Source organism: Antechinus flavipes, chromosome 5 (assembly GCF_016432865.1).
Source record: "Antechinus flavipes isolate AdamAnt ecotype Samford, QLD, Australia chromosome 5, AdamAnt_v2, whole genome shotgun sequence".
NCBI lineage: Eukaryota > Metazoa > Chordata > Mammalia > Dasyuromorphia > Dasyuridae > Antechinus > Antechinus flavipes.
The window spans coordinates 45,646,705-45,898,680 of NC_067402.1; the positions used below are offsets into that span (position 1 = coordinate 45,646,705).

A 251,976-nucleotide genomic window follows, 5' to 3' on the forward strand; every position below is an offset into this window, starting at 1 on the left:
GCCCAATCCATCCTTTTAGAGTATTTGGCAAAATTCTGGAAAGTTATTTGGAATAATACCCCAAACTTTGCATAGTCTTTGATTATAAAAGGACCCATGTGTTTTTTTTTTTTTTTAAAGTCTGTAGCAGTTCTTTTTGTAATGGCAAGGAATTAGAAATTGAGTGGATGTCCATCAATTAGGGAATGACTGAGTTATGGTATATGAATGTAATGGAATATTATTGTATTATAAGAAATTCCTTCTCCAAGATTTCTAACCACAAGACTATATATTTAAAGGTAGAAGAGAACCTACAGACCATCAAACTTGAAGCCTTAATTTTACAGATGAGGAATCTGAGCTAAGAGGTTAAGTAGCCTCCCCAGGGTCACCTATGTTGTAAGTGTTTGAGGAAGGATTTGAAACCATCTTCCCAAGTCTTAAGTCAATCCAATGATCTATTCAGTCTACCATTTAGAAAAATGTAGGGGAAAGAAAAGCCTCATTAAGCAGAAGCTGTAGATATATTGGAAGACAGGGAGAACTGGACACTTTTGGAGGTGTGAGGGAAAACATCAGTGAAGAAGAGATTAAATATAACAAAAAGGGAATAAGTGCAGAAAGTTGGAGAAGTTGGAAGTAGGGAAAGATGTTGGGTTAAAAGGGATGGTGATGCTCTCTTTGGCTAGAGGAGAAGAAAATGTGTGAAGATATTGAGGGGGAAAAACACCTCAGTGAGACTTCATGTCAGAGGGAGTTGGCAAATTAGGAGTGTCAAAGGCAAAGTAGACAGTGGATGAGATTGAGCTCATACAAAGGTACAGAGTGGTCATTATTTAAAGTGTTGGGAAATAAACAAAGGAAGAATAATAGATTCATTTGCCTTGCCATGAGAATACTTAGAGACTGGGCTCCGAGTTCCCTGAAGGAAGCCCATACACACCAAAAGCCAATAGAAGTGACTTTTATTAGGTTTTGGCTTTGGTGAAGGTGGATAATTTAGTCTCAGGATATCACGGGCAACTCAAGTAATTGCACAAAACAAATTTTTATCTGGGATCCAGACAGAACCAAATAAAGGGAATCTAGTCTTATTATGGTATTTTCTATGTAGCCTTCAGTACACCGAATTGTGATGGTACATATTTGAGTACCACCTTGGAAGATTAAACAGGAACTCCACAGACCAAAAACCAGGACATTTCTCAAGGGGCAGTATGATTTACAGACTTGGTTCTTGAGATTGAGAATGTCAGGATTACTTCCCCAAAGCATTTGCAATCAAAAGTCAAGCTACCAAAAGGAAAAAAGGAAAAAAAAAAAAAGACTTGGTTCATCTGGATATGACTGAAAACCACATGATTATCATGTTCAGCCCTTAATACAGAATGGTTTCTCCCTTTTTTAAGTAGACTTGATCAATTTTATAGCATTTGATTTTGAAAATCAACAATACTATGGGCTACTTTGAAATGGATAAAATTAAAATTCTAATATAAGGAAAATGATATTAAAATGACAATGATAGCTATTTGGAAGAAAATTAATGTAGAATGAAGTAACATTCAAAATATTTACAATGATTTTTGCCCAAGTGAATTCACAGAGCTGGGAGAAATGATGTAAGTTGACAAGATTAGTTTCAAAGGGGCTTGGGGTGGGGAGGGGAAGAATGGTGACTGAAACCAGTGTGATTGAACTAGATGCAGAAACAGCCTTTAAGAGTCCATTTTGGTAACTGCAGGATTAGCACGGTGAGAATTATAGAAATTTTGCCAAATGTTACAAAGTGTGACAATTTCTTATTTTATAAAAATGCAATTTCCTATTATCCCATGGCAATCTGTTCATATAGCAAATCTTGCTATCATTTATAACAATTTAGTCTAAAAATCACTTGCTTTTCATAGATTTCTCAGCATTTCTACTCTGCACACAGGGCCAGTGGCCCAAGCATGTTCTTTTCAACATGAGATGAAGTTTAGGGAGTAACTAATCTAAAAGGAAAGGCAGGAAACGAAGAAAATTTTTCAACTCCTCTGTAATAGGGTCTTTAAGGGAGGATGGTCTTGAGTTTTGTTGTAGGCAGATTCCCAGGTTCATATACTAATATTGATGTATCCAAAGTCAAATACATCAACCTTTTGAATTAACCAAGTCCCCTTCCTTAGTGAACCCTTCAAATAACAATAACATATTTTCTTCACTGAGGTCTGAAATACTGTAGTTCTGGAATGGTCTAAAGCAGGAGCTCTTAATCTTTTTTTTTTTTTTTTATGGGCCTCTTGAGCCCAAGGATCTCTTCTCAGAGTAAGATTTAAATGCATAAAATATTATGTTTCCAAAGGACATCAACGTACTGAGATGCAGATACCAAAATATAAATTCATGTCTTCTGACTTCAGATGCAATACTCTATCCGCTGCACTACCTAGCTGGCTCCAATCTAATATAGATCTAAAATTTGGCAAATATTAAAACATATATGGATGGGTGTGTGTTGTGTATGTGTGTGCTCGCACACATACATGTACGCGCATTCTTTCTCACATTTCTATGGTATTTTAATAGCATAAGCTCTGAATTTTAACCTAGCAAACAAACCATTTTCAGAAAGAGTTTACAGCTAAAACTCACTCAGATTCTAGAAATATATTTAAGTGTAGAAAGCTTATAATTCCACATTTTCACGGGCTAGAAACATAAATAATCCAACAAAATTAGCCAGTGAAATAAGATAGTCTCATAATGATGTCTGTGTACATAATACAAAATATATAACATAAAATTTAAAAAAGAATTTAATTGAAGACAGAAGAGATAATTAAATCTTTTAAAAAAGAGATTCCAAAGGGACTTAATGATGATTACTTCTAGTCAATATATATATATATAAAACTATCCATTAATTGGCGATTCAAATGTCCTGACATTCAACATTTTTATTTACTGATTGTTATGTGTACATGGGCAACTTCGGATTTAGAGCCCAAATACAAGTTCAAATTTCACCCTTGGTACTTATGGTGAACTTTTCTGGGCTTCAACTAAACAATCTCTGAGGGTCCTTCCAGCTCCAAAGATTCTTCACCTTACACTTTAAGGCACAGGATAGATGCTTTATGCCAGATGGATGGAACACTACAGATTGCATATACTACCGATTCCCAATCTGAAGAGTGACACAATGTCAGCTATCTAACTTGGCTACTCTATCAACTTTATAGGGAATGAAAGGATATAGGAAAGGAAGGGCCTGCCTCTTTTATGTTCAGTTCTTCCCAAGATGTGAGTGACTAATGAATACAAGGTTTCTGCATAAAACCAGCATGACCTACCTATGTTGTAGACAGCACATCTCTTACTTTGGTAAAATGTTTATTAGGATTTATTAATAAGAAATATATACCATGTTGATAAGAATACAGGATCTACCCTAAGCGAGTTGTTAACTACTCGGCATAATTCAGTGGAGTTTTCTTAGAGTTTCTGCATTTCAGCCTAAAAAAAAAAAAAATGAAACTTGATACTAACATTTGATATTTAGATTTTAATCCTTAGAAATCATATTTAATTTTTTTACAGAATATCCAACTTCATTAAATCTCAGGTTTTCACTGGTAACAGTACTTTTAAAATATTTTTAGGACTGAACAAACTGAAACTGATTAGGTGAATGGCTACAATAAGTAACAAACATGTAAATATATGGATACCAGCAGTTAAGCTCCAGCTTCTCACACTGAAAGGCATAATTAATACAATTCAAAAAATGAGTATTTGCATTTCTCATAAAAACAGGTTTTAAAAGCACCTATTAATGATTTATAACTAACTCTTCTATAATTTAATACAATCTTGTAAATAAATACAAAAAAAAGACAATTAAAAAGTCTGCACAATTAAAAAAAAAATCAGAGGACCCTCCCATAAAGTGAAGCTATTAGTAAACTGGATGAATAAGCAGACACTATTCATCCAACATAAATTGTTTTTACTTGCCCTAGGAGAATGGCTTTTTAAGTGCCAATTAATATGCTGATAAAAAGAATTTTCATTTCATATGCTAGAGACCTACATGAGTACACAGAGTTTGAAAAGTGAAAAATCATCAATAATTTCTCCTGAGACTAGAATGTGGGCAGCTAGGTTACTGCAGAGTCACATCGCTTTCACAAACTGTCCCCCAGATCATGAGGTTGGGTATTTGTTGGAAGGATTATTTGTTATTGTTTTTGTTTTTTTGTGGTTTTTTTTTTTTTTTTTAAAAAGACTCCATAGGCCACACAGTGGAGAATAAAAAAAATGCTAATTGGTTCATAAATAGAAACCAAATTAATCCCATCATGCTGGAAGACACTTCAGATGCATGATATCAGCCTCATGAATTGGTCCAAAACGTAATGAGACAAATGGAAGTAGTTTAAGTAATAAATGTTTAATCAAAGAATTTTACATATTATTAACAGCATTCATTTGGCCAAACATCTACATGTTGGTAGAATCCTACTGTATATAAAGTGGGAATGTATCAAGTATAGACTATGAAAGTGCAAAGAACAATTCAAGGTTAGAGTAATTTTTACATTATAAAATTAACTTGTTTACAAAATAGGCTTTGCCAAACTTGTTTCTGAATCATTAAGTCAATGACTGTGGCGTTTTTAAAACGTGTACCAAGAAAAATACAAATTGGGTGAGAGTTTTCGTGCTGAGGACGGAGCGCAGCCTAGAAGGCAGCTACACCGTGCCAGCCACGAGCCAAGCAGGACTCGGGATGTCGCGTGCTCTCACATCACAGAGAGCCTCCGACTCAGGCTTCCTGCAGCTTTGCCAGACATTTCAGTGGGACACAGAGGATCTCTGTGACTTTCTAAGTAAGAAATTACAACTCAAAGAAATTATTGGTATCTAATGTCAGTTTAAAATAAATCTGTAAAAATCCTTCCATGGACTATTTCAGATTATCTTATGGTATTTCATCAGAGATAAAACTGATATTTTCCCAAAATAACTTTAATAGGAACATCAATATTATCAACTATTATTATGCTGTAGACAAAATGAATCTTTTTCTCAAAAATAATTTTAAAAGGATGAACACCGATATTTTAATAAGAGAACTAGTGTTAGAGTGGATTTGTCATTTCTGTGTCAAAGTAATAGTCCCAAAAGAGTCAATGCTAGGAAATTCCTTTAAATCTGAGGAATGTTTTAATAGCTAATAGAATATCCTACCCACAGGAGCTTGGGGAAAGATTTCAAAAGCAGGGTATGTATATATAGTGAAACAACAATCAAAAAACCTTAATTGTTACATATTTAGTACTCGTCAATATTTATGCAGTCTTTTATCCAGTCTGGAACTTGCCTGTATATATATATATATATATATATATATATATTCTATAGTGAAAATCTGATGTCTAGTGGCCTCTGGTAATAATCTAGCAAAACATAAAACGAAGTGCTGCCCATCTATTTTGCATATGTTATGCTAGTTTTGATTATATGTAAGTAAAACAGCCATTCCAACAATATACTTTAGTTGTAATTACATACTGTACCATTGTATCTTATTTACCACTAAGACCAGTATTTTCTTCACAGTAAGACATTGATAACTAGGAAGTCTTTTTTCTTTTTTTAAACACTAAACAGTAATCACACAGCAAATGAGTATTGTGCAATTAAACAAATACATCTCCAGTGTTTGCTCTTTAGGCAAACACACTGAATGAACATTTAGTTGTTATATTTACTGTAAAGGCAAGGCCATGGGTGGTTTTATGGAGGTCATTGCAATTCATAGCATAGTTACTTCAGAACACACACTGAAATTTGAATTACTCACTTATTTAACTGGCAACTATCCACTTAGGTTAGGCAAAGGCACAGTAACATGTTGCGCAGGATGTCTTATTGACTTTTTTTTCCTTAAATAATTGTGGGAGTTACTATAATTCATGAAAATTCCATTTTCCCTCTATTTTATAAAATATTTACCATTAAAAGTAATTGCACCCATTAGTAAGTAGAATGCATTGTAAAATTGTGAAAACAAAGAACTATGATTGCACTTCCATTAAAGTGTCTCTTAAAATACAGCACCGCTGTTGCTAAATCAACTGTATTTTAATATTAAAATAAACTGTTTTTAACAGCAGCATTAGGTTTAGTTAACTTAAGCTACAGGCTACATTTATTTAAATGCAGTCTCCATGGCAATAAAAGCCTACTGAATTTCAAAATATCACCGTTGCCACTCTGGCACCTTGTACTCCAAAGAATCATGAGATTGCTTTGGTGCCTTAAAGGCCACTGAACACTCGTCTCTCTGGTTAGATAGCCAGCTAGTCATAGTTTGGCACATTTGGACTGTAAATAGACATGAAAAAATCTTTGATTTATGTGAAAATAAAACATATGACATTGTTGGAGATGCAGCGTTAAAGAGAAGCTGCAGATATTCTCAATTTCCGCTGCTGGTTTAAAATAAAAAAATGAAAATGCAAAAATGTTACAATAAAACACAAAAACTAGAAAATGAAAGCTAGACATTATTAGGTTTGTCAAAAGAGAAATTCTAAAATGGAGAAAAACTATTTCTTAGGAAAAAACACCAAAAGATTCAAGAGAGTAAGCCTTTAATTTATACTTTCAAATTTAAGTTTTGCCAACCTATGGCTAAACAGAGCCTGCATTTTCTTGGGAATGTGGAACACAGCCTATTTATTCCTTTTTTTCTGTCAGAGAAAAAGGAAAAATGCTACCCAATGAAATGCAAAGGAAACTCCTTGAAAGGTTCAAATTGAAAAGGGAATGCCCATTGGATGGAACACACACCAAGTTATTCAATCTTGTCAGTGGTTTACAACAGGGTTGGAATCGTGTGGATAAATCTCCATAATAAGCACAGCACACAGTATCCCCATTGGTAATTGCTGTCTATTTGGGTTCCCAAGGTAACACATGGAGTTCATACCAAATGCACTTGTTCGGTCCATTCTTCTGAGGTTTGACCAGTTTGACTTGAACCATCTTCCGCAGGATCCATGCTGTTGGTTGCTTCACTAGCACCTGGGCCAGATGTAGGTCCTGCTTCTCTCGTTTCTTCAGAATCATTTTCTTCTGCTCGGGACCCTCGAACATCACTTACGACGGCATCCTCAAAAAGGCCACACTCTGCCGGCAGGTCTTGCCCGGCACCTCTCATGCAGGCTTGTCCTGAATCGCCCTCCACCCGTGGCAGCTGGGAATCCTCACTGGTTTCTGGCATCGCAGAAGGAATCAGGGCAATAGTCTGGGGGTTCATGTCATGAAACCAAGCCATGATATTGCCAAGGAGATTTTCATTCAGGCTGGAGTCCTGGTTGGCTGAGTCGGGGTCGCTGGAGATTGGATAGAATTCACTTCTTGCGTCATCGAGAGGGTGGGGACTAAGGCCGTCAGCAGAATGGGGATCACTTTCTGTGCCCAGTCTCATGACACTTTCCCCAAGTTCCAAAAGCTCTGAACTGCTTAAAGCAGCCCTAGGGTTATCTATGTTCTTGGGGATGGCATCCAGCCTTGTGGGGAGTGAAGTTCCTATAGCTCCTAATGAGGCCTCGTTATGCAGGAAGTCTCTAGTTTCCTCATCGATGGAAAGCCCAGACTCTTGCAAAGACAACTGGATAGCAAGCAGTATATTTGGATCATCTTCATCCAAGGAGCTCAGTGCCTTGAAAACAAACAAAATTATTTATGTGTGTACACACACACACACTAAATTAGTGCTCTCCGATCCCATCACAATTTTATCCTTGTTCACTTTGGAAACCCCCCAGAAAACCTACAAAAGACAACTGTAAAAAACTCAGGAAAAACTAGATCTTTCCCCAGATCCTTGGTCCTACAACTCTCTTACAAACAAGATCTAAGAAGGGCGGGCCGGAGGTACCTGCAGAGAGTCCTGGTTCTCCGAGCGGCTGGCGGGGGTGTAGTCGTGTACTGAAGAGCTGTGCAGCACGCTGAGGGAGGCTGAGCTCACCAGGGAGGCGCCATGTCTTCTGCTGCTGCTGCCCCCTTCTGGTGTATCTGGCCAAAGAGTTTGTAACAAAGGTAATTGGACATCAGGTAGAACTTTCTGAGATGGTTGTAGAACATCAGCACTTCAAAACAATCTCGAAAGCTTCCCTCCCAGTCTTTCCCCAGAGTTCCATTGTAGAATGCCACCCTTCATCTCGTCACTCAGGTTTGGGACCTCAACGTAAGCCGAGATCCTCTAACTCCACAACCCCTCAGATAGCGCCTCTCCATCTATACAGAAGAACTTCATTGGGCCCGCAAAGGCTCCCTCCCCTCCTCCTTGGTCTCTTTGCCTTGAGCTTCTTCCCACTCCCATCCCCCTGTACACAAGTTCAAAAGGGGGATCTGCTCATATCTACAACTGCCGCTGGCTCCCTCTCAACTCTACCATAAAAATATAAACTCTATTTTGCACGTGAAGGGCTGTACTTCTTGGTCCCATGCTGGTCCCTTCTTCTTCCCCTCTCCAGGCCACACTGAACCTCCTCCCTGGTTCTTGCACAATATGTCATCTCCCTTTTGGATGTTTTTGCTCTAGAATGCTCTTCCCCAATCAACTCTGCCTCTTGGAAACTTTGACTTCTCCACTCATCTCAAGTGCTATCTTTTGTACTTTTGTGTCTTTTTAAAAATTCAATTTGATTTTTAGCCCCAAATTCTCTTCCCCCACCCAATGAGAAAGCAAGAAAAACAAATTCCTAAATTAACTAAGGTCTCTTCCCACCCCTCAAAAAAGAGCCTCAACTTGCAGTGAGTCCATCAGCATTCTATCTGGAAATAGAGAGCATGTTTCACCACAAGACTTCTGACTGAAATTGTGACTGGTTCCACAATATTGACCACAGTTTCAGAGTTATCTATCTTTTTACTATTATTATTGTCTACACTATTCTGCTTCTGAATATCACTTCACTGTACAGTAATTCATGAGTCTTCTCAGGTTTTTCAAAAACTATGTCCCTTCATTTTTTACAGCATAATGGCATTTCATTATATATAATACAGATACACATAACCTGTTTAATCATTTCCCAATTGAGCAGACCCTCAGTTTCTCACTATGAAAAACAAGTGCTATAAATCTTTTTACACACACACACACACACACACACACAGACCTTTTCCTTTGATTTCTTAGGAGCATATAGTTCCAAAATGCTTTCTAAAAAGGCTGGACCAGTTCACAACTCTACTAAGTATACTGAAGTATCTATTTTACCATTGCTGCTCAGCGTTTGTCACTTTCCTTTTTGTGTCAACTTTGTCAATTAGAAAGGCATAAGGCAATATAAAATGTAAAGGCTCAAGTCAACATGGACTTCTCTAATTATTAACAATTTATAGTATTTTTTCCACACATAGCTACTGAGCTTGGATTTTTTTCCCCTCTGAAAAACATCTATTCATATCCTTTGAACACTTTTCAATCGAGGGAATGGCTATTATTCTTTGCAAAGTTTTGTTCAGTTCTCGATCTTAGAAATGTGACCTTTATAAAAGAAACTTGCTGCAAAGATTTTTTTTCCTGCAATTTCTCTTCTAATTTTGTCTGCACTGGTTTTGTTTTTGAAAAAACTTTTTAGTTTTATATCATCAAAACCATTCATTTTTGCTTCCTGTAAACTTCCATGTTTATTTAGTCACAAACTTTTTGCCTATCTGTGGCTCTGACAGGTAATTTCTTCCATGCTACTCCATTTAACTCATATAACCATTTAGAGGCTACCTTGGTATATATCTTGTGACATATTAGTCTATACCTAAGTTCTACCAGACTGCTTTCCAGTTTTCTCAATAGTTTTAGTTGAAGAATGAAATGATGATGATGATAATGATAATGATTTTAAAGACTAACATTTACACAGTATCTGCTCTGTGCCAGGCACTGTGCTAAACATTTCTTTTCTTAAGCTTTTTATTTTTCCAAATACATGCAAAAAGTTTTCAACATTTATCTTTGCAAAACCCTGTGTTCCAACTTTTTCTCCCTCCCTTCTCCCTATCCCCTCCCATAGACACTAAGCACTCCAATATAGGTTAAACATATGCAATTCTTCTAAACATATTTTCATTTGTCATTCTGCACAAGAAAAATGAGATCAAAAAGTGAAAGAAAAGAAAAAGACCAAGCCAACACCAACAAAAGTGAAAATATTATGCTCTGATTCACATTCAGTTCCCACAGTCCTCTCTCTAGATACACATGGCTCTCTCTCCATCACATCCTCCATCAATTCTATTGGAATTGCCTTGAATCACCTCATTGTTGAAAAGAGCCATGTCCATCCCAGCTGATCATCACACAATCTTGTGATTGCTGTGTACGATGATCTCCTGGTTCTCCTTCATTTAGCATCAGCTCATCTAAGTCTCTCCAGGCCTCTTTGAAATCATCCTGCTAGTCATTTCTTATAGAACAATAATATTCCATAACATTCACATACTATAATTTATTCAGTGATTCTCCAAGTGATGAGCATCTACTCAATTTCCAGTTTCTTGCCACTATAAAAAGCGCTTTTTAAAAGTATTATCCCTTCTGATTCTCCCAAGAATCCTGTTATTATTAGCCCAAGTTTTATATCCCAAGGAGATCATAAAAAGGGAAAAAGAACCCCATGTGCAAAAATGTTTGTAGTAGTCCTTTTCGTAGTGGCAAGAAAATGAAAACTGAGTGGATGCCCATCATTTGGGGAAAGGCTGAATAAGGTATGGTATATGAATGTATATAGAATATTATTGTCCTGTAATAAATGGTCAGCAGGATGACTTCAGAGAGGCCTGGAGAGATTTAGATGTACTAATTAATGCTAAGTGAAGTAAGTAGAACCAGGAGATCACTGTACACAGCAATAGCAAGGTTATACAACGATCAACTATGATGGACTTGGCTCTTCCCAGCAATGTGGTGATCCAAGACAATTCCAATAGATTTGGGATGAAAAGTATTATCTGCATCCAGAAAGAACTATGGAGACTGAATGGAGACTGAATGAATGAATGAATGAAACTATGGAGACTGAATGAATGTGGAAAGAAGTATTATTTTCACCTTTTTTTGTTTGCTTTTTCCTTGTGATTTTTTTTCTCTTTAAGACTGATTTTTCTTGTACAACAAGATAATTATGGAAATAAATTTAAAAGGATTGTATGTGTTTATAATCAGATTGTTTGTTGTCTTGCGAAGGGGATATGAAGGGAAGGAGGGAGAAAAATTTGTAACTCAGAATCTTACAAAAATGAATGCTGAAAGTGATCTTTACGTGCTATTTGGAAAAGCGAAATGCTCTTGAGAAAAAACATCCCAAGTTTCCTGGTATCTGAGACAAACAGAAATTAAATGATTTGTTCAACATCAAAGCATTAAGTACCCGAGTCAGAGTAGAGTATGGGTCTCCCTGACTCCGGGCCCAATGTTCTCCCTTTTTGTTACCTGGAGGAGTGCTCTAAGCTTATCAAACACTAGACTACTGTATGTGCATTTTCTGTGTATTTCCTGTCTTTCCCTGTTAGAATATAAGTTTTATGAAGGCAGGGAATGTTTGTAGGGCACCTAAGAGTTACATAATGCCTGGCTGAATGATCTGGTCTAATATCTTGCTTTTCAGTGGGTTATTTGTAGGCCATAGAGGAGATGGCTCATTTGGAAGAAAAACTATACAAAAATATAAGGAATAAACAGATGTTCCCAACAACACACTTCCTCTGTTCCTGTCTTTGAACCATCTATTTTCCCCAATCATCATTCTCCTCTACTTTTCCCATGCAATTGTTATGCTCACGGCAGCAGGACAAGAATTTGAAAAAGTCTTAGAAATGAACTAACCTAAAGTGCTCTCGCTTGGCTCCTCAGGGTCTGGAGTATTACTGAGCAGACTGTGCATGTCTCCTCGTCGCCTCTGTCGATGCCTCCTCCGATACTGAAATTCAGCATATTCCTGCATAAACCAAAGGTTATAAAATACAGAGGAGCATGCAAAAATTTTTGTAAAAGAAAAAGGGGCGGGAAAGAAAGAAGCACACTTTTTTTCCCTAGAAAAAAAGTGTGATTTTATATTGGTAATATAAAATCACCGGTCTTCACAAAAAGTGGGGTTTTATCATGCAAGAAAATAGAACTTAAAATAAGATGTGCCATATAGCCTAAGATAGATCAAATAAAGACAATGAAAAAGCAGCAAAAAGGCCCGCAGAAACCTGAATACTTGCAAGCTCCAGTTCTGGATAGCAAGTTGTGCCAGACTCTTGATCCAAAAGGCCCTGCTGTCTACTGTGGGGAAAGCAGCATCCTTCTAACAACCACTGGGTCCAGATTGGGTTTTCCAGTGGCTCACTGCTAAGTAGAAGCATTCATTTTGGAGGAACACTAGCAAAGTGTGACTCTGACATAGGCAAAAAGGACAGGTGAACCAATAGTTCACTTCCTTCACTGGGCAGTTAAACTTTTGTTATCATACAGTCACAGGGCTGAAGGATAGAAGAAACTATAGAGATCATTTAAATCTCATTTCTGTATTTTACAGGTGTGGGAACTAGTTATATAAATATTTAGCGCCCAGTGCCCTGTCTACCACACAAAGACGACACAATGGAGATGAACTAGTTATAAACTCCAGGGCTATGCCCATCTTTGCCACTAAAAAAAGTGCCAAAAAAATGTCATGCGGATCATTTCAAAATATGTCACAAAGCGGGGAGAGATCAGGGGACTGCTTTTAATATAAGGCTCAGCCTTCACCCCTGCTCTACTCTGGCAGCAGGAAAAGTCCCAATGCTGCCCCATCCCCTCCCCCCCTCCCCCCCCCCCCCCCCCCCCCCCCCCCCGCTGGCTGCCCATTCCTCCAGGTATTTGGGGAAAATCTCCCCTGAGCCTGCCACGGCATCATGTGAATCTGCTTATTTAAGGCGTGCCAAACAATAAGAGGGGCTGTGGAGGTTCATTTATAAAATTCATCAGACTAAAACATAGAAACAACCTGATTTGTGGTAAATCAGAGCTCCTGAGGGTTTTTACAAGTACAAATGGGGGATGTTTAACATAAATGAGGCAGATTATATTTTACTTCCAAGTATTTCTATACCTGGTTTGGGAAAATAGTTGAGTCATTCCACTTTGTGCAAATGTAGTCAGATATATTCTATGTAAACTAAGAACCAAATCTCATATTAAGTGAGCCGTGCCTTAAAGCAGAAGTAAAATCCATAGGGACTCCAGGAGGACTCAGAACAGAAGATGGTTTTGGGAGAGCGCCTGAAAAGATAGGCTTCAGCTACCAATTCACCCTGATTTTCCTGGCTTCTGTTTCAACTTGGGAAAAAATTATTCTTTCCCTTATTTCTGTGATTGGATGACATCTGACCCAGCTTGCCATCCAGGGGCCTTTTAGCCGAGACTGGCTGTTGATGTTCCAAAGATCACACCTTTTTTGGAGAGGTAACAAAGAAGGGTGAATAATGTGAATAAATGAGTTTCCATCTAGAGAGAACTTTTGTTTTGGTAAAAAAAAAAAAATGACATATTAAGGGAAAATAAATAAACTATTGCTAATCAAAGTCTATACAAAGGCAAAATATAGTGATGGGTAGTGCTGGGCAAGCTTCAAACATATTTGTTCTTAACTCACTGTTTTATCTTGAGCAAATCAGTTAACCTTTACGTGTTTCAGGCACTTTCTAGGATTGTAATGAAAGGATGTTAAAGGAAGGAGTTCCCATATAGGGAGCTCTCCATTGATAGGTCCTTTAAAGAAAACTAAGTGGTATTAACAATAGTCGTTTAAAAAAAAAAAAAAAAAGGCAAATTTTTAATGCATTCTGGTAAAAAAACCCAAGAGGTAATCTCACACAAATCAGCAGGCCTAAGATTCAATTTATCTGAAATTTCTCATTATCCCTAAGATCTTCAAGTAAGCACACGATGTTTCTTTAATCAGGATGGTCCAGAAAATACAAACTCCAAATGTTTTGAGGCTGTTAAAGAAGCACAAAGAATTAAGGGTTTTAGGAAATGGGGCAGGGGTGGGTGAAGGGAACATGGGAGGAGAAAAGTAGAGCAGGGAAGTAGTGCTAATAGAATGCTGCTAGGTTCATCATAAATTTAATTCCATAATAAATAACTGACTTTGTATATAAAATACAAATCTGTTTACTAACTGATTTTAGAGTAGTTAAGTTAAATTCTTTCAATAGATTTTTATAAAGCATCCTAGGAATTTCTTTACATGTAAAACTTAGAGAATTTGCAGATTTACTGTCAGGAAATGATAGAGAAAAGAGCTTGAAAAGGAAGGGGAGACTCTCAAAATGAAGTTTTGACAATATAATTTCAGATGGTGCCAATGAGGAAACGGGGAAAGTGCTTATGGGAACATTGCACCTTTCTAAAGAGCTTTTAATGAACTCAGACAATTGATTTCAAGTACAAAAAAGATGAAAGTTAAAGACACAAACTTGAGGAAGACCAATTAGAATAATGTTAAATGTCAAGAATGAGCTAGACTCCTAAGAAATACATCATGAAGAGTCAATAGGAGCAGACCAACTTTCAGGAAGACTATCCTGATCCCCACTGAGGGAATGACTTTGGGGGCAAGTCCCTGGACTGGGCAATTAGCTTGTCTGTGTTGGCAGAAGGAGATGCTTGATCAAATGTTCTTTACTCTAATTATGTCATGCACCCAGACCAAAAATCAAAGGTCTTGGTCACAAAAAAACAAGGAAAGGATAAAACCTCCAGCTGAAGAAGTAGATGCTACAAAGTGTCAAAAAAAAAAAAAAAATCAACCAACATGAACATGTCTATATACAAAAGAAGAGAAAAGGGTTGTAAATAAAACCATAAATCTGTCAATACCTGACAGATTTTTCTAGGTGTATATTTCTTTTAACCTGGTAATTCCAACAATGTCCTGCTTGCATGCATCTTCCATGATATTCAACAAAATATTTCAACAAACATCTATGCCTTTTGTTGTCCCTTTTTTTTTGTTTTTCCTATCCCTCCCTTTATAACAAGCATGGTTAATAAAAGCAAACCTATACATTGCCATGTCCGAAAACATGTGACCATTCTGTGATATTGGTCTTAATGGTACGTTAAGAGATAATGGAAAATCCAAAGTATTTGACGGCTCCTTTGCTTCCATCATTATGCATGTCTATCATAACTAAGCTATCTGAGCACCATACATACAGCCTGAGTCTTTCCCAATCCCACATCACCTTCCAGGGGAACAGTCTTTAATCCTCCTCCCCACCATGCTCAAAAATCAAACTTGTCCTTCCTCACATTACCCCCTTTTCAGGGTATCCTGGTTCCCCAACCTTGAAATATGGGAGTCGTTTACAAGACTTTATTCTTCCTCACCCTCCCATTCTTGAATCCAATCAGTTTCCACAACTTGATTCTACTTCTGAAACACCTCCTGTACCTGTCCCTTTCTTTTCGAGAGTCCCATCACTTCTCTGCCTGGATTGCTGCCAATAATATTCTAAGGGTTCTGTCTTGCACACATTTACCAAAATACTATTTCTAATGCCCAGTTCTGATCATGTCATTTCTATGTTTAAAAAAGCACTAGTTGTTCACTTTTGCTTCTTTGGCATTTAAAGCCCTTTCACAAGCTGGCCTGGGCATATCTTTCCAAGCTTACTGGCTATGACTCCTGTTCATTTTAAATTCTAGTCAAATCTAGTCAAATCCCCTCCCCCTCCCCCTCCCCCCCTTCCCCACATCACCCACCCACCTATTGGGCTCTCAAACACCGCATTCCATCCTTGGCAAAACACTCCTTCCTCACCTTTGCCTCTAGGCAACTTTAACTTAGGTATGACCTTTGCTTGAGGTCTCCTATTCCCCAGTTGCTAGAACCTCCTTCCATCCTGAAATTTTTTCCTATGTTCTTTATGTACCCCAACAGAGATCTTCTGGACAAGGATTTAGTCTAAATTTTTTTGTCTTAGTATTCCCAGCATTTGGCACTAAGTATATACTTAATATTTAAAGACTGATCATCTCTGTCAAGGAGAATGATTATCATATTGAAAATGACAACAAAAACATGAATAAGTAAAACGCAAAATAGGACAAAAGACTTAAGAAAGCAAACCAATAGCTTCCAGTGGGTTGTAATTTCTTGATCTTGAGGAATCACAGCAAAAGACATTGAGAAAATTCATAGTAGCAATCAATGCATCCCTCTAAATAATTTTGTTGAAATCTTGGAGGAAAAGGAAAGTACTGAAGTATTTGAGAAACAGATTATTAATTTACAAAATGGGGAGAATGAATTCTTACAAACAGAAGATGGATGACCTTGTCCATGTTTAGGAAATTCCTAGAAGGGAGTGTTAGATAACTTATGAATAATAAGGAAAGCACTGATTGCTAGACACTATTAAGAAATCATTATGGACAAGTCATGATAGAGCAATATAATTTCTGTTCTTGACAGAAGTGACAGCTCTATTGATCAGAAGAAAAGCTGTAGAAAACAAATATAGCAGGGACTCTATCAAGCATATGATAGTATCTCTAAAGATGCCTCTGGTGACAAAGAAAGGGAAAGGGAGGGAATAAGGATTTATAAAGCATCTACTATGTGCCTGGCATTGTGCTTATTGCTTTTTGTAAATATCTCTTTTGATTCTCTTTACATCACTGTAAGGTTATAGTGTTCTTATTCCCCTTTTACAACTGAGAAAACTGAGGCAAACAGGTTAGCTTCCCTAGAGTTACATAGTTAGTAAGTGTCTGAAACAAATCTGGATGCAGCTCTTCCTGATTCTAGGCTCACTGTCCAGAGTCAGCAACTGCCCAAGGTTACTCAGAAAAATCACCAAGATTTGCCTAAAGTTTCAGGATTTATAATCACTTTCCCTTTAAACCTGAAGTAGGTAGTGTATTTTTATAAATCACAGAACTGATAAGTTATCATAGGACTGGGAGAATGGGAAATGAAATAGGAAATACTTGACAATACTAACTTAACTGAAGAGGATATAGAACAGTTCTTCGTGCCTCCAACAGACAGAATAAGAGCCAATGGGTAAAAGTTGTAGACAAACAGATTTTGGATCAATATAAGAAGAAATTAGCTCCCCCAAATTATAATGGATTGTTGTGCAAGATAATGAGTTTCCTATCATTGGTAATGTTCAAGCAGATGCTTCGTGAATATTTGCTAGGCGTCTTATAAAAGGGGTTAATACATCATATAGGAAATTGCACAATTAAATGACTTCTAGGTTATCCTCTAAGATTCTAAGAGTCTGTCTTGTTAATGATAAAGTCAGGATCTGAAACTTTCATAGTAGAGCAGTTGCCATATCCCTTGTTGAGGTAATCTCTTAGATATGCAATAAAATTTGCTTTAAGGTTGATGTTTCAAAGTGACAAAGGCATTTTGAAAATAATATAAATCAAATAATTCTGGCAGCAATGCTAAAACTAGCATTTTTGAAAATATAGGTAAAAAATATATTTCAAAAATATGACTGTGGAGAGGTTAGTAATTCATTCTACATGGAAATAAAGTTTATGTCTGTCATCTTGAGAAAATGTCAAGTAAAATGTCCAAGTAAAAGGTTTCAGCACTCCTGATCTAACTAGCAATTCCCTAAGTTGATAACTCCAGATGTATAGGTAATATAGAATAGAGTATTTTGGAAAGATCATTCTTGCTTGCCTTGAAATATATAAGTTTTCCATATTTATACTGACCTTAAACTCATTGCTTTTTTTTTGAAAGCTGAAGAATTGTTTTTCATTCTGGGTAGAATTTTTTATCACAATGACACGGATGCTGTACTTGGTATTCTATCACAGAAAATACCACTGAAAAGTACAGGATTGGGGTAAAAATAAAGTTTTTCTAATGCATTTTGTAGGAAAAATACAATTATGATACTTTTTCTATTGACTTAAGAGAAATTCTTTCTTATAGTTCCATATACACAAATCATATTTTCTCTCTCTTTCAGACAGACAGACAGACACACACACACACACACACACACACACACACACACACACACACACACACACACAAACACAGAGACAGACTCTTTCTCTCTCTCTCTGGATATGCCACCACATTTTAAACGTCATTAGCTAAGGGGATTGCAAGTATCTTCAGAAGCTAAGCAGAGTCAAAGACCTGATTTAAATGAGCCACAGTCTTTCCTTGGAAAATGATCACTTCTATTATCTATTATTTGGGTACAATACAGAGATTAATATGTCTTTTTTGTCCGTTTCAAATTCCTTGAAAATTCACCTCTGTTCCAATTTTCTTTAATCCTCATGAAAACATATTTAGGGATTTTAAGAAGTTCTAAGGATTACTTATTTAAAAATATAAATTGTAGTTACCAAGGAATTAAATGAAAGGTCAAAGTTCATAGACATGCTTTTTAATTGATAAACTATGACATTAAGAATTAGCGAGTGGTTTTCTGCAAATAAGGACAAAATGAGAGCAGTACATAAGTGGGCAGAAAATTGCTCTATACAGATAAAATCATATTCCAAAATGACAGTGGCTATTCAAATCTCAGAAAAGCAAAACATTAAACAGTTAAGGTTTTCACTCTATCTGCTAATTGTTCAGGCTATTACTTAATATTTCAGAATTTAAAAAAAATACTACATTGATTCAATGTACTAAAATGGCCTTAATAATCAAGAATGGAAAAAAATGTAAAGATAGAGTGGAAGTCTTAAAAGAAGCTTATATTAAGACAAAGCATCACTTCACATATTGTTTTCATAGGAAATTATCTTCTCATACTTGATTTTAAAAATAACTGCTTTTTTTGTCCAGTGTTTAATTATAAGATCATAACATTAAGGATTCTAAATTAGTTTTCATTCCACTTTAATATAAAAGAATTATCTTCCAGATTATTAAAGTATTAGAACCCCACCTCTCCCCCAAAACAATCTTACTTATGATCCCCAAAGACTTAAGCTGAATCAATATTTTAAATTTAAAAGACATAACACTTTTATTTTTAGAGTTTTACTAAGCAGTGTCTAAAAAATAATTTAAAATGATAAAATTTCACTGTCTTAATGTAACTTGTTCCAAGAAAGGCTAAAGTTAATTCTACCTGCATATCATAAAAAAAAAGAAGGCATCACTCACAGTAGTTAAGATTGATATGATTTGGAATAGATATAAATGTAAATTGCATAAAATATGACTGCAAAAAGAAAAGGCAATTTTAAAAAAGATTTACAAAAACAATTACCTCAGGGGATGCAAATCCTAAATATTCCCAATCCCACGTTCCACCAGCAAAGCTACAAAGAAATTAAACATACCATTTGATTTATTAACAGAACTATACAATGGAAATCATTAGTCCCTTGCCCTTTTAACAAAAAGGAAAATCTGTGACATTCTTCTGCTTCAATCTTGTTTTATCAATAAAACTACTAAACTTGGAATTTAATAAACTAATTTCAAAATTTTGAATCTAACAATTCTACAAATAGCTCTTACATGCAAGGTACTAAACAGTAACTGCTGGGATTTAATATAAATGTATCTTGTAGAATAAAAAACATAATTTAAGATGTATACCAAACATAAGGAGGTGGCTGAATGGAAATAGCATTGGACATGGAATCAGGAAGACGAATTCAAATCCAGCCTTAGACTATCACTAACTGTGTGAAGTTTGATCTTTGTTTGCCTTAATCCACAGGAGAAGAAAATAGTAAACCACTCCAATATTTTGCTCTCCTCCCCCCACTCCCACCCCTGAACTAAACAAAAAAATAACTGGCTTCCTCCCCCAACCTAGGAACAGCATGGTCCATGACGTCATGAAGCTTTGGATATGACAAAATGATTTAACAACATCAAATGTAAGAAATGCCTATTATGTACTCAAATCAAAGAAGTATTTATGTTTTATTCATGTGAAGATACAGCATGCATAATCAAATATAAGTCCCATTAGGAATATGGAAAACAAAAATAAAATCATTACATCACAGAAAAAATGTTTTTTTCACTTTTTATTTTATGTCAAAGGACATAAATTTATTTGTAACTGCTATTTCTTGCATATATCAGGATTTCTTCCATCACAATCTCATTAATTTATACTCATTCAAAATATGCATTTCTCTTTCGCTTTCCCCCCCATCCACGTACATATTTTGTATATTAAGAAGACTGACTGAAAAGTGAGCAAAGATGACTAAAATTTTTTATTTTGTTGTTGTTCAGTAATTTTTGTCATGTCTTACTCTCTGTGACCCACATGGAGTTTTCTTGGCATAGATATTAGAGGGGTTTGCCATTTCTTTTTCTGGCTCATTTTACAGATGAGGAAACAGAGGCAAAGAGAGTTCAGTGACTTGTCCAAGGCCACGCAGCTAGGCAGTGACGCTGGATTTGAACAAATGGAGAATAGTGTTCCTGATGCCAGGCCCCGTACTTTACCTACTGTAACGCTTTTATATGCCAAGATAATTACTAAGAATCATAAATGTATATTAAATTTAATATCATCTGAAGGGATGTATTATTATACAGATCAAGTTAAAGATGCTACTTTTGAGCTAGTCTAATTTATTAATTTATATTAAGTATGAAATTACTGAGTCTTGTTAATTCTTGGGATGCTACACCATATAATACAGAATAATAAGAAAAGTGAGATTGTATACCCTTAGAAATCATTTAAGTTAATAGTTTCTTTCATTACTAATATACTAGTTATAAATTCCTCCTAGGAATAAAAATTTTACTTTTATAGAATTTAGGAAGATAAGAATGCAGGTTACAATGAATTTGCTTTAAGACTGTTGATATCAGTGAGCTCAGACACAAGCATGTTCTGTACCTGCGCCTTGGTGCTTCTGGTGAGTCTGCAGGAGCAACTCCTCTTGCTACAGACGCCAAGAACTCTCGCCTCTTCTGCTGCACGAGGCACGCTGCCCGAATGATTTTGTGTCGAGGCGTGCGAAGATAAGGCCTATTTACTTTTTGCGCAAGGTCTTCAGTGACCATTTCTAGGTCTGTCTATATTAGGGAGAAAAAGATATCCTATGCTAAGTATCAGATGTTCCATTACAAACCAGAAATCTGATTTCCCAATCTCATTTTAAGGCAAAAACTTCAAACTAAGTTTCCTTAACTGACTTCATGTGATATGGAACAAAGAAAGACTTCTATTTATAAAGTGTGTGATTTTTGTATTTTATGTAATTTTCCAGCTGTCTACAAACAAGAGCATCCTATCTGAAGCCATTTCATATTCAGGCAAACAGAGCTCCCTCAACAAAAAGTCATTCTCCATTCGTTTGCCTGTGGTTAGCTGTTTGATAGGGCACAACAAATCCAGCTTTTGTAATCAATCAACTGAGGACAGGAGATACAAGTGCTGGAGAGAGTACAAAGAAGAACAAAGATCACCCCACCATAGGTCAAAGTTAAGCTAAAAAAAGTTCAAGAAGACATTATGTCTTTTTTTTTTTTTTTTTTTTTTTTTAAATTTTTTATTTAATAATTACATTACATTGACACTCATTTCTGTTCCGATTTTTTTTTCCCCTCCCTCCCTCCACCCCCTCCCCTAGATGGCAAGCAGTCCTTTATATGTTGGATATGTTGCAGTATATCCTAGATACAATATATGTTTGCAGAACCGAACAGTTCTCTTGTTGCGTAGGGAGAATTGGATTCAGAAGGTATAAATAATCCGGGAAGAAAAACAAAAATGCAGATAGTTCACATTCGTTTCCCAGTGTTCTTTCTTTGGGTGTAGCTGCTTTTGTCCATCATTTATCAATTGAAACTCAGGTCTCTTTGTCAAAGAAATCCACTTCCATCAAAATATGTCCTCATACAATATCGTTGTCGAAGTGTATAATGATCTCCTGGTTCTGCTCATTTCACTTAGCATCAGTTCATGTAGGTCTCTCCAAGCCTCTCTGTATTCATCCTGCTGGTCATTTCTTACAGAACAATAATATTCCATAACATTCATATACCACAATTTACCCAGCCATTCTCCAATTGATGGGCATCCATTCATTTTCCAGTTTCTAGCCACTACAAACAGGGCTGCTACAAACATTTTGGCACATACAGGTCCCTTTCCCTTCTTTAGTATTTCTTTGGGATATAAGCCCAATAGAAACACTGCTGGATCAAAGGATATGCACATTTTGATAATTTTTTGGGCATAATTCCAGATTGCTCTCCAGAATGGTTGGATTCGTTCACAACTCCACCAACAATGCATTAGTGTCCCAGTTTTCCCGCATCCCCTCCAACATTCATCATTATTTTTTCCTGTCATCTTAGCCAATCTGACAGGTGTGTAGTGATATCTCAGAGTTGTCTTAATTTGCATTTCTCTGATCAATAATGATTTGGAACACTCTTTCATATGAGTGGTAATAGTTTCAATCTCATCCTCTGAAAATTGTCTGTTCATATCCTTTGACCATTTATCAATTGGAGAATGGCTTGATTTCTTATAAATTTGAGTCAGTTCTCTATATATTTTGGAAATGAGGCCTTTATCAGAACCTTTAACTGTGAAAATGTTTTCCCAGTTTGTTGCTTCCCTTCTAATCTTGTTTGCATTAGTTTTATTTGTACAAAGGCTTTTTAATTTGATGTAATCGAAATTTTCTATTCTGTGATCAGTAATGGTCTCTAGTTCATCTTTGGTCACAAATTTCTTTCTCCTCCACAAGTCTGAGAGATAAACTATTCTATGTTCCTCTAATTTATTTATAATCTCGTTCTTTATGCCTAGGTCATAGACCCATTTTGATCTTATCTTGGTATATGGTGTTAAGTGTGGGTCCATGCCTAATTTCTGCCATACTAATTTCCAATTATCCCAGCAGTTTTTATCAAATAATGAATTCTTTTCCCAGAAGTTAGGGGCTTTGGGTTTGTCAAACACTAGATTGCTATAATTGACTATTCTGTCTTGTGAGCCTAGCCTTTTCCACTGATCCACTAATCTATTTCTTAGCCAATACCAAATGGTTTTGGTGACTGCTGCTTTATAATATAATTTTAGATCAGGTACAGCTAGGCCACCTTCATTTGATTTTTTTTTCATTAGTTCCCTTGAGATTCTCGACTTTTTATTGTTCCATATGAATTTTGTTGTTATTTTTTCTAGATCAATAAAATATTTTCTTGGAAGTCTGATTGGTATAGCACTAAATAAATAGATTAGTTTAGGGAGTATTGTCATCTTTATTATGTTCGCTCGGCCAATCCAAGAGCACTTAATATTTTTCCAATTATTTAAGTCTGACTTTATTTGTGTGGAGACTTTTTTATAATTTTGCTCATATAATTCCTGACTTTCCTTTGGTAGATAGATTCCCAAATATTTTATGGTATCAACAGTTATTCTGAATGGAATTTCTCTTTGTATCTCTTGCTGTTGGGTTTTGTTGGTGATGTATAAAAATGCTGAGGATTTATGGGGATTTATTTTGTAGCCAGCTACTTTGCTAAAATTATGAATTATTTCCAATAGCTTTTTGGTAGAATCTCTGGGGTTCTCTAGGTATACCATCATATCATCTGCAAAGAGTGATAGTTTGGTTTCCTCATTGCCTACTCTAATTCCTTTTATATCTTTCTCGATTCTTATTGCCGAGGCTAGTGTTTCTAATACGATATTAAATAATAATGGTGATAGTGGGCAACCTTGCTTCACTCCAGATCTTACTGGGAAAGGTTCCAGTTTTTCCCCATTGCATATGATGCTTACTGATGGTTTTAAATATATGCTCCTGACTATTTTAAGGAAAAGTCCATTTATTCCTATGCTCTCAAGTGTTTTTATTAGGAATGGATGTTGGATTTTATCAAATGCTTTTTCTGCATCTATTGAGATGATCATGTGGTTTTTGTTTGTTTGGTTATTGATATAGTCAATTATGCTAATAGTTTTCCTAATATTGAACCAGCCCTGCATTCCTGGTATAAATCCTACTTGGTCATAGTGTATTATCCTGGTGACAATTTTCTGTAATCTTTTTGCTAATATTTTATTTAAGATTTTAGCATCAATATTCATTAGGGAGATTGGTCTATAATTTTCTTTCTCTGTTTTCAGCCTACCTGGTTTAGGTATCAGTACCATATCTGTGTCATAAAAGGAGTTTGGTAGGACTCCTTCAATCCCTATTTTTTCAAATAGTTTATATAACATTGGAGTTAATTGTTCTTTAAATGTTTGGTAGAATTCACATGTAAATCCATCTGGTCCTGGGGATTTTTTCTTAGGGAGTTGATTGATAGTTTGTTCTATTTCTTTTTCTGAGATGGGACTGTTTAGGATATTTACTTCTTCCTCTGTTAGTTTGGGCAAGCTGTATTTTTGGAGGTATTTTTCTATTTCATTTAAGTTGTCGAATTTATTGGCATAAAGTTGGGCAAAGTAACTCCTAATTATTGCTCTAATTTCCTCTTCGTTAGTGGTGAGTTCTCCCTTTTCATTTTTAAGACTAACAATTTGATTTTCCTCTTTCCTTTTTTTAATCAGATTTACTAAGGGTTTGTCTATTTTGTTGGTTTTTTCATAGAACCAACTCTTAGTTTTATTAATCAATTCAATAGTTTTTTTACTTTCAATTTTATTGATCTCACCTTTTACTTTTAGAATTTCAAGTTTAGTGTTTGACTGGGGGTTTTAATTTGTTCCTTTTCTAGCCTTTTTAATTGCAAACCCAATTCATTGACCTTCTCTTTCTCTATTTTATACAAATAGGCCTCTAGAGATATGAAATTTCCCCTTATTACCGCTTTGGCTGCATCCCATACATTTTGGTATGATGTCTCATTATTATCGTTTTCTTGGGTGAAGTTATTAATTATGTCTATGATTTGCTGTTTTACCCAATCATTCTTTAGTATGAGATTATTTAGTTTCCAATTATTTTTTGGTCTACTTCCCCCTGGTTTTTTGTTGAATGTAATTTTCATTGCATCGTGGTCTGAAAAGGATGCATTTACTATTTCTGCCTTACTGCATTTGAGTTTGAGGTTTTTATGCCCTAATATATGGTCAATTTTTGTATAGGTTCCATGAACTGCTGAAAAGAAAGTGTATTCCTTTCTGTCTCCATTACATTTTCTCCAGAGATCTATCATATCTAGCTTTTCTAGTATTCTGTTTACCTCTTTGACTTCTTTCTTATTTATTTTCTGGTTTGATTTATCTAATTCTGAGAGTGCAAGGTTAAGATCTCCCACTATTATAGTTTTACTGTCTATTTCTTCTTGCAGCTCTCTTAGTTTCTCTTTTAAGAATTTAGATGCTACCCCACTTGGTGCATATATGTTTAATATAGATAGTGCTTCATTATCCATGCTACCCTTTAGCAAGATGTAGTGTCCTTCCTTATCTCTTTTAATTAGGTCAATTTTTGCTTTAGCTTGATCTGAGATCAGGATGGCTACCCCTGCTTTTTTGACTTCACCTGAAGCATAGTAAATTTTGCTCCAACCTTTTACCTTTAACCTGCATGTATCTCCCCGCTTCAGGTGTGTTTCCTGTAAACAACATATTGTAGGATTCTGGCTTTTAATCCATTCTGCTAACCGCTTCCTCTTTATGGGGGAGTTTACCCCGTTCACATTTATGGTTAGAATGACCAATTCTGTATTACTTGCCATCTTGTTAACCCCGATTTATGCTTTCTTCCCTTCTTTCCCCTTTCCCCCCTTCCAAGTATTAAGCTTGTAAGCACCCCTTGCTTCTCACAGCCCTCCCTTTTTAGTGTCCCTCCCCCCGCCTTAGAGTTCCTCCCCCTATCTTACCCCTTTCCCTCCCAGTTCCCGTATTCCCTTCCGCTTAGCTTATTCCTTCCCTTTCCACTTTTCCCTTCTCACTTTTCAATGAGATGGGAGAAGTTTCACCATAGATTGAATATGTCTTAAGATTTTTCACTTAAAGCCAATTCTGAAGGCAGTAAGATACCCACTATATTCATCCCCCTCCATTCTTTCTCTCAGATATAATAGGTTTCCTATGCCTCTTCATGTGATGTACTACCCCCACTTTACCCTTTTTCTGGTACAGTGTCCTTTCCACATCAATTTCTAGAACAAGGTATACATGTATTCTTTATACATCTATATAGTCAAAATATAGTTCCCAAGATTAATCTTTACCTTTTTAGATTTCTCTTGAGTTCTATATTTGTAGATCAAACTTTTTGTTAAGTTCTGGTTTTTTCATCAGAAATAGATGAAATTCGCTTACTTCGTTGAATGTCCATCTTCTTCCCTGGAAAAAGATGCTCATTCTCGCTGGGTAAGTTATTTTTGGTTGCATACCAAGTTCCTTAGCCTTTCGGAATATCATATTCCAGGCCCTTCGATCTTTTAATGTGGATGCTGCCAGATCCTGGGTGATCCTTATCGTGGCTCCTTGATACTTGAATTGGGTTTTTCTAGCCGCTTGCAATATTTTTTCTTTCATCTGAGGGTTCTGGCATTTGGCCACTATATTCCTTGGTGTTTTGATTTTAGGATCCCTTTCAGTGGGTGATCGATGAATCCTTTCAATGTTTATTTTTTCCTCTGTTCCTATGACTTCTGGGCAGTTCTCTTTGATAATTTCCTGGAAGACAATGTCCAGGCTCTTTTTTTCATCATGTTTTTCTGGGAGTCCAATGATTCTCAGATTGTCTCTCCTGGATCTGTTTTCCAGGTCTGTTGTCTTCCCCAGAAGGTATTTCACATTTTTCTCCATTGTTTGATTTTTTTGGATTTGCTTGACTGATTCTTCTTGTCTCCTCGAGTCATTCAATTCCACTTGTTCAATTCTGATTTTCAGTGAAGTATTCTCTTCACTCGCTTTTTTAAAATCTTTCTCTAATTGTGCCATTGAGTTCTTTTGTTCTGTGGAATTTTTTTCCATTTCGCCAATTTTGTTTTTTAGAGAGCTGTTTTCTGTTTCCAGTTCACTAATCCTATTTTTCAAGGATTTTACTTCTTTATCCACTCTCTCTTTAACTGACTTCTCCAGGCTCTTTTCCCACTTTTCTTCTAGCTCCCTTGTGAGAGCCTTTTTAATCACTTCTATGAGGTTCATCTGTGCTGAGGAACAGATGATTTCCTCCTTTGGGGAATCACCTGGGGACTGCCTGTTTTTAGTCTCCTCAGGATTTAGAGTCTGCTCTCTATCTGTATAGAAGCTGTCAAGGGTTAAAGTCCTCTTCAGCTTCTTGCTCATTCTGTCTATTAATCAGAGACAAACTACCAAAGAAAAACAGAAAAAACTGGAGTCTTTCTTTGGGGGGGGGGGGCTGGGTGTGTTATCGAGCTTCCTCTCCAGACTGCGGGGGGCAGCAGTGAGGCACTAGCAGGACTGTGCTGCGCCTGCGCTCTGAGATCCCAAAGCGTGCTGAGTCACTGAGGGGGGGGAAGGGGGGGGCGGCCAGGTCCTGAGAGACTCCAGCTGTTTGCGGTTGTGTTCTTCAGCCCCGGTGTTTTTAGCTTCTCTGCTGGGCTGTTGACTTGCTGCAGGTTCCAAACCTGTAGCGAAGCTCTCCCCGCAGAGACGGCTACGATCACTCCCCACCCCCTCTCAGCTCTGCTCCCGTGCTCTCACTGCCGCTGCCCTCAGCCTGCGCCCGATCTAAAACCGTCCCAGCCCTCCAGTAAAGACAGACCTTTCTTGGCGGATCTCAAGGATGGCTTCTCTTGGTAACTATTTGTGGGTTTTTTTCAGTCAAGCATTGATTCAGAGGCTTGTAATGAAGTGGATAGTGAGAGAAAGCGCGGAGCTTATGCAACTGTGAGCCTCCTCTCCGCCATCTTAACCGGAAGTCCAAGACATTATGTCTTGAATTGGATCCTGAAACTTGAAACAGGCTAGAAGGGACTGCAGAAAGGGGACTTCTGTGACTGACATGTCTGAGGATACAGTCATAGAGAAGAGACATATATAGAGAGAGGGACACCAATCTGGGTTAAAGCATGTGGCTAAGGTGAGGACTCATGGGTGATGGATATGAGTAATAGAATACAGATTTTTGCTTTTAAATTAGGATTACTTTGGGAGGTTTTTTTCGTTTGTTTCAAACTGTACTCTACAAAGAAATTGCCACTTCTTGGCTCTGAGATTTCATTTAAATTATCTCCTTAAATATGAGGTTGTTTATAGCATTATTGAGCTAGCCTAGACCCCCATCTATCTATATACTTTACAAAAACTCTGAAAGAAAACTTTACAATCCACAGTTCTTGCAGAGTCTCACAAAAAAGCCAATTTTTCTATGTTTGAACAAACAAAATTTACATTTTTACTGGTAAACGTCTCTATATTTAATAATTAAAATAATAAAAAAACCAATCCAAGCACAAAAACAATCTAGAGACGGTCAAGTATAAACCAAGCCTCATTTTGTATCACAAGGAAAAGTAAAGATTTTCTATGACATTACATATCTAAGAATATAGCTATATAAATTTAATAATAAAAGTTTCATTTTACCTGCATGAGTTCAAATATTTCTTTCTTTGTGCTTTTAGGTTCCAAAAAAAATCCATAAGGATAAGAACACTTAAGAATGCGTCGAGTTTTTAGGAGCTCTTGAACGGCATCTTCAATAAAAGTTGTATCTGGACAGCCTCCTTCAGCTACAAGGTAATCCGGGCACTGTGAAAACACTTTTTCTCTGCAGCTATACTATTACAATAAGCAAATGTGATTTCTTTAAAAAAAAAAAATACACAAGGAATGTTGTCCAAGGAATTTTAATTTTGATGTGGACTCATTAGAGAAATTATTCAGAGTTTTTTTTTTTTTTTAAACAAGGTAGGTCTTTTACTTAGATGCATGAATTCAAAAACTAAGCTGTAATTATCCAGAGACACTTTTAGCTTCTACAAATCAATCTTGCATTTTTTTAGTGACTTCTTGGTTCTAAGAATCTCAAGTTATCTCTGTCATTAAACAATCTCTCAAATGATTCTTGAGGAACTTCATTATTTATAAATTACAATTAACTTTTCAGTTCCTGAAAAATTTAACTATTGCTTTAGACTACTATTAATAGGAAAAACAATTCTCTTAAATTAGCTACTGGACAGATAATGCTAGAGAATAAAGAAAACTGCAAAAAGAGGGTAGATAAAATATCTTCAGTATCTGAGACCTTTGCCTTCCAGGCTCTCTAAACAAGGGAATCACATAGATTTATTTGGCTTTCCATCTTTGCACTAAGAACTTCTGGATCTGATTAGTTCTTACTTATTCAATCTCAGTTTCTAGGTGTGGACTAGAAAAGGTCAGAAAGCTACATTCAGGACACTAAATATTCCATTAAATAATTAGTGGAAATAAAAAAAGAAATTACATTTCAAAATCATGGGCAGAAAGATGCTTATATCATGCAATAAAACACAACACCTGAACAAATAAATTTAAATATAAATTTCTGTTATTTTAGAAAGCATCATTTCAGATTTTTCTTCTTTTTAGAGGAGGGGAAGGAAAGAAAAGAGATTCCATAATAAAGGATGTTTAAAAAATTTTAATGCTGTTTTAATAGGAGGGGTTCAGACTAGGGTGAAATATAATTCATCACACTTTAATAGCTTAATACTGTACTGAGACTTCTGGGACATCTAGCATTTCACTCTGAGAATAACAGATGACATTTCTGTAGCACTTTACTTCTATTACACCTCATTTGATCCTCACAACAACTACTCTGTAAAAGTACAAATAATGTTCCCAATTTAAAGCTGAGGAAATGGGGGAATTATATTTAATATCATCACTCATTTTCATACTGGCTATGTTTTGCAAATATAAACCATAAAGGACATTGACCGTCTATTTTTAAGAATCCCAATGAATTCATTTAACAGTTATTTATTAAACCTTATTATGTGCAAAGCACTTTATAGTTTATTAATTATGAGAATCCTTTTGCTTCATTCAGTTCAAGTTCTAGTTCTCCCAGTAGTCACATGCTTTCTTTTCTGTTAAATGGCTGTGTATTTATTGATATGCATATGTACATTCTGAGGACAGGGATAGCAGCTGATGCCAGGTTAAAATGCAAACATTTTTGGACCACCTTATTTTTGCCTCATTGTGGAGAGTAGTCTAAGTGGATGGAATGTTTAAAAAAAAAAAAAATCTGTATTAAGTGCTTCCCACAGGAAGGTGAAACAATCCTTACTTTCTAAGAACTCATATTTTAACTGGAGGCAACATTGTACAAGAGAGAATTCAACTCAGGACACATGAAGGTCCCATGACTTTTGGGACAGTGTTGAGGTGGGAATTAAGCACTTACAAGAGCTGATTCAGAACCAAGTAAGTAGAACCAGAAGAATCCTGTACAAAGTAACAGCACTACTGTATGATGATTCCGTGGGTGACTTAGCTCTTCTTAGTAACATTCAAGACAATTCCAAAGGACTCATGATAAAAAATGTTATCCACCTCCAGAAAAATAACTAATAAGGGTCTTTGCACTTTTTTTTTTGCTTTAGTTCATATTTTCTTCTAAAAAAATGACTTAGTATGGAAACTTTTATATGATTGTATATGTGTAAATTATATCATATTACTGTCTCAAGAAGAGGAGAGAATTTTGAACTCAAAATTAAAAAAAAAAGTTTAAAAAGAATTTTTTTACATGTAATTGGAGGAAAAAGCCCAAAATTTTATTTAAAAAAAAATAAAGTGCCAAGAAGATCTGATGTATGGGGTAGAGCCACAGGGAGAAGGATCTTGGGTCAGTTTGGGCATTTTCTGAGTAGGAGATATGTTTTGACTGAGGCTTTCAACAGAAGAAGGGGAATTAGTGCTGGTGGAGAAGGTTTGACTCTGCTCCTCCATGTAGTATGTGTGTACATATCTAAATCACAGGTAAGAGGAGGGGTTAGCAAATTAGCAATTAACCCTGGTGATGACATTTCTGTCTCAAACCCAACATGCCATTTTAAACAACAGCTGCTCATTTGGTAAAACATATGCTATTAATTTGTGCAATAAAGATTTACCAAGAATTCACTATATATAAGAGGTTATGCTCAGCACTGTGGAAGATAGAGAGATGATTGAATTGTTTTCTCTATCCTTAATCTAAGAATGTGAAAAAGCATACACAAAACCAATTGAAATATAAGGTGAGATGTAAACTAACTTATGTAATCTGAGACAAATTTTTTTCACATCACTCGCCTTCTATTTATCAATCAAGTGAAAAGTTTTGGTTAGATGATCTCTAAGGGCTCTGGACTGGCAGCATTGGAAGTAGGACACAATGGATTCTAATCCTGCCTTTGAGACTGATTAGCTGTGTACCTACAATCAAGTGGCTCTACCTCAATTGGGAATATGTTTCCTCATCTGATAAGTAGGTGATAATGACAATGATTCTGATATATAACATGTCTCAAAGAGGCAGTTTAGAGTGTGATCAGAAAATGCCTAGTGTTGTGGAAAAGGAATTTAATATATAATTGCTACAAAATGTCAAGGGTCTCAAAGAATTTACGTACTTTCTAAAGTTAGTTTAAAGTAGCTATGGGATAATATTTGGCTCCTTAATGCTTAACAAATTCTAAATGGCAACAAATGATGAAGATGTAGTTTTAAACTTATTATAGCTATTTTATTTAGAATTGGATTTTGGAGGTTTCAAATATAAATTTAGGTTTAAAATAATCAGCTGTGTGAAGACATTTGCTTTCTTAAAAGAAATTTAATCTCACAAGACTTATTTATATCCATTTTTGTTAACATCTACCCATCACTACTTCTACTGTTACTACTACTTCTACTACTCCCCTTTTCCCCCTCCCCTTACTTACTTCCACTGAGAGCTCTACTCAACTGTTCCATCTTTTCTTTGGCTGTTTTTCGAAGGCGTTGTTCTAACTAAAGAGAAAGGAAAAAACTGTTAGCATATCCAATTTCTGAATCGGTTATAGAGAAGCTTAATTAATCTGAAGCAGTTTGTGAAATACCTGATAGCTGAGCTCATGATTTTTAAATCTCGTATAGTAATGCATAAATCTGTCAAGTTCTTGAAACCTTCTGTGTTTCTTCTCAGCCTAGAAACAAAGTTCATAAATAACTTACATAAGACCCAAGAGCTTATTAACATTGTATATTATTACAGTCATAATTTCTATGCTTTAAACAAAAATCAACTGTGGTGTCATGGATAATGTGCTGGGGTAGAAGTCAGACTCACTGTCCTGAGTTCAAATCTGACCTCAGACACTTACTAGCTGTGTAATCCTGGACAAGTCACTTAACCTGGTTTATCTCAATTTCATCTGTAAAATGAGCCAGAGAGGGAAATAGGAAACTCCAGTATCTTTAGCAAGAAAACTTCAAATGGGATTACAAAGAGCTGGACACAAATGAAAACAACTTAACAAAAATGAAAAACAATCTTTAGAATATTAAGAAATGTACCTCTCTTTAAAGCCATGACTTTTTATTTATTTTTTTTTAAACTGAAATTAAAGGAAAAACTCACACTGGTGTAGATATTAAGCCCTCCTTCCTGCCTCCAATCGGACTTCCACAAAACCTGAGTGTAGCTTGTCAATAGCTGACAGTATGCTAACAGAATAGAGATGATGGAGAATGAAAGTGACAAACATGAAGAGAGCAGTGATAAAAATGAAAAGCTATTATCTAAACTGAAGAAATGTTTTGATTTTTTTCAAAAACAGTTCATGGTTATTTCTTAATAAGAGTTAAGTCTTCTTATGGTGACCCATTGTGGCAAGGGAGTGGAGTGGCAGCAGCTCTGCCAAGTCTTAAACCAAACTGGAAAGGCTTGGCACATGAGCCTGGGAGTGGGGGAGGGTCTTTTGAGGACAGCTTAGCTATGTTAAGGAATGCTTCCTACCAGAGTTGGCCCCCATCTACTACATTTTTAGCCACAATACTTCAAATATTCTACTAAAGGAAGAGAAGAAAATCAGCCTGTTGACTCTGGGTCAGGCCCTGTGCTAAGAACTTTTATAAATGGAGGTTGGTGCTACTTTGATCCTCACTGTCTCTAACTCATGCAGACTACTGCCTTGCTCAAGAAAGTGATAGAGAGAGGAAACATGGGTATGAAAACACATCGCTCTGAAATTCTGAAGAACTTTTTAGTATATTCATATAGATATAAATAGACATACATAGCTAAATGTCTATGGACATTTACCAATCTACTTACCTAATCTATCCATCCCTTAAAAAAATATCACTTTAGGGAGGGCATTACATTGAGGATAGGCGTCCACTGATACCAATCCAGTCTTCAGTTTAATGCTTCAATCACATGGGAGCAATGAGAGCCAAAAATTTACAAAAATATTTAGCTATTTTGGTACCTTCAAGGTACCAATATAAATTAGACAGGCATTTTAGTTTAATTTCTTCTCACCTCCACTGTCATTTCCTTGGACTGCTCCTCCACATGCTGAATGACTTCATACCGAGTGCATCTGTAATAGCCTCCAGTCGAAGAGCTATGTTTCTTCCATTCTTCCAGGCAAATCCAGCAGAAATCATATTTGCACTTCAGGGAAAAACACAGACACATACACACATACCTTTTCATATCAACAACATGCAGATTAATTTGGGTCTGTAGTCTAAATTAGAAGAGAGTAGGAAATAGGGAAAGAAGGCAATAAAGAAAAAAAGGGTTTGGCTATGCAGGAAAAAAATGACATCCATGTGGAAAACACACAAGGATAGGAATAAAAGTTTCATTTAACCAATGTAATTTAAGGCAGGAAGGAAAGCAGAGATAGACTACTTTCCTAAGGTGCATGTTTATTTTCTATGCATAAGCAGATCAAAATCTATGCTGCTCCTCTACTACTCTTGCCACCTAAAATCTCTCTTATGATTTAAGTTTTCAGAAAGTAGGGACTGATGCACAACAATTTCATTCACTTTCTAGAAATGCAAGACAGACAAAAAAAAAAAAAAAAAACAGGGCTTAATATTTGCAGAGAACTCTCCTTCCCCTTGGATTCTCATTGGATGTTATTTTCCAACCCACCATTACTGATTTTCAATTAGTCATACCAGAATACAAATCCTAAGGTAATTACATTGTATAAAAATATGTACATAAAACATCATCCATACTGCATGAATGAACACTTGTGGCAAAGATACATTATTTGTGAATGTTTCAGTCTGACATATTTAAATTTCTTGAAGAGAATGCCTCATTGTGAATTAGAAGTGGAACTGATTCTTAAAGGCCTTGCTCTGGCATATTCTGTTAATGTGCAAAGTTTTCAAAATATGGTTATTGTGATAAAATGTCTGTGGTTTGAAGAAATTTGGAGAAAGTCACCATCATGTTTAAATTCAATTTAAGTTTTAAACCAATGAAATTAATTGTAATTAGATAATAATTACTTCAGAAAAATGACCAAAAAATACAGAAGTGAGGAGAATCAGAATAATTTATACTAAAACAACAATATGAAAATAATTTTGAAAGACAATTGATGATGAAGAATGTTACTACCTATTCCTGAGAGAGATGTGATAGACTTAATACCCTATCACATGAGAAATGAATTTTTAAATTTGGCATAAATAGGGAGTTGGTTTTGACCATGTATATTTGGTTTTTTTGGTGTCTCTATAAAGAGTTTTTCTATTTAGATCTGAATTCCAAGTTTATAGATCCATATCACTCTCATGTTGGTTTATGAACTTTGTAGGAATACAGACATTTAAAGTTTCATGTATTGGTCATACTTATTGTCATTAACTTCAATACTGCTACTAATAATATGAAATTGATGAGTGCTTCAATGCTAAAAAATATGAGGTAACACTTTTAAAAATCTTTTGCTGAGGTTTCTTAAATATTAGGTGTTTTAGTGTCAGAGAAAATTATAATTAGAGTATAAGCAGTCTCAAAATTATGTTTAACATTGGCTCGATTCAATTATATTTATATTTATTTGAAATATAATTTTAAATTTCTAAGCAATTAAATCTAGGATTCATTTAGTACTCTAATTCCAAAAATTTATTCAGTTACGTCATCTTTTCATAAAACAAGACATGGAGCCAATGATCAGTGCATTAGTAGATTGTATTTATGTTCTCAACATAAGTAATAGTTTAAAGCCATGAGTATGTAAAAATGTTACAAGTTTTCTTTTCTCGCTTTTTTTTTTTAAATAAATGCTTTATTCTATTATTTTAATCAACCAACTGATAGCTAATTATGAAGGGCCCACTAAGTGCTTCATCAGGATAAAGTGATACCAATGAGGGCACTCCCTCTCTTATAAAGCAGATTCATGTTTTTTTAGTCACAGAAACTTCCTGGTACACAGAGAAAAGAAGTGATTTTTTTTTAAAGGTCACCTAACAAGTCCATATTAAAGGAAGCACCAAAATCTAAATGTTCTTATTCAGAGGAAGGGTGGTCCTTGGTCACTACTTCCTGCAGATTCTTACTGTGTTGGTTAATATTGATAAATAATACTTGTACTTACTTTTTCTTTTCTCATACTAACAGATGAGCTTGTTTTAAAAAAAAAAAAGATTTTTTTAAATGTGCTAATGTACTTTAAAAGAAATCACTTTGAGAATAAAAGTGTCCAACTTGGTAAAATCTTTTTATTTTATAATCCTGATTTTTAATCTAATTATAGATTTTTATTTACTGATATTTAGGGCTTTTTTTTTTGGGGGGGGGGGGGCGGGGAGGGGAGGAGATAAGTATCTCCAGAAGAAAAAAGTTAACTTGTAGATGAAAAAATGGTTTAAAACTAATTCAGGGACAAAAAATATTAGTCATCAATTCTTGATATTTCTCAAACTCCAACTCTAATCCTAAATGTAATTAGAATTAACACTAATTTTTATCACAGTCACAAACAAATAAGGTAAAAACTCAATCTCTTACAACTAATCTGAAATATATGATTTACCTGCATAAATATGCATTCTTAAGGATTATAATCAAATTAAATTAAAATTCCATCTAAAAAGTATTTAAAAATCTCTCAGGCTCTTACCTTAGCACACTGCATGTGATTGCAACCCTCATTCTTCTGTATAGGAGATTTACAGTTGGCACAAGGCTTGGAGTTCGTTAACAACCAAAGACAATTGGCAGCATCCTCATAAGCTTCACTAACTCCCACGACTTTGAAATGCCAAATCATAGAAAGAATAAAGGTATAAAATATCATAAAAATACTTTATGTGGATTATTTTCATCCCTTAAAAGGACATTTATTTCCTTGCCAAGACAAAAGCAAATGTTTTATACTTTATTTAAAACAGAATAAAAGCAGGGCTAAAAGAAATGACACCTCAAAGACACAATTATGAAACCTAAATTGAAATTAATTCTTGAATATTTGTCAGAATTAACTTCTTTCAGCATAGCAAAATTCTTTAATGTGAATAATTGATTAAATGGTTAAATTATCTGAGTCTGGTTGAGTTTCTTGGACAAAAGTAATTTCTTCTCTGAAATAAGGTAAACCATGAATCAGCTTCACAGGAAGCTATTATTGTCACAAATTTACATATACTGTGAAATGCATGACAAATTTTTTTGAATTTCAGCATCTTTACTTATCTACATACTTGTGAACTGAATCAACATTTCACACTTTTTGTGTCAGCCAATGTTTCATTTATATTAAATTTTTAATAACTGAATCAGTCTGCATTTGCTTGCATGAGTCTGATCAATTTTTTTTTTTCTCAAACAATACCACACCAACCAATGGTTTGGTTTAAGTAATGCTTTGGGGGGGGGGGGGGGGGGGGGGGGAGGGAAGGGAGGAATGACCTTTTCTAAAATACAAGGGAAAAAATTTCTCCTCTTAAGATACTTTCCAATTTTATAGCCTCTGAGGAGGTAATTATATATTATTTTTTCCTTTTGTGGTGAGGAAATAAGATTCAGAGCAGCTCAATGTCATGCCCTTGATTGACACTTCAGGATCTCTATGATATGGGTAATCCCACACCCACTGGTGTATGTGCAAGTCTGTCAGGTCTCCTCACCCTATAGGGCTTTCGTCCACATCCCTAAATATATGTTTTCTTTAAAGGCTCTACCCATAATCCTGTGGCCCTTTTTTTATGTCTTTCAACATTTAATGGATCCCAATGCAGCACACAGCTTGACCATACTTAAGTCTTCCCTCTTAATAGAAGATGAGTAAGTTGTCCTTTTGAGGCATCAGATTCTATCTTGTATACTATTACTTCAGTAAAATTGTTCAATGGTGATGTATTAAAGCCTAGTTATACATCCTAAGTTTCTCTCTATTACCTTAAATTTGGCTTGCAAGTTTAATTTGTCGGATTCTTGTATCTTGTACTTTACAGCTACTTATTATCATTGCAAGAATATTATCAAGTGGGTCTTTGTTTTAAAGAAAAGTTTCAAGCCAATGAAAACACTATACAATTTTCCAAATGCAATACAGCTTCCTGGTTTACTATTCAATTCTGGGTTTGGGTTATTATACCATTCAAAGTGTCTCTCCAAATTATGTCCTGCAGATGAATCGCTTCTCTGGGACATTCACCTAAGCCCACACAATTATCTGGAAAACAGGGATTTTTCATATATTTAATTTTTCATGTGTGGGTAATATGGTAGAAATTCTTTTGATTATGGATGTCAATGTCAGCAAGCTCTGCAATGTTTTGAGATTTGATGCAATCAGCATGTCATTATTTGCAAATAGGAGCAATTGAAGGACCTTACCACACAATATCCTCTATGTGGACTTCATTCTCTACCAAGTCTAAGAAAAAGCAAACACTTTTGGCAAGCCTATGTTATCCTGTTGCATTTCTTAGTTTTTCTTAAAAATCAGAAGGTCAAATGTAGTTATTTCCTTTTAGATATTTAAAGGAATTTTGATCAATGCAACGTACATAGAAGAAACCTTTGTGGAAGAGCTTTTAACATAGCATTATACTGTACTGAATAAAGTTTTAAACACACAGAATTTACATTTATGAATATCTTAATAAATTTCTAGTCTGTCAAAATCTTTCAAAAAATTCCAATTCTGTCAGATTTTCCAGATTTGGCCACCCATAAATCTGAAGAACTCATTAAATATAATATTATCTAAATTTGATTGAATTGAATTGATTGAACAAAATTAGGCCAACAACAATTCACTAATTATCAAAAGAGAAACTGTTCAAAAAATTTCCAAATCTGTTCAACTGTACCATCATTAAGCTCAGAAATTTCCACTGTCCACAATGATATTGTGAAATATTTTATCAAATTCTCTGATGGAATCTAGGAATGACATTTGTATAACATGGTCAGTGATGAGCTCCTTCCCCTCCTCTCCACTTAATACAATTACCTTTTCAACATTTACTTTTACAAGATTTTGATCTCTATTTATTCCTCCTTTCTTCTCTGCAAGAAGTCAAGCAATTTTATATGTTATATATATACAATCATATTAAACATAGTTACATAGTAGTTACATTGTAAAAGAAACAGAACAAAAGGGAAAAATCACAAAAAAAAGAAAAAAAAACACACAAAAAAAGTGAAAATAATATGCCATCTGCACTCAGATTACATAACTCTTTCTCTGAAGATTGAATAGCATTTTCCATCCTGAGTCTTTTGGAGACACTTACATGAAATGATGCTAAGTGAAATGAGCATAAGTAGAACAACATTATACATGACAAGAAGACATAATGATCAATTCTGATGGGTGTAGCTCATTTCAACAATAAGACGATTCAGGTCATTTCCAATGATCTTGTGATGATGAGTCTAAGTGAAATGGATGACCACCTCCAAAAATATAGGCTTCCCAGATTAACAGTGGAGGAAGTAAATTGCTTAAATAGTCCCATTTCAGAAAAAGAAAGAGAACAAGCTATTAATCAACTCCCTAAGAAAAAATCCCCAGAACCAGATGGATTTACATGTGAATTCTACCAAACATTTAAAGAACAATTAGTCCCAATGCTATATAAACTATTTGAAAAAATAGGGAATGAAGGAGTCCTACCAAATTTCTTTTATGACAGATATGGTACTGATACCTAAACCAGGTAGGTTGAAAACAGAGAAAGAAAATTATAGACCAATCTCCCTAATGAATATTGATGCTAAAATCTTAATTAAGCTATTAGCAAAAAGACTACAGAAAATCAACCCCAGGATAATACACCATGATCAAGTAGGATTTATACTAGGAATGCAGGGCTGGTTCAATATTAGGAAAACTATCAGTATAATTGGCCATATTAATAACCAAATTAACAAAAACCATATGATCATCTCAATAGATATAGAAAAAGCATTTGAAAATGACAAAGAAATAGCATTTGCAAGATCTTTATAGTAATCCAGTTTTTCTTTCAGATCTGGTGTTCTGAAATGACTGAAGAAAGCTGGATATTCTCTTCCCATCATGTCATGTACCTCAGGGTAAGATCTCTTATCATATTTTATCCTAGATTTCCCCAACTGAAGATCACTTTCCTTTGCAGGATAACAAAACAAGATAAGAAATAGGTGGTTGTGATCTTTAGTGTTTTTGATGTTATTTTTATAAGATGACAATACTCTCTGGAATTCATTTTATTTGCCATTTATTTTATCTTTTGAATATGCCTTTTAAAATTGTGTTATTCAAGATTTCTCTGTTTGGCCATGGCTATTTTGAGTTTCCTTTTACTTTCTTAATAGACTCATTTGTGCTTGTGTCCTTAAGAGTTTTGTTTTTCAAGGCATCCTAAGAATCTTGAGCTAATCACACACAGAACGGTAGACACAGAATGACACTTGGGCTTCCCATTATTAGAATATTGATCAGACTGTGCTTGGCCTTTCTCAAGTCTCCATGAACTCTGAAAAGGCCTCTTCTATCAGAGTTTTCAACCTGTTCCTGGGTGGTCCTATCATCTTCTTGTATGGTATGATAGATTCTTTTTTCTAGGAGCTTAATAATCTATTATAGAATTTTGCTAGGATTGAATAATAAACTCTTTGTTCTAGAATTTACCCTTTTATCCTTTAAAAAAAATTGACATCCTTGTTTGTTTCTAACCCTGTGGCATTTTTACTATTCCCTATAATTCCTCACAGATCATTGATAACAGTCTATCTCTTCATGTATAAAAGTTTAAATTTTAAAATTTTGTTTTAGTTTAGTAACTTGAATTTATTTAAAGTCACAAAGTTTTCTTTTAATATGCTGGGCTTTCCTGTTAGATAACTTATCCTACTTTTCTCCCCAAAAATGATTCTCCTCAATAGTGAAGAAAGAAGCAAAATAATGAATAGTTCTTATTTTTCAATACCATCTACCAACATTGCATCTTTTAGAGTCTATCTTCTCTCTGCATGGCATATATGATAAAAAGGCTTTTGTGTTAACCTTTACTAGTTTCCCAAATTTTTAGACCATTTAGATTTCTTAAAAATATTCTTAGATATCTATGTCACTTGTTAATTGGTTTCAATAAAAACACAACTTTAGATGAATTGTTACAGTTATAATTAATTTTATATATAAATAACAATTTAATAAATGAAACATTCCTGAATGGCTAAAATTCAGATGAAAATAGCTTAGAATTTATCTTTCCATAGATGGTAAAAATGAAAAATAAAGTCAAGAAGGAATGTTAATCAGCTTAAAATATAAAGATCTGAGATACAAACTCCTCAACATCTCTTGAGGTCTGTGCAGAGCTAAAATATATGGGGAAAAAAAAAATCCAGCAACCAGACTAGAAATGAAAAGGGAAAAAGGTTAATTCTTCGCCCCTGCCCCTCTCCCCCCAGTATCTCCTGTCTAAATGAAAATCTATAGAGAGATAATTATGAGTTTTTGGTTTTGTTCCCTAAAAACAAAATAACCCCTCCAAAAGCAAAAATTACATTACGCAATAAGTAGGGATAGTATAATCCACCTGGATATAATTCTCAAGGGGTACACAGTAATGCAAAGTACTGGAACAATTAGAGAAAGGGCAGACAAATGGTCAAGAGTTGGCACCTAGGGGTTTAGGAACCAATTTTCCAGACAATCTTCTTAAAGAGACAAGAACAAGATAAATAACAGTGCACTGGTTTTGAGATTTCATTTTTGTTGTTTTGTAATCCTTTGTATTATAAAAGTACTTAGGTAGAACAATTAATTTGATGCCTCCTTGATCTTTTACTTAGGTTATTAAATATCTAAAAGAGATGACTACATTTTTTTTTAAATGTAAGTATGCCACTATATGCAGTCCAACTCAAAAGACAACTCAAACTGGGAATCAGGTACAGGGACTTGTGTCCGGGGATTGAAGTAATGATTGGAAAACATATCATTATAGGAAACACCTGAGAGCATATGTGTGTTGGTGACAGTAATGTGTTAAAGGTGTGATGATACTGATGGATAACTTCATATGAGACTATACAGAAAGACATCAATCTCTTCAAAATGCTTCTCTCTTTCCCCTCTAACAGAATCACTCACAATGGGGTCATCAGAATTTCATTCATGAGAACCTTATTCAATTCAATTAAACATTTACTGAATGCAATGTTTCAGAAATTTGAATCATCATTCCCTTTAAAATCGTGGGAGTGTGTGTGTGTGTGTGTGTGTGTGTGTGTGTGTGTGTGTGTATGTAAGTAAATCTGCTAAATCTATAGATGATGTTGGTTTTCATGATCTCTAAAATAAAATGTTTATGTCTTCTTATCCTTTAGAAACCGGGTCTTCCTTTCTTGATTATAATTAAGTAAAATAAGTTCTCAAACATTATTGCCTTGGTAAGAGTTTTGTGTTTTATATCAATAATATCAGCCACTTCCTCTGTCTGGTTATGTGTTATATAAGAGACTTGCATCAGGGAAGGAAAAAAGGAACAATTACTTACCAAGTGCTTATTATATGCCAGACACTGTGCTCAGAACTTTACAAATATTGTCTCATTGATCCCCAAAACAACTCTGGGAGACCACTACTAGCTACTTCATAATGATCCCTTTTGATTTATCCCTCTTTATATCTACATCTAAATGCTCTCTTCATCATGCTTCCTCCCTTCCAGGATATTTCTGCAGAGACATTTATTTGGCCACTGCTATGTTCTAGTAATGAGTTTAGTCTCACTTTCAGTGATACATACGAAGCTACTGGTTGACCTACAATCTTCCAAGAGGACCAAAATGACACCATTATGTTAGAGTAAAGCTAGTGTCCTGACTGTGGCTGATGAGACCTATACAAGCTTGGAATCTTCTGACACAGGTTGGACACAAATAGTTCCTGTGAACATTTGATATAGATTCACTAACTCTCTATATCTCACATATCTTCGGAGCTAATTCAATTCTTCTTTGCTCACAGAGCATAGCACTTTCTTTGATGAAGGCATAACAAGCAGGGTGGTCCTGTGCCAATATCTCCCATGTCATACAATCAAATCTAAAGCTCTTAAGAGAGACTTTGAGAATGTCCTTGAATTGTGTTTTCTGACCCCTTGTGATTGCTTACCATGTGTCAGTTCTCCATAAGATAATCTTTTTGGCAAGCACATATTTGGTGTTCTAATAATGTGGCCAGCCCAATGAACTTGTGCCCTCTGCAGTAGAGCTGGAAGGCTAGGCAATTTAATCTGAGAAAGGGCCTGTGTCTGGTGTCTTATCCCACCAGGGGATCTTCAGAATCTTCCTGAGACAACAAATGGAAGTCATTCATTTTCTTGCCATGAAGCTGGGATACTGTCTGGGTTTTATAGGCAGCATACAATAATGGAGTCAATACAAGGTTCTGTAGACTTCCAGTCTGGTAGTCTAAGACCTCTCCTCTTATACACTTTCCTTTGGAGTCTCCCAAACATTGAGCTAGCTCTAGCAATGCATGCGCCAACCTCATTCTCAATGAGTATAGCCCTGGAAAGTATACAGCCAAGGTAAGCAAACTTATATGTAGCATTCAAAACTTCTCCATTTGCTGTGTGGTGCTATGCTTCCTTGTTGTTAACTGTTAGGCCAAAATTAGCATAAGCAGCAGAGAATCAAGCCATATTTTGTTGCATGTCAGCTTCAGAGGCTACATTAAGAGCCCAATCACCTGCAAAGAAAAAATCATGCACTAATACTTCCTCTACCTTAGTTTTGGCTTGTAACCTTTTCAAGTGGAAGAATTGACTAATTTGTGCAGTAGCTGTCTTTGATACCATATTTGTCCTCAATGAAGGAATTCTGACAACATGGCTAAAACACCTTGCAATAAAATCTTAAATCTATCCACTTACATGAGCATATAGACATCCAAAGAACTAAGTACTGTTTCTCTGACTCCTCAGTTATTTACTCCTGCAAATTCAGACTTTTTTTGTACCAGAAGAAGGAATTCTCTCTTATGTTATTGTCTTTAAAAAAAATTTCCTGAAATTTCTTCTATATATTTTACTGAACTTCTAACTATAGCTCCTAAAAAGTAGTATAAGTAGCTCAGATAAGTCTTATCTTTTGATATTTACTTTACCAGTTTAAAATGTACAAAGGAAATGGAAAACTTTAAAGAGCTGAGAAAGAATACAGTAATTACAGGGGCTAGAAAGCCTACTTCTCAATAAAAACAAAATTCCATGTATCCACAGAACTGAATCAATATTTACCACAGGTCATTTAAATGAGTTATTAGGAGGAACAGGAAACTGGAGCAGCAGCACAATAGGGATTGGTGTGTGCCATGGAATGATGGTTTCTTCCATGTAACGCTTTCTTTGGAAAGTCTGAAAGTCTGAAATTACTGTAACCAAAAGAAAGCAGAGGTGGAGGGTGCCCAGTAGCAAACTGATAGTCAATGATAAGGTAAAAACTTTGAGAAGCATCTTTATACAATGGGTAAGGAATTCAGCCACATTATAGCTTCAGAACCAAGTATATAACTCAAGTAGCTCAACATTTGGCTTACGTTCTTCTGGCTTCATTTCTGTTATCTTTTGCAGCCAATTTTTCCATGTTTGGCAGTCACAAGGCTCATGTGCTTCACCAAGGCACTCCCTGACAGAGCAAAAACAAAAAGCTATTTTAAAAATGTGAGCACTTTTGTAAAGAGATGAATACATTTTATATTTTTCATATTATCAACATAAAGATAAGGAAAACAGGTCAGAATTATTCTCATTAAAAAATGAGGAAAGCAGGTATGAAAGACTAAGGGACTGTTTCAAAGTGACAAAATAAATCCATGACAAAGTAAAAAACATCTATTCAGCCCTGTAAGGTTTGGAAGTGCCTTGCATACAAATCATTTCATCCTTACAGTAGGTAATATTATTATCACCCCTAATTTAGAGATGAGCAAAGCTAAGAGAAGTTAAATGACTTGTCCAGATCACACAACTAAAAAGTGTTTGAGGCTAAATTTGAATTTGGGTCTTTTTGATCCCAGGCTCAGTGTCCTATTCATTGTGCTACTGAGCTGCCTATGAAGGTGTCTTAGGGATCAAATCCTCAGAGTTTAGAAAATTATGAAAAATTTCTAATTACCTAATTATTAGAAATTACCTAATATTCATATAACCCATCTGTATGATTAAAAACTATAAATTTTTATTGGTTAAATTCAACCATCACTGATATTTAAGTCAACCTTAGGAGGCTAATGTAGTTTTAAGGAGTTTTTTTTTTTTTTTTGTCATTGGCACTAGTGAAATTTGGAGTCACATATAACTTACATTTCAATAATTTTTCATATATTATATAATGTGAAATTTCTTAATGCAAGGAAAAACCAATACCTGAAGTCACTCATTGATACTAAGACAGACACAGTAAAGAACACTCAAATATACCATCTGGGAAACTACTATGCCATTGTCTATTTCAGTGAAAATTCCCTAAAATAAATGTTTGTACTCATTTGGAAGAGTTTCTCTAACTTTTCTTAACTCACAACTTTTCTAGGAAAAATAAAAGGTTGTTTTGGAGGTAATAGCAATAATAATAACCTCTTCTTTTACATTTTATTCATGTAACAATTACTTAATACTTACTTTAAAATTAAATGAGTCTCTAATTTATTTTATAGAATTTTAAACTAAAAAAAAAAAACAGACAAAATGGATACTAATTAGTTTAATGTCATTAAGATCTTGAAGTTAAATGTTTTTAAAGATGGATATATGTGTGAGTGTGGAATATAAGAAATGAAGTATGAAATATGAATTTCATATGAATGTCATCCCTAAAATATATTGTATAATTGTAGGTTCAAAAAAAGGGGAGGGAATGGTGCACTAAGCTTCTGGAACTTTGAATGCACAATCATCCTGACCTCAAGCATCAGAAGATTTCTATTTATAGAATGGTAGATCACACAGCACATGTATAAACCTATATCAAACTATAGACCATCTTTGGAAGAGGGAAGGGGCGACTACTTGGAACTCAAATAGTAGGTCATATAGTCAGAAAAATAGTGTAGGATGATGCAAAAGCGCCAGCATTTTATTATCTTTCTTTTTTTCCCTATGGGAATATAGCTCTCATTTTCTGTAACAACAAAGGCTCAGTTCCAAGCACACTGCTGTTGAGCATTGATAATGATAGCCAAAACTATTTTCATAATAATATAATAAAGCCAAAACTATTTTTCAAGATTAATAATCAAGATTATTTTAATTGCTCATATGGCAAATGATCAATAAATACTTGTTTACTGATTTATGACAAAATCAAGAGATAAAATGTATTTACTTAAGAAATTTAATTTACAATCAATTTTGCTAGAATGAACTAGTTTGAATAGTAATAATTAAGGTAAATTTAAGTTGATTCATATTAGCATATACTATACTAAAAGATACACTATAGAACTGTGACTAGATGGCATTTTTGTCTTTAATAAGGGATAAAATTATATTTATACCAAAAATGGTTTTAAAATAAATTTCTTTATGATTTATTAGCAGTAAATGTTGATTTGTATACCTACTTTATATCTACATACATAGGATCACGTATACTGTATATACTCAAGTATAAGCCGAGTTTTTCTGCCCAATTTTTGGGCAGAAAATCCCCTCCTCGGCTTATACTTGAGTCACTAGATAAAACATGTGTAAATATCCCTTAGAATGCCCCCCTGCTGTGTAGTATACAGCGCGAGTGCCGACTGTGATACTACAGGGCCGACCGTTACTATAGTGATGCGGCTGTTCCTGTAGTATCACAGTCGGTAACCGGACTGTATGCTAATGCTGGCAACCGCTCTACATTCGTACACCGGCACCAGCTCTCCTCCTCTGCAGGCACCGGTGTGCTACCTAAACCTACTGATATAATAAGTTTTCCCAGATTTTTGGGTTAAAATTAGGGGCCTCGGCTTATATTCGGGTTGGCTTATACTCCAGTATATACGATATTTCTTGGGATGAAAAGAGGTCATGAGTGAGCAAAGTTTAAGAAGCCTTAATTTAGACAATAACAAAAACAAATGTGAATATCAACAATGAACAATAAATTACTTCTACCACATGCAAATTTAGTATAGGATTAAAGGACTGTATGAACACCAATATGAACAACAGAAATAATCTTCTAATATGAATAAGGAAAATATTTAAAAGAGCTGAAATTTCTAGAAGTTTCTTAAAAAAGCCTCTTAGGCCCAGGCTTCTCTAAGGATATGAGCAAGGACAAATTCAAGTCTTTTCTCAGTGTAGCCAGAATAAAAAGATCTCTTGCTATATAAGATCACTGGGAACAACACTGAATCAGTTAGGAGGCTTGTTCCTTTATTATATGTGCATGTAATATATAAGTAATGCATTTATATATTTCCACTTTTCATCTGCTGCCCAGCCTGGTTTCACCTCCAGAGAATAAGGTGCACTCTCAGGTTTAGCTCATCATCTCTAAGCTCACTACACTTTTGCTCAAGCCCTGACAGATTCCATTTTTCCTGTGACTGGAGAATGGAGACCCAAATTCTTCCCAATGCTGCCTTTTCAGAAGAACAAAGCTTGAGTCTCCAGTTGTAGTTCTGAAGGTTTAAATTTTGTGGAATCAGATGTCTCTGTGCCAGATACAACTCGGAGTTCTGTCCTTTCTATACTGTCTACTTTCCTTCCTCTTTTTTGTATGTTGTCTTCCTCTTTAGATAGTAAGCTATTTTGGGGGAGAAAAGAATTCTTTATTTTTTCTATCGCCATAAGAGATAGGAATGGAATAAGGAGCTTGGCATGTCATAAGCACTTAAAAAATGTTTGTTGGATTGGACTGGGTGTCCATAATAAGACACATCTGGGTGAAATAATACTTAGTAGTAAATTGAGTACATAAAAAAGATTATAAAAGAAAAGAGTATTTTGAATTCTGGAAAAAAAGCAAGGAGGAAAGACACTGCCACTGAATGCAACTAACTATCTTTTGGGTGGGAGGAAATGACCTATTTCAGTTAACTCCCCATATCATACCTTGGAGCTTCCCCAAAGCTCTTTAGGGAATGGAGGGGGGGAAGATATACCCTTCTTTGTATCCCCAATTTTTTTTAGCACACTGCCTGACACATAGTGGGCACCTAGTTTATGTTTACTGATTCTGAGTATATCAAGATGAAATGATCAGGAAAGGAGAATGCTGAGAAAATCTAAAATTGTATCTTTTAAAGAGCAACAGAAGAAACTGGCAAAATTTGGACCAGAGAAGACACAAATTGATAAAAACAGATGATCTCAAGTTCATTAGCATTCTCTGGATTTCTGTGATTTTATATTGAGGGTTAGAAGAGTATTGAGAAGAAAAGAACTAAATGAACTGATTTATGAAATAAATTGCTCATCTCTCTGTAAGTACTCAAAAGAAGGCAGAACAGGGATGTTGTATATAAGACTCTTTATTGGATATGAAATTGGAATCAGTTGGTTCTAAAATGCAAAATAAGAAAACTAATTTGATAGGTGTAGTAGCTCCATCAAAGAATATGTTAGCATAGGTAACTGGTACTGAATGGAAGAATAAGAAAAAAGTGACAAGGAAATCTATGGCTAACCTTGGAGTAAGAACTGAAAATTGATTTTAATTCTCTTTTAAAGGTTTAGTCAAGCCAGATTCAACATTCCCCAGTAAATTGTATTCAAGTAACCTCAATTCATTCACAAATCTATTCTCGTGATTCAGTTAAATTCAGGTCCCTGGTTTCACAATTCTAGTATAGTAACTTGTCTCACTTCATCCACCACCTACATCCTGAAGAAACTAGCCTAGCTTTTTATCTAGTTGATTGGATATTGTCCTTTATTCTTGAAGAGGACCAGAATGATTCATCACTATGTTAAGAGTTGAGTCAGATCAATATGAGCTCAGAATGTGCTGCCACAGGTCAGACACAAATGGTCCCTATTAACATTTAGGGTGGCTTCTTTAACTCTGTGCATCTCACTTTCTTCTAATTCAATTCTCCTTTCCTCATAGAGCGTACTACATTCTCTGATGAGGGCACACTCTCTGGGCAGTCCTGTGCCAGCGTCTCCCATGTCAAACAAGTGATCCTAAAGTTCTTGAGATCTTGAAAGTGTCCTTGTATTACTTTTTTTGACTACCTTGTAAGCACTAACCAGTGGGTTCTCCATAAGATTTTTTTTTTTTTAAGCAAGCATCCATTTAGCATTCAATCATTAGCATTCAATTCCATTGGGAACAGAATCTCCACCCTAGTACTGGCTGCCTTGGTAACTTCAACTACTACCCACTTAATTCAAATTCAAGTTAATCCAGTTAAAATCATTAGAATCTGCAACCAAGTCTGCAAACTAATACTAACCCCAGGATTACTCCAATGTCACAAAGAAAGTAATGGGGATGAGCAGAAATGGTTGTGTCCTGCTTTCTAGAGCCTCCAAGTTGGGGTAACAAAATGTAACATTGCTTTCTAAAGCCCCCACACCGGGGTGATTAAAATATTCCTTCCTAGTGGAGAAGTGATAAGGCAGGACTCCTGAGGATGGTGGAAATATGGTATTTCAAGGACTTTCCCCCTTAGAAAATGTAACAAAAACAACACTGCTCACGTGGGACCACATAAACAATTTGCTGTTGTATGGAGTATGCCACCTGGTATCACTTCCACCTGGTGTCACTCTGCTTCAATCTCAACACAGATTGTCACTGCTCCCTGACTTCTCAGGAAGGCCGATAGCCTTTAGAGGAGATGGGGAGCCAAACCAGACATTATCAGCATGTTCCCTCTGGGCTAAAGGGTCTTATACCTTAACCAGAGTTTCCCCACTGATTGTGACCATCTACAAGAAATGACTATTAATCCACATCCTCATTATAATGTCTACCAAGTAGGAGGGTCAAAAAGTGATGTTACCTTGTTTATTGTTATAAAAGACGATTGGACTTTACTAGTGTCTTTTGTCATGAGAGCAAATTCTGCTGTCTTTAGCCTAACAAATAAAGTGATTATTTTGAAATCCTGTCTTAGTTAAGCTTTAATTTTTGGCTGTAGGTTCTGTGTCAAAGAATAAAGGTCCTTAAAAAACAGAGAGGTAGGAGACCTTGGTGGGGTGGTGAAAGAATTGCCTGTTAGAATGAACTATACTGATTTTGAATGATCTTCCCAAAGCTTTTCAAATTAGTTTTGAGAAAGTATAACTGTTGCCATCTGGTACATAAGTTATTATTGTCTTTGGAAAACTATTTTTGTTCTTTTTTGGGAATATACAAAACCAAAATCATGCACTAATTTGTAAAGATCTTATAGTTCCATTGTACATAAAAACTGATAACACTGTGACCTACTATACTCTGTCTTTAATCTATACTATGTCTGTAATCAAAGACATTTTGTTGAAATCCAAGAATTACAGGAAATCTTTATCAAAGAAATTTGTTGCAAAGATATTGTCCCCCACTTAATTTTCCCTTCTAATCTTAGGAAAACTGGATTTGTTTAAACAAAAAAATTTAAATTTCATGTAATTAAAATTGTCCATTTTATCATCCACCCTTTGGTCATGAATTATTTCCCTACCCATGATCTGAGGATGGATTTCTTCTTTCTCTAATTTGTTTATATGTCATGACTTCTTATACATAGGTTATATATAGCATCCTTTTGAAGCTTATCTTGGTATAAGATATGAGGTGAAGATCTGAACATAATTTCTGCCACAATGATATGAATTTTTCCCCAGAAGTTTTCTTTTTTGTTGTTGTTTTTGTTTTTTTTACAAACAAGTGAATTCTGTAGCTGGAGTCTTTAGATGAATAGAAAATTAAGCTACTTAGTTCTGTTTGCTTCTATATGTTGAATACCTTATCGTGTTCGACTGACTGATGTATTTTTTTTTTTTAAACTTGCACCAAATTGTTTTGAGAATTATTGCTTTTTACTATAGTTTAAGATTTAGTAATATTAGTTTTTCCTACTTCCCAATTTTGGCCTTCAGATTTTTTAACTCTTGTGCCTTTAAATGAAATTCTGTTATTTTTTTTCTAGTTTTTACAAAATAATTGGTATGACATTAAATTAAATTAATTTAGGTATCACTGTGATTTTTCTAATATTAGCTCACTCAATGAGAAATTAATATTTATTCAATAATTTAAGTCTGCCTTCACTTCCATAAAAAAAGGGTTTCATAGTTGTATTTTATAGTTCTTGTGTATATCTTATATATGGTAGATTTCTAAATATTTTAAATAGAATCTTTCTATCTCTTCCTGGTTTATATTGACATGTATAAATACCAAGATCAGTGGTTCTCAAACTTTTGTTCTCAGTATCTTCATGTTGTTAAAAAACTATCGAGGAACTAACTGTTCAAAGAGTTTTTGTTCACATGGGTTATATTTATAGCTATTTACTATATTAGGAAGAAAAAATGATTTTGAATTTGTAGACCCTCTGAAAGGGTTTCAGAGACCCCAACAATTCTTTGGACTACACTTTGAGGACCACTGACCAAGATGATAAAGTCTTATTATTTTCAGATATAAAAGGAACTAATTCAAATATTTAAGCAAAAGGGTCATTCCTTCATTAATAAATGGTAAAAACATATGAACAGGCAGTTCAAATCCAAGATACCTGTAGATGTATGAAAAAATGTTCCAAATTGCTAATAATTAGAGAAATATAAATTAGAGCGACTGAGAATCCAAGTCATATCAATAAGACTTAGGTAAAGCCGATTAAAAAGAAGGAGGGGTTGCAGAAAATCAGAAACACTGATATGCTACTGGAAAACCTCTATGACAACCATTCTGGACAGCAACTTGGAACTTTGTAACCCTCATCCTCTCACCCCCTCACCCCCTTCCCCCCCCAAAAAAAAATCAATTTAAAAAATGCATGTTCTTTGAACAAACTGTACCACTGCTAGGTTTATTCCCCAAAGACATTGCTGACATGTAAAAGATCCCAAATATACAAAAATATTTATAATAGCTCTTTCAGTAATAGGAAGAAACTGGAAATTAACCATATAGGGAGATGGTTTAAAAATTGTAGTATGTCCACTATAGTATAAGAAATGAGAAAAAAAAAGAGATGACTTCAAAAAGACAAGGAAAAACTTGTATGAACTGATATAGTGAAATGAGAAGAACCAGAAGAATAATGTATACTGTTAACATCAGTATTGGGAAATAAACAATTTTAAAAGATTTAAGAACACTAATGGATAAACCATGATTCCAGAATAATGATAATGGAAAATGCTTCTCCCCACCCCATGTCAGAAAGATTATGGACTAATGTGACAGAGGTGGGAATTTAAATGTGACAGAGGTGGGAATTTGTTCTGGTTGATTGTGCTGAAGTGATAATATGTTTCTGTATTTCTTTCTTATTTTTTTCAGTGAGCAGAGAAAAGAGGGAGCAAGAAAAACAAATGGTAACTGAAAAAATTTTTTGCAAAGAGTAAGAGGAAAACATAAGAATTAACTATATGAAGTTGAAGTTTTTTTTGTCTTTGTATCTGTGAGACAATCTAGATTAAATACAGCCAATCTTCAACTTTTTGGGGGGAGAAGGAGGAGATAAGATGAGCAATAAAGGAGTAGAGTGAGATGTTTCAGAAAATGGAGGAAAGTCAAAAATACAAATATCGATATCTAGGAGGTTAGGTTCCTGTGACCACCAAATACTGTAATCTTCCTCGTTAGAGATTGCTGAAAACACACTTTTAGGCATATAGTTTTCTATTTCAAAACATTAACTTTGATAACCTATAATTTTCTTAACATAGTAACCATGAAACAACCAATAAAATGCAGACAGAGAAGAGACAATGCCAGGGTGGACAGGGAGTGGGACAAGGGCAGCTATGTCAAAAGAACCCCAGATAAAAAAATAAATAAAAGGGGAAACACCTACCATTGAACTCTTCACCTACTGCGTTGTTCCCTAATAAAACACACATGACCCTGGTATCCTGCTATCCAGCCTGGGCAACTTAGACAAGTCTAGTATGGACCACCCCAGACTCCATCAGGATGAGCCAAATTGCTCTGATCCCTGGCAGAGGGAGGCAAGTGGCCAACAAGGGGAGTGTAACCACCATTTCATGTACCCACAAACTTAGTCACTTCTTCATTTCCCCCCTAATTCCTTTACTGCTCACTTGAGAGTTCACTTCAGCATTTTCTGGATTGGATTCACTAACATTTTTATGAGAACTTTCTTCCTTTTTCTGGATAAAAGTAAAAATGAGGTTACTAATAAAATCAAGAACTCTTGAAGAAAGTTAAAACATGAGAATAAAGGAATGACTATATTAGATTGTAAGCTGCTTGAAGGCAGGAACTAATATTTGAATTCATTCCCCCTACCTTGCCCCACTGCTCCCCTAGCAGTAATACAATTGCTAGATGCTAAATACACATGGTGAATAAATTACAAAGTGCTTCATAGATTACATTTTGCTCAAAATTTCTGCAAATGCTCTTTCCCTCTACTGAATGACTGGAGAAAGCACTTACAGAAGTGATTGTAACCAGCTCAACAAAGTACTGTGATTTTGGGAAAGAAGAGTTTCCCAGTGACTCAATTGCTAGAATTATCCCCAGAAGGTCATAATCCAGAACTCTATCATTACCAATTGAGTCCATTCAAATGTTCCCACTAAATATTTGATATTCAACTTTATATATATAGCAATTAGGTAATATTTTAAATAAACAAAACTCAGAACTTATGGCTTTGAGTAGAAACATCTTATATGTGTATATGTACACCTTATATGTGTACACACAAACCCACCATCATGCTTTCAGAATTGACTCTAATTGCAACAAAAAGGTTTTTGGGGTTAATAGTCTTTATCAAAAATTATTTAGGCCCAGAAGCACCTAACAGGTTATATTTTATTAACAAAAATCTTAATAATCCTAAAATTTGAATAATCTAGCTTAATTAGGATGCCACCTCAAATTCTCTAATTCAGCAGAAGAAAATTTATAACAGGAAACAGAACTGAATCTCATGCATATTAGCTTCATTAATATTATGATATATATCACCAGCAGAAATAGGATACTATACCCTGAAAACTGGTGCAGAGTTAGCAGAATTGGTTAACTGTAGAACCAGATTATGAGTTTAGTTCTATAAAGTACTTTCAAGATTTTGTGATTTGTTATGAGGTGAAAACTTAAAATATTTCATTCTTTATGGCAGCCAGGGGGCACCAGGTGTATAAAGGGATGGGCCTGGAGTCAGGAAGACTTTTTCCTGACTTCAAATCTGGCCACTGGGAAAGTACATGCCTCAGTTTCCTCATCTGTAAAATAAGCTAGAGAAGACATGGCAAACCACTACAGTGTCTCTGCTGAGAAAACCACACATGAGGTCAGAGTCAGGCAAAAGGGGAAGAAACTATGAAAATGACATGCTTATGTTTTCTCCTTGACTCTCTCCAGACTTATCACTTTTCCAGTCTCTTAATTTTTCTCACAGTATTCTCCTTAAGCCTCTTCAATCCTTTATTTTTCCTATGCATTCTGTAAGGGCTTTTAAATTACATACATATAACAGCAAATTCATGCTTATTGAATTTAAGTAGAGACACTTATTTGTCTTCATTCTGGCTCAGAGCCTAGCTCATATGCACTTTATATTTACTGAATGACAACTCAATTAGTAATTATAAAAAATGTAGCAGCCCATTACTACTTCTTCTCATGTCATTTTGCAATCCCCCAAATTCACTCTCCATCCCCAAACCAAAACCATCTTTGATGGTTGCAAAAATCATAACAAAAAAATTGAATTCCTCATTGCTATTCTACCCTATCCTGTATCTGACTTGGCAACATATGAGGAGGCAACAGTATATCTTTCATGAATCTCCTCATCTGGATACTTAATGCTATATACACTGGTTAGATGGCTGCTCGAAATATACCTCTAAGTTATGAATATCATGATGTAGTTTGTAAAAAGCGGGTTCCTTTTTCATACCTATTGGATATAGAAATCTAATCAATTTCTAGACTGTAACTAAAGCTGAAGGTAATGCATCTGGGGTCCATTAATGCAAGTGTACTCTAGAAAGGAGCAGAGGCAGTAAGGGCAAGTCTAGAGTTCTTCAGATAGTTTCACTGCCCTTTCTGAAACCTGAAAACAGGGAAACAAATATAGTAAGGTCCAGGATTATAATCTGTAATCACCACCAATTAATACTTTTTTTTTTTTTTTGAGATTATATGGTTGGTAAAAATCTTTATCCATGATACATATTTTAAAGATAATTTTGATAAACATAAAATATTCCTTCTTTTTTTTTGTTTTCAGTTCAACAAATATTTATTAAATACTTTAAAAAATTCATAAATATAAAATGTTAAGAACTTAATTCCAAGTGTTAGAATGTGATGACTAGACAAAATTTTATAAAAATCTATATTTTTGTATGTTAACAGACTAATATATTCTACTAACCAGCAGAAGAGATGTCCTTTTCCACAATCAACAGCAGGAGCACTCAGCAATGGGAAGCTGAGTGAGTCAGAACCAGATGTATTTGACCCCTGCTTTGTTAGTCTGACAGCCCTCTCACAGCCTGGTGTAGGACACCATTTAATTGCAGGATTATTTTCAACAAAGGCCTGAGTGAAAGAAAATAACACAGAAAATCATTTTAATTTATAAGAATCAACTCAATCTTTAAATGTATGTGCTTCTGTGATAAAAGATGTTGAATGACACAAAGCTAGATGTTTGACATAAAATTAAAATAACACTTTTTTTAAAGGAAAAAATTATAATCAACTTAACTACTATGGATTATCATTTAAATATAAAATTAAGTTATTTCTTTTACCAAGAGATGAGGTAATGATAAACATAAACTATATTTAAGATATAGTTTAATGTGATTGCTTGCTTAAATAAAGCTGATCTCATCAATTTAATATAAAGAACACTTTAACTGTTATCATTGTTGCCCAACTGATTGTATTTTTATATCCAAGCAAAAAGTTCACTTACTTTTCTAAACAGGATCCATTTTAAAAACTGTTCTGCTACTGGTCCGCATGCTATGAATTTAAAATATGGATCATGTAGAGAACAGAATTCTGTTCAAATAGAACAGAATAACATCTGTTTACAAAATATTTTTTTCTTACAACACCTTATAATGTAAATAGTATTCTTACTTTCCAACTGAGGAAACTAAGGTTAAGAGATAAAAGTGTCTTGCCCAAGGTCACTTAAGTGAGTAACAGAGCTGGGACAATAAAAAAATTAGTTTTATAAAAGATGGTACCTGGCATCTGCTCTAAATTAACCTCTACAGTCAGACCAAGCACACCAAGTTGTTAAGTTAGTGATCACTGAGGTATAAAAAAATGGAAAATCCTCCTAACTTTCCCATCCACTAACAGAACTGTACCCTCTACCTTCACTGGGCACAGAATTCATTGTGGGTACTCTCAACCACACCACAAAAACCAGGTCGCTTTGCAACTTCTTGTGCTGAGGATGTCATAGAAAAATGTGTTGGGGGCCAGGAGGTCAGACTCCCATGTCTCCAGCTGAGTCCCTAGTCTCAAGCGATGATAACAGTGCTCTCCTCCCCAGGGACATAATGAGCCTTGTTCAATGCACAGAGCCCAGGCCCAGAAGGCTGGTCACAGGATAAAGAATTTTCTAGTCCCCAAGATAGCCCTCAAGCTTGGGTAGGCCCTTTTGCTTCAGTGATAAGGATGGCAGGAAAAGTTAGCTTGGAGCTATCTCTATAACCACTGATTAACACAGTACAAGTGAGATCATTGCCTAATGACTAACAAAACTGGCAGACTTCTGGAAAAATGAACCTCCATTAGTAGTAGCAAAGATTATCTCCAATCTCTCCAATATGATATCTTGTTTGTATATGGTTATTTGCATGTTATCTCTTCTATTAGACTAAGCTCTCTGAAGACAGGCTGTTTTTGTCTTTCTTTTTATGCCCAGTACTTAGCACAGTTCCTAGCATGTAGAACTCTATAAAGGTTTGTTGACTTGTCTTGACATGCACTTCACTCAAATTTCCAAATGTTCCTCTGCCAACAAACTCCTTCCTGTTTTTTACTGCAATTATCAGTTTTTCATTTCTCAAATTTCAGTATGTGGCTCTTATTCTTTCTTTTCACTTCTACCCTTGCCTTCATACTTGGAGACATTAATATACATGTTAATGTCTCTCAGAGAATCTTCACCACCATCTTTGATCTTATCCCCACAATTCTATCACCTCTGTTTTCACTCGACTTTGGCAGCATAAAGGGAAGATCAGATCTCTGCTTCAATCATCAATAGTAACAATTCTACCTTTGTGATCAAGAATTCTGAAATTCTTCTAACCATCATCCTCTATCTTTCAACATCTCTAAGATTGACTTCCATACCTATTTGTTGCTCTCTGACTCTATGGTTGACTTGCTCTATCCTCACACAAATCCCTTGCCACCTACTCCTATTCCCAGTAATGCCCTGTCAAATTTTAGGCCCAGGTTACTCTATTGTTCTATGATCTTACATATATATATATATATATATATATATCATCAAAATACTGAAGAAAAAAAGTTGTGTATCCATCCATGCTAAGTCAATAAGTTCCTGACTAAACTTCTCAAAAATCTTTAGTGATCACCCAGGGCCCTCAGAATCAAATAAGGATTTCTCTGTTTAACAGTCAAAGCCTTCTACAACATGACTCTTGCTTTTCTAATCTTATTTCATTACATCTTTGTTCTCTCTTAGTCAAATTGCACACATGTTCAGCCATACATGATCCTTTCACCATCTTTCATAGGTGAATACATTCCCCAGAGTAAGAATTTATTTTTAATTCCATTCCACATCCTAACACCCTTGACTTTCTTCAAATCATAGCTCTGTTCCTACCTATTGGAGTAGATTACAAGCTGCTTGAGGGAAGGAACTAAACTTTTTGAATTTACTTCTTCAAACCTGTCCCATGGTTCCCTCCAGCACATTAGACAGGTATTAGGTGCAAATTATATGTTGAATAAATTTATAAGATATATTTCCACAAATAACTGACATAATTTGTTCAAAATTTCTGAAAATAGTGCTCTTTCCCTCTATTAAAAAAAAATGACCAGATAAAGCATCTATAACAATAAATTATCATTTTAAAAAGTTGCTGTAATCAGTTTTTAGTGATCTTTCAAAACATGGGTAATTTCACACTTTATTTTACTTTTTAATGTATTTATTTCTTTATGTTAATACTACATCTTCTAGTAATATCACTTATAAAGATTATTATTTCATTCATATGTGACTAGTCAAAAATAAGATACATAATAGCTGATTAAGAAGTTGATTAGAAAGAGAAAATGGATAGGTTGTGATCTCCACAGGGTATTACACTGATTATATCATAGATCTAGTCTCTCTTCTCCACATGAATCTTCCGCACTACTGACCAAGTGACACTTGTAAATTATAGGTTTGCTCACAAGACCACACAGTTGAAGAAGCTCCAGTAGCCTCCATTATACCTCTAGGTTCAAATACAAATTCCTCTGTTAGCCATTTAAAACTTCACCATTTGACTTTCCAGATTTAGCCCACATCATCCCCTTTTATGGATCTGATTGTCCAGCCAAAAAGGGACTCATACATAATACTTCTCCACCTCCAAGCTCTGAACCTTTTAATATGTTGCCCTCCATACCTAGAATCAAAATCCCTTACTTCAAAGCATGGCTAAAACTCCTTCCCCACCAGAAAAATTCCTTTTATATGTTTTGAATCTACTTAAGTACATAACTGTCATTTCACTTGACAGAATATAAATTACTTGAGGACAGTGCTTGATATATAGGATGTACTTAATAAATGCTTGTTGACTAAGTCACTGATATGGAAAAGTATAAGGAATTTGGTCAATTAATGGATTAAAAAAAAAAAAAAACCAAGATGATGAGACCAACAGTATGACATCATAGCCATAATAGATACTAATCATGAATTGTGTGAAAAAAAGAATGGTGTCCAGAACTAGGCAAAGTGACCGTGTGTTAGTTCTGGATATTCATTGTAAGAAGGATTGTGATAAGCTTAAAGTGTCATACATGAAAGAGAAAAACCTCAAGATTGATTGCTTCAGAAAACTGAGTATGTGTACCTACTGGAGCTACAGGAAAGAGGAAAAGGATATCAGGAAGCTATGGATTCTCCTCATCAAGGTCACAGAAAGCATAAGAAAATTCTTGGTCAAGTATGGAGCGGGTTGCAGTACATGCCTGAGAACACTTTCAGCTTGACTCTGACTCCATTTTCCATTAGTAGCTCATCTCAGTTTGACTCCAAGGAACAGCATGCTCCACCCAAAGAGAAGCTGCTCCCCAATATGAGTCAGGCTTTGATCTCTACAATTTCTCAGGTCATCCTCAGCTGCCTCTCCCCTTTAAGTGGAAGGCAAGAGAATGAAGTACTAAACTCCTCCCTAAACCCTTCCTTATAAAGGACTATAATGTTCTTCTCTAAAATATAATGTTCTCTGTGAGCAGGTTTCTTGGTGGGCTTTTGGAGGCAGCCTTAGTTTCACTTCATAAATAACCCAAATGCAGCCAAGAGTTAAAGTCCAAATCCTTTATTGTCTCCTTCCTTGGACCTGGTTAGCTTTCTTAGAGGCCTATCTCTCTCCTTGGTTCCAAGAGCTCCTGATGCTAATCCTTTGCCTCTGCCAGCTTCAGCCTCCAATCAGCACAAAGGTGGAAGATGGAATGAATCTGTCTCCACCTCCGAGAGTGGGCTTGTCTCTTAGTGAGCTTGTCCTTTAGTGGGCTCCTTATATATGCTCTCTTAAAGGTGTGAATCTTGTGGAACTCTAATAAGTACTGAGTACATTAGTGAACTAGAGAACTGTTAAGTACCATGCTAAATTAGATAACTGTTATCTCTATCAATTCCAGTGACTTAGCACCTTGTAAGAATCCTAACAAAGGGGCTCCCAACCTTCCAGGGAATTCTACTTGTCAGCAGCAATTCTTTAGGCTTTCATTTTGTACAAAAATCCAAGCCCCACTGCCAAGTGCCTCTGATGTGTGTGTAAAAATTAAATTAATTTACCTTAATATCAAATTGTAGGTATCGCTTGTCCATCTCTTTGGAAACCACACTTTCGATGACATCCACTGGTACCAGCTGGAAACAATCATAGGCTGGACAGAAAATGTTATGTGCTTCACCTTCTTGAATTTTCAGATTCAAAAACCTATCAAAGTTTTGAATTAAATTGTTAGAAAACATAAGAAAGGACTGAAAGTAATTTTGAATCTAGTTTTATAAGTATGTTTCTTTGGGAGGCACATACTATCAATTTTTCTCTATTGTAAACAATGATGGAACAGTAGAAGGCATAAAAAGAATTAATTATGATATATAAATTGCAGAATATTACGTGGAATACAATTATAAATGATTACATGTTCTACCATTCTATACTTCAGTATTCTTTTCATTTTTATGAAAAAAAGTTGCCATTTAAAATATTACAGAATTGCATTATACTTGGATTGAAGCTATATTAATTCAACTTCCAAATAAGTACCTTTAATAAATAAAGGGAATAGCGGTGAATATAATAGAAAAGTGAGAGGTAATCCAAATTCTTTACTAAATTGTCCTTTCAAAAATATTCATTTAAATTCGCCTAGCTACTTCCAAAACATAGCAATATGTCCCAAGGGATTGTGGAAAATAGAAAACCCTGATTTCAATGCTTCTTAGTTGGAGTAAGAGTTTGCATTCAAGGAAGCATTTTCTAATTGTGCATAGTGGCAATGGAGTATGTACAGAGGAACCAGTGTCCTTGCCATTTCTCTAAAATGTGTTAGCATTCAGAACAGTGCTTGGCACATTAAAGATGCTTGATGAATGTTTACTGCTTGACTGCTCTTCTACTAGGGTTTGTACCCTCAGGAAGTACTACATGAATTTAGGTAAGATAAACATTCTTTGCTTTCCCTCTATATAAATGTATAACAATGACTAAGCTCAATAAAGTTAAGCAGAGGGCTTTGCAGTCTTGCACATATTAAGATCTTGTGCCTCTTTATGCCTTGCAAAACACATCTCCTAAAAAAAAATCTATTGCCACAATATTTTGAATCTGGACAAAGCAGAACTAAATAAGTCATTTTTATGGTGGGTTATGACTTGTATGCTATTCAGCTCGTTCATCATTCTATACTCAAAGAGGACCAATAACATCATGATGCTGGTCAGAGTACAGTCTGTTCGATCATGGCTGATCAGTTTATTATGAGCTTGGAAGGCTCTACCACAGGCTGAGTACAACAAATAATCCATTTGAACTCTGGGGATGGAGATGTCTCTATTATCTGAGCACTTTGGCACTGTGGTAACTCTGCTTTGCTCACAGAGTACCATGCCTTATTTGAGGTAGGCACATCATGTTGGGACAGTCCTGTGCCAGCATCTCTCATTTTTCATAACTGATAATAAAGTTCTTCAGAGTGACTCTGATAGAGTCCTAGTACAACTTCTTCTGACTTCTTTGTGAGCACTGGTCTTGTTGAGTTCTCTGGAAAAAAAAGTCTTTTAACTTTGACATTTAGACCACATGGCCAGCCCATTGGAATTGAGCTCTCTGCAGCAGTTTGAATACTTGGCAATTCAGCTTGAGAAAGGATTTCAGTGTTCAGTACCTTCCTGCCAGGTGATCTTCAGAATCTATATAAGAATTCAAATGGAAGCAGATCAATTTTCTGGCATGGCACTGGTAGATTATGCAGGTTTCACAGGCATACAACAGTGAAGTCAGTACAGTAAGTAGATTTGTACATCTTCAGTTGGGGAGGCATCTAATATTTCTTCTCTCTCATTTTTCTTTCTTATGGAGTCTCCCAAATCCTGAGCTAGCTGTGACAATGTGTATGCAAACCTCATTATCTATGTAGATATCCCTGGAAAATATATTGAAAAGGTTAAATGAACTTATCCATAGCATTCAAATTTCTCTATTAGTCATAAGCAATGGTTCCACATATGGATGGTGTGGTTCTGGTTGATGAAGAATCTTTGTTTTCTTGCTCTTATTGTCAGGCCAAAATTAACCCAAGTATCAGACAGGTGATTCAGGCTCAAATGCATCCCTGTCTCTGAAATTCCACATACCACTGGTACATGGAATGTGAGCACACATGAAATCCAACAGACCTGAAAGAACAGTTCTTGTGAGAGAACTTGGCAAGTACTACATTCAAGTAGCATCCCTGAGTGAAACAAGGCTTGTAAGAGATGGCCAACTTACTGAAATTGGAGGTGGATATACACTTTTCTGGAATGGCTGCTATGATGAAGAACTCACAAACTAATCTATTCAATAAACTTGTACGCCACCCAAAAAGAGCAAATAACAAACTTATGACAATATAACTGCCACTTGCAGGAAGGTGCCATGTCATCATCATCAGTATATATTCTCCCACCGTAATAAACCATGATGAGGTCAAAGAGAAATTTTATGAAGACCTAGAGACCTTTATCATCAATGTGCCAAAAGAAGACAATCTTACAGTTCTAAATGATTTTAATGCCAGAGTACACACAGATGATCAAAGATAGAAGAGAGTCTGAGAGGAAACAGCAACAGTCACTTTCTATGGAATATGTATGTGTCATATGACCTCCTCATCACCAACATTCATGCAAACAAAATGTCAAGTATGCATCTTACTGCTATTTAACAGATTACATCATGGTAAGGAAGAGAAACATGAAGGATATAAGACAAAGAAGATGTGTGGTGGAAAGTGCTGGATTTAACTTTATCACGCTAAAAAAAAGCAGAGACTTCAAGGCAAGACAATGTCAGAAGTTTAGAACACTTCTTCATCAACATATTAAAGTGCTTCTTCATGCATAGTTTCTTGCCAAGCTGGAGGGAAAGCTGAGTCAGCAGAGAGTTGGCAAAAGAAGAGCAGAAAAGGAAAGAGGCTTTCAGAGGTTTGGTGTACAACACTGCATTTATTCATGTTGGCCAGAACACTCAAAAACTTGAGGATTGTTTTGACAGAGGTGATAAGGAAAATTCAGAAGGGATTTCTGCTGAAGGGGGAAAAAAAATAAAAACAAACCCGAGAATTCTACTAGGGTTTACCAGCAGGAAGTTGGGTTAGTCTCTAAGAAGGTAACATTTAACTCCATAAAAAGTAAAGTGTAAAGCAAGCTTAGAGACACATAGAGAAATGTAAGTAATAAGGCAGATGAGATTCAGTTTTACAGTGATAACAATAATCCAAAGCACTATTTATGGGTCAAAGCTCTCTGGTGCATCTCAACTACTCAATGTTGAAGAAACCACACTGATCAGAGACACACATGATCCTGGAGAAATTGTTTCAACACTTTCATAGTGGTCTGAAGAGATTGTCATCAATCTATGCTGAAAACATTGATTATGTACCTCAGATTGAAGTTTCAACTGAAGAAGAGGTATTGAATGCCATTAGGCCCCCCTTGTATAGCCTGGTGCTGATTCTCTGCTGGCAGAGATTTACAAGGCAGGGGGTCTATTGCTCTTACAGACGACGACACTATTCATAGGCTCATTCTGTTTCTTTAAGATATAGACTTAAAACTCTGGCTCAGATCTGCTACTTTTCTATATCCAAGTTACGCTGAATTATTGAAAATCTCAACAAGGGAACAAAACCAGTTTCTGGAGTTCAAAAGCTGGCAATTTTTGAAGAAATCTGCCTCAAAGCATTCACTGCTTTTTTAGACTTCAGTTAATACAGAAATCATAACAACTACCAGATAACACTGTGAAATGAATCCTTTCATAACAGGTAACTATTTGTTTTTCTAGGACTGTGTGGGTCAGAAACCATTTAATAAAAAAAAAGACTGGAGAGATCTCTAGAAGCAAAGCAAAGTTTATTATATGTTCTTCCGAGAATCGGGGGTCCCACCCATCGAGCAGACAATCGAAAGGAGGAGGCCCCTTAGGGGGCAGGGTCAACTCTTTTAATCCTTAACATAAATTCCCCCTCCCACCACTGACCCTCATCCTTATTGGCTGAGGATCTTACATTCTAAAAGCGGGAACTACCCAAGATATTGAACTTGACCAATAAGTACATATTTAATAATACATACATAATAAGTACATATTTCACTGAAATAGGGAGACTAAGAAGAAAGGCACTTAAACATGCCCTTAGGGAGATAACAGGGAGAAGACTTTAAGTATGCCCTTAGGAGGATAGCAGGGAGGAGACTTTAAGTATACCCTTAGGAGGATAGCAGGGAGGAAACTTTTAAGTATACCCTTAGGAGGATAGTAGGGAGGGAGTTTAAAGTATACCCTTGACTTAATATTTAAAGTCCTTCAGGCCTACTCAAACTTTGAAATAGATGAAGCCTTACTTGATTTTCACAACTGTCTTAAAAGATCTCACCTTATCGCATTCAGGACAAACACCATAAATAATAAACATATGTGATGCTAATCCCAGATGAGAGGTCAAATAAATAGAAACAGTATAAAGAAAAATACTGCATTTGAAACCAAAGGACCTAGGTTCAAATCCTGACTCTATTATTTATTACTGGATGGTCTTAGACAACTTATTTAAAATTTCTGGATCCAAGTTCCCTCTACTCTAAAAAGAGGAGGTTTAACTGATCTTCTCTAAAGGTTCTTCTAGTTCGGAAGGAATGACCTAAGAGTTTTATAAAAATGAAATATTTTCAAAGATTACTTACAAAGATTATAAATGTGGGTTATTCTGAAGAGAAAGAAAGTATGAAATATAAAATCATGACTTAATATATCTATATATAAAAAATATAAAATTTATGACTTAATAATGTCAATGAAAAAGACCTCTTTAAGTCAAGCTGATGTAACTACAACTAGCCTGAGAAAATGTCCAAAACTGAACCCATTATATTTACGAAGAAAAAACTATTTAAAAATCTCACCTTTTCCTATTCTCTCATTCATTCTCTGTATGATTATTAAATTAATTAAGTTTATCGTGAATTATTGTTGCTGTAGAATGGGGGCAAATATAGCAGTACAACTAAAAATAGCATTCTAACATTTTAAAAGATTTTTCTTACATGTAAAACATAAAAAAACCAGAGTGGGTCAAGAATATGACTACAACTATACTGGAGCATGGAAAGAATACTAAGTTGGGAATGAGAAAATCCAGGTTTAGGTAGAGGAACTACCAATGGTGTGACCTTGGAAAAGAGCTAGTGAGAAAAAAAAAAAAAAAAAACTGTTGACAAGCTATTAGCAAGTTTTACTTTTTTAATGACTTTTAAAGACAACAAAATGTTTCTAAGATTCAGGAGGACTCTAAAAGGTTAAGAATACACACAGAATGCCATCTGCATCCAATTATGTGCCCATACCCACAAAAATAGGAAATATTCAATAACATCCTTAAAAAGTTATTATCCTACATCTACTTAAATATCTCAAGGAGGGAGAAAGCAAGGCTTATTGTTATGCCACAATTCTCAGTCTCTCTAATTATCCAGACCAAGTGCTGACTCAGTTTCTCTGCTTCAGTCAAAGCTCAGTCCTGCAAAACTTCCCCTCCCTCTTTATCACAATACTTGATAAAGATAAAAGATCTTATGTTTTAGAATGTCAGAATGCCTCTCCCCATCCTAAGCTATCAGGATATCAGATACCATCTTATCAAGATCCCTGTCCCTATCTCCAGGGTGCCTCCCCCTGATTATGTCATCTCATCTCCAGTGGCTCACCCCACTGCGTAAGAGTCTTGTTTTGCTCTCAGCACCCTGACTCTGCCCCTGCCTCAGTCCAGCAGAGTCTGAGCCATGTGTATAGATGTCTTTGAGAACTCACATTGTTTGCTGGATTCTTGGAGATGATAATCTCATTCAGCCCTGGAACCAAATCATGGATCCATTTGATCCCAGTATATTTCTTTATTTATAAATTATTAAATACTCTCTAATTTCTATCTTGTTCAGTTTCTCTGGCATTATATTATATTATTGTCGTTTGTAATCTGGTGCAAAACACTTTCTCCCTCTCTAGGCCTTGATTTTCTCATTTGTAAAAAATGAGGACAGTTGGTGTAAAGGTTTAAAAGCCATTCCAAAGTTAAATTTATGAGTCTCTTATCTTGATACATCGAGAAGATAGTCATTCCTTTTTGGACAGCCCTAAATATTTAAAATGCTTGTGAAACTTACGCAAACTATTCTTACTTAAATCTTTGATACTCCATACTGTAGAAAAGAAGTTATTTTAGTCCACTCATTAGTCCCATCTTATATTTTATCTTCCTGATCACTTAGGACAACCTTTTGATTTTCTCCAGTTTCCACATTTGCCCCCTTAATGTTTTCAAAGTCAAGGTGAAAACAATTTTTAACATTCTTTTAAAATAATTTGAGTTCTAAGTCTTTCCCTTCTTATTCTCTTCCCATCCCCCTTCTTTTCTTAAGGAAAGCAATCACTTCAATATAGCATAGACATGTGCAGTCATGCAAAACATAAATACGTACTAGTCGTCACAAAACAAAACCCAGATTAAAAAAAACAAAAGGAAAAATCATTTTTAAAAAAATATGCTTTGATTTACATGCAGACACAATCAGGTCTTTCCCTGGAGCAAGAGAGCATTCCTCTTTAAGTCCTTCCAAATTTCTTGAATCATTGTATTGCTTCAGAATAGTTAAGTCACAGTTAATCATCCTACATCCTGATGTTATTATGTATAATGATCTCCTGGGTCTGCTCATTTCAACTGGCATCAGTTCATACAAGTCTTCTCAGGTTTTACTGAAATCGTTCTGCTCATGATTTCTTAAAAGTAAAATAGTATTCCATTTCAATCATATACCACAACTTGATTGTTTTGTCTGAAAACTGTTCATGCCCTTTGACCATTCATCACTTGGTGAATGACTCATATTTCTTATGAATCCGATTTAGTTCCCTATTTGAAAAATAAGGCCAGGACAACTAACTGGAACAGTGGATGGAGCACTGACTTTGGAGTCAGGAGAATCTGCTTTCAAATCCAGCCTCAGACTCTTTTAACACTTCCTAGCTGTGTGACCTTGGGCAAATTAATTAATCTCAATTGCCTAAACAGGAAAGGGAAAGGAAAGTAATGCTCTCTGTCTAGTTTGTTCCTAAATTCTTCCCTAATCCGTAGATCTGACAAGATTCAGGAAAACCTGAGAAGACTTATATGAACTGATGCAAAGTGAAGTAAGCAGAGTCAGGAGATAATTCATTGTACACAAAACAGCAATGCTGTATGATGATTAATTGGGAGTGGTTTAGCTAATTCTAAAGAAATACAATGGCAGATAAACTAATCCAAGTTCCTCTAGCTTCCTTATCTCCTAGAAGCTAGAAACAAAAATGATATCTAGCATTTCCATACCACTTAAAACCCCATAAAATAAGTGATAGCATTCCTTCACTCCTTTTCAGTTGATAAAAGTTAAAATGTTATGCTCAGGGTCACACAGCTAATAAGAATCCTATAAGTATCCAAGACAAGATTTGAATTGAGTACTTCAATGATACCAAATTCAAATAAATCTCCTATGCCACATTGCCGATGCTTAATTAAGAGTCAAAAGCAATAAGTTTTTTGTTTTTTAACTAAACACTGTGCTGAGTACTGAGAATACAAAAAAGGCAAAAATATGATTCTGAACTCAAGAAATTCTTATTTTAAAGGGGAAGACAGAATGTACACAAGTATGTACACATGAAATATATATCAAATATACACATATATACAATATAATATATTGAGCTCCTAAGTCTTGAAATAAGCCACTAGAAAGAATACAGGTGCCAGAAATCAAGAAGACCAAAGGTCAAATTCAATAGCTAAGTACGCCGAGTAGGTGGCTTGAACCTGTTTCAAATTTCCTCATGTATAAAATAGTGATAAAAATATCTACCATACATACCTTACAGTCTTGTGAATAACAAAAGTGATATTATATGTAATGCAACTTACAAATCTCTATTTGTTATACAAACGGAAACCATTATTTTTGAATAAGAACTTACTCAATAAGGAGCTCAATTCATGTGTTCTTCTGGAGACTGTCCTGGGTTCCTCCTCCCTCCTTTATACTACCTTTACAATGAGATAACCTATCAACTCTGTATATATTTTGTGTGTACATACTTGTGTACATTCTGTCTTTCCCTTTAAAATATGAATTTCTTGAGTTCAGGACCATATTTTTGCCTTTTTTGCATCCTCAGCACTCAGAACAGTCCTTATTTTTGAACAGTTTAAGGTATGGTCGCATCTATACAAATAGGATTTTCCCCCCATAGCATTCCAAGTAGGATGTATAACAATTAGCCCTTTTGTTTCAAGCGACAAGTTAGACCAATGTTTTAATAAAAAAAATATACATTAAATCTTAGTTATCTAGCTTGTAAATGATAAATCCTATAAGTACAATTAAGACTTTTCCCTCTAAATCAACTGTTATACTGACTGGTAGATGCACACACATATACATTTTTTTTTATCAAGAAAGGCTGTAAATCGATCAAATATTAAAGGGGGAATTTAGCCAACTATTTGAAAGAATAATTTGGGGAATCTTTATAAATTCAATACTGAAATTATGTTTTTTGTATCTCTAGTTTTCTTACATAGCAGTCTTAAAGAAAGATATACCTTCTACACATACACACTCAATAACTTACATTGTTTAAAACTTAAAAAAAAAAATAAAAATTATACTAAATTAAAAAATACCAGTCTGAAATTGCATTTTTTTTTTTTTTTTTTTTTTTTTTTTTTTTGCTGAGGCAATTGGAGTCAAGTGACTTGCCCATGGTCACACAACTAGGAAGTGTTAAGTGTCTGAAGACAGATTTGAATTCAGGTCCTCTTGACTTCAAGGCTTGTGCTCTATCCACTGTTCCACCTATTTGCCCCAGAAATTGCATTATTTATCAAAAACTTAGTAGAATTCAATAATTTCTGTATTTGTTTTGAATTTTTCTAAAGGATGAATGTTTGGACAGATTACATGTGTTATGAAAAATGTTGTCTTATAAGAAATAAAAAATTATCTTTAAAAATTATTTTTAGGTCAAAGTATTATAAACTGCTTTCTGCTTAGTCCCAGTGGGATGGAGTTAAGGAGACATAATATGTAAAATTTAAGTATAACAATACAATTGCCAAAATCTTCTCTCACTTTAATCACAAATAGTATCACTAACATAGTATTCTCTTCTCTTCCTTTGGAACCACTACCAGACTGAGATCTAATATTAATCAATAATACCTACATATCGGCATCTGCAGTCAGCAAAACCTGACTTTCAAACCCAGCTTCAGAAACTTATTAACTGTGTAACCCTGGACAAGTCATGCAATCTTTGCCTTACTCAGTTTCCTCAGGGGGGCAAATAAAACGTATTCAGAGCTGTTGTCCTAGATAGAGTAAGATATTTTTTAAAAGAATTTTGCAAACCTTAATATGCTATATAAATATTATTGTTATTAAAATAATTCATCCAGTTAACTTTTTAATCAAAAGTAAAAAATGACTTTTGGATTATTGTTCTGAGTAATGACTTCGCAATTTTCTATTTTGTGATCAGCTACCAACCCTAGAATTTCAAAAATGCTTTCTTCATTTCTATTTCTTTAACTGTCATGCTACTCTGTATACTCAAGCTTTGTTTTGATCTACCATTAAACATTATTTTTCTCCCACTGCATAAAAATTTCCACAAATTTACTGATAAAAATCAAGGAAAATATAAATTGATTATAAAACACTTTAAAACCAAATTTAAAATTGGCATTTTGTAAAAAGAGAAAATTTTATGAACTCATTTTTGCCTTAACATGTCTCTAACTTAATCTCATGATTCTTTGCCAATCTTGGAGAAAGAAGTCATTTCTGGCTTTCCACAGTTCTCTCTCCCTTTCTAGCATATTCAAGTTTTTTTTTTAGCTGTATTCATTCTTTGCCATCTGCTTTTAAAACATCCCTGCTCTTGCTTTCCCATTTCTATTATATTTTTTAACTTTGCACCTAACTAGTTCAATAGTATCAATAAAACTCCTTTTATCCATTATTTATGAAGCAAAACAAAAACTCTAACCTTTGATAATTAAAGTTATAAAGAATTTCATTATAATTATACTATTTTGTAAAAATTAATTAATATAAAGATTTTAAATGTAAAGTATTTTCTGACTAAATTGGGGAGTGAGTTGGTAAAAAATACTAAGTTACATATACTCACGCTTCCCAACATGCTCGGCAAAAATCATGCCCACATGGCATATCCACTGGATCTTCAAACACCGAAATATTGCACATACAAATGTCACACTGTAGAATAAATAAAAAACAGTATATAAAACCATAATTTAGTTCAATTGGCAAATTTGCTAAGCATACTATTTATGATTTTAAGTTATTAATGAAATTAAACAATATTAAAAATAATAAAAATTAGCTTTTACATATTATTTTACAGTTTGTGATGCTATATTATATATGTTTGTGTGTCTTATGTGATCTGATTTTAAAAACAACTCTGTGAAATCACTATTAATTATCTCTTTTTATGGAAGAGGAAGCAGATTGTGAGAGCTTAAGTGACTTTGTGACTAGGGTCAAACTTGAAAGAATCTTAGACAGGATACAAATGCAGATCTCCCTGACTATAGGACCAGCACTATATCAACTATGTCATTTCCTAATCACAATAAGAGGGTCATGCTCTTATATTAAGACTTTAATATTCAAAATGAGGTAAATTAACTGTCATGCTACTCTGTATACTCAAGCTTTGTTTTGATCTACCATTAAACATTATTTACCATATGGTCAGCTCTCCCCTCCCTTAAGTTCTTCAAGCTAGATGACAGCTTTTTGGTTCTAAGGTAATGTTGGTTCATTTTTAGTTGGGACTTAGAATACATAGCCACTGAGATCACTTCCTAAATTTGGAATTCTATTGCAGTGGACTAAAATAATAAATTTATGATTTTAATAAAATGTTAAAAAAAGATACTATGTTGATTTAGATATTAAATATAATATAAAAGTAAATAGTGAAGTATTCATTTAACCACAATTGCATTATAAAATTTTATTTTAATATGAAATCTAAATTTTAAGATATTACATATACCCAAAATTGTACATTAGGAAAAGGATGGAATCATGGAGGGAAAAAAAGGCATAAGATTAACTCCTTTGTTCTACTTTCCCATTTTATGTATTAAAAAGTACCTTTTGAATCAATAAATACTGAAGAATGAACAAAGCAGAATTATACTCCTCAAAGATGCTTTTGTATAAAAAAAGATTCAAAGGGCAGCTAGATGGCGAAGTGAATAGAGCACTAGCTCTGAAGTCAGGAGGTCCCAAGTTCAAATCTGGTCTCAGATACTTAATACTTCTCTGGGCAAATCACTTAACCCCAATTGCTTCAGCAAAAAGCAAAAAAAGATAATTTCAGTTGTTCAACACACTATACGGACCTAATGTTCTTTTTTTAAAAAGAGTATTTTATTTTTCCAAATTCATGCAAAGATAGCTTTCAACATTCCGAAAACTGTTGGAAATTTTTCTCCTTCTCTCCCTCCTTCCCCTCCATCCTCCTAGACAGCAAGCAATCCTAGAGGTTAAACATTAGCATGTTCTTTTGAAATGCAGAAAATGGCACTACAATTTTTAAAAAAGTAAATATACAATTGAACCAACCAATAGGTAAATATCCACTATGTGCTGTAAGCTGCTTATAGAAAAGAAAGATCTAGCTTTTAATCTTGGCATTATGTGATTTTGGCAAATCATTTAAATTTGCTAGTTTGTTTCTTCAGCTGTAAAAAAAGTAAGACTGGATTATATTTAGAATTCCTTCTATAGCTTTGGATCCTAATGATTGTATGACCAAAGGCAAAGAGATGAGAGAAGGCAAAACAAGATCAAGAGAAAACTGCCTAGATTGACTGAAATCTAGAGTATATAAGTGAACACAGAATGAGATTATGTTTAAAAGATAAATTGGGTCTAGATAAAGGAGACAGTGAAATAATAGGAAAAGAAGTATGTCTTTTAAAAGTTTCTTAAAACTTCTTAAATATATACTTAAAAGTACATATTCTTAAGAGTATAGTAATTCAATAATTCTGAAAACTGAATGAAGGATAGATGAGACTGGAAGGAGAAAAAGGCAATTTAATAGTCAGGCCAAGAGATGTGAAGGCCAGAATTAGTGTGATAATAAGAGGCGTTTAAGAGGAGGACAGAAGGAGATGTGTGCTAGGTAATACCGCAGAGGAAGAAATGTCAATTCTTAGAAAACTGATTTATGTGGGAAGTAAAGAAAAAAACAAGCATCAAAGATGACCTTAAAAATCTGAGTTTTGTAGGGCTGGGAAGTTAGTGGTATCTATTAAAAAACAAACCAACCAATGATACTGCCGGAGTTTAAAAGAAAAAAAAAAAAAATCCCCAAACAATATATATTAACAAAACTTCTTAGTTGAAGTTTTATTTAAACTAGTTTTGTCCTATACTTACTTTTCTGTATCAGACAATACTGCTCATAATTATTCTTCATCCTTAATTGTAATACAAAGTTTATATATGGCTTTTTACCTAGTCAGGTATTTACTGAGTAGAGACTGCTGTTGGATTATTCTGCATATTCCAATACTGGGATATATTAAACATTTAAAGATTACTGACTTACTAGTGAACTATTCCCTTTTCTTATTGAGGCAATTAATGTATTATTATTTATAAATAACAATCCCAATTAATAAATTATAAGCATAATAATAACAGCTAGCATTTGTATCCCACCTGCAACATTCCAGGGATTATACTATGTATTTAATGGATATTATCCATATAATCTTTATAATAATATAATAATACCTGGGAGGTAGATGCTACTATTATTCCTATTTTCCAGTTGAAAAAATTCTAAAGCAAACAGAGGTGAAGTAATTGCCCATGATCCCACAGCTGCTAAGTGTTTGAGGCCAGAACTGACCTTGCATCTCCTGGACTCTAGGCTCAGTTGATTATCCACTGTGTGTGTCATCTTGCTGCCACTGCCAAACCCACCCAATTTCTGTATGAAGCTCTTATACTCAAGATTGATGGTGATGGACCTTCTGGAATCCATCTGACAAGTTCTGATTAGAACTCATTGCTTTATTGGTCAGAGAGAGCGCATTTCCAATGTACACCGTGTTTTTCTCATTATTTTTATTCTTGGGGTCTTAAAAATGACTCATTCTGATTTTAGTTCTAAAGAGTAAATAGTCCAACTGTAAAGATATCTGGCTCAAGAATAAATTCCATGTCAATAAAACTTTTCCTGTCAAACACAGTGTATATCATGGACTCCGATGTTATTTCCTATTTGGCATTTTTTTTTTTTGGTGGGGGAAGAACTTGTGAAACAAGGAAATCACAAACATTTAGAAGTTCAAGAAGAACAGTCATCAGTTTCAAGATGAATACATACCAGAGCCGTATCCAAGTCACCAGGAGATAAACTAATTTCATCTGGAGAAGTGACAGAAGAGCGAGTTGTTCTTGGAGTTCGAGGAGAAGGAAGTGTATCCCAGGCATTATATCCACTTGGAGGTGGGGTTGGCATTTGAACACCTGAACGTTGGCAGCAGTTCTCTGGATTAGACATCCATGCTTCAAGTAATTTTTCCCTGTCCCAATCTTAACAAAAATAATAAAGATAATGCTCAGTAAAAATAAAATAGGGTAGTTTAAAAAAATTTTTAATCCTGAATGAGGTTTAAGACTAAGATTCATTACAAATGTAAACACATAAATATATTATAGGCACATAATTCATGGAATCAGAAGAGTAGATCCAGGTCACCTCAGATATTTACATTAGGAGAGTCAGACTCTCAGAGACTTACTTCTTTACACAATGGGGATAACAGAATGAGAAAAATATTTTGAAACATTAAAGGACTATAAATGAGTTGTTTTATAAATGTATATATACTATATATGATGTATCAAACCATTAGGAAAATATATTCATGAAATCAGATTATATGAAGAAAAGAGCTTAGAGATGATATGGATCAATTCCTTCATTTTACCAATTAAAAAAAAAAAGCAAACTGAATTGTCAAGGATAATTCAGTAGTAATATTTGAAAGTAAAAATATTGTACAGAAATGTTTACGTAATGATGAAATATAGATTTGGTGGGAATGATGGAACTTAAATTCTTTACTGTACCACACTATCACTCTTTCTTTTCAATCAGTATACAAAATGCTAGCTTCCTAATTAATTGGAAGATTCACTTAATCCTGACAGTTCAGACTTAGAATCCAATTGCTTTTTATTTATTGGAGACATATTATTGTACAATATATTAGGGTCTTTGAACTTCAGGATGTTCCAAAATACTTCTAAATCAGTTTACCTTTCTATAACTAAGTCAGGACATATTGAAGAATAGCTTTCATCAGTTGACACATAACATTAATATAGAAAAAATTCATTGTAAATACTGAAGATTCCAGATTACATATAAGTCCAATGTAATTTCACTTCATATTTGTATTTTTAGTATTGTGTAGTAGAATTTTGATGATAATACATTTATATAGCAATTTATGCTTTGCAAAACAGTTTGCAAATACTGTCTCATTTGATCTTCACAACAATCCTCTGAGATAAGAATATCATTATCATTTTTACTGAGGGGATTTTATTTTTATTAAAAATGTTATTTTTTCCCCAACTGCATGGAAAAACAATTTTTAACATTAAAAATAAATTGAGTTTCAAATACTCTTCCTCTTCTCCTTCCTTCCTCAGAAGGCAAGCACATTGATAGAGGATATACATGCACAATCATCTAAGCCATATTTACATATTATGTAACATTATAAAGAAAACAGATTCCACCAAAAATTAAAAAGGTAAAAAAACAGTATGCTTCCATCTTTATTCAGACTCCTTCACTTCTTTCTCTGCAGGTAGGTAGAGATTTCCATGACAAGTCCTTTGGAAATGTCTTCTTGCATTACTATTTCTGAGAATAGTTAAGTCAATGATAGTTCATAATTATATGATCTGCTGTATAAAATGACTGTATACAATGTTCTGGTTCTGCTCAATTTACTCTTCATCAGTTGACCCAAGTCTTTCTAGGTTTTACTGAAATCATTCTGCTCTTCGTTTCTAACAGTACAATAGTATTCCATTATAAGCATACAACACAGCTTGTTCAGCCATTCCAACTGAAAGCATCCCTTCAAACTCTTAATTCTTTGCAACAACAAAGAGTTGTTACTAACTTTTTCCATACAAACAGATCCTTTTGACTTTATTGCTGAGTCAAAGTATATGCACAGTTTTACAGCCCTTTGGGCATAGCTCCAAATTACTCTCCAGAAAGGTTAGATAAGTTCACAACTACATCAAAAATGCATTAATGTGCCAATTATCCAACATTCATGATTTTCTTTTTATGTCACAGTCAATCTAAAAAGTATAAGGGGATATCTCAGGGTGGTTTTAATCTGCATTTCTCCAAACAATAGTGATCTAGATTATTTCTCCAAATGATTATAAGCACCTTTGATTTCTTTGCCTAAAAAGCTGCTTGTGCATATCTTTTGGCTATTTATTAACTGAGAAATTACTTGCATTCTTATAAATTTGACTATACTTTTTATATATTTTAGAAATGAAGGACTTCCGGTTAAGATGGCGGAGAGGAGGCTCACAGTTGCATAAGCTCCGCGCTTTCTCTCACTATCCACTTCATTACAAGCCTCTGAATCAATGCTTGACTGAAAAAAACCCACAAATAGTTACCAAGAGAAGCCATCCTTGAGATCCGCCAAGAAAGGTCTGTCTTTACTGGAGGGCTGGGGCGGTTTTAGATCGGGCGCAGGCGGCGGGCAGCGGCAGTGAGAGCACGGGAGCAGACTGGAGAGGGGGTGGGGAGTGATCGTAGCCGTCTCTGCGGGGAGAGCTTCGCTACAGGTTTGGAACCTGCAGCAAGTCAACAGCCCAGCAGAGAAGCTAAAAACACCGGGGCTGAAGAACACAACCGCAAACAGCTGGAGTCTCTCAGGACCTGGCCGCCCCCCCCCTTCCCCCCCCTCAGTGACTCAGCACGCTCTGGGATCTCAGAGCGCAGGCGCAGCACAGTCCTGCTAGTGCCTCACTGCTGCCCCCTGCAGTCTGTAGAGGAAGCTCGATAACACACCCAGCCCCCCCCCAAAGAAAGACTCCAGTTTTTTCTGTTTTTCTTTGCTAGTTTGTCTCTGATTAATAGACAGAATGAGCAAGAAGCTGAAGAGGACTTTAACCCTTGACAGCTTCTATACAGATAGAGAGCAGACTCTAAATCCTGAGGAGACTAAAAACAGACAGTCCCCAGGTGATTCCCCAAAGGAGGAGAGCGTCTGTTCCTCAGCACAGATGAAGCTCATAGAAGTGATTAAAAAGGCTCTCACAAGGGAGCTAGAAGAAAAGTGGGAAAAGAGCCTGGAGAAGTCAGTTAAAGAGAGAGTGGATAAAGAAGTAAAATCCTTGAAAAATAGGATTAGTGAACTGGAAACAGAAAACAGCTCTCTAAAAAACAAAATTGGCGAAATGGAAAAAAATTCCACAGAACAAAAGAACTCAATTGGACAATTAGAGAAAGATTTTAAAAAAGTGAGTGAAGAGAATACTTCACTGAAAATCAGAATTGAACAAGTGGAATTGAATGACTCGAGGGGACAAGAAGAATCAGTCAAGCAAATCCAAAAAAATCAAACAATGGAGAAAAATGTGAAATACCTTCTGGGGAAGACAACAGACCTGGAAAACAGATCCAGGAGAGACAATCTGAGAATCATTGGACTCCCAGAAAAACATGATGAAAAAAAGAGCCTGGACATTGTCTTCCAGGAAATTATCAAAGAGAACTGCCCAGAAGTCATAGGAACAGAGGAAAAAATAAACATTGAAAGGATTCATCGATCACCCACTGAAAGGGATCCTAAAATCAAAACACCAAGGAATATAGTGGCCAAATGCCAGAACCCTCAGATGAAAGAAAAAATATTGCAAGCGGCTAGAAAAACCCAATTCAAGTATCAAGGAGCCACGATAAGGATCACCCAGGATCTGGCAGCATCCACATTAAAAGATCGAAGGGCCTGGAATATGATATTCCGAAAGGCTAAGGAACTTGGTATGCAACCAAAAATAACTTACCCAGCGAGAATGAGCATCTTTTTCCAGGGAAGAAGATGGACATTCAACGAAGTAAGCGAATTTCATCTATTTCTGATGAAAAAACCAGAACTTAACAAAGTTTGATCTACAAATATAGAACTCAAGAGAAACCTAAAAAGGTAAAGATTAATCTTGGGAACTATATTTTGACTATATAGATGTATAAAGAATACATGTATACCTTGTTCTAGAAATTGATGTGGAAAGGACACTGTACCAGAAAAAGGGTAAAGTGGGGGTAGTACATCACATGAAGAGGCATAGGAAACCTATTATATCTGAGAGAAAGAATGGAGGGGGATGAATATAGTGGGTATCTTACTGCCTTCAGAATTGGCTTTAAGTGAAAAATCTTAAGACATATTCAATCTATGGTGAAACTTCTCCCATCTCATTGAAAAGTGAGAAGGGAAAAGTGGAAAGGGAAGGAATAAGCTAAGCGGAAGGGAATACGGGAACTGGGAGGGAAAGGGGTAAGATAGGGGGAGGAACTCTAAGGCGGGGGGAGGGACACTAAAAAGGGAGGGCTGTGAGAAGCAAGGGGTGCTCACAAGCTTAATACTTGGAAGGGGGGAAAGGGGAAAGAAGGGAGGAAAGCATAAATCGGGGTTAACAAGATGGCAAGTAATACAGAATTGGTCATTCTAACCATAAATGTGAACGGGGTAAACTCCCCCATAAAGAAGAAGCGATTAGCAGAATGGATTAAAAGCCAGAATCCTACAATATGTTGTTTACAGGAAACACACCTGAAGCGGGGAGATACATGCAGGTTAAAGGTAAAAGGTTGGAGCAAAATTTACTATGCTTCAGGTGAAGTCAAAAAAGCAGGGGTAGCCATCCTGATCTCAGATCAAGCTAAAGCAAAAATTGACCTAATTAAAAGAGATAAGGAAGGACACTACATCTTGCTAAAGGGTAGCATGGATAATGAAGCACTATCTATATTAAACATATATGCACCAAGTGGGGTAGCATCTAAATTCTTAAAAGAGAAACTAAGAGAGCTGCAAGAAGAAATAGACAGTAAAACTATAATAGTGGGAGATCTTAACCTTGCACTCTCAGAATTAGATAAATCAAACCAGAAAATAAATAAGAAAGAAGTCAAAGAGGTAAACAGAATACTAGAAAAGCTAGATATGATAGATCTCTGGAGAAAATGTAATGGAGACAGAAAGGAATACACTTTCTTTTCAGCAGTTCATGGAACCTATACAAAAATTGACCATATATTAGGGCATAAAAACCTCAAACTCAAATGCAGTAAGGCAGAAATAGTAAATGCATCCTTTTCAGACCACGATGCAATGAAAATTACATTCAACAAAAAACCAGGGGGAAGTAGACCAAAAAATAATTGGAAACTAAATAATCTCATACTAAAGAATGATTGGGTAAAACAGCAAATCATAGACATAATTAATAACTTCACCCAAGAAAACGATAATAATGAGACATCATACCAAAATGTATGGGATGCAGCCAAAGCGGTAATAAGGGGAAATTTCATATCTCTAGAGGCCTATTTGTATAAAATAGAGAAAGAGAAGGTCAATGAATTGGGTTTGCAATTAAAAAGGCTAGAAAAGGAACAAATTAAAAACCCCCAGTCAAACACTAAACTTGAAATTCTAAAAGTAAAAGGTGAGATCAATAAAATTGAAAGTAAAAAAACTATTGAATTGATTAATAAAACTAAGAGTTGGTTCTATGAAAAAACCAACAAAATAGACAAACCCTTAGTAAATCTGATTAAAAAAAGGAAAGAGGAAAATCAAATTGTTAGTCTTAAAAATGAAAAGGGAGAACTCACCACTAACGAAGAGGAAATTAGAGCAATAATTAGGAGTTACTTTGCCCAACTTTATGCCAATAAATTCGACAACTTAAATGAAATAGAAAAATACCTCCAAAAATACAGCTTGCCCAAACTAACAGAGGAAGAAGTAAATATCCTAAACAGTCCCATCTCAGAAAAAGAAATAGAACAAACTATCAATCAACTCCCTAAGAAAAAATCCCCAGGACCAGATGGATTTACATGTGAATTCTACCAAACATTTAAAGAACAATTAACTCCAATGTTATATAAACTATTTGAAAAAATAGGGATTGAAGGAGTCCTACCAAACTCCTTTTATGACACAGATATGGTACTGATACCTAAACCAGGTAGGCTGAAAACAGAGAAAGAAAATTATAGACCAATCTCCCTAATGAATATTGATGCTAAAATCTTAAATAAAATATTAGCAAAAAGATTACAGAAAATTGTCACCAGGATAATACACTATGACCAAGTAGGATTTATACCAGGAATGCAGGGCTGGTTCAATATTAGGAAAACTATTAGCATAATTGACTATATCAATAACCAAACAAACAAAAACCACATGATCATCTCAATAGATGCAGAAAAAGCATTTGATAAAATCCAACATCCATTCCTAATAAAAACACTTGAGAGCATAGGAATAAATGGACTTTTCCTTAAAATAGTCAGGAGCATATATTTAAAACCATCAGTAAGCATCATATGCAATGGGGAAAAACTGGAACCTTTCCCAGTAAGATCTGGAGTGAAGCAAGGTTGCCCACTATCACCATTATTATTTAATATCGTATTAGAAACACTAGCCTCGGCAATAAGAATCGAGAAAGATATAAAAGGAATTAGAGTAGGCAATGAGGAAACCAAACTATCACTCTTTGCAGATGATATGATGGTATACCTAGAGAACCCCAGAGATTCTACCAAAAAGCTATTGGAAATAATTCATAATTTTAGCAAAGTAGCTGGCTACAAAATAAATCCCCATAAATCCTCAGCATTTTTATACATCACCAACAAAACCCAACAGCAAGAGATACAAAGAGAAATTCCATTCAGAATAACTGTTGATACCATAAAATATTTGGGAATCTATCTACCAAAGGAAAGTCAGGAATTATATGAGCAAAATTATAAAAAAGTCTCCACACAAATAAAGTCAGACTTAAATAATTGGAAAAATATTAAGTGCTCTTGGATTGGCCGAGCGAACATAATAAAGATGACAATACTCCCTAAACTAATCTATTTATTTAGTGCTATACCAATCAGACTTCCAAGAAAATATTTTATTGATCTAGAAAAAATAACAACAAAATTCATATGGAACAATAAAAAGTCGAGAATCTCAAGGGAACTAATGAAAAAAAAATCAAATGAAGGTGGCCTAGCTGTACCTGATCTAAAATTATATTATAAAGCAGCAGTCACCAAAACCATTTGGTATTGGCTAAGAAATAGATTAGTGGATCAGTGGAAAAGGCTAGGCTCACAAGACAGAATAGTCAATTATAGCAATCTAGTGTTTGACAAACCCAAAGCCCCTAACTTCTGGGAAAAGAATTCATTATTTGATAAAAACTGCTGGGATAATTGGAAATTAGTATGGCAGAAATTAGGCATGGACCCACACTTAACACCATATACCAAGATAAGATCAAAATGGGTCTATGACCTAGGCATAAAGAACGAGATTATAAATAAATTAGAGGAACATAGAATAGTTTATCTCTCAGACTTGTGGAGGAGAAAGAAATTTGTGACCAAAGATGAACTAGAGACCATTACTGATCACAGAATAGAAAATTTCGATTACATCAAATTAAAAAGCCTTTGTACAAATAAAACTAATGCAAACAAGATTAGAAGGGAAGCAACAAACTGGGAAAACATTTTCACAGTTAAAGGTTCTGATAAAGGCCTCATTTCCAAAATATATAGAGAACTGACTCAAATTTATAAGAAATCAAGCCATTCTCCAATTGATAAATGGTCAAAGGATATGAACAGACAATTTTCAGAGGATGAGATTGAAACTATTACCACTCATATGAAAGAGTGTTCCAAATCATTATTGATCAGAGAAATGCAAATTAAGACAACTCTGAGATATCACTACACACCTGTCAGATTGGCTAAGATGACAGGAAAAAATAATGATGAATGTTGGAGGGGATGCGGGAAAACTGGGACACTAATGCATTGTTGGTGGAGTTGTGAACGAATCCAACCATTCTGGAGAGCAATCTGGAATTATGCCCAAAAAATTATCAAAATGTGCATATCCTTTGATCCAGCAGTGTTTCTATTGGGCTTATATCCCAAAGAAATACTAAAGAAGGGAAAGGGACCTGTATGTGCCAAAATGTTTGTAGCAGCCCTGTTTGTAGTGGCTAGAAACTGGAAAATGAATGGATGCCCATCAATTGGAGAATGGCTGGGTAAATTGTGGTATATGAATGTTATGGAATATTATTGTTCTGTAAGAAATGACCAGCAGGATGAATACAGAGAGGCTTGGAGAGACCTACATGAACTGATGCTAAGTGAAATGAGCAGAACCAGGAGATCATTATACACTTCGACAACAATATTGTATGAGGACATATTTTGATGGAAGTGGATTTCTTTGACAAAGAGACCTGAGTTTCAATTGATAAATGATGGACAAAAGCAGCTACACCCAAAGAAAGAACACTGGGAAACGAATGTGAACTATCTGCATTTTTGTTTTTCTTCCCGGATTATTTATACCTTCTGAATCCAATTCTCCCTACACAACAAGAGAACTGTTCGGTTCTGCAAACATATATTGTATCTAGGATATACTGCAACATATCCAACATATAAAGGACTGCTTGCCATCTAGGGGAGGGGGTGGAGGGAGGGAGGGGAAAAAAAAATCGGAACAGAAATGAGTGTCAATATAATGTAATTATTAAATAAAAAATTTAAAAAAAAAAAAAAAAAAAAAGAAATGAACCCTTTATCTAAGATATTTGCTAAAAGAAAAAAAAAATCCTTCTTCTTCCTCCCCTCTTCTACTTTCCTTTTAATCTCAACTATTTTGGTTTTGTTTGTATAAACACTTTTTAATTTAATATTAATTAAAAAAACACATTCACTTTATATTTTTGTAAAGCTCATTCTCTCTCCTTTGTTCCTAAATTCTTCCCTTATTCATATATTCAGCTGGTAAACTATTGCAGGCTCCCCTAACTTGTCCATATAAAAATCATGTACTACTTTGGACCTCATGCTTGGTATGCAATGTGAGATGATACTGTATAACTAGATGCTGCCAAATTATTTTCTAGCTTTCCTAGCAGTTTTTGTCAAATAGTGAGCTCATGTTCCAAATCCTTTGATTTTTTTTTTTTTTAGGTTTATCAAAGACAAAATTACTATGGTCATTTAGTATTGTGTCTTGTGTACATAATCTATTCCACTGATCTACTGCTTTATTTTTTGGCCAGTAACAGATTGTTTTGATGATTACCATTTTATAATCCTGGTTGATATCTGGTACAGCTAGGCAATTTTACTGAGATATTTGCATTTCCACATTTTTTTCCTATTAATTCCTTCAATATTCTTAATCTCTTATTCTCCCAGAAGAAATTTATTATTTCTTTTCTAGCTCTAAAATAATTTCTTGATAGTTTGAAAACAGATTGAGTAGAATTATTTTTATTACATTGCCTAGCAATTAATATGTACCCAACTGTTTAGACTGACTTTGTATGTAAAGACTTTTGTAATTTTACTCATAAAGTTCCTGTGTTTCTCTTGGCAGGTAGATTACAAAGTATTTTTTATTGTCTACCACTAACTTTGGAACTGACTATATGAGAAACTAACATAGGACTACCGAGCATGGTGTGCCCCCTCATCACAGAAGGTGCTGTGCTCTACGAATGAAGCAGAATTGAATTAGCTCAGAAGAAATGTGAGATGCTCAAAGTTAGAGAATCCACCCCAAATGTTCAGACTATTTGAGTCTGATTGGTGGCAGAGCATTCTGAGCTTGTATTGGTCTAATAGGTCAGAGTCGGACATACTAACTTGACTCCAACACAGTGGTGTTATTTTGGTCCTATTTGAGAACAAAGGACAACAATCAACTATTCTTATTTTTATAAACTATCATTTAAAATTGAATTTTTCTATCTTTTGCTGCTGAATTTCACTGGCAATACCTAGAAATGCTGATGATTTGTGTATATTTTATATCATATACAATGTTGCTAATGTTAAATTATTTTGACTAATTTTTTTACTTAATTCTCTAAGATTATGTATATTATTATCATATGCATGGTAACAGTTTTGTTTCTTCATTGTCTATTTGATTCCTTCAATTCTTTTTTATTGCTACAACTTCCATTTCAATTACAATACTTCTGAATAACAGTGCTGATAATAGTCCTCTTTCATTCCTGACCTTATTGGAAGCTTATCCCATTATAGATGCTTGCTGATGGTTTTAGCTAAATATTACTTAAGGAAAGCGCCATTTATTCTTACATTCTCTAGCATTTTTAACAGGAATGGAACTTATATGTTGTCAAAAATGTTTTCTTCATCATTGAGACAAATATGATTTCTTTTGGTTTACCACATGTCAATTATGCTGATAAATTTTCCTAATACTGAATCAGTCCTGCATTCTCTCTGCTAGCATTTTAAATTGTTTGCATCAATCTTCATTTAGGAAATTGGTCTCTAATTTTCCATTTTGCTCTTTTTGATTTAAGTAGGTAAATCAAGACAATATTATCTGTCATAAAGTGACTTTGACACCACTCCTTCTTTGCCCGTTTTCCCAAGTAGTTTATATAGTACTGGAATTGTTCTCTAAATATTCAGTAGAATGCATATGTAAAATCATCTGGTCCTGAGGATTTTTTCTTGGGAAGTTCATTGATGGCATTGAAATTTTTTCTTCTCCAAATATGGGGTTACTTAAATATTCCATTTTCTGTCAATCTGAGCAATGTATATTTTTGTAAATATTTAACCATTTCATGCAGATAAGATTTACTGGAATATAATTAGATAAAATAGATTTTACCATATCCTAGATTTATTAGTTCAATAATTTTCATCCAATTTTTATTCATCTCTATTTTGATTTCCAGGATTTCCAATTCTATATATAATTAGGGATGTTTAATTTCTTCTTTTTCTAGGTTTTTTTAGTTCTGAACAATTTATTGATCTGCTTTTCTCTATTTTATTGATGTAAGCATTTAGAGATAATTTTTAATCTATTTTTCCATGGCTCTTTATGGAATAATTTCTATTGCAAAATGATCTCAAAAGGGTGCATTTAATATTTCTGCTTTTGCTTGTGAAATTTTTATGCTCTAATACATGGTCAATTTTTCTGTCTATGTTATTAAGAAAAAGGTGTATTTCTTTCTATAGCCATTCAGTTTACTACAGAGGCACATTATGCCTAACTTTTCTAAAATTCTGTTCATTTCCTCAGTTTCTTATGTAATTTTTAATTAGATTTATCTGTTTCTGAAAGGAGAAAATTGAGGTCACCCACTAGCATAGTTTTGCTGTCTATTTCCTCCCATGACTCATTTAAATTTTCTATTAAGAATTCAAATGCTATATCATGATTCATATATGAATAGTATTGATATTACTACATTGAATATCATACCTTTTACAGCCAGATATAGTTTATTTCATTTATATTTAATTGAATCTATTTTTGCTTCTGATTTGTCCGAGATCGTGACTGGTTTTCCTGCTTTTTTTAACTTCAGCTGAAGCATAACAGATCTGCACATGCCCCTTTCTCTTACTGTGTATGTCTCTGTTTCAAATGTGCTTCTTATAAACAACATATTTTAAGATTCCTATTTTTAATCCACTCTGCTTATTCAGTTTTATGGGCGAGTTCTTCCTATTCACATTTAGTTACAATTACTGTATATTTCCCTCAATTTTATTCTTTTTTTTTTTTTTATTGCTCCCTCACTCCATCTCTTCTTTCACTATATCTTTCCTTACAAGTGTTTTGCTTTTCATTACCACCTCTCCCAGTTCTCCTTCCCTTTTCCTTCCCCATTGGATAGGACAGGTGAAGCTATTGTTATTTCTTTGAGCCAATTCTGATTAGAATAAGATTCACATTTTATCTGTAACCCACTGTTAGAGCTCTTTCACACCTCTTTTATGTGATATAATCTATCCCATTCTACCTCTTCCTTTTCTTTTCTGAGTACATTTCTTTCTCACCATTTGATTTTGGCTTTTTTTGAATATCATCTCATCATAGTCAATCTATAATCCTTGTAATTTTCCTAATAGTGGTGAAGTTACAAGTTATAAGTATCATCTTCTCATGTAGGAATATAAATAATTTAACCTTACAGAATCCCTTGTGATTTCTCTTTTCTGTTTATCTTTTCATGCCTAAGTCTTGTGCGTGAAAATGAAATTTTCTGTTCAGCTTTGGTCTTTTTTTAATCAAAAATGTTTGAAAGTCCTCTATTTCATTGATTTCATTGATAATATCCCCATCCCCCCTCAACCCCTAAGAAAGATTATACTCAGTTTCATGGAATAGTGATTCTTGGTTATGTCCTAGGTGTTTTACCTTTCAGAATATCATACTCCAAGCCCTCTAAATCCTTTAATGTAGAAACTGCTAAATTATCTAGTTATTCTGACTCTGACGCCACAATATTTGAATTGTTTCTGTCTTTTTGCAATATTTTCTCTTTGACCTGGCAGTTATGTAATCTGACTAAAAAGTTCCTGAGAATTTTCATTTTGGGGGTCTATTAGGAGATGAATAGATTCTTTAAATTTCTGTTTTGCCTTCTGGTTCTAGGATATTAGGACAGTTTTCCTCAAAAGATTTTTTAAAATATGATGTCTAGTTGATCACGGTGTTCAGTAATACAATAATTCTTAAATTATTTATCCTCCATCTCTTTTCTAAGAAGATAGTTCACATTTCCTTCTATTTTTTTCTTTCTTTTGATATAATTTCTTGATTTCATGGAATCATTAGCTTCCACAAATCCTTAAAGGATTTTCTTCAGTGAGTTTTTGTCCCTTCTTTTCCATTTGGCCTCTTATAGTAGGTGGCACAATAGATAGAGCTGAGCCTAGGGTAAGAAGGTGCATTTTCAGAAGTTCAAATCTTGCCTCAGACACTTAGTTGGTGTATGATCCTGGGAAAGTCACTTAATCCTGTTTGCCTCAGTTTCCATATATCTGTAAAATGAACCAGAAAAGGAAATGGCAAACCACTTCAGTATCTTTTGTCAAGAAAATGCTAACTAAAGCCAGGAAGAGTTGGATTTGTCTGAACAACACCTTAACTTTTTAAAGTGGAATTTCTGTACATTTTCCTACATGTTTTTTGTGCTTCCTTTACCAAGAGGCTGACTCTTCATGATTTTCATCATTCTCATTTCTTTTATTTTTTTCCTCTACCTCTCTTAGTAGATTTCGAAAATTCTTTTTTCTTAGGTTATTTAGCTATTTTGACATTGTTATCTTTTTCTGAGTTTGCATTTTGATCTTCCCTGTGAGCATCGTAGGTTTTTATGGACAGGTTCTTTTAAGTTTGGTTTAGTTCTTGCATATTTTTCCAACCTATTCCTTAACTTGTAATCTAATGTTAAAGATGGGTTCTGCTAGAGTGTAAGGGATACTGTTTCAAAGCTTTGATTTTTTCATATCACTATTTTCAGTGCTAATTCTGGGCAGCTTTAAGTTTTTGGTTCGTCTACAGTGAAATGATTTAAGTCATTGCTCTGGGCTAAGGTCTGTGAGCAATCATAAATAGTCTTCTGCTTTGGATCTGTCCATTTTAATATCCTAATGTTCTTTCTCATTCTGGAACTCTCCTAAGAGATTTACTGAATGTGTGTGCTAGAGATGTGCACATCAAGTCAAGTCGCAAGCATTAATTAGGTTCCTACTGTGTCATCCATATGGTAGGTGATGGGTATAGAAAGAAAGACAAGACTCAGTTTCTACTCTTGAGTCGCTCACGATCCATTGGGGGAGAGACAAGATTAAAGAGGATCAGAAAAAGCTTCACAGGTAGAAGGTGGGACTTTGGCAGATTCAAAGAAAGAAGTTAAGATGATAAGGGGAAGAATTCCAGGCATAGAAGATATCCAATGAAAATGCAGATTTGGGAAATGGGGTGTCATCTATAAGGAATGGCAAGGAGGACAATATCATTGAACCAAAAAGTACATGAGGAAAATTAAGATGCAAGATCTGAAAGACAGAAGCAGGTCAGGTACTGAGGGATATAAGAAACAAAAGAAGATTTCGGTCATGACTAAAATCATGATATGATCAGACCAGTGCTTTAGAAAGAAAAATTTTAAAGATACATGGAAGATGGTCTGGAGTAGGAGGTGACCTGAAGCAATAAAAGTTGCCACAAAACTATTGCAATAATTCAATTAAGAGGTATTGAGGGCCTGAACAAGGATGATAGTAGCATAAGAGATAGAATCAACAGAACTTGAACACACACTGGATACATAGAATATGAGGAGTGCTTGGGTGACTGGGAGAATAGTGATAACCTCAACACCTATAATAATGTTGAAAAGAGGAAATGGAGTTTAAGGACAAGTTTTAGACATGCTGAGATATCTAAAAGACAGTTAGAAATATATACTTGGTAGTAGAGAAAGAGGAATGGACAAATAGATTTGAGAATCATTTGCAAAGAGAAGATAAATGAAGCCAGGGGAATTAAATAAATGGAGAAGAGAACCCCGAAAAGTATCTGAAAAGACTCTCTACCTTTGCATGCATGATGCTGGTGAAGACATGTTCAGTAAAAGAAACAGAAAACAACAGGTCATATTATTAGTTGGAGGATCAGGAGAACATTATGCTGAAAACAGAGAGAGAAGAAAAAAAAAGTGACTGAAAAGTGTCAAAAGTCTGCAGAAAGTTCAAGAATGAAGACTAAAGAAAGGTCATTAGATTATGCAAATAAGAGATCTTTTCTAACTTTGGAGAATGCAGTTTTGATGGAATGATGAGATTAGAAACGAGAATGCAAAAAGTTAACATAAGGGAAAATGGGAACAATCTACTAGCAAAGACAGGAGGGAAAAGGCTCACTTTTGCAAACACAGAAGTTTTTCTTTGGGGGAGACATGTGACACCAGTTATGAAAGAAAATAATGGGAGAAAGCATTGAGATAATGTGAGATGAGGAAGAACTTGGTGACTTCCCAATTTCTTCAGGGAAATAGTAAAATCAGATTCTTAGCTAAGAAAACTGGGAGTAGTGGGAGATATGGAAGATTTCAAGGATGAATAAAATGTTTTGGAATAGCAACTGTAGAGAATAGGAAAGTGAATTGATTAAGAAGATATAAACAGATGGCCTCATTTATTTTATGTAACATAATTTTGCAATGGATGTTCACGGCAGTTTCATGATTTTCTGGTTTCATTCAGCAGCACATAAGGAGCAAAAATAGCAAATTGTAGGACTTTAAGACTGAAGCATGGTAGGGAAAAATCTCAGAGAGTATGATCCAAGAACTGGTACACTGAGGGATCAAGATGAGGAAGGAAACAAAGTACAGCCAGGGAAAGAACTGAGGAAAAAAGAACTGAGTGGCAACAATGAAGGTGAAAATTGTGTGTTTGTTCACATCCCTGTCTCAAATCAGGGCGGTTAAGAGAAGGCAAGGCTCCCCAGTAAGTAGCTTCCCGTAAGAATACTGTATAGAAAAGAAATCAGCCACACCACCCAGAAATGTGGTTCTAAGAAATAAAAGAAAATCTGAAATAAAAAAAAAAAAAATACCTCCTGAAACAAGAATATATAACACTAAGCTGACAAAATAGGAAAGCACACACAAACAGTAGACAGTCTGAAAAATGTCAATATTTTCCATGAGAAATATGTCAAAATAAAACACCAACAGAAAATTACTTTTATAACTGGAGACTTGTAGGCAAGATAAGCTTATCCTGAAAAATGCAATATAATTCTATAAGGAAAAATAGTTCTTTAATAGAGATCACTTTTACCTACTACTGTTGGGGTTAAAAAAAAAAAAAAAAGATGAGAAGAATTCTTGAAATACAAACAGAATATTAAGAAAAGCCTAGAAAGATAAATACATGAACAATCTAAAAGAAGAGCTAAATAATGAGTATTTATATTTTAATAGAAGAGATCATTGTCCCTCTACAAGCATTGAGGAGGGAATAAATAATAACTAAAATAAAGATTAAAAAAAACTAAACCCATGATCTTTGTTCAATGATCTTTTCTCCTATTAAAATATAAATACTTAATCATCATTTAGCTCTTAGATTGTTCATTGTATATTTATCTTTCCAGGTTTCTCTTATATTCCATGTTTGTATTTCAAAAATATTCAGAATACTCTGTATTTAGACAATTTGGGTTGCTTCAAGGCTTGGGTTCAAATTAGAAATCCAAGATCTAAGGAACTAAACCCTGGAGCATAAATCACTTTTCACACTTGTAACTTGAGTAGTGGTAGCTTCAGTCCTGTGTGAATCCATGGGCCTGGCTAGATTCTGCAACTTTTATTACAAGCCACGTTGATCCTCACCTTCAGGCCTCTCCCTCTTTGAATGCTAGAGCCATAATGAAAGCCACTTCTGCCTTACTCCTGCAAAAGCCATATCAATCTATTTTCTTTTGGCTCTGATCTTTCTCCTTCACTACTACTACTACTGTTTCCATTAGAACATAGGCTGAGGGAGAAAAAGGACTGCCTTCATTCCTGTACTTGAATCTCTAGAAGTCAATGCACTATACAGCAAATAATAACTGTTTAATGAGTGATTCTTCATTCAAATCCCAACTCTAACATTTATCACATGGATGGATGGACTTGAGTGGAATCATTTAGCTTTACTGACCTAAGTTTCCTTAAAGGATAAAATAAAGAGGTTGGACCCAGTATCTACTCATGACCTTTCAACTCTAAATTTGTAATCTTGCAAATTCAGAAGAAAAGAATCTATGCAATCCTAAATAAGCCATTTAACCCTCTTTAAGAGATTCAATTTTTTTTTTGTCTATAAAACTCAAAAGTTTTAAAAGTCATTTCAAAAGCTGTAAATCTTGATAAGCTGTTGTAAAGAGTGTAGGAGGTACAAACACAAAGACCCCAGTTCAAATTCCATGTGTGAAAATCACCTCTTCAATTCTGTTTCTTTTTACTGAATCTATTTCATAGGGTAATTGTATTGTTCAAATGAGATATTACCTATAAAGAATTTTAAAGAACTAAAATCTTATAGAACTAAATAAATTCCAGTTGTGGTTATAATTTAGTAATAAAAAAATACTCACATAAAATAAAATGAACACCCTTGGAACCATTTTCTTTTAAAAATTTTAATAAAGTACGACCATATATCATGAACATTTTCTAGTTGGATGGTAATTCCAAAAAAGGAGGACTAGACTCTGGAAACTATTTTCTAAACTGTGCTTAAACTATACTCTTTGCTAAAATGTGGCATTGTAAATGACATGAAAGCAGATTACAAACCACAAAATCCCACGTATACTTTTCTGTTTCCCTCATTTGAATCTATAAGATAATCAATACCTATTGATTCCCTAACTAATCTATTACCTAAAGCTTGATTTGCTGTTACTAAAAATAAAAAATCTTTACTTATCTTTAAAGTATAAGTATATACTTTATAAGTCTTCATATAAGTACTTAAATCATCTGAAAGCTACTATGTTTCTGTCATTACCATGAGCTCTGAGTAAAGCCTCAGCAGTGAACAATGGGGCCTGAAGCATGTCAGCAGATTCCACTATCAGCATATCTTTCAGTCTTCGAAGATCCTGTGGTCTTAATCCTTCATATGGCTGTGAAAAGAACAGAATCAAAAGTAAATCAGATGTTGATTAACTGAAGTTTAAAAAAAAAACTTTATTATTTACTAAAATATTACTATTATTCTATATTCCTATTGTGAAGAATAGGAAGCAGCATGTGGTAATACAAAGAGAACAGGCTTTTGAGGCAAGACAATTATGTTTCAAGTCCTTCAAAAATCCTTTAAAAACATATGATTTACAAACATCCCAAAACAGCAACACAAGAAAAATAAACTATTACCAAATACAGAATAATGAAATAAATTATATCATTCTGAGAAACTATTAGGGGAAAATCTTTTAAAAACATTTATTAGGTTAAAATAAAGCAATACCAAGCAAAACCAATAAAAGTTGGAGTTAAAATTAAAAACTTAAAGAATGGAGAACATACATCAAAAGAAAAGGAAAGAATAAAGTGAATGCAGAAGTACATAAATCAAATTCATGAGCAAACAATGAGGGAAGATAATTTCTGCGGTCCTCAGGAAAAAAAAAAGTCAAGCTATAGGGAAAAAGGATAAGGTAACAAAGAGAGAATTGAAGGAGGGAGGAGAGAGGAGATCTTGAATCAATAGGGAGAAATGTTCCTACTAAAGAATATTCACAAAATGAAGAGAGGGATATTTTGTAATAGGATATAAAAATCTTACAATGGTTATCATCTATAGGATATTGGTGCAGAGCTAGACTGTGTTCCTATGAACAACATTAAGTCTAAGAAGAATGGAAATTTTGGCTCTTAGGAGGAATCTCTATAATGCAGGATGATGGAAGGGCATAAAAGTAAGAGACAGCAAATGAGAACAAAATGATTATGGGAATTTGGGACTGAGAGGTACAATAGAAAAAAAGGGATAGAGGATATTATCAACAAAGGAGACAATGTAAAAATTGGTGATATTAGCAATATAGTCATAGTAGATCTAAGAGGCAACATTTATGTAGCAATTTTTTGAGCTTGCATGGAACTTTATATGTTGTCTTATTTAGTCCTCACAATAACCCTTTTTAGCTATGAAGATTCTAAACTGATAAAATTTAGAAATAAGTTTACTAAATCATCCAATTCTCCCTGTGCAACAAGAGAACTGTTCGGTTCTGCACACATATATTGTATCTAGGATATACTGTAACCTATTTAACATATAAAGCACTGCTTGCCATCTGAGGGGGGGGGGGGGGGGGGGAGGGAGAGGTGTAGAGGGAGGAAAGGGAACAGAAGTGAGTGCAAAGGATAATGCTATAAAAAAATACCCTGGCATGGGTTCTGTCAATAAAAAGTTTAAAAAAAAAAAAAAAAAGAATGAGTCATTCCTCAACTGCTAAATATTCAAAGGATACAAACAGGCAGTTTTTCAATGAAAAAGTCAATATTATATGTAGACAAATGAAAAAATATTCTAAATCAATTTTGATTATAGAGAAATCAAATCAAAACAATTTTGTGTTATCATCTCATACCTATTAGATTGGCTAAAATGATAGAAGGGAAAAATGACAAATGTTGGAGGGAAATATACAAAAATTTGTATATTAATACACTGCTGAAAGAATTGTAAACCTAGCCAACCTTTCTGGAGAGCAATCTGGAATTATATTCAAAAAATTATAAACCTATGTATCCTCTGACACTGCAATACCACTCTCTGCTTTCCAGGCTGATCAGAGAAAAAGGAAAAGAACCTTTATGTTTTAAAATATTTATAGTAGCTCTCTTTGTAGTTACAAAGAACTGGAAATTGAAGGGATGCTCATCAATTGGGGAATGGCTGAACAAGCTGGTATATTATGATGGAAGGCTACTGTGCAGGAATGATGAACAGATTGATTTTAGAAAAATATCAAGATACGTATGAAACAATGAAGAGTGAAATGAGCACAACCAAGCAAACATAGTATACAGTAACAGCAATATTATTTGAAGACTTTGATTAAGCTATTCAAAGTATTACCCCATGAAGGAAGATGCTATCCACCACTACAGAAAAAAATAGAAACTTGTATAGTATCACATGTATCTATATGTCAAATGGTAGACTTCCTAGTACATGGTGGGCAGAAAAGGAAGGAGATAAATTAAAAAAAATTTTTAGGAGAGATTAAGGTTACCTATCAACATGACTACTATCTGCTATAGCAGTAAGATGAGAAAATACACATCCTGATAAAAAGAAAACAAAATGATCTCTCTCTGAATGAGATTACCTCTCTTTTGTCCAAAGCAGCATATTCAGCTTCTATGTCTTCAGCTTCTGGATCTCTTGAGAAAACCATCTGAGATTCAAGAGTGAGGGCCAGGTCTTTGTGATGCTGCTTCTCAGCACAATCACAAGGAGTATCTTTATTTTCATTCTCAGCAAACAAGTTTCCACCATGTTTTACTAAAAGCTGGAAAAAATATTAAAATCAATCAATAACACAGATTTTAAATGAAGGTAAAAACACACATGATATTCAAGTAGTCCTTTAAAAAGTCTGAAAAAGCAATCTCTATGCATTTATTGTATATATACATACCTACACACATACATCTAGGCAGTTAACATCAATATCAGAATTTCATTTTTAACACAATTTAAAAGTATTTAAGATTTTACTAAGTGTAAGATATGAGAGATGACAGCACAGCTAAGATTGAAGTCAAATATACCTCTCTATACAGATTAGCTATGTGACTCCGGACCAATTACACAACTTGTGTGTCTCAGGCAATTCTCTAAGGTTATAAATAATAGAGAATGTGTTGGTCTCCATTAGTAAATGGAAATCTTTATAGAGTTCCCTATAACAAATGAAAAGTCTTGAGGCCATTGTCATTATTACTCTTGTTCAGCTACAACAAGGGCTTATCATTTATCAAAGCTATCTAGAAATACAACAAATATTTCTTGGGCATCTAGTATATGTAAGACGTCATATTAAACGTTAAGAAGTCATAAAGTTAAAAAACCCTGATCTCCAACCTCTTAAGTTTAAGTTTAGCTCAGAAGAATGGATATATAATTAGTAGGGTCCTAGTAGCCAGGAGGCCCACTGCATAAACTATACTTCTCATTCAATGTGTTATCCATGGACCCAGTGGATTAGATGCTGATCTTGAACCAGGAAGACTTGGTTCAGCCTCAGACACTTAGTACTAACTATGACTCTAAGCAAGTCACTTAGCAAGCCACCTCAGTTTCCTCATTTGTAAAGAGCTGGAGAAGGAAAAGGCAAAACTCATCAGTATCTTTGTCAGGAAAATCCTAATTGGGGTCCCTAAGAGTTGGACACAACTCAAACAACTTAACTACAGCTTCTGGAAGGGGGGGAAATCAGCTTCTACCCTAGTCTAAGCTAGTTTAATAATAAAAAAACTAGGCTTCATTTTCACCTCCTTTAGTTACTATAATCCTACGCCCACCCAGGAAATCAGCCTTCAAGCCCTAGCAGCTGGTTTTCTCTCCTTAGGGATTAATCCCTTCTCATACTCTACAAATATACTGGGTAGATCAATTTGTTTATGATCCATCACACATAAGATGCAGTTGCCAGTTAATGCTGAAATACTCAATTTGACTGAAATATGGGGAAGGAGTGGGAACTGGAAAGGCCTAAATTTTACTGAGCTGACCAATTATAGTTGCTCTAAGATATTCTACAAGCACACACCATTAATTGCATTTTTTAAAAATGGGTAAAGCACAATATTTGAAAGGACCTGTCAAATGTTAAGAATTTTGCTACATACAAGCCCAACAAAACTACAGTAAATACTAAATTTTTTCCTAAATATTTGAAAATTTTTTTGATCATCCTTTACAAAAAAAAAAAAGAGTAAAGCAGAAAGTTCTTGATGTTTCTCTTCTCAGTACCCTTAATACCTATAGCAGGTATATGTCGGTAGATGACTCCTTGGTAGGACTAGTATCATCTGGGTCACTCAGATGCTATTGAGCAGACTAATGCTTGAATGTTGAAAATATTTTCGAAATGTCATGGCAGTCAGTCTCTTCAGCTCTAAACTGCTTTCCTGGAGGCCCAGTCAGTTGGGTCTTAGTTTGCAAGTCCACTATTACACAGGGACTACAGGGATTATTTTATCTTCCCCAAAGTCCCAACCAATGCCAGGCATTTAAAAACAAAAACAAACCAAAAAACCATACCCATCAAAAAACAAAAATCAATGTGCACAACAGGCTCAGACTAGTACATGTCTGTCTACTTTCTGGGATTCCAAACATAAAAATTATGGTTTTAAATGATAAAAGGTTTACATTATGACTTCCTATTAGACTTACTTCTGTTACTTTACCAGCATAGAACTAAGGATACATGTTCCATTAATATCTGTATATACCACATCACCTAATACAGTAACTTTTCTCTAATAGATGGCTAACATAAATGTTTTAATTAATTGGTCTTAAATCCCCAATAAAATTAATCTACGAGTTTAGAACAAATTTAAAGTATATGGCCCTAAATCTGCTTTACTTTTATTTCATCAATATGGAAAAAATTTTAATTGCAGATTTTAAAGCCTAAAGAACAAATGAAAAAGTGATAAGCAATTAGTTTTAAAGAAGAAAATCAGTATCTCATGCTGTCAAAGGGAAAGTGAATAGACCAGAAACTAGATGTGTGTGTATGTATGTATATTGTAGTATTTTTTTTTCTATTTTACCTGTCTCAGTCTGAGTATGTATGTATGTATGTATGTATGTATGTATGTGTGTATATATATATATTTATTTATTTATTTTGCTGAGGCAATTGAGGTTAAGTGACTTGCCTAGGGTCACACAGCTAGACAGTGTCTGAGACCAGATTTGAACTCGGGTCCTCCTGACTTCAGGGCTGGTGCTCTATCCACTGCGCCACCTAGCTGCCCCCTGAGTATATATTTTTTAAAATTATTTTAAAAGTTTTACTTGCTACCTATGGTAGCTCATGCCTTCAATTCCAGGTATTGGGAAGACTGAAGTTTTTGGTTTTTTTGGAGGGGGGAGAAGACAACTGGGGATAAGTGACTTGCCCAGGGTCACACAGTTAATGTTAAGTATTTTGAGACCAGATCTGAACTCAAGCCTTCCTGTCTTCAGGTCCAGTGCTTTACCCATTGCAACATCTAGCTACCCTGCTAGTGCATTTTTTGAGCTCAGAAGTGTTCTGAATAATCCTGGGCTAAGATAACTAGCTATACATACTAATTATAGCATTAATATAAATGGAAAGCCCCAAGGAACAACGGGTAACCATGTTGTTTAAGAAGGGGTGAAATAGTTCAGGTTGAAAAGAAAGCAGGTCAAAGCTTCTGGGCTGATCAGAGTAACTAACCTCATACCCAGAACTAGACCCTATACTGCTAGCCTAGGGGAGATAAAATGACTCAGTTTTTAAAAAAATAAAAAAATCTAATTTTTAAAAAAGTGAAAAAAGGGGATGAGTGGGAAGAAAAAGAAAAATGTTTTCTTTGCTGAATTCTCTCCCTTTTGTTTTCTTCTGTTTACAAAAATGGAAGTGGATGAAATTGAGTCCTTGATTTATTAAGCAATTTCACTATATTTTTTATTATTTCATTTTCTTTGTCCTTTTTTATCTTTGTCATCTGCACGTGAGTATTATGTTCCCTTTCCCTACACAATGACCTTTCCTTTGTAACAATAAATTTCAAAAAAAGGAAAAAAGTAACTGAACAAAGTCAACCTATTTATAGTACTGGAGAGTAAATGCAACATTCCACATACATTTCCTTCTCTGCAAAGAGGAAAGGAAGATTCCATTTTTAACAACTTAAAAAAAAAAAAAAAGACTTGGTCATTATAACTATCTCATATATTCGGTTTCAATTTTTAATTCCATTTATATGTTGTCGTCAAATAAAGCTTTTACAATTCTAAAGGCATCGGTTCATGACTTCCCATGCTACTGAATTTGCAGTTCTATACAGAATAATAAATTGTTATTCATGTACCAAAGTTTAGAACTTACTCAATATAAAACTTTACTGATTAAAAATTCATTAAGACTTTTGGGACACCTTGTACTTCAATAGATAATTATAACAATAATCACACCAATTTCCAAATAGTACAAACTATATCTCAACCATACTTTCTCATCAAACAAAATTCTTTTCTATCATCTCCAGAGGAAAATCTCTACACTGCATGATTAGCCTTTCTCTAAGTATTTTAATATTCTGTGAATACCAAAGAACCACTCAGGCTGTCTGCCTGCAATACTTTGTACTCATGACATAATTGACCCACATCCTTTAATGATTACATATTTCTTGGATCTAAACCTTTTTAAATTTTTTCCCCGTACACCCCAAGGCATATGCTGAAACCTTACCACAATAGTCTTTGGACCACCTACAGTTTTAATTCTTAAGATATTCTGACACTGCATAATTTGTAGCTGTACAACATATCACACTAAAAGAATATAGATGTTAAAAAATCAGGTTTTACTGACAGGGATATGCTTGAGATTCTTGAATTTCCCAAGATAAAAATCCAACCTAATTTTTCATTTTTTGTATTTAATTTTAGGTTCAGATCACTGTTCATAAGCAGTACACATGTACTAATGGGCCGATTATCCAACTGCAAATAATACCTAGACAATAGAAAATTTTCATCCAACTGATTTTTGCAATATGAATTATTGAGTCAGTCAAGGATTTCATTAAGGAGGTTAATATTCTGGGATTTGTTGGAATTCCTATGATGCTGTTGGCAAAAAGGAGCAATTAAAAGACCTGGTGTTCTATATGCATTTAAGTGACATTATGTATGACAGTGGTAAACACACAAGTCTGATGTATTCATCACTGTTTTTCTAAAAGACATTTGACACAACTTGATAGAGAACAAATTTTAAGGCTTTGATTTCTAACGCCGAAAACTTAAAAGAGAAAAACATAATAATCTTGGATTTTCTATACCTATCAGACAAGTAGACGACTTTCCACGTGATGTGCTATCAAAAAGTGTTTTATCACTCTCATCAAGAATTTACAGGCATGACAGGAGAGGCTTGTGAGTTTTAGTTACAAACTTGATCTTTTTTTTTTGAGCGCTGCTGCCAGAGAGCTGTTAATATCATTCTTTTCATTTGGCTATCTTGAAAATTCAATTCCTCTCTTACTTTTGAAATTATGTTGCCTTTGGCATGATTTTACATCTACATATCTGGTTCTGATTCAACTGCTTTTCCTGGCTTTTGTCTTCTTTAATGCAATTTTTACTCCTTCATAGAGCACACAAGTAATGAAGGTGTCAAAAAGCAAAAATATTTATAGTTCTATAATTAATAATAAAAATTGAATGTTATGAAAGTGGGAATGAATATAAAGTCAACACTAACTTTTGTTATCTCTTACATCACAGTTCATCTATCACCAGCCTTGTCAACTCCTTCTCTGAACTCCCAACTCGACTTCAATCTGGCAAAGAAACAATGGACAAAAGAATAGACCATTGCTTAGATCTTGCTCCTTTGGTCCACAGATATTTTATGTCCAACTTGACACTAAAAGAAAGGAGACTCTAAAGGTATCACTTTTCAATCATATTATAAATTTTATTCATTTCAACATTTCTTTCAAAACTCAGTTACAAAAAAAATTTTTTTTTTTTTTTTGCCGAGGAAATTGGGGTTAAGTGACTTGCCCAGGGTCACACAGTTAGGAAGTATTAAGTGTCCGAGACTAGATTTGAAATGAGGTCCTCCTGATTTCAGGGCTGGTGCTCTATCCATTGTGTCACCTAGCTGCCCCCAAAAACTTTTATAGTAAGTCTCTGATTAAAGATTTCTTGCCCTGTACCAAGTGATGTAGCTAATGAGTATACACATGCTCTTTTTATTCTACCATTGCATGCTTACTATGCAAGTATTTCTAATGAAACTTTCCAAGAAACTCAATGGGCAATGTGGTATATGGGAGGTCCATTCTAAAATAATTAACATCTTTGTTACAAAGGATAGCTTGCTGAGAAAAGAAGATACTTTAAAGTGAATATGACATTTAAAAAAGAGGTTAACAATGAAAATTAGATATTTTTTTTAAAAATCAAAAATTCTAATTCTCTAAATCAAAAAATCTTTAGTCAATTAAGACCATCCTTTAAGATTATATATATATATATATATATATATATATATATATATATATATATATGCCAATCACTGAATATCATGCTGAGACAGAATTTTCTGTCTTTAACCAACAACAAAGATTTTATTCAAATCAAAGTACTTAAAGTGTTAAGTATTTTACTTTATGATACCACTATGACATCATAAGATCACACAATTTTAGCACCAGAAGAGGTTTGTAGATTACTCAATTCAACATTCTCATTTTAAATTTGACAAAACTGAGGAAGAGAGGTGCTCAATTGCCTAACTAAAGTTAAAAGAGACAGTGACTGAGGTAGAGCTAGTACCCAGTTTTAGAATCCTTTTATGTACCTTTTAAAACAAAATAAATAAAATGTTAATATTTCTGAGATGCATTTTATTCTAATGAAAAATAAAATCTTTGCTGAAGCCTCAAATCTTTCTATTCATATACTTAACATAAAGAACAACAAAAAATGGAGTAACAAAGACAGAGTTGCCTGAATAAAAGCAAACAGATGATAAGACCAGTCATGAGAGATCTGATAAGTCTCTGAGTCTCTCCCATCTTCTTTTCAGTAGAAGATTGTGAGATTTTCTCAAGATTTCTTTCCTCCCAAAGATTTTATGAATGTTACATAACAGGTCATATTTCATTCTATTCAACTTATTTAATCATGTTTGAAGTTATAAGGAATCTGAAAACCATTATTCCATTTTCTTTGTCCTTTTTTATCTTGCATGTGATTTGCATGTAATTACACATACATATGCTTTCTCTGTAAAACTCAGCTTAACAAAATGTAATATTAAATTATATTTACTGCTAAATGTAAGGAAAGAAAGTATAATGTGAGGAAAAATACATGCTAAAATTGATGGAGTGCTATTCAAAGCCAATTTTTTCAATAAGGTAAGTTGAAATGATCTCTGTATTTAATAAAGGTAGCTAAGATAATTCATATGATCCTACCAAAAGCACTTTATATATAACTAAAGATGTTTTGTTGATAACAGCATTGAAAAGCAGTCTCTTAAATCTGCTACTAATGCATGTAACCTTATCTTGTGACATGATATACTTGTAGACAAAGTAGAAACCATATGGGAAGGGATAGGAAAGCAGAGGCACTCTGTCCTTTTATATTTACTTGATAGTCAGTATGAGAGACTAATTATTTTAATTATTTTAGAATGGACCTACCACACACCATATTAAATTTCTTGGAAGGTTTCATTAGAATCATGTGGCATACCAAAAATATTTTTTTAAATGTAGTCTTAGAGACCAGGACTTTTAAAGTATAAAAGATTATGATAAAGTATGTGCTAAGTTGCATGTGAAATAATTATTGAAAAGCTTGATTTAATTACTAAGGCAGAAAATATTATAAATTCTTGCTTTAAGGAAAATATTATATTCTTTCTAATCACTGACTATTGGTCAAATATTTCATATAACCTGTAAGATGAAATCTATACAAGTCCTTTCATGATCAATAATCTCATTACATGTGACTATTCCTATCACCAATAAAGACTGCAACCTTCCATGTTGCTTCATTCTGAGCATTTTTTTGGCTGTAATTGCTTCATAAACCTCTCAAAGAAATAGTAAGTAGGGATACTGAAGGAAGAGATGTATCTATTAGCCTGTCAATCTGTCTTTTATCATTGCTAGAAGTCCAGTCTACCTACTTTTCTTGTCATATGTCTTCTATGTTGTTTTTAATGCTAATTCTTGGGTATAACATTGTTGATAATGTGCTGTACTATATTTAAACATAAAGTTGCCGTCTGGGTTATCTGACATGTATCGGAGGTGGTGGAGAATAAGTGCTCTTAAATTTAATTTTTTTCTATTTAAAGAATCTTAGGGATAAGATAGAAGAAACTATAGCCAGTTAGTCCAATCCCTGTCTAGAAGATGAATTCCTTTTGTTATTTCACAGACTACAGAGGTAGTAACCAGTCTCTTCTGCTCATTTGTTAACACTGGCTACAATGTTCTCTAAACAGCTGGGGTAAGAGTTGACATCACAAAATTAAGAAGTGGAAACAGAATTCAATGTTTAACTTATAATGAAGGTGAGATTCCATGAATTTTCAGCTAGGCTGCACTTGAGGTTGTCTTCTAAAGGAACTTATCAATAAAGTCTCACTTTTTGATCTGAATAAAGAGAGTAAGGAATACCTATGGGCCAGGGCCCTGGTGACATGAGTTCTGAACTCATAATTAGACTTTTGAGGAATTCTCAATTATCTAAAAAGAACCATTACCTTGGTTGCTAGGAACAAAGCCCAGACAAAAGGACTTATTGGAAATATTACAAAAGGGGGAAAAATGCTATTGAACATTTTTATATAGGCAAGAAATGAGTTGTGAAATAGTTCCATTATTAACTTAGCTGCCCACTGAATAAACCTTTCTCCCTCTTTTTTCAAAATAGAAATTCTCCCTTGTACCAATAAATATAAGCAAAATAAATCAATCAATACATTGGCTTCTGTATAGATTGTTCTCATAAAATGTTACAAAAACTAAAAGCAGGAAGGAATATACAACGGTAGCTGCTATGTTCTTCATGGTCACATATAAAAGAATTATGATCTTTTTTATTCTTTTGGAATCTTTTGTTTAAATTACCTTAAAAATAGATAACTAATTGCACATTTAGATATGAACGTTTGTTCTTTTAGAATCTACAGAATACATATTTCTTCTATGTGATCAGGGTGAACTCCTATCCAACTTTATCTTCTTAAGTACATTAATATCTTTTATCATTTTGTAACATACTAACACAGGCAGTAATGTAATAATGTCACTATCATCACCAATGAAAACAGATCAATTTGCAAAAATGTCAAAAGTTCTGTTTCAGTTCACACATCATTTTGCACTACTACATCTTTTTAGGATGTTTTGTTTTAGTCTATATAGTATGCCAAACTCTCTTCAAGCTAATTTTCTCTTCAACTGCTTGTGTTCTCTTATAAAGCAATATTGCTTTTAACTTTCCATTATCCTCCTCCACAGTATTTTGCAAAGAAGCTTGTATACTAAAGAAGTGCTGTCCTTGGTGGCTATCTTGTACCTTGTAAGGATCAAGTTTCTGTGAGACAAGATGTTTTCTTAGCTTTTTCAACCATCTTATTGCGGTGAATCATGTATCAGTTAAAGAATTATAAAAAAATAATTTTAGCCAAAGCCAATGTTTTTACTCTATGTATCAATTTTTTAAAAAGTACAGTTTGTTTAAATGAGCAGGATTATTAAATTCATGTATCTAAATGCAGCATCTTTATCTTATCTTTTCTTCTAATTTATCATTTACCTTGCTTTCTTCCTTGCTCTGGGAACAATCATCAAACTAATACAACCATTCCTGGAATGGGCATGCCAATCAATTTTCCTATAATTCCACTCATCATCTCTGTTACTTTCAAGAGTAAAATATCTGTTCTGGCTATCACTACCCTGTATTCACTGTTTTTCCTCATTAAGATTCAAATGCCTTAAGGGTAGATTGTTTTCCTTTTTGTAATTTATACTATGAAAATGTAGGACAGGGCCTGATACATAACAATCACTAAAAATACTTCTCCAATTCATTCACTAAAGCAGCTGTAGACTATGTTGGGCCTGAGTCTTTACTATTATATACAATATAACTAAAAAATTTTAATACTCTTAAGAATACATGTTTTAAAAAAAGTATTTGTTATCTATTGGACTACCTGCCATCTAGGCGAGGAAGTGGGGGAAAGGAGGGGAAAAGTTGGAACACAAGGTTTTGCAAGGGTCAATGTCAAAAAGTTACCCATGCATGTCTTGTAAATAAAAAGCTATAATAAAAAAAAATTGTTATATGAGATAGTCTCTTTAGGAGGAGGTAGATGTAGGAAGACAGAGGTACATCTGGAAAAACGCAAATTTTTTTTTTTAAATCTACTTTTACAAGAGTATATTTTAAGACAAATAAAGAATAAAAACCATTGCAATATACTTGTAAATCAGGCTCTAAACAATTGGCAATTTTCCCCTATTGAACTGCCTTTGGCAAATGACATACATCATCAGTCAGCTGCAAACAGTTAACGAGAGAGGGTAATGGCAACAACAGAAAACAATGTGATAAGTTACTAAAGAGAGTAGTTTATCAAGAAGTTCAGGCATTGGGAAATCAACTCATTCCTTCCAAGGCACAAGAGATGAAAACTACTGGCTTTCTCAACCTTAAAGATTGTAAAGAAAAAGGCAGAAAAGAATGCTCCTCCAATTTTATAGTTATTTAGCATGAATGTGACTGTAGCCAAGTGAGATTATGAAGGACAAGCCAAGAAGCTACTAGAATTAATAGAAAACTCAGACAAAACTTTTTTGGAAGCCAGAATATTTGTATGAATTCTATTAAGCAACTTGTAATGTTGGTCATCAAAACAGTAATTGCTATGTGGTGTAAAAAGGCAATAGTTGATGCAGCATAAAAAGGATATCAGTTTCTCTCTTCTTAGTTGCCTATGCATATATACATATATATGTGTATATGTATGTATGTGTGTGTATATATATATATATATAAATAAGATAACAAAAAGAGAATTCTCATTTAATGTCTTAAAAAATTCTAATATGAAAACAAAGCTAAATACAGGCTTCTGAACCAATGTTTACTAAATTGTTTCTTAATCCTGCAGAACCAACTGTGTTTACAAAGAAGAGCCAGGTGAGATGTTTTATGGCAGAGCAGGTTACCTAGATGGCTTTAACTATGCATTTATATCTCTAAGAATCCTACTTAAAACAATGAACTTCATGACAATATCAAGGATAGCTACAGACACAGCATTTTCTAAATGGCAGGGGGAAAATACCAGTGTTTAAAAGTCAGTGAAAGCTGCATCTTCAACATAAACTTGTGCATTTTCCCCTATTCTCTCTGGCCTGTATGAAAAGTTGGAACTTATGATGGTTATAACCTCACTATTCTTTGCCACCCAAAGCCAAAATCTCATGGTTGTCCCCCAGTCTTCATTTGCTCTCAACCCACATATCCAGTCAACTACCATGTTTTGTTGGTTGTACCACCACAAGCACTAACCTACGGTCTATAAAGTTACCATCCTTGGTGAGTGCCTTATGATACTTCCAGTGTGAGTCAGCCTAACTGATCTTACCTTTCAATTCCGTGTTGCAGGTCCTCAAGTTCAGGCCTAACTATATCACTGCCTGCTCAAGCACTGCCTCTTGTATTGAAGACAGCACTTAAGCTGTTTCACTACAATTAAACGGAACTAGTTGCTATTCTCAAAACAGTACTCCACTTCCTGCCTTCAAGATGTTGCTTCTGCAAATATTTTTTCCCCTTTTGTAACTTTTCCCATAAACCTTTTGGCTAGGTTTTATCTCCTCCCCATCAAGTGAAATGGAAACTTCTTGTGGGATTATTTTTGGACAACTGGGAATTGCCAAAATGCACTCCTTTGTCCTCTCTTCAATTCCTAAGCTTCCTTTTTTTTTTTTTTTAATTTTTATTTAATAATTACTTTATATTGACACTCGTTTCTGTTCCAATTTTTTTTTTCCCTCCCTCCCTCCACCCCCTCCCCTAGATGGCAAGCAGTCCTTTATATGTTGGATATGTTGCAGTATATCCTAGATACAATATATGTTTGCAGAACCGAACAGTTCTCTTGTTGCATAGGGAGAATTGGATTCAGAAGGTATAAATAACCCGGGAAGAAAAACAAAAATGCAGATAGTTCACATTCGTTTCCCAGGTACCTTATTCAGGGGAAATCTTTCCTGATCCTACCTCCAATTTACCCAGAAAATATCTTGTATACACACAATTGTGTACAAGTCCCTAATAGAATGTGTGCTATTGGAGAAAAGGAATGATTTTTTTTTGCTTTCTTTGTATCCCCAGCACTTACCACAGTACCTGGCATAGAATGAGCACTTAACTTCTTATCTGTGTGACTCTGGGCAAGTCACTTAACTTCAAAGGCCTCAGCCCCCCCCCCCTCCCATCCCCCCCCCCCCAAAAAAAGCGCATTTAATAAAAACATGAGATGATGAGATTTAATCTCCTGGATTGTAAGTGCTCTTTCCCTCTTCAAATTACCCGGCATTTATTAATCTTTATAAATGCTGCATTCTGCAGCAGAAGGTAAAACTCAGATCAAGTATTGTTTTTCATTTCCTCTTTGATCCCCCCCCAGCATGCTAACATTTTTAGATTTACAAAGAAATTTTTTCCCCTAGCAAACATGTCCATACTGAAGAAGGGACCACAAAGCTCTAAAAATCCTTGAAGGAGAAAATCTCCTTCAACGCTGCCTCAGTGAGGGAAAGCAAACAAGGCAGTTTCATTCTGTTATCTAGATGGGGTCGGTTCAGTCCTGAAACTCATTGAATTTTATTCAAATTCCAGCCTAAGCAGAAATGCAGCTTGTAGAACTCCACTCTCGAGCCCCCTTCAGCTTGTAGCCAAAGCTCCTATTATAAAAGAGCCAAACTAAAATCCTCTCTTTGCAGAGGTTCCAAACGTGCCAGGCTATGCCATGGAAAACCTCTGCCTGCTGGGATAATATTCTTTTCCAGTGTTATCCTTTCTGTATCCTCACCTATTTCCCTAACGAGACTTTATGCCTCTCTGTCAGGATTTCTAACCTTACTTCCCAATCCCTACAATTAAACCTCTTATCAATCTAGTTTTTGCGTCTGTAAATTCCTTTACAGAGAATCTGTGCAGCACCAAAAGGGAGTGCCCCAAACTCCTATCCTTCCTCGGAATCCCAAGGGGTTGCAGGGGAGCCAAACCTCTCCATTTGGTTCCCTGAACCCCAAACCTGCCACTAGGCCATATCATTTAACTCCCTGACCACCAGAAATCCTAATGTCATTTTGGTTCCCTAAATTCTAGACCTTATCATTTGGTTCCCTACTAAAGGGAACCCCAAAACCTAAACCTCATCAATACTACAATTGAAGAAGGCAGCCATAGTAGTAGCCAAGTTCTGTCAGAATCATATCTGGAAAAGGAGCTCTGTTACAGTGCCATTACCCTGGTAGGTGTGGAGTGGTAACATTTACAACAAAGAAGTGACTTGCCAGAGTATACTCAAGTTACAACTATATTGTTCTTTTGTGGTTTAATTGTTTATGAAGAAAGATTTACATCTAAATAAGTTTCTAATAAGACAAAAACATGGCTTCATTATAAAGGTTGCTAGGGAAGCTTGCTTAATCTAAGCAATTTCTCCCAATATATTAATACACAAGAAGTAAAGTGAGGTGACAGTATGTTTTGTTCACATTTCTTCCCCTCTCCCAAGTCTTGAGCATTGTGGCTGTATTTGGTACTATACCCTGCTGGTGGGAAGGGAGCCCTTTTCTTAAAGAAACAAACAAGCTAATAAATATCAGAGACAGGATTGAGGTCTTCTGATTCCAAAATCAATGTTCTTTCCATTAATATCAAGACAGGTAAAACTATTAACTTACTGGCAGTTGTTGGATATGAACTCTGCCACACATTTGGCTATACAGAATGGAAGCACAAGCATCTAAAGTTTTACCTCTACACAGGTTTTCATCCCTGAGGCAGCAGCATAGTGCAAAGGTGTGTTTTTTTTGTTATCAACAGCATCAATGGCTGCTCTTTCATATTCGCCTTGGTCAAGCTTCGCTCCTTTCCATTTTAAGATCATCCGGAGACAATCTGCTCTTCTGAAATCATCTTCAGAGGGACGTGTCAAGCGAGGATGAAGGGCTCCCTCAGAGATCATAATTTGAGGCCCCATACATAACAGGTGCATAGATGTTTCATTGTGCACATTCCGCTTATTTGGATTTCCATCTCTAACAAAAAGAAAGGTCCTATAATGGTAAAGGGGGGAAAGTACAAGAGCTAGTAAGCATTTAATCTGTTATTTTTTTCTTCTTATGTAACACATGTTATATTCAAAGGGATAATCTAAGGCCTCAAATTCGATATCCATTTTAAATTAGCATACGATTCATTGCAGATTGGTAAGTATACTATTTAGTATGAAAAAAAAATTACAAAAATTTATGCAGTCACAAACTTTTATTACATATAACAGTTCCTGAGATAATAAGGGGCTATCCTTAAACAATAACAAATAAGATGATGAAAAAATATCTTGGACATTTTTCTGATTAAAATTTCAATCGTGTGAAGATCGCGTCTTATTAATAGTTTGGGTTTTCATTTTTTTGCTGTTGCTTCAGTTGTATTTTTCTTCTACAAGTTAGGGTCATTGGAAAGACTTTGGCACAAGATGGTAGACATTTATATTGCCTCTGATTATCTGATCATGGTAGCTAATATTGTTTCTTGAAATATAACCATTAATACTTTAGAGAACAACTTCCAAGAAAGCTATTTAAAATCAATATATTTGGGGAAAAGGAGCTATTGGCTATTAGGTAAACAAAATAAACCAAACAATGAGTCCATTAGAAGTTATTAATGAAATATGGATTCTGCTAACTTCTACAAGAAAAAGTGGATTTCTATTTGGGAAGTGGTTGCTCATCCTTCATAAAAAGCAATGTCTCTAAATGATTAACCAGGCTTAAGCAAAGTATTTCACGTATTATTTGGCAAATGAAACAAAGATCCATTTTATCTTATGATATGCAGATCTCTATATAAGATATTCATCTTTTGATATGCAGATCTCTATATAAGATTTATACTTCAAAGACAAATTATTCCAGAATGAAAACAAAAAAAATCCAACACCTCAACGAGTATAAAACACCTTTTTACAAAATGTTTTGTCATTCCTGTAGTCCAAAATCATACACTGAAGTCAACTTTGTCATCTAAAAATGAGACAGAAAAATATAAAAATATTCCTTCTACAAAAGAAACCAAAAGAAGACAAATTTTGAAAATAAAGGTCAATTTAAAACTAATTGCTATCCTTCATCAAAACTCATCAATAGAGCATTATAGAAATTCCCTAGGTGTCTAAAGGTGTCTTATCCTTTCTGGGCCTAGAAATGAGTGATAGTGCACAAGGTTTTTGGTGCTCAATTGTTTATTTCTGCTGACCGGAATAGGATAAACTGTCATCATTATAATTATAGCTAATATATATGTAGCACTTATTTTCGTTTCATTTGATCCTCCCAGCATGTTCAAGGTGCTATTAATCCTTTCACTTTACAGATGAGAAAATAGGCAAGAAATTAAGTGATTTGTCTAGGGTCTCACAACTAGTAACTGAATGAGGTTACATTTGAACATGAGTCTTCCTGACTATCTAGCTCTTGTTCCCTGTGTTATCCAACTGCCTAATTGAAGGAGAAAGTCGCCATAGATACTTCTTAATTATCAGGAGCTTAGGAATCTAAACTTTTGAAGTACTTTTCTAATGCTAGTCATGGACAGGCACAACAAAATTAAGTTTAAATTACTTAGTAAGTGATGTTTGCAGCTGAACAATGCTTCAAGCTTAAAGAAATTCATGAATAGAAAATGAGGAACAGTTAGTGAGTTATGAAATTGTATAGAAACAATGAGACAAAAAAACAATGAGCCTTGGATTCTCACTTGCTATCCACTGAGTGTTTGTTACTCAGAGTGAGGCAATTAAGAAGCAAGCTTATGCCTTAGGTGGCTAGTTCCTAATCTGCATAGTTAAGGTGTAAGATTGAAATAGTTCACCAAGGAGTAGAGAAAGGGGGAAAAAAGAAGAGTATAGATAATATGTGGGTAATAACTTAGGAAAAAACTGAAAAAGAATGGTGAAAATGGAGGTCAGAGTGACTAAGAAGAAAAGAGAAATAGAGCAAAATGGAATGATAAAAGATTATGATAAATATGGCTCTTTAAAAATTCATGAACATAAAGATATGTGTAATGCAAGTGGGGTGGAGAAGTGGGTCATAGAAATTGAACAGACTAAGAAACTAGAAGTTAAAGTATTTGAGGCATTTTTAGTATGTATTTTGGACTCCCTAATTATTAAGGCCAGATTTGGGCTCAAGAAAAGGATTGTAAATCAGGTACTGAATTCATTAGGGAAAGAAGCAGAGTATGTGAGGAAGTTGATAAATAACAGATACCAGGTTTTGGATGAGCAACAAATCTGTATATTGTGAACCTCGAAATAAAGGAGAAGGTATTGAGTTATTGTAACAGAAGAAAAGTCTAGAAGTGGCAATGAGGAACAAGGAATATTCCAATTTTCCCACTATGACTATGAAAAGAAGTTATGATATAAGGCAACCTCTATTAGAAAGGGTAAAGAAGGAAGCAGGGTCATAAGGAGAGGGTCAGGTATCATATTAGAAAGTAGAAGTGATGTGGGAAAGATTAGTTTCTAGATTTCCATTCCCTCCTAGTGAATGTAATTACCCGTTGACTCACAAATCCTGGTCCCTTTAAATTCCAATAGAAGATCCGGATCTGTCCCAACCCCACCTGGATCTGAACCAACTTTGGGGCTACACCCAAAAGCCCCTCGAGCTAAGTCTCCTATTATAAAAAGGCCACACTGGAAACCCCTCTTTGCAGAGATTCCAAACATGCTAGCCATGTGAGGACCCTCTGTCCGGTGCCCTCCTTATCTCTACCTTCGCTTATACTTTAACCTTGCTTACCCAATAATAAACCTCTTTTATCTTTTATCAATCTAACTCTCGGGCCAATAAATGCTTGTATTGGGGACTCACGCCGCTACTAGACTCCATTTACTACCCTATCCTTGCGCCGAATCCAAGGTAGTTGCAGGGGAGCTTTGCTTGACTCCCTGTACCCCAAACCTGCCACTAGACCTCAACTAAACCCTAATTTTATTTAAGTACCCCAAATCTAGACCTCAACAGAAGGAGCAAGAAAAGTCTGTTCATTACAGAGTAGGCATTCTAGAGGTCTCAGTGGAAATGAGTGAAACATATGAGGCTTGGGTTGAAGTGAAAGATTTGATGATAAATGCTTAACAACTAGATATGACTGGAGGGGGATAGAGGGAAGGGGGATGGGGGAAATGGATCCTAAATCAGCCATGTCGATCACTTTCTTAAGTCTATGACCATCAACAAAACAACAAATCAAATCCTTCCTGGTGGTAATATTTACAATTCCCAAGGTGTAAATGTTCTTTCTGAAAGTTGAACACTAGGGGTCTTGATAGCCACACTCTCCAGCACACTATAGTTGAAATGACAGGAACAAGGAGGGCAGTACAGAATGGGGTTTGTAGATCAGTCAATGGAGGGTGTATAAGGGAATTGGGGTATGCTAACCATCAGGGAATAAATTCAGGCAAAGTATTAGTGGTTAGGAAGAACGGATATGATTAGATTCTTCAAGGTCTTCTCTTAAGATCCAACTTCCTAGAAAGTTTGATGTGAATGACATTATATTCCATGAGGCTGAGATATCCACCTCAAAGCTGGAAGAGTAGAAGGAAGCATGGATGGAAGCTAGGTCTGCACTGACATTTTCATTGGCAAGGAATTTTGCCAATTCCTTGAATTTTCTTTCTCTCATCTCCACCTCCGGATTTCCTTGACTTTCTTCATATCCTGGCTAAAATTTCACCTTTCCCTGGAAGTTCTTCTTAATTCCCCCATAATTCTAATGGTTTCCCTTTGTGATTATAATTTATCCTATCTACAGCTTATTTACATGTTGTCTTCCCCATTAGACTGTGAACTCCTGAAGGTGATGGGCTGTTTTTTAATTTTATTTGGAGCCTGAGTATTTAACAAGGAACCTGATAAGCACAATGGACATTTAATAAAAATTTACTGCTTGAATTAATACTGATATCTTAACAGAAAGATATTTGGAATTTCAACATAAGTGTTATGAAGTGAATCAAAATCCTTACAAATGCACTTTATTATTAATATAAATTTTTACAGAGTATATATTTGATCGCAAGATCTACTTAAATCCACTGACAGACTTTACATATGAAAATTTAGAAAATATAACATTAATCCAAAAATGTTTTAATAAATTAAACCATTTACATTTTATAAATGATACTGTAATAAAAAGGAGCCAATATACTAATAACTAAGAAAAAACAGACACACAGAATACTATTCCTAATGCTTAAGACAAGGGTCCTCAAACTGGGGAACGCGGGCCAGATGTGGCAGCTAAGGACATTTATCCCCCTCACCCAGGACTATGAAGTTTCTTTATTTAAGGGCCCACAAAACAAAGGTTTTGTTTTTACTATAGTCAGGCCCTCCAACAGTCTGAAGGACATGAACTGGCCCCCTATTTTAAAAGTTTGAGGACCTCTGGCTAAAGGTATTGACCACTAATATACTATGAAAATTTTAAAACCAGGGCCAAAATGGGGACCCTAATACTATCTATTGTTCAAATAAAAACTGGGACAATATAATATATTCCAAACTCAACAGAATTTCAGTTTAGAGATGCTGGAGAACAGGAGCATTGTCCTCCTTTATTCTGTACTTTCCAAGAGGACTTTGAGGAGAAAAGAAAGCATATTTTAACTTTTTTAAAAAAGGAATTTCCATGCATCCCAAATTATGTTGTGGAAAATACACTCACTGTAGCTGTTGATGCCAAATGTCTCCTATGTAGACTTTTTGATGATAATTTTAAAAATCTAAAACATTACAAAATGAATTCTTTAGAATATATTTCTATTCTTTATAATATGAAAAGTAAAAACACTCAAATTCTAAAAAAACAAACATAATTGCTAGATTATTAAGAGAAAATTAGCTAAGATTTTACAAAAATTCTTTAATATACCTTTGCCAAAATTATGCAGCACATCGGTTCACAAAAAAGCACTGGGCTTACAAAAAAGAGGCAAAAGACAATCCCTGCCCTTAAAGGAGCTTACAATTAAAAGGAGTAAATATGCAAATAAATATATATAAGCAAGGTACGTACATACACACATGTATGTATATGTGCACACATAAAAGATAAATCCCAATTCATTAACAGAAGGAAAGCACTAGAATTAAGAGGGATTGGCAAAGGCTTTCTGCAGAAGGTAGGGTTTTAGCTGATACTTAAAAAAGAAATTAGCAGTTGAAACAGAAGGGAGAACATTCTAGGCCTGGAGTTGAAATGAGTTCTAGAAGTTGTTAAAGTCAGAGCACTGAATCTACGGGTAAAAAATGGAGATGGAATAAAAGAGATGGGGTGGAGTGTATGGATGAGGGAATACAGCTAGAAAGCTAAGGCAATAGTACTACAAAATATCATGGGGTAATTCTGCTCAGAGATGCTCACTAGAACCAAAATTTAGTTGTTACCAACTCTCCCCAACATTGGGGTTGGGGAAGAAGAAAGATAGTGAGAGGAAGAACCAATACAACTACCCAGTTTTGCCCAAACAAACAAAAGCTAAAACAAAGCTAAAAATGTCATAGTTCTCTAAGTTCTCAACTTTGTGAGCATTTATTTTTATATTTACTATTTCAAAATAGAAAGGCTTTTCCTATAATTCAGAAACTTGTTAAATATAAGAAAGATCAGGGAAAAGGAAATGTACTAGACTATTTCTAAATATTCATTCCTCTCTAACTCTATTGATTGTATTATCTGAAGAATTTTTGCCACAGAAGGCAGTAAGGAACACCAGTTTCCAAATAATGACTTAGTTTTTGATGGCAATCTACCATTCTTCAAGGAGAATGATTTTAAAGTCTTTTCTACTTGTTTCAGTTTGCTAAACTTCCTCATCTGTAAAAATAAAGTGAAACCAGGTGATTTTTAAGGCCTTTTCAAATAGTTCTATAACTATGAGCTGATAAGCCATCAGCTTATTTACTTATTTATTTATTTAAAACATCAGACTGTTTTAAGGTCAACTCCATCTTCACTGAAAGAAAATATTCATAAAATATTATTTGTGGGGGGTGGAGGAAAGGTATTAATAGCAGACATTTAATTCTATTACTAATCAATCTTGCTGCAGGGGGGATTTGCTTTCTAGTAGAGGCAATTGCTATGTCTAAAGAGATGGAACCATTGTTGTTGTTGCCACACTACCATTTATGAGAAAACAAGGCGGTCTAATATTTTTTTATTCTGCCTTAGCAGATAACAAATCATGAATAGGCAAGTCTAGTCTTGTCCTCCACACTACTCAGATTTCAGTAGTCAAACTTATATGAAAGCATCAATTCATACTGATACTATACACAGACATCAGAAGCACTAGGACGATGAGTCACATGCAAAAGAATGGTAAAATTAAGATGACTACCAACTAGTTCAGAAATCTGGCCAGGTTAAATACAATGAATGCAAGACAAAGGAAAAGTAGCTTTAATTCTCATATGGGAAAGGAAAATAGAATCAAACATGGGATAAAATTCTGAAGAAGTTTCCAAATTGTACTCAATAAAACCATGCTGACATACATGGTAAAAAATCCTCAGTCATGATTTTATGCAGTACCAAACAGAATATCCTAAAGTTAGTAACCAGAGTTAATTATTTGTTCCAATGCAATTATTAATTTAAAGTAAATAAAAAGTAACAAAGGCAAATAACTCTAAGAAAGTCAGAGTTGTTAAGGGTAAAGAAGAAACCTATGAAGCAAATTAGCTATCTGATTATAATTAAAGCAATGTGCTCAAGTCTTGCAATGCTAAAATTCTGGCAATCAAGTGTTGATAAGTGAGAATCCATAAATTAGCCATCATTCAAAGCTTGGCTCATTATCATTACTTGTGAAATCAGGCTTTTGGTTTTTGGTTGTAGTATTTTTTCTTTGGGGGGGGTGGGGGGGGGCAGGGACTTACAAGAATGACAGGGAGGACAGATATATTTACAGTTTCACTTAACAATGAAAATAAGTGAAACTTAAGATATCCTTGTCAGTTTCCCTTGGAGCCCAAGAACCACTGTCAGCACCAAGCCATGTGTTAAGACTTTTTCCTTTTTAGGTCCCATTTCCACCTCCTAACCTATTCTTCTGCTTGTTGTGAGATAGGTTTCCTTGGGTCTAATAGGACGTAAAATTACTGGCCAACAATCTTTAGGGGAGGACCTACAACAATTTGATCCCATGCATCTCCTCAGATTTCTCTCCTACAACTCTTAGATCCCCTTCCCTTTTCCCTCTACGTTATGTCACTTAGTGAACCACAATCAACTCTTCTTGCCCAATTCTCATTTCTATACAAATGATTCAACAATCTCTAATTCAAGCCCTAAAAATTCTCTTGAATTCCAGACCTCCATCATTAGCTGTTTGATAGTTCAAACTGGATTTGTCCTGAGCATCTCAAATGCAATGAGTACAAAGTAAACTCACTGTCTTTCCTCTCAAAACATCCATTCTTCCAAACTTTTTTATTACTGCCAAGGGTACTACTATTCTCCCACACAAGCAGTTTAACATACATGCTTGAAATCCACGTACACCGTAGCAAATAATCTTTCTCTCTTCACAATTCTTAAATGTGTCCCCTCTTCTCCACTCACCAAGTCACCATCCTTGTATCAAAACACATAACATCAATGTATGTAATAGGGTACTCTGCAAAAATGAAAGTGCTATACAAATTCTATTTGTTACAATCTCCTTAACTAGCCTCCCCATCTCAGACCTCTACTACTCCAATGCACTGGACACTCAATTGTCAAGGAGATTTTTTTTTAGTGTAGCTCTGGTGATGATGACTGCTCCTATGGCTTGCTATCTTTCTCTAGAATTAGATGTAAAATGCTATGTGACTTCTGAAGTTCTTTAAAAGTTGACCCCTTCCTACCTTTCAGATCTTCTTACATATACTTTATGATCCAGCTACCTTGGCCTACAGAGACTCCCCTACACGAGACATTCTATCGCCTGTTTCCATAGCCTCCCCTCTGCTTCTTCCTTCCCAGGCTAAGTCCCACTTCTGTAAAAAGACTCCTCCCCCCACCTCTACCCCTGCTACTGAATTACCTTCTACCTTACTCGTCATATGTCTTCAGTGTACCTAGTTATTCCCATGTTTTCCTCCCCATTAGAATGTGAGCTTAAGACGAGCAACTCTTGTCTTTCTTTGTATCCCAAGTTTGTAATATAGTGAGAGCTTAATAAATTATTAATGACTGATAGGTGCTGGAGAGAAAATACAAAAAGAAATAGTCCCTATGCTCAGAAAGTTTTATTTTTAAGGAAAATAATAATCATTACTAACTTAGTAAAATTTTGATCGATGTATGCTGAGAGTTACAATTGGAACAGAAGATACTACTCTTCAATTATAAGAATTTACAATATGGGAAAAAATAAAATACTATTTTAGTTTTTTTAAAAATGTATGTATATCTACCTATATACTTACATATATTATATATGTGTATGTGTATTTTTATATATAAATGAAAGTAATTGGAAGAAGTGTCACAGAAGAAATGAAATTAAAATAGGTTCTCAAGGATAAGCAGTCAAAAAGGAAAGAAAACATTTTAAAATACAGTAGTAACATTAGGATTAGAGAAGGAAGGGAGGATGGCATTACTATGCTTCTGTGGAAGACTTAAGAAATACTAGATTGGAATTGAGAGCTGATAAGTGAAAACCCATAAAGCTTGAAAGGATAAACTTGGGCCAAATCATGAAGAGATTTAGTGTTACAGTTAATAAATACTTCATTAAGAAGGTGACTGTTTTAGAAAGGTTAGTCTAGCATGTATTATGTATAGAAAGAAGAGACTGAAAAAAATTGAGCAGCTATTTAGGAAGCTGCTGAAGTAATCCAGTCTTGTTGAATAGATAAGAACAAAACTATACTGATGGTAAAGGGAAGATACATCAAAAAACAATTTTGAAAGGAAACCAAATGAACTCAATGGTAGAAAGAGTGAAAGGGATATCACCATAAAAGATGATGAAAAAGGTTTCTGGGATAGGAAACCAAGAAAATAGAGATGTCACAGAGAGAATGTTTTCATATCACTCATAGGAATTTAAATCACTTTGTCTAGTATTAAGGCACTGTTGTTGCTTTTTTACAGTAATCTACTCTCATTAGTAATAATATAACATCTGTAATTTCCTACTTATATACCAAACAAACTACGTCAAAAAGTAGTATTAATACTTAGGATAAAGTCCAAAAGAATGACCAGGCTTATATACAAAAGAAATCAACAATGGATATAATATAGCTTTAAAAACATTGAGATATCAATTTTCAAAGTGATTAAACAAATATTTATTAAGCACTACTAAATACTAAGTTATAGGCACTATGCTACATATCAGGTACAAAGAAAGGCCCTGCGCCCATGAGGACCTAGTGTTCTAACAATTGCAAAGAAAGGAAAATAACGAGAGGGAAAAGACAATCACCAAGTACTGTATTAAAGAAGGGAGTAACTCAAGAGGTCCACAACTATGAACTCAATTGGCTTTCTCATCTCCAAAATATTTTTATAATACTTTACATTATTATAAAGCAGGTACTCTGAAAGCATGATAGAAGTCACAGGATTTCACAAGTGATTTTCTAAAGTTATGGGTTACATAACTAAGTTACAAGGTAAAAGATTCTAATGTATTTACTGATTTGGGATACTGATGCTTTACATACTAAAGGAAACAAACAAGCAAACAAAAAAAGACTTCATGTTATAGCATGACATGAAGAAGAATGAACAGCCCATCAGAGAAGTATATCAATGTGTTTAAATTGGACATGTGCTTCGGATGGGCTCAGAAATAAGCAATGACTGGGTTGCAATTTGGAAAAATCTCAGAAGTACTTTAAATCCCAGATTCTTAAAACTGTGGTTTGAGCCTTTCCATAAGGGGCTCTTTTAACTGAATGTGAAGATTGCAAAATTATGATGAACAGTAAATGTTTTATTTGTATACCCATATACCCAGGGGTCACATAAAAATTTCTCAAGCAAAAAGAGATCACGGGTGGAAAAAGTTTAAGAAACCCTGCTTTAACTGATCCCAAACTCCTTAATAGTCACATAGCATCACTAGGAAAAATAATCCTATTAAAATGGAGCATCAAAAAAATGTTTTTTCTAAGTTGCTCTGAAGTAACTCAAAGGGTAATGAAAAGCTCCAACGTAGAGGGGAAGTAGTCACAATGGTCACCAGGCACAGATATGACCTCTTTCACACAGTAGATGAGTCATGCAGCATAGAGAACAGACAATAAATGAACCATGTGAGTAGATTGTAGATCAGAGATTAAATTTTTTTAATGTTATGGCCCCTTCTGCATGTGAGATGAAGCCCAGAGACCTCTCTTAGAATATTTTAAATGCATTAAAAAACACAAAATTGCAAAGGAAATGTTTATTTATTTAAAAATATTTTTAAAATTCATGGCCCCCAGGTTCAAAATCCATACTCTAGATATTTAAAAAATCTATAGGAAACATTTAATAAGAAAACACAGAGAAAAAACTATAAAAAGAAGTCACAGAAGAGTAATATTTCTGGTGGATTGAGTATCAACACTGATATAATGTATCCTTCAAAGTATCAAAGTAAAGCTGAAGTAAATATATATATTTTTATTTTTCAGTGCCTTTTCAACAACTAATCCTTAGTGTCTTACTTTTGTAGAATTAAAATGTTCTGCATTTCAAAGACTTGTATTATGGAAAATGAAATTCTTACTAAATATCTAACGAAAATGTATAAACTACTTTTGATTCCTTAATATATAAATGCTTGGACAGGAATGTTAGGTGGAAGAACTCACTCCTTCCCCCAACTGTCCTACAACTATCTACATCTCAACAAATAAATCTTGGGGATTTTCCAGAGACTTAAAGAAATAAATCAATTTGTTCAAAGTCTCACAGATTATCAGTAACAAGATTTGAACTCATACCTTTCGGATTCTAAGTACAATAACCTATATACCCCACCATAATACTTCTACATGATCATTTAAATATTCTAGGGGGAAAAAAATCAATTAATACCGATTTATTAATTCTCAGAAGGCATGCCTCAAATACAGTGGCAAAATGGGCAGTGGGGAGTGGACAGGGAAGCTAGGTGGCACAGTGGAGAGAGTACCAGTTTGGGATCAGGCCTCCGACACTTAACATTCACTAGCTGTCTGATCCTGGGCAAGTCACTTAACCCCAAGCGCTTTGCAAAAAAAAGTGAGAGTGAGAGTGAGAGTGAGAGAGTGTGTGTGTGTGTAGCTATGTATCATTACAGTAACACTTACCCTAATATCCGGTTCATTCCATGTCTAGCAGCATAGTGCAATGGAGTATTGTGCTGGTAAGGCTCCCCATAAGACGAATTTGGATCTAGGGATTCTTTTAGCTGAGGGTTGCTCTCATATATTTGGTAGGCCAAGTTTTCATCTCCATTGATAAGCGCTTTGCGGAATTTGGTGGTTGTATTTCCCATGATGTTACCTTGGTAGCTAGTGGCACCTTGTCCCTTTCCCCTTCAGCCACTTCTTGAGTACTTTTGCAACATGCTTCACATTCTAAAGAAGAAAAAGATTTCAAATTAGAGTGTAAAATAATATTCACAAAGAGGCTTTCCCTTAAGAAACTAAGTTAGAAACTAACTGTAGCTTTGAAAAATACAACAGGAGGAAAACCAGATTGTTAAAAAAATTTTTATTTAAATAGAAAATTCACTCAAATATTTAATGATGCACAAATTAACTTTCTGTTAAACTGTAACACCATTTCATGTCCACACTGTCTTAAAACTATGCCCAGGTTTTGTACTTTGCCCCATAAAATGAACTTTAAAATACAAATTTTCCAACTTGTCTCCTTGTTGAGTCAAGGAAAATCTGTTTGAACACCCCTGTAATTTATCTACTGCTGTCACGTGGACACAACTCATGCTGCAGTGGGCAATTTGATGCAGTTGAAATCACTGAACGTTTTCCTTATATACATAGTATAGAACTGAACCTTAACTCTTGGGTGAAGGAAAGAAAAGCAAAACTGTTCAATCTCAAACTAAAAAAGGAGAAGGTGTTCAAATATATGAGATACTATTCAACAGAAAAGATCAATAGAACAATTTACAAAATCATTATTTTTAGGACAGTGTCAGGAAGCTAGGGCAATTACGTGAGGCAATAGATAGAACAAGTATTGAACCTGAGAGTCAGAAAAACCCGAGTTTAAGCCCAGCTCAAACATTAGCTCTGTGACCCTGGGCAAGTCATTTAATCTGTATGTCTCCGTTTCAACTATAAAAATGGGGGTCCTGGAGAAAAAAACAGGAAAGCACTTTTTTATCGTGCCAAGAAAAATCCATAAAAATGAAATCACGAAGGGTCAGGCAGCTTAACAACTTAATGGTAAGCTCTCTACCACTTAAAATCACTTCTTACTACCTTAAATAACTAATAGAAAGCTATAGATCACATCTAATTTCTTTGACTACTGAACATAAAGGATAAGGCCAAAGTTAAAATTAGGAGGGGATACCTAGATAAGAAACAAGGTCAACATGAGGATGAACAGAACCTGAAGGCCTAGTAAAAAGAAGTGGCTCTATTATACAGACTTGACTCTAAAATGAGATTATCATATCAGGAACTAGTTTTCTCAATATGTTGTATTGTTACCTCTAGATTGTGAGAGTTCATCAAAAATAATATCTGCATTCTTACCTAAGTTGATTACTGTCAGGTAAGTTGTTGTAAACCTTAAACAGATTCACACATCAGAGGAATTATTATAACACCCAATACTTTCTAGATGCTTGATTTGTCCGGTAAATTCCAAAGTTATCTGAGATGCATGTTATTTTCAATGTTGATCACAAACTTCTCATTGGAAACTGGCCCTGAGAAGAACGTGTTGGTGGCTACAGAGCTCTCCAGGCAGTTTTCTACAAATGATCTGGGAGCAAAGGATGACAGAAACAAAAGGTAAATTATCTGTCTTAAGAATTTTAGGCATGGTTGTTACACTACCTAAATATTTGATTTTATCATGTTCTCATAAGTAAACTTCAGATTCTCCCTCTAGCTCCAAGAGCAATCAAGTTCTATTTGGCTTCTACCACCATTATCATCTGGCCCCTTATCACCTTAGTCATCTCTTTGCTCCTTATTCCTTTCCATGTACTCATTGGACATCCTATGTTTCTTTAAAAATGACATGCCAAAATCTCAACATGAACATTTCTTTGGTTGTCCCCCTACCTCAAATTTTCCCGCCCCCCCTCCCCCAATTTCCTTGGCCTCCTTCAAGTCTCAATGAAAGTTTCTACTTCTACAAGAAGCCTTTCCCAGCCTTCCTTAATCTTAGTGTTTTCCCTATAAGGTGTCCCCAATTTGTTGATTCTGTGAATGAATGCATACAAATATAATTCCCACAAACATTTTGCATGCTTTTTTCCTTTTTGACTATGAATTTCTTAAGAGCAAGGATCATTTTTCCCTCTATGCTCAGGGCTTACTATAGTGCCTGGAACATTATAGCACTTAGTAAATGTTAGTTGACTGTTACAGTTTTCAATCATTTAAAAACCACTTAGGTTCTTAATATGTTGTACCAGACAACAGGCAAACACTGAGGAACAAATATAAAAGAAAGAAAGAAAAAGCATCACTAAGACAATCCACCCCCCACTTCCCTCCCCTCCCCACCAAGCAGCTAACATTCTCTTGGCATTCCTTCAAGAAATTATCATTTTCTTGGGATATAACTTAGAGCATCAAAGAGTAAGAGATAGGAGGGACCATAAAGATCACCTAGTACAATCACCAGGGAAATTATATGATCTGCCTTAGTCTATTGTTCTCTTGCCCACATTCCATAATACAACCTAACTGGACTACTCTGTTTTTCATGAAGATTCTCGACCACTGTATATCCCCCACACCTAAAATGCACACCCCTCACTTCATTTTTACTTCACAGAATCTCTAATCCCCTTAAAATACAAAATTCAAGGGTCACCTTCTATATATAACTTACAAACAGGCTTTGCTGCTCCTGTCCACCACTATCACTCTTCTTAATGATCACATATTAACTTTGTTTTCATTGACAGGTACAGAGCTCTCCTGTTTCTTGACTCCCATGCTCTGGGATCTCTCCCTAGGTATGAGAAGAGCTTGTATGAAAGGAAGGGGTAGGAGATGCTGGATCAGACAGCCAAGAGGTCATTTTGGCTTCATCACATGGGGAGAGTAATAGGTCATAAATTTAGAAAAGGAGGCTGGAGCCAGACTAGAAAAAGTTTGAAGCAGGATTTTTTTTTTTTTTTTAGTCACGAACCCTTTTGAGCTGAGGAATGCTATAGGTAGTTCACTTTTCAGTAGAAAACCTTCCATTGAAGACACACTTAAAGACCTCTTTTAAATGTTTGAAAGCATTAAGATTGTTTGGACCTATCTTCCTTTTTCTAATAACAAAATAACTAGTATTTTATGTATAAGATGAATTACATATAATTTAATCTCACTTTTAAGCAAGAGATGCAGCTTTTGTTTGCAAATTACAGGTTTCATTCACATAGATTTATCTGTAAAATAACATACACTTCATCAAAAAGAAGTTGTACAACATAATTTAAGGGGAAAAAACCACATACCATCCTACCTGAGAATGCAGCAACATTTTTAGGATATAATTAGGGTTGGATAATCTTTAGAATCTTAAGAAAACATAAGCAATACTTTAATCTTGCTTTATATAAGAATTAACTTTTCTCAACTGTTTCACGTTAAAAAACCGATTATTTATCCTACAAAGCACACAATTACTTTACTATTCCTTATAGAACCATATGTTCTTCCATTCTTTATAGTTACAAAATGATTTACTAAATAATGATGCCTCTTTGAATTATAAACTTCTGAGCACTAAAGTGTGTGCTAATGTAGGTGATGAAAACTTTGCTACCTAGAAGCATGCAAGCACTGCACATAATTCTTATATGCTCAAGGTAGACTATGTAGAGGTATCAAGGCAAGAGAGCAATATCCCCCAAATAACTCTGAAAATGCTTATTTTATCTCTAATTATAATTTATGTGGATGTGGTCTCTTTCGTTTCAACTTCAAATTTCCTGTTTCCAATTCTCTTTTAACAAGTTAGACAGTGGTCCATAACCACACTTCAGTTCCTTACTACTACAGAACTGGCACAGCTAATCAAAATTACATAATTATAAAAAAGATAAAATAGCAAAATAAAAAAGTAGTGAAGTGCCTTAGTGAAACATCTAATTCAACTTTCTCAGTTACAGATGAGTAAACTAAGGCTCAAAGAGAAAGCAAGAATGTTTTCTCCAAAAGATAAAGAACAGAAGACTATAGATAATGAAGATATTGCAAAAGGTGCCAGAACAAAATTCTTCATTTATTTATAAAGTTGAAATAAAAAATAGATTTCTATATTATCCAAATACAATATATCAGGAAATATTTAAAATAATTTTGAGTACGTTTACTGTGCTTGCACATTTTTTTCTTGACTTTGCACCTTTGAAACAACGAAGTACTTCCATTTTGCACTGCAACTTAAAGGGGTGGATTTTATCCTTTATTTTTTGTAATATCTAAATATAATTTTAAAAATTGTGATAATTTCCAAAGAGAAAAGCAAGAATATATGAATCTAAGTCTAGTAATTACAACTTCAGTTTTTCCTTTCAAAGGAAAGATTTCTTTCAAAAGCTATAAACTCTAATTTATCTTTTCTTAAAATATTCAAATAGATCTGTGGTTTCATGGATGGGACTACTCCTTTCAAGAACACAGCCAGCCACTCATACAAGCTTGTCTGTCCTGTTCCACTTGTCCAAGTCTTGGCAGCCCCTCTTCAAGTGACAATGATACCTGCAGAATATCAATGGCATATGTAGGCTATCCTTGGCCTCCTAAGATCAAATAGTATATTTGATATTTTATCCCATATTACATATGGGATAATATATATAAAGCATTTTGCAAACCTTAATATGCTATAGAAATGGGCTGGCTATCATTACAATATGATCAGTTCTCTGTCCTTTTTCATTCATATGTTTCTTTGATGATAGCTTTTAAACTGATTCTTCTTCATAATTAGATATTTATGATATGCCTTAGTTTGATCAAACCCACACAATACGTAGTACTGCCCTTCGGATGGTACTCAATTCCAATTCTTTGAAACTATAGTATTTTGTGATTCATACTTACATAGCATAAGAACTCTGGCATTAAAAATATAGGCATGTAAGATGAATACAGAGAGGCTTGGAGAGACATGAACTGATGCTAAGTGAAATGAGCAGAACCAGAAGATCATTATACACTTCAACAATGATACTTTATGAGGATGTATTCTGATGGAAGTGGATTTCTTCGACAAAGAGAAGCTCTAACTCAGTTTCAATTGATCAATGAGGGACAGAAGCAGCTAAACCCAAAGAAAGAATACTGGGAAATGAATGCAAACTGTTTGCATTTTTGTTTTTCTTCCCAGGTTAGTTCTACCTTCTGAATCCAATTCTCCCTGTGCAACAAGAGAACTGTTCAGTTCTGCACACATATATTGTATCTAGGATATACTATGACCTATTTAACATGTATAGGACTGCTTGCCATCTGGGGAAGGGGGTGGAGGGATGGGAAAAATCGGAACAGGAGTACAAGAGATAATGTTATAAAAAAATTAGCCTAGCATGGGTTCTGTCAATAAAAAGTTATTAAAAATAAATACATTAATAAATGATTAAAAAAAATTCTCCCCTCTACCCCCCCAAAATATATATATAGAAGCATGTGGGACAGCTAGGTGGCACAGTGGATAGAGCACCAGCCCTGAAATCAGGTGGACCCGAGTTCAAATCTGGTCTCAGGCACTTAACACTTCCTAGCTGTGTGACTCTGGGGGACAAGTCACTTAACCCCAATTGTCCCAGCAAAAAATATAGAGAGAGTAATGTTTCAGGTAAGTATTTGAAGTCATTAAAAGAATGTTATAATTTCTCAAAGGAAATCCATCCTATTAATTTTATTGCTTAATCCTTGACCCAACTCATTGCCAATTTAAACATCTGTCCAAGATATAATAATAGTGGATGAACTCCGATATTATCAGTTGTCCATTGAATTACATGTCAATCTGGACAGTAGCATTGTACTCTTTTTACTGCTGTAGTTTATCCTTTGTTTTTGAAGAGGATCAATGACATTATGAGGTGGTGTTTTGATTTGTGCATGAATTAGATTTGGTAAGGCAGAGTTGCACAAAGACATCTTACTCCATTCTCTCTTCCTGAATCATGGAAGTCCACTGGCAAGACAACAGTCAGAGCAACTGGCAGTAGTAAGGGATGGATGATGTTGGGATCTTTGATGTTTGACCAAGCTTATTAAGTATCTACAGCACTTGCTTCAGCTACCTTCACAGTCCTTGGAACAAACTGTTCATACCTACCCATTTCATCAGATGAAATCTTCACATATTTAATGACAGATATCCTCTTATCTCACTGAAGGATTTGAGGCCCAGCAGTTATCCTCAATCTGGCCTAGCCTGTCTGCCAAGACATTTTATTGGTATGCGGCAGCTGCTCATGCTCCAGTTGGTTGGAGCCACAGGTGACAAATGGATGAATAGGTAGGTACAAAAGATGGAGGGGCAGCCCTCACACTAAAGGTGCTAGTCCTCCTAGAATAACATACATCCTACTGTGAACTGATAGTATATTTATGTATGCTGTATGTATGCTGTCTGATGTATTTCTGCATGCCATTTCCTGTTATAGCTAACCTCTTTTGAGTAGTTTATACAGCTCATTCAAGAGACTAAATATTCCAAGATTTAATACAATTAATACAATGCTATCTTCAAACAAAAGCATCAGGAGGATCTCACTGACTTGTATTGTGCCATGGAAACCGTTAGCAGTCTGGTAAAACATATGGGCCCCTTCTGAGAATCATATTCTTAAATAAAGAAAGGAAATATTACATTTTAAGTAGAGATTAGTAGGGGAAAATGTATTTCCCCCCCAAGTTTACATATCCCTGAAGTTTATACACAGACCTCATGAGTACTAAGAACTCTAGATTTAGAGAAACTGTTTTTTGATCTGGTTATCTCTGTTGTCATATCTCTCAAAAAATTGTGTTATAACTGATATGCATATGGAAGGCAGCTTATTCAGTCTTTTAAAAAATACTGTCCAGAGGACCATTCCTGAAACCAGGAGGACCTGAGTTCAAATCCGACCTCAGACACTTAATACTTCCTATGTGACCCTGAGCAAGTCACAACTCCAATTGTCTCAGCAAAAAAAGAAATACTGTCCTTTAGTGAATCAAACACATTTTCATGACCAACAAATGATAAATACAATGGAAACAAATTGTTTTCCATCCTTCAATGGTCTTTCGATTGGAGTTAAGTGATTTACCCAGAATCATGCTGCTAAATGTCTGATGGAATGTGAATTCAGGTGCTCCTGATTCCAAGATAGAAGCTCTAGCCACTGTGCCACCTAGATATCCTATGCATATATTATTCTTAAAAACATTATGTGGGTGGGAAATTAGGGATGTGGGGCAGTAGTTTTCATTGTTTATTCTTTAGTTACCTTAAGACTTGATCATTCATTGCTCTCAAAATTATGCTACTTCCAACAAGGACTTTTAAACCATATAAATTATATGACGTAATCTTGTCTGAAGCCAGGACAAATCTCCTCCTATTCTTCATTTCATTTGTAAAAAATCATAGTGTTACCCATATATTTCTGTTGTCACTTAACGTTTTTGCAATTACAATAAACACTCAAATAGATATAGATTAGAAGAATTCTAAGAGCTGTGAGTTCATAAATCACTGAGATCATATATAGGATTACTGCCGGAGTAGCAATTCAAACTAAGTTCCCACTGGAAAGGCCTGATTTTTCTCAGTCTTTAATTTTCTTCCATTCCTATTATAACCATCCTTAGCTATATCTTTTACACTCATTTTATACACATCTACAATTGCCTCCCATCAAGCTTTCCTGTTTTCAGTCTTTCTTCTCCAATTTATCATGCATATTAGTGAACAATAAAGCTTCCTAAAACATCATATTTGTGATGATATTCCTAGTTTATCAGGAAAAATGATAGTGCCACAAGGTAACCATAGGCATGAAGCTGTGATTGGATCCACAAATTTCTGAGCACTGGCTATAGTAAACTCCAGGGAAAGGAGAAGTTAGGGTGGCTTGGTTCAGTTGTCCTGGAATAGTGTCTGCTTTTAACCCTAGAGAAGGGACAGCTCTTATTTATTAAAGCAACTGATTCTATGAAGTTTGATTAGCAAGATCCTTAAAACATAATAAAATTTTAAAAGAGGGAGAGGAGAAAATGCTTCCATGTAATATGTCCTTACTTAAAAGAAGGGGTGGGGTTGGGTGCAAAGTGACTATTTTAGGAATAAATAATCTTCTGTTTTAGGTAGAAGATGGAATAATAAGATTTAGACCTAAACATAGTTTCGAACATCTAATCCAATCTCTTACAGAAATGGAAACTGATGCCCAGAAATTCTGTCAAGAATAATATGATTTGTCATTTTACCCAACTTTACTGCAATGGAGAAAATAGCTTGGATAGCAGATTCTTAAGTCTGTTCATTATGTTATCAGAAGCACATATTCTTCACTTACTTCAATCTTCTTGGAATGCCGTGCAAAGCCTCATAACTTCCTTCTTCAAAAATGTACAAAACACCATTATGGTAAGAGCATAAAGTTACCAACATTCCATCCTTCTACAGTTACTGTCTATATTGCAGCATTAGGTTGGTCGCCAACAAAGAATTTAAGTATGTCCCAGGTATTGTCAAAGGTCTTTACAAAATAACCACTGACTACAAGACATCATTAGGCAGAATGAGGGATAAAAATTAATAAATATAGATGGTAGGGAGGAGAGTGTCTCAACCCTCATGTGGCTTGAAATCTAGTTCCCACAACAAAATCCATTATGTGGTAACACATATCAGGAATTACATGAAGTACAGTTTGTTTTACTTTATGTGCGTTCTTTTTTTGGAAGGAATTACAGTATAAATTCCTTACAGACAAAGGGTATACATACTTTCTTTAGAAAGCAGATAGAGCTTTGGGTTCCTTACCAACCTATAATATTTTCTATACACAGTAGTTATAGTGCTCTATTGGAATAGGCAAATCATTTTGCAGAATTAGAACATTGTATACATATTATCTGGCTTATTACTTCTAATTGGCATCCTACACCTGTGTTATGTACACAGTACATACTCAGAGAGTATGTGATGATTAGCATAGTTGGAATTACGTTTAAAATATTAAGGAACTCTAAAAAAATTATGAATTGGTTTTATATGGTTTTGTTGATGAAAAATTAAATATAAAGTTACTTCATAAACATGTATTACATTTTCCTAAAATGACAAAGAATGCTCATTCATTCAAGTATTCCCAGATTTTTCAGAAACTAATCATTTTGCCAGTTTTTATATGCCATATTAGGCTATTACATTCATATACTATAATTTGTTGAGTCATTCTTACCTTATTGATGGACAACGCTTGATTTTCAGTTATTTTCCATTAAAAAAAAATCTGCAATAAACATTTTTGTAGATAGGACTTTTATTTCATCTCTGGGGTACAGGATGTTGCTGGATCAAAGAGTATTCAGTTTAGTGACTTTGAGGGATGATTCCAAATTGCTTTCTGAAGTACCAATTTATGAATTTATTAACAATCTGTTAATGTGCCACCCTCCTTCTACAGGTAAGGAAATCCAATGAATTTTTAAAGTATTTTGCTCAGGATCTATCAGGCAATGATTAGCAGAATTGGAATTAGAACTTGGGGGGGGGGGGGGTTTCTATGATTCCAAATCCAGTTCTCTTTCCATTATACCATATTGTCTTTTAAGGACTAGTTCAAAGTTCAAATTCTACTTCCCTCCTGAAGCCTTCCCAGGTTACCCTAGCTGTAAGATTAATTTTCTGCCTTGGATCTTCTATATAATTCAGCATATTGCCTTACAGAGAGTCAAAAACAGTTTTTTGAATGAATAAGTATCCTTCACCAAAACCGTAATTTATACAATAACATTATTTAAAAAAATAAATAAATAAATAAAACAACAACTCTTGAAAGGATGAATAATTCTGATCATTCCAATGACCAGTCCATGATTCCAGAAAACTAATTAATGCCAAAGCATGCTTCTGGGAGAAGTGATTGAAATAAGAAAATAAAATTTCTAAAATGACCTATGTAGAAATATACTTTGATTTACTATGCATATTTGTTAAAAGGGGTTTTTTTCTTTTGTTTTTTCAACTAGGATTATGGTAGGGTAGGGTAGCATCCCAAAGAAGGCAGGAGGGAAGGAGGAATGGAGACTGAAGAAGCTCTTTTTAAAAATGCACAGAAAAAAAGATCAGAATAAACTGATGAGCGGGAAAAGCTTTTAAAGTAACATATTAGTTATATGTTCAAAAGAAAAATAAATTATGTTTAATGGAGACTTATAATTTCATGTAAAAGCCTTTTCTTCTGATATATTACATATACATAAATGCTCACTTTGTTAGTGTTTAATTCAAAATAAAATTTAAACAATTTTTAAAATCATCAATTTTTTCTGAAATAACACTAAGATTTAAATTCTAGGAGTTCCATTATCCAATGTAAATAAAGAGGGTATTTCTGATCAAAAATGAAAATGAACCAAGTCACAAAGGCAGGAAAGCAAAAATGTGTTTGTTTGGACAGTGGAAACCAATTTGAAGGAGCAGAATTTCTGTGGAGGAATAATACCTGGAAAGGTAAAATGGGAAGGGAGAGTTAAATTGGAAAGAGGTCTGAATACTACCCTATGGAGTTTGGACTTTACCCTAAGGGAACAGGAAGCCAAAATACATTACTGAGCAGCAAAAAGGAATAATTGAGAAATAATTAAAGTTTAAAAGAAAAGTAGGTTATAGTTGACAAGGAACCTAAGTTTGAGGCATATGCTAATACAAGAGATAAGAGAATATTTTAAAAACATTTTTCTTAAAAAAATCAGAGAACCCAATGGATTATTAAGATAAAACAAAACAAAAAAACACACCCCTTCTTTCAAGTGAAAAAAGTGAACGAGATAAAATGAGATCTCTCAAGACAGTTGTGAAAATCGAGTAAGGCTTCATTTATTTCAAAGTTTGAGTAGGCCTGAAGGACTTTAAGGGTATACTTAAGTCCCCTTCTTGTTAATCTCCCTATTTCAGCCAAATATGGGCAACTATGAACTTGTTGGCCAAGTTCAATTTCTTGGGTAGTTCCCGCGTTTAGAATGTAAGATCCTCAGCCAATAAAGATGAGGGTCAGTGGTGGGAGGGGGAATTTGCGTTAGGGATAAAAGCGCCGACCCTACCCCCTACGGGGCTTCCTCCCTTGACTCTCTGCTCGATGGTGGGACGCCCGATTCTCGCGAGAACGTAAATAAACTTTGCTTTGCTTCTAGAGATCTATCCAGTTGTTTTATTAATGGTTTCTGACCCACACAAAAGTAAAATTTGGGAAATATTATTTCAGCTTGATAATTAAATTTACAAAAAGGTAGTTAAAGTTATTGTCCGCTGGTTTAATTTACTTAAACATGCTGCAAACTAACTTAATGAGAATGAGATAGATAAAAAGAATACCTTTAATTAAATTTTTAAAAATATTTTTATTAGTTCTTGTTGTCTTTTGGTTGCAACCATTTCAACAGCTTCCCTTTATAATGAACCCTTTATGACAAATAAAAAATACCAAGCAAACAAATCCATAAAGGGACTGCATCAGACAATGCAGGTGATATTCTGTGCTAGTCCTCCACCTCTTTGCCATGAGGGGAAGAGATTTTTTAAAAGTCACTTTCAGGGCATATAATGGTACCAGAAAAATTTTAATATAATGCCTACTCTACAATACTATAAACAACTAATTTTCATAATGATCTAGAAGATTAAGACTAGGTCTAAAGCAAATTCTCGATCAGATTCACTTATTTTCAAAACAATTTTACTGTTGAAATATTTTTTTATTTTTGATGAAATAAATATTTATTTATGATGGAATAGAGCACTCAAGAGAATTCCCCTAAAAAATAAAAAAAATGAAAACTTTTGTTACTGGGCTATTAATTACCGGTTGAGTTCATTTTTGTTACAATAACTCAAGGTAAAGGGGTAATGTTTTCCCCTTAAACACTGCTTCTTTGCCCACTTTCTGGCAGTATCCCCTGGTCCTATCCATCCACTCTGATGCAATAACAAACAACCTTACAAAATTGAAAATTTGGGGATCTCAACTGTCAGTGAATAAACATATATTAAATGTTTACTATGTGCCAAGCACTGTGCTAAAAGCTGGAGAGCACAAAAAAAGCTATTACACAGTCACTACCTTCCAAGAGTTCACAGTCTAATTGAGACAACATGGAAAAAAATAGGAACATTATAGATAAAGGGATGACATGGAAGGTGATCTCAGAGAAGCTTGACCATGAAAGGCATCTTACAAATAATGTGATCTAAACTAAGATTTTAAGAAGTCAAAGATAAAAAATAACTGGAGATGAGGAGACAGCATTACAGATATAGGGGATAGTTGATGTAAAGACATAGACTTGAGAATGGAGAATCCTGTTCAAAAGCACTTTAAATGACAAACAGAAGACTGAATATTTTATCGAAATGGTAATGAAGCATTAATGAAGCTGATTCAGGTGGAAGATAGGAATGTTAGGTGGGAAGGATGACACAATCATACCTATGTTTTAGGACAAGAGTAGGGAATCTTTTTTCTGCCTAGGATCATCTGGATTTATTATAACATCATTCCCATGCCAACTCTGTCAATTTAAAAACTTAATTAGTTCAAGCAGCAAAGTATATAATTAAAATACTACTTAATGGGATGAAGAAGAGGATGATCAAGGAGAACTAAATTCCTGTCGCAGCTCTATCACCAACTTGCTTTGTAACTAGAGGGAACTCATTTAAACCTGTCAGGGGACCAATTTCTCCATTTATTTTTAGTTAAAGCCTTTTATCTTCAAAATATACACATGGATAATTTTCAACATCCACCCTTAAAAAATCTTGTGTTCTAAATTTTTTCCCTCTTTTACTCCTACCCCCTCGCCTAAATGGCAAGTAATTCTGTATGTTAAAATATGTGCAATTCTTCCAAACCCATTTCCACAAATATCATGCTACACAAGAAAAATTTAAAGAGAGAGAGAGAGAGAGAAACAACAACAAAAAGAGTGAAAATATTATATTGTGATCCACTCCCAGTTCCCACAGTCCTCTATCCGGGTACAGATGGCTCTCTTCATCACAAGACCACTGGAACTGGTGAAGAGAGCCCAGGTCCATCAGAATTGATCATAATCTTCTTTTTGATCTCCTGGTTCTGCTCATTTCACTTAACATCAATTCATCTAAGTTGCTTCAGGCCTCTCTGAAATCATCCTGATAATTTGTTATAGAACAATAATATTCCATAATAATTCATATACCACAACTTATTCAGCCATTCTTCAACAGATGAGCATCCACTCAGTTTCCAGCTTCTTGCCACTACAAAAAGGGCTGCCACAAACATTTTTTTGCATGTGTGGGTCACTTTTCTTCCTTTATGATCTTTTTGGGATAAAAGCCCAGTAGAAATAAATACTGCTGGATTAAAGGGTATGCATGGTTTGATAGCCCTTTGGACACAGTTCCAAATTGCTCTCCAGAATGTCTGGACCAGTTCACAGTTCCACTAACAATGTATTAGTGTCCCAGTTTCCCCACATTCCCTCCAACATTCATCATTATCTTTTCCTTTCATTTTAGCCAATCTGAAAGATATATAGTGGTACTTCCTACCTCAAACTTGTCTTAATTTGCATTTCTCTGATCAACAGTGATTTAGAGCATCTTTTCATATGACTAGAAATGGTTTTAATTTCTTCATCTGAAAATTGTCTTCATATCCTTTGACCATTTATCAATTAGAGAATGGCTTGAATTCTTATAAATTTGAGTCAATTCTGTGTGAAAACCATTAATAAAACAACTGGATAGATCTCTAGAAGCAAAGCAAAGTTTATTTCCGTTCTCAAGAACGGGCGTGCCTCCAATAGAGCAGACAATCAAAGGGAGGAGGCCCCTTAGGGGGTACCGTCCGGCGCTTTTATCCCTAACGCAAATTCCCCCTCCCACCACTGACCCTCATCCTTATTGGCTGAGGATCTTACATTCTAAAGGCGGGAACTATCCAAGAAATTGAACTTGACCAACAAGTACATAGTTGCCCATATTTGGCTGAAATAGGAAGGATAACAAGGGGACTTAAGTATGCCCTTAGGAGGCTAACAGGGAGGGAATAGCAGGAAGAGACTTTAAGTATGTCCTTATGTCCTTAAGATAGCAGGGAGGAGACTTTAAGTATGCACTTGACTTAAAAGTCCTTCAGGTCTACTCAAACTTTGAAATAGATGAAGCCTTACTCGATTTTCACAACTGTCTTGAAAGATCTCATTTTATCTCGTTAAATTCTATATCTCTCTATTTGTAAAATGAAGGGATTGCTATGGATGACCTCTAAGACTTTTTCAGCTTAAAGTCCATGGTTCTAAATCCAGTGCTTCAAGAGAAAGAGAGTTCAAAATACCCATTGGTACATACCACCAATGAATGCCTACTATGAAGAAAATTCAGCTGCTATACTCAAGTCTTCTGTTCTCTTTAAAAAAATAATAATAATAAAATGTGAAAATATACAGCACTAACTTTATGTTATGTATCAGGCTCCTTGGAAAATCAGTACTTACTTTTCTAACACAAATAACCTTGTCTCCGGTTTACATTGTTATACTATAGTATTCTTCTTGTTAAAATTATGTCTGATCTAATTTTTAGAGATTTAAAAGATTATGTACACTTAAGAAAAAAACAAAGAATGTCACCATCAGGAAGACAATTTTAACATCATCACAGTCAGCTAGATTAAAAAGAGGATTTCTGGTATGGGGATTTCTTCCCTCAATCCAGTTATGATTTAATAGCTAAGTTTCAGAGGTGACTAAGACCTAGAAAAACATGACTTTCTTAAGAGTTAGAGGTGGGTATGGGAACTGAGTAGAATTTGAACCTAGTTCTGCTATCCCTTATACTAAAACAGTAATATAACAGATACATTTTATGGAAAGAACAAAATTCAGAAGAAAAATATAACTATTCCACAAAGAATCAAGGAAGAAGACACCAGTTTAATCACTGAAAGTAGATCTTGCTGCCACAAGCAAATACAAAATCAAATGAGTAAAGAAGTGTTTTGTTACAAGTGTGACCAGAAAAAATTAAAGTTGCACTTATCACATTGTATATTACATGGAACTCTTAGAGACACTTTCTGGAACTTATTTTCATGGATACAAAGACAAAGTATGCTGAGGACAACCTAAAGTTAACCTAGCAAACAAACTACTTTACTCATTAAAAATTAAATTCAAGGGTTAGACTTGTTTAAGCTATTCCCACTACGTCAACTTCATTCAAAATAAAAAGTACTATTCAAGTATAAACAGTGTTATATATACTATGGACAGAAAAAATTCATCTGACAGTTTAGCTATTTCAAGAATAATAAATTATCATATTCCTATTAAACAACTTATGTTGCCCTTTTAAGGTTTGCAAAAGCACATGTTTTCTCATTTAATTTTCAAACCACTGTGAGCTGAGTGCTGTTATCCCTATTTGGTAGATGAAAAAACTCAGGATAAAGAGAAACTAATTGAATTGACATTAAATTCCTAAGTATCTAAAGCAGAATTTGAACTTTCAGGTTTAACTATAGGTTGACTACAAATTCAGGAAGAAAGCTAAGAGACAACTCTGGCTTCCTTTAAGACTCAGTTCAGAGCCCTACAAAGGCCTTTCCTGACCTCTCCCCATCCACTAAGATTTACACAGAATATATCGATATGTACATAGATGTTTCCAAGACATAGTTCCCATTAGAATGAAAATTTATCAAAGGCAAGGGCTTAGCTTTTTTTCTTTCTTTGTAACACCAACAATTAGCAAAAGCACCTTGTGATACACTAAGCGAATGCTTGCAGATGAGGACTCTAATAATAATCTAGTTTCTCTTGTTACTCACCCTCAGACCTTTCTCCTAATGGCACAGGATATTTCAATTATAAAAAGAAAAAAAAATAGGCAGTTGCTTGCTGGTTTCTGATGAACTTTACTGGTGAAAAACATTCCAAAAAGGGAATACAAAGCTGTTTGTGATAATCTGTTAGTATATCTTTCTACTTATTACACAACATTAATTTACCTGGTATAAGGAATAAATTATATGGCTATTCATATAAGTTAATGTCAACTCATTAGCCAAAGGGAAATTTTCCCCCCATTATTATCTATAGACTGAAAATCAAAAAGAGGAGAAGGAAAATGAACAATAGAGGGAAGAAGAGGAAGGAAATACATGATTATTAAGACCCTACAATTTGATTCTGGTAATAACTCTAAAAGGTAGGTACTATTACCATGCCCATTTTAAAGGATAAGGAAACTGAGTTAATATGGGTTAAGTGAAGTTCTCCAAAGCCACATAACAAGCTGATGCTGGATTTGAACTCATCTGTGACTGCAAGTCTACTGCCCCTTCAAAGTTTCATCAGTTGCTTCAAGCATTCCCCCACCCCCCATAACAATAATAAATGATTCTGCAACTGAATTACTTACCCACAACATTTTTTCCAAAGAAATTGTGATGATTTTTTTTCCCTAAAATGTCTTATTTATTACATCATTTAACATTTTCTTGATGAAAAGAAGTTAACAGTGATTACTTTGGGATTTATTGTGGAATAGACTGCTGTTCCTCTCTCTGCAAAGTCTCAAAACTTTTTTTTATTAGGTATTCTACACTCTGCTCTCACCTTCCTATAGTTTATCTTATTACTTTATGCTTCCAGCCCATTCCTCTTAGAAATTTCTAATCTACTATCATATAACTGAAGGAAAAGTCAAATAACCAAGCTGTCACCAAGCTTCATTTTTCCGGCACCTTGGGCCCAAGAACTGCTCAGCTCCTTTTCTTTATAGGGGCAACTAAATAGTGCAGTAGAGAGATTCTCCTGACTTTAGGGCCAATGCTCTGAGTTCAAATTCAGCCTCAGAAACTTAATACTTCTTAGCTGCATGATCCCAAGCAAGTCACTTAACCTAATCGCCTCAGCAAAAATAAATGAATGCATGAATGAATAAATAAAACAGGCAAGCAAATAAATAAAAACGAAAAAGAAAGATTTTATGGACACCAGAGCTCTTAATAAATGCCAATTCCCTTTCCCTCATGTATGGGATGGGGAGCTTGACCTTCCCTTACCCAAACTGATCACTCTGAGGCAACTCCGGATAAAAACAGAAAGCATGTATTCAGTCTGAATGGGATTGATTGGATAAAGTATTTCTCAGTATTGAATCATATGATCCCAGAGCTGGGGGGGGGGGGGGGGGGAAGAGGGTGTGTGTCACATGATCTCCAGAGGGATAAACTTTAAATCCTGAGATAATGAAGTTGCAGGAAGTGCAGGCTGTGGGAGGCAGCCAACATTGGTGACCATTGGTCAAGGATGGTTAAGTCCTTTTAGACTATCCAATGAGAAGGCTTGGGTCTTTTGCTTGTAAATTCTGGACAAGGTGGAAGTTGGCCAGGTTCCAGCAGCACATGGCCGGGAGTTGGGATGGCTCCCAGGTGTGTCTGGGTCTCTCTCTGCAGGGATTAAATAAATGATTTCTTTCTGTACCTGAAGATATTGCTGATTCATTTGGGAAAGGGGGTTTAGTACCTGTCTCACACAAGTCCTTGTACATCAAATGGACAGTCTAGCATGGGGTGTGGCACATGGTGGAAATAGAGAAAGGATTATATAGCAGAAAAAACACAAGTACAACCCCCACTTTCTGCTGACTTTTAAATTCATTGGATGTATTGAAAAGGAAATAACTGATGAGGTTCGGCTACCCTTGATTCCTGGTCAGGAAGCCAAAAATGATGAGGTTCGGTGTAGGACAGGGAGTCGTGGGAAACCCCTTCTGGTCAGCGCAGGTCCTTCATAAATGAATTACGAACTCAAAAAGCTAAACTGGCAAAAAGAAATTTATTATTGGCATTGAGAAGTCAGCCTTTGCTAGAAAGACCGAATTCCTCGGTGACAAGGTCTGGACAGAGGGAATATAAAGTATTTAGCAGAAAAATACTATCCTAGCAGAGAAATCCTGGCAAGAAGGTAAAGAGGGCATAGTCCTTTAGGGAAAGAGGTAAGAGATAAGAGGTTAACGCTGAAAAGAGAATGTCTTTCCAGTGGGCATTGAATCCCTTGGCATGACTGCTGCTTTGGGCCTTGGCTGTAAAGGATTGAGCCTAGCTGCCCTCTTTTATAATTGAAACCTTGGCTAGAAACTGGGGGTGACTGAAATCAGACCAAAATCTTTCAATAGAAGTTCCAAATGAATGAGATTACTGTCCCCAGGCCTAGATTTCAGGTAGATTGGGACAGTTTACTAGGAGTGGTCCTGAGCTAATTTTCAACTCAATAGACGTCTATAGAAATCTAGATCTCCTGCTAGGGATAAGTAGGAATGGTGGTAGTCTCAAATAGTCCTACCCAAATAACAGAATGAAACCACTTTATCTTGATTCCCTAAGGCGGGTCTCTCAAGGAAGAGCTTAGCCTTGCCCCCAAAGTCAGAGTGAGAGAAAGAGAAGTTTCGGGGCTCACCTCGTCGTTACACTGACTAATGATTAACAACACTGTCTACTTCCTGAAGCTTGGACCTAGAGTTTGACTTTTTCTGCCTTATAGCCTTCTGAGAATAGGGATAATGTACTCCTGAAATTTAGTCCTAAAATCTGGCCTACTTTACCCCAGTCTTTTTGAAAAATCTTCACCTGGTCCCATTTACCTCATTTCCCATTTTTCTTGCTTTCTTCTACATGAAGCTTGTTTTATGACTGAATACAAATACAGTAATCTGCTATACAATTACTAAGTTTTAAAGTTTTTAGCATTACTTCTAGCATATTAGGAACATGTAGCAAAAATCATCCCTAAATTGCCTCTATTCTGAAGAGAATACAAAATCCAGTGAGGGAGGGGAAATTCTGGGAAGAAGACAGAGTAGGTTGGTAAATTTCAAGCTCTCTCGATTTCTCCCACAAACAAAACAAATTTGCATCTCAGGGTGAACATATACTCAAGAAAAATCAGACTTAGGGCAGAACTGGGGCCTTTGCATATAGTCTGACAAGATCTGAAGAAAGGCCCTGGACTGGGGATTAATCTGTCTGAAGTGCAACACCTCTGGGCTAGATCTGAAGATACATCAAGATGGGTCCCCTTGGGCTAGCTGGGAGTGGCTAGAGCTTCAGCAGGAAAGGAACTAAGTGAACCTCACCTGATTGGAAAAAACATAGGGTCCAGCAGATAGTGTAGAGGCACTTCTGGCTGTGGGCACTTGCAGGAGGGGGAAGTTCTTGTTTGGGGTTCCTGGTAAGAGTAGAGCTGAAGGGAAGCTTGAAGCAACATCCTCCCACTCCAGGATTAGAGGTGCTTACACTAATACACAACTCATGAAAAAAAAAAATTTAATTGGCAAAGAATGAACCTCACCACAGAAACTTACTATGGGAGCAGGGAAAACCAGGGTTCATCTTCAGAGGACACTTGTAGTTTAAAAAAAAAAAAAAATCTTCTACTCCAAAGAGTAATGTGAAATGGCTCCCTACCCAGGGAGAATTGATAGAACAACTAAAAAAAGAATTCAAAAAAATCAAATGAAAGACATTTAAGAAAAACTAAAAAAATTTGCAAGAAACAAGAAAAAGATTTCAAATATATGCTGGACCTACAATTAGAATTGTACAAGACTTATCAGTAGCTACTATAAAAGACCACAGGTCTTGGAATCATATCTATAGACAAGCAAAAGGACTAGGCCTGTGGCTGAAAATATCATATCCAGCTAAATTATCTATAATTTTGAATGAGAAAAAATGGACATTCAACGAACTTGCAGATCAGATTTTTAGGCTTTCTAGCAACCAAACCCGAACTTAAAAGAAAATTTAACATATAAGAGTCAAGTATGAAAGATCAAGGAACTTAACATGGATAAACTGTTTTTTTTTTTTTTTTTTTTTAATGAGAAACATTGGAAAATGTATATTACATACACGCTTAACATTTACTTCAACAATAGGATAGCTCAAAAGAAAGACTGGGGCAGAGTGTATAATGCTGGCGAATCTGAGGCAACACGAGTTTAAAGGTTTTTTAATATTTTAATAGAGGAAGAATTTGGACTGGCTGAGCCATTTTAGCCAGCTGGTAGATAGGATTCTTGTCTCAAAGCATCCAAAAATGAGCAAGGGATTCCAGAGACTCTTATAGGGCTCCAGCAATTAGGGAAAAAAAGACAAGGCGAGTGGAGTAGAGTACTAGTCATCAGTAAGTTCCAGGAAAGGACCATAAATTCAGTTTTGACAGGTTGGAAGTAAGGAGGAAGGATTATAAATTCTGATAAGTTGGAAAGAAGCTAGGAGCCAGGATGTCTGAAGCAGAAAATGCCCAAATATTTGAGATAAGCTATCTGGAGTTTTATGACTCTTTGGAATGCTAGTGGCCAGACTCCCAACCCTAATTATCTCAGTCCTAATGGCCAGAAAGGGGAATTGCCACCAGGGAAATTGAGGCATAACAAGTTAAAATACAAATAGTAATTATGTTATATGAATGAGGATAGACAGAGGAAAAATAGACACAGAAGCATGGGGGAGGAGGAGTTGTAGTTCTGGAAACTTACTCACATTGGGAATAAATTAAATAGGCAACACTACATATATACCATGAAGGGTATAGCACTTTCCAAAAAGAAATAAGGAGGGAGGGATGGGCGGATGGGGAAATATCGGATGAGGAAAGAAGACAAGGGAGGGATCATTGGGTGGTGGTGGGGAAGGTTAAGTAATAAGAAAGGCAAGTTATGGAGCAGAATTTAATTATAGCAGCAGCAAGGCATGTGTGTATGTGGGTGTGAGTATATACATATATATATATGATATATTTGTGTATACATATGTAGACATATATCTACATATGTATACACAAATATATCTTTTCTTAACTGCAACTTGCTTGGGGGTGGGGAATTTAAGCGGGGAAAGTAAATAAGGTTTGCAGCAGAGAACCAGAGAAGAATTTACAAGGAAGTAAAGAAAAAAGACAATCATAAATATGATTTCTTCTACTAATAAACATACATACACACATATACTTTTTTGATCTGGTAATTTGTTGTTCTGCTGGGCACAGGACAATATTCTCTCATTTTGCTTTAATTTGGTATTTCTTTTCTGTTTTTTTCAAATAAAATATTTTTTTAAAAAGGAAAAAAACCCAATCCACATATATGTTGTAATTTAAAACTAAGCAAGTTAGTTTTGATTCCATATTTACTTCTAAAGAAACCAGATTTTTTGTAAAGGAAAAAATTCTGCCAACATATATAGAAAGCTTATACAACAATCCAAAGCCATGATGACTGCTGGTATAAATATCTCCTTTTCCCCTCTATTGTGTCATTAGAAAATTAAATATATGTGTTTATATATAATGTGTATGTAGTTTCTTTCAGTGGTCAAAAGGGATTTTTAACTTTAGTGTAAAGATGTTAGGTTTTATAAAACTAGTAATTTTTAAAGCATAATAATTTAGCTCAATTTAAATACGCCTTTATTTGCTGAAATAAAGCAGCTGAAAATGAATACTTTAAAAAAAATATTGTCAAACAATTTTGGAGCAGTTTCCTTTCAGAGGAATCTAATTTTATCTCAAAATCATCTGCCTATTCATTAGAATTCTGGAAAATACCAATTTGGAGTTCATTCTAATTCAAGGGAGAGAAAGAATGAAAAAAAAATCATCTATTTTTAAACAAAATAATTTCACTTTTTTTTTGAGGAAAGATGAACTTCAGGTTCATAATAATGTTTGTTCTTTATACTGTCAATGATATATGAATACTCTAGGAAGAATAAAAGATACATAAGGAAGATAGCATGAAACACAACTCACAATGTTCATGATTTATAATCTATTTTTTAATAAAATATTTATCATCACTAGTTCTGAAGACTGCCTAAACAAAAATTTCTCTTTAGCGATTTCTTATACTGATGAGATATAAAAGTTTTGATGAGAAATGCAAATATATGGTTTTATTCTCAGAAAATGTAAACAAAGAGTGAAAAGTTCATTATTTAAGCAAGAATGAGACAAGAGATGGACAAGCATGTGTTTAGGATATATTTATTAACTCAAGCTATAGGCGAGAATATATAGTGGTATGTTCATTAATTAAAAAGGAATGAAGATAAACATGAAGAAAGATCCTACAGGTTAATAAGATAGGGAGAAATGTAATGGACTAAGAGAATGGTGAAAAGAAGAATTAAAGGAAAATATACATTATTGGAATTAAGAGATCACTCAATATATATGTGTAAAGTATAATTGTTCTGTTTTTAAAATAACTTGGCTATTACAAATTAAAACATAAAATAAATTTTTTAGAGAGTAAACCATCTGGGCAAGTTTCCTTGAGGGCATCCAAAATTCAGGTAACCAAGTAGTCATGACCATTACGTATTATACAGGGCAGTCCTAAGAGAAACAGAAAACAAAGGAACTCTACTAAGTTTATTTCTGAAGTCACAATCATTTAACCAACAGTTGAGCAGATGATTGGCTGATTTACCTCTGATGTCACAGTCTTATTAACACAGTCTAGAGAAAGAGCAATGAGCTAGGCCCATAGGTCTTTTCTTGGCTGTACCATTCTATATACAGGTTTCAATATAAATGTCACTGTTATTTGGATAGTCAAACACAAAATGAATCTATGTAGTAATGTTATTGTCCCTATTTCTAAAGCTATTTGAGTATTTAATAAAATTTAATATTAAAACTCTTTACAAATACAGATACCCTTTCAGAAGCTCAAGGATCAATTCCATTTAATAGAAAAATGTACCATCCATATTTCTAGGAAAATATAGCAATGCTTCATAGAAAAGGAAATATCTTATATAAACTATTTCTTCAAGATAAAACACAGTTCTTTAAAATATTAAAGCTAAAAATAAATATATAACTTTCTGAATACTGTCTAAATGTAACAACATATACTACTCTACTTTCTCTTCTTTCTTAAGAAATTATCATTAAACGTGAAACTGTTTGGCCAAATAAAAAGAATGATGGTTCCGAGGCAGAGAAAACATGTTGAAATCTGAGCCATTCACCACCTCTGCAATCTTGGACAAGCTAATTTCTCAGTCTCACTTGTTTTCTTATCTGTGTAATAAGGAGGTTGGATAGATAACTACTAGCAGTACTTAACTTTAAACATGAATAATCATATTATCAGAAACACTTCTGTGTAAAAATAAATTTCTATGTACCCTAAAAGTAAGAATTATCTTTACTGAATAATAGTAATAACTAAGATCTTACTTTTAAGAGTGTTATCCCATTTGATCATCACAACAACACAGAGTTATTCTTATCCCCATTTTATAAATGAGGAAAGGAAGGCAAAGAGAGAGTAAGTGATCTGCCTCTGGTGATCACACAAACATTAAATATCTGAGACTGGATTTAAATTTAGTTGTTTCTGTCTCTTGGCAGAAAAACTAAGTAAGGTTCAGAGGGGTTAAGTGATTTGCCCAAGATCACAAATTGGTGGAAACCTCAAACCTACATTTTGGGATCCTATGGGACATCATTTTTAAATATGCAAAAGTACTCCAAAAGCTTTGCAAGTTGTCCAGAAATGTAATTTTAAAGGAAATCTTATGAAAAATGAATTAAACCTGTTTTTTAATGGCAACTCTTTGTATAAAATAAGTTCTTCAATTCCAGTCTTCTTGCTGGAATAAAGTGATCTGAATTTCATTAAAATCAAACCTTCTTCAATAGTAAATCAAAGATATGGAATTTTATCAGTGCTAATACTTCTTTCTTCATTAATAGAAAAAAAAACAACTTTCCATAACTTAATAAATGATTTTCAAAAAAAAAAAAAATTCATCTCACACTGCAATCCACCTGGTGATAAATCTCTGAATTTTGCAAGGCTAGTTCTCCACAACACTGAGCCTACATTCAGGATCACTGCAGTTAAACATCTAGAATTTATTAAGCAGAAACTGTGCTCCAGGTACCTTGCTAATAATAAGCTCTGTAGATGCAAAGAAGGACAAAAAGATACTGAATCTCAAAACAAAACAATTCAGCCCCTACTTTCAAGGACCTCAAAGCCTAATAGGGAAGACAGTACAATGCCAACAACCAAGCAAAACCAAAATACAGATAGGATAAATTGGGGGAGGAAAGAGTGTCCTAGAGGGGAAGTGCTAAGATTAAGGAGGACTTGAAAGCTTCTTGCAGAAGGTATGGCTCTACCTGAGACTAGAAGTCAGAAAAGCCAGAAGGCCAAGATGAAGAGAGAACATGTGTACAACATGAAAGAGAAAGTGAAACTATACCAAACCTTCCAATATTTTAAATTTAGGAATACAATAGCCAGTTGGTCGTATTAGAAATAAAACAATCTCTGATCATTATCTTAGGTAATTCCCACTGAAAAGATATGTATAAACACAGACATACACACACACACACACACACACACACACACACACACACACACAACTCCCACACCCATTACCCGGTCATTTCTGAGGCAAATATGCTGTTAAATTTTTGACCAAGAAACCTCTAAAAAAAGAAAATTATAAACAAGTTTCCCTAAATGATTGTAGTATATTCAACATTTGGGATCATATTAATAGGGAGTGCAAACTAACAAAAAATTAACCAAGAGAATACAGCCAATACACAGTTATTTATCATGACTCCTTATGGTTTAAAACTTCTAAGCATTCAAATTTAATGTCAGAAAACCTGTCAACATTTTGTTTATTGTCCAAAACTATAATTTCATCAGTAAATGGATTTCTGCACAAAATGCAATCTTAAGAAGTTGGAGAAATAATCAAAAAGGGAAAATCTGTGTCAGAAGCTGAGATCTCAATGTAAGTCATTCTAAATCTAACATTAGATCTGCTATTCACCCTGCCACTTTTTGATAAAACATATAAAGCAAAAGCTGCTTGAAAAAATAAGAGTATGACAATAGATGCAGAAAAAGACTCTGCTGGGAAGTGTTTGTTTATATCCTTTAACCACTTATCTATCAATGGAAAGGTGGGTGTGTGGTACATTTTGGATACCAAATCCTTTATCAGAGAAATGTGACAAAAAAATTTCTCTTTCAGCTGCTTCCCTTCATATCATAGGTCTAATGATTATAATCAAAGTTAATTTATCTTTTGAAATTGCCTCTTTCCCTTGTTTGGTTAAGAGTAATTTCCAAAATTATTTGGAAATAATTATTAAAATAAATAAATAAAATTAATAATTATCAAAAAATTATTTTTACTGAGTTAAGGAAAAAATAATAAAATTCATTTAGAAAAAAACAAAAGATACAGGAATTAATGAAAAAATATGTCAAATAAGGAACTTAAGCACAAAACCAGATCTTATATATTAAATGGAAGTAATCATCAAACCCAACTAGAACTTGCTAAGAAACAGAACATAGATCAGGGAAACATAACAGACATGTAGTCTATTAGTAACCTGTGTTTCACAAATATGTAAAGACTTAAATTTTGGGGATAAGAATTCATTATTTGATAAAAATTGTTGGAAAAGCTGGAGAAAGCAATGGCAGAAATTGCATCAAAACCAGTGTCTTATATCATTTACCACAAAATGACCCAGATAGAGATACTGCAAGAAAATTTGAACGTGGAATATATTAACACATCAAACTTATGGATAGATGAACAATTCATGAATAAACGAGAGAGAACAGTGAGGTGTAAAATGGATAATTTTGATATTAAATTGAAAAGATTTTGTACAAATAAAACAAATATAGCCAAGATCAGAAAATTAGGGGAAGAAATTTTAAATATAATTTCTCAAATAAAGATTTCATGTCTCAAATATATGAAGAACATTATCAAGTCTATAATACAGGTCATTCTCCAATTGATAAATGGTCAAATATGACCATATGAATAGGCAGTTTTCCAATTAAGAAATCATTTTTTAAAATATTAATATTTAAAAACACTGAATCATTACTAATCAAGGAAACGTAAATTAAAATAATCTTGAGATATAATTTCATAACTATCAGAATTGCTAAAATGATTGAAAAGTGACAAATACTGGAAAGGATATGAAAAAATTAATAACACTAATTGTTGGAACTGTGACCCAGCAATAACTAATTACCAAGCCTATTTCCAAAGATGATTAGGGAAAAAGGAAAATGATCTATTGAGTTCTAAGATATTTATAACTCTTTGTGGTGACAAAGATGTGAAAATTTTAGGGATACCTGTCAAAAGGGGGAATGACTTAACAAAATGGTATATGATTGTGATGGAAGACTACTATTTTGCTATAAGAAATGATGAGCTTGAGAATCTTAGAAAAATATGCAAATAAGCTGAGCCAAGAGAATGTTATATATAATACCACCATCATTGTTTTAAGACCCTTTGAATGAATAAGTCATTTTATCTATTATGAATACCCAAATTAATTACAAAGGACCTATGAGGGAAAATGCTATCTGTATATCTGTATCTAGGAAAAGAAATGATAAGTAAATATATAGAAATGATGGGAGTGAATCCTTAAACTGTCCAAATTCTCCTCTGGAAGAGGCCCAAAGGGGGATGACATAAACTGATATTTTTGGGGATGACCAGATGTGTATCCCCTTCAGGGAGCTCCCAGAGCTTGAGAAAAGCCTGACAACTCCCAGTGAAGTGGTTTCATTTAATTGGAGATCTTGGTCACTAACTCTCCATTGAATTGCCACAAACAACTCTCAACAATGCATAATCTCATTCAATTTTAAATTGAGTTGAAAATCTGTCTCTCAGGAGTTGGCCCTTGTCTCTGGGTCAAAGATCAAAGCAAGCTCCAAAATATCTAGGCCTACATGCCCAGATATCTTTACAAGATGTCCTAAAACAGGACCTTGCCCACTATAAGAGATCTTCTTAGTGTTAACCTTTGCTATCTTCCTAATAGGACTTTGCCACTAAGTCTCTCTTCCTAGCAAAAGCTGGCTTCTCAGTACCAATAAATCCCTTTTTGCCACACAGATTTCAGATTTGCAAATTCTTTCTCATTGGACCTGTGCCTTCGATCAGAGGGTATTTCTCACCCCAATTCTCCCACCTCATCACAACTACCATTAACCTCATCATTTGCACTTCATCAGAATGATTTTGCACACACATTTGTATCTAATGGAAGTCATCTTGGGGGGAGGAAAGAAAAAAAAATTACATAACTATTAAAAGCAAGCAAGTTGTAAATTAATTTCCAGTTTCAACTTTTTTTCTATTCAACTGTTATAGAAATGCTTGTTTTCTTTCTTAAATTCAGCTTCATGTTTAATTTCTTAAATTCAGAATAAATACAATTTTTTAAAAAAGAACAACTTTCTAGGCATACATGTGAAAAGTCTTTGTTTCTCTTCTATTTTTCTTAAGTGTACTATTTAATACCGAATTGACATTCATTTAAAATATTCTGTAAAATATGCTATCAGATGTGGCTCTAAGCCTAATTTCTACCAGACTGCTTTTCCATTTTCCCAGAAATTTTTATCAGTTTTTTCCTAAGGAAAAAATAGTTTCCAGTTTATCAAACACTGTGCTATTAAGTTCCATTGTTTATTTTTGTTATTGATATTATGATAAAAATACCTATTTAAATTCTCAGAAATTTCTTTACAAAAGACTAAACTACAATGAAATTTAAGTGGGGAAGAAAAGGGGGACAAGAATGAAAATAAAAACTGAAGGCAAAAATGATTATAATCAAAACAATCTAGGTGCAAGGAAAAAAAGAAATAAATTAATGGAGCAGAATAAATGCAGACATCCAACTACATATGTGCAAAAAGACCACAATTTAATAAACCTCTAAAAATAAAAATTGAAAAAATATTCAATAATTAATAAATGTAACCTAAAGTATTTGTTGATAATCTATTCAGAAAAGGACTTGAACCCATAACTTTATAGTTAATTATGTATATGGCTAAATCAAATGTTTTGATGTTTAAAAATAAAAGAACTGCTGAAGTCAGTGTTCATTCTTAATAAACAATACATAAATGGTCAAAGGAGATTACTTTAAAAAAAACTTTTCAAGTTAATCACTTGAAAAAATGTTAATAATCAAATAGACAAGTATTAAGGCTATCAGACACTAACATGCCAGGCAAACTGATAAAAATAATTAAGAGCAATGAAATTCAATGTTAGAGGTAAGTAGGGAAAAATAGGTATACTCTATCATTGCTTATGAGCCTACAAACTTAAAAAATCTTTTTTTGTCAAGTCATTAGATAAAAATGCAGTAAAAATTACAAAAATAGTCACAATGTCTGCCCCATTACTTCCATTACTGTATCTGTAGCCTGAATCACTTAAAAATAATACTACTCCAAGATTTAGATCTTTTTGAAATAATGTTAAAAAAAAAATAAAGCAGAACTCAAATGAAATGCACACTAAGATCATATCAGAGGGGAAAAACAGAATAAATATCTACAAATAAAGATCCTATTAATGTCTTAAGAATGATTATAAATTATTCTAACTTATTTACTGAAAGTAATTCAAATAAAAATTAACTAAACACACTTGGCTGGTTGAGTTGGTGTTCAATATTAAATGTAATGAATTTTTAAAAAATGTTTAACATATACTTAATCTACTCAAAAGATCTATCCTTCAAAAAAGAAATCTAAATACTAAAGATAAAATGATCCAGGAGTGACAGGCATGAATCTGTTATTTCAGGGGAAACTGGATCTTTTGTTTGTTTTCCCTTATAATGATTCATTTATATAGTACTTTTCTTTACAACAATCCTGTTTAGAAATACAGAAACTTAAAAGTTAGAAGAACCTCACACTTCAAATAAGTCATTCCTAAATAGTAATCCCCATTACCATATGATAACAAGTGGTCATTCAGCCTATAGCAAGACTTCCATTAATGGGGCACTCAGTTTTTTGAGACATCCATTCTACTTTTGGAAATCTCTCTTTGGAAGTTTTTTCCTTTAATCAGTCCTCATATTGCATTCCTTCTAGTTTTTTCATCATCCTAATCTTTATCACTTTCCAATATGAAAATAAGCAGTGTATTTCCCCTTTGCAGACAGTTTAAGGAATTTGTCTAAAAATACATTAAGTATATTCAACCCTAAGTCTTTTGATTTCAACTCCAGGGCTCTTTTATAAATTAAATCATGTTGGTAGATAGCTACTGAGTAACATCAGCTAGGCATTTAAATTCCTTACTTGGAAAGCCTTAAGTCAAGTGTTACAAAACAATAGGCAATCAAATCAATTCAGTGTGGTAAAATGATATGACCAAGTTTTAGCCTCTAAGAGATTTGACTTGATACTTAGTTTTGGAAAATAGTCTCTTTGTTTAAAGGAATAGGAAAGATATAGAATATATTGCTACATATGAGTTATGTAAAAACAAAAGAAGTATCAATAAAATTTAAAAGTAAATTTCCACAAGGTACTGTGTAATGGGCTGAAATTGAGTTGACGCACTGGAGCACTTAAGGCTAATTACCAATTGGACAATACGCTATTAGCATAAACTTAGATAAAGAATGGCCCTGCCCACTACTCTGTGCTGGCTTGATCTGTTAGCCTAAAGAGAGATTTTTGGAGGAGGGATTAGAGGGTGGAGTAGGACAAGGGAGTATGATTCCTGTGTCCATTCCTCTTCTCTCCCTTCAACAAAGAATAAAGATCAAGGACTTTTGCTTATCCTGCGGCTGATTCTAATGTATTCAGGGTGCTAAACAAGGTCATCACAGTACTGCATATAAATAGATTCTGGTTTTCCCATTTATATTATTATAATGATTACTAAATACAAGTATTATTACAAAGGCACTGAAAAATAAATTCTGAGGATCTAATAATCTCACTTAAAAATATTACAATGACAAACCTCAAAATGTAATCTGTGTAACCAGAAATAACACTGATATTCAATCAACTTACTAAAAGATAAAATCAATATTTACATTTTATGCTAATGGTTTTCAAAGGAATGTGCAGAATATTTAGGTAGGAAGCTCTCATGTTAAAACAAAAGTATTGATGTTTTAAAAATGAAAAAAAATATATTTTATTAAAGTATTCTGTGATAATAAGTCAAAAAGTTTACTGGCTTCAAATTAAAATCAAACTTTGATCTCACTAGTGAAGGAGAAAGAGATAACTATACAACTATATGGATGGATAGAAAATGTAAGCTGTTATACTAGATATTGTGTGGTGGATACATTCCCTTCCTCAATAAAGTTACAGTTTAAATGGAGAAGACAATACATGAAAAGGGGGCAGAAAACCCCAAAACAAAACAAAACATACTACCTCACTTATTTAAGAACTTGATGTCTGGAATTCAAACTTTATGGTGGAGATAAGAATAACAGCTGCAGTGCAAACAATATGGTGCCAAGATAGATAGGCTATGTAAAAGTTACAATGTAACAAACAAAAGTCATACAAATTATAATAATCAAGAATCATCACCTTAGTAGTAAGAAAAAAACAATCAATCTCACATCACCTATTTGAAGAGAGATCAGAAACATTTAGAAAAAATACTGACTTTATTATTATGAAAAAAGGCATTTAAGAAAATATTAACAACTATCAACACACATGCCCATTTGCTTATCTTTGCAAAATCTTCAGAATAATTTTCACACACATCAAGGATTTCACTGAGGAAGGTGAGAAGGAAGGCATAGGCAAGCTTTCACAAATGATATTTTGTGATGACATCTTCCCAGTCAAACAAATTTTCCAAGATCAGTTTTTCAACGGTTTTTTATTTTAAATACTCATCACTGATAATTGATTCAAATGGCTGTTCCCACTTCTTATACAATCTTCATCACTGATTATATACATACAAAAATCGTTTTAAAAATAACCTCCAAAGTGATAAAATGTACAAAATCCCAAATGATATCTAAGGGAGTTGTTCTAATAATTTATATCCTTGGATTTATCAAACATGTATTTATGATTGTTTCCATTTTCATTTTTCAGTCTGCTCCACTTCACTAGTAGTTTTAAAGACTACTTTCTTACTATCATCTAAAGTCTAGAATGCTATTTATACTTTATTTTTAATTTCACTTGGAATTAAAAGATTTTTGTCATTCTAAATGAATTGCAACTGTTTTGCCCATTTCCAGAATATACTAGAGGTCAAGGATGTCAAACACAAGTTCCACAAATGGCCCATATCATCCCCAAGTGTCATATAACATTAAAATATAAATGAGATTTCCCCTTCCTTTTTCATCTGATTTTTCTTGTGCAGCACAATAATTGTAGAAATATATATAAAAGAATTGCAATTGGGGAAAAGGGTGGGGAGAAAGGAGGGGAAAATTTGAAACAAAAGGTTTTGCAAGAGTCGATGTTGAAAAATTATCCATGCATGTGTTTTGAAAATAAAAAGCTTTAATTAAAAAAAAAGAAAATGAAAAGCTTTAATAAAATTTAAAAAATGAGAAATACTTAAATAAAAATAAAAGAGATAATATTACATTTTAAAATGAAATCAATATGAGGCCTGTGGGGATGCTTATGTACAGTTTAGTGGTCTGTTTCTATTTGAGCTCGACACCATTGCCCTAGGTAATTTGAGGTACTGTATTAAATACATAAGTTAATTTGGTAGTGTCATCATTTTTTATTATATTGGCAATCATGATAATGTTTGTCTCCAATTATTTAAGTATCTCTTCATTTTTGTAAACAGTTATATAGTTGTGGTATTTATATAGATCTTTTAAACATCTTTATATATTAATTCCCAGATATTTTATACATTTTGTAATTACTCTTAATAATTTCTATTATTTCTGATTTATATAAATTTGCATAGATTTATATAGATTCTGATTTATAAATTATAGAAAATTTCTATTTCCATTTTTTTAACATAAAGAGATACTTGCTGAAATTATTAATTGAATAAATTAGGTTTTGTTGTTGGGTTACTAAATAAACCATCACACCATCTACAAGCAAGGAAAATTTTGTTCTCTTTTTTCTATATTTAGTGTTTCTAGAACCATATCAATTAAGAGTGGAAATAGTGGGCATCCTTGCCTTCCTTTGCCTGTACTGGGAAAGTTTCAAACAATGCTAGTTCTTGGTGTTAAATATATGCTTTGATCATATCAAAGGACTCTTCAATGCTATGCTAGTTTTTGACACAGTAAGTATGTAGAATGGATTCTTGTTAAGATTTGGATTAGTCTAGATAGTCGCGATATCCCTTATTGAGGTTCTGTGGAAAAAAATAGTATGTCCCATGACTATTCATTTTACAGTCAGAATAAAGCTGTGTCTTTGAGATATTAAAAAGCAGCACTTGAAAAATTAATTAACTTGGTTGTTTGACATCATACAGACATCAAAAATAAGGTTTGATTGAATTTGGAAAAACAAACAATTGTTGAATTGGGTTTGTATTACTGATATAGCCAAAGACCTTTTTTTCCCAGGATGTAAGAACAGTTGTAAAGATTCAAAGAAACCCAAACTCTGAAACTAGTGAACCTTATTTGGTAAAGGTCAATTCCGTTTAAAAAAACAAAACACAACACAACACCTTGGATTCAAAGGCGATTCAGAAGGGTGCAAGCAAGGAGAGACTATATACCCTATCTATTTGGAGAGGTTCACTACCAGGTTGACCACAGAGTGAACTAGTTTTTGACCACAGCAATTCTCATAATCTATCTTCCCATATATCCCTAGGAGATTAATGACTAAAAGAAAGATGTCACATTCATCAAAATATTTATAGCAGCACTTTTTCTAAGAACAAAGAACTGTAAAACAAAGTAGATTCCTGAACTGTATCTAACAGGATCATAGATAACTGAACTAGAAAGTACCTGCAAGGCCAAACCTCCCTCTCCCTACAAATGAAGAAACTGAGGTCTAGGGAGATTAAACAATTTTCCCAAGATTGAATTGCATAGGTAATGTCAGTGTTTGGTTTTGAAATCAGATCCTATGACTACAATGCTCTTTCCACTGTATCACTCAATTGAGAAACAGATAAACCAATTGTGGTAAATAAATATAATGGACTGCCATTTTCTGTAAGAGATAACTACTGAATATGGGTGGGAAATCTATATAGAATGAAAAGCAAGCAAAACTACAACAAAAGGAATTAGTCCCTTTTTTTTTCTCTCCTCATCTCACATCACTCAGTTGCCTTTCCTTACTATTTCCTCTTTCATCCCTATCTCACATAAAGAGGTAGACATTCTTGGCAAGAATAAGCTTTCTACATGCATAAATGATCCCCATTTCATCTCATCTTGTATAGGAGATTGCTCTTTCTGTCATCCCTATTCTCATTAATCTTCCGTCTCTTCCTTTCCCCCAGCTGATTCCCTGATCAGTACAAACATGCCCATCTCTCCTTCATCTTAAAAACCTCTTACTAGATCCATTAATCCCCATTAGCTATCTCTCTTATCCTGCCTCCCTTTTGAAGCAACTAAATATCTTGAGAATGTCATCCACAATGGCTGTTTTCACATCTTTTTCACTCAACTTTTTTCTTACCTCTTTGCAGACTGTTTTCTGATCTCATCCTTCAAATGGCACTTTTCCAAATTACCAGTGTTTTATTAATTGCCCAATGTATTGGCCATTAATTAATGTTCATCTTCCTTGTCTTCTGTGCAACCCCTGACACTGTCACTCAAGTCTCTTCTTGATACTCTTTTCTCTAGGATTCTGATCACTGGCCTCTCTGGTTTCTCCCGTATAACTGTTCCCTCTTTCCCTTCTTTGCTGGCCTTTCATCCAGATCTTGCTTGCTAATTGTAGGAATCCTTCTAAGGTTATGTCCCAAGCCCTGTTCTCTTCTCCCTCTATACTATTTCATTCGATTATCAGCTCCCATGGATTCAATTTTCATCTCTACGTAGATTATTCTTATCTATTTTTCTAGCCCTAACCTGCTTTTTGGTTTGCCTATATACTACAAGATTCTTCACACTCCTGAGCACCCTCCATTCAGCAATCAAATTGATCTTCCTAAACTGAAGTTCTGATAACATCACCTCCTCCCCAATTAAATAAATTTATTTCTCCCTACAGGGTCTAGAATCAAATGTAAAAATTCACTGTTTATCATCTTTTAAAGTCCTTCATAACCTGCCTCCCTCACTACCTTTCTAATATTTTCTAATTTACTTCACTTCTCTATATTCTGTGATTCATTGATACTAATGTTCTAGCTGTTCTTGAGCAGGAAGGACATTTTCCTCATAACTCCTTGAATTTTCATTGGCAGTCCTCCATAATTGAATATCTCTCCCTCTGCATCACTGCTTCCTGGTTTCCTTCAAGTCTCAACTAAAGGCCCACCTTCTGCCAAGAAGCCTCCTCTCTGGGATTACTTTCAAAACTATCCTGTATTTCTCTCGTTTTTATATCTTTGTTTGCATGTTAGCTTCCTCCGTAGATCATGAGCCCCCTGAAAACAGAGGCTAGATTTTTTTTTGTTGTTGTTTTTGCCTTTCTTTGTATCATCACTGCCCTAGCATGGTAGGCACCAGGCTTAATAAATGCTAGTTAACTACAGGAATGTGAGCAGGGTAAAAATAAAAATAAGCTCAAAAAGACTTTTGAAAAACCCAAATTAGCTAAGTCTCTAGATCTAGAAGAAGTTATTATGGGAAAATCATGAATACTCAGATAACTCTCAAACAATAATTGATAATGAATTCATCAATTACTTCTTAATGGCTCTTTATTGAACACTGAGCAAAATGAAACCAACAAAAACGTAAAAGAATACCAATATACATAATAGAGGAAAATATTCAAAGAAATAAAAATTCACAAAAAAAGAACAAAGGCTAATAAACATTTACATTGAGGAGAATTTTTAGCGTTTGACATATGTTAAAAGTGAAATGTTCACTGAAACTGAATGGGTAAAGGATAATTAACCTCTTTGTTTTATTAGAAATAGGAGTATTTCTATTAGAAATTGACTGAAAAGGGCCCTAATAGTTATTATCAATTCTGTGTTTTAGGAAAACTTGAAACTGTTTTAAGAAAACTACAAATGAAATTTTCACAAGCGGACTACAGCAGCCGTTCTACAAGTTTTTCATTTCATGTGAAAAGGCACTGGGTCTAGAGTCAGGAAGATCTGAGTTTAAGTCCAGTTTCAGATACTTGCTAGCTGGATGAGTCACTTCACTTATTTGTCTTGATTTCCTCAAATGTAAAATGGGAATAATACTAGCACTTACCTCAGAGTTTATTGGAGGTTCAAACAAAATAATAATTGTACAGCTCCCGATACATAATAGATGCTTAAGAATTTCTTCCTTTCTTCCTACATTATCTTCTTAAAAAACATAAATCAGAATCTCAAAAGATAAAAAAAAATGTTAAGCCTAGAGGCATCTGGTGTTAATCTTTTGCTTCATCAGAATAGAACCTCTGAAGTAGCTTGGCTACTTCAAAGATGAGAGAGATGATCAAATAAGTTTCAAAGCAGAGGTTGTGAGTAACATGAACAAGAAAATAAGTTATTAGATGTGAAGATTAAATTTTAAAAATTGGAAACAAACAAAATGACCCAAATACAACTTGGCGAAGTGGATATTTCCTATAGTAGATCTGGAATCATAGAACTTGGATTTAAAAGTCCAGGTACTGCTATTTATCATCTGTGTGATATTAGGCAAATTTCATCCCTTCTCTTAGACTCTTCTTTTCTGTTAAATAAGAGGCATGGACACAAAAACCTATACATCAGCTCTAAATCTGTGATCTGCTAACAAACTTCTGGAGAGCAGTGATTAGCTTCTTTTTGTATTTCTCAGAAACATTTAGCAAGCACCTAGCATACAGTACATGCTTAATAATTGTATACTGATTTGCTTAAAATAGTTATAAGAAAACAATAAAATAATAAAATATTAGGACTTTCAACACTAAACAGAGAAACTTTCCTCAGGTTATCTTAATAAATTACTAAAAAAAAAAAAAAAAAAAAAAAGCAAAGCTAGCATTTGAGATTATTTTTGCAAATTTCATGTAAATGAACTTTAAAGAGAAAATGTCTCATAAGAAAAAAAAAACTCAAAACTTTCAACATAAACAGAGAAATTTTCCTTGGGTTAATTCTACTAAAAAAAAAAAAAAATTAAAAATATATTTTTTAAAAAAGGCAAAGCTAGCATTTTAATTAGTTTTTGCAAATTTCATATAAATGAACTTTAAAGAGAAAATGCCTTTTTAAAAGTACTTAAGAAGTTTTAATAATCCTAGTAGACAAAATTGAGCTATTAGGGCTTACCTATTAGGTTCGTTTTGATTCATATTTGAGAATGAGAGCAAAATTTACTCATTGTGAACATAGGCCTACACTAAAGTCTTCCTCTGATATCTTCTGATAGCAGGGCTTCACTAAAACATCGAGAAACCCATCACGTCCAACCAAGCTACTTTGTTGATTGCTTAAGTTTCAAGAATTGATTCATTTTATAATTATTCATTATATGCTTATTATGTTCTAAAAACATTGTACATACAAAAAATTTTTTTTAAGAAAAAACAGATAAGCACCAGAATATCCACTCCAGTGAAATCAGACAGTGTAAGTACTGACATCAGTAGGGATAGAATGAAAAGAATATTAGACTAAAAGGGAGAAATAAGGGCCGGCTCTGACACCTAGGGGAAATGAATTGACTTTTCCCAAGCAGGTTTCTTTAGCTATAAAATAAGCATTTCCGTACTCTTGGGTTCCGAATTAAAAACAACCTTACAGATTCACTGAATTCATGACCTTATTAAGATTGCTGGCCTGTTAAGGCTTTTCCCTTTTCCAATAGTTGTTCAAACTCTTCCCTCCTTCACTGCATTTACTTTTTTAATATATCTAGTATTTATTTATCTGTGAACATGCAGTATACCAAAACAGAATTTCAGCTTTTTGGAAGCTGAGTTGCTCCATTTATCTTTATATAGCCAGAACCTAACTTATAGGAAGCTTTCATTAAAGGCTTTCTGATTTATTGATCCAACAACTACAAGCGAGGACCAGAATTTGAATTGAAGTCTGACATTCTTTCCCTATGTCATAAAGCTAGATGAAATGATTTATCAGCTTCCTTCTAGACATAGCTTATCTAAATCTAAATCAATCTAAATTGGAAATTAGTGACCACTCATTTATTGAATCATTTAACTCAAAATTACCTTGTAGTTCATTTACACAAGTCCTTGCCACTACACAACAGAAGAAATCAGGAACAAAAGGAAACTAGCTCTTTCTGAAGTAAGGATACCACAAAAGTGGGAGCAATGTTATCAACAAGCATATAACCTGCCACACACACACACACACACACACAAATCAGTCAGATCCCCCACAATGCGGAGCAGAAACTCAGTTCAAAAAATAATTAGAAATCTGAAATTCAAATGTTTTCATCCAGTGAACATGTAAGACTCCTAGCAAAAAAGAGAAAAGAAAAGTGAGAAGATATCCAGGAGAAGGTAGAAACTAAGTTTCTTGATCAAAGTTTCCCCCACATATGATTGCTTATCTCCCTACAAGTTCTTTACAATACTCTACTCCTCTTTCCCCTGAAGATTCTGGACATTTTCACCATTCAAAACCAAAACAAACTTGCGGCTTGAACCCACAACAGTGCTCTCTGTTCCTGAAACAAACCAGTAAAATACACTTCCTGATATAGTTAAGATTAAGTTCCTGAACATAATTCTTCTAGGTCAATTTCAAACTGAATTATATGGATCACGAGCACTTAAAAACCCAAGTAAAAGAAATTCAGAAATTACAAGTTCCAAGAAAGCTTGCTTAAGAGAAATCCATATATTTTAATCTTTAAAACAGATATTTTCAAATGACTACACATGGGGGGATGTTATACTAGTAATCTACATAACAGAATAAAAACTTAGTCTTTAACTTAACCAAATCATCTCTTAATAAAAATTTAATTTGCTTCCTATAGTATCTGGTGGAATACCACAGTGATGAAGTCTCAAGATCATTTCATAACTGAATTCATCAACATTTTATTCTAAAATCGCCTAATTTCGACAACTTTCTGCAATTTAAAAATAATCGCTGACATTTGTAAAGCTATAGTGTTTTAAAGTTTCCTACGCATTTTCCACACATTAGCTCATTTAAAAAAGCTAATCCTATAAACACGAATGAAAAATTTGAATCCAAATCAACTGTATATTAAAGATGTCTACAATTCCTAGATAAATTTCCTAACAAGAGCAGGAAAATCACAGGCATAAAGACAAGATGTGTCATCTGCTGGGAAGAAGGAGACGGTTGACTTAAGTTTATTAGGGAGGAAAAAAAAGAGCTGAGTTTCCTGGCTTGGAAAATTATAAATTATTACTCTGAGTGTATTAAATCCGACAAGATATTTGTAAGTCTACAAAACAATTTGCCCAAGAAAATCTTTCATATTCAAGACTGTCCCGTTCTGTAGTTGACAATTTAAAATAACGAAATGCGAACGGATTCGCAGAAAGTCCCTTTGGCGACCTCTGCAAGCCCTCCCAAATCACCTGCGCGTTTCGGACAACCCCCAAGAAGCAGCTATAGCCGAGACGCTCCCAAAGCTACCGAGCCGAGACGTCCGTTTCGGCCACAGTTCGAGGTAGGCGCCTCCACCAAGGCCATGGAGCAGCTACATCCTGGGCCTCGCCCCGGGGGCCGCCCGACCCATCCCACCCCGGGAAGCTAGGGGAAAACATCTCACAGGCTCACCGTATACCCGGCCCCAACTCGGCTTTTGTAGAGAAATGTGGCGGCAGGGCCTCTCAGTCTATCACCTCTTCCAACTGAGCAGAAGGAGCCCACCGTCCCAGCCGGGTGATGCAAACACCACCGGCGCCTCCTCCGGAGTGCCCCCGACCTTTAGTTAGGGGTCAGCACCCCAAGAAAGCGCCCAGATCTCTTTTTAGGGAGAAGGGTCTCGGAGATTGGGATCCCTCCCGAGCGGTGCGGCGACGATAGGACGAAACTCACCGAGGCTGGCTGGGCAGGACCCGGGGGTCTCGGTGGGCTCCGCACCGGGGATTTGTCCTGTCTCTTTGGAGGCAGGGGCTCCGGGGCCAGACCTCCCTCCCCTCCCCCGCTCCTCGTCCCGGACTGGGTCACGGGGTGAGGAGGGGGCCCGGGGCGCAGCTCGGGGCCTTAGGCAGGGCGGGCGCCCCCCATGTCTCCGGGCCGCCGCTGCGCCTCTCGGGGGGCTGGGGGAGGGGGCTCCTGCCGCCGCCTCACGCTCAAGTCCGCCTCATCCTCAAGCCGCCGCCCGCCAGCCCGCCCGGCCTTCACGTTCCGCTCCCGCCAAGGCCGACCACTTTGACGAGCCGCGCTCTACAGCAGGCTCGGGCAAGAGGAGCGGCGAGGCTGGCGATGGCAAACCTTGGCAGCCCCGGCGGCGGCGGCGGCGGCGGTGGCGGCGGCGGGAGCAGTGCCTCAGACCGGCAACCCGGAAACTGAATCTCGACCGCCGACCGTGCCGGGAGTGTAGGGGACGCGACCCCGGAAGTGGTTTCCTCGGATTTCCCAGGAGGCGGGGCGAGGCGAGGCGGGGCGGGGCGGGACGGGGCGGTGACCCGGGGTAGGCGGTTCCAGCCCGCAGCCCGAGGCACCGGAGGAAGACGCGGCGCTGGGTTAAGAGGGGCCGGGGCTGCGGTGGCTATAGGTCGGCCTGGCCCCGGAAGTCGGGCTGCGCCGTTGTGATCGTCGTAGGCGAGGGCGGGGATGCGGAGGCGGCGACTGCCGTCTTCCCTCCCCGATCGGCTCGGCCCTGCCCGCGCGGCTCGGGTAAGAATCGCGCGCGGCCTGCGCTCCTCCCCCGGGGGCCGGGCCTGGACCGGGGGCCGGGAGGGGGAGCACATCCTGGGATGGGGGAGCACACCCAGACTCCAGATTTCGGGGTGGGGAAAGGAATGAGGAGCAAACCCGGGACTGGGGAGTCGAGAGAGGATTGAGAGGGGAGGAAGAGCGGACTTTGGGCTGGGAGAGAGTAGATCCCGGATGGGAAATGCGGGGAAGAAGCTCCCTGGGAGGAGGTGGGGAGCAGACCCCAGACACCGGGATGAAGAAAGCACTGGGAGGGGAGGAAAAGCAGTCTCCAAACCCGGGACTGAGAATAGAGGGATGGGAAGAGCCCTGGATTGGGTGGGGGTGCGGCCCTTTTTTGGCGGGTGATTAATCCGGGCTTCCGCCCTTTGGGGAGTGACAGCCGGTCTCCTGGGGCACATGTGGAGCTCATACCCCCTCCTCACGCCTTAAGCTTCTCGCCCCCTCCGCAGCGCGACCTGTCTCAGTCTGGTTGCTTCTTGGTTGTTTACCCGGGATGAAGAGCAGGCACTATTCCCTTCCCACTTCTTTTTTTTTTTTTTTTTTTTTTAATTTCAAGTACCTCACACACACAGTAGGTGCTTAATAAAAGCTTGCGGACTAACGTTTTGGCAAGCATGTCCATTCATCTCTGTGACATGAGATGACCAAGTTCTAACTGCTCCTACTTTACAAGACTTTTATTCACCTAGTGGGGATGGGGAGGAGAGAGAGGGCTATGAACTATTTATTCAGTTTTGTTTTGTTTTAAGTATTTATCGTATCTGCACCTGGTGCAAATCCCTGTGCTGGGAGAATTGGAAAATTTGAAGAACGCATTCTGGTTCCCTCTTAGAGCTAAGTCTACTTAAGGATGTGTGAATCAAACCCAGATAGCTGCTGTACAAAATGTATTTTTGATAAGGATCTAAAAGTTACAAAATATTTTATGAAGTTCAAGGTGGAGAATTCCGTGGGGGAAAGTCAGCTAAGGTTTTAAAAAACAAAAATGTTTTGTTTTGTTTTTTTCTGGAGATGATGCACTTTAATTGGCCTTTAAGAATAGGTAGTGGGAGTACAGCAAGTAAAGGTAGGAAAAGACTTTCTAGTCTGGGGAACAATGAAAGTAAAAGCAGCAAAGTATGGGGTGGGTGGCCCCCTTCGAATGCACTTTAAAAAATGCCCATTGATAGGTTTTACTCCATTTACCCTATGCAACAAATTCAATTTGCTTATCTTCACCTCAGTCCTGGTAATACCTGGCACTAGGTTAAAAAGTTGAAAGTACTCATTTCTCTCCTGGTCTGTAGTTGGACATCTCCAGCTGCCTGTAAGACACCTCTAGCTCTATGTCTTATGAGGATTGAAAATTGAACTTGTAGACTGAGATAATTATGTTTTCTCTTAAGTCTGTTCCTCTTCTGACTTCATTATATATCAACAACACTTCAATCCATCCAAATTCCTATAAGTTCCAAACTTGGATGCTGTATTTCATTATTTCCTCCCTCTCTTTTAATATTCAGTATCAAGTTTAATTTTTGCTGTATTTATATCTCCTTCCTTTCCTCCCTTTCCATTATGCTATTGTGATTCTAATGTCTTCTCATTTCTATACTCTACCTCTCCTCAAACCATTCTTCATAGCAACTTGTCTTCCTAAAACAGAAATCTAGTCACATTACTCCTTTGTTCAAAGTCCTTCCATAACTCTCTCTTGGCTATGGAATAAAATTCAGATTCTTTTGCCATTCAAAGCCCCCCAAATCTTGTGCTGCCTTCCTTTTTCGAACTAGTCTTTTCCATATGATCTGCATGCCAGCCAACCTATAATGCTCATCCCTTACTCTATTGTTCACTCTTGTCTGACTGTGACCTTGTGGACCACAACACACTAATCAGTACTGGCCAAGAATAGAGTACTGTTGACTTCTTATTCTCCAAATAAACTAGTACTTTCTGTTCTTGTTGCACATGGCTGGGCATAAACATAGAACTTACATTTGGAGCTGAATGGAACTTTATCGTAGGTAATCTAGTGCAAAGAATAACGTGTTTTAAGTGTTTAGATACAGTATTGCTTGAGAGGGCAGAAACTATTGGTTGGAGGAATCAGGGAAAGCTTCCTGTTGAAAATATTCACAAACTGCTTCTTGAAGGAAGAGCCTTCACTGCTGCAAGGGAAGTTTTCTTGGCTTTCCTAATTCATTCTCTCACTCACCACAGTGTCTTTTCTAAATCTTTTCATTTCCCCATTCCCTCCCCCAACTGAAAACCTTCCTTATATTGTACAGGGGGAAAAATTGAGATCAGTTTTATGAAGAACTCATCCTTTTCCTGTCATACTTATTATCCTGATGCCTTCTGTCACTATTTCCTCCTTCATTTTTGTCTCGCAAGAAGAAAGAGCTCTAATTTGGAACTATGCTCAAAAACTTATCAAACTGTGCATACCCTTTGATCCAGCAGTGTTTCTACTGGGCTTATACCCCAAAGAGATACTAAAGAAAGGAAAGGGACCTGTATGTGCCAAAATGTTTGTGGCAGCCCTGTTTATAGTGGCTAGAAGCTGGAAAATGAAAGGATGTCCATCAATTGGAGAATGGTTGAGTAAATTGTGGTATATGAATGTTATGGAATATTATTGTTCTGTAAGGAATGACCAGCAGGATGAATACAGAGAGGACTGGCGAGACTTACATGAACTGATGCTGAGTGAAATGAGCAGAACCAGGAGATCATTATATACCTCAACAACGATACTGTTTGAGGATGTATTCTGATGGAAGTGGATCTCTTCGATAAAGAGAGCCTTAATTGATCAAAGATGGACAGAAGCAGCTACACCCAGAGAAAGAACACTGGGAAATGAATATAAACTGCTTGCATTTTTGTTTTTCTTCCCGGGTTATTTATACCTTCTGAATTCAATTCTCCCTGTGCAACAAGAAAACTGTTCGGTTCTGCACATGTATATTGTATCCAGGATATACTGTAACCTATTCAACATGTAAAGGACTGCTTGCCATCTGGGGGAGAGGGTGGAGGGAGGGAGGGGAAAAATCAGAACAGAAGTGAGTGCAAGGGATAATGCTGTAAAAAATTACCCTGGCATGCCTTCTATCAATAAAAAGATATTAAAATTTAAAAAAAATAAAAATAAAAAAAATAAAAAGAAGAAAGAGCTCTTCTTGCCAAGGCTAAAATCCCTTTAATATATACACAATAAACCCATTCCATCCTGATTTCTCCAAATAGTAGTCCACTAATGAGAATCATAGAGGGAAATGCTGTTCCTGCATGAATGCTGTACCCGATTGAGCTCAGTGCTGAGCTTTGCCAATCAGCTTAGAGATTGCAGCTCTCAACATCCCTCAATCTCTGTTCCCCTCCTAATCCTTTTTTTTTTTTTTTTTTTTTTGTATTTCAGGTACCTCACACACACACTAGGTGCTTAATAAAAAGCATCTACTTTAATAAAAATAATCATCCATCCCTCTCTCCTTGACTGTTATCCTAGATCTTCTCTGACTTGTCTGGCTAACTAAAGTCCTTGAGAAGGCCATCTACAAGAGATACCTCTACTTTCCTTTCAATCTTTTATTCACTATCTAACTTCTGACTTCAGTTTAATGTATATCAGATTGCTTGCTGTTTATGGGAGAGAATAGGAGAGAGGGAGGGAGAAAAACTGGGAACACAAAATTTTGCAAAAATGGAAGGTTGAATATATTGGATTTCTTGCCATCTAGGGGAGGGTGTGAGGGAAGGGGGTGGAACACAGGGTTTTTCAAGGGTTAATGTTGAAGAATTGTCCATGCATATGTTTTGAAAAATAAAAAACTTTAATAAAAAAAATTAAGGTTGAGAACTATCTTTACATGTATTTGGAAAAATAAAAAGCTATTAAAATTCTAAAACTAAATAAATAAAATCTGTCTTCAAACCCTATCATTCACCTAAAAGTTTTCTCCAGAGTTACTAATGATCTTAGAATTGCCCTATGTAGTGCCCTTTTCTATTTTTTTCTTTCTTTTTTTTTAATATAGCTTTTTATTTATAAGTTATATGTATGGGTAATTTTACAGCATTGACAATTGCCAAACCTTTTGTTCCAATTTTTCCCCTCCTTCCCACCCCCTCTCCTAGATGGCAGGATGACCAGTATATGTTAAATATATTAAAGTATAAGTTAGATACACAATAAGTATACATGACCAAACCGTTATTTTGCTGTATAAAAAGAATCGGACTCTGAAATATTGTACAATTCGCCTGTGAAGGAAATCCAAAATGCAGGGATTGGGAATTCAATGCAATGGTGCTTAGTCATCTTCCAGAGTTTTTTCACTGGACATAGCTGGTTCAGTTCATTACTGCTCCATTGGAACTGATTTGGTTCATCTCATTGCTGAAGATGGCTAGGTCCATCAGAATTGATCATCATATAGTATTGTTGAAGTATATAATGATCTCCTGGCTCTGCTGGTTTCACTCAGCATCAGTTCGTGTAAGTCTCTCCAGGCCTTTCTGAAATCGTCCTATTGGTCATTTCTTACTGAACAATAATATTCCGTAACATTCATATACCACAATTTATTCAGCCATTCTCCAATTGATGGGCATCTACTCAGTTTCCAGTTTCTGAGTGCCCTTTTCTTAATGTTCATCTTTCATGACCTCTCTGCAGCCTTTGACACTTGCTTACCTTGTTAATGTTACTCTAGGTTTTCATGACACTAGTCTCTTGATTTTTCTCCCTTCACTCTGACTCTTTCCTTTCCAAGTGTCCTTTGCTGGCTCTTCACTCAGATCACACTTGCTAAACTTGGGGGGGCCACCGGGTTCTGCCTTGGACCCTTTTCTCCTAATGTCTGTTAGACTTGTGATCTTTTTAGTTCCCTTTCATTCAGTAATATGTCTTTGTGGATGATTCTGAAGTCTTCTCCAGCCCCACACCCTCTGCTGACCTTTGGTTTCACATCTCCACTATTTATTGAACATCTCAGAATGGTTGACCCTTAGACATCTGAAGCTCAATATGTCCAATATTGAATTCATCTCCCCTCCCCGCTTTTAGACTTCCCTGTTACAATTCTCAGGGCACCACCTTCCTTCCTATCACCAAAGCCTGAAACCTAGATGTTACCCCACATATCCAATCTGTTTGCCAAAAACATTTGATTTTACCTTTATGACATCTCTCAACTACTCCCAATCCCAATCCCTAATCCCTTTTTGATACTACCTTTACCCTTGTACAGATACCTAACACTTGAACTATTGCAATAGCCTGTATCTACCACAAGTCTCTTCCCCACAAGCCATCATCCATTCATCTTCCTAGAGTACAGATTCCATATATATATATATATATATATATATATATATATATATATATATACATACACTCATACACACAAACACACATAATTCAGTAAACTCTTAATGCCTTCCTTTCATCTCCAGGATCAAATATCAAATCTTCTGGCATTTGGACCTCTGCCTTCCTGCTACCTTCCCACTTTTCTTATACCTAATACCTTGATCCTACTCCCACCACAAATCCTTTCACAAATCCTCTTCAATCTAGAAACATTGGCCTTTGTCATTCTAAAAACAGAACATTTCATCTGATGCTGGGTTGTCCCCCATGCATGCAAGTCTCTTCTGTACTTCCTGGGTTTCTTAATTGCCAGCTAAAAATTCCACCTTCTACAAGAAACCCTTTTTGATCTTTTCTAGTTCAGTGCCTTCTCTCTATTGATCATTATCAGTTTATCCTGTATATAACTTATTTGTACATAGTTTTTTATTGTGGTCCCCTCAAACTATGCTTCATAAATGTTAAGTGGCTGATGAACTCTGGGGCAAGGAAAAAGGAGTGAATTCCAGTTATAGATGAAGGCTATTCAAAGACCTTAAAACAGAAGATGGCATGACTGTGAGGAAGTGAAAAAGTTACTTTGGTGGGATTGCTGAGTACAGAAGAAAGAGTAATATCCAAAAATTTGGGGCCAACTTGTATGATGCTTTCAAAGCCAAATAGACAAAGGTTTTTGATTTGTTTTGTTTTATCTAGAGGCCATTGGACTTGATTAAATAAGGGAGTCATCTGATCAGCTATGTGTTTAAGGAAAATTACTTTAACAAAGAAGCATACCTGTGGGATGGAATAGAGTGATGAAAGACTTGAGGTAGGAAGACGAGTTTGGAAACTGTTATGGGAAGTCATTAGGGCCTGAAGTCAGTGGATGCATGAGTGGAGACCTATGTTGTGTTGGGAGAGAGTTGTGAAGATAGACAAGATTGGACAATTTACTGGATTTCTGGGGTTTGGGAGAATGAGTGGTTGAGAATAATGCCTACATTACAATCTGAAACATTGGAAAGATACTGATTACTTTCAACAAAAATAGGGAAGTTTGGAATTTGGAAGGCTCCAGAGAGAAAGATTTGGGTCAGTTTGACACACTTAATCTTTAAAATGTTTCTGGGATATTTACATCTTTGAAAAGTCTTCCTTCAAATATTTGGATAATGATCTGTCTAAAGAGCCACACCTCAACTCTGGGGCATTGATCCCACTTGCTTAATTTCAAACCTCTCCCCCCCAAAAAAAAAAAAAATCTGGCACATTCTAATCATTCTGCAAGAGCTGTTCCTTCAGCTGATAAATAAAAAGGAGGAAAGAAAGAAAAGACCTAGTGAAGGAAGAGTAAACAAATGATTTTGTCTGTTTTCACTCTGAATCCCTCATCTAATCATTCTTTTATGAAATTTACCTGGTCATCAGAAGCTAAATATTACAGACCACAGATATTTTTTGCTAATTTTCTTAACATTCTCAGTATAGTCTCTCAAAATCTCTTGCCAAATAAATTTTAGCCTTAACTATACAACTTTTTTTTTTTTAATTTTCAGGTAATCAGTACTTACTCTTCTCCCTGATTTCTATCTCAATTTAACTACCTCATTGCCTTTTACTTTGTCCCAGATATAATGTTCATAATTGTTTTTAAATTTTTAAAAATGTTTCATTTTTAAAATGTGGGAAGTTGGGGAAAGTAATGTTGGCCATTTTTAAAAATGGTATATATCACATCCTTCATGTTTTTATCTTTTTTTTTTTAATCATGTTTGGGAATCAACTATAGTTCATCTATTGAGCAAAATCCTTAGCCAAAACCAATTCAGAGACAATAAATAATAAAAACATTTTTATAAATAAATATGTATTTTCCTTGATAGAATTATACCTGAGACCATGTGGTCCAATCCCCTCGTTTTACAATTGCTTTGAATTGTGTTTGGAAACCTAAGGCATCTCCGTTTGTTTCTAGGCTGTTGCTAAAGCTGCCAACAGGAATTTATATAGGACCTGCTAAAAAAGAACTTAGAAGAAATTATGGTGGTTCCTTTCCTTGGGCTTCGGGTTTTTAGCAGAAAGGTTTAAAAAGCATGGTACCTCAAGAACTAATTATCTGGAGCACTTTAGGGTCACAGTGCTGAAGCTGGAAGGGACTTTTAGTCCAACCCCCTGTGAAATCATTGACTTGCCCAATCATGATAGACGTAATCATGTGTCATTTGGGATTTAAACATAGATTGCCCAGGTCCCAATCAAGTCTACTATGTTGTCATGATGCAAATAAAATATGTTTTGTTCAACATTTTTGCCAGTTACTTTCTAAAATTAACACATTTATAGATCAAATAAAGCTAGATGGGGAAGGTTCATAGATTGGGATACTAATAATAAGAGCTAACATATAGTGAACCACTTTACATATGTTATCTTTAATCCTAACAAAACACTGTTAGGTAGATGCTGTTACTGCTATTATTTATTCTTGGATGACAATATTCAAAAAGATCTCCCTAGGCCAAGATAGTGGCCCAAATCTAATGATGTTAAAATTAATAAAGATAAACATAACACTTCAACAGATTTATGCTTAGATTAAAAAAAATCAATAGCATACTTATAATATGTCTTTGACCAGATGAATTCATATAGAAAAGATCTGGCATCTTTAATGCACTTATAAGCTCACTAGGACCCAGTGACATGGCATCTAAACAAATTAATATGCTCTTAGGCTGCATTGATAGAGTACCTTGTGTCTGGAATCAGGGAAAGGATCATCCCACTGCCTGATCAGAACACATTAATATTACTGGGTTTTTTTCCTGGGCATCATTCTCTAGAAAGGACAGGAGATTGTAAACCTACAGAAGAAGAGGAATGTGACAGCAGTCTTGAAGTGTTTGAGGGCTCTTGGATAGAAGAGAGAAGTTTGGATTTGGGTCTAAAGCATGAAAATAGTAGAGAAGAAATTGCTTTATAAAAGCAAGTCAAGCTGTTCAAATGTGGACTACCTGGCACACGGGGCTGTCAGTCATCAAACAGAGACCACAAAATTACTTAGGAATATGAAAGGTATTCTTAATCAAGAACCAAAGCAGACTGACCACAGAGGTCTCTTCCAAAAATCATCTCTTTGCCTGATTCTGTTAAATGATTTCCCAGTAATATAGTCCTGAATTTGTCTTACTCTTAAAATAAGGGGAAAATATACTAGCAATCCCTTTCATACATACCTTAATAGGGTCTTTTCAAAGGACCTTCTGTAATCTTAACAGTGACTTTCAAAGTGCCTCAATAAATATTGTGTTGAATGCAGTATCTAAATAATACTATTTGTAGTTGCCATTGTAACAAACAGAGAATTTATGTAGTATAATGTCTGTCTTCAGGAATCCTGTATCCTTTTAAGGTGATAGATTTCAAGTATTTGATTGTCCCAATTGAAAATATAAGATTGAATTTAGCAAAGCAAAATGTGCCTCTCTTTTGCCTACTTTGAGACACATTACTATATTAGGCAGATAGATGGTACAGAGCATAAAGTCCTTGATTTGGAATCTGGAAGACGTGTTCAAATCCCTTATTAAACACATTAATAAGTATGTGATCCTAGACAAGTCACTGTCTGCCTCAGTTTCTTCATCTGTAAAATGGAAATAATGCTAGCACTACTTTCCAGGGTTGTCCTGAGGATCATAATGACATAATATTTGAAGAGTAACCTGCAAACCTTAAAGCAGCATATAAATGTGGTTATTATTAAGTATTATTAGTCTTCATCTTTTTCTCAAAAGAGATATTGTATCTGTCCTAGTGTTTTACCAAATCCCTCAGTTCAAAATAATGTTCTTAAGTATCTAGTAAGCTTAATTATGGGGAAAAAATAACAAAAAAATCTTTTTTTTTTAATTGTGGGTATTTTTTCCTTCTGTATTTTAAAGTTAATTTAATGCCACTAAGTGCCGGATTGAGAGTCTCAGAAAGAACTGTTACCTCCCCCTAAGAACAAGTAAAGCCTGGATGTCATAAGGTAAAATTTAGATCTGATGGAGGTTTTTTTGTATTTAAATGAGTCACCATATGAACTACATTATTGTTAGTTTCCAATGAAGAGAAATATCAGTCTAAAGTGCAGTCAAAAATTTGAAAGCATTTCCAAAACCTGTACTGTGAAAACCTTTGGGGTATGAAATTTGACAAAGTCCACAGATACTAGTCTAGGAACTTAGGATAATATCCACTTCTAAAGTAAAGCGAAGTAAGTGAAATTTGGAAGTAAAATACGAGAAATTAAAACCACTTTTATATTAAAATTTTGTTTCATGTGTTAAGTATTTATGAATTTTGATATTTTAGAGGGTAAATCACAAGCATGGGAATTTTCTCATGGCATATCTTATGGAATGCATTTTGGGAAATGGTTTTCTAAAGTGATATTGTTCTTGGTCAGCAATGATAAATTAATGTAAATTTCTCCTCTATTACTATATTATTAAAAATATTTTCCTAGAAATAAACAATTTTCTATTGGTGTAGTAGTAGTTTGACATTTTTTAAAAATCAGGTTTTTAATTTGTATTAGTAATATCTAGAAATATAATTTTAAGACATTATTTTCTATCATGTAAATGGGAAAGAAAAGTATAGCAAAACTTTTTTTCCATAAATCATTTTGAGTGGAAATCTTTCTAAGATCACATGATTCTCTTGCTGCTTAAACAGATTATATTGAAGATACATTAATGACTCATGATCATCCATAGGAGCATTTGTTCCTCTGTTTGAACTATGATTCAGTGCTTTCCGAGATAGAGGTGTATAAGATTATTTCCCCTTTTACCAAATGTCCCCAAATTACTATACTTTTCAGTTTTTCTTTTTCAGCTATTCCCTTTTTGCTTCTTCACTGCCTTTCTGAGCAATTGTCGACTGCACTATATTCTCTTTTTGCTAGTTTCTTTTCTTCATTGCCTAAGAAATCAATTTAGTTAAATTTAACAAACCTCTCTTAAGCTTTTACTATAAACAAATCACTGTGTGTTGTTGGGATTACAGACAATAATCCTTTCGCAAAAGAGCTTATATTTGTTATTAACTTACATTCTTTTGCTACTAGTTTATATTCTAACTTAAAATTACATTTAAAATAAGTATAAAAAAGCTCCATGCGTCTCACCTATGAACAAAGTGAATTATATTTATTTTATGGATTCAGGATCTCTCTTACTTCCTGATTCTCACCTGTATTGTTATTGTTTATTTTAAATAGTTAAGCATAAACAATACCATGTTATAATTAGCTAGCAAATGCTAATACCAGTTCCATAATTTACTGTTTTCAAATGCATCTCCGTGGTTTAGAAAAAGGCAGAAAATATAATTAAATCACTAATGCCAGTTTATTCAAAAATTCAATCTAAGTTCAAAAAAACCTATGAGAACCTCCATTAATATATTCATGTATGTATACTTTACACATGAAGAAATTAAACCTTAAAGAAAATAATTATCCTTAATCTTAGGCTTGATTTATTGAATAGAAACATAATCTCAGAATATTGAACAGAAACCTAATCTTACTGAATTATGTTGCCTATTCATACCTCTTATATACTATATATTTTGATTTAATGAGTTTTAGAAAATGGAATGTAAAAATTATTGAAGATAAAATAATCAGAATCAATGTCTGGGAAATGTGTCAGATATTTTACTTTAAACCTTTTTATCAATTTTATAGTTTCTTGTTTATTTTATTCTTTCAGAAATTGTGGGGTTTGATTTTTATGAGCCTTTTTTGCTTTTTTGTTTGTTTTTAATAAAGCCATGGGAAATCCAGAAAATATAGAAGATGCATATGTTGCTGTCATTCGTCCAAAGAATACTGCCAGTCTCAATTCTCGGGAATATCGAGCTAAATCATATGAAGTAAGAGACTGATACTTAAAATGTGTCATTTTCAATACTGTTGTTACAGTATTGTAACTATAATTCTATTTTGATGTTTGTTTAAAGTACTCTTTAATCTTGACTTACTAATTACATTATCTTTCTGCCATTTTTGAATGGAATAAAGGAGGGCAGACTTTATTACAAAAGAAATGTCATCTTTCTGTGAAATGAGTTTCAGAATCTCATTAGAAAGTTGCATCCTAGATTCACTCAACTTTCCTCTCTATTATTTAATTTATGTGATTTGTTTCTAGATCACATAATATTTTGGGGATCCATGATTGAGCATTTCCTCTAGCAGAGTAATTTGCAGCTCTTATATGCCTTTTTACGTGGTCATCATGTTTTTCTAGGTTCAAAAATACTTTGACGAATTAGCAGTCAGTTTTTGATGAATCTTTCCAAACTTAGCTAGGTTATTCCTCAATAATAGACATATAGTCCAATTTTGGAGCCCATATTTGAAACTGTGGTCATGATAGCACTTTTCAGAGGTTTCTTTCTCTCTAATAGGGAGAACCTTTAAAAATCAAGAACCTATCACCATTTCAGATGAAACATTGGAGTAGAATTTTAGTAGAAGCCGTTGGGGGTTTGGTTATCCAAAACCCATCAGACCAATATTACTTAGATTCTACAAGGACTTCTGTGATGATGTAATATAATGTGGCTATATTAAACTTTTTTCTTTTTCCCTACTTTGCTTTGTATTTTTATAAGATTTTGTTGCTTGAAGTTCCCATTGAAGGACAAAAGAAAAAAAGGAAAAAGGTTTTACTTGAAACTAAACTTCAGGGGAGTAGTGAAATAACACAAAGCATTTTGGATTATGTAGTAGAAACTACCAAACCAATTTCTCCTGCCAATCAGGGTATCAAAGGTAAGAGACTTGTTTTGTGAGAGATGTACTTTAAACATTAATGTGAAGAACCGATGTATAATTTAACTTTCGCCATTTTTCTTTCTCTTTGGAAATGCCTAAAAATTGTAAAGGACAAAAAAAAAAGCTTAGTAGGAAGACAAAGCTATTTGAGAACCTTTTTGGTTTTGACAGAAAATAAAAATTGTGAACCACTGAGCATTTAAGTTATTCAGTATGAACATTGTACTCTTCAGAAAAAAAAAGGAAAGAAGTGAATAAAGCAAATAATAATAAAGCAAATTTTTTTAAATGACAGTAATAATTCAGTTAAGCATCTACATGTAGAAGTAGAAGGACATTCCAGCAAAGTCACAGAAGCAAAAAAGTACAAAGTGGAAGTGAATAAGGACTGGTCGTGGCATTGGGCCTATGACACCATAAGAGGTAGCTCCTATAACTACTACCGAATTATTATCAAGGAGGCTTGGTAAATAGCTAGATGTGAGAGATGAAAGAAAAGCAAGATTCTAGGAAAACTACAAAGATCAAGGGTCATTAGAAAGAATACTGGCTTTCAAGTCAAAGGACACAGGTCCACAGGCTGTCTTGGCCACTTATTATTTGAGCCAATCACTTCTCTGGAATACTTATTTTCTCATCCATTAAAAAAGTTATTTAAAAAGGAGTTGCATATAGCATTTTCACTTTCTGTTATTGTTTGCTTGCATTTTTGTTTTTCTCAGGTTTTTTTCTTTCTAAATCTGCTTTTTCTTGTGCAGCAAGATAACTTATAAATATGTATACATATATTGCATTTAACATATATTTTAACATGTTTAATATGTATTGGACTACTTGCCATCCAGGGGAGGGGATGAGGGGGGAAGGAAGGGGAAATTTGGAACAGAAGATTTTGCAAGGGTCAGTGTTGAAAAATTTACCCATGCATATGTTTTGCAAATAAAAAGCTATAATAAAAAAATAAATAAATAAAAAGGGAAAAGGGCCTCCATGTACAAATATGTTTTTAGCAGCCCTTTTTGAAATATAAGGAATTGGAAACTGGCTAAATAAGTTATGGTATGTTAATGTAATGATTATTGTTCCATAAGAAATGATCAGCAAACTTATTTCAAAAAGAACAGGAAAACTTACATGAACTGATGCTAAGTGAAATGATTAGAACCAAGAGAACTTTGTATAGCAATAACAAGATTATATAATGATCAACTGTGAAGGACTTGGCTTTTTCAACAATAAGGTAATTTAGGCCCATTCCAGTAATTTTAAAATGGAGAAAGCCATTCAAATTCAGAAACATAGAGGACTATAGGGACTGAACGTAGATCACAATATAGTATTTTCAGCTTTTTTGTTGTTTGCTTACTTTTTTCTTTCTCATTTTTTCCTTTTTAATCTGATTTTTTTTGAATACCATGAAAACCAAGGAAATATGTTTAGAAGAATTGCATATGTTTAAATTTTGTAGGATTACTTATTCGAGGAGGGAGGAAGGGAGGCAAGGAGAAAATTTTAGAACACAAGGTTTTGCAAGGGTTAATGTTGAAAACTATCTTTGCATGTGTTTTGAAAAATAAAAAGCTAATAATATTAAACAAATAAAACAAATTTTAATTTAAAAAAAAAGAAATTACTGTATATCATCCTGAAGGTTCTTCTCAGTTCTAAATCTGTGATTAGAGATTATATAGGAAGGTTGCATATGTATTTGTTTTGAAAATATTATTTTACAATAATCTTGTTAACATATTATAACCAACCTTATTCTAACATCACAAAATTCTACCATTCTCATTTAATCATATCCCAAGACTAAATTATATGGTTGTTAATAATTTGAATTAAAACTTGAGCCCCCATAGTGTGGGCATATTAGTTAGCATATGTGCAAAAGTCATGCTCCTGTGGAACCAGTTGCTCCCTGTAACATTTCATCTTGTTAACAGTGAAGCATATACAGGATGTACCCATATTTACTAAGACAGGAAAATATGTTAATACATTCAAGAAACTATTTCCTGATGATCCAATTAAGAGAACCTTGTAAAAATGTAGTAACTGTTAGTAATATGGTTGATTCCACAAATCATACTTGAATTGCCTCATAGTTATAATTATATAATATGTATTTACAATATATAATTACAGTGCTTAAAATGGGCAGTTAAAAGAAGTGTCACCACTAGATTGTGAGCAATAATAGAACAGGGAAGATCAAGCCATAGAATTAATGATGTAAGAAATGGTCACAACAGGCAAGGTTTCTTTAGGTTTGAAAGATAAGCCATACAGATACCATGAATCTAAAGATGAAGCAGGATACTTGGCCAAAGCTGAAAGAACAAACCCCCCAGGTGCTTTTTGTCCAGCTGGGTTACCAATGTTACAGTCAAAAAGTTGGAAATAAAGGGAGGCAGGTACTGGCTGAAACAGAATCAAGGGATAAGATTTAGGCTTCAGAAATTTATACTGGATGAGAGGATCTTGGCAGAGTTCAGATGGGAAATGAGGGAATACAAAACAGAATCTAGAACAACTGGGAACGGAGGCTCACAGTCCAATATAAGTCAGCAGAGTTCCATGATAATGAAACGGAACAGAATTGCCTACCCTCTGCTCTGACTTTTTAATCATCATTTCTTCCTTTTGAGAGATCAAGTCTATAGAGAATGTCATACTTTCTGAATTGAGATAGGGCTTCACAAATCCCTCTGGCTGGCTGACACAGGAAGGGCCTTTGGGGAATTCTCAGACTTCTAATCAAGTAGTCACCATATACCATTTGATTTTTTTTTTTTAGCATATATATTTTTTGTCTAAAATAGTGTTATTTTTAAGATTAAAAAAAAAAAACCCACAGAATATTTTATAAGATTTATTTTTTAATTCAGTACTGAATTCTTATTGCATTGAAATGAAAATAATTCCAGGAAATGATAAAATAAAATGAATATCACTTTTTTTTTTTTTTAAAGAATAGCAAAGGCAATCCTTGTTTCATTTCCTTGGAATTGCATTAGAAAAATCTTTATCCCCTCTTCTACTTTGTTAAATTTTCTATTTTACAAAATACTGAGATCATTTTTAGGTAAGAATATACTCTAATTTCTCATATTTGATACATATATTTATCCATATGTCCTCCTTGTAACTTATCCAGTTACTGTATCTATGTCACAGGCCCTTTTCTTAAGATGTGGACATTTTTATAGGGAAAGGAGAAGTTTTCCCTAGTCCAGCTTCAGGACAGGAATGAAAAAGGAATAGTAAGGTCAAAGACACGAGAAAGAGATCTTCAAAGATGAAACAGTTAAGACAAAGTTTGTGTGACTCTCTGTGAAGGACTGGAATAGGATATTGTTAAAATTTAAAGCAAGCAGTAGCATCCCAACCCCCAGTTCCAACAAATTCGCTACCCCCCCCCCCCCCCCCCCCCCCCGCAAATAAAAGGATTTCAAAAAAAGCCTGGGGTCAAGAAGGAAGACAGAATATAGAGAAAAAGATTCAGCTAGCACTATAGTCAAAGGCTGATTTTATGGCATTGCAGTTTCCAGCCAACACTCTCTAGTCCCCTCCTCCAAGAGCAGGCTGTTAGGGCTTCACAGTCTTGAAACATAAAAGCATCCTTGATATCCAATCTGAAAAGCCTTGTCCTGATAAACAGCTACCCCAGTCCCTAACTGGATCAAGGTTACTCCCTTGCTCCACATACCAAATTTTCCTACTAAAGAATTAGGCTGTGGCCCCAAACTAGCTAAGTTGATTATCTCTATTGTGAATATCCTTTATTGTTGTAGTAATATAATGTTTTGTCAGTTCTGTTACTGTGGATTTAAGAGTTGACTATATCCTGCAAATTGATTTTTTTATATATATATACTAAGGAAAACGAGTAGTATTAATGAAGAAATTTCCTCTCGATGGAGAAAAAGTGGGCAAAGAGGCATCTTTATTTATTGTTCCATCAGTTGTCAAAGGTACAGTTTTCTTTTGAATCCATATAAATTTTAGATGCTAAATTAATGTTTATTGGAAAAATTGTATGAATGTTAATGATGATGTTTATAGTCTAAAAACATACACATCAAAGAAAATAATTAGTTCCGGTTTCACTTTAAAGAAAGTAATGGACAAGCAAAATGAAATTTGAAACAGTTTTATTCTTTATTCTTATTTTAAAATGTGAGATAGAAGGTAGCCCCAAGAAAAGACAGCTAAGGAGTTAGTTTTATAGCAGTCATATCATAAGCAAGAACTTTTCTTATAAGGAGACAAGAGGAAAACAGACATATATTTATGACTCAATAGGATATAGTGACAGTCTGTTTCATACAAGGCTCAAAGAGAACACCCGCCTTAAAGGGAAACTGTGTACCTGACAAAAATCAGTGGCCAAAACTAAAAAGTATATGAAATGTAAAAAATGTGTTTTGAATCCAAGCCTGATTAGAAATTGATTTGTACAGGGCTAACCTGTGTAATGCCTGACTGTGATAGCAAGAAAGACAGCCTAGCATAATGGTTGGAAACTGATTTTAGACTCAGAAAAAATCCTGGATTTAAGTTTTACATCTTATACACATTGGCTTTGTGAAATTACTTAATCTTTCAGGGTCCCCCATAAATCCATGGCACTAAATTGCAAAACGATGCTGATCGGCTTTTAGAAGAAAGCATTTTTTCTCCAGGAGTTCTATATATCAATGAAATAACAGATCTGATAAAAAAAAAAAAAAAAAGAAAAAAATGTTATTAGCCCATTCTGATTGCCTTAGGAAGGAGAGTATAGCTACTCTCTTTTGCCTAGAGTTAAAGTTTGGCCTTTATTTAAGAGATGGTAAAAGATCACAAGAGTTAGAATTCTTCTGAATCATTGAGCCAGAAGAAACAAATTGATGTCAAATCTTCCAGGTTTCTTTCTTAATAATATTGTGTTCATTTGAGGAATGATTTGCTGTTTGATGAATGCTTTGCAGTTTTAACAAAGTGATATTTTAAAATGAAGAATGTGTGCAATCTTGTGTTTCACAAGTCTGATTACTTTTTTTCATCCCTTTTTTTTAGATAATACTAAATATTCATATAGTCCAGGATGTCCAGTTTTCTACTGTTTACAAGATATCATGCGAGTCTGTAGTGAATCCAGCACTCACTTTGCCACTCTTACAGCAAGAATGTTAATTGCTCTGGATAAGTAAGAAATGTCATTAGAAAAAAAAATTCAAGTTATTTAAAATATTCTCAGAATATTCTTCAAACATGAAAAATACTAGCTTACATCCAGCTTTTGAGAGTACCTTGGTAATGTAACATGCTCTGTTGTATATTTGTTTCTGAATTCTCTTAAGTTATTGAGGGAGTTTCCACACCAGCAATTTCTTACACAAATGAAATCATGGATCTGCAAACAGAATCACAAATGTTTTAGACAAATCTCAGTGCAGATGTTATTGCTTTGCAGTCGATTGTCTCAATTCTTTAAAGTGATGACAAGGATGGCAGTTGCATAGTGGCCTAGGGCCCTGCTATGGGGTAGTCTTGATAATACTCTATTAGAGAGCAAGTCCCATAATTCCTACATCTTTAATTTTTCATTAATAAAATAAGACTGAAAATAAAATAAAATAAAATAAAATAAGGCTGCTACCCACTCATGCTATAATGGTGTTTATGGAGATTAATATAATGAAAGTTACAAAGTACACCATACTTTTTAAAAAGAAGGTGTTATCACTAATGTAAAGAGAGAATATTAAAAAAGAAGCTTGTTATTGTGTGCTTTAAGCAACAGAAAAACAAAGAGTAAATAATTTAGCTAGTAATGATAATAAAAATCTCCATCAAGGCAGTTTGATTATATATTGTTAAAAGGTTGTTCTGTAAGTAGCACATTGATTTGTTTGTCTTCACTTCTGGACAAGCACTACTATGGTTTGTCCTTCCTGTTTTTCAGGTGGTTAGATGAGCGACATGCACAATCTCATTTCATTCCAGCTTTATTCCGACCTTCTCCTCTTGAGCGGATAAAAACTAATGTCATCAACCCAGCATATGCCACTGAACCAAGCCAGATAGAAAATTCACTTCATATGGGCTATAGTGCATTAGAAATAAAAAGTAAGATGTTAGCCTTGGAAAAAGCAGATACTTGTATCTATAATCCTTTGTTTGGGTCAGATCTGCAGTATACAAACAGGGTAAGTAAACATTTGAAAGAATTACATCTTTTTTCCAAAGCAATATAACAGTGTCCATAAATGTCCATTTGTTTTTCTCTATAAAACCTTTATTATCAGTTATATACATCACAATAACAGGTATTGGTACTTATTTTGTTTGAGGGCTTTATAACTTACATAGTTCAAATTTTTGGTTCTTTTCCTCTACTAGGTAGATAAAGTGGTAATAAATCCATACTTTGGCCTTGGAGCTCCAGATTATTCAAAAATTCAGATTCCTAAGCAAGAAAAGTGGCAGAGAAGCATGAGCAGTGTTACAGAAGACAAGTACTGTTTTACTTGCATTCTTTTTTTTCTCTTTTTCCTGAAGCCCCATGCTAAAATTATTGTTTAAAGTTCATTATACACAGATACATCTTCTATCCTCCACTGAAATCCTCTCAGTTCCTTTCTGGGGAGTAGAAGTGACCCTTGGTTCTTGAATCTCGTGTCCATTAGACACAAGCTGTGGAAAAAGTTTGAGTATGAGCCCAGTGATGAATTTTGTCACCTAGGGAGCAGCCTAATTGGTTGATCACAAAGTTCCTCCAATCAGTCTTAAAGATTGGCTGCCATGTCGTAGAATGGCTGCATCCTGCATCATTGAAAGGAAGGATTCGCGCCCATTAAACCATGATGTATAAAATATTAATGAATATTCACCAAAAAATAGTCATTCTTTTGCTTAAATTTAAAATAGATTTTTAAGGCAAATTACCAAATGTAATACAGGTATGTTCACTTTTGTTTTCAAGTACATTTTGAATTGCATTTCTTTTATCATTATTAGAGAACATCAGTGGGTAGATGATTTCCCTCTTCATCGAAGTGCTTGTGAAGGAGATTCAGAATTATTAAACCGTCTTCTCAATGATAGTTTTTCAGTAAACCAGCTAGATAATGACCACTGGGCACCTATTCATTATGCATGCTGGTAAGTATCTTTCTTTAAAAATATGGTTACATTCTATATTTTTGTAATTATTGTGATTTCATTATTTAAATTATAATTATTTAATGTTTGTTTCATTTCTACAGTGTCCTAGTGCTTTGTGTAATTAACTAAAAAAATCAAAAGATAGCAATTGCTGTCTTGAGGAGTTGCTATTTTCAAGTATCCCCATGTACTTATTATCTTTGGTTCTTTAATGAACTGACAATTATTAATATTGGAATTAATATTCCAGTTTTACTTACTAATGTAAATAACTGTAACAGGAAGAAAAGTTGGGCTGGTCACATGGCCAGAACAGAGGATGACAGGTAGATAGCCAGAATACTCCTCTGGAGAAAGGAAGATCCCAATTCATTATATAAACTCCCTCCAGAGAATTTGGGAGAGAGCATAGACAGGTGTCTCAAAGGCTGGGGAGGATTGATGGATTGCAATCTGTATCACTGGAGAGAATTCCGAACTAGGTGAGATTAGAGATCAATTAGTATACTTATAAGTCTTTTTTTCAAGTTATTGAGTATGCAGAGATTTTTTAAAATATCACAAGTGCTTGTCTTCAAAAATTTTTTATTCTACCAGTGAAAAGGGGGTGAGATGATATGGGAAAAGATGTGATTAGTATCTCAGAGAAGTGTGAGATAAGTTAGAGATAGGGAGAAGATCAAGATTCCTTTTATCAAGATAAAATGCCATGTGTAAAGTGGAGAGAGGGTACACTGAGTGGTATAATAGGAAATGTCTAGGAGGAAGCAGCCCGTGGATGGAAGCAAAGATGAGCAATGGCTGCCTTCCAGATGTGAAGGATGCAGGCTCAGGTCAGCTGGTTGTCAGGTTTGACCAGATTCTAGTGGAAAAATGTGAAGCCCAGAGACTTTTTGTCAGATTACAAAGGATCTTAAAGGTGAATGGAGGACGTCTTTTCTGAAGGCAATAGGAAACCCTCTGGCTTGACATGGTCAGAACTTACCTTAAGAAAATTGTTTTGGTAGTTTTGCCAGATGTGGATTAAGGAAGTGTCTACTGCTTAGGCTATTATAGGAAAAGCATCAGCTCTTCAGTCTTCTTTTTGACTCTTCACTTTGTTCAGATCATTTACGCCCTTCCGCTTCCTTACCTCCTGTCTACTTTCTACACTATCTACAAGACTGGGCCTCATTTCCTGCTTCTTTAGTAAAATCTTTCCTGCTCACCTTAGCCTAAAGTAATTTCTCCCTCTTTTGAACTCTTCTGTTATTTTTTATGTTCTATTATAATATTTACCATACTGTTGTATTAGGTTGTTAATTAAACCTTGTATAGCTCAGTTTTTCTCATTTTTATCTTATTTCCCCATCCACATTGTGAACTCCATTAGGGAAAGTGTAATGGGCCAGAACTCTGGAGAAATATACTTGAGGCAAGGATTCTTACAATAAGGTGTTAACTCAGTGGAATTGATAAGTCAATGGTTATCTAGTTTAGCATGGTGATTAATAGTTCTCTAGTTCAGTATGATTGATTTAATCTTACAACAAATAATATAATATAATATAATTGGCTTATACTCAGGATGATGAATTGATTTAATTGTAATAGAATGTATAAACTAGGGGCAAACTCAGCCACAAAGTCCGGGAGGGGGGAGACTTGACCAGCCTCATACTGGCTGTCCTGCCTTCATCACTTTTCCACTAAGACCAAGGACTCGGGCTAGTCCCAAGATCCTCCAGAGAGCTAGTTTGGACATTATGTTTAATCCACCCCAGTGTGGGGGCTCTAGAAAGCAATAGTACATTTTGTCACCCCAACTTGGGGGGTTCTAGAAAGTAGGACATTACATTTGGATGTATAGCCCGGCTGGTTGACTGAGACTGCTGACACAGACTGGGAGACTGAAGGAAACAATAAAGACTTTGGACTTTATCCGACTATTCTCTTGGTGATTATTCTGCTGAGACCAAGGCTGGTCCAAAGGCCCTCCAGAAAGCTAGTCAGAACATTACAAGAAAGGACCATACATATCTTATACTACTTTGTTCTACAGACCTTAAAAATATCTTGCACTAATAGACACCTAATGAATATTTATTGATTTAATTTTTATTTTTACTTCGTTAGTCTTAATTTGTTGATCCAAATTTATATCATATTACTGAGACCACGTGGACCTTTTTCATGGACTTGTTTTCTTGAGGTTTTTTGCAATTATTGAATTAAGTCCTTAATTGTTTATTAACTTTAATTGCCCCATTTATAAATTCTGACATGTTTCTTTATCTTTACCTTCTAAGCGAACAGCTAGGTGGTTCAGTGGCTACAATACCAGGCTTGGAATCAGGAAGACTTATTTTCCTGAATCTAGCCTGACACTAGCTATGTAACCCTGGACTAGTCTTTTAATCCTGTGTGCCTCAGTGTCTCTTCTCTGAAATGAGCTGGAGAAGGAAATGACCAACCACTCAAAGTATCCTTTCCAAGAAAACCCCAAATGAGGTCACCAGGGTCAGACACAACTGAACAAAAACATAAGCAGATGCCTTCTTTTACTTTCTTTTACTTTGTATTTCTCTCCTTTCCATTCCCCCTCAGTTGATATTAGAAGTGATGTTTTCTCCCAGTTCATCAGAAATAGAAACACTCAGCTTGAACCAGAACTACTCAGAAATAACCTTAGTCACCATACACATTTACGTCAATGTCTTAATCCCTTGTTATATGTCCTAGAAAACCTTAGCAATCTTTGCAATATTGTCTAAAAATAGGATTAAAAAATAAATCACAGGTGATTTTTGTAGTTAATAAGTTCTGTTTTCTCTAGGTATGGAAAAGTTGAGGCCACTCGCATACTGTTAGAAAAAGGAAAGTGTAATCCAAACCTCTTAAATGGACAGCTTAGTTCTCCCCTTCATTTTGCTGCTGGAGGAGGACATGTTGAAATAGTGCAAATCCTTCTAAACCATCCAGAAGTGGACAGAGTAAGTTGCTTTCACTTTTTAAGAAGAGTGACTACACAAATAATAATGGCACAATATGCAATTTTAGTCTTTCCAAGAGGCTTGACATTGAGAGTTATTCATCATTTTATAAACATAGATGAAAACAATTCATATTTATATGCAAGTTTTGCTTTTTTAGTTAAACATTTAACCAATATTCTAGTGATTTCCTATAAAAAAGTTCCTTCTGAAAGCAATAAACTGGGAAAACATTTTTACAGTCAAAGGTTCTGATAAAGGCCTCATTTCCAAAATATATAGCGAATTGACTCTCATTTATAAGAAATCTAGCTATTCTTTGATTGATAAATGGCCAAAGGACATGGACAATTCTCAGATGAAGAAATTGAAACTATTTCTAGCCATATGAAAAGATGCTCTAAGTCATTATTAATCAGAGAGATGCAAATTAAACCAACTCTGAGATACCACTACACACCTGTCAGATTGGCTAGAATGACAGGGAAAGATAATGCAAAATGTTGGAGGGAATGTGGGATACATTGTTTGTGGAATTGTGAACACATCCAGCCATTCTGGAGAGCAATTTGGAACTATGCTCAAAAAGTTATCAAACTGTGCATATCCTTTGATCCAGCAGAGTTTCTACCGGGCTTAGATCCCAAAGAGATCTTATAGAAAGAAATGGACCTGGATGTTCAAGAATATTTATGGCCTCTTTGTAGTGGCCAGAAACTGCATCTGAGTGGATGCCCATTAATTAGAGAATGGCTGAATAAATTGTGGTAAATGAATGTTATGGAATATTATTGTTCTATAAGAAATGACCAGTAGGATGATTTCAGAAAGGCCTGGAGAGATTTACATGGACTGATGCTGACCTAAATGAGCAGGTCCAGGAAATCATCATATACTTGAACAATAATACGATATGATGATCAATTCTGATGGACGTGGCCCTCTTTTAACAATGAGATGAACCAAATCAGTTCCAATTGAATAATAATGAATTGAACCAGCTACATCCAGCGAAAGAACTCAAGGAAATGAGTTGAACCACTACATAGAATTCCCAATCCCTTTATTTTTGTCTGCCTGCATTTTTTATTTCCTTCACAGGTTAATGGTACATCATTTCAAAGTCCTATTCTTCTTCTGCAACAAAATAACTGTATGGACATCTATACTTATATTGTATTTAACATATACTTTAACATATTTAACATGTATTGGTTTACCTGCCATCTTGGGGACAGGGTGGGGGGAAAGAGGGGAAAAATTGGAACAAAAGGTTTTGCAACTGTCAATGCTGAAAAATTACCCATGCATATATCTTGCAAATAAAAAACTATCATAAAAAAAATAATAAAAGTCATGTTGTAAAAGAAAAAAAAATAAAAATAAAAAAGTTCCTTCTGCTTCTAGGGTACATATTAATAAAATAACTTAAGAGAAAAATAAAATAACTTTTGCAAACCCTTGATTGTATCTATAATCAGAAAACAATAGATACTGAACAAAGTTTGTGACCCTTAGCCATTGAACATATACAAAATGGTTAAGTACTTCAGAATTTCTTAAGAGACAAACTGAAGACTAAAGAAAGTAGTTAGTGAATAGTAGCTGTAAATTGAGGCACAATAATACTGCCTTACTATTGCATTATTGAGATTCAAAGTTTAAGATTTGGGAGAAGCTGTAGGAGTCATCAGTGAACTTTCTGTTTAGAAAATAGCATGATACTTACAATTCTTTTTTTTTTTTTCCTTCTTTGCAGCACATTATTGACCAGCAAGGAAGGTCTCCTTTAAATGTCTGTGAAGAAAACAAACAGAATGACTGGGAGGAGACTGCAAAACTGTTGAAGGAAGCCATAAACAAACCAGTAGGAATTGTCTTTTTAAACAGATTTGAGCTGTCATGTTTTTAAGTTTATCTATTATTTATGAGCCTTTGACAAAGGTTACTGATGGCAAGCTATTAAGAATGCCCCATTCCAGATCTGAGGCAAGAGGCCAGATATTACAGCTGAGTGATTAGAATTGACATGTTAGTAAACACTTTTTACATTACTCTGATGACTCCATGTTTATGATTTTTCCAGTTATATAGACATTTGCTTTTGCTTGGCAAGTACTTCTCATTGGTGGGACAAATCAAAAATATAAAATTTGTAGAAAGAATGTTTAAAATGCTTAGAATATTTTTATTTTTTGGTAAAGTCAACATTATTTTTAGGTAGACTTGACCACTTCAGTGGCTCCAAAAACTTGTGTGTTTTCATTAAAGCAAGATTTCTATTAAGGTATACTATATTATTATGTTTCAAGTTACTGCATTTGCTTAAAAGTTATATATTTCTTTTAAAAATTCCCTAATTTTTTTTCATTCAATGTAGCTTACCAACTATATATAGTCATATATATACATATATACATATATATGTAAACAAATTAGCGAGGTTTCATTGCATTTAGTTGTTTCTTAGGATGGACAATAGGCTTTCATATATCCTTTTTGCATGGTTCTAGATTTTTGTTATTCAGTTTTATCTGACTCTTTGTAAGCTTATTTGTAGTTTTCTTGGCATAGATACAGATGCTGAAATGGTTTACCATTTTCTTTTCCAGCTCATTTGACAGATGAGAAAATTGAGGCAGACAGGGTTAAATGACTTAAATGCACAGGGTCACTCAGCCAGGTATCTGGGTCCGGATTTGAACTCATGGCCCAGCACTCTATTCACTTTGCCACTTATCTGCCACTTCTAGATCATATTGCTGTTTAATGTATTATGTTGCTGAAAGAATTGAAATTTATTGTGATTTTAATTTATATTATTTCTCAAGCACTTAAATAATCTAAAATTTTCCCATTGTGGGCATGCTCTCCAACAATATAAATCACAGATTTACTTTGCCCTGAAGAGTTCCTGGGGCTGGGAGGAGGAGAGGAGGTGCTCCTGACCCGAATATCTGACACGCCTGGCAGTGAGCTGCAGATAGGGCAGCACATAGCAGCCTTGGGCACACTGTGCTGTCAGTACAGCTTCTTGGTAGCACTTTTTATAGCATGAGAAAGCTTGGCTGCTGTAGCTCTTTGGAACTTGGGCTCACTTCCACCACAAAGTAATGTTGGAATAAAGGATTATCAGCAACCAGAAGGAAACTTAGATAGGCAATAAGAACAATGTTGTTATTAGACTCATATGTCAAAAATGTGAAAACTATAGAAAATAACTTTCTGAAGAAAATTCATATTTAAATTGTTATTTTAAGTATTATCAACCCCATCTTTCTCTTTTATCAATCAACAAGTATCTGTTGAGGGTCTTCTCTTTGTTTTTGTGTTTTGCTGGTGTTTTCAAGGATTCAGAAGAATAAAATGTGACCCTGCCCAGCCCATCTTGGAAAACAAGGTTAACACATATGGAAAACAGCATGTGTGATGAGGTGCAATGTAGAATTTGATGCTCAGGGCCCATGTTGGAGATTTCTAATTATTTAGATCTTGGACTGAACCTAGTGAGGTTCTATTGGGATGTGTTTATCATTCTGAAAACTCTGAGAGGCAGGATTTGAACCCATCGTTTCTGACTCCAAGAATTTATATTACTCTGTCCACACCCAAATATAGACTTTCCCCACAGATGCAACATAACTTTTACCACAAATCTATCACTAACTGGATATGTCAGTTTCAGTATCTTTTGAATTTATAGTGAGTGTAGGAACTCAATCTTGTGACCTGTCTCCAGTGACTCTGAGCAGCCTGGAGCAACAGAAGGCCTTTAGTTTCAGGATTGAAAGAGCCCTGGTTCAAATCCTGGATGAATCCCAAGATCTTACCAGGGCTTGGACTTTATCCAGCTTGATCAGCAGCTTTCTGTTAGAAATTCAAGGGGACAAGGGATGTTAGTGTAATATAGCTAGTGGTAAATTTTAAAAGATGCCAGTATTTGATCTGGCATCTTTGGCATTTCTCCTGTTGCCTCATGCCAACCATCTTTCTTGTTGTCTATTTTCTTCTGAACTTCCCACCGTATGATAGGAGTATTTTGTGTCCACACTAAGCTTGCATACTTCTGTTGCTCACTTACAAACTCTGGTTTCTTTAGGCTGTCACTCTCCCTCCCACATTCTCCCCAAGGATGCTAAGTATTTCTGGTTTTGGACACCTTTTCTATGACTTTCTTTCCCTGTAGCCATGTAGCCATCTGAAAATTCCTTATCCTTTTCTTTCTAGCCAAACCTAAATTCTTTAATCGTTCTATCACAATCATTTTTGTTTGTAAATATCTTTTACATAGGATGTGTTTTAACATGTTTCTGTGTTTGCAACACAGTAGAATATACCTTAGTTTGTCAGATAACAGTATTAATTCTCTGAATTAAAGGTCAGGGTCAGGGAGGATTACAGCAAACTCCTGTTTCTTGCACAGTGTGAGCTAGTTCTGTATTATCACTTTGTGACACAGTAGACATTCTATTTGACAGGGAGGAGAGAAGCATTTTTGTCCAAAATGAGAGCTGTACCCCACCCCCTCAGCCTTCCTGACCATGCTATGGCACTGGGAGTGGGGTCTGTGAAAGGTCCTTAGGAGCCCGGGCTCCTGGACTTGCCTGCCAGTGAGGCTTACAATTCATGTTATATGGTTACAAGTGTCGGGATTCCTTTTTTTTTTTTTTGCAATGGGATGGAAGAGAAAATTTGTTATTTGGGGAAAAAAATTTAACTCCGAGATATAGTAGCACTGCCCCACAATATCTACTCAGTGTCAGTCAGATTAGATCCTGAGAAATGAGAAAAGGAGGACAGAAGAGGAAAATGCTAGAGGAAAAAAGCCACCAGCATCCCTCATTCTTTTCAATCCCCTTCACTTTACCTTTCCGAAGTCCCTCAGCATGATTTAGCTTACCCTGTGCTTGGCTTGCCTCCTTTGGATTTGCTGTTTGCCCATGCCATCTAGTGGCAATGGGGATGATAAAAAGGGACTTGAATTTTTTGCTTTGGGTGTTGCCCTCCTGAGAAGGAAAGGGCTGAAATGACTGTTATAAAGACAAAAGATATATATTTTTAAAGCCTTTCAATATTCTAAAAAGTTAGACTAAGAATTTTTGTTACAACTTATGTATTTCATTATGTAGCAGTCTTTTATTGTGATGTGTTTGAGTGTATATTCACTAGACAGTCTCTCATATACACAGACATATAAACACCCAGACAATTAATTAACATTTATTAAGTGTCTTTATGTCTATGTTTTATAGGACTCTCATGTATAATCAGGATATACTGGACATTTATGCGTGTATTCTTAGTCCTGTAACAAATTTTTATTTTAAATTACTACAGAGTTATTGACATTACCCCCAAATAATGTTATTGGCATGCAAAAATATTGGATTTCCCCAGTAGTCAATATTCCATCAACCAAAGGAGCTATGTCCTGAGAATTTCCTCCACCAAAAGAAGTCACCACTCTTCTATGACTTATTAGATGAGTCTTAATTACAGAAAGTACCTATAGATTTTATGAATTGTATAAGGCCACACAACTGCCAAAAATTACGAACTAGATTTTAACCTAGAAGTTCTTGATTCTTGATTCTGGGCCCATCATTCTTTCGGCCTCTATCTGTGATTACTATTCAAACCGTTTTCTGTCCTAGCTACTTTAAATTGGGGCTTTAATGCACACATACTGGGAATTATTCCCATTCATTCCCCTCCTTTTTCCTCTTTCTCCTTCCTCCCCTCCCTTCTTTTTCCCCTCTTCCCCCCCCAAAAAAAAAACATTGGAGAAACCTCCTAGGCCACTTTGTGTCTCAAGCATCCACTTTCTTGCCTCCATCCCATGCATGGAATGTCCTTTCTATTCACCTTTACCTACTGAATATCCTTCCTTGAAAGACTAAATGATTGTTACCATATTCAGAAACCTGTGTCCCAATCCTTCCCTCCAAATAGCATTTTTCCCCTCGAAACTTATTTATTTATTTGGTAAATAATTTGTTTTGTAGATTTCTAATGCATTTGTAAATCAAGCCTTCACATGAAGGCTGATCCCTCCTAAGACAGTTGTCTTGCTGCCACTCTGCCCAATTCCCCAATGACCTCACTTTGGTTGTCCTTTCCCTCTTACATATTTAATCTTTCTCTACTTGCTCTTTCATTTGTCTATCAGAGATTATCATCTCTCCCTAATCTCCCAAAAGTTCCCTAACCTAGGACTCTTCTAGATTTTCTATTATTCCATCTATTGCCTGTCCTTCCACGTTAGACTTATTTAAGATGGAGTAAAGATCATGAACTCAGATGTTAAGTTGAGGTGGTGGTTGAATAGCATTATGAAAAACGAATCTCTGTCTACAAGTAGAGGAAATGAGGAAAGAGTTTGAGAATGTTCATGTTCCATGGCCTCACCCTTCTCTTCAGAGTAGGTACCCTTTTGTAAATGTGGAGGTCAGCAGCAGGGTTGATGGCAAGAAGGGAAAATTTGGAGCATTTGTTTAAAAAAAAATGAAATGAAAAGTTGATAAAAGAAGACTAGGAGAATTGATCATTAATGACAGCCCAGCTGAGGCAATCTAGTGTGAATTTTTGGTAAGTGCAGTCAACTCGTTTTGTGTTTTTTCTTCACTGAGATTTAACAGCATGAAGCAGAAAAGACTGCATTAGGTTATGTACCTTGCCCAAGGATGAAGGGTTCATTTGTTGAGAATGGTAGAAAATTAGGGGGACAAAGGTTTGGAGTAAGGGGACTAAAGCATCCCCAAAGAATATGATCTTGTGAAGGCACATACTCTGAAATGTCAGTTCTGAATCCATTTATTATAATTTTGGGGTGAATTAATTTTCCAGATTAGACCACAACAATCAGCCTCTGATTGTATTGGTTCCCCAGTATTGGTCATCCTGCCTGTGGTAAAAGTGGCATGCTTATCTTGCTTCTAATAGAACACTTACTATATTCATCCTCAGTTCCATTCCTACACAGTTTACCCTTTGCGTAATCCTCTTCCATTGATAGTCTCTACTCCATTATTCACAAACTCCCTACCTTTGAGTTTCCATCTTTAATGAAATTCTGGCTTTCCTCTATGATACCACATTTCCTAAAACCCTCTTTTTCCTCCATTCTTTGTATCTCACAAGGCCAGGAAAGCCTGAAATCTATTCCATCTCCCACTCATCCTTGCTCCTATCATCTACTGATTTTTTTTTTTTAATTATTTTTGCTGAGGAAATTGGGGGTAAGTGACTTGCCCAGGATCACACAGCTAGGAAGTGTTAAGTGTCTGACATCAGATTTGAACTCAAGTCCTCCTGACTTAAGGACTGGTGCTCTATCTACTGTTATCACCTAGCTGCCCCTCATCTACTGATTTTTAAGTCATTAACCAAACTTTTTTAGACTACTAAATGGGACCTCCTAAAGATTTCTCCTATACCAGCTTTTGAGGTTTTTAAAATTTCTTGCAGAAAGCTTAAGAAGGAGACTATATATCTGTGGATATATATTTTGTGTGACTATGAGCAAATCATACCAGCTGCTAGGTACTCTTAACCAAATATATATGTATATATATTATGGATAATTGTCAATAAATGTGGCCCAAAAATTCTTACTTGACCATTAACCAGTTTGAATGATATTTCCATATTAGAAATCTGTTTAATATAGCATATGATTTCATTCTTTACCGTAGTATGAAAAGGTACGGATATATCGAATGGATGGATCTTACCGTTCTGTTGAACTAAAACATGGGAACAATACCACAGTACAACAGATTATGGAAGGAATGCGTCTTTCTCATGAAACACAGCAGTATTTCACTATTTGGATCTGTTCAGAAAATCTCAGTAAGAAAAGTTTTATTATATTGTAAATATTGTTGATAAATTTAAAATAATGCCCTGGGCAGGGTAGTCTACTGTGTTATAAAACTGAAAATCCAATATTTTCAAAATTCCTGTCTTAATCTGCTACTTTTATTTTGCTCTTTGTACTTTCTCTTCTTTGTCATTTCTTTTGTTATGTATTTATGCTTTTTTTAAAGATTAAGTGTTATTTTTAATATTAAGAATCTTTCCATCTGTAAAATGGAGGGAATGATGTGTGAATCCTTAGTGAAAAAAATTAGGCTTATGTTTGTGTTTGGCAGTTTACTGTGAGAAATGAATGTTTCTCTCTTATATTTAGTAATTGTTAACATTAGGATTAAGGTTTTCCCCATTGCTATTTCATCCAGAAACAAATCAGTGTAAGAAATCTCTCTGAAAAATTTACTCAGGCCAAGATCTTAACAGACTGCAAAAGAAATTCTAAGTTCAAGCTATTGGATGTATTCCTGTTCATTGTGTTTTTCCTGATTGGTCTGAGGAAGTGTTGATTCTTTCTTTCTGTCATAAGAAATGATGTGAAAATTGATGTCTCTATTAACCAAGATTTGGGTGACACAGGTCAGGGACCCCAAGAGCCTTGTTTTAATTTATTGCCCACCTCTCATCACTCTTGTCAACCAATCAGACAGAGCTGCTTTTCACCCTCAAGTGAAATCCTTTTTTAAAAGGCTTTATAAATATCAAAAGTTCAAGAGGTTTGCTCTCTTGATGGCTAATGAGGGGACAATGACAATCAAGGGAACTGCTTTTTAGAAGTAGTCAGTAAAATTGATTTTAATTTATCCTGGAATTCAGTCTCTTAGAACTATTTAATTGTCACATTGCGAACGAGGAAAGGAGCTGTTATCACATAATTTATTCAGAATATCATCTATTTTTTTAAGTATTATAGTTAGCAAACATTCCATATTTATTTTAGTATCATAATTCTCTCATTTAGAAAGGAGTTAATAAAAAGGAAAGAATGAGATTGCTTTTTTTACAAGGCAAAAGAATTTAAAGTAGTACTATTTTTGAAAGAAATAAAGAGCTGAAGGTGAAAACTGTTTCTTCCTAAGAAAATTGAACTTTGTGCAAAAATTTTCAGAAGTTTTAAAAGAAATGTATTCTGACTCAAGAAAACGTAACCTAATGCTCTTCTGTCTAAATCACTATTAGAAGATTTTTTTTCACTCAGGTAAAACTTGGATTTAAAAGAAGAAAAAATTGCAAATAATGTGTACATGTGATCAGGTACTTTTTGAACAATCTGTATGTATGCACATGCATACGCATGTGTATACACAGAGAATGTATATAAAATGTGATCACATCCGAAACATGTTTCATGTATTTTGCAGATATAAAATAGTATTTCAAGAAATTTTCACTCTTAAGATGAGAATTTTTTAAAGTTTGCCACTCATAAAGAAAAAAATAGTATATTGTTAAAATCATACTTAGTGATCTTATTCATAGAGTCTATCCGATATAAATGTCAGATCAAGTTCATTTTTAAAGTCCAAGTATTGGGGCGGCTAGGTGGCACAGTGGATGGAACACCAACCCTGAAGTCAGGAGGACCTGAGTTCAAATGTGATCTCAGACATTTAACACTTCCTAGCTGTGTGACCTTGGGCAAGTCTACTTAACCCCAATTGCCTTAGGGGAAAAAAAAGTCCAAGTATTTGTGTAATAGAGAAAATGCAAAAGCATGATAGTAAAATTCATTATACTAATAAGTCAAAACATAGTTAATTAGGTAGAAATTATGATTCTTTTTTCTTTTTTGTTTTATTTTTAAAATATTTTATTTTTCCCCATTACATGAATTTAGCATTCATTTTTGTATGATTGAATTTCAGATTTCTTCTCCCTTCTTTCCCTTTCTTCTTCTGAAGATGGTAGGCAGTTTGATCTAATTTATACATGTGCTAACATATAAAATCTATTTCCATATTAATCATAGTTGTGAAAGAAGAAACAGATCAAAAGGAAAAAACAACACGAATAAGATTAGTGAGAGAAATATTCTTTGATCTGCATTCCTAGTCTATCAGTTCAATTATGATTCTTTATCCATGTTTTTCATTCATGTATTCAAAATACAGACCTTGCCTATGTAAAAGAGACAACCTTCAACTGTCAGATCATATCTTTAATTGTAAAATGAATCAGTAAGGAATCTCATCTGATCATGTGTACTGGCTGGCCTGGCTATTTATAAATCAAGAGGAGATACCATTTTTCTTATTGTTCTCCTTACCTCCATGGAAATTTTTTTCTTCTCATGTTAGTATAACAAAAAAAAAGTTCTCTTCCCAGCTTTGCCACCTCTGGCCTACCTGGGCATTTGACCCAGCCATATCCCTGCTAATAGGAGTGAGCCCTACAGGTGTTTCTCGAAGGCCTCCTCAGTACCCAACACCATCCTGGAGGGCAACTATTACTGTCCTCGTTTCTCCTGCTGATGGGCTAATTGTAGAGCAAAATGGTCATAGAGAAAGCACAACCAAACCAGCCTTCACAACTGATGAATTGGGAAACGAACCAGCTCAAATAAAGATTTCTGTCATTCTGAATCTTCTAATAATGAGCTCATTCACTCCTTCATTCATTGTTAGTAATAACCAGCATTTAGGTAGTGCTTTATGTCTGTATCTTAATTGAGCCTTTTATGAAGCCTGTGAGGTATATAATGCATGTATATATCATTATATATTACATAATTACATTATGCAAATTATGTTACAATACACATATACATGGGAATATTTATAATTTGTGTTTTATAGATGAAGAAATGAAAGCTCCCTAAGGTTTTAGGGTTATGATTTGAGAGTATTTACAAACAAGGATCTGAACCTAGCATCTCCTGATTCCCCAATCTAACATTCTTTTAGTGACTTCAAAAGAGCAAAGATTGTCTAAGGAGGATGTGTGTTTTTAACACCATCAGTCTCAAAATGGTTTTTAAATTTTCTATTATTCTATTTTTGTTGGAATCTTTACGAACTGCTAACTCATTAGAGTTGATGGTTTGGGCCAGAACCTGAAACAAGGTACTAAGTAGAACTAATTGATACAATGCTTGTGTTCACACTTTTACTCATTGGAGTTCTTTGTGAACTTAATGTCTTGTTTCAGGTTCTGGCCCAAAACATCTTCTTTGTAAGATCACATCAATAATCTATCAACTCTAATGAGTTAGCAGTTTGTAAAGATTCCAACATATTTTTGTTTTTATATGTGAAGTACCTTATAAAGTACTCTTATATTTTTTCTATTTTCCATAATCAAGTTTTTTTTAATAGTTTTCTATCAAAATACAGTTAGAACTGTATTTTTTTTTATTTTTTTTAAAACTTGATTTGATTGTGCATATTTTTACCATGAAGGAAAAGTAATCCATATCTGTTGATTTGTTAGGGAAGTGATTGAATCTGGTTAGACTGGTCATCTGGAGTCTAATTATCTTAAAGTGTAATATAGTGAAAAGTGCACTAGATTGGGAGGCAGAAAGCTGGATCCTGTTTCCATTTTTGCCACTAACTAAGTATGACTTTAGACAATTCCCTTTTCTTTTCTTGCCTATAAAATGAAAGAGTTGGACTCAGTGATCTCTCTAAAGGCTAAAATATTTGTGATTCTTGTAAAATCTATCAATTGGAATATAATCAAAAAGTGCTTTGAGATTATTAAGGACTTTGGATAAATTTAATATCTCCTGTTTTGTTTTAAGGCATTTTCAAATTATTTATAAGATGACATTAAACTGAAGTAGCTCTATACTTATTGTATATTATTTTTTAAAGAAGGGAAGGATTGTCCTCTAATTTATATGAATTCAGGTTTTAGATTAATTATTTTCCTTGCAATTCTTATGCGTAGATAAAATTGAGTCACTGTTATGTAATCATTTCTAAAAGGAAAGCTTTTTTTTTTTTTTTTTTCAGGCCTTCAGCTGAAGCCCTATCACAAACCTTTACAACATGTTCGTGACTGGCCAGAAATATTGAATGAATTGACAAATTTGGATCCTCAAAGGGAAACGCCACAGCTTTTCCTAAGAAGAGATGTGAGACTTCCACTGGAAGTTGAGAAAAAGGTTTGCATATAAATCCTCATGATAGTGATTCCATTTAAGTAATTCTATTTATTGAGTACCTCCTACCATATAGCACTCTACTAAGTACTTGGGGACAGATAACAGAAAATTTAGACGAACTAACCAGAGGAGCTATGAGGTAGCTGGATAAACAATATAAATAAACAGAATAAGTACTTTCACTTAAAACTTAAACTTAAAACTTAAAAACAATTTTAATAGATGTTAACATATAATTATATTCATCCTCTCCTAGCTGTGTGGAATGAAAAGTTCTCCAACTACATAGCTCTTGCAGAAGAAATCAATGTCATGTGAGAATGGGATAAACAATATATCATTCTAGTTAGTCTTTGTTACTTAAGTTGCTACTAGGTCTATAGTCTAGCCAAACTAACCTTCTCTCTACTCTTCACACATGGCATAGCTTCTTTTGCTACTTAACAATAATTAAGAAGCTACAATGTAAGAGAGATTTATAGATTTAAATATATTGCACACTAGGTATGTAAGACCTGAGAATTTGCAAAATAAAGAATAGATAATTTTTATAGAACTGACCAAAGAATGTTTCCTTAGAGAGATAAGTTTTAAAAAGGAGGAGGGAATCGAATGCATAATAGTTTGTGGGTAAAGGAAATTATACATCTAGAAATAGCTAAAAGATGTCTGCAAACATTGTTGATAGCCATCTAAAGTAGAAAAAATACTTCTCTAAAGTAGAAAATCTGCCTTTGTTACTAAAAATAAGATTGGCTAGATTGGGGGGAATGGTGTCAGTGTAGTGGACTGCTTGCTTGTTGAGCTAGAAAGGTAGGATATGGAATAGGATTCCTAAGAGATTTTTAAACAGAATTTCAGAAATAGAAATGCAGTTTTAAAAATAGCACTCAGGGAAGCTTATTTTGGCTGCTAAATGTGGGATGAATTTGGCAAGGTAATGACTTGATACTAAGATCCACTAGAAGGAAGATAAAATAGGTATGAGGGTCTAATAATACTTGTAGAAATTGGGAGAAAATAGTTCATTTCAAGATCAAGTAACTTCATGGCAGCAAAAAATATAGCCCAGATTTTCTCATTTTGTCTCTTTTCTACAGTGATTTTCATTTTTAAAAGTATTTGCAAATAAGTTCAAAAAATTTCAAACCATAAAAATTTCACTGTCTTTATCCATACTTAAGGCAGCTAGATGGCATAATGGATAAAGCTCTGGGCCTGAAGTAGGAAGCCACATTTGCCTCAATTTCCTCATCTGTAGAGTAAGCTGAAGAAGGAAATTGCAAACTGCTCTAGTATCTCTGCCAAGCAATGGTAAATGGGACCACAAAGAGTTGAACATGACTGAAAATGCCTGCTGATCCATATTTATAAAAAAAATCTTACTTCCCCATATTGCTGCTTACGAGAATATCATTAATTATCCCCATTTTGCAGATGGGGAGACTTAGGCAGAGAGGTAAAGTGAATTGCCCAGAATCACACAGCTAGTTCCATGTTGGAGGCCTGAATTTGAATTCAGGATCTCTATTCTAGGTCTGATACTCTATCCACTATATCACTAGCTAGCTAGATAAAGATATTTTCATTTTAGTTATATCCAGTATAAAAACAACCATTATTTATGTCATTATAAATTAGAATTTTTATGAAATATTTATCTTAAGTTTTGCCTATTCTGAAGAACAAAAAAGAAACATTTGTATATAACTGATATATTTAGATACTCTAGAGATTTAACAACATATAAGGTATAAAGATAGTATAGCGTTAGCAAAATATTACAACTAATTTAAATATTGGAAATTACCCATATTTATAATGTCATTAATTTCAGTAGCAATACCTCACTGATGTTCAAGTAGTACCTTTATTTTTTCCCTCTTAGTAAACTGAAAAGTTTTGCTGACTTTGTAATAAGAAAATATAGTATGTTAATCATACTTTTCTTTCCCCTTGCAAAGATTGAAGACCCATTAGCCATTCTTATTCTCTTTGATGAAGCCAGATATAATTTGCTGAAAGGCTTTTATACATCTCCTGATGCTAAGTTGATAACACTGGCAAGTCTACTGTTGCAGATAGTTTATGGGAATTATGAAAGTAAAAAGCACAAACAAGGTTTCCTCAAGTAAGTATTTAAATTACATTAATTACATAAAGATAATTTGATTAATTTAAACACATTCCAGTTACTAGAAATAATGCCTATGAGAATTTTTAAGAAATTGATTTGATACAGAATTTTGCAGCGTCTTGGAGTGGAAGTGGGGGGGTGTATTAGAGCTAATGACAGAAGGAAATAACAGTATTCTAAATGGAACATGAAAGGCTAGGTTTATGGTTTTTTTAAGTTGAACTGTCTGGTTCTATACAGACCAAACAGAAAGCATTCGTCAAGTACTTCTTATGTTCTAAGCACTATGTTATATGTTAGGGATATAAAGGCAAAATTGAAACCATTCTTGCCTTTAAGAAACTTAAATCACACAAGATTGTTTACAATATATTTAGATATTCAGCTTGAAATTAACATTTTAAAATTTTAATTTTATGTTTGACAGAATCATTGTTGTACTTTGCTGATAAATTATTTATTTGACATATGTTGATTTGTTTGTTATAGTGAAGAAAATCTAAAATCCATAGTTCCAATCACCAAATTGAAAAGTAAGGCACCTCACTGGACAAATAGAATACTTCACGAATACAAGGTAAGCACTTAATAGAAATATTTAAAACTCTTTATATACTATTTGATATTTTATTAACTTGGAATTTTTAAATATTTTTCTTAATTTGATAATCTCATAACCACAAAAATGAAGTGAATCTGTTGAAGCCATTCTCAAAACTGGGAAAATCATGGGAGGAGAAGAAGGGATTGAAGGGTTAGAGGTTATTAGATTTAAAGCTGAAAGGGATCTCCCAGACATCTTGTCTAATCCGCTAATTTGAAATAAGGATTGCATCACTTTGGTGGAGGACAGACCCTGACCAATCAAATCTGTGACTTCATAAATAGATACATATTAGGAAGAAATGTGCTTTTAACTAGGTAATTGTCACTTTCCTGGAATTTTAAGAGGAATTCCTAGTTAATTATCTCGTTAAAGGTGTATGTATATATGTATATGTGTGTGTGTGTGTATATATATATATACTTGTATAGTTTGGGTCTATTAGAAGAGAATAGTTCTGGGTCACTGTTAGGCAATTTCCAACCAAAATCTGAGAAAATCTTCAAGACACAAATAATTTTCTCAAATTTAAATAGTGCTGGTTATGTGAAATTGTTTTATTTGTGGCATTGTAATGTGATGGTTAGAGTAATGAAATTTTATTATTATTTAACCTTTTTCTTCTCCCCTCCCCATCCCCCCTCGCCCCCCTTCATCTCGGCTTCCAGAATCTTAGTACAAGTGAAGGTGTCAGTAAGGAAATGCACCACCTTCAACGCATGTTCTTACAGAATTGCTGGGAAGTTCCTACATATGGAGCAGCATTTTTTACAGGACAAGTCTTTACCAAAGCAAGTTCTAGCAGCCATAAAGTCATTCGAGTTTATGTAGGCGTAAATATAAAAGGGCTACATCTCCTTAATATGGAAACAAAGGTAAATAAATGTGCAGTTGCTTTTGACAGTCCAAATGAAATAGGACCCACCTTTCATATCAGTTAAAGTAACAAATAGGCTAATTTTTAAAATTCCTAATGTATAAAGGCTTAAGTTTTTCAAATGTTAAATCATTTATCAATCTCACAATATTTTTTCCCTATGAGAGAAGGCTCAGCATTAGAATAAGTATCATGAAGCTCTAAGTTTATTCACTATGTATTTATGCCCATTTGTATTCAATAGCACCATCATTTTAACTAAGAAATCTTTTCAGTTTATTTTTTGAATCCTCTAATAAGTATATTTGAAGGAAAATATTGTTTTGCCTTTGACACTAAAGTAAAAAGTAAATAATTGTGATAAACTAAAGTTTTAAAAAACTAACTTTTTTGCATAATTCAGATCTGTCAAGAAGATAACTTTAGTCAAATTAGTTTGCCTGTTTTCCAGCTAATTGAAATATATCCCTAGAAGTCACATATATGTTAAATTTGCACTAATTTTTATGGAAAGTTTCCTAAAATGAGGATAGTCTTTTGATGTATAGAAGTTATCCTTCTTAAAACAGAATATAATGAGCATGATTTAACCTTTTCTTGCTGACCAAGGAGTGTCATTGTGATTGTTATTTTATTATGCTATAAATGTAATTCTTCCACTGAGACTTAATTGGAGACTACCTTGTTTCCAAAGTTTTCCAATCAAAAGCCCAGTGTTACTATCTAAAATCAATGACCATTTCCGATTTTATTGTAGACTTTACTCATCAGTCTCAAATATGGTTGCTTTATGTGGCAGTTGGGAGATGCTGATACCTGCTTTCAGATTCACAGTCTGGAAAATAAAATGAGCTTTATAGTACACACCAAACAGGTAGGTCTTCCTTTAATGTTAAGAGATAACTGATAGAACCAAATTGCCGTATTTGTTAAAGCCCATTCTTTTAAAACTAAAACACTAATACTTCATTTCAAAAAGTCTCTCCTATGTAAGTGCTTAACTTAAAGTAACATGTTTTAAAAGCAAGATGGAGAGGTTTCCTTTGTTTAAAATATGAAGCTCTGTCCTTATTTAGAAAAGGCAGATCTGGAGCTTGCCTTGAGCATCTACTAATTTTTCCTTTCAATTTATCTTAATTGGCCACGTGCATGGGCTATTTTGCCAATGTAGTAACAATTCATCTCCTTCTTGCAAACTCTATGTCCTTCTCCCCCCTCCAGTCTTTGGCTTCGTCCAGCTGGGTTATTTATCAGTCCTTTCAGCAGCCTTATTAATCAATAGTCAGTCATTTCTTAGTTGCTCCATAAAGCTTTCTGTCAAGGAACAGGCTGCTCTCAAAAGAATGGGTAATGTTACTTTGCCATAGATATATTTTATATATATTAATTTATGATCAATTTCATACTAACATCTTTTGTAGGCAGGTCTTGTCGTAAAACTGCTCTTGAAGCTTAATGGACAGTTAATGCCTACTGAGAGAAATGAATGATTCTGAAGAAGTCTTGTGAACACAGATTTCTTTCACTGACTGCCAGCTTTATCAAGATATTTAGCCTGTTGTATTATGTATGTATATTTTTTATGTTGTACAGAATCTATTACTTTGTGTATTTGTGTAATATGACTATTTTTAAAATTCTCTGATATATGCCATTTTAATTTTGACACCAAAAAAAAGATTATTAGCAAGTTGTTAGATAAATCAAATTTTAAACTTTACAGAGAAGTTTCTTCTATTAGAGAATTTAGAGTGTAGTTATAACAAAATTAAAAACTTTTAATATACTTTTTTGAAGTATTATATCAAAAGCTACTTGAAATTTTAAAATTTAATGAAATAAAAATGTGTTTACACACACACACACACACACACACACACACACACACACACACACACATCATGCAACAGGTTATTTAAGAACATTTTATTGTAATCTGAAAATTTTGTAACTAACTTTCTTCCAGAACTTTGGTTTAAAAGTATATCTGGCTTTTAAGGTGTTTAAGTTTTTTCTTTTTTCCTCTTGAATCCAGAGGAAAATTTTGTTGTTTTAAAATTAAATGCAAATTTTATAAATGATGGTCACTAGATTGTCGATAATTATGTTTTATTGGTACCTGAATTATTTTTATGAATCAGTTGTTCTTTTATTGTACAGAATAGGTGTATCATCAGAAAGTTGGTTACTTAGTTCAATTAATTCTGATGTGAAGTTGGATAATTTGATTACTCTATGCTTAACTTGGAAACTAATCTTTCAACAACTTAAACAAAGTTTCTAAGGCAATAATGCTAGTGTTAACTATTCTGCAGAGTCTGAATATTCACACATAAATACATGCATTTATATAACTTCTGCTTTTCAGAATAACATTTTAAAGTAGTGACTTGTCAGAAATGATTATGAAATGACTTGTGTAAAGTTTCATATGCTAATTTTTATAGAAGGAATTCTAAATTTTCAGAGAAAAAAAGAGTTTATGGAATTTCTTAATTCAGCCTGAGATTATTCTTAATTCAGCAGATATTATTTATTTGTGCCTGTAAGATTCATATCAGATAAAAGTTATACTGTTGAATGTTATGGGAGATATAAATCTGTCAGTTCCCTAAAGAACCATACCATATAGCAAACTTACCTAAGCTTGTAATATTTTACAAATCTCATTTGAATAGTTTGTGTACATACAATAAAGGAGAAAATATTCCAAAGCCAAGCTTTAAATGGAGGTAGAAAGGCAGGAAAGTAGAAAGGTGATCAAAAGAGATAATGGGTAAATTGGTTTGGCCAGAGTAAAAGGTTTGTCTGGTACCACTAGGATGTTAAAGCTGCTTAAGGTATTTAAATACATGTTTTCTCAATAATTTCAAAATGTTATCCAGGTGATTCTTGATATAAACTATTGAAAGCCATATCCATAAAATCACAATTAACATAAATATTTTTCTTATAAAGATTTAAACATATATGTATGTGTGTGTATGTATATATACATATACATTCCTGAACATTCCCACTTATTAATGTTTTTTGGCAAGAAATATGTGGGTGTGGGGCAGCTCAGTGGTTAGAGCACCAGCCTTGAAGTCAGGAGGACCTGAGTTCAAATCTGGCCTCAGACATTTAACCCTTCCTAGCTGTGTGACCCTGGGCAAGTCACTTAACCCCAATTGCCTCAGCAAAAAAAAAAAGAAATATGTGGGTGACGCAAATAATAAAGCAAAATTTTTGTAATTGGACATTAGAGCAATAAATATAAGAAATCATTTGGTAGGTTTTAATATGTTGGCATAAAGACATGTTTCTTTTTTGATTGTTAAGTATGTCTTATTTTTAGAGCAGTTTAAAATGCATAAAAACTATGCATTTTAGTTCCCATTGGTATTGAACTAAATAGTTTAACCTCTTCAACAGGTCCCATCCCAAAATGAGATCTTTAAAGGAAAAATATAACCGTGTATACTGGAAAAGATTTGTATAAATTTAACACATAAAACCTGATCAGTTGATGTAAGGAAATCTTCAAATGTTCAACCTTGTTAGCCAATGAATAGCTTCTAGCCATTTCCTCTATCACCTCTAAAAAGTGTAATCTATGATGGAGCAAGGAGAGAGACTGGCTGAGGGTGGGATAATACAAAGCCAATTTTCTTCTTATTCTTAAGCCTTTGTAATGTAACAGTGATGCAATAGATGTCATATTTCCCCATCTTCAACCTCTCCCCCATGCTCCTATAGGCTTAGAGAATCATCTCCTGTTGCCTTCACCCTGACATCTGTGTAGATCAGGTAACAATAGGAACAAAGGCAAACCTCTCATTCACTGCTTCCAATAGTTTTGATTGGGATTTAGGATCTCTTATGGTATTCAAACCATAAAACTGCCTCTCTTGCTAACAAGAAGCCTGATAACAAACAAGTCACTCAGTCATTTCCTCCCTACTCCACATGGCTCATAGCTACTGTGCAATCCTTTACCCGTTTATAAAGCTTGGAAACCCCCAATACCCAGTGGCATCTATTGCACTGCCTCCCTCCCATGAGCTGTATTTCAGTTCCTTGACATTGAGCTCCATAGAGTAATACCTACAGCTGAGAAACAGCCTAAAATCCCAGAGGGCAAAAGGCAGATTCAGAATAGTTAGAGAAATTGAGAAAACTGAATTACACTAACACTAAGCCCACAATATTTATTAAATACGTACTATGTGCCAGACATTGTGGTAGGTAGACACTGTAGATCCAGAGACCCAGAATGATTTGATCCTGACAAAACAAGCTATATTTTAAGGAGGAGGAAGGAAAGTACATAGAAAAATAGATAAAACAGTATAAATCAAAAGTTAATAAATTACACATACCATTAGAGTGGTTAAGTTAAAGGTAGTTGGGAGGGAAGGCACCAGCAATCAGGAAAGATCTCCCAGAAGATAGTGTTTGAACTACATCTTTTAAAAAAAGAACTTGAAGGTGGCAAGGTAGAAGGTAGGAGAGCAAATTTCAGGATAGGCAGTGATGGATAGCTACTACAAAGACATGGAGACAGAAAACTAAGTGACAGAAGTAAGAAACTGTAATTTGGCTGGATTGTAAAATGTGGAAGCAAAGTAATGTTAAGTGCATCAAGACAGTCCTTCTAGGCCTTCCTAATGAATTCCCTATTTTAGGGAATATATATATATATGTGTGTGTCTGTGTGTGTGTGTATGTATATATATATATATGTGTGTGTGTGTGTATATATATATATATAAATTTTTTTTTTTCCCTGAGGCAATTGGGGTTAAGTAACTTGCCCGGGGTCACACAGGTAGGAAGTGTTAAGTGTCTGAGGCCAGATTTGAACTCAGGTCCTCTTGAGGTCAGAACTGGTACTCTATCCACTGCACCACCTAGCTGTCCCCCCTTTCCTTCCCCCCCCTCCCCCTGCTTTATAAATTTTTAAAAGAATTAAATTTTAAAAGAATTAAAACAAGGAACAATCACATATAGACATACTGTCCCATATGTCCTCGCTATAGTAGTAACTATGGCTAATTCTGTGCGTTGTCCCTTTTCCGGGCGGCAAATGCCAGCATTCCTAGCCTCACAATTAAGAACCTCATTTAGAAAAACTGGGTTCATTTGCCAAATCTCCCTCTTTTCCTCTAATCTCCCTTCACTCCTCCCATGGCCACAATCTCCTGCTGTCTAAATGAAGATGTGACCTTTCTTGGACAATTCTTCTACATGCAACCTTGATATATCCCTTCTTGTTTTCTCCAGCAGATTGCCCTCACTATCATACCCACTCTTCAGTCTTCAATAATTTTTTCTTCCCTGCTGCTTACAATGAGCCCCACATCTCTCCTAAACTTAAAAAATTCTCACGATCTGTTATCCTGTATTTTACCTCCACTTCATCTATTTTCATAAACCCTCTGCATTCTAGTTTACAACTTTATCATTCAACTTAAACATCTCCCAAGTCTAATGATCTCTTAATTGCTAAATCTAATGGCCTCAATCCCAATAGATTTGTGATAGAAAGTGCCATCTACATTCAGAGAAAGAACTGTGGAGACTGAATGTAGATCAAAGCATAGTATTTTCACCTTTTTTTAATTGATTTTTTTGGTCACTGTTTGTTGTTTGTTTATAGAGGCTCCTCATCACTTATTGCCTGGTATATTGCAATAATGTCCTCCTAATGGGTCCATATCTCATTTCTTGATCCATCCTCAACTCAGACCACATCACCTCTGCCAGACAGTTAATGTTAATGGGTCTCTTACCTCTAGGACCATAAAGAAAGTACTGTTTGGCATTTAGGCCATTTACAACTTGGACCCTTGCTGTCTTTCTGTTCTTACTTTATTATCCCCCAGAAATTCTACGATCTAGCTACAGTGGCATACTTTGTTCTCTCACAAAGATATCAATCATCCCCCACTCCCACTCTGTACTTGTTGCCTTGCCTGTCCATCAAGCTGAGAATGCTCTCCTTCTTTGTAATTCTTTAATTTCTTTGTCTTCCTTGCCTCAAATCTCACCTCATATTCCACCTTCTGGAAAAGGCTTTTCCTAGTCCCCTACCTACTATTCCTTTTTTCTTTGGAAACTACTTCCCATTTATTCTGTATCTTGGACGTACCCAGTTATTGTCTACCCTGTTTAGTATGCGAGTTCCTTGAAGACTGGAACTATTTTTGCTTTTTTTTTTTTTTAGGTTCTCAGGACTTAATACAGTGCCCATCACCAAGTAAGCAACTTTAACCAATGCTTTTTGATTGGCTTATTTAGCAAAGTATTCCCATAGATCCTCTGCCATTGCTCACATCCTAGCAGCCATATTTAGCCTTGAATAGGAAAGAAAGGAGTGAAGGGCTTTGTAGTAAGATGCCTATTATTTCTTAAGCACCTCAAGTAGTTACCATCGTGACAGATCTGCCCTCTCTACTTCTTTACCTTGTGATACCAGGAAAAGACTCCTCCATCAGGCACATATGTATATGTGCTTGTATATATGCTGCCCTCAGTCTTTACCTAATAGTTTGGGTTTTGGTGGTTTTTTTTGGGTTTTTTTTTTTTTTTTGGTTTGTTTTTTTAAGGAACAACTTCTATTGAAACTAATATATTTTTGTGTTTGATAAAATGTGATTACAAAAGAAATATGAAAACCTTTCCCTGTCCCCAGTGTCCTTCAGACCCAAGGGCAATTTATAGGAAGAAGCAAAAGTAATGTGAATTAGCACATGAAACAATTTAGAAGTTTAGTAAACAGCAAATTTACCTAATCTTATTTGCTTCAGTTTTCTAATCTGTAAAATGAACCAGAGAAAGAAATGGCAAACCCCTCCAGTATCTCAGCCAGGAAAACCCTTGAAGGGGTCATGAAGAGTGAGACCAGATTGAAAAGAATGAAAAACAAAATGTTAAAGTTTCTGGTACTGACTAAAATAGAATTCAGAGAAAGGAGGGAGGGCTGTGGCAAGTGAAGTCCATGGAGGAATTCACAAAAAGAAAAAAGCCAGGCTAAGTTTTTTTATGGACAGGTAAAGAGTAGCAGGACTGGCTTGTGCAATGATGGGGAAGTAAGAATAATAGTGACATGTACCCAGAATACCTTCAGGCATTGGTGGGCAGAATGGGTTACAATGGGTCACGAAAAGTTAAAGGAAGATGATCTTAAAAAAAACTTCAGAACTCCATTCCATGCAATCTGGACTCTTGACTAACAATGGAATGTATCTCTTCTCAATAGAGAGGTGGTAGACTACAGAGATGGAATAAAGCAGGCACCTCATCGGTCATGGCCATGGCTGATGGGATTTGTTAACTGATGCTTTGCTGGAAACAAGGGGATTCTACTGGAAAGTGACAGTAATGAGGTTAGTGGTAGTTGTGATGAGATATGAGAATTGGGGTGGGGAATCCCCTCTGGTAGGAGCACGAATTCAAAAACTCCAAAATCTGTGTTGCAAAAGGGATTTTTCTTGGCACTGAGAAGCCAGCTTTGCTAGCAAGCTAAACTTCTTAGTCAAAAGGTCCTATTAGGAAGATAGCAAAGATTAGCACTGAGAAGAAAATATCTTCACAGTGGGCAGAAATCCTAGCAGGCAGTTTTGCCAAGAAGAGAGCTTCCTGGGCAAGCAGAATCCTGTTTCGGCTTCTGCAAAGATTTGGGGTTCAGTGCTATATTTATTAGCAGTCTGAGGCTTCAGTTTCAAATCAAAATTGAATGAGATTCCTCAATTGTTGACAATGCCCGATTTTAGACCTCTAATAAAAAAGAGATCACTTATCTTAGGTGTATGAGCTCCTAGAAGTGACTCAACTCAATGGAGGGTGCGACCATATCCCTGGCCTGATCTCCAACTGAATGAGAACACTTATCTTGATTCCCTGAAGGTGGGCCTCTCCCAGAGGAGAGTTTTTCAAGATTCACCCCCATTATTTCCCCCCAAAAGTCAAAGGAGACACAATTTACATCAACATCATGAAGACATATCTCAAAAAACACAGTTGTAATAAATATGTCCAAGACAATTGGTTTTAAAACAATGAAACCTGCCAGATATACTGAATATTTATCCAAATTATATAGAAATATATGGCACATCATCACATCACAGCTCTCATATATGCAAGGCACTGAGACTTGAAAAAATCCAAATAGCTATGACCTCAAGGAACACGAAAAGCCAAAACATGAGCTCTTCAAAAACAACCCACAGATCATTTCCTTTTGGCTTTTCAGATGTATTGTAATGATGTGTCATAACACCGTTCCCCCTGCCCCCGATACTTTAGGTCATTATTACATTTTGCTTATATTCACCACATAACACCAAAGGTAAAAAAAAATCAGCTGCAACTCATCTGAAGAAAAAGATGATAAAACTACCATACTGATGTTTTGCTCTTCTTGATTGATCAATTTTAAAATTGATTTCTTGACCCTTGTACACATAATATTATTGCTAGTCTGGTCAAGTGGAAATATGCCAAGTGATAGGAAAGCCAATTCTAGTAATAGTAGTATGTTTTGTTGCAATAGTAAATTGAGATGGCAACCAATTATATTAAATTGTAGAACCACATCTGACTAAGATTTATGGAATAAGCCTGTCTTTCAGGTTGACATTATTCAAAGCACAAATGGGGGAAAGAAACAGGAACAAAGAGATATATTGTAGCAATCCTCTTTGATAATGATTTAGAAAAATGCCATTAAATGTTACAGTATTTTTATTTCCCCCCAACTAAATAGCATTTTATTTTTTACGATTACATATACATAGTTTTCTACATTCATTTTTTAATAAGATTTTGAGTTCTCTCCCTTCTTCCTTCCTCTCCTCCTTCCCCAAACAAGCTGATAAAGATTATACCAATACAATCATATTAAACATTTCCAAATTTGGACTGTATTTTTAAAGCCATCTCACTGAATTTTCATCCTGTTTTTCAAAGATTAAAAGTAAAATTGGGATTCTCCTTTGGTGGTAAATACCCCAGATCACTTATCAACAGAGTATTAATAAAAGCTTAAGGAAACTGAAATTTTAGTATCTCAAAGGTAGGGAGAAGGAAACTTGTTCATATTCTAAAATAACAAAAGGATCAGATTTATCCATAGCTTGAAGAAAAAGGTAAGTTCCAAGCCATATTAGAAGTAACGTTTTTAAATTTTAAAAAAAATCTAATTTAATTACTAGTAAATTAAGATCTCATTTTTTGATTTAGAAACCAGTAATTATCAAGTTCATATAAACATAATGCACTCTAGAATTGCAAACAAAATAACCATCGCTTTTTCGAAATGCTAGTGACGAGGGGAGCCCTGAAACTCTTTTTCTCTGACTTTGGGGGGGAATGCTAAGCTCTCCTCGAGAGACCCGCCCCAGGGAATCAAGATAAAGTGGTTTCATTTTGTTATCTGGATGGGACTAGTTGAGTTCAGGACCTCTCCTACTTAGCCCAAACTGAAGATTCCAACTTTATTGAGTTGGAGATTAACCCAGAGACACTCATTCAATATTCTCTATTCTCTATTCTGATTCCAGCTCAAACTGCTCCCAGCCTCCACCAAGAACTGTCCATAAAACAAGCTTCCCTCAGCTCAGTTCCCTGCAGAGGACCTAACATGCCATGGCAAGGCACCTCTCTCTCCCCTTGGCATAGTTGTAACCCCTTCCCGCTGAAATGATATTCTCTTTCAGCCTGACTCCCTCTTTATCTTTCTCATCTATTTCCCAATAAGATCTTATTCACCTCTCTGTTGGGATTTCTCTGCTGGAAGCATTCTCTGCTAGAGGATTTGTCTGCTAGATCTTTAATAATAAACTTTCTTTGCCAGTTTAACTTTTCACATTTGTAAGTTCATTTATGAAGAACCTGCGCCACCAGAAGGGGGTTCCCACAACTCCCTGTTCTGCACCAAACCTCATCATTTGACTCCCTGACTGGGAATTGAGGGGAGCCGAACCTCTTCACAAGTGTATTCACATGAACTGCAAACTACATTAGTTTCTTGGAGAAAGAAAGAAGTCACTCAAAACATCAATCATGTGGACTTTGGGGACTGGTAGCAAAAGGCAAATGAAGTTGATCTATAGTAATTACAAATGGGCTGGCCCTTCAGGCTTCAGGGAGATATGAAGCACAACTCCCTGGGCAAATACATGTGCAATCTGCAAGGTTCAGTCCAAGCCTAATGGCCCAGGTTGCAGTGGATGACCTTGGCATTTTTGATTTTGATCAAGCTCTTACGCACTCCACAGCTCTTGCCTTCGTGGCTATTGGAACAAATTGTTTTCATCCACCCATTTCGGGACAGGAGGAAAGGAGGAAGAATCTTCATATTCTTGGGGTAGATACACCTCTAACTCACTGAAAGGTTTGTGGATTGTTGATTACCCTTAATTTGGTTTAGCCCATATGCCAAGATTTTACTGGCATGTAGCTGCTTCTTGGAGCCACAGGTGAGAGCTCAGTGCCAGGAGGACACAAAATATGGATGAGCAACTGAAATTCCTCATGCCAGAGGTACTAGTCCTCCTGGAATACCCATATACCCACCTATCTCCAATAGAGAATAGATGGACTCAGAGTGCAGATGGAAGTATGTTGTCTTTTTTTTTTTTTTTTTTTTTTTTTTTTTTTTGCCTTTTTTTTTTTTAAAAAAAAACATGGCTAAGATGGAAATTTGTAAAAAGTTCTGTTTTTTTCTGGGTGGGATAGGGAGAAAATTTGGAACTCAAAATAAAGCTGAATTAAAGGTTTAAAAATGTTGCCCTGTAAAAAATAAAGACTTGGGAAGACTTGTATGGATTAATACAGACTGAAGAAGAGAACAGGACCAATAGAACAATTTATACCATGACATTAGTTTTGTAAAATCAAATACTTCTGACTTAAGAATTCAAGTAAATTAAATCAACCATGGTTCCAGCAAACTAATGAAAAAATTCCCTACCTCATGACAGAGATAAGGGGGGCTAATATGCAAAATGAGAAACATTTTTGTTTTATTTGGCTATGCTCATATGGTACAAGGACTTTACTTTTCTTCTTTCTAGTAGGTGGAGGGAGAATAAGAAATAAATCATGATAATTGGGGGAAATAGTTTAACAAAAGCTTTTAACAAGACTCACAGGATGAGCAGACATAGATGATATGATTAATAATGCGACCTACAGAATGTGGAATAGTTTAAAATGGGGTATTTTTGTTCTCCAGTCATGCCGGATCTTCTTGAAACACATCAATACATTTTTTTATAATCAAGTTTTGCTGATGAAAACAAAGCTCATATTGATAGATGTATCCTGTCAAACAGAATACAATAGCAAAAGTATCACATTCTGTGTTTGGTGGGTATGTGAGAAGAGCAAAATGTATCAGATTAGATCCCCATGGTTTAGCAACATTGAAACTCGGTAAGTAGTGCAAGAACCAGTATTATTAGTTAGCATGAGGATAAATATGTATCTCTGAAGTTTATGATCCAATTTCCTTGTAGACAGTGAAGCAGTCAATAATCACATTACCATGGTAAATGTGTCACGGTAACATCTATAAGACAATATTTATAAGATCTTTGAGTTCCTGATGCTGAGTGAAATGAGTGGGACCAGAAGATCATTATATACTTCAACAACAATACTCTATGATGATCAATTCTGATGGATGTGTCCGTCTTCAACAATGAGATGAACCAAATCAATTCCAATTGAGCAGTAATAAATTGAACCAGCTGCACCCAGCGAAAGAGCTCTGGGAGATGACTATGAACCATTACATAGAATTCCCAATCCCTCTATTTTTGTCCGCCTGCATTTTTGATTTCCTTCACAGGCTAATAGTACACTATTTCAAAGTCCGATTCTTTTTGTACAGCAAAATAACTGTTTGGACATACTTATATTGTATTTAATTTATACTTTAACATATTTAACGTGTATTTGTCAACCTGCCATCTGGGGGAGGGGATGGAGGGGAAGGAGGGGAAAAATTGGAACAAAAGGTTTGCCAATTGTCAATGCTGTAAAATCACCTATGCATATAACTTGTAAATAAAAAGCTATAATAAAAAAATGTATAATTAAAAAAAGAATTATATAGTTTGATAGCACCCATATATATCAAGAATTAAAAAGATATTTTGATGCTACTTCATTTTTCATTGGAAGTCATATCCTCTTCTATTTAGGGACAATACTCTGACTTCTTTTTTATAAAAACACCCTCTATCATATAAATTATTAACATTTAAAAAAAGATTTTTGAGTTCCAATTTTTTTTCTTTCCCCATTCCCCCTCCCCAAGATGAAAGATAATCTGATTTAGATTATACATGTGCAATCACATAAGCATATTTTCACATTAGTCACATTGCAAAAGAAACAGAAAAGAGAAAAACCATGAAAAATTACAAAAGTAAAAACAGCATGCTTTGAATGCTGGATACATGCTTGTATCCAGATTCCATAGTTTTCTGGATGCGGATAGCATTTTTTATAACAAGTCTTTTGGAATTGTCTTGGGTTGCTGTATTGCTGAGAATAGTAAGTCTAATATAGTTAATTATTGCACAGTGTTACTGTCCCTATATACAATGTTCTCCCAGTTCTTCTCACTTCACTCAGCATTAGTTCATGTAAATCTTTCTAGGTTTTTCTGAAATCTTCCAGCTCAACTCTCATTGTACAATGGTGTTTCATTATATTCATATGCCACAACTTGTTCAGCCATTCCCCAGTTGATGGGCATCCCCTCTATTTCCAATTCTTTGCTACCACATAAAGAACTGCTATAAACAATTTTGTACATGTAGGTCTTTTTCCATTTTTTTTTAATCTGGGTCACTAGTAGTGATAATGCTAGATTATGCAGAATTTGATTGTCCTTAGGCATGATTCCAAATTGCTCTCCAGAATGGTTGGCTCAGTTCACAACTCCACCAATAGTGCATTAGGGTTCCAATTTTCCCACATCTTCTCCAACATTTAGCAATTTTTTTTTCTGTCACATTAGCCAATCTGATTGGTTGGTTGGTTGGTTGTTCTTCATTCTTGAAGAGGACCAAAATGATATTATATTAAGAGTTGCAGTGTGTCAGATTGTGACTGCTCAGACCCATACAAGCTTAGAATGCTCTGCCACAGATGAGGAATAAATAGTCCATGTGAACATTTGGGTAGCTTCTTTAATTTTGTGCATCTGACATTTCTTCTTGGGTTAATTTAATTCTGCTTTGCTCATAGAACACAGTACCTTCTCTGATGAGGGCATGCCATGCTGGGTGGTCCTATACCAATGTCTCCCATGTCATGCCATCCATTATCAAGTTCTAAAGAGACAGCTTGAGAATGTCCTAGTACTGGTTTTTATCTGACCATTTTATGAGGGCATGCCTTGCATGAGTTCTCTATAAAATAACTTTTTTGGCAAGCTACACTTGGTATTGAACAATGTGGCCAGCTTTGCTACTGTAGAGTTGGAATGCTTGGCAGTTTATTTCCAGAAAGGCTGTCAGTGTCTGGTATCTTATCCTTACAGCCAATCTAGTGGGTATGAAGTGATACCTTAGACTCATGGTCAGGCACACTGTAACATGCCCTTGACTCCTGTGCCTCCAAATCCTGTATTTGGAGTGACCAAATAAATGTCTCTTCCCCAATCCACTCACAAAAAAAAAAAAAAAAGAGATAGAGCACAGGACCTGGAGTCAAGAAGAACTGAATTCAAATCTAGCCTCACATCCTGCCTAGCCCTGGACAAGTCATTTTACCTTTGACAAAGTGGATCCACTGGATCCACTAGGGAAGATCTCTGCCAAGAAAAGGCCAAATGGGGACAACAAGGGCTGGACAAGGCTGTCACAACTGAGCAACAACCAGAGAGAAGTTTTCCTGATGCCAGGACCAGCCTTCTAGCCACTGTGCCACCCAAAATGCCCTTATTAATATGCGTATTAGCAACCTTTGTGTTATATATGTTTATTTTAATATGTGCCTATTAACACTTATGTTATATATTATGTGTTAATTTTAATATGTGCCTATTAACAATCTTTGTGTTATATGTTATATATTAATTTTAATGTGTGCCTATTAACAATTTTGTATTATCTTAATTTTTAACATATGCCTATTAAAATTTTTTGTTTTATAAAGAAAAAAAAAAGAAGTGATACCTTAGAATTGTTTTAATTTGTATTTCTTTTTAAAATTTATTTAAACTGCATGGATATATATACATATATTGTATTTAACTTATGCTTTAACATGTTTAACATGTATTGGTCAACCTGCCATCTGGGGGAGGGGGTAGGAGGAAGAAAGGGAAAAATTGAAACAAAGGGTTTTGCAATTGTCAGTGCTGATATCTTGTAAATAAAAAGCTATAATATAAAAAAAAAGAAATTAATTTATTGTTAAAGCATATGCATGCGTATTTTTTCCAAAATTGACCATTGCAAAACCTTTTGTTCCAAATTTTCCCCACCTTTCCCCCACCCCCTCCCCTAGCTAGCAGGTAGTGCAATACATGTTAAATATGTTGAAATACATGTTAAACCCAATATATGTATGTATATTTATACAGTTATCTTGCTGCACAAGAAAAATCAGATCAGAAAGGAAGGAAAAGAAAAACTGAGAAAGAAAACAAAATTCAAGCAAATACCAGAGTGAGTGAGAATGCTATGTTGTGTTCCACACTCTGTTCCAATAGTCCTCTCTCTTTGGGTATAGATGGCTCTCCATCATTGAACAAGTGGAACTGGTTTGAATCCTCTTATTGTTGAAGAGAACCACATCCATCAGAATTGATCCTCATATAGTATTGTTGCTGTGTATAATGATCTTCTGGTTCTGCTCATTTCCCTTAGCATCAGTTCATGTTAAATCTCTCTGAAAATCCTGCTGATCATTTCTTACAGAACAATAATATTCCATAACATTCACATACCATAATTTATTCAACCATTCTCTTAACTGATGGGCATCCACTCAGTTTCCAGTTTCTTGCCACTATAAAGAAGGATGCTACAAACATTTTTGCACATGTGGGTCCCTTTCCCTCCTTTAAGATCTCTTTGGGTTGTGTATAAGCCCAGTAGTAATACTGCTGGATCAAAGGGTATGCACAGTTTGATAACTTTTCAAGGAAAGTTCCAAATTGCTTTCCAGAATGGTTGGATCCCTTCACTGTTCCACTAACAATGCATCAATGTCCCAGTTTTCCTGCATCCCCTCCAACATTCATCACTATTTTTTCCTGTCATCTTAGCCAATCTGACAGGTGTATAGTAGTATCTCAGAGTTGTCTTAATTTTCATTTCTCTGATCAGTAATGATTTGGAGCACCTTTTCATGTGACTACATAAAGTTTTAATTTCATCTGAAAATTGTTCATATCCTTTGACCATTTATCAACTGGAGAATGGCTTGAACTATTATAAATTTGAGTCAATTATTTTAGAAATGAGGCCTTTATCAGATCCTTTGGATGTAAAAGTGTTTTCCCAGTTTATTGCTTCCTTTCTAATCTCTGCATTAGTTTTGTTTGTACAAAAACTTTTTAATTTAATAAAAATTATCTATTTTGTGATCAATAATGATCTCTAGTTCTTTGGTCACAGATTCCTTCCTCTTCCACAAATCTAAGAGATAAACGATCCTATTTTTTTCTAATTTGTTTATATCATTCTTTATGTCTAGATCATGAACCCATTTTGACCTTATCTTGGTATATTGTGTTGTATGAGTCAGTGTCTAGTTTCTGCCAGACTAGTTTCCAATTTTCTCAGTATTTGTCAAATAGTGAATTCTTATCCCAAAAGCTGGGGCCTTTACATTTGTCAAATACTAGATTGCTATAGTCATTGTTTTGTTCTATGAACCTAACCTATTCCACTGATCAACTTCTCTATTTCTTAGCCATACCAAATAGTTTTGATGACCACTGCTCTATAATATAGTTTTAGATCTGGTACAGCTAGGCCACTTTCATTTGATTTTTTTCCCATTAATTCCCTTGAAATTCTTGACCTTTTGTTTTTCCAGATGAATTATTCTTTTCTAGGTCAGGAAAAATAGTTTCTTGGGAGTTTGATTGGTATAACATTAAATAAATAGATTAGGTTAGGGAGTATTGTCATCTTTATTTTATTCCCTGGACCAAAGAGCACTTCCAATTGCTTAGATCTGTGGGGAATAGATAAGGTGAAGAACTTACAAGAATGTATGAATTCTTTTTCTGTATTTTATTATTTCTGTGTCTCCCCTATGTCTGCTTGATTAAGCCTGAAGGCCTGACTTTCTGTTTCCTAGAAATCAGGAGATTTCAGGGAAACAGAAACCTTCCATTCCAATCTCCCCAAATAGCAACAACCAATTAGATGCCTCCCTCTCCCCTTCTCAATGCTCTCTTACTTGTGATGAAATTTCTTGTATAAAAGCTATGTATCTTTACTACTTCTTTAGCCCTCCTACCCCGAGCTTTCTCTTTCTTATCTCAGGATGGGACAGCTCATCCTCCAGAGGTTTTCAATAAACAACTTTTCTGCCTTCTACTAAGTGATCTCTGAGTAGTCATTTTGGGTAAGGGTCTTCTACATCCCTCGCAGATCTGACTTTATTTGTATGGGAAGTGTTTTGTAATTTTGTTCATATAATTCCTGATTTTCCCTTGACAGATTCCCAAATATTTTTATACTATAGAGTTATTTTAAATGAAATTTCTCTTTATATCTCTTGCTGTTGGATTTTGTTAGTGATGTATAAGAATGCTGATGACTTATGTCGATTTATTTTGTGTCCTGCAACTTTGCTAAAGTTGTGGATTGTTTCGAATAGTTTTTTAATTGATTCTCTAGGGTTCTCTAAGTATACCATCATATCATGTGCAGAGTGATAATTTGGTTTCCTCATCACCTACTCTTAATTTGCATTTCTAATCAACAATGATTTAGAACATTTTTTCCCTCACATGACTATGATATAGCTTTAATTTCTTCATCATTGGGTTACTCTTGCCAGAACTTTGCGACTGGGTAAAACGGTTTGGGTACCGGCCCTAGGAACCTCCCCTTCTAGCTGTGTGTCCTTTGGCGTGGGTGAGTGGCCCTGGCTTTCGAAGTAGGATGTGGTGGGAGTGGGACTCTCCTGGTGGGAACCAGGAAAAAAGTAAAGGGGAGCAGCAGGTAGAGGAAGAAGCAGATCGAATGAATCACAAAAGAACTGGCACTCTTTTAAATTACCCCATTTATTGGCCGCAGGTCACGTGGAGACTCCCCGACCCTGGAATGATTAAGAGAACCCCACGCCAACTCCAGCGGGCTCCCGTGGGGCCGAGCCACGCAGGCCGGGTCCAAGACCGAGAGATGGCTGCGGGTTGACCAGGAGCACCGGGCCAGGTGGACAGGGGCCCTTGTACCGCCTACGCCACAGCCATCTCATAAACAGCCCGGGAGGGGCCCCGTCTCCCGGGAGGGCCCAGCGCGATGGCTGGGCGGCCCCGAAAGAACGGTGCTCCCTCCTCTCCCCCGCCGCCTCGGCTTCCTCGCCCCGCTGCCCGCAGCCCTCCGACCTTCCCCGCCGCCCGTAGCTCTCGGGTGCGCCCCCGCTTGGAGGCCCAGGCCGCCGCCGTCGCCGCCTACCCGTCTCGGAGCGTGCGGGCCGGCCCCGGACGCTAGGGCTGCGCGCGCGCCTGGCCGGCTCCACCTGGGCGCGCCCGGGGCCTCCGCAGGCTCTCCAGGTACGTTACGCGCGCTCCCTCGCTGCGCCCGCAGCCCGGCCTTTGCCCTTTTTCAAATTAACTTAGCAGGGGGGACGGCACTTGTCACCTCTGGGACTAGAAGTTCCGGAGAAGGTGGGGCCCTGCACTGGTAAAGGGATTTCCCTTTTCCGGGAGTTCCCTATCCCAGTGAGATCCCCCGTTCAGCCTTATTCCTCTACTCGGCTCCCATTTTCCAAAATAAGCCTCACCCAATGCAGCCGATGCATCCTCCGCTGTAACGGAGGAAAACGGGAGCAAATCCTGCCCGAAGCAGCGTCCGCCCGAGGACAATGGAAAGAGCATCCGATAGGAGAGAGTCAGAAGGCCAGAGTTCTGAGTAATAATAATTAGTAGTATTAGGAGAACTAACATTTAGGTGTTTACCGTGTGTCAGGCACTGTGCAAAGCGCTTTATCATTATTATCTCCATGGATCCTCGAAGCAATCCTAACAGGTAGGTGCTATTATTATAATACCCATTTTACAGATGAGGAAACTGAGGCAAACAGGAAGTAAGTGACTTGTTCAGGGCCGGAGGCTCTGCCATTTTACCACCTGTGAGATCTCAAAAAAGAGGCACTTAATCTCATTTTCCTCATTTGTAAGATGTAGAATCTCTATTATGATTTCTAAAGCCCTTCCTGCTCTAAATTTGGAAACAAATATGGCTGCAACTGTCTGCTGCCTGTAAGGTCCTGCAGATTACAGCCCATTCTGCACCCTCTAGACTGAGTCTGAGAGGATGTGCAACATTTTGCACCCTTAGTCCTCCTCCTCCTCCTCTTTAGAGAGAGAGTGAAATATTTCCTCTTCTCTTTTCCAGGTCTAAGAATCACAGAACTGGAGTGGAAAGAGACCCCAGTGGCCATCTAGTCCAACCCAAACCGGAAGAGAATCCCACCCCCCTAACATACAGGACACAAGTAGTCATGGCAAGCCCCATACTCTTCCCCTTTAAAATTACCTTTGACCCCACCTTCGCTGTGGTTGTTCAGAAACAGCAGACGACCTTAGGTTTTTCATTTCTTCCCCCCTTTTTCTTCACCCCCCCCTTTTCAACTAGAATCCTAGAATTTTTAGCCATTATTAAGTTTGCAGAGGCCTGCCCTCTTAAAAATACTACAAGATTTGCTTATTTTTCAAACGGGCAACAATTTTAAATTTAATTTAATTAAATTTTAAACTGTAACATTAAAAAAAAAAGTCATTGTTGGCAGAATAGAGTACCTAGGAAAACCCTTCTACAGGATAACATTTCAAACAAGTGTCTTTATTTAAGGCAGCTAAGTGGGGCAGTGGAACGAGTGCAGGACTTGGAGACAAGAAGACCGCAGTTCAAATCTGGCCTTAGACACTTCCTAACTGTGTGACCCTGGGCAAGTCACTTAATCCTGTTTGCCTCAGTTTCCTCATCTTATCAAATGAGCTAGAGAAGGAAAATGGCAAACCACAGAAGATCTTTGTCAAGAACTCCAAATGGGGTCATGGAGAGTCAAACCTAACTGAAAAAGACTAAACAATATCTTGATTTAAGAAAATGATCCCTCAATGCTTAGAAGAAAAGCCATAGGGTGTCTGTCTCATCTTATCCATGTCTTCTCATCCTGGAGGAGTATTTTTGGTAAAAACCACAGGGCCTTTCCCCACTATTGGAATTCTTTTTCTATTTCTTAAATACCAGTTCAGCTGCATAGGCCCACCTTTTTCATTCAAGGGAACTGTTTGATAATAGTATATTTTTCATCACTTCTCTTAGACTAGTCAGCTCGGATCATTTGCTTACCTGTCTCAGCCACTCTCCTTTCATTACCCTTTGAATCGACTGTAATTTTGATTCTTCAGTCATCCAATCAGCAAGCATTGTATCAGCTACTATGCTGTAAGCTGGGAATGCAAACTCAATGAATGAAACTATTCCAAAAAACTAATGGAGGGATTGGTCTGCTATCATGATATTTCTTGGATCCCAGCCAAATTTTGACTTTCACTAATGATCATAAAATATTGATTCAGCCTTGAAAATTTACATAAAATCATGGGTAAACTTTACTCCTTTTTTGTGTCTTTATCTCCTTTTCATTTTTCAACTCAATCTCTAGCTTCCCTTTTAAGACTGGACATACCCAGTGGAGAAGAAAGCATCTGCCCCCATATCTTTTGGAGGTCTGGCTTTTTGAAATTTTAGCAATAAAGCAGACCTCAGCTTTTCTTTTTTTCAACTTTTACTTTAACCATTTTTTAAAAGTACATTTCCCCCCCAAATACAAGCAAAAAGATACACGCAATAGTTACCTTCACAAAACCTTGTTTCCAAATTTTTCTTCTCCTCCCCCCCAAGACAACAAGCAATCTGATATAGCAATTCTTCTAAACAAAGTTCCATATTGGTCATGCTGCACCCCTCAGAAATCAGATTAAAGGGGGGGAAAAGCACAGGAAAGGAAAAAACAAACAACAAAAAGATGAAAATATTCTGCTTTGATCCACATTCAATCTCCATAGTTCTGTCTCTGGATGCAGATGACTCTCTTCATCACAAGTCTATTGGAATTACCTTGAATCACTTCATTGTTGAAAACAGCCAAGGTCCATCACATGTTACTATGTACAGTGTTCTCTTGGTTCTGCTCACTTCATTCAGTATTAGTTCATGAACTCTTTACAGGCTTTTCTGAAATCAGCCCGCTCATCAGTTCTTATAGAACAATAATATGCCATTATATTCATATACCATAACTCATTCAGGTATTTCCCAACTAAAGGACATCCACTCAATTTCTTTGCCACTACAAAAAGGTTAGCTTTACTTCTTTAACACTTCACCATCCAATTTTCCTTTCTTATTCTCTTTATTTTCAAATTATTTCAAAAGTACATAAAGCTAGAGAAACTATTTTAAAAATTTCAAAAACCTCATTTAAAACATTTTAATGCCAAATCTGTCATATCCTGTGTTTTGTTCAATGTGTTATGTACCAAAATACCTTTCTCATTATTCTCTCTCTCCCTGAGTGCTTGAGCCATTTCCTTAAAACACTTCCTTAATTTATGAAGATCCCCAAAGAAGCAGGAGAAAAGCTGCTGTCAAAGTCATTTCCCACTCTAAGGGGAAAAGGTCCAGTCAGACAGCTCTGTCTTACCCTGGGCAAGGCAAGTGATGATCCCTTTTCTGATCCAGCCTCTAGATGGAGAAAATAGAGATGATGGGGGCAAGTGAAAGTTCCAAAGAATGACAATCTGAACTTTTCTTCTTTTTCTCCCATTCTCTTGATTGCTACTCTCTGCAGTACTCCCTTAAAGAGTACTGTTTTGTCTTACTTGCAATTCTCATCAGATCATTGAAAATTTCTGACACTTCATGATTCTAATAGATATAATTTAAGCCCTGTTAAACAATATTTTATAAAACTCTCGGATTTCCAGATTAAGAAATATTTTGGTAATCTCTTATTCTGAAAGATGAATTTTGGCTCTTTATTATGCAATAATGTAGTCTTTCTTCCTCTCTCCCCCTCTCCCTCCTTCCCTCTTTCTCTCCCTCTCCTCTTTTTCCTTCTCTCTCTCTCTCTCTCTCTCTCTCTCTCTCTCCTTCTCCTACTCTTACTCCTTCTTCCTTCCCTCCCTCCCTCCTTCCCTTTCTCCAGCTCTCTCTGTCTCTCTGTGTGTCTTCTCTGTCTGTCTTTGTCTCTGCTTCCCTCTCTCCTCTCCCATCTAAACTTTTTTCTTTACTCAAGAACTAGCTTAAACAATTTAAATACTTCGATACCTCTTTCTTTCAATATCTCTTATCTGTGTATCCTTTTTTAAAGGATTTTGAGGTTTGTGTAAATTTCTACTATTGATTTTCAAGTAAGATTAAATCCTGTAACTGTTATGGAATCTGATTTTGCCACTATCATTATCTCTTTTTATACTTCCAAAATTTCAATTTCTAAAACTCCACCACATGGAAGAAAAATTTTTATCTAGGTTGCCATTTTTAAATTGCTTCATCTTTTTAAAAAAATGAAATTAAGGTGAGGAAACTCCCTCTACAAACACAGCTTCAGAGTTTTTCAACATGAGAGCCTTAGAGAGCTGGCTAGAGTTCTGGTTGTTAATTTCCTATGCCAATGAAATCAGTCCTGTTCTATCCACTATGCTCTGTTCATGTTGAATTGGCAATATCTATCATAAATAGAAAGACAATACCTTCTTCTATTTAAAAAAAAAAAAGATGAAGCAATTGGTCTCTGATTGTGGAGCATGAAACAACTGATTGTGGAATGAGTGCCAGCTCGGTTGGCCATTTCCTGTCTACATGTTGAATCTTGGACAGATTGTTTAATATTTCTGGGCCTCAGTTTCCTCATTTGTAACATGAAGTAGTCAATCAAGAAAATCTCTGAAATCCTTTCCTACTCTTAGTCCAGCCATCCCATTTGCCTTTAATCAGCAGAGCTTTGTAGCCCCAAAATTGTAAATGGAAAGAGAAAACAAAGCTACAGAGTAGCAAAACAAAGATTCTACATATCTAAAAAGCCAAAGCCCTTCTCTTTAGTCTTTTTAAAGGAAATTTAGGTAAAGTTGGTGCTCAATTATACATGCTATTGCAGGAGAATGTGTAGTAAAATACAGTAAATCCTTCAAATTTCTGTTCTACTTTTATAAATTTTTTTTTTCACTGTTCCCTATTCCTAGAATGTTCTTCCTCCCCCTCTCTGCCTCCTGGCTTTACTGGCTTCCTTCAAATCCCAGCTAAAATCACTTTCTTCAAAAAGCCTTTACCTATCCCTGAGCTCTTGGAGTCAAAAAAATTCATATTCCTGAGTTCAAATTTGACCTCAAACACTTCCTTGCTATGTGACTCTAGGCAAGTCATTTAACATGATTTGCCTCATTTCTCATCCGTAAAATGATTGAGAAGGAAATGACAAAGTACTCTAATCTCTGCCAAGAAAAGCCCAAAAGGAGTCAAGAAGAGTCCAACAAAAATGACTAAACAACAACCTAATATGATTATCTTCGTATACCCTATTTCATCTATACAAAGATGTTTGCATGTTGCCTGCTTAAGTAGATTGCCAGCTCTTTGAGAATATATAATGATTTTTCCTTTCTTTGTATGTTCAGTAAAAGGGAACTAGTGAAGTCCTCTGACTGTCATCCCTCCCTTTTTACCACAACATATGGTATGTATGCATGAATGATTCTTTCTGGATCAAACCTTTGATTTCATTGACCTTGAGAGCATCCTAATTAGCACCTACTTTGCAAATTTTCATCTTGGAGAGCTGTCTGGAGGCACTGAGATGAAGTGACTTGCCCAGCATCTCACAGCCAGTGTATGTTGGAAGTAGAACTTGACCCCTTGTTGTCCTGATACCAAGGCCAGTTCTTTATCCACTATACTATGCTGCTTCTGTCCTAACTCTGCTCTCTCATATCTCTCCATTTTGCCTTAATCATCTATATGTGTACATATGCATAAGAGTAAATAGGGGATTATATATGTGTATAGAATTATAAAATTATATAATATACATATAACCCTATAAAATTATAGGGTTCTGAGATAGAGGAACTCTTTAAGTATAAATGATCTTCACTTTACATGAGGAATTGTCAGAAAGAATTAGCCTGTAACTATAAAGGGATAGATTAACTTTATCATAGAAATGTGGGAAATATAGGCTATAAAATGCCACTTTTTTTGAGGGATAAATTTAACCTTCTTCAAAGTATTCATCCAAGATACCACTGTGAATTTTCTGAATTCATCAAAGAATGAATCTCACTGATATAGAATCAAGTTGAGAGCATAAACTTTGTCCATAAACTTGAAATGTTCACTATATGTTCCCTCTTGTCAAAAAACATCTACCCTTTTAATTTATACTTTCAGAAGAAATCGGTAAAAATACTCATTAAAATCAAGTTACCATCTTGCATTGGCAGAAAACTCCCCCACAAATAATATGTTTGAAGAAAGGATGCTGCTGAAGAAGTGAAAGAAGTCACAGGGAACAGTTAGAAAGGATTTTTTAAAAATGTCCTATTCAGAATTGCCTGAAAACCAAGAAAATCTTGTAACAACACATTTATCTTCTGAAAAAGAAAAGGATAAAAGTACTACTGAATTAGAACAACAAAACCTTGAGGAAAATCTTGAAGATGATGTTGAAAAAGAGATCCCACCACAGCTAGAAAATTATTCTTATATTTCATCAACTCAAAGAACTTCTGATTTAAATGAAAACTATAACCTTCCAGAGACTGAAGGAGATATTGACAAATTACAGGAAGCAGTAGTTGAGGAATTGCCAATTGATAAATCAGAAGAAGAAATGGTAGGCGTCCCACCAGAAGAAGTAGCAGGCGTCCCACCAGAAGAAGTAGCAGGCGTCCCACCAGAAGAAGTAGCAAGGCTGGGGAGTGATTATTTTGGTGAGGATAAAAAAGAAGAAAAGGTGGAAGAGGAAAAGGAGGAGGAGGAGGAAAAAGGGGAGGAGGAAAAGGAGGAAAAAGAAAATGAGGAGGAGCAAGAGGAGGAAGAGTCAGACAAGTTGGAGGAGTTGGAGGAAGAGGAAGAGGAAGAGGAAACAATAATAGAGTTTATTCCACAAATTTCTGAAGACTGTACTAAAAAAAGCTTACAATTTGAGAGCTACACAGAAAATGAAAACTTCAAGGTTAGGCTGATCTCCAAGAATTTGCAGAAAATCCCCAAAGGCCTTTTTAAAACTCAGGATGTAAAATATCTCTATTTAGATAAAAACAAAATAAAAACTTTTGAAGTAGAGTCAAATATGGCAAGTCTTGAAGTACTGTCCATGAAAGAAAATGAATTAATAGCACTTCCACCTGAAATTAAATTGCTTTCTAATCTATGTGTGTTAAATGTCTGCCATAATCGCATAGCCTCCCTCCCAAAAGAAATATCACAACTTGTTTGGTTGAGGCAACTTTTCTTGGATAATAATAAATTTTTGGAATTTCCTACAATATTAGGAAGTCTTGAAAAGTTGGAAACATTAAGCTTGTCTGGAAATGGCTTAAAACGTCTACCAGAAATTATGGCCAATATGAAAAATTTAATGGTCCTCGATCTCAACTCAAATCAATTTTCAATATTTCCTAACATCGTTTGCTACCTCACAAAGTTGATTAAACTGAGTGTCTCAAAAAATCTCATAAGCAGTTTGCCAAAAGAAATCAAACAGCTAAAAAATTTGGAAGAACTTTTCTTGAACCACAATAAATTGACATTTTTACCTGTGCAAATATTCCGGTTGCTGAAACTAAAAAGGCTCCATCTGCTTGACAATAAATTGGAATCTCTTTCCCACAACATTGAGAATTTCAAAGAGCTCAAGGTCCTCCAACTTGACAAAAATTTATTGAAACAACTAAATCAGGAAATTTACTCCTGTGCTAAACTAGAATGTCTTAGCCTTAGTGACAATGCCTTAGAAATAATTCCTGGTAACATTCACAGACTCCACAATCTAAGAGCACTCTACATCAACCGTAATAAAATCATGGCTATTAATGTGAACGTCTCTCATATGAAATATCTTAAGGTGTTAGAATTTTCTGGAAATGCAATCAAAGGCATTCCAATTGAAATTAAAAATTGCAATCAGATAAGGAAAATGGACTTGAGCTTTAATAAAATACAGGATTTCCCAGTGGGCCTTTGTGCTCTGAGCTTTCTTGAATATTTGAACCTTAATGGAAATGACCTTTCAGAAATACCTCTCGACCTCTCATTTAGTAGACAACTGATCCATTTAGAATTAAGTCAAAATGATCTTTCCTTCTTTTCTGAATACATATGTAGACTTATTAACCTTGATTACTTAAATCTTAGTAAGAACAAAATATCTCAAGTTCCACCATCTATCTCCAATATGACTTCTCTTCGGGTGCTTATTTTAAATGGCAATAATTTTGAAAATTTCCCCAAAGAACTGTGCACTTTAGAAAACCTACAGATACTTGATCTTTCTGAAAACCAAATACAGTATGTCCCTTCTGAAATCAGGAATCTACAAGCGATCCAAAACTTGGACTTCTCAAGCAACAGATTTGGATCTTTTCCAATAGAATTGTGTCATCTGCCTACCCTGAAGGACTTGCAGTTATGCCAAAAGAATGGAAGTAAGGTAAAAAAAAAAAACTTTTCCCCTCATCAAGAGAAAAAATATTTGAGCTTGTATTTTCAGCAGTGATTTCTACAACATTTAGCTACTTAAATTAAACCAATTTGCTATTCCACTTAAAGATTTCAAACAGCTTTAAATAAGGGAGATTTACAGGGAAAAAATAGCTTAATTAACAGGTGTAACTGAAGTCAATAGCTAAAGTATCTTATCTTTCATGGTTCCCTTTTAGATATTAAATGGCTGCTTGTGGGAATACTCTCTCAAATCAGAGAACCATAGAAACTCCAAGTTGGAAAGGACTTCCAAAGTCCTCGAGTGCAGCCCACAACACAGTTACCCTTCTACAGCATCCGTGCCAAAGATACTTTGCTTGAATACTTGTAGGGACAGAGCCCTCACTCAACAAATCCTGAGGCTCTTTTTTTTTTTTTTGCCTATTTTTGTACAATGGTTGTTGGATAGCTGCCAAAAATAAATTGAGCTGAAATTTGTAGACTTCTGTTCTTATACCCTAGGACCACATTACTTTTTTGGCCAGTATATCACATGATGACTCATACTGAACTTGCTATTAGACCCTTAATTCTTTTTTTTTTTTTTTAACTTAATAGTATTTTTTTCCAATTAAATGCAAAGAGAGTTTGTAACATTTGTTTTTGTAACATTTTGAGCTCCAATTTCCCCCTTTCCTCCCTTACTTCCCCCTTCTCAATACAGCAAGCAGTCTGATATAGATTATACATGTACAGTCATTTTTAACATATTTCCATATTAGTTGTGTTGTGAAAGAAAAATCAGAACAAAAGGAAAAACCAGAGAAATAAAAAACAAAAAAGTAAAAACAGTATACTTCAATCTGCTTTCAGTGTCCATAATTCTTTCCCTGGATGTGGATAGTAGCATTTTATATTGGAATTTAGATCCTCAATTCTTTTTTCATTTGAGCCATTTTCTTGCCAAATCTCCCCACTCCTGTGTGTGCATGCAATAGATTTATCTGAATTAAAGAGGTAGGACTCTACAGTTATTGCTATTATTCATTCACTTTGTTATATTCAATCCACCATTCCAGTCAGTCAAGATCTGGGATTAGGGGCAGTTTGATGGTACAGGGGATAAAGCATTGAACCCTGGAGTCAGAAGGACATGAGTTCCACTCCAAACTCAGACACTTGATACTTATTAGTTGTTATGAGCCTGGGCAAGACACTTAAGCCTAATTGCCTCTCCGCTTCCCCCCCTCCCCCCCCCCAAAAAAAAAAAAAAAGGAAAAAAGAAAAAAGAAAAGTACATTATATTTTGTTGGGAAAATTATTTTTTCTTTTCTTTTTCTTTTTGGAAAAAAATAAAAAGAAAAGAAAAAATAATCTGCATGAAACTGTTGACTTATAGGTTGAAATATTTAGCTTCCTTCCCCTTTATAAAAACATATAGTTTCCTAGAAATATAAAAATGCACTAGATCTTCCATATCCTTACCAATATAGTTTTAAGATCATTCTAATTTATAGTTTCTAGTTTAATATCTAACATATTAATATCTTAAAATTTATACTATTTTTCACTGAGGACATTTTTTGTAGCTACATAAAATCTATCTGTTTTAGACCACTTATCCGCTATAAAAGAAGCTTAATCTTGTTTATTTATATATTTTCTAGCACATTTTATAGCCTTTATTAGTTATATTTGTCACACATACAGGATGCTTTAAAATCTTTGGTGCAGTTTCAAGCTATTAAAGCTTTCAGGTCAGCCCATATTTTCTCTGTTTTGTTGCTTTCCTTTAGATATTTAAGTACATTATATTTTGTTGGGAAAAGAATTGGTTTTTTGTTTAATATTTGAATACATCCATCTTGGGTCTGATTAAATCAATTATTTTTGATTTAGTAGTCAAGATCTTTCCCATCTAAAAACTAGTATATAGATACATATCTGTATATATATGTTGTAATGTTTTCTTCTGGGTTTTTTGCTTCTCTATGCTATATGTTTTGTTAACTTTGTTTATATTAGTAATTTAAACCATCTGGAAATAATTGTAGATTTTATATGGGCTGAGGTATGGATCAAAGCTAATAATTTTCCATACATATATCCAAATACATCCATTATAGAGCAACTCCTTTCCCCTTTCCCCACTTTGCTATTACCTTCACTTATAGTAGATTGAGTCATAATAGTATGAGTCTATCTGCTCCCCATAATTGCTTCTAAAAATATCTCCTTGCCAGTCCTTTACTATTTTTGAAAAAAAAAAATATGGATGACTCTAAAGTATAACTTTTTATCGAATTTTTGTTACAGTTAACCCAAGTTCCAGATGAACTGTCTAATTTGACTCAGCTTGAAATCCTTGATATTTCACATAATACTATAAAAGAACTTCCAAAGAATATCGGAGAATTAAAAAATTTGGTCACTTTCAAAGCCAATAACAACTTGATAGGTCTTCTTCCATTATCTTTTGAATCTTTAAACAAGCTCCAGCATCTAAACATGAGTGGTGAGTATTGAATCTTTCTGTCCTGAAGAAAATAAAAAAGAGATTAAGTATGGTAGGTGTGTTCTTCTAGAAATGTCTGCTAGAGGTAAAGAGTAGATTAGGTGAGGAACTTTTAAAGATGAGAAATGAAAAAAATCCACTCAGATGGACACCAATATTGCAGTAGAGTACATGGTAGGAAAGTAAGAACTTTGGGTTTGAGTCAGAGAATCAGAGTTTCATCCCTAGTCCTGTTTAACTACCTGTGTGACTTCAAGCAGGTCACTTTTAGGTCTCAGTTTTCTCAGATGTAATCTGATGACATCATACTAAATAACTGCCAAAGTTTCTTCAAGATCTTAATTTTTATTTTAATTTAATTTAATTTTTTTTTTTGCTGAGGCAATTGGGATTAAGTGATTTGCCCAGGGTCACAAAACCAGGAAGTGTTTTAAGTGTCTGAGGTCAGATTTGAACTCAAGTCCTCCTGACTTCAGGGCTGGCACTCTATCCACTGTGCCACCTAGCTGCTGCAAGCTCTTAAATTCTTAAGAAAATGTGAAATCAATGGACATGTGTTTAAGGGATACAAAGAAAGAATATGATTTAGTTCCTGACCTGAAAATATACGTGCCTCAGCCAGAGAAGCTGAATGTATTCACGCAGGTATGTGTGTAGTATGTACATATATGTTTCGTACATATATGAAGATGGAGATTTTGTATGTGGAACTGAAGAAACTGGAGGTGTGTGCGTATGGAGGCATACCTCAGAGACACTGCAGAGAACTGCAGAAAAACAAATATCATAATGAAGCAAGTCACATGATTTTGCCGGTTTCTCTGTGCATATAAAAGTTATGTTTAAACTATAGTCTAGTTCACTAAGTGTTCAGTAGTATTATATTTTTAAAATGTAAATACCTTAATTTAAAAATACTTTATTGATAAAGTGGCTAATCATTGAGGAGTCAGGGAAAGTTGTCATTTTTTCGGGATGGAAGAAGGTCTTACCTCCGTGTTGATGGATGCTTGCAGTTCAGGGTAGTGCTTGTTGAAGACTGGGGTGGCTTTGGCAGTTTCTTACAAATAAAATAGCAATGAAATTAGGCATCTGGATTGACCTAATTTTGATATTATTGGCCTAATTTTGATATTATTGTGTCTCAGGGAATAGGGAGGCCTGAGGACAGGAAAAGAGATGAGGTATAACTGGTGGAGCAGTCAGAACATACCCAACATTTATTGGGGAATGTTTATTGATTACTTTTACTGTCTTATATGGGCACAGTTTATGGCTTCCCAAAATAATTACAATAATAACATCAAAGATCATTATCACAGGTCACCGTAACTGAGATGATAATAATGAAAAAGTATGAAATATTGTAAAAATTACCAAAGTCTGACACAGACATACTATATGAGCACATGCTGTTGGAATAATGACGCCAATAGACTTGCTGGGCACAGGGTTGCCACAAACCTTCACTTTGTAAAAAAAAAAAAATGCAGTAAAGCAAAGCACAATAAAACAAAACATGCCTTTCATCAACAAGCAATCACAACATCACAAAACTTAAGTGAAAATCTAGTTCACTACAAGAAAAAGAGTTCACAATCCTTACAGAAGTATGCTTATTTATGACAGAAGGAGAAGAGAACAGGAAGGGAGAGGTGCGGACTGGGAGAGGAAAGATGGGGGAAAGGACAAAACCCTTCCCGAAGGGGAGGGACAAGATCATAGCAAAAGCCACATTCTTTTCCTTTGGAAACACTTGACTATGAAGAGAGGAGGGTCGCTTATGTGCAAAGGACCCAGCTGCACACAGGTATTATCCCAGCCTGGCACAGACTGGCTGGCGACTATCTCGTCTCCCAAGGACATTTGGGGCACAACAACAATTATGTCAACACATTCAGGGACTCCTCCAGTGTTTCTGGAAAATATGGCAACTCAAAAAGACAAGTTCAGGGTAACTCTTAAGAGACCTTAACACTGTACATATGTGTGCATATACACATTTGTAGATGTACAATGTACATATACAGATATATATGTTTACATGGGTTGTATATATGTGTTTACTTCATGCACATATATATGCACACACAAATAAAAAGTTCTTTTCTACAGTGTTCATTTCTCTTTTTTCTTCTCCTGCATTCCCCAAGATTTAAATATTTACAATAAACATTGACTGACAGATGTTCTATGTCTTCCCCACTGAACCATCTTATATTCATCCAAGTGTCCGTTTGAAAAAAGAATAAACAGGAAACACTTTAAAGGTGTAATAAGTGGAAATATGCACATGCTATTAACATAATATCAGAAAACAAATATGAAACACCAAAATATTTTAAAAAGAAAAAGGTTTACAACATACCTTAACAGAGATTCAGCAAAATGATTCTCACTGAGCCATGTTGCATTTTGAAATGTTCTGTGCATCCATTCACAAATAATATATTTTGTTTTCAGCTCCTTTCTTCATTGTATGCTGTGTTTCTCCAACAGAATGTAAATCCTTGAGTGACAAGATTATGGCAGTTTTGTTTTGTATCCTTAATCTGGAGGGCATAGTGCAGGTGGTCCTCAAAGTGCAGTCCAAAGAATTGTGGGGTCTCTGAAACCTTTTCAGAGGGTCTACAAATTCAAAATTATTTTTTATTTCTAATATATTCTAATATATATTTCTAATAAAAATATTTCTAATTTCTATTTTTAATAGAAATTAATTCTAATATAATTTCTAATAAATAAAATTTCTAATATATTTTTATTTTAATTTCTAATATAATAGAAATAGAAATATTTCTAATAATTTCTAATATAGAAATATTTCTAATAAATTAGAATTAATTTCTAATGGAAATTTCTAATATTTTAAATAAATAACTATAAATATAACCCATGTGAACAAAAACTCTTTGAACAGATCCTTGATAGTTTTTTTTAACAACATGAAAATACTGAGAACAAAGGTTTGAGAACCACTGGCATAGTGCTTAGCACATCAAATAATCAGCAATTATTAAGCATCTACCATGTGCTAGATACTGTACTAGGGATACAAGTACAAAAAATGAAACAATCCTCATTTATATGGACTCTGAGATAGAGAGATAAAGCAGGAGTATGTTTTAGGTACATGGGACAAAGAGGGTGAAATAATGATGGAGACTGGAAGATGGAGAGCCAGGTGTAAGTATCAGAGATAAGGCCAGTTAGGCTGGATCAAAGAGTATGAGAGGGGGATTAATATCCTAAGAGACTGGAAATATAGGTAAGGGCCAGAATGCAAAAGGCTTTAATAACTAATGGCAATAGGAAAAAAATTGGAATTGTTGAGTATGAGAGTAATAATCTGTGCTTAAGGAAAATTATTTTGGCAGCAGTGCATATGATGGACTTGAGTAGATACTTGAGGTCCAGAGACCAGTTAGGAGATAGTTACAATAATCTAGATGAGAAGTGATAGACACCTGAACTAAGGGGTAACTGTGTAGAGAGAAGGATTGGATGCAGAAAATATGGAGGAAGGAACAAGATTTGGGGGGATGTGCAGCAAGGTGAGAGTAAAACATTTAGTATAATGTCTGACAATGATAAGCACTTCAAAAATACTTGTTGACTTGTCAAACTGAGAACTGGAAGAAAGGGTGGTACCTTTCACAGAAATAAAGAAATTTGGAAGACAAGAAGGGCAAGTATTGAGTTCTGTGTTGTATGTGTTGAATTTAAGATATTGATGGGACAACCAATTTGAAATGGTGATGTAGAACCAAAATTCAAGGGAGAAATTAGAGCATAGATAGATAGATACATAGATAATAGTTACATAGATACATAGATAGATGAATAGATAAATACACTGGTAGGCAGATACATGCATATATATTCATAAATAGATAGTTTCGCAGACAGAGAGACAAATAGATGATAGTGACATAGAGAGATCCCTGGATGGGTAGATTCATACATACATACATAGGTTTATAGATAGTTATATAGACAGATCAATGATAAAGACCTAGATAGCTACATAGGTAGATAGATGGTCATACATACATAGGTAGACAGATAACATACATCATTATACATAGACATAGATGATAATGATATAGACAGATGGAAACAGATGCATATATAAATTTATATAGATAGATGATAGTGACATAGATTAAATACATACATAGGTAGACATACATAAATAGACAGTTTGTACATAGATAAAAGGATAGATAGATACATACATAAATACATAGATAATCTATATAAATCTTTTGCATAGAAATGTAGAAATTTTAGATAAACCCATTGAAGCTGATGAGGTTTCTAAGAGTGTGTCAGAAGGAGATAAGGGCCTAGGAAAGAACTTTGAAAAACATCCATTTAAATGTAAATTACAAGCTAGCAAAGGAGATGGAAAAGGAAAGCTCTGACATTAGAAATAGAATGAGGGAAAGGGTAGTATCTTGAAAACCTAGATAGAGAAAATATCCAAATGGAGGGAGGGTATCAGCAGTATTCAATGAAGCAGATAACATTAAGGATAAGAATTGATAAGACCATAGTTCTTCACTCATTTCAGTTATGTCCAACTCTTCATGACTTTTTTTTTTTTTTTTGGCGGGAGTGGTTCTTGCAAAGACACTAGACTGGTTTGACATTTTCTTCTCCAGCTCATTTTACATATGAGAAACTGAAGCAAATAGTGACTTGTCTAGAATCACACAGCTAGTAACTCTGAAGCTGGATTGAGATTTGTCAGTTGATAACTTTGGAAAGAGTAGTTTTCTTTGAGGAAGGAAATCTTAAGTCATATTGGAAAAGATTAAAGAGTCAATGAGAAGAGAATGAAAGTAAGTGAAAGCACTGAGTGTAAGCAATTTTTTCTCCAGGAGTTTAATTGACCAAGTAAGCAGACATTAACTTGAGAAGATGATAGGATCAATTTAAAGTTTTGTGGGGTTTTTTAGGAACAGAAGAGATTTTGGTGTGCTTGAAGTCAATAGGGAAGGTGTCAGTAAAGAGAGATTCCAGAGAAAGGAGATGACTGAGGAAGTATAATCCATTGGAAAAGTTAAGAGGGAATGGGATCACATACACATGTGGAAGAATGACCTTGGCAGGAAGAGCCACCTGTTTGATAGACCCTGGGGGAAAAGAAGAGAATGTAGGAGATGGGGCCAGAGGATTTTGAGATGAAGAGAATAGAAAGAGAAGAGAGCGCTCACATTAATTGACCTCAATATTTTAGTAAAAAGGCAAGATCCTCAAGTAGGAGAAGAGAGAGGGGAGAAGTCTTCTGCAAAAGGTTTGAGGAGAAAAGAGATTTGGAATAACTTCTACTGAGAAAAGGCTAAAGAATCAATTCAAGAGTAATAAAACGAATCAAAACTGTCAACAGTGAGAGTTGAACAACATGATCAGTCAACCAACTTAACACTCTCTGCTCTCAAGAAGCTTACAATCTAATAGAGGAGACAACATGCAAACATATATATAAAGCATGCTCTATACAGGATAAATGAAATATAATTAATTAACAGAGGAAAGGCACTGGCAATAGGAAAGGTTAGGAACACTTTCTGTAAAAAGTGAGATTTTAGTTAGGGTTTAAAGGAAGTCAGACAGGTCAGTAGCTGGAGCAGAAGGGGGAGAATGTTCTTGACATGGAGGATAGAAAGAATGCCTGGAGCTGAGAGATAAAGCCTCTTGAAAACAAAGAGGTCAGAGTCATTAGATTGAAGATTACATCCTAGGGAATAAGGTAAGGTATATGAAGACTGACAAGGTAGCAGAGGGCTAGGTTATGAAAGGCTTTGAATGCTAAATAGAGCGTTTTTATATTTGATCCCAGGCAATAAAAAGCCATTGGAATTTATTGACTAGGGAAGTGGGGGAAGAGAAAAATACGATCAAATCTGTGCTTTAGGAAAATCATGTGCAGAATTGCAGTGGTGTGCCGGAGGCAGGCAGACTCATCAACAGGCTGTTGCCAGTATTGAGGCAAGAGGAGATAGGGGTCTCTAGTACGTCTGGCACATATCAAAGAGAAGGGGATGTATTAGATGTTACAAAAGTAAAATCAATAGACCTTGGCAACAGCCTAGATATAGGGGGAGTGGTGAGAGAGACTGAGGAATTGAGGGTGATAACTCCTAGGCGACTCTACTGTGGTGTCCTCCACAATAAGAAGAAGATAAGAAGGGGATAGTGGAAGGTTTAGTGGAAAAGATAAGGGATTGGGTATTGGACATATAAAGTTTTGGAAATCTACTGGACAAGTTGTCTTTTTTGTTTGTTTGTTTTAAGCTTTTTATTTTCAAAACATATGCATAGTTTTCAACATTAACCCTTACAAAACCTTGCATTCCAAATGTTTTTTCTCCCTCCCTTCCTCTAATCCCCTTCCCCAAATGGCAATAATCCAATATAGGTTTAAACATGTGTAATTCTTCTAAACATATTTCTGCATTTATTGTGCTGCACAAGAAAAATCAGATCAAAGAGGGAAAAAATGAGAAACAAGAAGCAAGCAAACAACAACAAAAAAGGTGAAAATACTATGTTGTGATCTACACTCAGTGCCTCCACCTCCCCCCTAGTCCCTTTTTTGGTTGTAGATAGCTCTCTCCATCATATGACCATTGGAACTGACTTGAATTCAGATCAAGATGCCTAAAGGGTAGTTAAAGATGTGAGAGTAGAAGTCAGCAGAGAGTTTGTGCTCAATTTACGATTTAAGAATAATCACCATGGAGATGGCAATGAAATCTACTAAATCACTGAGGGAAGAGAGAAGAGGATCTAAAACAGAATCCTGAGAAGCACCTATCATCCTAGAGCATGATCTGAAGGAAGAATTCAGCAAAGGAGACTGAAAAAGAGTAGTCACATAGGTAGGAGGAAAATCAGGAGAGAGTAGTGTCTCATGAACCTAAAAGAGAAGCAAGTGTCAAGGAGGAGAGAATATTGAAGACTGCAGAGAAGTGAAGGAAAAAGAGGTTTGAGAAAAGGCCCTTAAGAGATCAATGGCTGAGTCATATAAAAGGAATTCAGATGGATCAATCCAAAGTCTTGTGTTTGGGTTCAAGAACAAATTGGGGGAGGCCTAATTTGTCTGTTTGTCTTGTTTAAACAGCTTGTCTGGGAAAAATAGAGGTGGCTACAATTTCCATGAGAGTAGAATCAGGGTGTCATGGTAGCCCAAAACCCTAAAGCAACTGTAGACTGAATTAGGAGTGATAATTCACCTTACAGGAAAGAAAGACTAATAGTGCTACTCTCTTCAGTCCTCTGGAGGATGGGGTTCAATTCTGAGGGTCACCATCACCATTAAGGATGGAATATCCAGAAGCAACAAGAATGGACACTTGTTCCTTGGGTCCATCTCACATTATGGAAATGGAGAGATTAGTCCAGAGAAGAAAAGATTCAGAGGGAGATATTGTTGAGGCACAGAAGGGATCCCAAAAAAGTTGGGGACCTATATCGGGAGGTATGTCAAAAGAATTTGCAGACTTGAACCCATATCCAAGTCAAGGGGCAAAGGAACTAGGAGACACATTTAGTTCTTCACGTCATTGATACGCTAATTTTATGGCCTAGAAGTAGCACTCTAAGGTTAGCATTTAGGATTTACTAATGTATCTTCCCTAAAGTCTAAGGGAAGAAATAGTATTATATCCCTAGGCCAGAAGACTTTTTACAATCATTGATGGATAGATTGTTAGAACAGAAGCCCTCTGAGGTCAATAGGACTTTCCTACTGCCGTCTCCCCTAGAAGCTATATTCCATCAATATGATAACTATCATTAAGCATATGAAAGACTAGGACATGAAACAAAGATTACTCCATTCTCTTTGGCCCTAGTGAGCAGAACCTGGCACAGTGAGTGAAAGCTGCAAAAGGGCAAAGTTGGGCTTGACAATAGGGAATATTTTGTATCAAATGGAGTCATCCAAAAGTAGAATGGTTTTCCTCAAGAAGGGCGGATGCCCTTGAACTGGATTGCTCAAGCTGAGACTGGATGACAGTTGGATGGCTGTTGCCACAGTTGGGCGTGTCTTTCAGGGTTGGGAGTTGGGACTGGTATGCTCTCTTCTAATTCTAAACTTTGGTGATTCCATGAAATAGTCATTAAGCAACCACAGGCAGAGGCCTGAACCAAGTACTTGGGATATATGTTCTCACTCTGGATTTCACAGTCTCACTGAGTAAGCCCTCCAGAGTCCTTCACCCTATCTCTCAAGTCTTAAGTTGGGTTCAGAAGCCCTGGATTCAAATTCTTGGCTTGGTCATTTCTTACTTGTATGTGATTAACAGGGTCTAGATTTTTTTAAGCCTTGGATTCACTGAATGTCTCCCTAACTTTCCTTCACTGAAGAAACAATTTTAATACTGATGTTTTTCTACTAGGAAATCGTCTGACGACATTGCCTAATAGTCTCAATAATCTTTCTTCACTGAGGGAAATAAATTTTGATGAGAATCCTTTGGTTAAGCCTCCAGCTGAAATCTGTAAAGGGAAGGTACTAAATGTCATCGGACATTATCTCCAGAAAGCTGAGGACAGAGACGGTAGGTGATGAATAAGTATTCTGTAAGAGTATCAATTGAGATGACTTTGTCTATATTTACTCCTGCCTCCTCTGTGCATATAATGGTCCCTAACTCCTCCCTCTCAGTTCAATGTAACTTTTTTGTAGGCAATAATTGTTTCTTTTTATATTCTCAGAGTATAGCCCAGTAACAACTTGCACTTATTAAATGTGTCTTGACTGAATAAATGAACCTATCATTTGTAAATAACAAAGGTTGTTGTTAAAGAATTCTTATCTTTCCTTTTAGAGATTATACCTGGTTCATTTAGGTGTGAATACTGTGTGAATATCTCCCTCCCTTCCCCAAATACTATGTATTGATTTGGTATATATCCTTTGCATATTTATCTGTGAACATACATATACATTCTGTGTGGGATAGGTGCTGGAGCCCCTGACCCAAAGTCAGAGGCATCTTCAGATACAAAAAGGAAGCATTTCTTAGGTCCTTGTAAGGAGCAAATCAGCTGAGCAGACTCAGAGCTTCTTACTCCCATCTCCCAGCATGTGCCTGGCCCTAGGGGAGCAGGAAATAATGAATCTGGTTAAATAGCAAAAGACCCAAGTCTCTTCATTGGATGGACTGAAAAACCATGGACCAGTGGTAGGCAACATTGTCTACTTCCTGTGGGTTCCTTCACTTCCCCCAGAGCATAGACCTAGGGTCTGACCTTTCCTACCCTACAGCCCTGTAGGAATAAAGATCATGTGATTTAAGCCCTAGGGCCTGACCTAATCCATCTCATAAACTTTTTGAGAAATCTTCACTTGGTCCCATTCAATTCCCAAAGAATATAAACTCTTTTCTATTTGTATCTTCAGTGCCTGGCGCAGTTTCTGATACACAGTTGTGTGATGCTGGAGAAACTGAGGCAAGATAGAGATTTGAGAGTTCTTAATATTTTATTTGAGTTTTTGAGGAGAGAGAGTCTAGAGGCAGAGCAGAATCCATTCTGCCTCCAAGGCTGAATTGGACTTTCATCTCAAAGAATCCAGCATTGAATGTGAGAGTCCAGTGATTTATATATGGCTCTAAGTGATCAGGGAAGACAAAGGCAAAAGGAGAGTCTCCGAACACTGGTGTGTGCAGGAATTTCCAGGAAGGGACCATCAATTTGGTTCTGACAGGTTGAGGGTAAGACCATAAATTTTGATAAATTGGGGGTGAAGGGAGTAGTCACTAGAGTCAGAAGAAAGTCTGGAACAAGAGATATGTAAGCATTTCTCTTAGTAACTTATCTGCCTATGGAATGCTAGTGGTCAGGACTCCCAGCCCTAATTATCTCAGTCCTAATAGTCAGGAAGGGGATTTGCAACCAGGGGGATTGAGGCAGAACAATTCAAGGAACTGAAGCAGAACAATTTAGAGAAACTGAGGCAGAACAATAAAAGGAAACTGTGGTACAACAGTTGTAGATGCTTAATGAATGCTAGTTTCTTAGACAACTAAGTAATAAGAATAAAATCATCCCTGTCTTCCCTATTATATGAGTTTAAAATATAATAGCAATAATTCTGGTTCTTAAGATCTGTACTAATAAGTACAAAAAGTAGAAGAGCCCACTGGAGAAGGAAGAGTGATTCTTTTCCATGATTCTTGCCTCTTGTTAGAGAAGTGATGGACCATAAGTATGGAATGAGGCTTATATCATTAGATATGGTTAATGTGTTAGGGGGTTTTCCTTTATTCCTTTGTTTTAAGTGTGAAGAATTAACTGAGTGAAGACAATCTCATGGGAATATAGCTTTAAACCAAAATTGTGATTTGAGATTTTATAATAATAGAGCTACAGCTAAAAAGTTGCAAGTTTTCCTTTCCTATTTCCTACCACTCCTCAATTAACATTTAAGTATTTCTTTTAAAGGGGAGAATGGCTTTGAATTCTATATCTGCTTATATATCAGTTCTATAGGGAAATTTAAATTAAGAGTTTATTATTATTGACTTGTACTGTTTCTGGGTTAGATTTTTGAGATTAGAATATAAGCCTGGACCTCCCCCAAACAATGGGGCTTCTGCATTCAGGGTATTTAATTTTATGTTTCAAAGCTTTGCTTTGCCCTTCTTTGCTGACAAACCACCTTGTCAGATGGAAGATGCCCTTTCTTGCAAGATCTTAATAAACCTCTTTTTGCTTTTTCTTACTCTGAAAGTCTCTGTTTTGTGGACATACTGTCCCACACATAAGGAAGGGTTCTATTAGGAGGTGAATTGGAAAATAGTCATTTGGAAGTGACAGTAATGTGAAAGAAGAGTATCAGTAAAATTTTTTTCTTTGTTTTTAAAGAATGATTCCTTCCATTCAAGGACCTCACTGACACATTCTTTGATTCATTCACACTCATTTTGGAACACTTCAGATTAGCTATTACTTGTTCACTTCTACAACCACCATATGTATTGATAAGTCCTATGTAACAGGACTTCCCACAAGAGAAGAAACAGCAAGAGATTGAATCTGTATAATACTAAAAATACTAGGACCAGAGCTATTCTTGTCCAACAGTTGTAGGAAAGAGACTAGTTCTTTCCGAAATAACATCCTGTTGACACAAAATCTGTTAATATTAACATCCTATGTAAATTTTCTATTGCTGCTGCCTATTCCTCAAAGCTTTTTAAAATATATATATTGGATTTTTTTTACATTATTGTCATTTTCCAATACCACTCCCATTGCCTTGCCCCATTTCATACATATTCAGAGATACACTGATGCACACAAACACAAACATACTCCTTCTCCCTGTAACAAAGAAGTACAATTAAGCAAAACACGCATGACAGGACATACCTCATTCTGTCCCTATAGTCCACCACTCAGAAGAGAGATAAAATGTTTCATTAATCAGTTTATAAGCGGTAAGATAGGGTACTGATCTGAACTGAGAAGCCTCTTAAAAGATCTTCCTGTGGAACAAGGAGCTTTTACCAGCCCAAAGCATAAAAGGAGGAGAACAGGGGAGTGGGATGACTACCCTGATTATGGCCAGGGTAATACTACCTTCTGTTGTCAATCATTGCTACTTAAGCTCTTGAAGAGGCCTGAGAATCAGTCTGTCATGGCATTCTCTGGTTCCATCCTCCTATTTTATAGATATAACCCATAGCCCAGGTCCCTAAAATATCACAGATCAAATCCAGTCTTGGTGATTGAACCCCAAAGACGTGTCTCTTTAGCTTATTTTGTCCCGCCCCAGAGTTTTCTTCTGAATATATCTTGTACATAGTTTGAATCTGGCTTATGTGCATTTGTAGCAAAGTACTATAAGAATTAGAGATTACAATATACATACCTAGTCTAGGATATCTTGTTCTACCTTACAGAAAATGCAAAACACCTAAAAGGACTCACAATTCACAAGTAACTAGGCAAACACATTCGAAATTCAAAGTAGCCAAAGATTAGAATCTTGATGTCCCAATTCCTAATACAATTTATCGCAAAGTTTCCAGAGCTATGTAGAGTCAGAGGAACTAGGCATTCTATTAACTTTTGTCACCTTCCTCTGTTAAGAAAGAAATGACATTTGGCCTTCAGTATTAGGAATTTTTAGAAAGATTCATAAAACACTGCACTTGTGTATTTTATTTTGATTTTGAACTTAACAAATCCCAAATAAAATGGGTATTTCCATATACATAATAGAGGAGAAAGAGAGGATTGTATATAAAACTACAGATCACTTTTATGTACAGCTTGCTTTTGTTTCTGGCATATATTCAACTTGTTATTTTTTTAAAGTCTGGTTTGTCTCTGCTTTCTGGTCTTTTTCCTGTTCTCTTTAAATTAAAATAAGCTACTCAATAGCCCTCTTTCATTTCTTTTTCTTTCCATTTTTAAAATCCTGTTCCTATCCCTTTTCACTCTCCTCATTCTCCAAAATTTTAATTTAAAAAATTGCATTTACATTCATCATCCACTTCAGAGTTGTCTTCTAAAATTGAATCCTTGCTAAAGATCAGCTTAACCAAAGTGACTCCTCATTAAATGGGGAAAATGAAAAACTCAAGTAGTGCAGACGGTTGAGAACAATGACTTTCAAATTTGGTTAGCGACAGCATAAGCCAGTCAGAGATTACTTGAGTTGAGACAGAGAAAAAAGCTCTATTTAAACACCAGTAGAAAAATCACAAGATTTGAGAATCAGTATCCTGGCTCAGGGATAAATTCTGTGTGAATTTGGTCAGCTACTTAACCTTTCTATGTTTCAGATTCTTAAACTAGAATATGGAGTGGAGAAGGGTATAGGCTTGGATTAGATTGTCTCTGAGGTATCTTTAATGTTAAAGTTATACAAAGATGTTATTGCCAAGACAAATTAAGCATGGTCACAGGATAGGAGAAACTGTCGATTAGTGGCTCTGCTTTTTGTTTGAATTATTTTGAACATCAGACATGTGCGTGTTAATAAAATAAGATATAGAAATATCCCTTGTAAATTATATATGGTGTTGATTTAAAACGTAAAATCCTTGTCAAATGAAGTTAACTTAAAACTTCCTTTGTTCTTTTTTTTTTTTTCCAGAGAAAATCTTGCAGAAATTGTTCAGGATAGTTTCTCAAAATCTCCCTAAATTGTACTTTGAGTTTTTCTGCCAAAAGCTACAAATGAAGAAGCCAGTGATTGAAGTTCTGATGAAGAAGTACTTCTGCATAATAAGATTTATAGTTTTCCCTTTCATGTGTCCATGTATATAAATGAGATAATACATATAAGATACCTGGCAAACTTTAGAATACTAAATAAGTGGCAAATATTTTCTGATGATATACATATCTGAAATACAGCTAGATGATACAATGAATAGAGACTGGGCTGGGAATCTGAAAGATTCTTCATAAGTTCAAATCCAGCCTTGGACCACTAGCTGTGGGACCCTGTATCACTTCATTTTGCTTGCTTCATTTTCCTCATCCTTAAGATGAGATGAAGAAGGAAATGGCAAACCACTCTAGTTAGTATCTTTGCCTAGAAAATCCCAAATGGGTCATGAAGAGTCAAACATGAAAGAAGCGACAAAATAACAATAACATATATGCACACATGTCACAAAACAAAGTAAAAACAATTTATAAATTGACCAATTGCTTTTTGGTCCTCTAATAGGTTGTGGTTTACTTCTAGGTCATTAACAATGTTTTGCATTACACACGAGTGTTTGCATTTCACAAATCTTGCTTGTCAAGGAGCCAAGCTCATTTACTATTTTCAAGGGAGAAATAATTCTGCTTCAGTAAACTATTATCCTTTTGGATTGAAGTATGAACAGGAGACTCTATCAATTTAATTTCATAAAACCTGAATAGTAACATTGTGATCTACATAGTTTAATATTAAGATAATATGATGTTCCAATTTAGAAACCTTTTCATTAGCATAAGATAGAAATAATAATATTGTATTAGCTGTTTGCTAACTTGAAATTTGAAAGCATATCAGAGAAACAGGCAGATAAACTGTCAGAAGAGCAAAGAGGGATGTTTGGGAAGATCAATGCTCTAACCTATACCTAGGCTATATAATTAAGGCATCAAACAGCAGTTATAGTACTTGTACTGGTGATGGATGACACTAGTCCCTTACCCTTTTGATATGGCAATTTTAGAGACATTTCAGAGCAGCTAGGTGGTGTAGTGGGCAGAGTACTGGGCCTGGAGTCAGGAAGCCTCCTCTTCCTGAGTTCAAATCTGGCCTCAGACATTAACTAGCTGTGTGATCCTGGGCCAGCCACTCAGTTTCCTCATTTGTAAACTGAATTGGAGAAGGAAATGGCAAATCATTCCAGTATCTTTGCCAAGAAAATCCCAAAAGGGGTCACAAAGCAACAGACAGGATTGTGAAACAAGTGAATGAAAAAAGCAACAAATCCTTTCCCCCAAATTCTCCCTCTCCTTAACTGTCTCTAAATAGAGATACAGAAGGGACCATCATTCTGCTAATGTTTCAGGTTCCCATATTGGCTTTCTCCTTATCACCTCCATTTCCCTCAATGCAGCCAATCAGCTGCTAACTCTTACACCTCCACACCACCTCTATCTTCATGCACAGGCTCCCTTAGTTTAGTGCTTCAACATTTCTTCCTTAGGTAATTGTAGCTTCCTCCTAATTGGTCACCTGCTCCAAGTCCCTTACCACTCCAAGTCCATTCCACACACTGCTGCCAAAGGAATTTTCCTGACCATAAGACTCTCCTACTCTATCAACTCCAATGGCTTCCTATTGCTTCCAGGATTAAAAAAAAAAAATGAACTTCTTTTTAAAGCCCTTTCCCAGCCTGGATCCAAACTTTCTTCTCCCAAATTGTAAAGATTTATTGTAAAGATCATATGAGATCTTTATACAGAGTTTAGCATAGTGTTCTGTACATAATGGGCTCTCTCTTAATAAATACTTATTTCCTTTTTTTTCCAACCCGATTGGACATTACTCCCTTTCCCCCCCACTCCTGAAGTCAGCCCAAATAGCTTTTTTTTTTTTACACATAACATTCCAGTCCCCATCCTCCATGGTTTTACTTTAACCATTCACTTTGCCTAAAAATCATTCTCTCCTTAAGTATATTCTTCTAGATAAAATCTTTCCTGATATCCCCAAGTACTAGTGCCTTCTCTCCAAACCACTTTGTACTTAATAATTTGAATGTATTTTAAAATTTTTGTATTCAATACACACACATTCGTGTGTGTGTGTATACTTTTTGAGACAAGTGCTAAGTTTAGTGTGTTCTTGGTAAGGATAAAAAGTGTGACATTTGAATTTAATGACAATGTATGCATTCATTTCCTATAAGACTTATATATTCATGATATTTATAGTAGTAGTTGTAGTAGTAGTAGTAGTAGTAGTAGGAAAAATTGAGGTCTAGTGCAGAAAAAAAGGCACTTGTGTAATAACACATGGCAGAAGATCTAGGAAGAAGATGGAAGTATGATGATGGTGGAGGTGATGATGATAATGATTTTTAGTTTATAATTTTGTGATAATAAAAATTAAAGATTTTTTTCTCAACTTTAGGATTAATACTAAATTGGAAGAAGCAACTCTTGAAGCACTCAACATATGGAGGGTAGAAAAAGATCCACCTCTACATCCTGTTGTATTGCGAGACCAGCTTATAAGAATAATAACTATTACAGGGATAGAAGAACTGGTTGATAAAGTCTCAGCTCTAAAGCTTTGTACCAAGTTATTCAAATTCTAAGTATATATAGAAATAAAATGAAAGCTTATGAAACATTTGTGTCACTGGGTCTATAAAAATGAATATTTGCACTGTAATTTTATTTTAGAATAATGGAATATTTGTAATGAGCTGGTGGCTCTATCAACAGTTGATGGCATAACTTCTCAAGCAACCATGATAAAATGCTGTACATGTAGTGTTTTCTTTTTACTTGCTATGTTGCTTTGAAAATTAGAGGAGGGGATGTTTTGAAAAATGAACTTTTTTACCCATGAGAAAATTTATTCTTTATAACCAATGACCATAAATCAATACTCAGATTTCAAAACTATCTCCACAAATTTGAACCATTTAGGTCTTGAATCAGATAAAATAAAAACATATTAAAGGATGCAAACACTTGAGATGCATATTATCTGAAGATCCATTTCTTAGATACTGCTGCCAATCACACAATCAAGGATGCACAGGGGAAAAAATAGTGGCTCATCTTGAATAAATATTGGTTAAAAAAAATTATTAAGTCAGATCGTTTTTTTTTCCAGAAATTTTTTTATAACTTTTAACAAAATAAAAACCTCAAAAGACCATTTACCCTGTGCTATTTTATGATTCTCTCTTCATGTTATGGCACCATAAAAAGATAAATTTATGAAGAATATGAGAAAATATGAAAATATATGTAGCAACTGATGCAAAGTGAAATAAAAACAGAGCTATAATTATACACTCACATCTATCTCTCAATCTATCCATCTGTATAACTGTTTATAAAACCAGAGTTTACCTTGATTGAACTATTCTAGAATTTGTCCAGGAATTAAAACAGAGAGAGAGAGCTGCTCTTTAGATGATGAGTCAGGATACAAAATGAGCTTGCAAATCTAGAACCTGGGGCCAAATCTAATAAATTCAATAGGATCAATATAAAGTTTTGTGCTTGGATTCAAAAGAATCAACTTTGCAAGAACAAATTGAAGGAGACCTCACTTATTTTTCTGCTACAATGTGAATTACCAGTTTCCCAATAGCCAGAAAAACCCTAAAGTAATTGTAGACTGTTTTAGGAGAGATAATTTGCTTTCCAGGAAGGAAAGGCTAATAGTACTTCTCTCCTTAGTCCTCTGGGGGATGGGGTTCAATTCTAAGGGTCACTATCACCACTTAGGATGAAATATCCAGAAGGCAACAATTTCATGAAAATGTAGGCATTCATTTCCTATAAGACATATATTCAAGATATCCATAGTAGTAGTGGTGGTGGTAGTAGTGTTATGCCACAGTTTTCTTTTATTGTCCTGACTCAGTTTCCCTAATTATCCTGACTCCCTTGGTTTCCCTGCTTCTCAGTTCTGCAAAACCTCCCATCCCTCTTTATCAGAATATTTGATAAGGATAAAAGATTTTATGTTTTATAATATCAGAATGCCTCTCCCCATCCCAAGCTATTAGAACACCAGATACTGTCTCATCAAGATGCCTTTCTCCATGTTTGGGGTGCCTCCCCCTGATTGTCATCCCCTTCTCCGGAGGCTCATCCCACCCTGTCAGAATCCCCGTTCAGCTCTCAGTACCCTGACTCTGCCCCTGCCTCAGTCTTCCCTCTGCACTTGAGCCACATGTATATATGTCATTGAGAACTCTAATTGTTGGCTGGATTTTTGGAGACGACAGTCTCATTTAGCCCTGGGACCAGACCATGAACCATTTGGTTCCAGTATATCTCTCCATTTAATAAACTATTAAATACTCTAATTTTTATCTTGCTCAGTTTCTCTGGCATTACATTAGTAGGAAAAAGTGAGATCTAGTGCAGAAAAAATGGCACTTGCCTAAAAACACATGGCAGAAGATCTAGGAAGAATGGACACTTTGTTCTTTAGGTCCATGAGGACTATTTGATGAAAATGGAGAGATTAGTCAAGAGCAGAAAAGTCTTGGAAGGAGATATAACTGTCATTAAGCATATGAAAGGCTAAGACATAAAGATTATCCTTCTTCTCTTTGGCCCCAGAGCAGAACCTTGGACAGGGAGTGAAAGCTGCAGAAGGGTAAAGTTGAGCTTGATATTAGGGGAAATTTATATTGAAGCCATACAAAAGTAGAATTGGCTTCCTCAAGAAGGATAAGTGCACTTGAACTGGATGTGCATCAAGTGAACTAGATGAATGTTAGGTGGCTATTGCTATATAGTACATTGATAAATGTTGTCTTATCGCCAGAAATAGAACAGAGCCATAGGAATATAGATTTCTTTACGTAGCACTTTTCTGTCCCCTCTTGGCAGTTATCCCACTTTATAGATAGAAAAAGTCAATCATTCTGGAGAGCAATTTGGAATTATGCCCAAAAAGTTATCAAACTGTGCATATCCTTTGATCCAGCAGTGTTACTTCTGGGCTTATATCCCAAAGAAATACTAAAGAAGGGAAAGGGACATGTATGTGCCAAAATGTTTGTGGCAGCCCTGTTTGTGGTGGCTAGAAACTGGAAATTGAATGGATGCCCATCAATTGGAGAATGGCTGGGTAAATTGTGGTATATGAATGTTATGGAATATTATTGCTCTGTAAGAAATGACCAGCAGGATGAATACAGAGAGGCTTGGAGAGACTTACATGAACATCATCAGAACCAGGAGATCATTATACACTTCAACAACAGTACTGTATGAGGATGTATTCTGATGGAAGTGTATTTCTTTGACAAAGAGATCTAACTCAATTTCAATTGATAAATGATGGACAGAAGCAGCTACATCCAAAGAAAGAACACTGGGAAATGAATGTGAACTATTTGCACTTTTGTTTTTCTTCCCGGGTTATTTTTACCTTCTGAATCCAATTCTCCCTATGCAACAAGAGAACTGTTTGGTTCTGCAAACATATATTGTATCTAGGATATACTGCAACATATTTAACATATATAGGACTGCTTGCCATCTAGGGGAGGGGGTGGAGGAAGGGAGGGGAAAAATCAGAACAGAAGCGAATGCAAGGGATAATATTGTAAAAAAAAAATTACCCTGGCATGGGTTCTGTCAATAAAAAATTATTATAAAAGAAAATTAAAAGAAAATTTTAAAAAAAAGAAAAAGAAAAAGCCAATCAGCAGTAGAGGAGCTAATGATGTGATTAATAGGGTTGGTTTTTTTTTTTTTTTAAAGTCTTGGACCTAATAGCTATTCATTGAATGTCTCCATATGGTGCAGTAAACAGCAGTAGCTTGGAATCAGGAAGACTTTTTCTCTTCCTGAGTTGAGGCTGGCCTCAGACACTTATTAGCTCTGTGACCCTGGGCAAATCACTTAACTTGTTTGCCTCAGTTTCCTCTAATGTAAAATGAGCTGAAGAAGGAAATGGTGAACCACTCCCGTACCTGTGCCAAGAAAACACCAAATGGGGTGATGAAAAGTGAGACACAACTGAAACGAATGAACACCAAAAGAGACATCTCAAATCTCCCTCTTCTAGAGGTCTTCTACTGTCTTTACAAAAGATGCCATCATTCTGTTAGAGCTTCAGGTTCACAACATTGGCTTTCTCTTTTTCTCCTCTATCTCCACAAGCCTAGTGGCCAATCATCTACTAACTTTTATGCCTCCACACTATTTCTTTCCATCTGACCCCTTCTCCCTGCACACATTCCCAAGGACACATAGCAAAAGAGAGAAATAAAACAGAAGCATGAAAATGATGATGTTAGTTGTTAGGCACATTAAAGTAGAGTCTCCCCGCCCTCCCCGCCTCCCCACTAAGAGCAGAGCCAATTTGCCTCCTTGCTTGCAAGCCATTTCCCTCCCTTTGAAATTAAACTTTTGTTTGATTCCTGCCTTTCCTGTCTCTAACCTGCTCTGTTCAACTCTGACCACCCACAGATTAGAAGCTGGTTTGGTTCAATTAGTGGCAGGAGTAGGGTGGACATGGAATAGGGCCAGTAGACTCTGGTACCAATAGGAGATTTATTTGTCTGGAATCCGATCCCCCTCCCCTGGTGAGTCCTCTGCCCTTGTTTTTGCTTCAGTCTTGCTGTTTTGGTTCAACTTTGCATTTTTGGAGAGGAAAATGCTAGGGCTCTCTCATGACCTGATTTGTCTTGGATCCCTCTGGTAAGGATATCCTTACTTAAGCTGCACCCCTCTGTTTTGTTTTGTTTTCTTTTGCTGCATGCCCCTGTAAAATTGTAACTACATGCTTCTTGTCCCTCTGTGTGCCTCTGCTGTTTTTTAAACTGTACGCCTCTGTAAAATTGAAATTGTATGCCCTTGTAACCGTGTGGATTGTAACTGTATAGATTGTAACTACATGTTTTGTTAAAAGTATCTGTGTCTATATCTATCTTGTCGTTTTGTCTGTATTTGTGTCTTTGTAAAAAGTAAAATGTCTGTCATGTTTATGTTGTCAGCGAGATTGTATTACCTTGAAAGATTTAAAATGTAGAAAGCCAGAAAAACTTCTAAAAGCTATAGCCAGAGAGTTTAGAACACTGGGAAAAATTAATGAATTTTCATAATTGAAACAATTGTCTTAGTAAGCAGGATTAACTTCCACTTTAGACTTTCCATGGAAGATTAGGTTATAAGAAAAAAGGAAAAAAAAATCTGGAAGACACTTTTTTTCTTCCATTTCAGCTTTGGCTATGTTGGAATTATAGAAATAAAATCCAAAAATCAAAGTTTGTGGAACTCCTAAAAACATCAACTTTGCTATTTGTTTTCTAACAAAACATTAAAATTATTAAAAATTTAGCAGATTAAGGAGTATGAAAGTTAATCATTTTAAATTTGCAGAGGAGAACTCCTGAGATTCACCCCTTTCTGAAATATCTTAATGAGTTTTGGGATATGGCCATGTAGAATTTCTCTCTCTCTCTCTTTAATTATTATAGCTTTTTTATTTATAAGATATATGCATGGGTAATTCTTCAGCATTGACCCTTGAAAAACCTTCTATTCCAACTTTCCCCCTCCTTCTCTTCCTCCCTCAGATGGCAGGTAGACCAATACATGTTAAATATGTTAAAGTAGATATTAAATATAATATATGTATACATATCCATAGTTATTTTGCTGCACAAGAAGAATCGGACTTTGAAATAAGGTAAAATTAACCTGAGAAGGAAATCATATATGCAAGCAGACAAATTGGAAACGCTATGTAGTGGTTCACACTCATTTCCCAGAGTTCTTTCGCCGGGTGTAGCTGGTTCTGTTTATTATTGAACAAATGGAACTGATTTGGTTCATCTCATTGTTGAAGAGAACAATGTCCATCAGAATTGATCATCATACTATGTAGAATTTTCAAAGAAAAAATAAGGCCTGGATTTTATTAAAGTTTTAAAAGTAAATGTTAATAGCCTTATTCTTTTAGAGCAATGAAGGAAGGCAGCTAGTTTAGAAGTAATCCTAGAGTGAAGAGAAAAATAAAAGGTAAATTGTACCTTTTAGCAACCTCTTCTTAACCCTTCAAATTATAATATGATAGTATTCTCCTATGACAGAAATGATTAGAGTAATAAGACAAAGATGTAATCTAAGTTTTGAAAATAAATGAAATAAATTTTGAGAAAGCTATAGGATTATATGATTGACTTCCAAATTTATTTATCATGGAAATTCAGGCTTTGAGTATGTTTAGTAATAAGTTCTCAAAATTAGAATATGCTTTTAGACATAAATTATAGAATGGTAAAGAAAGTGAAATTCTTTTCTCATTATTAAAGTATTTGTCTGATACTTTTAAAAGGCAGAAGAATTCATTTTATGGTTGGACCCTTGTAGTCACCATCTTTTAAGAACTCATAGCATATGAGCCCTTTGATCTTGGAGGCGAGATGAATGGGCGGGAGACTAATAGGGTGTGAAAAGAGCTCCAGTTTATTATTCTGTACAGTCTTGTTGACAAACATTTTTGCAAGCGTGATCAGCATGAATAGTAGACAATCCCCAATCACCATTCAGAGAAGCAACTCGCGGGCTTTGTGTATGCATGGTATCTGCCAATGGGAGGAGAGCCCATGCAGCAATTTAGCAACTCACTCACAGGGGAGAGGCCCTGTTCAGGCATCCCTGCTCCAAGAGCAACTGCCTGTGACCCTCAATTACACTCGTTCCCATGACAACAAATCATTGCTCCTTGCTCAACAAGGGTGTTTCTACTACATGGTAGAAGACTTACTGTGCATCAAAGGTCGAGGTGGCCTCCATCAAAGGAGGGACCCTCTCGGCAGGGTCCCATAACTTAGAAGATCCTCATAAATTTTTAAAAAGATTTTTATATCCAATATAGGATTTAGGTAAGGATAGAAACAGCAAATGGTATATAAACTGAAATTCTCTGAAGTTTCAAGATTGAAGAATGAAATTTAAGTGATTATACTAAATTATATTGTCATAATTGTCTCAGAACCCCTAGATTTGGAATCAGAGAAGCAAAGCCTTCTTTACAGCTGTTTGGAGAATTAAGCCTACTATCCAAGAAAAACTATCTAGGAATCAGATCACTACATGAGACATGTAAGAACTCAAAATGTGCTGGTTAAATGGATATTGAGAACAGGTCACTAGAGTACAAAGAGACTTGATTTCAGTTATGAATACATTTTTTTATCTTGGTGACATATCAATACTCTCTTCTCAGAACTAGTCCATTGTTTGGGAAATATTGAAAAGTTAGGTTTCCACAGAATGTTGCAAACTTCAAGGTAATGTAAGATAATAAGCATTACTGACTAATGAGTTTTCAGAAGGAGAAACTAACTTAGCTACAAAATTCTGATAAAGAGGTCCAGGGTAAAAACTGGCTTAAACTGGCCAGGGTCAATTATCAGAACAAGGCTTTTCTTTATTGCACTTGCTTGATAGGCTCGTTGCCTATTATATGACATAAAATTAGAGCCTCATTAACTGAACATGGGACACATGGCAAGGGTGGGGGGACATGCTTATACATATTTTGGGGAAACATAAGCAGGTGTATTAAAAAGACTGTAACCCAGAAGAGAACTGACTAATTTGTTTTCTGAAGGGAGGGTACTGTGACAAACTTAACAGCATAAAGCCTGTCTTGCTTCTGTATCCAATTCTCCCTCTTTCTAAAGAAGGGTGGAGTCTACTTCTGGCCAGAAATATCCAATTCTTCTGGACTCTCTGTCACAAACTTTCCTTGATACCTGAATTTCGGTATCAAGCATGTTTCTAACAATTGTGAAATCTCTAAGTGGTTCGATCTGTCTGTACCTGACTTAATGTAATATTACGCAATTATGAGGAAAACTTTATTGTATTGTTTAACCTAGTCCTGTGTGACTGGGAAACTGGATCATTAATCAGTGTTGTTTAGATACTCTTAACTAAGGACTTATGTTATAATGACCAGAAACTCAGATTCAGAAATTGATATGACTTTAACATATTTAACATGCCATCTAGGGAAGGGGTTGAGGGGAAGGAGGGGAAAAGTTGAAACAGAAGTTTTTGTAAGGGTCAGTGTTGAAAAATTACCCATGCATATGTTTTATATATAAAAAGCTAGAATAAAAAAAGGAAATTGATATATTTTCTCTAAGAGCCCTTGCCAGGTCCTTCTGATTTACTTCCACAGCTGCCAAACTTGTGGGTGCAGACTCCTGGATCATCTGAAGAAAGCCCCTGCTTCAGAGTGGATGGTAGAACTCTCCATGAACCTCGAAGTTTATCTAATACAGGCTCAGACGAAGCCAATATCCATGAGACTACAGTTCCAAGATTTCAAATAAGGGCTGAATATTAGCCTTGTTTTTTCTCCTCTTCCTTTTCATTATGGGCCCTGATTCAAGCACAAGTTGGTATTTTCTCTGATTCCATTCTTGGCCCATCCCTTTTCTGCTTGCAAGCAAACAAAGGCTAGCAATGACACCTGGAACACAATTCTTGCCTAGTTCCCCTCAAGGTGAGTCCCTAGGAAACCTGTCCTGGCTTACCTGGCCTCTTGTGAATCTTGGTTTATTTCTTCCCCTCTTTTATTAGCTATAAGGGTTAGGGATTCTTTTAGACTTCTTCCCTTTGGCCAAAAGGGAGAAAAGCCAAAATATTAGGAGACACCCTGTTTTCCACAGCTAAAGCCCAGCAAGACTGACCTTGGCACAACAACTTTGTGCTCACTTCTAGAACCGATGATCCCTGAACTCAGGCAAACGGCAACAAGTCCAGACACCAAAGCCTGATGTGAGCAAAATTTTTCTCACCAGACATTATTGTGCCTCACTACTATTGTTACCCCACACTGTCTGATTCTTTGTCTAGTCACAAATGTGTAAATCAAAGCTCAACTACCCTAAAGCTGCATGCCCGTGCCTCCCCCTCTTCCCCCACCCCCAATTAGGACAGGGCCTTGGTACATGTGGTTTGCTTGCCAATCTTCTCACTTTGAAATTAAAACTTCTGTTTGATTCCTGACTCTGACTCTAGCCTGCTCTGCTGGGCTCCAACCAGCTACAGATTAGAGGCCCCTTCCATCCTGTAGACACCTTACACAAGCTTGTTACTTATACAAGTAACAAGTTCTGGCTTCCCTGGGAATTTATCTGATTTGGGAGTCAGAGTGTTACGCCACAGTTCTCTTTAACTGTCCTGACTCAGTTTTCCTGAACTAGTTTCCCTTGTCTCAGTTTCCTTAACTGTTCCATCTCAATCCCCTTAGCTGTAAATCCCCCTTTGACCTATTAAGACTGAGGACTATTTGCTCTAAAGTTATAAATTGTTAGCAAGATAAACAAGAGAGTAGACCTCCTGACTCTTTTCTGTCCTCAAGAATTTACAATATCCCTCTAAAATATTCCAAGATACCTCACTGATATCTTTACTTCTTTGTATTCAGACATCCTGTCTCTGGGTTTTCTAGGATTTATGGCTTCCCTGATAGAGGTTTTTCCTCACTTCTTACCCCCTTCCTTTGTTTAGAGAAAAGGTATTTAAGAAGTTGAAGTTCCTCCATTCCTTGCTGGAGGCTGGAGGCTGGCGGCTGTATACTGGACGCTGGATTCTTTGGGATGACAGTCTCTTCCAGCCTTGGGACCAACATGGATTCCTTGGTCCCAGTATATCTTTATCTCTGTCTGACTGGATAATCTGAGACGAGAGTCCTGTCCAGTCAATCTTACTCTCCCATTAATAAAATATTAAAACTCTCTAATCTCTCTCCTGCCTCAGTTTCTCCGACATTACAAGAGCTTCTCAAAATAATATTCCATTTAAATCTCTCTACTAGGACCATATTAATAATGAGGTTATAACAACATGTTAAAAGGATTATATGCCATGACCAAGAATGTAGTGTTTGTTAATATAGGAAGACCACATATATATATAAAATAAATCATTTAATTAATAGATACTGAAAACTTTTGATAAAATCTAATACTCATTTCTATTTTTTTTTAAAGCCTACTTAGTAAACATGGGGCTAAATGGACTTTTCCTTACTAAAGTAAATTGTATCTTTCTAAAACTGAGAGCAAACATTCCTCATAAATAAGGAAAGTTAGAAGACTTTCCAAAAGGTTAAGAGTAAAGCAAAGATATCTATTTTCACTACAATTATTTAATACAGCCCGAGAAACAATAGTAATAGTGATAAAAGAAAAAGAAATTGAATAAGCTTAGGCAAAGAGAAAGCAAAACTAATTTTTTTTTTTTGGCAGATGATATATAATGGTCAATCTGGAGAACCCTGAAGCAGCCACTAAAATTAAAATAAATTCAGTAAAGTTTTGGAATATAAAATAGATCATTAGAATTCCTGTACACTACCAACAAAACCCAAGGTTTAAATAGCTATGAAGATAAAATCTATGTAACTATGAATATTTGAAATTTAAAAAAATTAAAAATATGAAATATTTGATAATTGACTAAGATATCCAAGAACTAAATAAATGCAACTCCAAAAACATTTGGCAGAAATAAAATTGCAGAGATGAACAACTACCAGATAATTAGCTTATTGAGAGTGTAGGTTACTGTAAGAATCAAGGAATGCTTCAGAGAAGCTGGGTTCAAATCCTATGCATGTTCACTCAAATCTTGAACAAGTTAATTATCCTCCTGGGAGCTTCATTTTTCTTATCCCCAAAATTTTACAGTTGAATTCAGTGGTTTTTAAGGGTCGTTCCTGGATCTGAAACAATGATTCTGTGATGTTGAACATGACTGTCAAAAGCCTTCAAGTCTAGTTGGTAGCTAGAATGAGGAGGTTAGAGAGGAAGAGAAAAGGTAAAGAGAAGGCACAAAGTGGGGAAAGTGGGCTAGAGAGGGAAGATGTGAAAAGAACATGTTCTCAGGGCATAAGCTAGAGAGGAAGTGAGATTCACCAAACTGAGAGACTTGGAGCCATTCTGTCCAAGGTAGATCAGCTGGATCTACTGAGCAAACACCTCTGATGATCTATGCTGGGATTTGTCAATCGATCATCCTTAAGTGCATATCTGACTAAAGCATTCAGTCGACTCCAGTGGTTCTGTTACCTCCCAGATGAATATCAAATCCTGTTTGACTCTTCAAGTCCTTCATAACTTGGTCCCTTCCTATCTTCTCAAACTTCTTAGACTTTACTCTCATCCATGTAAGTGTAAGATCCATTTCCTCTGACTTTATTTGTGTGGAAACTTTTTTGTAATTTTGTTCATATAATTCCTGACTTTCTTTTGGTAGATTCCCAAATATTTTATGCTATCAACAGTTATTCTCAATGGAATTTCTCTTTGTATCTCTTGCTGTTGGATTTTGTTGGTGATGTATAAAAAATGCTGAGGATTTATGGGGATTTATTTTGTATCCAGCTACTTTGCTAAAATTGTGAATTATTTCTAATAGCTTTTTAGTAGAATCTCTGGGGTTCTCTAGGTATACCATCATATTATCTGCAAAGAGTGATAGTTTGGTTTCCTCATTGCCTACTCCAATTCCTTTAATATCTTTCTCAACTCTTATTGCAGAGGCAATATCTAATACGATATTGAATAATAATGGTGATAGTGGGCAACCTTGCTTCACTCCAGATCTTACTGGGAAGGATTCCAGTTTTTCCCCATTGCATATGATGCTTACTGATGGTTTTTAAAATATGCTCCTGACTATTTTAAGGAAAAGTCCATTTATTCGTATGCTCTCAAGTGTTTTTATTAGGAATGGATGTTGAATTTTATCAAATGCTTTTTTTGCATAAGATCCATTTCCTAACTCCAAGCATTTTCCCTGATTATTCCTGAAGCCTGGAACATTCTCCCTCACCTCTGCCTCCAACTTTCATAGCTTCCTTGAGGTCTCAACTAACATTCCATCTTCTGAAAGAAGCTTTATGCAGATCCTTAATCTTAGAGCCTCCTCTTGATTATTATCTCCAATTTATCTTGAATATATTGTAATTGTGTATCATTTTTTTTGCAAATTTTCTCCATCATTCAGCTGTATCTCCTTGAGAGTGGGGACTTTATTGCTTGTGTCTTGGGGAAAGGGGAGGTAAGGGAGGGAAAAAGTTTGGAACACAAAAGTTTGTGTTCCACAAATTCATATAGCTAGAAAGTGCATGACCCTGGGCAAGTCACTTAACCCCAATTGCCTCAGGGGAAAAAATGAATGCTGAAAATTACCTTTAACAGTGCATTTGGAAAAATAAAACACTATTGAGAATGGGAATTTTTTTTTTTTTTTTTTTTTTGCTTTTCTTTGCATCCCTAATTCTTAGCATGGTGCCTCTTACACAGCAAGTGCTTAATAAATGCTTGTCTATTGACTGATAGATTAAACTTCTAGGTAGTGGAGAACTGATTTTAAATTCTGCTTCTGACATTCTTAGTGGCCATGTCACTAGGGGAAAGATATTTAACCTCTCTGATCTATAATTTTATT

General features: G+C 35.2%; 3 protein-coding genes and 1 long non-coding RNA gene across 16 annotated transcripts; 3 read left to right on the forward strand and 1 right to left on the reverse strand.

Annotated features, from left to right (window-relative positions):
* Positions 1–3,343: 3,343 nt before the first annotated feature.
* Positions 3,344–157,602, reverse strand: ANKIB1 (ankyrin repeat and IBR domain containing 1). Of its 6 annotated transcripts, XM_052001112.1 has the most exons (23): positions 157,124–157,602; positions 120,688–120,810; positions 119,373–119,604; positions 117,951–118,220; positions 106,328–106,628; positions 92,834–93,016; positions 90,496–90,613; positions 73,129–73,337; positions 69,877–69,965; positions 59,667–59,811; positions 55,014–55,180; positions 44,031–44,119; positions 36,099–36,229; positions 33,479–33,613; positions 32,052–32,138; positions 31,896–31,962; positions 28,555–28,700; positions 20,911–21,089; positions 19,303–19,354; positions 11,876–11,987; positions 7,922–8,058; positions 6,968–7,702; positions 3,344–3,483 (listed from the first exon to the last, which is right to left on the reverse strand). In XM_052001112.1, the coding sequence occupies exons 4-23, from the start codon at positions 118,136–118,138 to the stop codon at positions 3,463–3,465; spliced, it is 3,291 nt and encodes a 1,096-aa protein (XP_051857072.1). In that variant the 5' UTR covers positions 118,139–118,220; positions 119,373–119,604; positions 120,688–120,810; positions 157,124–157,602; the 3' UTR covers positions 3,344–3,462. The 6 variants fall into 6 exon arrangements, with proteins under 6 accessions (XP_051857072.1, XP_051857074.1, XP_051857070.1 ...); XM_052001114.1 differs by lacking the exon at positions 120,688–120,810 and having other exon boundaries at positions 11,876–11,969; XM_052001110.1 differs by lacking the exon at positions 120,688–120,810.
* Positions 157,603–157,698: 96 nt separating this feature from the next.
* Positions 157,699–213,234, forward strand: KRIT1 (KRIT1 ankyrin repeat containing). Of its 7 annotated transcripts, none has more exons than XR_007954291.1 (20): positions 157,699–157,927; positions 164,028–164,142; positions 167,258–167,346; positions 169,141–169,244; positions 169,989–170,148; positions 174,036–174,128; positions 175,216–175,345; positions 176,105–176,348; positions 176,542–176,657; positions 177,160–177,303; positions 180,122–180,278; positions 182,038–182,145; positions 187,973–188,129; positions 192,107–192,258; positions 194,223–194,389; positions 194,885–194,972; positions 195,668–195,874; positions 196,634–196,750; positions 197,298–197,443; positions 213,150–213,234. XR_007954291.1 is itself a non-coding variant. In XM_052001119.1 (18 exons), exons 3-18 carry the CDS (start codon positions 169,143–169,145, stop codon positions 197,364–197,366), a joined length of 2,211 nt encoding a protein of 736 aa, XP_051857079.1. In that variant the 5' UTR covers positions 157,699–157,927; positions 167,258–167,346; positions 169,141–169,142; the 3' UTR covers positions 197,367–197,603. The 7 variants fall into 7 exon arrangements, 1 of the variants encoding a protein (XP_051857079.1); XR_007954292.1 differs by lacking the exons at positions 164,028–164,142; positions 213,150–213,234 and adding exons at positions 202,088–203,249; positions 205,428–206,518; XR_007954293.1 differs by lacking the exons at positions 164,028–164,142; positions 213,150–213,234 and adding exons at positions 202,088–202,120; positions 205,428–206,518.
* Positions 213,235–217,271: 4,037 nt separating this feature from the next.
* LRRD1 (leucine rich repeats and death domain containing 1) lies at positions 217,272–240,140 on the forward strand. Of its 2 annotated transcripts, XM_052001117.1 has the most exons (5): positions 218,741–221,796; positions 224,106–224,304; positions 232,716–232,877; positions 237,431–237,548; positions 239,921–240,140. In XM_052001117.1, the coding sequence occupies exons 1-5, from the start codon at positions 219,679–219,681 to the stop codon at positions 240,105–240,107; spliced, it is 2,784 nt and encodes a 927-aa protein (XP_051857077.1). In that variant the 5' UTR covers positions 218,741–219,678; the 3' UTR covers positions 240,108–240,140. The 2 variants fall into 2 exon arrangements, with proteins under 2 accessions (XP_051857078.1, XP_051857077.1); XM_052001118.1 differs by lacking the exon at positions 237,431–237,548 and having other exon boundaries at positions 217,272–221,796.
* A 2,925-nt stretch (positions 240,141–243,065) lies between these two features.
* On the forward strand, positions 243,066–249,279 carry LOC127564119 (uncharacterized). Its single transcript, XR_007954196.1, has 3 exons — positions 243,066–244,197; positions 247,694–248,020; positions 249,031–249,279. It is a non-coding gene; the product is annotated as an uncharacterized LOC127564119 (long non-coding RNA).
* The last annotated feature ends 2,697 nt before the right edge of the window (positions 249,280–251,976 follow it).

Bases quoted from the DNA above. Each gene is read 5' to 3' on its own strand.
- ANKIB1 (XM_052001111.1), bottom strand. From the start codon at position 118,138: ATGGGAAATACAACCACCAAATTCCGCAAAGCGCTTATCAATGGAGAT. The intron at 93,017-106,327 runs GTAAAACTTTAG...TATTTTTTCCAG, and splicing joins GGATGAAAACCTGTGTAGAG to CTTTTAGTAAAACATGGTGG. The intron at 55,181-59,666 runs GTAAATTAATTT...TCTTTCACTCAG, and splicing joins ACCTACAATTTGATATTAAG to GCCTTTGTTGAAAATAATCC.
- KRIT1 (XM_052001119.1), top strand. From the start codon at position 169,143: ATGGGAAATCCAGAAAATATAGAAGATGCATATGTTGCTGTCATTCGT. The intron at 177,304-180,121 runs GTAAGTATCTTT...TGTTTTCTCTAG, and splicing joins CCTATTCATTATGCATGCTG to GTATGGAAAAGTTGAGGCCA. The intron at 194,390-194,884 runs GTAAGTATTTAA...TGTTTGTTATAG, and splicing joins CACAAACAAGGTTTCCTCAA to TGAAGAAAATCTAAAATCCA.
- LRRD1 (XM_052001117.1), top strand. From the start codon at position 219,679: ATGTCCTATTCAGAATTGCCTGAAAACCAAGAAAATCTTGTAACAACA. The intron at 224,305-232,715 runs GTGAGTATTGAA...TTTTTCTACTAG, and splicing joins CCAGCATCTAAACATGAGTG to GAAATCGTCTGACGACATTG. The intron at 232,878-237,430 runs GTAGGTGATGAA...TTTTTTTTCCAG, and splicing joins GAAAGCTGAGGACAGAGACG to AGAAAATCTTGCAGAAATTG.